This window comes from Pelobates fuscus, chromosome 2, assembly GCF_036172605.1.
Source record: "Pelobates fuscus isolate aPelFus1 chromosome 2, aPelFus1.pri, whole genome shotgun sequence".
NCBI lineage: Eukaryota > Metazoa > Chordata > Amphibia > Anura > Pelobatidae > Pelobates > Pelobates fuscus.
This window is the reverse complement of record NC_086318.1, coordinates 84365260-84632073: the sequence shown is the minus strand read 5'-3', so window position 1 is coordinate 84632073 and position 266814 is coordinate 84365260. Positions and strand designations below refer to the sequence as shown.

General features: G+C 41.3%; 2 protein-coding genes across 10 annotated transcripts; one reads left to right on the top strand and one right to left on the bottom strand.

The window, feature by feature from the left end:
- The first annotated feature begins 36199 nt into the window (after positions 1–36199).
- Positions 36200–74663, top strand: FAM168B (family with sequence similarity 168 member B). 6 transcript variants are annotated; one of them, XM_063442373.1, is made up of 8 exons: positions 36201–36296; positions 44345–44424; positions 49253–49333; positions 54048–54140; positions 55944–56086; positions 62316–62497; positions 63831–63952; positions 73353–74663. In XM_063442373.1, the coding sequence occupies exons 2-7, from the start codon at positions 44355–44357 to the stop codon at positions 63937–63939; spliced, it is 678 nt and encodes a 225-aa protein (XP_063298443.1). In that variant the 5' UTR covers positions 36201–36296; positions 44345–44354; the 3' UTR covers positions 63940–63952; positions 73353–74663. The 6 variants fall into 6 exon arrangements, with proteins under 6 accessions (XP_063298445.1, XP_063298444.1, XP_063298442.1 ...); XM_063442370.1 differs by having other exon boundaries at positions 49250–49333; XM_063442371.1 differs by having other exon boundaries at positions 36209–36300; positions 49250–49333.
- A 12614-nt stretch (positions 74664–87277) lies between these two features.
- ARHGEF4 (Rho guanine nucleotide exchange factor 4) lies at positions 87278–264017 on the bottom strand. 4 transcript variants are annotated; one of them, XM_063442358.1, is made up of 14 exons: positions 263828–264017; positions 167738–171109; positions 164273–164578; positions 155577–155706; positions 129217–129347; positions 104221–104400; positions 101543–101734; positions 99902–100081; positions 97757–97989; positions 96247–96376; positions 93988–94119; positions 90697–90940; positions 89470–89547; positions 87278–89032 (listed from the first exon to the last, which is right to left on the bottom strand). In XM_063442358.1, the coding sequence occupies exons 1-14, from the start codon at positions 263864–263866 to the stop codon at positions 88875–88877; spliced, it is 5505 nt and encodes a 1834-aa protein (XP_063298428.1). In that variant the 5' UTR covers positions 263867–264017; the 3' UTR covers positions 87278–88874. The 4 variants fall into 4 exon arrangements, with proteins under 4 accessions (XP_063298428.1, XP_063298429.1, XP_063298430.1 ...); XM_063442359.1 differs by lacking the exon at positions 263828–264017 and adding an exon at positions 236011–236081; XM_063442360.1 differs by lacking the exons at positions 155577–155706; positions 164273–164578; positions 167738–171109; positions 263828–264017 and adding an exon at positions 152471–152771.
- Positions 264018–266814: the final 2797 nt, after the last annotated feature.

Genomic DNA, 266814 nt, shown 5'->3' with positions numbered 1-266814 from the left:
AGATAAATTAGCAGTGATCGAGTTTATCCCGCTTATAATTGGGCGGCCCGGTGGATTGGGAAGATGTTTATGGGTCTTAGGGAGAAAGTAAAAGATGGGAATGGTGGGATTTTTTTAAAATAAGTATTCAAAAAAAATTTGAGAAATTATTTCAGCATTCTTAGCTTGCTCTAGAATGTTTTTCAATTCTAAATTGAATTGATATGTTGGGTCAGATTTCAGAAGTACATATGTATTTGTGTCATTCAAAATATTAGAAGATTCCTCCAAATAATATGTAATTGTCATCAAAACGATGCCGCCCCCCCCCCCCCTTTGTCAGCTTCCCTAATAACCAAATTGTCTCTTTTCGTAAGATTTTTTAGAATGTTAGATTCTTTTTTAGTAAGATTATAGGTACAACTTTTAAATTTGTTTCCCCTTGTCAGGGATTGGAATTCTTGATCTACCATCCGTTCAAATATTTCTAAATAAGGACCCCTGCTTTGTACGGTGAAAAAATTAGATTTAGGTTTAAATTTAAAGTTGGATTGTATATTCTCACTAGGGCCATTAGTATCAAGTGGTGAGTGTAGCGGAGTGCAATATTAAAATCCACAATCTCCGCTGGTATCATAGGCAAATCCACAGTCAGCGCTGAAAAGTACGGCAATATCCCAATCCTCCCAATAACCGGACGAAACACAGTTTGGGAGTCAACTAACTCGCTTTATTCACAGACTTCCATATTTATGCAGTTCCCCTTGCAAGGGGTTTCCGTACAGATGTTACAGGGGATTTCTCCCATCAGGCAGTGTAATTATCCCAACAGGCATTGCTGCACGAGAGGGATACTCCCACTAAAATGGACGATTAAGTGGATTATCCCATCGTGCAGCGAAACTGACAATTCATATGAAAATCTATATTTTACACATTATACATCGCTTTTACACAAACAGCCGTTCGGTAGATAGCTGGGGTCTGCGGGCACATTTAGTGAGAATACCGCTCAGGTCCCAGCTAAACTAACCGAACGCCGCACAAAATACATTTAACCATCGAGTTCGGTTTGAAACTACCGAACACCGATGGGGAACATAATGCGAGAAGAGCGGAACTCCCGAATGCTCTGGAAGTCCAGCGGTGTTCGTATCATCGAGTAGCCGTTTTCAGTTCCAGGCACTCGACGACCGAACACCGCTGCAGAGACAAAGGATCCAAGATGGCCGACCGCTGCATGGTCGGTAGTCGAACGAAGCCCACCTAGGAGAGCCTTTAATTACCGATTGCAACATTGTTGCAATCGGTTAACGAGTGCCACACGACTCTAAGTGTGTGGTCCACCTGGGAAGCCCGTATTCGTTTGACGAACAGCCCGGATAGCCGCGGTTCGTCGAACGAAGTGTTTGCATGCTGGTAGCTTACGGCTGCCAGCATGCGAACTACCATAATACAATACACACACAGCACAATATACACAGCAATCCATACAGCCTACGGACAACCCTTCTATAGTATAGTCCAGAAGTGGCTAGGTTTGCCACAATGCAGAACCAAGCCGGCATACACAGTCTGATCCCAATGGATCGGCTTGGGGATGTCCGGGAGAGTACTCACAGAACACTTTTCAAGTTCAGTCTGTCTAGATAACCCGTCGGCGTTACCGTTTTGCTTCCCTGGGCGATAATGGATCGTAAAGTCAAAGGGCTGTAGCGCCAAACTCCAGCGCAACAGCCTGGCATTGTCCTCAGCCACACGGTTCAGCCACACCAACGGGTTGTGATCTGTGAGTAGGGAAAAAGGTTGTCCATACAAATAAGGCTGCAACTTTTTGAGGGCCCACACAACGGCCAGGCATTCTTTTTCAATGGCGGCGTAGCTTACTTCCCGGGGTAGCAACTTTCGGCTCAGGTAAGCTACGGGATGTTCTCCGCCATCTGCTCCCACTTGGCTCAGCACTGCTCCCAATCCAAACATTGAAGCATCTGTGTGGACAAGAAATCTTTTAGTTGGATCAGGAGCGGCAAGTACAGGAGCATTAGTCAAAGCAGTTTTGAGTTGTTGGAATGCCTGCTCACACTCTGGGGCCCAGACAACCTGTCGAGGAAGGTTCTTGCGGGTCAAGTCAGTCAGGGGTTTGGCCAGGGCACTGTAATTGGGCACGAATTTTCTATAGTACCCTGCGGTACCTAGGAATGCCAAGACTTGGGTTTTGGTCCTGGGGGTGGGCCACTTGGCTACGGCTTCAATTTTAGCTGGCTCGGGTTTTTGCTGCCCACACCCCACCCGGTGGCCCAAATACTGCACCTCTGCCATCCCGATATGACACTTGCTGGGTTTAAGGGTTAGCCCTGCCTCTCCAATACGATCTAGGATGGCCCCTATATGTTGTAGGTGTTCCTCCCAGGTCTGGCTAAATATGGCAATGTCGTCTAAGTACGCACATGCATAACCTTGGAAACCGTCCAGTAGCCGATCCACCATCCGCTGAAAGGTTGCCGGAGCGTTTTTCATCCCGAATGGCATGACCCGAAATTGGTACAGGCCAAACGGGGTGACAAAGGCCGACTTGGGAATGGCATCATCAGCTAGTGGGATTTGCCAGTATCCCTTACACAAATCTATGGTAGTAAGATACTGGCCCCGGGCCATCCTATCTAGCAGCTCGTCTATCCGGGGCATCGGGTAGGCATCAGACACTGTTTTGTCATTTAGCCTCCGGTAGTCGACGCAGAAACGCGTCGTGCCGTCCTTCTTAGGTACCAGCACTACCGGCGATGCCCATGGGCTATCGGAAGGCTCGATAACCCCTAGCTGCAAATTTCGTCTAGCTCAGTCTTCATATGTGCCCTGACTGATTCGGGGACACGATATGGAGCCTGCCGCATAAGTAGCTGTCCCTGGGTTTCAACTCGGTGGGTGGCCAGCGGAGTGTACCCAGGTAAATTGGAGAAGGTAGCCCCTTTAGCTACAATCAGCGCTTGTACCTGGGCACGCTCTTGAGGGCTTAGCCGTTCCCCCAGTTGAACCCCCTTGGAGGGCTCTGTCTGTTCCTCCGGTTCTAAGAGGTCAGGTAGGGGCAGATTCTCCTGATCCTCAGAGGCGGAGGCGCATATCGCCGCCACGTCCTCTATTCTCTCATGGTAGGGCTTGAGCATGTTCACGTGGAGCATGCGTCTTTTCCCTACCCCTAAGCAGGGGCAAATCACATAGGTGGTGTCACACCTCTGTTCCACCACCTGGTATGGGCCCTGCCAGATGGCCTGCAGCTTGTCTGTGCGAACTGGTTTCAAAATCAAAACCTTTTGCCCTACTTGAAAGCTGCGGTCTCTGGCCCCTCTGTTGTACCAGCGGCGCTGGCGTTGTTGGGCCGCCTGGAGATTGGTGCGTACGGCCTGGGTTAGTGCCTCCAGTCGGTCCCTAAACTCCAGTACGTAGGATACAATAGGGGTCCCATCTGGACTCCTCTCCCCCTCCCAGTGCTCCCGGATTAAGTCTAGTGGGCCCCGTACCCTCCTCCCAAACAGCAATTCAAATGGGGAAAACCCTGTGGACTCTTGGGGTACTTCTCTGTAAGCGAACAGTAGATGGGGTAAAAACCTTTCCCAGTCTCTATGAGCCTCTCCAAATGTGCGGAGCATCTGTTTCAGCGTACCATTAAATCTTTCGCATAGGCCATTGGACTGGGGGTGGTACGCTGAATTTACTAACGGCTTAATGCCACATATCTTCCATAATTGTTGGGTGACCTCAGCGGTAAACTGGGTGCCCCTATCCGATATGATCTCTTGGGGAAACCCTACCCTGGAGAATACTTTCATTAGGGCCTCTGCCACTGTTTCAGCATGAATATTGGAGAGGGCTATAGCCTCGGGGTACCGGGTGGCATAGTCTACTACAGTTAAAATGTACTTTTTCCCGGAGGGACTGGGTTTTGGTAAGGGTCCCACTATATCTACGGCCACCCGACTAAAGGGTTCTTCGATGATGGGAAGGGGGCATAGTTTGGCTTTATGGCGGTCACCCCGCTTGCCTACCCGCTGGCAGATATCACAGGAAGTGCAGTACTGCCTCACGTCCTTAGAGATCCCTGGCCAGAAGAAAGCGTGGGTTAACCTATATCGAGTACAGGTCATCCCCAGATGTCCAGACAGGGGAATGTCATGTGCAATCCTAAGTAATTCCTGCCTATACTTCTGGGGTACCACTAACTGTTTGGTCGTTACTGTGACCGACCCTCCTACTTCCCGTTCAGCAATGCGGTATAGTAACCCTTTCTCCCACGTGTATCGCTCCCCCTCTGACCCTGCCTGGTCAGTGTGTACCCGGTCCCTGTATACCTGTAGTGAGGGATCTGATTTTACCTCTGCCTCAAACTTAGTCGGGGTATCCCAGGACATACGTGTCGGGTGGGGGTCTTGGTCTCTTACCTGAGCCTCAGAGTGTGTTAGTGGAGCCGTGGTGCGAGCCTGTTGCCGTGTGGTCACTGGGTGAGCTTCTTGGTAGGGAGCCTGTGGGACAAAAGCAGAGGTCATCTGGCCCAAATCATTCCCCAGCACAACATCTGCCGGTAAATTTTGCATCAGTCCCACTTCTACGGTCCCCTCTCCCGCACCCCAATTCAAATGTACTTTAGCAGTGGGTAGTCGGTATACTGCTCCCCCTGCGACTCGGACTGCCACAGATCTGCCAGTGTGCGCCACCTTGGAGACCAAATGGGGTGCTATCAGGGTTAAGGTAGCTCCCGAATCCCGCAGTCCCTGAACCTCTTTCCCCTCTAGGGTTACCAGCTGTCGGTGATGCTGCCGGTTATCTGTGGCTCGGACTGACATTACTTCATGTAATATGCCCAGGGGTTCCTCTGCATGAACGCTCCACAACTCCTGCGTGGTCGGTTCCCGTTGATAATGATGGGCAGCAGCCCGGGGAACTGGGTTTGGGCGCCATTGATTCCAGGCGGGCTTGCCACGGTTTTGGGTACATTCCCGGGCCATATGCCCCCATTGTTTGCAGGAGTGGCATTGGATGTTGGCCTGCCCGTTATACCTGGAAGGTGGAGGCAAATTCCCTGGGGAGGGACGAAACGGGGAGGCTGTGTGAGCTGGAGGTGGTATAGCGCTGGGTAGTCCTGTGGGTCGGATGTAACTTTTGGCTATAGGTCCCTGGTGTCTCCGTGCATCAAAGTGTTGGTCGGCCAATCTAGCTGCTTCAGTTAGGGTGAGGGGTTTCCTGTCCCGCACCCATTCTTGTGTCTCTGGGGATAATCCATTAAAAAATTGCTCCAACAACATCAGCTGACACAACCCTTCCATGGTGGTGGCTTGGCTGGCCTGTATCCACCCTTGGGAGGCCTGGTCTAACTTGTGAGCCCAGCGTGCGAATCTCTTTCTGGTTTGCGCAGGTTTCTGAACTTGCGCCGGTATGCCTCTGGAGTAATGGCATACCTCTCTAATATTGCTCGCTTCACCTTCTCATAGTCCTTGCTGTCCTCACTGGGCACAGCACGGTATGCTTCGGCTGCCCGACCTGCTAGCTTGCCTGCTAGCAGTGGCACCCATACCGCCCGCTCTAACTCATGCAAATCACATAGTCTCTCAAAGTCCTGCAAGTACCCATCAATCTCATCCTTTTCCTCGCAAAATGCTTTGAAGGCCTGATAAGGGATTTTGGGTTTTACCTGGTTGTAGAGGGACCCGGTTGCGGACTCCGCTCGAGACAATGTGTGCTGCGGGCTGTGTGCCATTACGTATTCCTGCACATTCGCCATCACCAGGTTCATCATGGCCTCTGATACAGGCTGAGACAAGAATGCTAGCCTGGTCCTCATTTCCCTTTGGTAGAGCGTTTCTTCCATAACTGCTGGGGGTGTAGCGCTGCGTGCTCGGTCTCCCTCCATCAGCTCGGCAATTATTGTAGCCTTGGGTTTGCTGCTGGCTATCTTACCCCTAGCTTCCAGCAGTAGTGTTGTTGCGAACCCGAAATTTTCGGTTCGCGAACGGCGAACACGAACTTCCGCAAATGTTCGCGAACCGGCCGAATTGACTTCAATGGGCAGGCGAATTTTAAAACAACAGGGACTCTTTCTGGCCACAATAGTGATGGAAAAGTTGTTTCAAGGGGACTAACACCTGGACTGTGGCATGCCAGAGGGGGATCCATGGCAAAACTCCCATGGAAAATTGCACAGTTGATGCAGAGTCTGCTTTTAATCCATAAAGGGCAGAAATCACCTAACATTGACACCTGTCCTCAAAGCCCAGCCCTGATACACACTGACACAGAGCAGAATAGAGACTGTTCCCCCTACATAGGGTCACTTGGCAGATATGGATTGACACCTGTCCTCAAAACCCCTGATACACACTGACACAGAGCAGAATAGGGACTGTTCCCCCTACATAGGGTCACTTGGCAGATATGGATTGACACCTATCCTAATGATCCCTGATACACACTGACAAAGAGCAGAATAGAAACTGTTCCCCCTACATAGGGTCACTTGGCAGATATGGATTGACACCTGTCCTCAAAACCCCTGATACACACTGACACAGAGCAGAATAGAGACTGTTCCCCTACATAGGGTCACTTGGCAGATATGGATTGACACCTGTCCTCAAAACCCCTAATACACACTGACACAGAGCAGAATAGGGACTGTTCCCCCTACATAGGGTCACTTGGCAGATATGGATTGACACCTGTCCTCAAAACCCCTGATACACACTGACACATAGCAGAATAGAGACTGTTCCCCCTACATAGGGTCACTTGGCAGATATGGATTGACACCTGTCCTCAAAACCCCTGATACACACTGACACAGAGCAGAATAGAGACTGTTCCCCCTACATAGGGTCACTTGGCAGATATGGATTGACACCTGTCCTCAGAGACCATGATACACACTGACACAGAGCAGAATAGAGACTGTTCACTGTCCACAGAGACCATGATACACACTGACACAGAGCAGAATAGAGACTGTTCCCTGTCCACAGAGTCCATGATACACACTGACACAGAGCAGAATAGGGACTGTTCCCCCTACATAGGGTCACTTGGCAGATATGGATTGACACCTATCCTAATGATCCCTGATACACACTGACACAGAGCAGAATAGAGACTGTTCCCCCTACATAGGGTCACTTGGCAGATATGGATTGACACCTGTCCTCAAAACCCCTGATACACACTGACACAGAGCAGAATAGAGACTGTTCCCCCTACATAGGGTCACTTGGCAGATATGGATTGACACCTGTCCTCAAAACCCCTGATACACACTGACACAGAGCAGAATAGAGACTGTTCACCGTCCACAGAGACCATGATACACACTGACACAGAGCAGAATAGAGACTGTTCACCGTCCACAGAGACCATGATACACACTGACACAGAGCAGAATAGAGACTGTTCCCTGTCCACAGACACCATGATACACACTGACACAGAGTGTCCGCGTGAAATAGGGCCGTGAGTAATGACGTCACGGGTAGCCTGCCCATAGTATCGCATAGGGTGGAAGAGCTGATAGGACATCTGAAACGTATTGGGATGGAGATGCTTAATTGTTCTCCAAAATGCTTGACACCACCCCATAGTGAATCTCTGCAAACTTTAATACCATCAGAGGAGGAAGAATGTGGCAGCCCACTGGGATTATTCGAAAAAATTTCAAATTGATGATTTTCCAGACCCTGGGGTTGACATTAGTCCAGATTTACATCTTGTGACCCATGAGGATGTTCCAGGCACTACTTGTGAAATAAAGACAGATAATAAAGTGAATGATCCTTCTCCTTGGGACTTGCACCCTGTCGTTGAAGGTGGAGTAGGCAATGGCAAGAGCATGCTGTGGGTAGTCAGTGCAAACACTCTCTTCCTGGTGAATAATGAGGAGACTAACTATGATGACGTTATTTGCGTTGAAAGTAATGATGCCAGAGATCTTTTGAAACCATATGGAAGGAACAAATTGGTTAAAAGAAAGGCAAGAGACCACCTGCATATAGACAAGAATACGCATAAGAGAAAGAAGAGAACAGGTGAAAAAGAGAAGCTGCAGACTGCCTATCTGCAAATAGTTGAGTTATGTCCTGAAGATGTCCGTGTTACCACAGTGCAGACTCTGTTTGATACACTACTGAGGAGAGTCAGAGAAACCCCAGATCTTCACGTATTGGATGAGTCGGTGCGTGGAGTTGCAGAGAACGTAGAACAAGAAATATTTAAACTTTTCCTGTGTACTGACAGCAGATATACATAGGTTCACTTGGCAGATATGGATTGACACCTGTCCTCAAAGCCCCTGATACACACTGACACAGAGCAGAATAGGGACTGTTCCCCCTACATAGGGTCACTTGGCAGATATGGATTGACACCTGTCCTCAAAACCCCTGATACACACTGACACAGAGCAGAATAGAGACTGTTCCCTGTCCACAGAGACCATGATACACACTGACACAGAGCAGAATAGAGACTGTTCACCGTCCACAGAGACCATGATACACACTGACACAGAGCAGAATAGGGACTGTTCCCCCTACATAGGGTCACTTGGCAGATATGGATTGACACCTGTCCTCAAAACCCCTGATACACACTGACACAGAGCAGAATAGAGACTGTTCCCTGTCCACAGAGACCATGATACACACTGACACAGAGCAGAATAGGGACTGTTACCCCTACATAGGGTCACTTGGCAGATATGGATTGACAAATCCCTGACAAACAGCTACCACATGCAAGGAAGGCAGCAGGGGCGCAAATGACCCACTCCCGACGCGGGAAGGTAGTGACGACAAATAACAATACAGGACTCTTTAGAGGCCCTGTAATTGTAATCAGTCCACTTGAAATCCTTTAACTTTGATCAATTGGAGGGAAGTCTGGTGCAGAGCCACTGACCCATGCGCAGGGCCAGCCTTAGGCCTTTGGGCGCCCTGTGCAAGAAATCTTCACCCTGTCACACCCATGTGCAAGAAATCTTCACCCTGTCACACACACACACACAGGCAGACAGCCATACACACGCACACACACAACTGCGACTGACTAGGTTTGTCACCTCCTCAAAAGGACGCATGAGCCTACAGGCATTGCGCATGAGCGTCCAGTAACGTGGCAAAAAAATTCCCAGCTCCCCAGAGGCTGTCCTAGCACCCCGGTCATACAAATATTCATTAACAGCTTTTTCTTGTTGGAGCAGGCGGTCGAACATTAGGAGTGTTGAATTCCAACGTGTAGGGCTGTCGCAAATCAAGCGCCTCACTGGCATGTTGTTTCGCCGCTGGATATCGGCAAAGTGAGCCATGGCCGTGTAGGAACGCCTGAAATGGCCACACACCTTCCTGGCCTGCTTCAGGACGTCCTGTAAGCCTGTGTACTTATGCACAAAGCGTTGTACGATCAGATTACACACATGTGCCATGCACGGCACATGTGTCAACTTGCCCAACTTCAATGCCGCTATCAAATTTTTTCCGTTGTCACACACCACTTTGTCGATATCCAGTTGCTGCGGAGTCAGCCACTTTTCCACCTGTGCGTTCAGGGCGGACAGGAGTGCTTGTCCGGTGTGACTCTCTGCTTTCAAGCAAGTCAAACCCAAGACGGCGTGACACTGCCGTATCCGGGATGTGGAATAGTACCTGGGGAGCTGGGGGGGTGCCGTTGATGTGGAGCAAGAAGCAGCGGCACAAGAGGACTCAGCCGAGGAGGTTATGGAAGAGGATGGAGTAGGAGGAGTAGAGGAGGTGGCAGCAGGACTGCCTGCAATTCGTGGCGGTGTCACCAACTCCTCTGCAATGCCACGCATTCCTTGCTTGTCAGCCGTCAGCAGGTTTACCCAATGCGCAGTGTAGGTGATATACCTGCCCTGACCATGCTTTGCAGACCAGGTATCAGTGGTCAGATGGACCCTTGCCCCAACACTGTGTGCCAGACATGCCATGACTTCCTTTTGCACAATCGAGTACAAGTTGGGGATTGCCTTTTGTGAAAAGAAATTCCGGCCGGGTACCTTCCACTGCGGTGTCCCAATAGCTACAAATGTTTTGAACGCCTCAGACTCAACCAGATTGTATGGTAAAAGCTGGCGGGCTAATAGTTCGGACAAGCCAGCTGTCAGACGCTGGGCAAGGGGGTGACTTGGTGACATTGGCTTCTTACGCTCAAACATGTCCTTGACAGACACATGACTGTGGGCAGATGAGCAGGAACTGCTCAAGGCGGGAGACGGAGTGGCGGATGGTTGAGAGGGGGCAAGAAGGACAGCAGTGGTTGACGTGGCTGAAGATGCTGGACCAGGAGGAGGATGGCGGCTTAGAGTAGGCGTGCTGCTTGTACTCATGTGTTGATCCCATAGGCGTTTGTGATGTGAGATCATGTGCCTACGCAAAGCAGTTGTACCTAGGTGGGTGTTGGACCTCCCGCGACTCAGTTTCCTTTGGCACAGGTTGCAAATGGCATCGCTGTTGTCAGAGGCAGACACACAAAAAAAATGCCACACTGCTGAGCTCTGCAATGACGGCATTCTGGTGGTGGACACAGCATGCGTTGATTGGCGTGCTGTCGGGCTGACCCCGGGTGCCGATGCATGCTGTCTGACTGTGCCACTAGCTCCTTGCGACGACCCCCCCCTGCTTCCAACTCGTCTCCTCCTCCTCTCTGTCTCCCCATCTGAACTTTCGCCCTGTTCTTCTTCTTGCCGAGCGGGCACCCACGTGACATCCATGGACGCATCGTCATCATCAACCGCTTCGCTTGTATCTGACAACTCAGAAAAGGAAGCAGCAGCGGGTACAACATCATCATCATCACACCGTACCTCCATGTGTTTAATGCTGCCTGCCTGAGACATATCCCTGTTATCTACATCCTCTAGCAATAATGGTTGCTCATTTCTTCAAACGGGTGTGTGAATAACTCCTCTGACATACCAAGTAAAGCGGCTGTGGTGCTAGTTTTGGTGGTGGCGGCAGGCGGGTGAGTGCTATCTTGAGAGGTGCCTGAAGCTAAGCTGGAGGAGGATGGTGCGTCAAGGTTCCGAGCGGAGGCTGTACAAGATTGGGTGTCCTGTGTTAGCCAGTCAACTAAGTCCTCAGAACTTTTCAAGTTCCGGGTACGTGGCTTCTGAAAACTGGGCATTATTCTAGGGCAAAAGGGAATCACAGCACCACGACCACGACGGCCCCTGCGGGGTGGCCTGCCTCTGCCTGTCATTTTTTTTTGGGATTAGTGGTACTATGCGTGCAAGCTACTGTGAGATCAGGTATGATTGGCAATGTGCACTGGAACAGTTCTGCAGAGCACACGCTGAAGGAAGGACTGACAGAGCCGCTTGAAGACAAGTAACTGCTATTCAATCTATAACAGTGAAAAACAAATTTTGGTTTTAAAAGCACGCTATAGAGACACCAGATATGATTGGCAATGTGCACTGGAACAGTTCTGCAGAGCACACACTGTAGGCCTGAGACACCCGCTTGAAGACAAGTAACTGCTATTCAATCTATAACAGTGAAAAACAAATTTTGGTTTTAAAAGCACGCTATAGAGACACCAGATATGATTGGCAATGTGCACTGGAACAGTTCTGCAGAGCACACACTGTAGGCCTGAGACACCCGCTTGAAGACAAGTAACTGCTATTCAATCTATAACAGTGAAAAACAAATTTTGGTTTTAAAAGCACGCTAAAGAGACACCAAATATGATTGGCAACTGTCAAAGCACGCTGGAACAGGTCTACAGAGCACACGCTGAAGTAGGCCTGACACCCAGACACTTGCAGACAACTAACTGATCTTCTACTACAGTGAAAAAAAATGATTTCTTTAAAATCTAAAGCTTAAGCTATTGTTAAAACAGATATGAGTGGTGGCACTGACTGTGCAAATGGGCAAGGCATCCAACCTGACACAGAAGCTGGCAGGCAGGCAACTGCTCTTCTATTACAGTGAAAACAAATTATTTATTTTAAATGTAAAGCTTAACCAATTGTTAAAACAGATATGAGTGGTGGCACTGGGCAAGTAGGCACAGTATCCAATGTGAACCTCACACAGAAGCTGGCAGGCAGGCAACTGCTCTTCTATTACAGTGGAAACAAAATTTTGGTTGTAAAAGCACGCTATAGAGACACAAGATATGAGTGGCAACTGTCAAAGTACGCTGGCAGGGTTGTGCAGGGCACACGCTGAAGGAAGGCCTGACAGAGCCGCTTGAAGGACACTGACTGTCTGCTATTAGCTTACACTGGAAACCTTTTTTCTTTGTAAAAGCACGCTAAAGAGACACCAGATATGATTGGCAACTGTCAACGCACGCTGGCACAGGTCTGCAGAGCACACGCTGAAGTAGGCCTGACACCCAGACGCTTGCAGACAACTAACTGCTCTTCTATTACAGTGAAAAAAATATATTTATTTTAAATGTAAAGCTTAACCAATTGTTAAAACAGATATGAGTGGTGGCACTGGGCAAGTAGGCACAGTATCCAATGTGAACCTCACACAGAAGCTGGCAGGCAGGCAACTGCTCTTCTATTACAGTGGAAACTAAATTTTGGTTGTAAAAGCACGCTATAGAGACACAAGATATGAGTGGCAACTGTCAAAGCACGCTGGCACAGGTCTGCAGAGCACACGCTGAAGTAGGCCTGAAACACAGATGCTTGCAGACAACTAACTGATCTTCTATTACAGTGAAAAAAAATGATTTCTTTAAAATCTAAAGCTTTTGTTGCTATTGTTGTAAACAGATATGAGTGGTGGCACTGACTGTGCAAATGGGCAAGGCATCCAACCTGACACAGAAGCTGGCAGGCAGGCAACTGCTCTTCTATTACAGTAAAAAAAAAAATATTTATTTTAAATCTAAAGCTTAACCAATTGTTAAAACAGATATGAGTGGTGGCACTGGGCAAGTGGGCACAGTATCCAATGTGAACCTCACACAGAAGCTGGCAGGCAGGCAACTGCTCTTCTATTACAGTGAAAAAAATTATTTATTTAAAATCTAAAGCTTAACCAATTGTTAAAACAGATATGAGTGGTGGAACTGTCTGTGCAAATGGGCAAGGCATCCAACCTGACACAGAAGCTGGCAGGCAGGCAACTGCTCTTCTATTACAGTAAAAAAAAAATTATTTATTTTAAATCTAAAGCTTAACCAATTGTTAAAACAGATATGAGTGGTGGCACTGGGCAAGTGGGCACAGTATCCAATGTGAACCTCACACAGAAGCTGGCAGGCAGGCAACTGCTCTTCTATTACAGTGAAAAAAATTATTTATTTAAAATCTAAAGCCTAACCAATTGTTAAAACAGATATGAGTGGTGGAACTGTCTGTGCAAATGGGCAAGGCATCCAACCTGACACAGAAGCTGGCAGGCAGGCAACTGCTCTTCTATTACAGTGAAAAAAAAAAAATTATTTTAAATATAGAGCTTAACCAATTGTTAAAACAGATATGAGTGGTGGCACTGGGCAAGTGGGCACAGTATCCAATGTGAACCTCACACAGAAGCTGGCAGGCAGGCAACTGCTCTTCTATTACAGTGAAAAAAAATATTTATTTTAAATGTAAAGCTTAACCTATTGTTAAAACAGAAATGAGTGGTGGCACTGGGCAAGTAGGCACAGTATCCAATGTGAACCTCACACAGAAGCTGGCAGGCAGGCACCTGCAATTACATTACACAGGAAAAAAAAAAAAAAGCAGCCTGATGTTCTAGCCCTAAAAAGGGCTTTTTGGGGTGCTGTCCTTACAGCAGAGATCAGATGAGTCCTTCAGGATTGTAGTGGACACTGAATACCCTAGCCTAGCTATCAATTTCCCTATCTAATCAGCAGCAGCTAAACTTTCCCTCCTCTCACTAAGCATGCATCTTCCGAATGAATCGAAAATGGATGCTGGGAGGGAGGTTGGAGGGTGTGGAAGGGAGGGAGTGCTGCTGATTGGCTGGAATGTGTCTGCTGACCGAGAGGCACAGGGTCAAAGTTTGCCCAATGATGACGAATAGGGGGCGGATCGAACTGCGCATGTGTCCGCCCGCCGTGGCGAACGCGAACACGCTAATTTCGCCGGGAACTGTTCGCCGGCGGACAGTTCGGTACATCACTATCCAGCAGTTCTTTTAACGTTTGCCTCTTCAGCTTAGAATAATCTGTCTCCATTCACTTCGGTAGTCAGTTCTTTCGCCGTATTCTGCTTGCCATTTCCTCTTCTTATTCGGCAGTTATAATTGCACGAATTGCGCTTTTCGGCTGTAAGGTTGGATCCCGTCGCTTGCCACCAATTGTAGCGGAGTGCAATATTAAAATCCACGATCTCCGCTGGTATCATAGGTAAATCCACAGTCAGCGCTGAAAAGTACGGCAATATCCCAATCCTCCCAATAACCGGACGAAACACAGTTTGGGAGTCAACTAACTCGCTTTATTCACAGACTTCCATATTTATACAGTTCCCCATGCAAGGGGTTTCCGTACAGATGTTACAGGGCATTTCTCCCATCAGGCAGTGTAATTATCCCAACAGGCATTGCTGCACGAGAGGGATACTCCCACTAAAATGGACGATTAAGTGGATTATCCCCTCGTGCAGCGAAACTGACAATTCATATGAAAATCTATATTTTACACATTATACATCGCTTTTACACGAACAGCCGTTCGGTAGATAGCTGGGGTCTGCGGGCACATTTAGTGAGAATACCGCTCAGGTCCCAGCTAAACTAACCGAACGCCGCACGAAATACATTTAACCATCGAGTTCGGTTTGAAACTACCGAACACCGATGGGGAACATAATGCGAGAAGAGCGGAACTCCCGAACGCTCTGGAAGTCCAGCGGTGTTCGTATCATCGAGTAGCCGTTTTCAGTTCCAGGCACTCGACGACCGAACACCGCTGCAGAGACAAAGGATCCAAGATGGCCGACCGCCGCATGGTCGGTAGTCGAACGACGGCCACCTAGGAGAGCCTTTAATTACCGATTGCAACATTGTTGCAATCGGTTAACGAGCGCCACACGACTCTAAGTGTGTGGTCCACCTGGGAAGCCCGTATTCGTTTGACGAACAGCCCGGATAGCCGCGGTTCGTCGAACGAAGTGTTTGCATGCTGGTAGCTTACGGCTGCCAGCATGCGAACTACCATAATACAATACACACACAGCACAATATACACAGCAATCCATACAGCCTACGGACAACCCTTCTATAGTATAGTCCAGAAGTGGCTAGGTTTGCCACAGTGAGGGATGCAAGAGAAAATGCCTTTGGATAGTCATAGACCGAATGTATTCTTTAAGGTCTATATATAATTTAAAGTCATTTGCCGTTTTATTGGGGGCAAATTTCATCCCCTTGGAAAGTAAATTAATTTCGTCATTTGATAATGGTGTTTCGGTTAAATTGAATACACCCTTCACTACTTCTTTTTCCCTCAAGGGATATACCATAGGGGGAGAATCTTGTTGTAACAGGGAGAATCGATTGGGATGTTCCCATGTTTCTGCCCTGGGGCGGAAGTAGTTGGTGATGTTTTTTTCTCGTGGGCCTTTCAAACGCCCCTGAAAATTTGATTATTTATCATTAAACTGAGTGTTGGCCCTTTCTCTGTCATTAAACTGAGTATGAACTCTTCCTTGATCCGATTTATTTCTAACAACCTGAGCATAGGAATGAGTGTCTCTATTAGGATCAGGAGATGATCTCCTCTGTGGTAAACGAGATTTCTCTTGATGGAGAGTAGTATTGGAGTGATACAAATTGTGATGTTGAAAAGTGTGTGGGCGATATGTATCCCCTTGGCCATCTTTAGACACTGAGGTAGTCCTCTTAGGAAAGGGTACTCTAGAGGAAGTGTTCCTATACGTATGGGGTCGCATTTTTTTCCGATGTAATTTATTTTGTGTTGAAAAAGTATTGGACATTTTGTCTTCTTTGTCCCTCTTATATTTTTTATTTTTGGTCTCTGCTATTTTCTCACCAAGATTCTTGATATTAGTCTGTAAAGTTATCTCTCTTTCTTTAAATTCTTTACTTTCTAAGTCTAAGGTAGAATTTGCCTCTAGGGTGTTTAATTCTCCTTCTACTTTATTTTGTATATGTTTTGAATATTTAATAATAAGTTGTATAAATACCTTCTCTAGTTCCATTACTGGGAAGGTGTACCACATTAAATCAGATATAGGTTGCCACACGGACTTTGTGGTTTATTTACTGCAATGTCCGTGTGGCAAACAGTACGTGGGTCGCACTACAAGAATTTTAAAAGTTCGTATACTTGAGCATCTGAACAATATCAGAAAGGGGTTAACCACCCATTCAGTCTCCGCTCATTGCAGTACATGCCACTCCTTTTCATGGAAAGAGTTCAGATGCATTAGTATTGAAAGAGGTGTCCCCCATTGGCGTGGTGGTGATAGGATTAAAAATCTATCCCAAAGAGAAACCTTTTGGATTCACCAACTAAAAACATTAGAACCAATGGGATTAAATGTAGACATTGATTTGGTCTGTTTTTCACAAATCATATTGGGTTTCTGGTCTGTCTATATACTTCTACGTTGTATTATATTAATATTTGGTCTTTTCTTCCTCTTTTTCGAATTTCCCTCTCCACGTTTTGGGAATTACATAGAGATACAGAGTTGTATTGATTAAGTTTTCATACTATAATCCCTTATATACTTTTCCAATAAAAAGCAGATTAATAACTATTTTATTATTCAACCAAGGGTATCTGATTTGGATAAATAAATGCTTATATACTAAGAGATTATCCACGGTAGATGTGTGTGCCGTTTTATACATATTATTATTTCATTTTAGTTATAAAAGGAAGGGGGAGAAAGGAAGGGAAAAAGAAGAGAAAAGGAGAAGGGAAGGAAGGGGAGAAGGAAAAAAATTTTTTTTCCCTTTTATTAGTATTAGTATTTTAATATTTCACATTATTCACAATTAATTTAAGATTATAATTATTATTTTTTTAATTAGATCTATACCAAATACTTATTGGGGATTCTAATATGATAAATTCATGCTTTATAATCATATTCCTCCATGTTGCTGCCGATACTATTATGTTTTGTCTTGATAGATATATGACTGTTTCCAATATCTACTATTTGGGACTATTCCCCTGGCGACCACCAGAGGGCCATACTAACAAACATCTTAACATCTTGACCTCCCCTGTTGGAACGCATGATTGAATGGAATGCGGAAGTGAGTGTTCACTTCCGGTTCCGGTTTTCGGCTGACATAGACCGCGGGAATTTTTGACTGCAATCAAAATAAGAAAAAGTCAGCTGGATGTGATCAACCACTTCACCAATGAAGGATGAAACAGAGGAGGACGCCCAGATTACCACCAATCAACTCAGGGGTTAGCCCTATAAAACAGAACTAGTGGGAGAGTGGGATTAGGCTGTATTTTATGCTTTGTTATTGTTGTATATGCTGGGTGATGTCTCATCCTTAATAAAGCCGTTTTACTTTTTTCCACCATCCTGGAAGTCCTGTTTTTCATCTATTCTTCTGGAGCAACTGGAGGAAGATAATAGCCCCCATTACTACCGGGGGAGGCACCCTAGAGCGCTATCTTTCGTCTAATCTTGTGAGTGCATTTCATGAACACTTACCTACTATTTGATACAGATTTACACTATGTATATTTATGTCTTTTAATTTTAGATTTTTCAGCCGTATTCCAAATATTTCTGATTGTTCTATACAGAGATTTATGTCAGCCATCGGACAGCAAGGGGATAGACACTAGCATTGCTGTGCCCTTATATTTTGCAAGATGTAAACCCATGTATGAGGTACTGTCTATTGAGGTACTGTCTGCCTCAGACTTTGCAACTCACTTCACTGACAAGATCTCTACAATCAGAGAAGAGATCTCTCATCTTTCTTCTTCCCCTTACAATACTTCCCCTAACTTCACTCCCTCTGCTGTTCTATGTTCATTCGTACCCGTTACATTGGAAGAGGTTTCTGCTCTGCTCCAGTCCTCCCGCCCCACCACCTGCTCCCTAGATCCAATTCCCTCGCATCTCATCCATACTCTGTCTTCTTCTCTTTCTCCACCTCTCACTAAAATTCTCAATCTCTCTCTCTCTCCTCTGGTATATTTCCATCGCCCTTCAAACATGCAACTGTAACCCCAATTCCAAAGAAGCCCAATCTTGACCCTAACTTCCCATCCAACTATTGTCCTATCTCGCTATTGCCTTTTGCATCCAAGATCCTTGAAAGAATTGTGTATGCGAGATTGACAGACTTCCTCGAGTCCAACTCTCTGCTAAACCCGCTTCAGTCTTGTTTCCGCGCTAAGCACTCTGTGGAAACGGCACTAACCAAAGTATCCAATGATCTTCTCATCCTCCGCAATATTGGTCTACAAGACCGATCCTCCCAGCACTCTTTCAGTGTTCCTTTCTCTGGCTCTGCTTCTTCTCCCCAACTCCTCTCTGTTGGTGTCCCCCAAGGTGCAGTCCTTGGTCCCCTACTGTTCTTCATCTATACTGCCTCCCTTGGTAAACTCATTAGCTCCTTTGGCTTCCAATATCATTTCTATGCAGATGACACGCAAATCTACCTGTCCTCTCCAGATCTCTCCCCGTCCCTCTTGACTAGTGTCTCTGACTGCCTCTCTGCTGTTTCTAACTGGATGGCTGCCCACTTCCTTAAACTAAACTTGACCAAAACTGAAATTCTGGTCTTTCCTCCCTCAAGTGTTGTTACTCCTGTGTCTGTTTCCCTCCAAGTCAACGGTGCTACCATCAACTCCACCACGCAGGCTCGCTGCCTAGGTGTTCTCTTTGACTCCAACCTCTCCTTCAAGCCTCATGTTCAATCTATCGCCAAATCCTGTCATTTCCATCTCAAAAACATTGCGCGCATCCGCCCCTACTTAACGCCAGATGCGACTAAGGTGTTGGTCCATTCCACTGTCCTTTCTCGCCTTGACTACTGTAATCCGCTTCTCAGTGGTCTTATGTGCTCCCAACTTGCACCGTTACAGTCCATAATAAATGCTGCGGTATGGCTCATCTTCCTGTCCGCCCGCACCTCCCATGCCTCACCCTTCTGTCAGTCCCTACATTGGCTTCCTATAAAATATAGAGCTCAATTTAAAATTCTGGTTCTTGCTTTCAAATCTCTACATAATGCTGCTCCCACCTATCTATCCTCCCTTATACACAAGTATGTCCCGTCTAGGCCCTTACGATCTGCTGAAAACTTACTTCTGTCCGTACTCCCACCTCTGATGCTCGCCTTCAAGATTTCTCGAGGGCTGCATCGTTCCTGTGGAACTCGCTTCCCTCCTCCGTTAGATGCTCACCCAGTCTCCACTCCTTCAAAAAATCGTTAAAAACCCACTTCTTCTCAAAAGCGTATCAATTAAACTGTTAATAGCTCCCAACTGATTCCTCTTCTGCAACTGTCACTAGTCTAATACTATCCTTACCTTTTTGTGTCATTTTACCCCACTCCCTCTAGCATGTAAGCTCATTGAGCAGGGCCCTCAACCCCTCTGTTCCTGTGTGTCCAACTTGTCTGGTTACAACTACATGTCTGTTCGTCCACCCATTGTAAAGCTCTGCGGAATTTGACGGTGCTCTATAAATAACATAATAATAATAATATTGGGGATTAAGACGGGGGCCTGGATTCTGAGTGGTCAAGACGATATGTGACCCCTAACCAATAGGAGCCAGGGGTGGGGAATGAAAGTTTAGCAGCCAATTTGTGCTTGTAGTACATAATAGTAACGAGAGGACCCAGGTTACGGTACGTATGTGCCCGACAAGGGAACAGTGCGTCAGATATTTGCGTAAAATAAAGAAAAGGCAAAACCATAAATGCAAAACAGTTAAAAACAATAAAACTTGGTAAATGCCATATTGTTGGAGAGCAATTCAGGTGGCTGCCCCCATCCTCTCGCCGCTATGTGGCGTGAACGGGACAGTCCTTGCAGGATCCCACATATGTGAGGTGGAGGGTTCCGCTGTAGTTGAGAGCCGTGGGGAGAGTCCCAGTGATTGCAGAAATGGAGCAGCTTTCGACAGGGAGATAAGTGTCATCGGGATGATGTTTTTGACCACAGTCAGAGTCTTTGATATACCCCATCAATAGTTCACTCCAGCAGTGTGCAGCTGACTAGATACTGGGCTAAATGACCTTCTCCATTGCAATGTGTTCCTTGTTAAGTCCTGAAACGTGAGTAGGGAGGACTCAAAGTCTAACGGTTTTGTTCCTTACCGCTACCATTCATCGGTTCTTGTTGGAGATCGAATATCAGCGAATGATCACATCTCGGGAAGCAGTAGAGGGTGCCAGTGTAGGCTTACTGACCATGAAGCAGTTATAAACATGAGTTTTTTAGCTTGTGTATGTGGCAGGATCGTGGTTAGCAGACGTCGGAGGTAGTGGGTTAGTTCAGCCGGACCAAAATCATTAGGATGCCTCTTATCTTAATATTAACTTACCGGTTACGATCTTCTGCAAGATCCACCTAGTGAGCACCATGGAGTGGGAGGTTTGAAGTTGGTGTATAGAGTCTTTAAGTCCCTGTACCTCCTGCCTCATGTCCATGATATCCTTCTTGGAAGCTTGTATCTGGGCTGTCGCCATTTGAACTTTCGTCCGCACTTAGTCCACATCTGTTGCTAACATCTGCCTTATCTCCAACATTATATTGCGGATATCCTCTTTGGTAGCAAGATTCCATGCATCCCAATGCAACAATGCTGCTGAGATTGACGGGGAGATGTGGGTTCTGCTTGTGTCTCCGGTGCTAAGTCGAAGTATGTGGAGCAGGCCTCCGGACCTGGAGTAGTTGATACTCTCTGGGCAGTGGTGTGTTGTAACAAGTCATATTTTACTTCAGCACCACTCCTAGTACACCCTCATCCTAACCTTCTGTTTTAATTATAGGTAGACACTTCTGAAACAGGTATGGAAACAACACTGTCCCAGAGAAAAAGTCCAGAAAAATCCTTACATCCATGTCAGACACAGAAATTAGATATGAGATAGGAAATTGAAGCAAAAATATCTCCATATCTTGGAAGGGTCCTCTAATACTGGTCTTAAAAACTTGAAAGCATATGCTTTATCCTGCCAATACAATCCCAAGTAAGTCAGGAAACCAAATTTTATGCTATTCTTCCTAAGCAACATATTGTAGCCAATACAAATATAAAGACCCAGTCTACACTTACGACTGCTATAATAGCAAAACAAGATCAAGCCCCAGAACAACCTCCTGAACGGAGAAAGTATGTGCCTCCTGAATATCAAAAGGAAATACTTACCTGTTATGATGACAGTAAGATTGCTGGCACACACTGGCATACATAAGACCTTCTCATTTATAGCTACAGGATTATGGTGGCCTTCATTATGATATAATGTCAGCGAGTATGCTATGGTTTGTGCAGTATGTGCAAAAACTAAATTACTTATGTTCTTCCTTTTGGTTTTCTGTAACCTTTAGAAATTGCAAAAAATCTTTGGGTTAGCATAGCCATTGATTTTACAGATGATCTACCCATGTCAGATGGAAAATCTGTCAAATTTAAGGACATCTGTCAGACAGCTAAAGTTTGGATGAATTTGGGTCATGCAACAGGACAATGATCCCAAACACACCAGGAAATCTACAACAGAATGGCTGAAAAAGAAAATAATGCAGGTGTTACAACGGTCCAGTAAAAGTCCAGAATTCAACCCAATTGAAATGCTGTGACGGGACCTTAAGAGAGCTGTGCATAAACAAATGCCAGCAAACCTCAATGAACTGAAGCAACATTCTAAAGACGAGTGGGCCAAAATTCGTCCACAACGATGTGAGAGACCGATAGTCATGCAAAAAAAGATTGCTGCTCAAGGTTTTTCTACAAGCTATTGCATCATAAGATGTACTTCGTTTTTTAACACATGACTTCTCCATTTTGTCCTTATTTTGATAAATGTCATAGAACTATGACATGCATGAACTGAACAAGATATGTAACACACTAATTTAAACATATGTAGTATAGTACATAGGGCATGGTTTGCCAAACTGTGGGTCGCCAGCTGATTTTTGGGGACTCAGGAGACGTCAGGCCCTCGGTCCATGACTGAGGGCCCGACACCAAGAAGGGTCCCACTGGCTTGCAAAGAGTGCCAATGTGTGTGGGCCCCTCTGTAACAGGGATAAAGCCCTGCGCACCTTCCGGCCTGCAGCTGCGCCTCCGCCGGGGGGGGGGGGGGTAAAACTACACACTATGCAGTAACTGTCAGTGAGTTTGGCAACGCGGTAATGGTCTGAGACTTCATGTGCCAGAGCTCGCAAGACTATATTTGCATGGTCTGCAGCTAGCGAAAGTGGAACTGCAGACAAGACAGCAAGCACCACCGGACCACCACTGAGGAAGGAATGAGAAGAGACCACTGGATCACCAGGGACCTCTCAAAAAAGTATTTTAATGGCTTTCACCCTCACCTCCCACATACTGTCACCCCCACCCCCACACACTGTCACCCTAACCTCCCTCCCACACTGTCACCCTCACCTCCTTACCCACTGTCACCCTCACCACCTCCCTTCACTGTCACCCTCTCTTCCCCTCCACACTGCCTACCTCACCTCCCTCACACTGTCACCCTCACCTTCCCCACACTGTCACCCTCACCGACCCCACACACACTATCACCCTCAGCTCCTGTCTCTGTGTGTCTGTGCATCTGTGTGTCCTTTTGTGTCAGTGTGTGTGTGTCTGAGTATTTGTGTGTCCGTGTGTGTCTGTGTGTGTATAGTGTGTCAGTGTGTATCTGAGTGTCTGTGTATCGGTGTCAGTGTGTGTAACATGTCATTGTGTGTGTCTGCTTGTGTATTGGTGTGTCAGTCTGGGTATTTGTGTGTCTGTGTATTTGCATGTGTGTGTCTCTGTATGTGTGTGTGTATGTGTTTCAGTGTGTGTATACACTACACTACACTACACACAAATGCACTAAACCTACATGCACACCTACATACACTACACACAAATGCACACCTACATTCAAACACCGACATTTAAACACATACTTTATACAAAATCATGCTCACAAATACAACCCTGCAACGGTGGACAGATGGTAAATCCCCAGCTGGCATAGCATTGTTGGAGTTCTCCGACAGATGAGGATCTACCACTACGATACTCAACGTGAGAAAGAGAGGGACACAGCACTTCTGAGTCTGTAAGTAACTAGTTATATGCCTTTAAAACTGATTGCCAAGATGTGCCAAGTTTATGCCTCTAAACTGCCATGACATGCCAAAATTATTCCTCTAAAACTACCATGAGATCCCAGAATTATGCCTCTAAAACTGCCACGTTATGCCAAAATTATGCCTCTAAACCTGCCATGATATACCAAAATGATGCCTCTAAACCTGCCATGATATACCAAAATGATGCCTCTAAACCTGCCATGATATACCAAAATGATGCCTCTAAATCCTCTTGGGATTGTGGTATTCTCTTTTCAGCTTCAAGTATTGTTGTGACTGCTTTGCAACCTTTGTCGTGGGGGATGATTGTATAGAGTGATGTAACGTCGCAAGTCACTAAAATATAGTCATTATGCCATATGAAATCTTTAAAAAAGAGGAGAAGGGACATAGTATCTTTGAGGTAGGATTTCATATTTTTCACAGATGGTTGGAGTAAAATGTCAATGTATTCCGATAGGTTTGATAAAATTGAGTTAATGCCATAAACAATAGGGCGGCCTGGGGGGTTGGTTTCATTTTTGTGGATTTTTGGGAGGAAATAAATTACTGGGATTTTAGGGTGTGATTTATTGAGGTAGTTAAATTCTTTTTTATTTAAAATGTTAGAGTTACTCCCTTTCAGTAAGTAATTATATAAAGTGGCTTGGATTTGAGGGCTGGGGTCTGTTTTTAACTTCTCGTATACATTAGTGTCGTTTAGTTGTTTGTGGGCCTCTTCTATATACATTTCTTTTGAGAGGATTACAAGGCCGCCTCCCTTGTCTGCTGGTTTTATAACGATATTTTCGTCTGATTGCAATTCTTTAAGTGCTTTTAGTTCTTGGGGATTTAAATTAAGTTTATCTGACTTTTTTTTCTTAATTTTATCAAGGTCTTTTAAAACAAGTTTTTCAAAAACCTCTAAAGGTCCGGACTTGCAATTTGATGGATAGAATTTAGATTGTGGTTTAAGGTGAGTGTTGATAATGTTTGGGGTGGTGATAGGTTGGGTGGGGGTGTTAGGAGAGGACGTAGTTTCATTTCCCATAAAGAATCTTTTTAGGGTGGCTTTTCTTACGAATTTGTTTACGTCCAAGAATGCTTGGAAGGGTTTAAATGATGTAGTGGGTGCAAATTTTAAGCCTTTACTGAGAACAGCTATTTGGGTGGATGTGAGTGTTTGTTGGGACAAATTAAAAATACCCCTTTCTTTAATGGGTTTTTGATTTTCTATTCTATTAGCCTTTCTCTCTTGCTCCCTTCTGCCACCTCTCCTTCCTCTAATGAATAGCTTATTTTTCTTACTCGTGATGCTTGGAATGATAGTGGGTGAGACTGAAGCCCATGGAACAACGCAGTAAGAGGAGTGGGCCTTGACAGAGCCAGGAAGTGGGCAGGTGCTAGTGTTTGGGGGTTGGATTAGTTTAATGGAGCTTGGGGGCGGAGACAGGGAGTATAAAGAGCAGCCATTTTAGATTAGGGGCCATTTTAACCAGAGCCTTTCTTACCTGTAAATTGTGTCAGGTCGGCGAGGTTCTTTTTCTTTGTCGTTTCTGCAGGATTATGGCGTCGCTAGATGAGATCCTGGATGGTGTTCGGGCAGCGGTGAAGGACAGAGGACTGGATTGGCTTCATCAGCAGTTGGGGACTGCCGGGCCTGCTCCTGCGGTACCGGCCCGTCGACCGGCAAGGAGGACGAGACCGCCTCAGCGTTTGAGCCCGGGCGCTGGGCCTGCAGCGCGGCGGAGGAGGAGCCCTTCAGCGGGAAGTGGGGTGACCGACGGTCCGGGTGAGCCCCGGTCGACAGAGCCAGGCAGGCGCACGGCTCGCTCCGGTGGGCGCGGCAGCGGCCTGGCGAGGACGGCCGCACAGCGCATGGTGGCGGAGGGATCTAAGCCACGCGGTTCCGCGGCTGGCAGGAGGAACGGTCCGGGAGGATCTCGGAAGACGGCCGGGACGGAGGCCAGGCCGGCTGGGAGTCATGTGAGCGGCGGCACGAGGCGGACACGTCCCGGTGAGTCAGCCACTAGTGCGAATGCTGGAGGGCAGGGGTGTGATGGTGATGGCGGATGTATGACGGCCCCTCAAGCTGTGGGGGGAGGCCAGGACAGCAGTGTGAGGGCAGGGACGTCTCAGGCTGAGGCAGGTCAGGGAGACAGATGCAGGGACAAGGGGACCTCACAAGAAGCGAGTGGGTCTGGGCACACGGCAGGCTGCCGGGATAGCGAAGATGAATCTGACATGGGGCAGACGGCCGAGGAGAGGCCAGGCTCGGCACTGACAGTTGAGGGACAGGGTGCTCAGACTGTTAAGCTGGTTAAGGATGTCAGCGGTAGGCGGGAGGGCCCATCTGGCCGCTCCCAGGGTCAGCTTCATGACAGGGAGGCCTCAGGGAGTGAGTGGAGAGCAGAACGACGCTTCTCTGGCGTCAGGCGCAGCGTTTCGAAGAGCAGAGCAAGGAGTTCAGGGAGCAGGGAAAGATCACCTGCGCGGAGCGGGTGCAGCTTAGCAGGCTCATGTTGCAGGAGGCGTGATTCCAGGGATAGCAGGAGGAGGAGTCAGCGGAGAAGATCGGGTTCGCCGGGAGAGAGGCTCAGTGATCGGTGGAGGGGATCATCTCGTGAGGGCAGTCGCCCTGCGAGACGCTGCGTTGCTGAGGAGGATTGGGAGGAACGTAGGGAGGAAAGGCGGGTGAGGAAGGTTCAGGACAGACTACCCAGATTTCCTTCTCCCTACAGGTCTCGGAGCAATACCCCTACAGTCTCGAGGCGAGTCCAGGCGGATGGGAGTCGGCGACAACGGGATTCTCCGGTGCCTGAAAAGGTGGACGGAAGGACGGCGCCTCTGCAGCCAGCTACGGCCAGAGGTTCGAGTGGTGAGTTCTTACACACACGACACCCAGGACAGTTGTTAAATGATTTAAGAACATTTTTAGATTCGTGGTCTGGGAAAGAGGGGTCGCCTGCGCAGTTCGGGAAGGTGTGGGCACGAGAGAGTAGTCGGGACATAGCTACAGGGCTCGGGGTTACACAGCTGTCCGCGCACGGCGGAGGTGAGTCGGGAGCGGGGGCTGATTTGTCTGGGTTGGAAGGAGGGGGCGAAGAGCGGGAGGTAGGTGATGTCCCGGATGCGGCGCGGCAGAATGTGCACGTGTCCTTCGCGGGCCCCCTCGGATGTCATTTAAAAGTGGAAGTGAAGGAGAAGATTTGGAAAGGTGAGTTTGTGGAGATATTTTCCCTCCTTACCCTAGAGGAGTTCTTAGACTTGAAGGAGGAGGATAAGAAGGATGCTAAAAAGGAGGAAGAGGAGAAAAGGCGAAGGTATCGCAAGATACCTAAGACCTTTGGGAATTGGTTGAGGGCCTTCTGCATTCTAGCTAGTGTAATCGGGGAGAAAGCGCCGGGGCGTTGCTCAGAACTATTTTGTTATTTGGACGGGATAGGTGACGCGTACCGAACCTACGGAGGTTTGGCTTGGTGGAGGTACGACGAACAATTTCGTCAGCGGCTGGCAGCGAATGCGAACATGCGGTGGGACCAAATGGACCTGCCGTTATGGATGCGCCTTATGATGGCCCAGAAGGCGGCGCCCTTTCCTGGGGCAGCCGGCACGGCCTCAGGGGCCGGGTCGGCTGGGCAAAAGAAAGGTTTCTGTTGGATGTTCAACGAAGGACATTGCAAATGGGGAAATAATTGCAGGTTCCGGCACGAATGCTCAGGCTGCGGGGGGTCCCACGGTGTCAACCGTTGTTTCAAAAAGGGTAAGTCTGGCGGGGGAAGCGGGCCCGCAGGGGCGGCAGCCACCGCAGCTCCCGTTGGGAGCGTCTCCGGTGAAAATAGACGCGATGTTGCCTTGGCTAAGGCGATACGTTAACAGGGAAGATGCTATTTTCTTGTGGCGGGGTTTTCGGGAAGGGTTCTTTATTCCCTACGTAGTTAGGGGACCTGGTGCGTTATGTGGGAATCTTAAGTCAGTGCGGGAACACCCAGAGGTTGTGAGGGACAAGCTAAGTAAGGAAGTGCAACTGGGGAGGATGGCAGGGCCGTTCTCGGCACCGCCATTGCCCGATTTGCGAATATCCCCGTTGGGCGTGGTCCCCAAGAAGGAGGCAGGCAAATTCAGGTTGATTCACCATTTATCGTACCCGAAAGGGGCTTCGGTGAATGATGACATCGACACGGCTCTTAGCTCCGTCTCTTATACGTCATTTGACAAGGCAGTCGAGTTGGTTCGGAGGCTGGGGCAGGGTGCACTGATGGCAAAGGTAGATGTGGAAGCAGCATTTCGACTGCTCCCGATACACCCGGACTGCCATCATCTGCTCGGTTGCTGTTTTGAGGGGGAATATTTTGTTGATCTGTGCCTGCCTATGGGCTGTTCGATCTCGTGCGCCTATTTCGAGAAGTTTAGTACCTTTTTGGAGTGGGTTGTGCGGACGGAATCGGCAGAGGGTGCGGTGGTGCATTACCTAGATGATTTTCTTTGCGTGGGCCCGCGGGATTCGGACCGCTGTAAACAGATATTGGACGTGTTTCAGTGGGTGGCGCATAAGGTAGGGGTTCCCCTGGCGGAGGACAAGACGGTGGGGCCTACGACGTGCCTTAGTTTTTTGGGCTTAGAAATTGACTCCTGTAAATGGGAATGCAGGTTACCGGGGGACAAATTGTCACGGCTGCGGGAGCTGGTGGCCACGGTAGGGAGGGCCAAGAAAGTGACACTGCGAGGGCTCCAATCGCTGGTGGGGAGCCTTAATTTCGCGTGCCGGGTCATTCCCATGGGGGGGGTTTTCTGTAGGCGCCTCGCGCAAGCTACGAGTAAGGTGCGTCTGCCGTCGCATTACATTAGGGTTTCGGCGGATATGAAGGCAGATTTAATGGTGTGGGACCGGTTCTTGCAGGATTTTAATGGAACGGTGATTTTTCGAGAGCCGGCGGCATCAGGGGAGGTTGTTGGTCTATACACCGACGCTTCTGGTAGCGTAGGCTTTGGGGCTTACCTGGGGGGTCACTGGTGCGCTGAGCCATGGCCGGAGGCCTGGAGGCAAAGCTCGCTGATTAAAAATCTAGCGTTTCTGGAGCTATTCCCGGTGGTGGTAGCGGTGAGTTTGTGGGGGCGGGTGTTGTCCAACAAGCATATTATATTTCACTCAGATAACATGGCGGTAGTACAGGCGATCAATAGTTTGTCGGCGTCGTCCCCCCCTGTTTTGTGTTTGCTGCGGCGTTTTGTCCTTCTTTGTATGTCTTTTAATTTGGTGTTTAGGGCTAGGCACATCCCTGGTATGTTGAATGTGGTAGCTGATGCGCTTTCTCGTTTTCAGTGGGAACGATTTCGGGAAGCGGCGCCGGAAGCTTTGGCACAGGGGCAGGCTTGCCCTGGCGAGATGTGGCAGCTCGGGACCGCATGCTTGGGGAGTGTATAAAGAATTCTCTTGCGCCGAGCACTTGGTCAGGCTATGTCAAGGTTTGGAAAGAATGGGACGAGGCGGTACAGCAGGTAGGGGGTGACAGTTCGCAAGGGCAGAGGGTGGATGTGCTGTTGTGGGTACTGTGTCGCTTGTTTGCTAAACAAGCGTCACCGGCCGTGATAGATAGGTGCATGTCCGCCATGGCGTTTTTGTTCAAGTTCAACGGGTGGGAGGACATTACGAATAATTTTCTAATACGCCAGGCTTTGAAGGGCTTTAAGAAGGGTAGGAAGCTCGCGGACCCGAGGCGACCGGTGTCGTTTTCGGTTTTGCAAAACCTGTTAAGTGTGTTGATTGATTTGTGTAATTCCCCTTTCGAAGTGACTCTATTTTCCGGGGCGTTTGTCTGGGCGTTTTTTGGGGCTTTTCGCATTAGTGAGCTGGTGAGTGCCAACAAGTTGGGGAACGGCGGTTTGATGTTCAAGGACGTGGTCGTGGGTATGGATCAGGTGCAGATATGGCTGCGCCGGTCTAAAACGGACGTGTACGGCAAGGGACGTGCGGTGGTACTGTATGAGTTGCCAGGATCAGAGGCTTGCCCGGTGGCTTGTGGCAAAAGGTACTGTGAGGTGCGGCCAGAAGGTAAGAGTTGTTTCTTTTTACACGCCGATGGTTCAGCGTTGTCGAGATTTCAGTTTCTGCGGATTTTTCGAATGGGTCTGCAGAGAATGGGCTTAGAGCCGAGTCAATTTGGGACGCACTCCTTTCGCATTGGGGCAGCGACAGAAGCTGCGCGTTTAGGTCTGGGGGACGAGAAGATCAAGCAAATTGGGAGGTGGGAGTCCGTGCGATTCCGCTCGTATGTAAGGCCTGATAAGTTGGTGTAATGGCTAGGGTGCAAGTATCTGGGGATGGGGACGTTGCCCTTTTTCTGCCACTAACTTTGTCTCTTTTCAGGTTTGAAAGTTTGGTTGCTGGGCCACTCGTATGTGTACTGGGCTGAGAAGAGGGCCGCAGTTCGCAGAAGCGGATCACAGCTTGGCTTTCCTTTGGAACGAGTGACTCTATGTTGGTTTGGTTTCAGGGGAGCAAGTTGGCAGAGTTTGTGTAATTTCTTGTTTCAGAAAGTGGTTGGTGGGTCGGTCCCGGATGTGGTATTGGTTCATGGAGGAGGGAACGACTTAGGTGGGATTCCGCAAAGGGAATTGGTGAGAAGGATGAAAAGGGATGTAGATCGGCTGAGGGAGCTGGTTCCTGGCGTGGTGGTGGTGTGGTCTGAAATGGTTCCGCGATTTGCGTGGCGGCACGCCAGGGACCCGGCTGCAATAGCTCGATCGAGGGGTAAGGTTAATAAGATTATGTCAGTTTTTATTAGACGTTCTGGGGGCGTAGTGGTGCGTCACAGAGAGTTGGAGGGCATGTTACCTGGGTATTTCAGGAGGGACGGTGTACACCTGTCAGACGTGGGGAACGATTTGTTGAACCTTGGGTTCCATGAAGGTATTGAGCAGGCCCTGTTTAGGTGTGGTGGGGGTCGCACATGCGCTTAAGGAGGTCAAGCCATGTGCTGTGGCGGAACAGGGCATAGTAGAAATTGGAATTTGGCGTAGAGTTTGGACTGGACAGGCCGAGGTGTAGGCCTGATGGAATTAAGGACTGGTTGGTTCTAGCTCTTCGGTGGCGACGAACCTGTGGGTGTAGGGGTGTCTGAGGTACACCCCTACAGTTAACAATATGATGTGGGGCCTCTTTGGTAGGCCGTGTTTCAAGTGAATTGTTATTTGTTATATATTGTTCAATTGGTAGGGTCATTGTCAGGGGTACTGTGTGGGGGGTATAGTAATTTTATGTATAGTTGGACAATGACCCTAAATTATGTTAATTTATGATAATTTAATTAATAATTTAATTAATAAAAGCTGTGGACTTTATACTCCAACAGAACTAACTGTGTCCGTGTCTTATTCAGTTTAAGGTTATAGTGCATGACGAATATCGTCTGTACAAAGGTTTATATAAAAGTTTTAGCACATGCCGAATAACGTCTGTGCAAATGTCATGAAGCCCATGGAACAACGCAGTAAGAGGAGTGGGCCTTGACAGAGCCAGGAAGTGGGCAGGTGCTAGTGTTTGGGGGTTGGATTAGTTTAATGGAGCTTGGGGGCGGAGACAGGGAGTATAAAGAGCAGCCATTTTAGATTAGGGGCCATTTTAACCAGAGCCTTTCTTACCTGTAAATTGTCCCACCCACCCTCCCTTGGTTTAGCAGTTCCGTTTCAGTCACAGCGGCGGAACAGGGCATAGTAGAAATTGGAATTTGGCATAGAGTTTGGACTGGACAGGCCGAGGTGTAGGCCTGATGGAATTAAGGACTGGTTGGTTCTAGCTCTTCGGTGGCGACGAACCTGTGGGTGTAGGGGTGTCTGAGGTACACCCCTACAGTTAACAATATGATGTGGGGCCTCTTTGGTAGGCCGTGTTTCAAGTGAATTGTTATTTGTTATATATTGTTCAATTGGTAGGGTCATTGTCAGGGGTACTGTGTGGGGGGTATAGTAATTTTATGTATAGTTGGACAATGACCCTAAATTATGTTAATTTATGATAATTTAATTAATAATTTAATTAATAAAAGCTGTGGACTTTATACTCCAACAGAACTAACTGTGTCCGTGTCTTATTCAGTTTAAGGTTATAGTGCATGACGAATATCGTCTGTACAAAGGTTTATATAAAAGTTTTAGCACATGCCGAATAACGTCTGTGCAAATGTCATGTGTGTTGGATCTGATTTCTAAAAAAATATCCTCCGTGTCTATTTCAGAATCTACTGATATGAGTTGATATCTGTTGTGGTTAGTGATAGGCGATTTTAGTTGGTCTGTGTAGCCATAGTTTCTGTGTGTGAATCTAGATCTTTGTGGTTTGGGGGAGGCGTCTTTGTATGTATTAGAAGTGTCATTTCTATAGGAGCTATAGTGGTTGTGGTTGTAGTGTTTTTTGTGGTGGTGGTAACGAGGTGAGTGCGTGGGCTCCCTTTGGGAGGTGTAGTGATAGGTTCTGGGATGTTTTTTGAGTAAGGGCTGAGGTATTGGTGGTATATATGGTCTTACTGTGTTATCATAATGTACGTTTGGATGTTGGTGAGATCTATATGTGTGGTCTGATGTGTATTTGAATGCTTGGTGTTTAGGTGGGTGTTCGTAGTTTGAAAAACGTGAAGTATGGGCCTTTTTCTGGTGTATAGACGGACTACTTTTGTTAAAGTTTAAAGATCCTGAATTGTATTTTGTGTTTTGATGGTAAGTCCTGATTTGGTTGTTTGCATAGTCGTGTTTGTCTCTAACATATTTTTTCACTTTTATGTGTTTTGTATCCATTTCTATTTTTTCAATTTTATTTTGGATTAAAATGGAGTTTTGTTTGAACACTGGTGTGTCTATAAATGGGGATAGTTGTTCTTTTAAGTCATTCATTTCTTTGTCCAAAATGGACAGTTTTTTGCTTTTCTTTATCACTAATGTGTCCATAAGGCCAAAAGTACATGTTTCAAGTTTGTTAAACCATTCATTCATAAAATCTTCATCCTCTTGGTCTGAGGAGGGAAGTTTGAATAGTCTTAGTCCTCTAGGGGTAATACCTTCATCTATATATTTTTTAAGAGTGGCGATTTCCCATTTTAATTTAATTTCGCTTGTTAATGCTTTTTCTAGTTTAATAAACAGTTCTTGTTGGCTAAAACTAGGGGGTCTCGGGATGATGGGGATATGGTCACCATTGTTAAAAGCTTCATTTATATTGATGGTATAATTACTTCTATAGTCAAAGATAGACATGATAATTGTGATCTGAAGGGAAGCAGCTGGAACCCGGAGGGGAAAGGTAACTGTAGTGAGAAAAGGTGGGAAGGGAACAGCGCTATAGTACTGATCACAAGGGGGGAATAAAGCTGCACACCTGAGAGGAAGGGCAACCCTCAAACCCTTCAGAAAATGGAGAAAACAAAAGACAACAAATACAGGGTGCGCTGGATAAAATAAACGGAAATGAAAACACGGAAAGGGAAGTCTCTATAGGTACAGTGTAGACCTTGAGTAACTGTTCTTTTCTTCTCGCTTTGGAATCGCAGTAGTTGGATATGAAACACAAAAGCAGAGAAGGGGGGGACCAATAGTGCAAAACCGTATTGTAGAGAGGATCACCAACAACACAGACGTAGAAAAATGCCAACTTACAATTGTTAGAGCTAAGCCCTGCTCTAGGTAAAACAGCTTACAGTGGTATTTGATACTCAATTGGAGTCTCCACACGATTCTTCAAAACTTCTGAGACAGACTTCAGCATATAAAATATATAAAAGGAAAAAACCCAATGGTGCAATAACTTTGGTAGTACTGCAACGAACAGACAACACAGAGGTCCTAAGAGTGCCAACTTACAATCTAAAGAGCTATATCCAGCTCTTAGTAAAACAGCATACAGTGGTATTTGAACTCCCCACGTGTAGGATATTCCTCTAGTGATGCTTGTAGTGCCGGTCTTATGAAAAATAAAATCACAAGACAAGGCCCATAGTGTTTTCCATATATAAAAAAGACAAAGAAATAAAAAGAAACGTACTTACAGTGTTCAGAGCAGCCACACTGCTCTATGAACCAGGCGTAGGTGGAATAATCCCCACCAGGGATTTCTTTTGCAGTACTGGATCTCGTTAAAAAATGATGATAAAAAATCAGCCAGGATAAAACAGCAGCATATAAAGTAAATTAACTAACCCAAAGTAAAAGGTAGTAGCAAAATACTTTAATATAAAATAGAGTAAAAATACACAACGCGTTTCGCCAAACAGTAGGCTTTTTCAAGTGTAAAGATAATAATCCTGGCTTAATCACATTATATAGGCAGCTATATGGCATAAATTACAAAAATTTGTGCCAAAATGGCGTCATTACCATGTGACCGCTGGTCACATGACTTAAAATTATACATATGGTAGGTTAATGTGTTGGAACATTGAAAAATAATCGTTTTAAATAATAAACATATTGGGCTAATTCTTAACCCACTTGGGACCTATTAGGTAGTTGCAGAGAATCAATTTTGTGAAGTGGGGGGAGAGAAATAACGAAAGGAAAAGACAGGGGAAAGGTCACGGGGTCGTGGCCATTTTGGACCAATGAAACGGGCGGATCGCCGAAAACTGCAAAATTCCGTGTGATGGTGCACGGCATGCAGGGAAATGTAGTCCGGATCGTGTCTCTGCTAGTGGCATGATCGGACCCGAAATTAGAACGAAAAATGGGGTAGGGGGAGTCCCAATTAGTGAGGGGAAAGGGGATGTTAAGCAGCCATAGTGGTAAAGGGCAGGAGGAGAAAAGGGGCAGAGGGGTGACATATAAAAGAAGGACAATAAATAAGGGGGGAAGCACGCCCCCGTGACCTTTCCATTGTCTTTTCCTTTCATTATTTCTCTCCCCCCACTTCACAAAATTGATTCTCTGCAACTACCTAATAGGTCCCAAGTGGGTTAAGAATTAGCCCAATATGTTTATTATTTAAAACGATTATTTTTCAATGTTCCAACACATTAACCTACCATATGTATAATTTTAAGTCATGTGACCAGCGGTCACATGGTAATGACGCCATTTTGGCGCAAATTTTTGTAATTTATGCCATATAGCTGCCTATATAATGTGATTAAGCCAGGATTATTATCTTTACACTTGAAAAAGCCTACTGTTTGGCGAAACGCGTTGTGTATTTTTACTCTATTTTATATTAAAGTATTGTGTTACTACCTTTTACTTTGGGTTAGTTCATTTACTTTATATGCTGCTGTTTTATCCTGGCTGATTTTTTATCATCATTTTTTAACGAGATCCAGTACTGCAAAAGAAATCCCTGGTGGGGATTATTCCACCTACGCCTGGTTCATAGAGCAGTGTGGCTGCTCTGAACACTGTAAGTACGTTTCTTTTTATTTCTTTGTCTTTTTTATATATGGAAAACACTATGGGCCTTGTCTTGTGATTTTATTTTTCATAAGACCGGCACTACAAGCATCACTAGAGGAATATCCTACACGTGGGGAGTTCAAATACCACTGTATGCTGTTTTACTCAGAGCTGGATATAGCTCTTTAGATTGTAAGTTGGCACTCTTAGGACCTCTGTGTTGTCTGTTCGTTGCAGTACTACCAAAGTTATTGCACCATTGGGTTTTTTCCTTTTATATATTTTATATGCTGACGTCTGTCTCAGAAGTTTTAAAGAATCGTGTGGAGACTCCAATTGAGTATCAAATACCACTTTAAGCTGTTTTACCTAGAGCTGGGCTTAGCTCTAACAATTGTAAGTTGGCATTTTTCTACGTCTGTGTTGTTGGTGATCCTCTCTACAATACGGTTTTGCACTATTGGTCCCCCCCTTCTCTGCTTTTGTGTTTCATATCCAACTACTGCAATTCCAAAGCGAGAAGAAAAGAACAGTTACTCAAAGTCTACACTGTACCTATAGAGACTTCCCTTTCCGTGTTTTCATTTCCGTTTATTTTATCCAGCGCACCCTGTATTTGTTGTCTTTTGTTTTCTCCATTTTCTGAAGGGTTTGAGGGTTGCCCTTCCTCTCAGGTGTGCAGCTTTATTCCCCCCTTGTGATCAGTACTATAGCGCTGTTCCCTTCCCACCTTTTCTTATACTGGAATCAGTGTTATTCCAAAAAGTTGTACATTTTACCAAGTGACTGTTTTAAGGCAAATGGTCTTTTTTTTTTTTAAATGTGTGTGCGTGACCACTATGGTCACCCAGACCACTTCAGCTCAATGACGTGGTCTGGGTGAAAGGTCCCCCAGGTTTTAACACTGCAGCTGTAAACATAGCTGCCTCAGAGAAACTGCTATGTTTACATTGCAGGGTTAATCCAGCCTCTAGTGGCTGTCTTCCTGACAGCCGCTAGAGGCGCTTCCCTGACGCTCAATGCGAAAATCGCATTGAGCACGCAGAACGTCCATAGGAAAGCATTGAGTAATGCTTTCCTATGGGCGGTTTGAATGCGCGTGCGGCTCTGGCCGCGCATGCGCATTCGGCTCCACTCTGGAGCTGATGTCGGAGGGGGAGGAGAGGTCACCAGCGCTTATGGAGCCTGGCTCTGGATTAAAGTAAGTAGGGATGGGGGTCCTGAGGGTGGGGGGGACCTAAGGATTATATAGTGTCAGGAAAACTAGTTTGTTTTCCTGGCACTATAGTGGTCCTTTAAGTGTATTTTAGTGACTGTACACTTTGGTGTTTTTTTTTAGCAGCACCAACTCTATACCATTAGCACCATCTATTCCTTATTTTTTATTATACACACACTAAGCTAGCCCAGTAATAGTGTTATACACACACAGCTGGCCCCATGGAAGTATAACACTAATACACACACACATCACGACATCTCCTTAGGAGGCATCACGTGACTGCGCGCAGGCCCCGCCCCCGAATCCCCCCTATCCCAGAGCTGGCCGAGGGAATGAAAGCAGCGCGCGGTTGGCGGAAGTGACGATACAGGCCGTGAGGTTGTTGCTGCGCAGGTTCGCTGAAAGAAAGAAAGGAATAACCGGAGACCGACCGAGTGACGTGAGTATCCCGCTCCCCCCGCGCTGGGATCACCGCCACCCCGAGCGCCCCGCCCCCACACAGTGTCCCTCCGTGCCCGGTAACGGTTCGTCCTGCCCGCTGCCTCTCATCCACTGTGGCTGCAATGTAGACCGTAGCGCAGTGTGTCCTCCGCCTCCGCACGGTGCGTGTCCTCCGGGCTCCTGTCACAGACACACAGGATGCTCAGCCAGCACACCGCCTGAGATTCATGAGAATCCCCGTCCGTAACCGCTGCCAGCAGCCAGCCCACAGACAGACAGACACCGCACAGAATGTCCCTGAACTACATCTCCCATGATGCTTTGCCCCCTGTTCTACAACAACAGCTGGGATCTGCATTGTGGCCATTCTTGGTCTGTAGGTGATGGGAGGCTTCTGATATGTTGGTGCAGATTGCCATCTCATATCTTCATATCTCGAAATGTAGAACTGCATTTTGTTTATCCTTGTTTATGTAAAAAAAATTAAAAATCATTTTTATATATATATATATATATATGTGTGTGTATATATATATATATATATATATATATATATATATATATATATATAAATTTTTTTTTTTTTAATTTTTTTTTTTTTACAAATACTGACTTTGACCGTTGCAGGGTCTAATATATGTAATTTATACAGTTTGTTTTTTTCACATTTTTCTCCAATCAAATAAATAAAAGAACATCCTATTTAAAAAAAATAATTAACATTTTTTTTTTCTCTATGCTGGTTGCTCTCAATCTTTTGCTGATTTATGCCACAATCTGTCAGTTTTGCCTGCCCATTATATAGTGCCCCGTGTTACATTGATGCATTAGGTAAATAGGGGTTCTCTTGCTGCTAAAAACAATTAGCCTTTTTTTATCACACCTATTCATTGAGATTATTTTATGGTCCACACATTCCAAAACAGTTTGACTACTTACAGCGGGGATGTACCAATGCACTCCTGGGACCGTAACTGCTGCACAATGTAGTAGTTATGGTGTTTGGAGAGGTTTTTTTTTCATAGTTTTCTTCAGGAAGCATTGAAACTCTGCCAATCAAAGTATTCTTCCAAAGAAAAACTATAAAGTACACCTGGGCTCTGTCCATTTTAAGGGACACTTATTGAAGTGATCTGGATGCAGTTTTCTTGTTCCCTTGAATGTGTAATGTAAAACATTGTCATTTTAGAGAATCAGCAATGTGTACATTAGAGTTAAGACTGCCGCTAGTGGCTGTCTACCCGACATCGACTAGAGGCGCTTCCTGCAGTTTCATGGAGTTTGACTCCTTGAAACAACACTGAGCATCCTCACACTGTGCCTGAGACGATCCTGTGTCAAGCAGAACAGCACTGAGTGAATGCTTTCCTATGGGGAAGGCCTAATGTGCACTCAATGTACATGCATTAGGTTCCCGAATTGATGGAGGGGACCGACCTGGTACCGAGGGATATCTGCGCTGGAATCGGTTAAGTGAATTGTTATAAATTACCTTTCATGGATGGGGGGTGGGGAGGGAGGTTACCAGGTGAGCGGGGGGGCAGAGGGACACTAATGTTAGAAATACAGCTTTGTGTTCCTAACACTAAATGTTTGTTTAATGCATTACATTGGATGTGGTTATATATTTATATTTGCAACTTGCAGTAATCATGATCCGTTTTATTATTATTATTATTATTTTATTATTTATGTAGCGCTGTACAATGGGTGGACTAACAGACACATAATTGAGATCAGACCACTGGACGTACAGGAACAGAGGGGGTTGAGGGCCCTGCTCAATGAGCTTACATGCTAGAGGATTAATCCATTATATAATCAACACTGGTATGGAATTGGAATTTCTAGATATTTGTTAGATTGTAGCAATGGTTGACGTGTATGTAATCTAAATTTGATGCTCACACTTGTGGAAGCAGCCACAAACTCGGTAATAAGAATGTTTGTTTTTATAGAGCTATAAATAATTTTAAGACGTTAGTAGAATTACATTGTTTCAGCCCACATCTACACCCAGCAATTTATTTTTCTCTTATTTATGTTTGAATATTCTAGCTGTTAAGATTAAAAAGGCTGGTGGCAGAAATATTTGCACAGTATTGTTTTTAAAGTGCCTCTGTCATGAATTGATGACCTTGTTGAGTTTCACTTTTTTTTGTACCATGAAGGTGAGAAGTTTCCTTACTATGTAATTTGCAGAATGTGTAACTGCTAGGTAAAGGTACTGAAATTCATTTACCCTCCTGTCTTTGTGTGCATCCTGTTTTATGTATGTTTTCATTTTACAGATTGTAGTTTGTGTGTGTGTTTTTTTTTTTTTGTTAAAGTTAAGCTTTTGGTAACAGTTGCATAAGGAGTTATGCAGCAAATTGTTAGGCATATGTAGCGAAAACTAATGTGTGGAGAAGCATTACATTTGGAAGTAAAACATTTTTTTAAAAATCTCTAGATCTCCATATATCTTGATGTGCGGAATGCTTGTGTAATGCTGAATATTTTGCCTATTCTCAGAATTTCCTTTATATAACATTTCCTAAAATTCCGGGCTCTTCTATTTATTTTACATACTGTTAATTATTTCTTCTATTTAGAATCACTTGTTTACCCACAATGTTTTAAAGACCGAATCATTTTAGTTGTAGAAATATTTTTATTAAGTTCAATAACTGTTCACATGAGATCTCTTTAATTTTGTTTACGAATAAACATTCCCAATTTGACTTCTTTCCCTGGATCTGTAAGAAAAGTAAATTTTGCGGTTTTCTGCTACTACAGGGCTTGGCTTACAAACGAATAGTAATTTTAAAGTAATATTTGTTTACCCGAATCTGTGGAGGTAAAGTAGCTCAGGTGCTGTGTGTCAAGTACGGTATGTAAATCTGTCAGACCAGGGAAAAGATTTATCACAACACAGACAGGAGCACTTTTTCTCAGCAAAACATGCCTGTATAATGTATTATCACCATAAGGAAAATTATGGTAGTGATTACAATTTATATTGCGCCCACATATTCCGCCGTGCTATATAATGCAAAGCAAGACAAACATTTAATTGTAACAAAACATGTTTGGCATATGGAAACCGTAAGTGAAGATGGCCCTGCCCAAACAAGCTCACAATCTAAAACAGTGTTTATCAAATGCCAGGCGCCGTGTCGTAATGGGTGTTTGTCAGCCCATTCAACTGTTTGCACTGAAGTTTGACAGTGTAGTGGCGGAACTACAGGGATCGCAAGTGCGACCAGCCCTGTGTTTTGCTGGCTGACTTGGGGGTCCCCCCACCCTCTGGCGTCAAGGAAGCGGTAATCTTCCTGCTCTTCTTTTACTTCTCCCTTTCTCCCACTGTTAACTGTTGCTGGCATATGAGGTCAGACCTGCCCTGGAATCACTAAATGCATGCGAGGGAGCAGAGCAAGAAGAGCTTGAAAATTACAGGATCATAGCAGCTCCAGCTCTCCCAAAGATGGTGAGGTTGGGTGGACATAAATTCAAATAAATGATTAATAATTTATTTACCGTGTGTGTGTTTCTGTCAGTGAATGTGAGAGTATTGGTACTGTAATTCTAGAAATATAGGGCATGCTCATTGCCATCTGGTGTCACATCAGAATAAATTTCCAATGACGTTAGGTTCTAGTCTTATGTACATTTGAAGGAACACTAGAGTGTCAGGAATACAAATATGTATTCTTGACACTATAGTTTTAAACTATTTAGGTTACCGGCCCATCCTTCAATCAGAAGTTTATTTCAAAGTTTATCTTCTGCTCTGTAAATTGAACTTTAATTACATACAGAAGGCTCCTGCAGGGTCTAGCAAGCTATTAACAGAGCAGGAGGTAAGAAATTCTACATTAAACAAAATTTGTAATATAGGAAGTTTAAAGATTAGATGACTTTTGACAGGAAGTGTTTAAAGTGAGGGTCACAGCCAGGTGAGGTGTTGCGAAGACTGCATAAACAATGTGATTTAACTCCCAAGTGGCAGGGAATTGAGCGGTGAGAGTGCAGAAGCTTGATCGATACACCAAAATTGCATTAAGCTAAAGCTGTCTTGATGCCTACAGTGTTCATTTAATGCAGCAGCAACAACTCTCAATCTCAGCATTTACTATGTCAGTTTGTCCATGCAAACAATGGCTTATAAGCCATAACATGCAAAGAACATATGATTTTAAGCTGCTTTGTATATCACTTTAAGGATAGGCAGGAACTCTTTAACTCTTATGATGTTTTAGCTTTTTGTACTGCAAATGTTTACTTTCATCAGAAAATTCCTTTAACGCTGCTGTCTGCATGGAATGGCTTTCAGAGAATTCCTTAAAGGGACTCCAGTGCCAGGAAAACAAACCGGTTTCCTGGCACTGCAGGTCCCCTCTAGGTCCTCCCCTTTCAGTGACTTACCTGTATCCAGCGCCGATGTCCCTCGGCGCTGGGTCAGGGTCCACCCACGCTCCTCCCCCGCCGACATCATCCGGCGGGGGAGACCTAATGCGCACGCGCATTACACCTCCCCATAGGAAAGCATTCAATAATGCTTTCCTATGGGGATTTCAGCAAAGCTGGAGGTCCTTACATTGTGTGAGGACGCCCAGCGACGTTATAGCACACTTTCCGCGTTCTATAAACACGGAAGTGTCCTCTAGTGGCTGTCTAGCAGACAGCCACTAGAAGAGGACTTAACCCTGCGAGGTAAATATTGCAGTTTATGAAAACTGCAATAATTACACTTGCAGGGTTAAAGGACCACTATAGGCACCCAGACCACTTCAGCTTAACGAAGTGGTCTGGGTGCCAGGTCCAGCTAGGGTTAACCCATTTTTTTATAAACATAGCAGTTTCAGAATGTTTATAAATGGGTTAATCCAGCCCTCAAATCCTCTAGTGGCTGTCTCACTGACAGCCGCTAGAGGCGCTTGCGTGATTCTCACTGTGAAAATCACAGTGAGAGCACGCAAGCGTCCATAGGAAAGCATTGATAATGCTTTCCTATGAGACCGGCTGAATGCGCTTGCAGCTCTTGCCGCGCGTGCGCATTCAGCCGAATGGGAGGAGAGGAGGATCTGAGGAGGAGAGCTCCCCGCCCGGCGCTGGAGAAAGGTACGTTTTAACCCCTTTCCTCTCCCCAGAGCCCGGCGGGAGGGGGTCCCTGAGGGTGGGGGCACCCTCAGGGCACTATAGTGGTCCTTTAAGGGTAGTGGGAGTTGGCACCCAGACCACTCCAATGGGCAGAAGTGGTCTGGGTGCCTGGAGTGTCCCTTTAAGATGGTGAAAGGGTATTGTTTTTCTATTTATTTATTTTTTTCTTTCATATGAAAGCAGAAATATCAACAAAACTGCAGTTGCAAGTGAACTATTAAAAGTACTAATGACTTTAAGCAGGCTAGAGAAAGGAGATACTGTATAGTATAGTAGAACCTACCAATACCCCTTGGAAATTAAGAGGATTATATTTCTTATGAAACTTTGCATGTCCTTATTCTTAAGTCAGGGATGTAAAACACCAGTACTCAGAAGTCACCAACACAGCAGGTTTAGGTTATTCAATATATTTCTTGATTTTATGCTATATTGTTTGAGTACATGATTATTTGAAACCCTAAAACTTTGAACTGATTTCGCCCTCGTAAATGGATTGATATTCCTGTCATGAATATAATCCCATGAACAAAGGTCGCTGATGTAAAATCACTTGACAGATGTAGCAGGAGCTACATGTGAGTAGCACCAATCAGAGCAAAAAAAATAGCATACGAGTTAAAATGCGGAGTCTGTTTTGTATGCTTTTTAATTCTACTCATTGTCTGTCATTTTAATATACCGGTAGTTAATTCTATTTTTTCTGCTTTTAAAACTAGCAGAGTTATTTATAAAGTGATAATTGCTGGGAATTCAGAATAAATTCATAGTGAATTTCAAATTAAGGCCAAATTAAAGTAATTTGGAAAATTCTACAAGTTGGCTATGCTGCCAGTTCAGCTATTTTTGTCTAAAAATTAAAATTCCTGACAATTTTCACCTTTTGTATAAATAACCAGAGAATATTGCAACCCTTGCAAAAGGTATAAATCTGCTCAAGTCATTATTTGGCTATTTTAATCTTATCACACTGCAGTCAGCCAGACCATTTTATCATGAAGGGTAACATGCCTCTAGTGGCTTTCATAGAGTAAAACTTGGTCACATGATGCAACAGCTTATAAAAAAAGCATTGAATGGATTGGACCATGCCTCCTCATGGAGGTTGTAGGAGGCAGAGAGGTACGCAGTGTTAAGTAAATTCCTGCACTCGAAAATGACTAAAAAGCTTTTTTTATTTTTCTCTCTCATTTAATGGCACTCTAGGGGCAGTGGAGTACTCTACAAAGGGACGCTATATAGTTTTGTATTTCTTTAAAGGACACTCTAGGCCAGGCTTCCCCAAACTCCGGTCCTCCAAATGTTGCTGAACTAAAACTCCCATGATTCTATGAATGAAATAGGCTGAGAATCATGGGAGTTGTAGTTCAGCAACATCTGGAGGGCCGGAGTTTGGGGGGAAGCCTGCTCTAGGCAATATAGCTACATTAGAGATGGTGCCATCCCACTATTTAGTGCAAAACTGTTTAAATTTGGTTTTATTTATTTTTAATATTATTTAACACTGACTTTGCGACCGCAGAAAGGGGATGGGGAACATCAGGGGCCTGGATCCCTTTTCTAACTATTTAGTGGTTTGTTCAACAGTGATTTTGTATCTCTTGCAAAGTAAGCAAAACATTGAATAGGCAATGAATATCCTACTTGATTAACGATTTAATAAAGGGCTTTTCATTATTGTTTAATGTGAATGTGTTTTAAAAAGGAAATATTTTTTCAGAAGATGTTAAACCATTAAGTGAATTTGTTAGTGGTAGATTTTAATGTTGTATGAAACTTGTTGAAGGCTTTAGACACCCAAACTGTGTGCCATGGTTCCCTGGGGCGCGGCGATGGTCACTCAGGGATGCGCAAAATATTTCCCATGCCTTGTCCCAGGGCACCGTGTAACACGGGAGGGAGAGAGGACCCGGGGGCGCTCTAACCTGCAGCTTCGCTGGGTTCTCCTCCACCGAGCTTGGAGCGTTGCCGCGGTACCATGGCAATGCTCCTAATCTCGAGAGTGAACTTTAGCCTCAGGAACTGCTTGAGTTCACCCTCACCACATGGATCACCACGGCTTCCCCACCTGACCACCAGGAAATAGTACTGTCCCCCCTCCCAGGCAAAGATAAGCAGGGAGGGGGGATATGAAAATATTTTTTTTAGTAAAAAAAAATTATATTTATGAATTTGCCCTCCAACCCCCACAGACACACAATAACTCCCCCCCCCCCCCCCCATACACACTGTACCCCTCACACACAAACACTACATCCTTCACAAACACAATGTACCCCTGTGCACACTTCAACTCTCACACACACACTCCACCATTCACACACATATATTGCACTCCTCAAACACTACTGCCCCTATCCACTACTACAGTTAAACCATTTGACTACTTACCCTGGGAGGGCACTACAGCACTACTGGCACCATAAACCCTACAAAGTGCTGTAGTGGTTATTGTGCCTGGTTTGTTCCTTAAAAAAAAAAAAAAAAAATCTACCAGTGCCCCTCCCAAGATTAGGTTCTGGATCTGCGCCTGAACGGCAAGCATTTCAACTGGCACAATATATGCCGCAGCGCTGAACATATATACAACCTAGAAAATAGTTTTGACTTGGGGCGCCTTGGAAAAATATTTAAATATTAAGGGCGCCTAGAACCTAACAAGTTTGTGAACCACTGCTATAGACTATATATGCTTTATTTCGCAACAGTTAAAAAGCCTCTGAATTTTGTCCACCAACTGGCAGCACTAATTGCTATATCTGCTTATCCCCTGTTTTATATAAATATATTGCTCTCCTCCAAATATAAGCAATATACACACCTATGATTTTGGATATATATTTTTTTACATGTATAAAGGTTCTCAATGCAATTTGATGCAGATATGATTTGCTTTCTTTTCAGATCTATCATCATGAATCCAGTTTATAGCCCTGGTTCTTCTGGGGTACCATATGCAAATGCTAAAGGCATTGGATATCCTGGTAAGTATTTATTTTCCTTTTTTTTTTTTTTTCTTGTGTTTTTAATTCAAGCTAATTTGTTCGTAAGCGGCACACCTCGTTTTTCCCTCTAGGTTAGGAGGTAAGAAAAAGAACTGTCAGGGTGTGATGAAGGAACCACATCAGTTAATGGTACATTATAGACAGCACAACAAATTTAGCTTAATGAAGCTGGTTCTGTGAGGATATTTATGGGGTGATTTTAAACATATTTCATGAAAACTATCAAAAATTAATTTTATAATTTGTATTTTTTGTACTATCAAAAATTCATATATTGGCACTGTTCCCCTTGATTGATTTAAAGCGAAGTTACCCACTATTTTAGCTCTTATAGACCCTGGAGCATGTTTAGAGAATTTGTATTTCACACAATAATCACAAATTTATTATAAAAGTATAATTTATTGTGACAATATTATGTAATATAACTAAATATCAACTGATTGTCACGCACAAGATAAGTATACATATGGCAACAGTTTTGACACAATCACAGAAAGCTCAATAGCAACATTTCCGCATAGATGCAAAATGCAAAACGATTTACGACAGGACACTTCACTTTGAAATCAGCTAGGCATTTCTTAACACAGAACACAGAACACAGTTGCACACAGCACAGTTTATAACAAACTTTTGCTGCCAGTTTAAATCACACTAGTTAACTTTTATCCAGGTATATTTCTGCTTTTTATTTATTTAAATAAAACCAGCATATTTACCAGCTTTCTTGGTAGAAATTCTTTTAGGCTTGGAGAAATATTCCATAAATTGGTGTATGCAAGTATGAGTAGAGATTTGTGTAAATAGGAAAGTTATCAGATTTCTGATTATTAAGAATTTCAAAGTTTCAGTTGGAGGTTTTCAGAGTTCCAGAATTAGTTAGAAGAGATGCAGAAAGTTAGATGAGTCCAGCTTTTGCTTCAGATCTCCGACAAAGATCTCTTCGGCTATCCTCAATTTGTAAAGGTCCAGCTTCCCTAAAGGATCACTATAGGGTCAGGAACACAACCGTATTCCTGACCCTATAGTGTTAAAACCACCATCTAGCCCCCCGGGCCCCTCATGCCTCCATAAATATAGCAACATCTTACTGTATTCAAGCCAGAAGCAAGCAGTCTGCTGACCTCATCAGAAGTGGTAGCCTGTTCCAATCACAGTGCTTCCCCATAGGATTGCCTGATAATGACAGGGGCAGAGCCAGCATGATTCAAACACAGCCCTGGCCAATCAGCACCTCCTTACAGAGATACATTGAATCAATGAATCTGAGGAAAGTTCAGTGTCTGCATGCAGAGGGAGGAGATACTGAATGTTTGGATGCATTTTAGGCAGCCATGACCCAGGAAGGATCTCTAACAGCCAGGAGTGGCCAGTGAAGTTATCACTAGGCTGAAATGTAAACACTGCATTTTCTCTGAAAAGGCAGTGTTTACAGCAAAAAGCCTGAAGGTAATGATTCTACTCACCAGAACAAATTCAATAAGCTGTAGTTGTTCTGGTGACTATAGTGTCCCTTAAACTTTCTTTACGTAACTACCGTATATACTCGAGTATAAGCAGTTTTTCAGCACATTTTTTTTGTGCTGAAAACCCCAACTCGGCTTATACTAGAGTCAATGTCTGTATTATGGCAATTTACATTGCCATAATACAGACAGGGGGCTGTGGGGGCTGCAGAGTGGTTACTTACCTCTCCTGCAGCTCCCTTCTCCTCCGTGCCGGTCCGTTCAGCACCTCGGTCAGCTCCCAGTGTAAGTCTCGCGAGAGCCGCGGGGTCATAGTGCGGCTCTCGCGAGGCTTACAGTGTGAGCTGACAGATGCTGACAGGACCTGCAGGAGAGGTAAGTGCTCTCCGCCAGCCACCCTCCCCCCACTGAACTGCCAATGCCACTGGTCCACCAGGGAAGGAGAGCCCCCCCCTCCCTGCCATGTATCAAGCAGGGAGGGGGGACGAAAAAAATTAAATACAATAAAAATAATTAAATTAAAAAAAATAATAATAAAAAATTATTCAAATAATTAAAAAAAAAAAAAATTGCCCACCCCCCACCAAGGCTCAGCTACACACACTGCACTCATACACACACTGCACTCATACACACACTGCACTCATACACACACTGCACTCATACACACACTGCACTCATACACACACTGCACTCATACACACACTGCACTCATACACACACTGCACTCATACACACACTGCACTCATACACACACTGCACTCATACACACACTGCACTCATACATACACACACTGCACTCATACATACACACACTGCACTCATACATACACACACTGCACTCATACATACACACACTGCACTCATACATACACACACTGCACTCATACATACACACACTGCACTCATACATACACACACTGCACTCATACATACACACACTGCACTCATACATACACACACTGCACTCATACATACACACACTGCACTCATACATACACACACTGCACTCATACACACACACTGCACTCATACACACACACTGCACAGAAATATTCAATTAATATAAATTTTTTAGGATCTAATTTTATTTAGAAATTTACCAGTAGCTACTGCATTTCCCACCCTAGTCTTATACTCGAGTCAATAAGTTTTCCCAGTTTTTTGGGGTAAAATTAGGGGCCTCGGCTTATATTCGGGTCGGCTTATTCTAGAGTATATACGGTAGTTTAAAATGACCAATAGTCAGATGGGTGTATCTTTTCTACAGGCTATCATCTAGATTTTGGTCAATAGATGGTGTAGTAACACCACAAGAAATTCTCGTCAGGAAGTCCAACTTCCACTTTGTCTAACGGGTTAATTGACTTTCGTGATGCGTTGGACGTCCTCCTCCAGATATGTCATTCTTCAAAGGATTTTCTTAGACTGACCGTCTGGTTTTTTTGACCATAAAAATAGATTTTGGCTCATCTGCGCTTTCTTTTACCTTTTCTAATTCAACGGAACTTTGTAGCAATACATTTAATTTAAAAAGTAAAATTAATTACTTTTAGTATTATCTGTTTCTTGTAATCCTGTGTCTGGTGTATGTGTGTAGCACTTGGTAATGTGACCGCATGTGATATATACATACCTTTTACACACATTTAGCTAATATTAGTTTATTAATAATTACATTTTCTTCACTAGGATTCTATCCATGAATATTCAATATTAACATAGGTACAATTTATATATGATTAAACATAATTATAGTTGGTCTAAGATATATATCTATATCTGTGTCTAATGTATATGTGTTTATGGGCTGTTTAAGCCCCCCTTGCTGCAGACAGACATATAAGGTCTTGTAGGAGAGCCCTATCTCTAGTCAGTGTTTACCTTGACGCATTCCAGAATTTGAATGAATAGAATTAGAGAAATAAAATGTGTTTTTGCATTTTTGTTACAAAATGGAGTTACGTCTATTAAGTGGTGACTTACAGTACACATTTTTAATTTCTCTTACCACAAATGTGGAAATACCCTGACAGTGTACATCATACCCCTGCAGTCTTACTGCTCAATTCTCTATCTCAAAATTAAATCACTTTGTTTATGCAGCCCTAATCACCCCTTCCTGCATATGCCTGACATGACCTTCCTATGAAGATCTAACTTCCTTTTGTTGCACATTCTGTTTAATATAGAATTTCTCTCCTACTGTTAATGGTCTTCTAGTCAATGCTGTGTCTTCCTGTAAGTAATTACAGAGCAGGAGAAAAACCTCTACCGTTAGAAGGCTGTGAGAGTCAGCCAGGGGAGGTGTGGCTGACTCTCACAGCCTTCAAACAAGTGATTTACCTTGATCAGTGAAACTACAGGGGTGTGATCTATACACCAAAGTGACTTTATTAAGCTAAAATTGTTGTGCCTATAGCATCCCTTTTAATTGTGTGACGGAAAGCAAGGGTTTATTACTGAGTGACCATTGGGGGAGCTCTGGTGACATCTTTTACCATACACTAATTGTTCTGAAATCGTCTGAGTTATTGCAGGCTCTTGTGTTTGTGATGACAGCTGTGTCTAACTGACCTAAATGATTTCCTTCTAGCCTTTGATGTGCCAGTGTATAGTCTCAAAGAGACACTTGAGTGCAATGCCACTTTAAGGCATATGATAGGATTTGTCACCATTAACACATTGTTTAGAGTTTTTGCCCACACACACAAATGTTGCCGAATGCTGCAGCATACACCTGCCTCCTTTGCCATGCCCCCTCACTTCAGAATAAATACTTCCTTATCAAATGTATGTACACAGCTCAGCCGCTGATGGCATGGAGCGTTCTCCACTACAAAGCAACCTGCATTGGGAGAGGACACCCAGGGAGACATACAGTAATACAAATAAAATATATATAAAGCACACCAGAAAATGGAAGGGTATGGGAATATATAAAATTACAGGCATACAGCAAGGCTATAACTGCCTGTTAGTAGTTTCTATGACGGTCTGCAGCCAGATTATGAATTCAAAGTAGCTCACTTGGTGCTTCTGAAGTTGATCTGTGCGCATATTTTTGAAAAGGAAGTCTTGATCGCTGTAATAAAGCTAATTGAGAAAGGGTAAGGCAAGCGTGCTGATTGATGGCTAGAAAGATGTTTCTCTTGCCAATTATAAAAGTGCTGATTTCTATGACTGTCACGAAAGTGTCTATAAGCTGACATGTTCCTTTAACACTTTAAACATAGTCCATAATCAAATCCTGAAAACACTGTCTGACTCTTAAATTCTACATACATTGATCAGCCTGTTGGTAATCCTTGTGGTTGTATTTTGTTTTTATAAAGCAGGATTTCCAATCGGGTATGCTGCAGCTGCTCCTGCATATTCTCCCAATATGTATGCTGGACCAAATCCTGCCTTCCAACCAGGTAAATATGCCAAGTCATTCATTCTTCAAAATACCTTTTTGCATAAAAAAAAATCCAGTAAAAATACATTATGGTATAATTTGTCAGTTTTTTTTTATTTCTTTCCCATCTCTAAATGAATGTGAGTAAATTTAAGATCTTAGTTATTCTGACATATGAACCTGTTCATATTTGCCAAAATCATGAACACCTGGGATAATTAAAGCATCGGATGCAAATATAAAATACCTTTTTTTTTTTTTTTTTTTTTTTTTTTTTTAAATTTATATCTCCAGAACACTTCAGTGTTTGGAACAGTGTCATTGCTCTGGGCTGCTCATGTTTGCTTGGTCATCTGCTGAAAAGATATGAGTGAGTGCACACTCAAACAGTGCTGTGTGCATGACAGAGCCTTATCTTGATTTGTATGAGACGTTATGGATGAACCAGGACTGCCCTGAATGCATTGTAAATGGGGAACTAGATCTTTTAGGAATTAAATAATCACTAGCAATTCTTTATAACCCCTTAAAAACAAAGGTAGTTGTCCACATTCTGAACCAAAACAGTCTTGTTTTTGAGTTATAGATTTTAAGAGTTTAAAATGTAAGAGCTTCTCTTCATGTCTTCATACATATTATATATTTATTTATAAAATATTTTACCATGAAGGATACATTGAGATTCCTCATTTTCAAGTATGTCATGGGTCCTCAAAACATTGCATTGATACAATAGGGTCCAATAAAATACAAAAACAATATTAATACACAATAAATGCAAAATTTTGCATAGAACATGTAATAAATAAATAATCAACCATGACAGGTGCATTCTGTTTTGAGATGTGTAGAGGGAAAACCCTTAAAGGATTTTAGGCCTGGGGTGTGCAGGAGGTCATTCCATAATTGTGGTGCTAGTAGGAAAAGGAGGATCGAGCTGCTTTCTCTTTGTATTGAGGTAGAATAAATAAAGTGCTGGTACTGGATCAGAGGTTATAGGAGGTGGGAACAGCTGGCGAGAGCATTCTACTCAGGTAGGGTGGGAGCTTCCCAGAAAAGCTCTTAAACATAAGGCTGGAAAGATGAAGGGTGCGTCTGGATTCCAGCGACAGCCAGTTTAGTTCTTTTAGCATGTCACAATGGTGGGTCCTGTAATTACATTGTAGCACAAAGGGGTAGAACGAGTTATACAATGTATTAAGTTTATTATGGTGGGTATCCCCATAATCAATGATTGGCATCGGTATTTGCTGTACAATCTTTTCCCTTTACTGTAGGGCTTATGCAGGATTTGCTAAAGGACAGAAATACTTTAATTTGATGTGACATACATGTATAACGTCTTATTTAACATACAAAATGTTGGCAATAATGTGTGTGCAATTAGTGCCGCTTATCAAAAGCAATTAAAAATATTTTTTTGTCCTGATTTGCCATGTATATAATAAGTAGGATTTCAGTTTATTTTGAAAGTTACAGGTCACAGAATACAAGGAGTAAAATAAAATTTCAGTGTGGAGCGATTTTTAGAATTTGGTATTTTTGTGTAACTGTCACAGAAAATACAATTGCCACATAAAAGTGTTTTATATAATGTAGGCATTACTGGCTCTTTACCTTTACCTTTGCCATTTTTCAACCAGTATATGTCAAAGTTTTGGTTAAATAAAATATTGTGTAGTTTACACATACACATTTTAACCAGGCATTATTCAAATCTGATACGTGCCACTGTGATCAAACTACCCACCCCCCAAGTTATGCTCTGCAAACTTATGAGTAAAACAATAACCCTAGTATGCCTTTGGCTATCTTGCGGAATTAGTGCACTATAAGATACCTGACTGTTTCAGTTGTTTTTTTGTTTTTTTTCAGTTCAAATTTTTATAGATGGATTTCATGTGCCTATCCTGCATTTTTTGGGCAGTTTGACATTTAAAATTACATCATAAATGCATACCATTTGTGAAAGACATCATTGGGTATGTCGTATGGTAGATCTAGAGCCTTATAGTACAGCCATTTTAACACCATTTTCTTTCAAAGTTCATGGCATTTTCTTTTTGAGTTTAAATTTTGTAATAAAATTTTGTGGTATATTTAAATTATTTTAACTGGATATGTACCGTAATAAAAAATCACTAAATTCTATTCTATATATCCTGTGTACAGAATTACCCCCTTTGTATACCCTTCTCAAGTTTTTGTAATAATACAGAGCTGAATTTATAACCTGCCAAGTGCAGTTTTTTTTTTTTTTTAATGGCAAATTGAAAATACATTTATGGTGTGTTTTGGGGCATTTTAGTACCTAACATATATTTAAATTACTCCATAAATATATACCTTCTGCAAAAGTGGACACCATTGGAACAATTATGTGATATATTTACCTATTGATGTACCCTATGGAGTCTTGTGGGTTTATTGAAGGGTTTGCCTACGGTGAGTCTTGCGGAATTTCCATAGCCATCATTGTGCGTGCGACTACAGCAGACGTCTGCTCCTGGCAGATGTGGCTGTAGGCACTGAAGAGGATGCACTGGATCAAGCCGGCTGCGAGGGACTTGTTCAGGTAAGTAAAACCTACCATCCTCTGCACCCCTGGGCAAAGACCCCAGAAAATTACAGAACTACTTTAGAATTCCTTTGAGTGTCTGGATGACCTTAAATTATTACTTGGAAAAGCTTTCCTGAGTTGAAAAACCTTTACTGGATTTTCCATATGATTTCTTACTTCTGAGAATGAGGGCCCACATCAGAAGTACTCCCCTCCAAATGCGTGGGGGACAATGTTGAGAGGCATTCATTGAGGTGTTCATATTCAGTATTTGGTATTGTTCCAGTTGTATTTAAAAATAAAAACATTTAAATAGTGTTTTTTGTTTGGCGGGGTAAGGTTAATACCCTCCTTTCTTATTACAAGAGTTGCAATAAGGTGCTACTGAGTCAGAAAGGGTAGATTCCAGTTGCATGTGACTTCACTATTGCCTGATTTGCACACAAATTCTGCAGAAAGGAATTTCATTGATTTCACGGACTTAATTTTACTGTGGGTTTTTACATATCAAAATGCATACATTTGTGCATAGTTAGTAATGGTGAATATCTCACTCCATGTGATTAGGATCTGAATAAATAGCCAGTGACTAATGTGAAGTTCATTGGGCTCTTCCTATTATGTACTGCATGCAAAGGAAATACATTTGGACGGTCATGGATAAGTTCTGTTGTTTGACATAGTATATCTAATATTTAAAAAAAAAAAAAAAAAAAAAAGGTAAAGGAACACTATAGGGTCAGTAACACAAACCTGTATTCCTGACCCTAGTGTTAAAAATGCTATCTAGCCCCCATGTCCTCCTAAATATAGTAAAATCTTACCTTCATTCCAATATGCTGTTGCTGGCTCTGTCCCTGATCTGCCTGCTTGGCTGACATGAGAAGTGATAATCTCAGCCAGTCCTATGGGAAAGCATTGGATTGGCTGAGATTGTTCAATTCTCATGATCTCTGTCAATGAGGCAGGCCAAGCGCACATTTAAACACTGCCCTGTCCAGTCAGCATCTCCTAATTGAATCAATGAATCTCTATGGGGAAAGTTCAGTGTGTACATCCCGCAATGCAGTGTGGGACCATGAAGAAAGCACTAGGAGTGTGCACACAATCTACACTTCATGGGAACTAAAGGTGAATGGTGACTTCCCTGGAAATTATTCCATTTAATAGAAGATTGAAAATCACGTATAAATTGCTTTTGTTTTCTTTCTTTTTCATGTGATGCACGGTTATGATTTAAACATATATATTAGAAATGTAGCCCTTGCCATCACAATCTAGCTCAGTCCAGGTACAGCCAGGGTGCACACTGCTTTGAAACAGAAAACATTTGTGGGTGATTTATCAGTGCTATAACCAGTATCCTTTAATTTTTCATCTGAGATCTTCATATTTGTTAAAATTTTCAAAAAATCATCTGAAATGTCTGCTTTTCTTTACCTAAAATCTGCCATTTTTGAAAAGCAAAGAACTCCTCCAAATTGATACATTTTGTCAAAATAGTGATGTTCTAGGACACTTTGATAAATCGCCTTCAGTGTTTGTTTCTACTCCCCTCTATGCTAACACTATGCTAACATGTGCAAAGGGCAGAGCTTATAACCATTGACATAATTAGACACTCCTAATTAGTATAGGCTCTTAGTTCCTAGAATAGAGGTGATGCCTGTAGATACCTACATTTCCCTTGAACATACTTATTTGTTAAATATAGAAGACAAATCTATCTGGGGATGAGACAGGTCCCCTTTAAGGCCTATATGCCAATGGCATAAATATAGATATTGGCTGAACATTTTTATTTATTTTTTAGTGAGATTTCTTTTCATCTGTTAAATTTGGCTACAACATACAGGTAAAATCCTCTGCATTAGAAAGTTAAATTCTTGGTATTTTTGCATGACATGCAAACATTATAAAAATGTGAAACTGATCTGAAAACCTAATGAAGTTAGAAAAAAAAAGTTTTTATAAAAACAGTCTCTGTATGAAACAACTAATGTGGCTTTCATTTATTCGTAAACCTGGATTTACAGATGCACAATTTAAAATAGTCATTAAAATCCTATTTATATTATAGTAGAAAACGGTGGCAAAAATATTTTACTGTAAACAGGTGAAACCCTCTTGCCCACTTACTAAAAATGAACTAAAATTCAACTTTTGTTTTCAGAGGTAGAACATCCATCATATATGTCTTCGGGTGTGCAAATGTTCATGTTCGGGCACACGTTCTCTGCTGCGAGAAACGGTGCAGTAAATTCAGGTACCTGCTTTGCTTAAACTGTATGTAGCCTTATTTATTGCTTTTCCTTGAAAATCCAATTAAAAAGCAAAATAAGTACCTGAGTGCTGTTTTCAGTTTGTCATCCTACAGTAAATGTTAATTTTTAAAATCCTTCATTTTACAATTCGGTGTGCTCAAAGAGCAATTCCAAGCACCATAACCACTACAACGGTATGCAGTGCTTATGGTGCTAGGAAGCGGTTTCTGAAAATCTTTAAGGGTTTTTTTTTTTCATTTTCTATTGTTTACAGACTGAGTTTCCCTCCCTGACACACACACACACTTCTGATATCTTTTATGAGAAGTATTGCTCCACAATTCCACCTTCCTACATCTTGTATAGTTCAAGTGCATGCATTTTTATAACCATAACAAATGTGCACGCGCACACACAGTATTTATTTTCTGATCTTTGTAGAGTGCAGAGGTGACTCCCAAACAGTCTTGATTTTTATGTTGCATGAGAACACCATCATTTTGGTGCCTAACCTTGGGTAAAAGTAGCTGAACATACAATTTCTTTGATTTTTTTTTTTTTTGGGGGGGTGGGGGGGGCAGGGGGGTTTGTTTTTAGGGGTTTTTTGGTCTGTTTTTTTGTTTTAACTTGTTAATCTGTGTAACTGTTGTTTATCCACATTTTGGAATCTCTAACCTCAATGTGGAGTAATTCAATGAACAACCCAAGCACCAAAATAACCTACAATCTTTCCAGCAGTTCTGGTACAACGAGGTGCGTTGTTAGGCCATCTGCATGCAAATGCTTTGAACTTAAGATGCATGATTGTATCTAAACCTCCGTTCACATTACTGTGAATGGAGCTGTTCGGAGGATACATAATGTCTTATGCACCAGTTCCATTTATTCAATCTAATATTTGTCTTTATTGCTGCTTGGTGACAAATTAAGAAAACCATAAACCTCCAAGGCAGTTTGTAGTATATGCTCAACAGCTATAAAATACATTGGAAGCATTCATATTTACTGAGCCACTGGTTTAATGAGAATTCCCTGCAGATGATGCAAACCCTTGAGATTTGCAGCACATGGTGAAAGTTAAAGTAGCTTTTTAAACATTATATGTATGTATGTGTGTATGTATATGTGTCTATGTATGTGTGCACACACTCGTAAACTGACACTTTATCTTAATCATTTCCTTACTGCTTTTCAACACTGTATGTACGAAAACCTTGAAAAATTGGTGCACACTCAGGACTTAGCCCAACAAACTAACTTTTATTTTCAAGTGGTGAAAATATCAATGATGAACGTTTAGGTCCCTCCATGGTCCTGCCTCAAGATATATCCTTTATAATTTGGGTGTCCTTTTAAGATCGTCTACATTTCTTTCTATTTTAATTGTTAATTAATTGAATTGAAAAATGGTTTGCTCGATAACAGCATTCAGTCAATTGATTAAACTATCTATTATGCCATGAAAGGCTTAGGGACCATTTAAAAAAAAAAAAATAATAAAAAAATACACACACACAAACATGCGCGCTAATTTTCAGTATAATTGTGTTTTGATCAGCATTGACGATTTGCCCTCTACCATTTTTTGCTATATGGAACCTCCCTTATTGTTACATGTTACCTTTCTAGTATTCACATATTTGTACAACAATGTCATCTCTAATGGGACATAGGACTAATGTTTATATTTATTAAGAAATGGGTTGACAATCTGTATTCTTAATTAACACAGTATGGATTCTGTCTGTGTGAATTTCCAGTGCTGAAAGCTGCATTTATTTATTTTTCTTCTCCCTTCTATCTAGGATACACACCTGGAACGCCATACAAAGTCTCCTGTTCACCCACCAGTGGGGCTGTGCCACCTTATTCCTCATCCCCAAATCCTTACCAGACTGCAGTTTACCCAGTACGAAGTGCCTATCCACAACAAAACCCATATGCACAGGTACATTTATCCCTCTGAAAATCTTTACCAGCCAAATCATTTTTGCTTTTTAAAATTAAAATCAATGCAGGATGCATCTTTGAAAGCATGCTTTTAAAGCCTAAATAGATGCTCCAGACTGGATTTGATTGTGTGTGAATCGATCTATACAGGAGAGAGATGTCTATGGGATATATAATTTTTTTTTTTTATAATTTTTTTTTTTTAATTCTTTGAATTATATGGTTTCGCATATCAGGACATAACCTCAGATGAACACATGGCCTTTTACAGTGTCAAGTTTTATATAACCAAATTGAAGAAGCCATGTGTGGGGAAAAATGAAGTACACCTGTACTGCTGCCATAGGATTTAAGGCAGGTGCTGCTAATCATATGCACTTGATTAATTGATAATCCGCTAGATTGACCACCTCTATAAAAGCCAAAGTTTTAGCAGTTTGCTGGTCTGGAGCATTCAGGTGTGTGTTAACACAATGCTAAGGAGGAAAGACATCAGCAATGATCTTAGAGAAGCAAGTGTTGCTGCCTATCAAAGGAAGGGTTAAAAGCCCATTTCTAAATATTTAAAGTCCATCATTCTACACTGAGAAACATTATACAAAAGTGGAAAACATTAAAGACGGTTGCCAATCATCCTAGGAGTGGAGTGGCCCAGCAAATATATTCCAAGGTCAGATCAGGCAATGCTCAGAGTTACATCGAAGACTCTACAAGCCTCAGCATGTTAAAGTTCATGATAATACAATTAGAAAAACACTGAAAAAATATGGTTTGTTTGGAAGAGTTGACAGGAGACAGCCTCTTCTCTCTAAAGTTGGCTTAGGTTTGCAAAGTTGCATCTGAACAAACCACAAGACTTCTGGAACAATGTCCTTTGGACAGATGACACCAGACTAGGCATATGTGGCCACAATGCACAGCGCCACGTTTGCCAAAAACTAAACACCGCATATCAGCATAAATTCTTCATATCAACTGTCAAGCACTGTGGTGGTGGGTTAATGATCTGGGCTTGTTTTGCAGCGACAGGACATGGGAACCTTGCATTCATTGAATCCACCATGAACTCCTCTGTTTACCAAAGTATTCTAGAGTCAAATGTGAGGCCATCTGTCTGACAGCTAAAGCTTGGCTGAAATTGGGTCATGCAATAGCACAATGATCCCAAGCAAACCAGCAAATCTACAACCGAATACCTGAAAATGAAAGAATCCAGGTGTTACGATGGTCCAGTCAGTCCAGACCTCAACCCAATAGAAATGCTTTGGGACATTAATAGAGTTGTGCATAAACAAATGCCAGCAAACCTCAATGTACTGAAGCAATCTTGTAAAAAAGAGTGGGACAAACTTCCTCCACAATGATGTGAGAGACTGGTCATACAGAAAATGATTACTTCAAGTTACTGCTGCTAAGGGTGGTTCTACAAGCTATTGAATCATAAGGTGTACTTAGTTTTTCACACATGGCATCTCCATTTTGACTTTATATTTGTTAAATCCCGACACGTTTGTAATATGTCATGTGTTGATCAACCATAGCATTTAAAGAGGGTGTACTTTCTTTTTCCCATAATTGTACATGCACACTTGGAATATAGGTAGAGGGAAGCAGCTTTGGGGTAAAATAAAACCTGCATCCTTTATTCTAAACAATATGCTCATTTATGGAATATCCCAATATATTTCAGATATTGGTTTTCAAAGGGATTACTTTATAGACCTGAACCACCACTGATTTAACCATAAGCTGACACGTGGCAGCACCCATTTAATTTAGCCCTTTGTGTAAATGCAGGACTGCAACTATATAAATGATCTTTAGTGACAAGGAAAAGTTGGAGACTAGAGTCTGTAAAGGAACGGAGTGAAATTTGCATCATTCAGATTGTGAATTAAATTATAGATATTATGCTAAAACATTAACTGAAAATAATGAAACAAATATACATGAATTTCCTGCAATTTTGCAGGTTCTGCGATTACTTTATCAAACCAGTGGTTTTTCTCTACACTTTCTGTGGCACTCCTGAGCCTATTCCCATTAGCAGTGTTGTAAAGTAACACATGTATGTGGAGTTGTTCAGGTGTCCTTTCTTCTGAGGGGAAAATAGACCACATTGCGGGGAGGGAGGGTAAAGGGGGAGGAAAAGAGTGGGCTTATGGAACAAAATCCATAATTTGTATTAAAGTGTGTATGTATATTTTGTATATGTTTATATTATGTGTAATGGTGGAGAACAATTGTGATTGAAAACCCCTTCCACCTGAAGTCTTTGGATAGCTAATACAATGTTAAACAAAAATCTGCACACAAAAGGCCTATTTGAAAAAGTCAACTCATGAAAAATAGGGGCAAAAACAAGTGTTGCATCTATAATTTTATTCAGTATATGTTGGATACTTGTAAAATAAAAGCTTTAATAACTGCAAGTGTGTCTCCTCAATTCTGGATTTGCAGTGAGGGAAGTCTCAGATTATTTTATAAAATACCGTAATACCGTATTTATCGGCGTATAACACGCACCTCATTTTAAGAAGGAAATTAAAGGAAATTTCCCCCCTCCCATAGTGTCCCCCCCCCTTTCCATAGTATTCTCCACCCCCTCCCATTGTATTCCCCCCCCCCCCATCCCATAGTGTTCCCCCCCCCCCCTTTCCATAGTATTCTCCACCCCCTCCCATAGTGTGTCCCCCCCTCCTCCCATAGTGTCCCCTAGTGCACTTTCCCTCCCCTTGTCCCATAATTACTTGCCTGTCTTGAAGCGTGGGCCGGCTTCACAGCGCGCACCGTGGTACAGGAACTTCAATTTCAGTTTCCGGTTTCCGGCGGGACTGAAAGGAAGTGTGCACACTTCCTTTCAGTCCCGCCGGAAACCGGAACCTGAAATTGAAGTTCCTGTACCGCGGTGCGCGCTGAACACCGGCCCACGCTTCAAGACAGTTAAGTAAATATGGTATATCAGCGTATAACACGCACACCATTTTCCCCCTATTTTCAGGGAGAAAAAGTGCGTGTTATACGCCGATAAATACGGTAAGTTATGCCTTTTTATAGCACTTTCAAAGGACAAATCTGATTTAAAAAAACAAACCTATAAATTAAAAGTGGAGTTGAGTGGTACTTGGAGTGTATTTAAAGGGAAACTCCACTGCCAAAATAAAAAACTGTTTAGTATATATACCCCCAATAAAAACTTGCATGCATTTAATTTTGCTTTATTTTTTTTCATTGGAGTTCTATCTACAAACGGCATGCAAAAACTACTTATCTTGTCTGCTGCCTTTGCAAACCTCCCCCCTTCTAACCCAGTCCAGACTTTCTGTAGCTGTCCAATTACTACTTAGTGCAGTTCAATGATAAGTCTTTGCAAGGCTTGTGGTCTGAGCAGTTCTTGAGTTTTTCTCTACTGAGTTAAACAAACCAAAAAGTAACAGGACCGGTTGTCTGCTAGAGAAGCTAGGTGGTGTAACCAGTACAATTTATCAAAGTGTTAATTTCTATTGAAATCTGCACTCTTTCCAAAATGGGGGTGAAGGGGATGGGGGAGACACTCTTCACCCATAAAGCTTTTCAGCAAGCTAAAGTGCTTTAGGGGTTTGGAATGACCCTTTAAGGGAATACTGCAAGCACAATCTCCACTAAAAAGCACTGTAGTGGTTATGGTGCCAGGAGTGTGCTGGAATCCCATCACGATATGGTGTGAAACTATTTTACAATAGAATAAAATCTTACTTGGGATCAATCAGACACAGCTCCCCTCTTGCACTACTTTCCATGGAGAGGCGGAAGCTCTCTCCAGGTGCAGGGCTTAGTTCCCCGGCTAATGCTCTCAGGAGAGCTAATGAATGTTCCATAGAATCTTCCAGCTCTCCAGCGTTAATGGTGGCGAGGAGCAATGACTGGTAAACCCCTAGGTAAGAAGCAAAACAGTTTAAACTGTTTTGACTTCTTACAAAGGTGGTGCCAGTGCACTCCAGGCACCATATCCACTACAGCATGTGGAATGTTCCTTTAAATATTGAATCAACGGGGGCGGAGATTGGGAGCGAGACGAGACAGACGCCATTGCCAACGGCTGCCGACACTATTTTACAAACTAAGACCTCTCACAGGAGCCCTTCACCCTCCAAACCCCCCACATCAACCTCAGGAACCCTTGCCGCGTCGATCGATGCCTTTTATGTACGCACCGAAGCAGACCAAAGTGAAACGCAAGCCCAGGAGCCTGCGCGCCCTCGGCCTTCCCCTGCCTGGAGACTTTCCTCCTCGGGTCACGTCTGACCGACCTTCCGGCTGTCACTGGGAAGAACACAGCCCCCCGCTGCGATGGGGAGACTATCCCAAAAACCTCAGCCAGGTACTCCGGCCAATCAGGGGGATATATGGACACTACCACAGCGCCAAGCGTGCCCCAAGATGGCTGCTGCACAAGGCCCAGTCCCCTCTGTTCCCTCTCCACATCCAGGCCAAGCCACCGGAACAGCCTGCACCTCGGAGCTCCCAACTCCCAGTTACTGCCACATCAGATGGTTCTGCTACAAAACAAGACCTGCAGAATATGCTGCACGAATTTCAGAAAATCCTGGCAGCAGAGCTAGCACTTCTCCATACAGGTATACAGCAGGTCACAGACGGTGCATACAGCAGCGGGTGCCATGCAGAATGGAATGGCTACAATGAACAAAACAATCCTACAACTACAATCCACCCAGCAGGCATTTTCACTGCAGCTGTCAGCCCAAGAAGATGGATATAGACAGAACCACATTAAAATCTGGGGCATACACGCAACAGTAACTGTTGAAGAAATGCTGCACTACATCAGAAGGCTCTTGGCCTCCATACTGCCTTCGTCGGTAGCCAAAAAGATCACCCTGGCAGGGCTATACCGCCTCCCTACAAGGGCATCACCAACAACACCCCTGGATGGGGATGTAATCCTGTGCTGCTCCTTACCACAGGAGAAGGCCCAAATCATGGCTGCCCTGAGGGGTCGGACCCCACTCATGTTCAAGGACTCTAACTTATCCTTTTACCAGGACCTAACCAGAGCTACACTTCAGTGGTGCAAATCACTGAGTCAACTTACAGGGCACCTGCGCTCCGCAGGGGTGACAGATGTGCGGCACCAAGATCTCTAATCGTCACCCACGACGGGACAACACACAAACTCTCCTCCGAAACTGAGACTCCTGCACTCCTCTCCGCACTGGGCCTCATGGACTCAACACCCACTACCCCTTGCCCAGATGCCTACCCAGACCTGGGACCCAACCCAAGTGGTGCCATTTGCGCCTAGAAATGGAACCGGAAACACTGCGGCCCCCGACTGAGGAGGCAGGCCACGACCCCAAAAATCGGCAGCACAAGCCACAGCCCAAGCTCTTTGTTTAGGTTTATGATTTTTACATGTTCACTTTGTTCTTTTACACCTCTTCCTCATTTCTTGTTCTAGAGCACCAAATTACACTCCGCAACTACGGGGAGACGTCTACCAATGGCGACCCCCCTGAATATCATGACACAGACCACCACCAGTCTCTCAACCCATGCCAATCTAAGCTAACACAAACACCCCCCTTCCCCGACCGTCCCCCTGGTCAGGGACGACCACCCCTCACGAGTAAGCCCTCAATAGATCCTAACTACCAAACCTTCTAACAAAGGCGAGACCCTTGTAGGGCAAACTCCTAGTCAATATGTCGACACAGGCATCCAACCAATCTCCTACAGATACCATCTTGTACTGCACTACCTACAAGTCAGCAATCTTGCATATAATACATCTATGTCCTGCCTCCGACCACACATATGTGACTAAGCTCTCCCTAGGAAGACTCCTCACGATCTCCTTTACATTAAAGTAATCAATGTCTCTCATCATGGTCACCTAGGGTCATAACCTTTTTATGTATTTTAAAAAATGTGCAACCTAGCCATGACACCTATTGTTTATTGTTACGTGTTTCATTGACGCACATGTCACATCATGCTATTACTGTATCATATGCACAACGAAAATAAAGAATAATAAAAAAAGTATTGAATCAACCTGCTTTCATATTGATTTATTTTTACCTACCTAGTACATTACTTTTGTGTAATTTGTCTAAACTGTACAAAATGTACATTTATTTGCTCATGCACAAACACCACATATTGTGTTCGGTAATGCATAGTTACAAAAAGTGAGCTCTCTGCTGATTGCACATTTCTCATTACAGCAAGGAGCATACTATGCACAGCCTCTGTATGCAGCCCCTCCTCATGTAATTCATCACACTACTGTTGTACAACCCAATGGAATGCCAGCAACAATGTATCCTGCTCAGATCCCTCAGCCTAGAGGTAATGGAATGGCCATGGGAATGGTTGCTGGGACCACAATGGCGATGTCTGCAGGTACCTATGACTTTTTTTGTGCATATCTTAGATTACTAGCAAACTAGACGTTCAGTTTTTAAACCAATATATGCAGATATTTGACTGTTCCAGGAAAAGTTTTCTTCATAAAAGATCACAACACTATAAGAATTAAATTGCATACAGATAAGTTAAGAATTTAATGTTTTGTGGTGTATTGCAGAAAAATGCTCTGCTTAACAGAACCCATTAATCTCATAAGATATTGCCTATCAGAACATGGTAATCTGTGTTTAAAACTAAATCATTCTTTTTAACCTTTGCTTGTTTGATAAAAGCATAAGTTAAAATCTTGTTGAAACCTCAAATGTCCTGACCCTTTCACAATGTACACCTTATGGCTTTCTGAAATGAAAGATTGGGGCAACCTGGTCAAAGGGACATTCCACTGCCCAACTCTAAAAATAAATCACTGTTTAGTAAATATAATCCCAATAAAAGATATGTCATAAATGTGTTTATTTATGGGTTTATTCTAAAAATAGGGTTTCTTGTCTGCAGCCTTTGCAAGCCCTCCCAAATTATCTGTGGCTATCCAATCACAGACTTTCCAATGCCGCTCAATGAGAAGTCTTTGGCAGGCAGTTGTTTAGAGCAGTTGCCTGCCTCTTGATTTTAGGTCCCTTGAGCTAAGCGACCAGGAAGTAACAGGACAGATATTTAAATGTGCATAGGGATTTGAGATAGTGGCCAAGTAACTATTTTTATCTTTTTTTTTTTTTTTTTTTTTTTTTTTTTTCTATTCGGTTTTTATTGTAAGGACAGGTTGTCTGACAGCCAGGTGGGTTAACATAGTTCATTTATAAAAGTGCCACCTTCTATTAAAATCTTCACTTTTTGTAAAATTGTAAAAACACTTGAAGCACTTCAGCAAGCTGTAGTGTCTCTTTAATTCCATGTAAAAAATAGACTCGTTTCTTGTAGCTCGATAAGGATTGGAAGCATGTTTCACTCTGAAACTTTTGAAGGTATGTTTCCTGGAATACAATTGCACTGCCCTTTGATATATGCTTTTTTGTCTTTGGACTTTGTAAGTTTATCACCATTTTAAACATTCATAACTAAATACAGGTCTGCAGAGAACCTGTGATGTGAGCCAGTCTAAATTTTATTTAACTTTTTTTTTATTATATGCTGATGCATAAACCAGTTATGACTGCCATTTCCTAAGAAATAAGTATTTAAAGTGGTTACAGATTTACTTGTTTAAGTTGTTGCTGCTTTGTAGCTGTTTTTGTGTTTTAGGGGAAAACTGATTTGCTAAATTCAAAATATTTTGAGGGATGATTTTTGGATTTTTTTTTTTTCTTAGGTACTTTGTTGACAACCCATTCACCAACTCCGGTACCCCCTCATCAAGTCACTATGCCTGCTTATCGGCCACCGGGAACTCCTACTTATAGTTATGTCCCCCCACAATGGTGATTAGCCTACCAGTGTAAGTTACTGAGCAATATGTGCATCACCATGTCATTATCCATTTACATTTCCTTGCCTGGTTATATTTCCAGATTGACTTAACTGCTAACGAATTTAAATATCTACACAAGATCTGTGCAGTATTGGGAAATGTAAATGCCTGGCAGTTTTACGGCACGTGTTCCATTATTTTAAGGTTTTGTGGTGTTCCTCTCCTGTCCCAGTCGTCTCTCTCTCCGGTCCCACTCCCCCTCTCATTTCTGTCAACTGCTTCTCCCTACTGGTTTCCCCTGCTTTTTCCACACACGATCTGTGGTTGAATGTCCCCAATTTTAGTGAATAAACCTACAAGAACTTACTCGACAAAATCTGAGTTGTAGCAAAATTAAACCTAAATGGGAGGGAAAATGGGGTTAAAGGGACACTAGAGTCACCTGAACAACTACAGCTTAATGTATTTGTTCAGGTGAGATCTATAGCTCCCTGCAGGCAATCTAATGTAAACACTGTATTTTCAGAGAAAATACAGTGTTTACATTGATAGGAATACCTCCAGTGGCCGTCACTCAGACAGCCACCAGAGGGACTTCCTATCATGTAGGGCCCTAAAAAGGCCCTGTACACGTCAGATGTATTAAAATACGTCTGACGTGTGCAGGAGCGAGAAGGCACTGTGTGCGCGCCTTCTCTCTCCAGCCTGTCAGCAGAGGAGAGGGCGCGGGCAAAAACGCAATGTGCGGGAAAAGCCGCGCATGTGCACAAGGGAGCAATGACGCTTCCAAATGGAAGCGTCTGATTGCTTCCTGCTTGCGTCCGCCTATTTCGTCATTTTGACGAAATAGGGGGTGCGGCTTCAAGAGGCTCCCGGCGCTGGAACTAGGTGAGTAAAATCCTCTGCCTGGAGAGTCCCTTTTAATTATAGTAACTAATCTTTTAGCCTAAAATTTTCCATGTAGTCAGGAGAGCTCATTCACCTTAATAAAGTGATAACCAAACAGAAAACCAGGAAAAAATATAAAATATTCCATTAACAATAAGTCGCATAGATCCTGTTTCACATCACTGTATATATGTTTCAAGCATCTTACTGGTTGTGTTTGGGTGTTTTTGTTTCTTTCTACATTTGTTTTGTGTGTTGATTAGTATTTCCACTGTGTTGGAATTTTTTAATATATAAATGAAATTATTTGGAAAACAAGGTATAATTTTGGTGCTACTATCACCTAGTGTGAACCACTCCAACACACAAAAAAATCAATATAGTGAAAAATAGAATTGTGGTGCGAGCACTCAGTACATGCAAATACAATATTTTACCAGACTTGGTTCAGTTGGAATATCTAAAATAGTAAAACATAAAACACAGAAACATAGGGTAATATTGTTTGAAAAAAAAACGTGCAAGTATGTGTGACTGGTTAAACTCACATATTGCTGAGTCACTTTAACAAGCTGACTCAGACTTAGTGCTTGTATGGAGATGAAATTTCTCAACTTTGGACGTCCTGTATCAATTTTGGTGGGTCCGTGCTGGAAGTACTCTTTTAAATAACTCCAGAAGGCAGGATCCAATACAATGTAGCTTTATTATAAAATAACTTCATAAAAATAAGCTCTTATAAAATACAGGTAAAATGTCCTTAAAAGAAATGTACCACGACGCGTTTCGGCACTCACAGCCTTTCTCAAGTGGTCTGATCTTCTCATCTCCAACATTCTTCTTTATATATTCTGAATTTGGCGCCCTCTGTGTCTTCCGCTTACGTCATCTTTCGGCGTCTGCCGGTTACGTTGCGCCATGACGTCTGTCGCTTAAGTCATCATTCATCGTCCAGATGCTTTCCTGCGTCATGACGTCTTACGGACGCCAGAACCGGAAGTGTTACCGGCGCCATCTTACAAAGTCCGTTTTCATAAATTTTTGCCAGTCTTATATTTTTTCATTAAAAACAATTGTATATGTTAATAAAAAAAAAAATCACCGTTTAGCAAATACTCAACTTTAAAACAACGATTACACAAAGAGGTACTTCACACCTATTAGGAAGGAAGAAAATCGAAATGTTAAAAATATATATATAATAAAAAACGTATGTACCTCGTTTAAAAATCCTTTTCAAATATCATTAAGAAACATATAAGATTATATACATGAGTTAATCTCAAAATCAATGTTGAGGCCATAGGGGGACAATGATTCCATATCGAAAATCCATTTCATCTCACTTCTACTAAGGAGACTATATCTCCCCCTCTCCAATGAGTTTTCACAGCCTCTATTCCTATAAATTCAAATCCACTTGTATTTCCTCCATGTACTTTTAAAAAAAATGTTTAGAAACATTGTGCAGGGTAAATTTTCTATTTATATTATACATATGTTCCCTGATTCTTATCTTCAATGTTCTAGATGTCTTCCCAATATACTGTAGACCGCAGGGACAAATCATCATGTAAATCACATTTTTTTGAATTGCATGTTATAAATGATTTAATCTTATGTGTTTTTTGTTCTGGAAGGAGGTAAAATTGGTGACATTTTTATTCTTATTTTTTCTCAGAGTACAGCCTCTACATGTTCCACAATAGTAAAAACCTTTTTCTTTCTTAAACATAGATACAGTTTGAGTTTTTTTCTTTATCTAAAAAAACTTGAGGTTAAGGTTTGTTTAATATGTCTTGCTCCTCTAAAAATCACTTTGGGTTGTGTTCCCAGATATTGATGTATATTCTCATCTTGTTCTAAAATATGCCAATTTCTCTTCATAATTTTTTGCAGCGGATTACTATGAGAGCTATAATTAAAAATGACCGGTACAATCTTATTGTTTTCTTTTTGTTCTTTTTTCTTGTATTTTAAAATAGTTTCTCTTATCTCTTGTCCTACTTCATTTTTTATATTGATTAGAGAATCTTGATTGTATCCTTTTTCTACTAGTTGATTAATTAGCATCTTTGTTTGTTCTTCATCTTGTTCAGCTTCTGTGCAGTTACGTCTTATTCTTAAAAATTGTCCCTTTGGTATGTTTGTTAACCAGGGTTTAAAATGGCAACTTTTAAGATTAATAAAACTATTAACATCTACAGTCTTAAAGTTTTACTTTTTATCCTATTTTCTTCTATGTAGATGCTTAAATCTAAAAAATTGACAGTCTCTGAGCTAATTTCCCATGTTAAATTAATATTCCAATTATTTATATTCAAATTATTAAAAAATATTTAGGGATTCCTGTGTACCTCTCCATATTAAAAAGATGTCGTCTATGTATCTCTTGTAGAGGACCAGACTTGTCCCGAACTCTGGCCTTGAGAAAATTTCAGATTCCTCCCAATGGGCCATAAATAAGTTAGCATAGCTCGGGGCAAATCTGGTCCCCATAGCTGTTCCCTTGGTCTGCAGATAAAAATTGTTAAAAGTAAAACCTTTTTTTAAGACTTTAGATGTTAATAGTTTTATTATTTTTAAACCCTGGTTAACAAACATACCAAAGGGACAATTTTTAAGAAAAAGACGTAACTGCACAGAAGCTGAACAAGATGAAGAACAAACAAAGATGCTAATTAATCAACTAGTAGAAAAAGGATACAATCAAGAGTCTCTAATCAATATAAAAAATGAAGTAGGACAAGAGATAAGAGAAAATATTTTAAAATACAAAAAAGAACAAAAAGAAAACAAGATTGTACCGGTCATTTTTAATTATAGCTCTCGTAGTAATACGCTGCAAAAAATTATGAAGAGAAATTGGCATATTTTAGAACAAGATGAGAATATACATCAATAACTGGGAACACAACCCAAAGTGATTTTTAGAGGAGCAAGAAATATTAAACAAACCTTAACCTCAAGTTTTTTAGATAAAGAAAAAAACTCTCAAACTGTATCTATGTTTAAGAAAGAAAGGTTTTTACTATTGTGGAACATGTAGAGGCTGTACTCTGAGAAAAAATAAGAATAAAAATGTCACCAATTTTACCTCTTTCCAGAACAAAAAACACATAAGATTAAATCATTTAACATGTAATTCAAAAAATGTGATTTACATGATTTGTCCCTGCGGTCTACAGTATATTGGGAAGACATCTAGAACATTGAAGATAAGAATCAGGGAACAAATGTATAATATAAATATAAAATTTACCCTGCACAATGTTTCTAAACATTTTTTAGAAGTACATGGAGGAAATACAAGTGGATTTGAATTTATAGGAATAGAGGCTGTGAAAACTCATTGGAGAGGGGGAGATATAGTCTCCTTAGTAGAAGTGAGATGAAATGGACGTAGAAGGTAGGATGAAGCTGCTAAATAGAGTAGCTGGACAGTGAATGAAGGGGTTAACCCATAGAACTGAATGAAAAAACAAAGAACTGGACTGTCCAGTGACCTTAAATAAAATGTAACTTTTAATGAATTATCAATATAAAAAGATAGGTTTTTTAATGAATTCTCAATATATTAAGAGCTGGAGAGATATCGAGCTCTAGACGGACATAACATAAAAGAAAGAGAGAAAGAAAACGTTAATAAACGTATGTGTCCCTACTGGGATAATAAGTTTCTCAGACTGCATGTGCAGACTTATACTGTATGGTTATGCTGAGAAATAATAACTAGTCTCTATGTATCAGTGACACAGAGTCGTCTGAGCAGAGTGTCTGAGTTTGATATGAGAGACGTACAGAGTGCTGGCAGTGATTCGTGCAGGGAGACTCCCTGGAGAATATCAGAATACCGTGCAGCAGTCAGTACAAAGATACTAGTAGGGTCACAGAAAAATGAAAAATATATATACAAATAGAAAGTCAGACAGGTAACGCCAGAGATATAATAGGGTGAGTTTACTGTCTAAGTCCCGAAAGGGGGTAAGATATTCTGATAAATATCAGGTCTGGACCTCATAAATTGTCCAGAACAGACAGATCATGTTAATACTCTGGACTGGCCTGTACTGCCTTTTAATGGTGTAACTTGGTTGGCTAGAGGTCCCTGCCTCTGCCTAACAACATCTGGTGATGTGGACACGTAGTATAAGAGCATAGATGTCCCCAAAAAATACAAATAGGGAGAGCTGAACGAGACGTCTGTCTCTGGAAATCAGTTAGTATAATACCATAGTACTAACTCCTGCTAGATCGCAGGTCCGCAATAAATGAGGGTCTAAAGACTCACTGGTATATTCTGCAAAGATTATTGAGGTTTTAAACAGATTACTGAAGTTCAAGTTAGATAGTCCGGCTAGCACCCCGGCAGGTTACTAAGATTCTGATCAGCTGGTCTGACACAGTCAAAATACACAGCTTGTCATCATCTAACTGTAAGAGGCCGCTAGTGAAATGCTTAGCTCGGGCTAAATACCTTCTCTTTGATAGATTAGAGTCAAAAAACCCCGCTAGTCAATACTGCAGAGATAGCTCAAAGTAACTACAGATTCCTAGAGCTTTCTAAAGATCAGGTCAATTAGTCTGGCTCGGTGGAATAGGTGCAGCTTGTCAAATGCAGCTACACGGAACAGAGCTCCGCAGTAAATGAGGGTCTGGAGACTCACTGGTACATACTGTCAAGATTACTAAGGATTGCAACAGGTACTCAGATTTAAATAAACTTAGTCTGGCTAGTCCCCCAGCAGATAACTAAGAATCTTGATGAACTGGTCTAGTTCGGTATGTTTACACAGATTTGTCAGCGCTCACAGGCGAAACGCGCGTCGGGGCTTTCGTTTTGTGTAAACTACTTTGGACAAGCCGTAGTAAATCTATTGAGCCAGACTAATTGAGCTGTACTTTAGTAATCTTTAGAAGTCTAGAGTTACCTTTAGTAATCTCCGCAGTATATACTAGCGGGTCTTCAGACTCTGAACTATAGAAGAGAAGTTATTTAACTCGTGCAAAGCATTTTGACTAGCGCTGACAAATCTGTGTAAACATACCGAACTAGACCAGTTCATCAAGATTCTTAGTTATCTGCTGGGGGACTAGCCAGACTAAGTTTATTTAAATCTGAGTACCTGTTGCAATCCTTAGTAATCTTGACAGTATGTACCAGTGAGTCTCCAGACCCTCATTTACTGCGGAGCTCTGTTCCGTGTAGCTGCATTTGACAAGCTGCACCTATTCCACCGAGCCAGACTAATTGACCTGATCTTTAGAAAGCTCTAGGAATCTGTAGTTACTTTGAGCTATCTCTGCAGTATTGACTAGCGGGGTTTTTTGACTCTAATCTATCAAAGAGAAGGTATTTAGCCCGAGCTAAGCATTTCACTAGCGGCCTCTTACAGTTAGATGATGACAAGCTGTGTATTTTGACTGTGTCAGACCAGCTGATCAGAATCTTAGTAACCTGCCGGGGTGCTAGCCGGACTATCTAACTTGAACTTCAGTAATCTGTTTAAAACCTCAATAATCTTTGCAGAATATACCAGTGAGTCTTTAGACCCTCATTTATTGCGGACCTGCGATCTAGCAGGAGTTAGTACTATGGTATTATACTAACTGATTTCCAGAGACAGACGTCTCGTTCAGCTCTCCCTATTTGTATTTTTTGGGGACATCTATGCTCTTATACTACGTGTCCACATCACCAGATGTTGTTAGGCAGAGGCAGGGACCTCTAGCCAACCAAGTTACACCATTAAAAGGCAGTACAGGCCAGTCCAGAGTATTAACATGATCTGTCTGTTCTGGACAATTTATGAGGTCCAGACCTGATATTTATCAGAATATCTTACCCCCTTTCGGGACTTAGACAGTAAACTCACCCTATTATATCTCTGGCGTTACCTGTCTGACTTTCTATTTGTATATATATTTTTCATTTTTCTGTGACCCTACTAGTATCTTTGTACTGACTGCTGCACGGTATTCTGATATTCTCCAGGGAGTCTCCCTGCACGAATCACTGCCAGCACTCTGTACGTCTCTCATATCAAACTCAGACACTCTGCTCAGACGACTCTGTGTCACTGATACATAGAGACTAGTTATTATTTCTCAGCATAACCATACAGTATAAGTCTGCACATGCAGTCTGAGAAACTTATTATCCCAGTAGGGACACATACGTTTATTAACGTTTTCTTTCTCTCTTTCTTTTATGTTATGTCCGTCTAGAGCTCGATATCTCTCCAGCTCTTAATATATTGAGAATTCATTAAAAAACCTATCTTTTTATATTGATAATTCATTAAAAGTTACATTTTATTTAAGGTCACTGGACAGTCCAGTTCTTTGTTGAGATGAAATGGATTTTCGATATGGAATCATTGTCCCCCTATGGCCTCAACATTGATTTTGAGATTAACTCATGTATATAATCTTATATGTTTCTTAATGATATTTGAAAAGGATTTTTAAACGAGGTACATACGTTTTTTATTATATATATATTTTTAACATTTCGATTTTCTTCCTTCCTAATAGGTGTGAAGTACCTCTTTGTGTAATCGTTGTTTTATGTGTAAGTTGAGTATTTGCTAAACGGTGATTTTCCCTTTTTATTAACATATACAATTGTTTTTAATGAAAAAATATAAGACTGGCAAAAATGTATGAAAACGGACTTTGTAAGATGGCGCCGGTAACACTTCCGGTTCCAGCGTCCGTAAGACGTCATGACGCAGGAAAGCGTCTGGACGATGAATGATGACTTAAGCGACAGACGTCATGGCGCAACGTAACCGGCAGACGCCGAAAGATGACGTAAGCGGAAGACACAGAGGGTGCCAAATTCAGAATATATAAAGAAGAATGTTGGAGATGAGAAGATCAGACCACTTGAGAAAGGCTGTGAGTGCCAAAACGCGTCATGGTACATTTCTTTTAAGGACATTTTACCTGTATTTTATAAGAGCCTATTTTTATGAAGTTATTTTATAATAAAGCTACATTGTATTGGATCCTGACGTCCAAAATTGATACAGGACGTCCAAAGTTGAGAAATGTCATCTCCATACAAGCCCTAAGTCTGAGTCAGCTTGTTAAAGTGACTCAGCAATATGTGAGTTTAACCAGTCACACATACTTGCACGTTTTTTTTTCAAACAATATTACCCTATGTTTCTGTGTTTTATGTTTTACTATTTTAGATATTCCAACTGAACCAAGTCTGGTAAAATATTGTATTTGCATGTACTGAGTGCTCGCACCACAATTCTATTTTTCACTATATGGATTTTTTTAATGATTGCATATTATTGTGTGCTATACACATTTGAAAGAAAGTTTGGATACCTGTTTGAGCAGGACAATGAGCATTAAAATTACACAAATGCTGGGAGTAAAGTCCTTTTTGGAGAACATGTTGGGAAACTTTGTGATCTAAAAATATATGTAAAATTATCAAGACTCCTAGATAAACGTAAAGCACTTAAAGAAGAAGGCACCATTGAATTGCTTTTGGTTTGCCTATTTATGGGTGGGTTGCCACAAACCTGTGCTGTGTGTTGTAGCAGTAAGGAAAGCGTATAGGCATTCAGTTTTGTTGTGCAGGTCGCGTGGACTGCTCTCAGCAGTAGAATGGTGTAATCTGCTAGTGTGGTGTGACATGAACTAGTTTAAAGGGACACTAAATAACTATAACAACTACAGCTTATTGTATTTGTTCTGGTGATTATAATCATTCCATTCAGGCTTTTTGCAGTAAACTGTTTTTTCAGAGAAAATGCAGTGCTTACATTACAGCCTAGGGATAACTCCATTCAGTGTCTCCACACTCTGCATGCAGACACTGAACTTTTCTCATAGAGCTGCATTGATTCAATCCATCTCTGAGGAGATACTGCTTGGTCAGGGCTGTGTTTGGCTTGTGTTGGCTCTGCCCCTATGATGTCAGCCAAGGAGGCAGAGCAAAGCCATCAGCAGACTGAAAAAGGTAAGATTTTGCCTTATTTAGGGGAGAAAAGGGGGACCACTGGGAATAGATGGTGTTTTTAACACTAGAGTTTAGGGATACATGTGTTCCTTTAAGTCTTAACAAGCAAAAAAAAGAAACTGTTCTAAGAACCTTTGGTTTAAAACTATCTGGTTCTTGTAACTAAACAGGCCTATTCCAGCTGCTAAATTATGTGCTATTTATCAATTCAGACAATGCTTACAATATTCATCGGGGGGGGGGAGAAGAACATCTATTTAGTATTGAAATAAGTTCATTTCTGCCTTACAGGGAGCTGTAATCTATTTTCATTATGGCAATCATATTGTATTAAACACTGTTACGGAGGCTTGTGTGCATACACTTGAATCATTGATGGCACATTAGATTGAAGTCTGTCAGGAGACTTAAGGATCATTTGAGAGATTGTATGGGATAGTGTACGAATCTCTGATTTAATTTATTTTGTTTTTCCAATCAGAGACCCTGTTTTGTGTTTATTTGGTAATGACAAATGTGACACTTTATTAATTATAGCACGCTCTTCCACAGGTTTGAAGATGGAAGATATGCAACAAAGAGAGAGGCTTAATAGATGGTGATGAAGCTTCCATGCCTCCAGCAATGAGTTTCTTCCTTTTGAATGATCTCAACACTTTGCCTAACACTAATTCAGGATCCAAGAAGATTTCCATTACTGCATATCTTAACATCTTGTAACTCTAGTGGTTGTCTTATAACGAAAATCCTGTTTTGTGGACAGTCTTGCAATTTTTTTTAGCTAATTATAACGATAAAAAGGGAGTAAGTATAAAGTTGTTTCAATCTATAACTAGTTGAATGCATGTTTAAAACACAGAAATGAAGCTTGCACCGTTTATTGCAGTGACATATGCAAAAAAAACATCATATGCAAAATCCAAAGGAGCTGAGAAGAGGTTTAAGAAGACCTTGTTTCACTTGTGGATTGGTAGATACATGCAAGGTCATTTGTTAATACTAATCGCCCCATTGTGTACATTGAGTGTTGCTCAAACGTATTTGAAGATTGCTATTAGTATAATGGGGCCATGTTTTAAAAGAAAAAAATATATATGATCTCCAGAAAATCCAATTAGTGTACTTCAAACTTTTCATGGTTTCTTTAATTTCTTGGTATTTTTTTTGTTTTTTGTTATATGTTCTTGCATTATGTTTATATAGGAATAGCTGACTCCATAATTTTTTTTTTTTTTTTATGGTATGTGAATATAGAGCATTTTATTCAGTGTAGAATGTTTTCAGGACTGCAGCAACCAGTGCTATAATAAAAATGGCACGAAAGATTGATACATAGATCTAACCACCCACACAGGAACAGCATTCACTTATCAGTATTGGCTTTACAGTATTCATAGCTTAGAGAGAATTGTACTTCCAGCATTCCATAATAAGGTGTTTTGGTTATTTTTCTCTATCGGGGATCGGATTAAAAGTCTTGAGTCTATGCACACAAAATGTGAACAAAAAGTGAAAGCTCACATCTTTCAGTTGATACGATACAGTGACTTCATTGTAAAAGGTGTGGGTGTCGTGTTTTTTTTTTTGTTTTTTTTTTTTTTTTTAGCTTTAGATATTTTATTTATCTTTGCTTTTTATTTTTACATCTCGTTGCATATTTTTTTTCTCCAGACAGTAGTCTTACAATTTTTACTTTTGTGTTGAAGTCCCATAATAAATATGGTAACATTTCCAAATTCTTATCTTTTGTATTAGTTTTTGAGTCATGAAGGATTTTGATACACTACTGTATTCTTTATAAAGTGTCATGTTACAAAGTCCAGTACATTTAACCTGCAATAAATTATGCAGCATGTAATGGGAGATTTGGTTTCCTTTTTCTGTGTACTTATTGTTTTTAAGTGTATTCGTTATTTTTTTCTTGCCCTTCTCTCCTATAAACCACAACATATATGTTGGACACAATCACACACACATCTTGAAAATTGTCTTAATTCTCTAGTAACTGCAATTGGCATCTAAAGGCAAACTACTAAGTTACCAGCTATATCTCTTCTAGAACACCATGTATGCAACGTTACATCAGTACTTTATCACGTTCTTAAATTAAGTTACTAATTGGACCCAAATCCTCTCTGATATGAAAACTTATAAAACAAAGCCCTCCACTCACTGTTGACATCACACCTTCCCTCTGTGGTTTAATCAAATGCATCTATCTCCAGGCTCAGAGTACGTGTGGCAGGTGGTTGAGGTGGACAGGGGAGGGAGGGAGGGAGGGAGGCAGGTGGTTGAGGTGGACAGAGTAAGAGTAAGGATTAGGGAAAAGAATGAATGAATGAATGAAAATGACTTTTGGGTGAGCACTAGGAGAGCACACACAGGGAGAAGAGATGCAAGCTTTCTCTTGGAGTAAATTATTCTGTTTCCAGTGTGCAGTGTGCTCTGACAACAGATGTAATTTTTGCACCCTAGACAACTTGGAATGCAACTTCTCACTTTCTAAAAAAAAAAGTAAATGTCTGTGCGGTGTACAGATTCCTGCTGCCATCACCATTTCCAAAAGTAGATGTGGTCATGGACTTTAAAATAACCCTTTTAATAAAAAATATAAGTTCTTTGTTCAGCAGTTCTGAAATTAATTTCTGTAATTAAACCAGTAATAAAGCACCTGCAGGTATGTTCCCCAGCAGAATTGCTCACACACAACACGAGAGATTATCAGAGGTCACATTTTACATGGTGCGATGAAGAAATGGTGCGTTCTTGTCATTGTGATAATGATTCTTCTCTACATCAAATTTGTCACTACGCTTTTTTTTTTCTCTCCTTCAAACAAGGTTTTAGGCAAAATCCAGTGCATTTGCAAGTATTTTCTCAAGTTTTAAGTCCAGCATTAACTTGGTAACATTACTGACTTAAAAAAGCACAAATGGGGCAGGGCCTGAGCGCCGGTCGGATCAGACACGCTTTGTCTGAGCGCCGGCCTCTGAGCTGGAATACCGGAGCCAACTGCGGGCCACAAACAAGAAACCGACCTGAAACCGTGCTCGCTGCACCACCAAGACGGCTGTGACCCAGGGGTTATCCAACAGGACCGTCCACGGCACAAAGTAACCTGGTCGAGGCCTGAGGCCTACGAGCTTGAGCCGAGAGAGACGGACATTCCTTTTTTTTTTTTGGTTATATGTTCTTGCATTATGTTTATATAGGAATAGCTGACTCCATATTTTTTTTTTTGATATGTGAATATAGAGAATTTTATTTAGTGTTTGACGAATATCTGGCCTCCCATAGCGTTTTTAAGTCCCCTATCTGCTTTGAGTTGCTGTAGAACTCCATATAATGCCGCTCTAGCAAACTAATTGCGTTAGAAGAGGTAACTTTTCCTTTTGAGGAATGAAATACCACGTAGCACATGTAGTCTTCCTACCAGTTTTGTGAACAATGTTTTCTTGGAAAGATATATATGGAGTTCACAGCAGTTTCATCACATCAAATCCAATTTAGATCTATTTTAAGGCAAAGTTGAGCAAAATTTGACAAAATGCAGAAGCTTAATAAAGTTTCCCTTGTTGTGCCATACTATTTCCATCAACCATCACCTGTGAAGCCTAATGGGAAAAGTATAAAATTAAGAAATGCACAGCAGATGTTCGGAAGATCTAGTGGATTACAAGAGCAAAGTTGAAGTTTGATGTAGTTGCATATAAAACAAAACATGTCTGCAGGGACATGCTATAGACCCCAGAAACACGACATTAAGCTGTAGTGGTTCTAGTGCCTATAGTGTCCCTTTAAATAGTCAAATTGGAAGCATAGCTGACGGAGAATTTTTCCAGTTTGGCTTTTTTGGCCTCAAATTTTAATTTTTTTTGAATTCATGAGAATTTAATTTAGTTACTACCCCTGAATGAGATGCCGGCACCTGCTTTTAATCTAAGGGCAAAAGTAAGGAAGGAAGGAGACACTATAGTTGTTAATGTGAATGCTTGTTGCCGAGAGACTAATTTTCATGTATATACTTATACTGGTGGCGCGCCTGTAGAAAAAGACCTGGGTAGTCTTGATCACTCTGGCTCAGAATCACATAAAATGAATAAACAAGAAGAGTATAACAGTGAAGTACAGTTAAGAGATCAAATGGATAAAAATACAAGTACATTTATTACATAAATCATAAACAATAATTACCATCCAAGACTGCAATAAACACAAAGAATATGCAGTTGGAAAACAAAATATAGATAACAGTAAAAGCAATATAATGAGCCTCTTACAAGAAGAATGTAGTGAGTATATGCAGTATGAACCTGCTACTCACACACGGCTTTCGTTCCCAATGGAACACTTTATGTTGTATTCAGCCAGCTACAGTGCTCAATTCTCCACGGAAGGGTGTTAAATGAGCTTCTCTGTATCCCGATTATGCTCAGTGTTCTCTGCAGGCTTCTTTCTTGATTGTTGGTATAGAGGCAAAGACAAATTATGCGGGTCCTGAAGAAACTCCGCCCACTTGGAATTACGTCCCCATGTAGCTTGCGTTGCTGCGTCTACGCGTTTTGCTGATTGGCTTCCTCAGGACATCAAATTTGTCTTTGCCTCTATACCAATGATCAAGAAAGAAGCGTGCGGAGAACACGGCGCATAACAAAGGTACAGAAAATAAAGTGGTTTTGGGGGCATGGATGCTACCACTGCAATCTTGTAAACAAAACCATTTTGCAATCCCTACTCCTGCTTGTATCTGTAAGACGGACCGTCCTAGAGACTTCTGACACAAAGATTTCATTATTGAATCTATTTTGGCGACTAGCATAAACATGCAAAGTATGCTGATCCTGTGTCCTCTCACACAACAAAAGGAACACATCTAAAAAATTTAATTTTAAATTCTGGTTGCTTTATTGTGGAGTAATGTTTAACTGTAGAATAGTATGTCGTTTGGCTTTTATTTTTGAATTGTATATACAAAATTACATTTTTGAATATATTCGCAGAGAGATTGGGGAATAATATTTTTTTTGACATTTTATAGAGCTTATTAAAACCAGCCATCACTTGGTCAGTTTGTTTTGCATTTCTATTTTAAACTTAACCAGTTAACAAACACTTTTTACAAATGACCCATTTAGCTTTTTTTCTTTGGAAAATGGTATCTAACATGACTTCATACTTCATTTAATGTTGTCTTCGAAAAATCAAACCACATTTTGCATATGGTTACTGTGAAATATAGATAAATTGAGATCCCATTCTGAGACAGTGCAATAATGTATACATTTTGGATGATGTGATTTTAAGTGAGGTCTGATGAAAATTTTTTGGAAGCCCGTTTATTGTAATAAGAGTTGCTATGGATTAATATGGTTTTGAATAAAGGTGAAAAAGAAGAGAAAACTGTCCTGAAAAATGAGACTCAATACTAAATATTGGTCTAGCAAAAGACGTTCCAAACATAAGTGTTGCAGTTGTCAGAGTGTCGTTTGCTCTAGAAAATAAAACGTTAAAAAAATCTTTAATAAGTAACAATTAACGTTCCTAAAGTAAACTATCCCCAGTACCTGAATCCAGTGTATCCTGGCTAACTATTGTCCAGTGGCCAGAAAAGCGGACACAGGGACTAAGAGGCGTGTACTTCGGGGGTAAGGGTGGGAGAAAAAGAGGAGGGGGGGGGGGGGGGGGGCAAAAGACAAAAGGTGACCAAAATAGTATTGCCACAATTAGTTTACCAGAGAGTATTACCAAAATGGTATGCAAGAGTATTGCCACAATTAATATACCAAAAAATATTACCAAAATGGTATAGTAAACCACTAAGTTAAGCACTTCTAGTAAATGTGCGAGAGGTTATATTGCCATAATAGATTTATCCACCAAAATGTATTGCCAAGATGGTATAATCAACCACTAAGTGATCAATTATAGTGAATAAACGAGACAAGTCTAATCATTCATAGGACCCGTCAGTCCCAATGAAAGTAATCTGGACAAACTGGGGTGAGGATGTTCCTCTAGATATCCCCGAGGTCCAGGCAATATAACCGATGTATTTGCCAATGTACTAAGCTCAGCCGAAAGACACTAAGCGAGTATTTGACGTAGTCAAGTGTAGTGATTGGTCTAGCGGACACAATGTATCTGTAATACTTCCAAATCTCTGTTCTGAAATAGTGACTATTATTGTGTATCACTTGTGAGCTCTATGAAGGAGATGATCCATATGAATGGATCTAATGGTCTCCGTATCGCAAGGCTCCTAGGGTAGCAAAATAATTCCTTAGGGGTGGTCAGTGTTGAAGATATAGACTGACTTAAACCTGGATTTTCTGCTGAACCGAAAAAACGTCTCCCTGTGTGTACGAGGCTGGCTCGTAAATTATTGTATGGAGCATGTTAATGGGTAATGTAATAAATATCCCAATGTGTGATAGGAAACGGTATGGGATACAAACCCGTTAACTAAGTCCCAGAAATTATACTCGACCCATGTTAGAGTGCTCTGGGAGCTCCATAAGAGGATATCCATAAGCTAGAGCATCGAAAACCTGCTGGACCTAGTGATTGTAGATGCTATATGATCCCTGGCTAGATGATAGGTATGTTGAATTAACCCAGCACAAATATATAGCCTGGAAAGCACCTAAGGAATACTCATAATAGTACTAGATTCCAACAAAGCAGGAAAAATGCCTTCATGGGCATTGGTTATAGGAAAGAAAGAGTTTGAAAGAGTTACCGGTGTACAGAGTTGGTACTGGCAAAATTAGATGGTATAATTGATTATTCTGTAATGGCACCTCGGTCGGTATGACACTCAATGCAATTTGTTATTTCACTGCATCCACGGTGCTGCGGTCAGTCATGCGAGCAAATATAAATTGCTGTGATTCCGAAGGAGCAGTCATAAGGTAAGTATGTTTACCGAAAGATGCAGAGAGCTTGTCCGAGTGTATAGAAACCCGACGCGCGTTTCGCCCTGTTTAGGGGCTCGTCAGGGGGAAGAAATGATTCCCTCCAAAGGCAGGGTTATAAATACCGCCCTTAAAGCCGATTGGTCCATTTTCGGCCGTCCAACAGAGTGAGAAACTACGGAGGCTCAGTGGTGTCAGAAAGTATCCCGATGTCAAAATGACTATGATTCTACTTGAATTTTCCGTCATTTGTATCACTGAGTGCATTTATAGTGTTGGTAGTCCTCCCTGGGAGTTTGTTGAGGATCCTAGAGTATAGTATAATATACAGTGTACTGTTATTATACGTGGAGGTGGTGAGGTATAATATATTTAAACCAGAAAGGTTTAGAACAACCCTCCACACCGGGTGCATAGAGGTACATTGGTACCAATTTGCAAGGTTCAAGGGTAAAACCTAAAAATTGGAGTATATTGAAGGAAGGTCTTTTAATAAGAGAAAAGTGTACAGATAAGGGATGGCTGAATTACAGCCCTTGCTGAGATTAATTAAAGAAAAGTCATTTTGTAACAATTTGTTAATTTAGATCATGAAGTGTATGAGAGCACTTGAAAAAGATACTTTGGTCTATGTATAATTATTTGCATTTTTTGCATATTTGAAAAAAAAACAGTGGAGAGAGGAGGCAGGAGAGTAGTATACTATGGCCTCATTTCACTGGTGTATGAATGGTGTGTAATTAAATTCTTCGTTTAAGCCACGAGGGGCTAAAGTTTTAAAGATGAAGATCCAGCGAGATTCTTTTTGTACATTTTTGAATAAAGATTGAGTTGTTGCTTTCCTCATTGCTTATCTGTTTTTTTTTTCTTCCTTTCAGTCACCGTTATAAAAATAAATTATTTATATGTAAAATCCAAAGCCTTACACACCTTGTGCGTTGTTAAGCAAACCAACTGTATGCTTTTCAAGAAAATTGAACTCCTAGTATTTTCAGATTAGTAAAGCTTACCGGTAGCATTATTTAAAGCAGAGCTGTTAAACCTTAGGTAATCTAAGGACGAATACAAAAAATAAATAAACAAGATTGATCCGCATGCAAAGTTATAATTTCTTTACATGCTACCTTAGTATGTCATGCCTTTAGTAGTTGAGTCTGCGTATGTTGGTGTAGCAGCCATACAAGATCAAATCTATGTAAAGCGGAATTGTCACTTTGGAAATAATGGCCAAACGTTGTGCTGACATTCCATGTAAAAATTGGGATATTGTGTGTTAGGGGTGCAATGTTGTGACACTGCTGCACGCTATAGGGCTTATATGTATTGAGTGGGGTGGTTGGAAGCCAATATGCATAGTTTTTTCTCGCGTATAGTGGTAGTACTCACAAGTAGGATGTTCCTTCTAGGTTGGACAAGAAGCTTCTTTGAAAGATAATTGCATGCCCCGCCTGCTGCCCCTATATAACCTGTATGTTAGAGGAGAACTCCAGTTCTTCTTGTCCCAGCAATGGGACGGACAAGCTCCTCCAAGATCCAGGTGGAGACTGTTGCGGTCAGCACAGGCTGCTGATCGGGGAGGTGAGTGCCCGATAGCTCCCTGGGCGGGAGCTGAGCGGCAAGGCATATTTCCGGGTTTGCGTTATGGAACGTGACCGGAAATCAGTCTATTTGTGGCATCACTGGAAAGTCATGGGCGGACCTCCCACTAAGTATCTTATACGTGGAACGCACACCCGGCAGGTTTTGCGTTCCACTGAACACCAAATCGGGCTACTGCGCATGCACGAAACGGTGTCCGTAATTTTGGCGCCAAATTTAAAATTTGTTTGGCTATAAAGCTGTGCAGAGCCTGGCTGACCCCAAGGGTGGGTGAGGTGTTTGAGGTGAGATTTAACTCCCTTTGACACCTGTCACTATTGCATGCTTCTAAAAACAATTCTTTATTTTTTTCCCCCCCAGATATGTCCAGTCCTATTTCTCCGGATAAGGCTGATAAAGAAAAAATTTCAGCTTCTGTCCCTAAAAAGGCCACAAGTAAATCTAAGCACTTATGTTGTCTGGAATGTGCAGTCCCTCTACCTGACGGATGTCGTAAAAAGACATGCAATCAGTGCTCCACGGAATTGCTAGAGAAAGCCAAGCAAACTGATATGTCATCCTTCCTGTACTGGTTCCAGGAAAATTTTTCCCAGACCTTTGAATCTTTCAAAGATGCCGTAAAAAAAGAACCGGCTATTCACGAGAAGCAGACAAAGAAACGTAGGAGAGAGAGATCTCCTTCCTTGACTGATCTCTCATCGGGGGAATGTTCATCTTCCTCGCCTTCTGATATTTTCAGTCTGGCTTCAAGTGTGGAGGAAGGTTTTCCACCAGAAGAGCTTAAAAAGTTTATAAAAGAAGACGTGACACTATCAATTGATGCGCAAAGCGACTGTTCCTTCTAGGTGGTTAGGAAGTATACGATGTAAACCTGTTTGTTTTTTCGCTTTAAAAAAAAAAGTGCAATGTCTCTGATGCCATGTAAACATATGTGAATGCCAATCGATCTGCACCAGCTATTGTGGCAGTGCAAATTGCATGTTTTATCTCTGCACGAACAAAATAAAGAATAAAAAAAAGAAATAAGAAAACGTGACAGCTGTACAGGAACCTGAACCTACCAAGGGTAAGGTTAAAGGCTTCCCAAACTAATGGATCTCCTTCAAAGAGAATGGAAGAATCCTGAAAGCATTTTGAACTTATTCTCAAACTACAGTATGAAGAGAAATGGGAGGATCTTCCCAAGATTGACATTCAGATAGCCCAACTATCAAAGAAGACCACTATACCCATTTGGGAGGACCCCATGGACAAGCGAGCCGAAACTTCATGTAGAAGGATCTTCCAGGCCACAGGCTACCAATGCAGAGCCGAAATAGCAGGCTCAGCAGTTCTTAGAGCACAGAGCGTTTGGCTCCAAGCCCTAGAAGAGTCTCTTATGGGAAAGGCTGAGAAACGACCATGCCCAGCTTATGTTCCTCCTGAAACGATCTAACGAGTTTATTTCGGATGCCTCTGATGAGATTCTACGTTTATCCGTCCGAATCATGGGCTTGTCCTCAGTAGCCAGAAGAGCCCTATGGTTAAGAACATGGACAGCTGATTCAGAGAGGAACAAGCTTTTTGGTACTCCTTTGGAAGACATTATTAGGCAAATGTCTGAAACAAAGAAGGCTCTACCTCAGGATTCGAGACCTCAAAAATATAAAAGATATCACTTCAGGGGTCAGCGTTCCTTTCGTTACCAAGGACGATTTCGTAGATTTTAGAAACAAGGTGAAACCGGCAGTCAATGGTCCAGACATGATCTCAAGAAGCAGGATAAAAAGAGAAAAATTCGATGCCAAGAGGGTAGGAGGACGTCTTCGTTTCTTCGCTCACAAATGGAAAAAGATAACGTCAAACTGTTGGATTCTAAGAACCATTTCAGAAGGTCACAAAATCAAGTTTTCTGCAATACCACAACCATCTTTCCTGCTATCAAGTTATCTGTCGATAAAGAAATTGGAGGCACTCCTGGCAGAATTTCTTATCCCTTTGCGCAAGGATGTGGTAGAGAAGGTACCCAAACAATGGGAATTTCAGGGAGTTTACTCTCGCCTGTTCTTGGTGCAAAAACCAGACGGATCCTTCCGGCCTATCCTAGACCTGAAGAAGGTCAACACTTGCATACCATATCATCCTTCAAAAGGGGGAATTCACAGCAAAATTAGACCTGAAAGATGCCTACCTCCATGTACCGGTATCAGAGTCCTCCCGGCACTTCCTCAGATTTGAAGTCTTAACGGAAGACGAAGAATTCTCCACTTTCAGTTCAAGGCGCTACCCTTTGACCTGTCATCAGCTCCTCGCATATTTACAAAAATCCTGGCTCCCATATCAGCAGCTTTACGTCTGGGATTTGTCCTTGGTTCTTCAAGCCCTTTGTGAACCACCGTTTGAACCGTTATTAGAGGTTCCCCTAAAACTGCTTACTGTCAAGACGGCGTTCCTGGTGGCAATCACCTCGGCTAGAAGGATAGGTAAAATTCAGGTTCTATCTTCCGCTCCTGAATTTACTGTTTTTCATCAAGACAAAGTAGTCCTGCACCCGAGGCCTTCGTTTTTGCCCAAGGTGGTTTCTAGTACATCTATGAACCAACCTATTGTTCTGCCTTCCTTCTGCCAATCTCCTTCATCGGATCTTGAAAGAAAGTGGCATCTCCTTGATGTTAGAAGAGCATTGGAAATTTACCTTAAGAGAACACAAGGCTTTAGGACCTCGGATCATCTTTTTGTCTCCTTTCAGGGTGCTAACAAGGGTTGTACTGCCTCCAGGCCTCCTTTATCCAGATGGCTAACTGATACCATTAAGTTGGCTTATTAATCCAAAGGGGTTCTGTTTGGATTACCATTGCAGGCCCATTCCACTAGGGCTATGGCAACTTCCTGGGCAGAAAAAGCAGCGCCCTCACCTGAAGACATCTGTAAAGCGGCTACTTGGTCTTCATTGCATACGTTTATTAAACATTATAGGCTGGACATATTCTCATCCTCTGAAGCTGCTTTTGGGCATAAGGTGCTACAGGCTGTAGCCTTCTAAATTCCCACCCTCTACTCGTTTTGCAGGGATCTTGCTATATACTACTTATGAGTACTGCCACTATACGTGAGAAAAAACAGTAATTTTACTTACCATAAATTCCCTCCACTTTTATACGGATTAAATAACTTTTGCAGTATTCAGTCTCAGTTTGGTTATTTTGTATTACTGGAGTTCTCCTCTAAGATACAGGTTACAGTTGCAAGAAAAAGTATGTGAACCCTTTGGAATGATATGGATATGCACTGTGAATGTTTACATGGTGTGTTCAATAAAAACATGGCAACATGTCATTCTTTGTGTGTTATTAGTTTAAGCAGACTGTGATTGTCTATTGTTGTGACTTAGATGATGATCAGATCACATTTTATGACCAATTTGTGCAGAAATCCATATCATTCCAAAGGGTTCACATACTTTTTATTGCAACTGTATATAGGGGCAGCAGGGGGGGCACGCAATTATCTTTCAAAGAAGGGGGAGCTTCTTGTCCAACCTAGAAGGAACATCCTACTTGGGGTACTGCTACTATACTAAGAAAAAAGGAATTTGCGGTAAGTAAAATGTTTTTTTTTTAATATTACTTCAATATAAACCAACAAACCTTTAGGCCCTTCTTCTTACCTTTTCTCAGGGAGGGGGAACATTCAATCACACATTCAGCTGCATTCTAAACATACAGCTCCTAATCACAGATATAACTCCCATCACACACAGCACGTACCCACATACCTCCGTCATCATAAGCACTATATAGGTATAGTTGCATTACATAAATAACGAGTAAATATGGAGACCATGTTTAAAGAGTACATCTTCATTTAAAAGGTGCTTGACAAATCTAAGCACTTTAATTTGTGCTGAGAAGAGATGGTGACTGGCTGGGAATTTGCTAGTAGTGTTCCATTGACACATATCTTCAGCATTTATCTATGGGCACCAGGTGATGAGTACCTCGCATGTTAAATAGAGAGTTTTGTTCATCAAATACATTGTTTTAGTAATTGCTATTTACTCGTGGGTTTAGGTGTGCATTGCTTTGTAATATTGAGCACTGACTGCACAGAATAAATTACATCAGTTGTTCCCAAACCAATCCTCATGGCCCACAACAATCCAGGATTTATATATTTCTCTTTTTTAACCCCCTTAAGGATTGAGTTCTGAACAAAACCTAGAATTTCAGCTAAATGTCTGTTCAACCATAATCTACCTCTTTCATATTAACGTGCTAACGCCATTATGGCATTTTACACCGTCCACATTTTTAATGGGCTTTAAAGCCCTGGTGGCATAAAACGCAGTAACAGTTTTGAGTGCAGGAGCTGCCGACATACCTACCTGGCGATCCGCTACGTCCCCCTGGCGGCAAGTCCGGCCCTCCCAGGCAATGAGATCACTCAAGCCAAAATCACAAGACTGGTATAGCAGGCTATAGAACTACCAGCAGGGGACTGCCTGGGTTGTCAGGCAGTCTCCCAACTGCTAAATAGTGGGGGGTGAGGGGAGGAATAATAATAACCCTAAAATAAATATATTGATGTATGTATATTTATACGTAGCACCTACCTAGAGATTGTTACAGATTATGTACATCCTTCACGGCTATTGTGTTCCCTCATGACAGTGGCCTCTTTCAGCAGGATAATGCACCATGCCATACTGTAAAAAATGTTCAAGAATGATTAGAGGAACAAAGAGTTCAAAGTGTTGCCTGGGCATCCAAATTCCCCAGATTTAAATCAGATTGAGCATCTGTAGGATGTGCTTGAACAACAAATCTGATCTATGGAGGCCCCACCTCCAACTTGGTCCTTAACTCCTTAAGGACAGAGCTTCAGAAGCTTGTCTTTCACTTAATGACAACAGCATTTTTTGCATTTTTTGCTATTTGCGTTCAACTGCAATTTGCATTTTACTAATTTATTGCACCGACACATATTATATACCGTTTTTTAAAGGACAGAAAGGGCTTTAATTTGATGTAACACACATATATATAAATGCTTATTTATTATAAAAAAAAATACAGAAATATGCAAAAAAAATGCATTTTTGTGTTTTTTTTTACAGTTTTTGCAATAATAATGTGTACATAATTAGTGCAGGTTAAGGAAAGTAATTAAAAATAAATTCATTTAGTTGTTCTGAATTACAGAATATATAATGTGTCTGGGATTTTAAGTTTTTTTTGGTAGTTACAGGTCACAAAGCACAAGGAGTAAAATACAGAGCAGGAGATAAAAACTTTTAAAGTAAGTTACATCAGATTGAAAATGAAACCATTTTGTTTTCATTCATGCTGTGTCAGTCAAAGCCAGGGGAGAAACACAAATACAAATTATTTAACTCCTAAATGGCAAAGAATTGAGCAGTGAGACTACAGGGTGATGATCTATACACTAAACCTGCTTTGTTAAGCTAATATTGTTTGGTGACTATAGTGTCTCTTTAACGCCTTAAGGACACATGACATGTGTGACATGTCACGATTCCCTTTTATTCCAAAAATCAAATCAAAATAGCAGAATTAATCTGGAAAAATGCTCTCATTTTGCTACAGTCACAATTCAGCGATATTCGCTTCTAATTTGCCATTCAGATATGCTAAACTTGGTGTTTAGTAAATAACCCTTACAGTGTATCTAATGTCAAACTGCAATATTTAATACATGATTTACCATGTAATATATAGATACACACACCTTATTCTATTGACCTGCAGCATTTAATTAGGATTATTTCACGAAAAGCATGTATCATGTGTCTTCACATACAATATGAATAGGACTTTAGGATTGGTAGTGTTATAAAATAATAAACCAGGTACATTTGTTCCTTTGTTACTGAATTACGTTACAGTAACATTCATTGAATAATGCAATGCTCACATTTACAGATCTTTTAGATTTACTATTGAACTGAACAAAACAGCAGAGGTGTTATGGCTTGGAAACTGAACTACCGTAAGGCAATTTTATTTCAGAAGAACAAACAAATAGATCCAAAACAAACAAAAAAAACATCAGAGAACAGAACAGGCATTATATTAATAATATTAAGTGAGAGTGGTTACATACACTTACTTTCACTCAAGGATAGGCACCTCCTAGCACGACGACTGCTGTGGACTACAACTCCCAGCATGCAGCGTGTCAAAAGTTGCCTATTCATGCAGGTTTCTTACCATAAATAAAACATACAAACAAATAGAAGATTTCATGGGTAGAAAATATGGCAGAAAGATTTGAGAAAAAAAATAAAATATATATATATATATATATCAAACATCAAAGCCTTCACTACTTAAATTAAAAATAAAAATGTGTACAAAAAAGTTCAAATCGAGTTCTCACTGGGAGCTGTAGGGTGCAACGAGCACCTTTAGCAGCAGAAAAAGTTACTTTAGGCACATTGTTTTATATTTTGTGTTTTTTTCTTTTTAAATACACTTATGAAACAAAGCCTAATTTAAGAAAAGAGTGTGATGTTGATTGGCACCATTTCATGGTATTGGTTCGCAATAGGTTTTTCGAAAGGAAATAAAATGTAAGAAAATACTCCAGTCAGTGACACAACACGTTTTAAACAGAGTTTTGGTGAAAGTCGATCAGTCTTCAGATAGTACTGCATAAATCAGGTATGTGTTCTGGATAACCTGCTCTTATAGAACTACAAACTCTTCTTTTCTATTCGTGCTATAAAGGCAGTCTGTTTCTGGTCTATATAAGCTGTAATTCAATGAAAGCTGGTAATAGCAGACTATCCCTGGTGTGAATCATAGGTTTTCGTAAACTCATCACATAAACATATCGGGGCTCATTGTCGCAAGCTTTCTTTTTGGAATACCTGGTACTGATTGCCGACCTCTGTTTGTACCAGGGGACTCACAAAGCCTGTAAACGAGCTTAATATAAATCTGTGTACAATAAAAGCTGAGCTCACGTCAAGGGTTAGTACATTTACTAATCACATTGAGATGGCAAAAAACGTGCCTTGTTCCTCAGGGTCTGTTAAGTTGTTAGTATCATGTTAACTGATGTACCATTTCTTATCATGCTCAGTGTTGGCTACAGCAAGTCGTTTTCAACATGAATTGATAGAATACTCTACTGGTAAACAAACTGGAAAGAAAATACAGTACATTACAATTGGGCAGGGCTTGGCAACCTGGCAAGTCCAGCATTTTGTTGGACTAGATTTCCCATCATCCTCAGAGACAGGCCAAGTGTTGTTTAGCAATATAACAAGAGCCGGATGGGGAGCAGGTGTAGCAGCTTGGCCAAACCCTTCCTCAGGGAGAACAAAAATACGTATGACATTTTTGCAGATCGGTCGCTTGACTACAGCAAAGGCAGCAACAAGTATGTTAAAAACGTCCAACTCTTTCCTAAAAAATAAATATCAAGTAATGTACCAGCCAGCGCCTCGCCCTGCAAGAAAAAAAAAAAAGCAGGGGTTCCAGGCACTGCATTTCATCAACTGTGGGTAAAGTGCTTTCTTTGTACATGATGCAAGGGCAAAACACAAAGCAGTCCTTTATTTTCGGAACGGCGTCAGTCGGCTTATGTTCTGCCAGAAGTTGGATGGCTTGCGTTTGGGCTCAGCAAGCATGAAGACTTGCTGCTGTGGGAGGTTGGCAGGCAACGTGGGGTGTTTCTGTCTCATCCAGAAATCATAGTAGGTCCTATTAACCGCTACGAGAGAAAACAAGAGATTTTTTTTAGGAAAGATTATGCCATAAGCTAACATCCCCCCTTGCCCCTCCCCCTTCTTTCTGTTATCTTAGGAAGAAAGAGAATCCTAATGCAAACTCTGTGGTTGTCTGTTACGCATGCTAATGTCATGATGAACAACAGTAGACCGTATTAAAGATTCTGTTGCACCAAACTTGTGCGGGAGGGAATGTATTCCAAATGAGAATGAGGACAGATATTTGGAATGTATTCTTAAAGGGATGCAGCTAACTCCAATGGTTACATTATGTAATAAAAACAAAATATGCAAAAAACAAAACTGTTGCCGAAGATAGTAGCAGCCATACCAAATATGGCTGAACTAGTTAAATGATGTTGCTATTGGCAGCTGAGTGTAATAAATACCAGTATTTTGTTTTGTTTTCTTACACGCTTACCTTTTGGCTTTCCTGCTGGATGGGGCTTGTTGGCGTTGACCATTGCTTGTTTCTTTTGTATTTCACTAATGCTAAAACCTAATAAAAAGATTAATAATAATAATTATTTTTAAAATGTGGTCAACTAGAATATGCAATGAGTTGGAAAATATTACAAGAGAGACCGCCGGTGCAAGATTTGACACAGAAGACTGAGTTTTATAAAATAAATCTGTCCATGCAGGTTGGACGTGTTGTTTAAGGCACTCTATCATCTATAAAACAAGAATGGCCAGGGCCGATTCAGGTAGATATAGTTGGACTACCAGGAATTTGGCAATTTGTGATTCTGGAGATCCCGGCGTGTTATTTCTTCACAGGGACAAATAGAAGATCCAGGTCAGGTTACTGATGATGTTCTAAAATGTGTTTATGGTGTAAAATGGTATAGTTAATCTTCTACGCTAGTTCTTGAATATTATTGTCCTATGCTGCCTCTCAGTGGTCATAACAGGTACAATGTCAGTTCCGTAAACAGTAGTTAAACTATGGCAGGTTATTTCAGTGTGCAAGTGAATAAGGGCCCTTAATACTTTACAGTAACAGGTTTCATAACCTCCATACCTGATAATGATTTCTCTCCACAACCCAATGAAAACACTTCTATTGTATTTGTTATTGTTTTTTTTAAATGGTTTCATTTTTATATTTATATGGATTTTGGAGTTGATGGTCCACACATTAGAGGGTTTGGTACTGTCAAAGATTTCCCCTCTAACTAAGAGTCAAGACCCTGCGATGTTAACGCTACTCTCTAGTATAGCTCCACGTTACGTGTTTGACAATGTTGCAGTATAAGTCATTTTCCTCTGTGTTTCTGGGTCTGTGGTTCTTGAGGAAAATTCCAACAATTAAAAATTTAGATTATTTGTGGACACTTAGTATTATTTTCTTGCATATTTATAAAGTTATGATATGGCGGATTCCTTTTCTTACTGTTCACAAACACAAACAGAAGGGGATGGTTGCCACACTTGCAGTTGAAGCCGATTGTCAAGGGATCCTACTAGTATATGTGCTCATTTTCGACACTGTAAATGTTTACATCTACTTGTACTGAGTTTGAGGAGTTACAAGTAAAGTTTTTTAGAGAGTGTCCCCCTGGAATGGATATACCATTTGTTACAGTTGTGAGAATTGTTCCATATCCAACATAAATCAAAGTATTCTTGTTTTTAATGCATGTACCTGTTTCCTTATCTAGAAGCACCTGCTTCCTTTCTTCATCAAAGGCCTGCAGCCAGCGCTGTTTCTGCTCAGGTTTTTTTGCAAGGAAGAGATGCACTTCATCAGAGACTTTGCTTTGCAGTTTGAATGCGTTTTTCACACTGATGTTAAAGTCTTTATCTTTACCGTCCTCTATGTTAATAACATCCATGTCATCCATGTTAATCTGGCCTTTGTAATATAAAATATCTCTTCGAAGGAGATCCTACAATTAAAAATAAATCATAATGAAAACACATAAACAGTGACATTTTGTAAATGCAAATATCTTGTAAAATGAGCCATGTGATATTTGATATAGATGATGTGTATTACTCTTGGGCAGAGGTAGGCAACCTTTGGCACTCCAGATGTTGTAAACTACATCTCCCCTGATGCACTGCCAGCATTATGGGAGATGTAGTCAGGGCCGGACTGGGGATACAAAGCAGCCCTGGAAAAAAAAAATCTATGCCAGCCCCATAAGTCATTGCGCCATATATTGTCGCATGTAATATGTAAGGCTATGTCTTGCACCCCAGATTATTGAGTTTATATATATATATATATATTGCTTTTTCTAATATAAAATATTGGTCCTTTCAGAGTAAAACATTTAATTATACAGTAAGCATACTCACATGCAGACACAGACAATCTCACTGACACACACAAGCTCATTGATACACAGCTTCATAGACAAACAATTTCACTAATATACATAAGCTCATTGACATAAAAACACAAGCTCACTCACCAGCAGGCACACACACACATGCAAGCAAGCACACTCACTAGCAGGCGCACACACACACAGCTTAATGTAGTGGTTCTGGTGTCTATAGCCTGTCCCTGCAGGCTTTTGAATGTAAACACTGACTTTTCAGAGAAAAGGCAGTGTTTACATTGCTTCCTAGTGACACCTCTAGTGACAGACACTCAGACGGTCATTAGAGGCGCTTCCTGTGTCAGTGCGGATTGGCTGAGATCATCAAGCTTGATGATCTCAGTCATAGAGGCAGAGACCAGCACGACGTTGGAAAAAAAAAAAGGTGAGTAAAACACTATTTTTAAAAACACACACAGACACCACGACTGACACACACACACACACACACCATGACAGACACACACACACCATGACAGACACACCATGACACAGACCATGACACAGACCATGACACAGACAGACACACACACACCGTGACACAGCCAGACACACACACCATGATACAGACACACCGTGACACAGACACACACACACACCATGACACAGACACACACCCTGACACAGACACACACCCTGACACAGACACACACCCTGACACAGACAGACAGACACACACACACCATGACACAGACACACACACCATGACACAGACAGACACACACACAGCATGACAGACAGACACACCCACACCATGACACAGACAGACAGACACACACACAGCATAACACACACACAGCATGACACAGACACTTGTTGCTACCTGTGTGGGTGGGTGGGCAGACTGATAGGTGTCCTGCGGCCGCATGGAGAGCTGGGATGACGGCCACAGGGGAAGCTCTTCTGGCGGCCGCTGGGGGAGCAGGCTGTTCTGTCTCTGCTTCCCTTCTCTCGCGCGCTAGAAATATTCCGGCCCCGGTCTCATTAAGCTGCACGCGAGGGAGGGGGAGCAGAGACAGAACAGCCTACTCCCCCAGCGGCCGCCAGAAGAGCTTCCCCTGCGGCCGCTATCCAAGCTCTCCATGCGGCCGCAGGACACCCACATGTCTCCCTGGCCCCAGGTGCCGACGGCCCACCGGGAAATTTCCCGGTATCCGGGTGGGCCAGTCCGGCCCTGGATGTAGTCCAGGACATCTGAAAGATCTAACTATACTCTAGTGCAGGGGTAGGCAACCTTTGGCATGCCAGATGTTGTAGACTACATCTCCCATAATGCTCTTACAGCTATAATACTGCCAAAGCATCCTGGGGGATGAAGTCCATAACATCCGTGCCAACGGTTGCCTACCCCTGGAGGGTCTCAATAGTGACTTAAAGACCGATCTGCAGCAGTTACATGCAAAAGAACCCAATAAATATTTTATCTGAAATGCTAATTGGTAAAGGAGATATCTACTATTTATAAGTTGACAACCAACCTGTACATTTAGGCTAATACATATAAATGGGGAATATCCTATTAAAGGGACTATAGTCACCTGAACAACTTCAGCTTAATGAGGTTGTTCAGGTGAGAACTATAGCTCCCTGCAGCCTTTCTCAAGTAAACACTGTATTTTCTGAGAAAATACAGTGTTTACATTGAAAGCTAGGAACACCTCCAGTTGCAGTCACTCAGAGTGAACCAGAGGGCCTTCGGAGTTGATGAAGGCATAATATGCCTCCATCCACTCAGATCTGCTGTCAGCAGAGCACAGGGCAGCACTGTGCACAGCATCCTGTGATTCAGTATCTCCTCCCTCTGCATGCAGACACAGAAGTTTCCTCATAGAAATTCATTAATTCAATTCAGAGCTGTGTTTAAATCATGCTGGCTCTGCCCCTGATCTGCCTCTTTTTCAGTCTCAGCCAATCCTATGGGGAAGCACTGTGATTGGATCAGGCTACCACATGTCAGAAGACTGCTTGTTTTTCTGAGTCTAACAGCATGCAGATTTACAGCTTAAGGCTTGAATACATTAAGATTTTTACTATATTTATGGAGGCATGAGGGGCCCAGGGAGGCTAGATGGTGGTGTTAACACTATACGATTTGTAGATGCAGGTCTGTTGGAGGACACATTTGGAATTTACTAATAAATGCACCATTTTGTGTATATACACATCATTGAAGTAACCAATACTGATAACCTGCACATAAACCACACTAAAGTGATTAAAGTGACTATGTCACCTCTGGTCACTTCATGACTATTACATAAAGATAAAATCTTTCTGAAATATTCAGGTTGACTATGTTGAAATGTCCTTCAATTTACAGAAAAAGACATCATAACACCAAATAAAGACTACTTCATCTCACAGACAAAGAAACAAAAAAATGGACAAAAGCCAATGCTTTTGCTGCCAACTTTTATCTATTCCCGCAATTTTCTTTATTGATGGCTGTGAGAAAAGTTCATCGTTTCATCCATCACACGAGTTGGTCTACAGAGGTCCACATGATAGGTAACATTGTATTGTTGATATACGTCTTTGTTATATTCGTGAGCAGTAACAGAGCCACTTTAAAATTGCATGTTTGGGCATGAAGATAAATACCATACCTTTTTGCAGTAGATAATTTGATGATCAAAAAGGAAAAATATCCGTTGCTGACCCTTTGATTGAAGATGTGAAATCTTGGTCAATTCTCCAGAGTGTATGAGTTCTGAACTGCTTGTAAGAATATCTTCACCCTAACAGGAAATTATATACATATTTATTTTCAAAGAGGCTGTAAAACACATCTACAATACTACCGTACAATCAAGAAAGCGATAAAACAGGGTTGCCCATAGTCACCTATCTTACCTTTTACAATACCTTTTTATTTTAGCATTAGACCAACTTATTAGATATAGTTACTCTTCTGCAGGTAAAAAAGGAATTCAAATGGGCTCCCACGCAATTAAAGATACGGGTTTCACTATAGATTTTTTACACTTTCTATCGGACCCTATAACATCTCTTCCAAATACAACCACTCTTTTCTATCGATATGGCTTGATAACATGCTTCCAAATTAACTGGTCAACATCTTTGAGATTAGGCCCAGGTCCACCAATAAGTGTAAGAACACTGAGCACCCTATCATGGACAACCTTGAATTTCAAATATCTAAATATACTTATCCCCCCACAAATGTCCACTATACATTGAATAAACATGACCACCTGGCTAACGTTGGGGATCTCCTCTATGGATGGGAGCATCTCTCCCTCAGCCCCCTCCTAAAATCAGATATAGTACTCAAACTTTTTTTACCCTTTACAGGCCTTACCCATACTATTCTCAAGATCAGACAACAAAATTCTTAATAAGCTGTTATCCAAATTTCTGGCATCATAAACAACCAAGAATTGCAATGCATAAATTATATCAACCCAAATTTAATAAGAGTTTAAATATTCCAAATCTAAAACTTTACACTCTAGCAGCACACTATCGTCACGCTCTATATTTAATTAAACTATTGGGACAATTCACAGTAGTACATATAGAAGCACAGCTTTGCCCTGGTGTAGCACTCTCTCAGTTGCTAGATGCTCCATATGCCTTTCTTCCAGAGGAACCGAATGAAAATAGTTTATTGGCATCCACTATAAAAACGTGGAAACTGATTAGACAACTCCTAGGGCTCCAGTGGCAATACACCAGATTTATTCCCTTTATACGTAACCCACACTTTCAGGATGGGGAAGCCCAATATCGATACTGCTCTTGGGAAGCCGCAGGTCCTACCAACATATATGATTTCCTGGATGAACTCAATGAAATGACCCTCACATTTGATAAAATGAAACACAAATTTCATGACCTCGGTCTTCCCTTCTTCACTTACCTACAGACACGCAGCTCATCTGCATCTCAGCTGGGTAGACTGGAATTACTCTATAGATTACCCACTCATGAAAATTAGGCCTAGCTTGGATCACTCGATCACACAGTTAGGCTTGTTAAGGTGGGTAACATATTTCCCAACATTAACTCACGAGGTGCTCATAGTAACAACTGTCAAACTACCCCATCAGCTTCCAACCGAAAAATGCATTTGAAGATCGCACATCATGCTTATTACTCTACTGAAAAATAATTATCTTCAAGTTAAGGACTATTGGGTAGATACTTTTGTATTTCTCCATTACTTGCAACATTAGGGGTAGCAATGGAAGAGTCAAGTCATGTTACTAAACTACACCACATGATCTTGGCTGCAGCATGTAAAAGTATATTACACCACGGTATCAGTCCCTCCTGCCCTCCACTATCCCTGTTTCACATGTAAGAAACCTCTTTCTTACCTGTCATCCTTCTATTATCTCATTGGATAGCTCTATTCAATCCAAAATGAAATCTACTTTACTGTACTAAGAGGTTTTGCGGTGACCGTGGCAGGTGTGCTAACACCTCCGTTTTCTTATAATGTGGATAGGGATTTGGGATAGTGTGTAAGTAATTTTACAAGTAAATAGTTTGACTGATCTACTCGCTGATTTATGTAGTCCTAAAAAAATTAATATAATATAATTAGTATATATTTTACACTAGTGGGTTAATGCTTAAAGAGCAATTGTGGAGCAAAGCTCTAAAAAGCCATTTCCATGGAAACCAATCAGATGTTTTTGCATATTTGTCTACTTTTAGAATGTTGCCCCCTCTTGCTCTTCATGCATAATTACAAGGTGATGATCATGAGCCTGTCATTTTTTATCATCAAAAATCTACCGGCTGCGGGTATTAATATTTAATGGGTGCTATTTTTATTTTTTTTTACAAACACACGTGTAAATGAGCCAATGATGTTTTATTAAGGTTTTAACTACCTCCCAGCCTTCGATAGTGCTTTGCCAGTGAGCTATCTTGTCAATATTTTCAAGCCTCCTCTTCCGTTCATTGATCAGTTTGGCAACATTTTTCATAGCATCCAATGCTGCTTCGACATCTGCAAAGTCCCTAATTACAAAAAGGATAAAAGATAGTAAAAATTTAGCTACTGAGCACTTAAAATGTTATCATAACATTTCTTTGAAGCAAGGGATGCATAGCTAGCATATAAAACACATAATAAGAAAGCGATTTTGGGTATAGATTACTCAAATATTTAAATTATGTAAATTTACACAATTTGTATTTTTCTCTTATTTGGTCAGCTTTTATAAAACATTTTGGAGAACAAAAAGTTTTAGAGAGTATACGATGCTCTTTATCTTGCGATATTTCACACTGGGTCTGAAATGTAAATATTAAAACAAAATGCATTTTTTCTTACATAAAGTAGGTCTGACAAAAATACATAAATAAAAATGGTCAATACCTTGCGGATATGTATTTGTAAGGATCCTGGAGGCATTACTGGTAGAACAGCTAATGAAAAGAATGTTTGCATTTGAGCACAATACCCAGACACAGTAAATAAAGAGAAATCACACATTCTGTATATATATATATATATATATATATATATATATATACACAGATATATATAAAAAAATAGATATTTAAAACATCTATAGCAATTTGTATTAATCTCTGAAATGCTAATGTAAAAGCTAACTGCGAAATGGAAACTCCTCCCCTTCACTGCATGTAGGAATGATATGATCCATTGAAACTTCCTTCGCTATAAAAATTGCAAATTATTATTATATAATTATTATTCCTTTACTGTTTGGAAACAGGGGGTAAACTGACATTTTCAGCACACTTACAGGCAATAAAACAATCACCAGTGACTTCTAGCAGTGGAATGTGTTCCTCTACAGGCTGGTAATGATTCCTACAGTATAAATAAGGGTGAGTGAGGACTAAATCTCATTGTGCAAAATACATGAAAGTAAAACTGTTTGTATTCGATTCTGGGAGTGAAGTGTTAAATTCTTCTTGCAGCACTGCACAAAAGCTGCATGCTCATTAAAGCCTCACAAAAACAAATGACAACTGATCACTCAGTGCTCACATCTCCTGTTAATTTTTATGATATGAAGAGATGAATTTTTCAAATTTGAGACCTCGTTCACTCCTATTACAGTTTTCTATGTATGAATCTATGGAAAACATACATTCGGTCAGATACAGGAAAAAATCAGAAGAAAATATTAGTTGCTTAGCTGCAGTTAGGTACATGATGTGTATTTAATGGTAAATGGCCATGATTCTACCTTGTGCTGGGGAGTTTTGTTAAATTCTCTATGGGCCATACTAAATCACCCAGTCAGTCCTACTGAATACACCAGACTTTTTGTGTAGATCCCCAATCCGTCACCAGACCGCCATGTGCTAGAATCTACTTTTTGAGTTGATTAATCTGAGTATCAAACTTCAAGCCTGTAGTACCTGTGCTGGGGATTCGTATATTTCAGAAGTTCAGCTAGTTGGAGTGGATATTTGCAGATCTTCTGTACTGGTGTCAATAAAAATCCATCCAAGGAGATGTCAATCATTTTCTGGACGAGACGGCAGGTCTCAAAAAAATACCCGTACTTTTTGACCTTTGAGAGCTTGGAGAGTTCTGTGCAGGCGTTAGGATGGTTGTTGCAGTATTCGGAATACACCTGAAAGTCTGTTTTCTAAAGGAGGGAAGCACAAAGACACATCAAACCTGCTATCCTTTAAAAGATCAAAACATAAAATGATATATTCTTTGCTTTAAACCTGAATATTAGTGAGAGAATGCCGTGATAGCGATTGTCCCGGTAGCTGTGTAAACTGTGAAATCTTCAGAATAGGAGGCACCTTCCATTTGTTAAGCTATCTGGTTTTGTACAGAGGGAGTAGAAAGTTCAGATATGGATACAAGCTTGTGGAACCCAGAACCGTGATTCTGTTACAATAACTACAGCAATGTTCCTGCTGGTTGCTGCACTTGAAGAACTTTGCCCTAGAATAGCTGTTTATAAATATCCCCTCAGTTGTTATTAATGCAGTTTGTTCCTTCACAATACTTCAGTCTATTTTAGGAACCACAGCTTGATTAACACCGATCTCCAACGAGGATAATGAGACCCAAGACTAGGTTTTTGTAATTAGTCAGAACTGCTCATTAGAAGTTTGTGTTGGGAGCACTGTGAGGGCTAATCTGGATCTTTGTGCATTTCCCGAATTTATTTTTCCTTCTTCTAGGCGTATACAACCATGAGTTTCACACTCATTTTTATCTATCTGACCCATTCCTTTAATGAAACACCTTCTGTTTATTTTGTCAGTGTTACTCAAAACAATGTCATCATTGCCTCTCTTCATTGTCACTATATATACACAATGACAGCATTTCTCTTTCCCAATCTTCGTAATAAAAAGTTTGTCTGTTTATGTGAGAATGTAGCCTTTAAGGTTTCCTTGTATTCTATGTTAGACATCAGTCAGAGACAATAAGTATTGAAAAAGCTGCTACTCACTAATGTTAGCAAAGCCCATTGTAGCAATTTACAGCTTTTTGGTAAAACCTAATAAATTGAAAATGTACTCTATCAGGGTTAATCAATAAACACCGGATTTTGTCTGGCTGGACAAAATTGGGTGAAGATAGCAGCAATTGCCTGGATTCGGTCGGTGAGCGGATTCAAATCTCTGCTTTCGCATCTGACCTCTGTACAAAGTATAGGATTCTGAAGATTCACAAAGCACCGATTTTAACAAAATTCAGGAGCGAATGCATACAACAAGATGCACATGAACACATTATTGTTTCCTTTCTTTTTGCATGTGATGGATAATATTAAATATTATTTGTCAGCTGGCAGCACTATCAACCAATGGACAAATAGTTACAAAAAGCTCGGCACTGCGAGAGTTCACCATGTGGCAGCTGGCCAGCGTTTGCCATTTGGACTTAAGTGAATAACCCTGTATGTTTGCAGGCAGCATTTCATTCTAGTCTCTCTCTATTTTCTTGTAAGGTACTGGCTTCTATGGTTTAATCAAATCCTGGTGCAGACATTGTAACAGGACACTCTAAGTAACATTGGAGACACCAGCATTGATCAGTGCAGTGGTTATGCTGTCATTTTTGGGCTAATGGCGTTGGGAGCAGGTCATCGATAGAATTGATATTAAGTGTAAATTTGGCATTACCAAGTAAACTGGAGGGGGTGAGGACTCTGGGTGCCGGGGAGAGCACTTGCGTTTACCAGCCTGCTCCTCGACAGTTTCACTAATAATGGGGGGGGGAGCAGCACCCAGAGTTTTGGCAACATAAATACTACACTGAGATGGCTCTGTTGCATATAGTGACTTAGAGGATTTTTCACATTCAATTATTTTGACCTTGCATTTGAAATTCACTTTGCATTCTCACTTTAGTAAATAAGCCCTTTAGTTTTGCCCTAAAATGCAAACTCTAGGTTTCAAAAAAGATGAAATATTCAATTAACCAATCTGCAAAGCAATTGCATGACAATGTACTGTTCGGCGGGGCGTTGCAGAAACTCATTGTAAAGCGTTAACAGCCAGGAAGGAAAAACAATATATAGGCTTACTTACATATTCCAAAAAACAAGCACCGATCTCACTCAAATGTGGGGCATCTTTGTTGATTCGTTTCTCTAGAGTTTTCAGGAATTTTTTCTGAAATTTGTAGATATCCTCAATGTTCCCAAATATTGTCCACAGCTGATCCTCTGTGAACATGTCGGCCCGTTTGCGGCATTGCTTTATGTAACCCTTGGTGAAACATATCAAGATGTAAGAAACATGGCTGTGATCATAACCAGGAAAATATACAGATTGCGTTTTAGCACTTTGGTTGGCATGTTGACACATTTGCACCAAGATATTTTGTGATGGTTTTGAGTACATATCCTGTATTCTTACAGCCATAGTGCTGGCTGAGCATCATGGGAAATGGAGTCCACAGCATTTGGAATGACAACAAGTTCCCTAGAACCCTGTATGTTTTTCTTAGAACAATGTGTAACTGTCACAACAAGTAATGGCACTTGATGTAGACTTGTTAAAGCACCCAGTCAATGTTTAAAGGTCTGTCATCTATTTAACCCCTTAAGGACACATGACATGTGTGACATGTCATGATTCCCTTTTTCCAGAAGTTTGGTCCTTAAGGGGTTAAAGAAGTTCTATTCAATTTTGGATCAGTTTTTAAAAGTGCAGCAATCCCACCAAAAAGCAATGTAATGCGCCTACTGAATACTTTTAGCATATTGACCAAAACTGCTTGGTTTGCCCTTGGGATATATGCCCCAATTATTATAATTATATTTATATAGCGCCAACAAAATCGGTAGCACTTTACAAATGAGCTTTGACCTCCAGGGGCGTACCTGGAGCATTTGGCACCCGGGGCGGATCTTATATTTGGCACCGCCAATCCCTCTCCAACCATAATTTTAAAATGTAAAAAACACTCACACATGCAGATACATAGACACACAGATGCACACACTGGCAGATAGAGATACACAGAAACATAGGTATACACATGCAGATACATAGAAATATGTAGAGTAGAGTGTGTGAGTGTTTATTGTGTGCAGTGTGTGTTTGTGTGTGTGTGTATAGTGTATGCAGTGTGTGTATAGTGCATGCAGTGTGTGTGTGTAGTGTGTGTGTAGTGTATGCAGTGTGTGCGTATAGTGTGTGTATAGTGTGTATGCTGTGTGTATAGTGTGTATGCAGCGTGTGTGTGTGTATAGTGTGTGTGTATAGTGTGTATGCTGTGTGTGTGTGTATAATGAGTGTGTACTGTTTGTGTGTGTCTCCCCTCCCCCCTGACTCTTACCTGTGTCCAGGGAGGGGGGTCACACTACATTCCCTGGTGGTCTGGTGGCACAGTATGGTGGCCCAGTGAAGAGGGGCCCAGGAGTCTCCACATACAGCAGCATGTCCTCTGTTCTCGCGATCCGCAAGAGCATTGCCATGGGTTGCTATAGCAACACTCTCGCGGATCATGAGAACATGCTGCTGCTGGATGTGGAGACTCCAGCAAGCGGCATGAAAATGCACCCCGGGCTCCCCCCCTTAGTACGCCACTGTTGCCCTCCCTAAGCTATTATTAGGCTTCTCATAACATCATGTGTTACTTACTGTGCATTGTGAAACACATTATTATTTAGAGAAGTTACAGATGTCAAGCGATTTAATGAGGTTTAGGAGTAGTATTTTTACCTCACATATATCCTTCAAATGTTTGATATAATCCTTTTCTGTATTTAAGATCTCATTGATAACATTGGTCCTCATTTGGTCTTTGTTTGTTTGTCCACAGCCATGGCGTCTGGTAGCATTTCGGGTGTCCTTATCCTTCTCTCCAGCTTTTGGGATGTATTCTTCCATTGGTTCATCCTGGTTGACACGAAGCTGTCGAGAAATGAATGATGAGATTAAATAAATCTGAGTGGCCATTATAACAGAGAGAGAGAGACACGGTCATGTGGAAATAGTAGGAATACATGTGCCTGATAGCATTACTTTAATAATTGTCATTATCAACATGATTTTGCCAGGATGAAGACTTTGAGATTTTATCTCAGTCATGTGCCATGGGAATAGAGCTTTTTAATGCCTGACTAAATAGTGCCAGGCTACTCTTCACACCATAACCACTACAGAGGCTAAAATCAACTGTTAAAGCAACTGATTTTTCCTAACATGTCTCAATTTTGAACTGTTAGACAATCGAGATTAAAGGCAAGAAACTGACAAGAGTTCACGAAAAAAAACATCATACCTCTTATCATGGAATTCAAACCTCGAGCACACTTTAGATATCATGTATCTATTAATAGAACATAGATCTTATATAAGGTATGCACAAAATGGTCACTAGATGGCAGAATAACAATTTGATTTAATTACACTGATATTGTCAACAAAATGCCTGTTCTTTCCTGGCAATCAATGGGGGAAAGGGTTGGGATTGCACAGCTACCAGGACAGAAGGGAGTTGTATGTGGAGTGTATAGGGAATATAGAGACACCAGAGATAAAGAAACAAAATGCAATACAAAGGTAGAAAGACACAAATGGGGATATGTTGTAAGAGACACAAAGGGTTCAAAATGATGAGAGAGAAACAGGGGATAGGGGGAGAGTAATAAAAGTGTATGATCTGGATTTGGGAAGTGGGGACTGATCTGCGGTATCAATGGAAGAGAGATATCAACTGTGGGGGAAGTTAACTACGGGCGGAGAGAGAAGTTTTCATTACAGGTGAAGTTTTGGTGGGGTGCGGGACAGCATTTTGTTTTTAGGAATCCCTGCATTTAACCACGTAAACAACACAAACATTTGCAAACTGCTTGGCAATATGTGTGTGAGCTGTCATGCTATATACTTATATATTTGGACATTGTGTTATTACTCTATGACCCGATGTGCTGCGTTCTCCCTTTTTCTGCTTATCCTCCTTTTTTATTTTTGTATTTATTGTTAGTTTTTATTGTCCTAAGATGGAGGGAGGGGAAGATGACAGTAAATATAATAACCACAACAATATATCAAAACTAAGCATCAACAATGACTGTGTAGGAGGTTCTGCAACCACCACACCTAATGGGGTCATGACTAACTCCCATTATACCTTTCATTAAACGGTATTATTCTCTAGAGGTGGAAATTCCATGTGCGTTGTCACACAGGATAAGTGAGACAAGTGTTTACCAGCTGCCCTGTAAGACCTAACACTGTGGATAAAGATAGTTTTATTTGAACAAGTTTGAGAGGTTTATTTATGTTGTCTTGTTAAAGGGAAACACTAAGCAATGAAACAACTTTAGCTTAATGAAGCAGTTTTGGTGTACAGATCATGCCCTTGCAGTCTCACTACTCAATTCTCTGCCATTTAGAAGTCAAATCACTTTTTACCTGTTTATGCAGCCCTAGCCACACCTCCTCTGGCTGTGAATTACACAGCCTGCATGAAAAAAATGTTTCTTTTTAATCACATGTTTCTTTTTAAGCACAGTGTGTTTACTCTAAAAGTTTTTCTCTCCTGCTATGTAAATTGGACTTTAATTACACATGGGAGGCCGTCAAAGACTCTAGCAGACTATTAAAGCAGGAGATAATAAATTCTAAATTAAACACATTGTGCAAGGGATGCTAAACAATTTAGACTTTTTTACAGTATGTGTGCAGGGAGGTTGTATGAGTATGAATCAAGGGATGTGTAGCTTGAGCTCCATAAACTAAGTGATTTCTATACACTCAAACCACTTCAATAAGGTAAACTTGTTTTGATGCTTAGTGTCCCCAGCCACAGCAGAATATTCATGCCAGAACAATTTTCTAATCAAACTGTAGTACATTAGATGATCACAATCGTGTATGAATGGCACACACACCAACCAAGGGGTCAATGACAAAACTGATAGAAGTTCCTCTTTATTAGCTCGAAATAATTTACTTGTAATGTGTGACTTATTTCTCAGAACTTATTTCTACATTGAATAATAGAAGTGGATTTGAGTGTGGAACTCTATTACTTGGTGAATTTGCTGTATATTAGAAAGCCAAAGAAGCTGAAGATTCAAGTAGTAACGTTTCAAATTCATATAGTACAATTATTTTAAAAGTGAATTTGTTTTATTAAATTTAGCATGTAACACTTGAGAAATACTAACAAGGTTTGGTGTGATCATATGAAGAATATTGTGTTAAGAGTGAGACGTGTGTCTTGTTTTTCATTCTGCTTGTTTCATCTTGAATATGAACATCGATGGAACGGTTTCTTTGCTGGAGTTAGTGCTCTGATAATTTATAATTCTTGGATTTAGTTACAAATTGAATATAGTGCCTCGATCAATGTTTTCAGAATAATTTCATGCAATACATTTAGTACTTACTCTCACAAAACTGGCAGGAAACCATCCCTCACAGTCAAGGATCCTCCCCCACCACCATTCTTTATTGGTGGCGTCCATCACTTCGATGACACTTCCGACCTTGAAACCCAGTTCTTGGTCATCCATAGTGACATGATCCCATAGGGCTTCTGCATACACCACATTTCCATCACTTATCAGCTGTGAAGTCAAAGCAGACAGTTTAATCAAAAAACATATTGATCCAAATCGCCAGACCATCAACAATTTGCTTTACCTCATTTCACATTACGGTTATGCATATCACTTATTACTGAAAAGACAACACTAAATTAAAATGTCTCTATATTGCAATCCTACAAAGAGCATATGACCTTTGAATATGGAAATTGACTGCTATTATTTTTTTCTGATCAAATATGGCATTGACTTTTTTTTTATAATCATACAAAGTCAAATAAATGAGAAAGTAATAGTAAAACAAAAAATTTGCAAATATATCATATGGCAAAAGTGGAGATCACGTACAGCAGGAGGACCAATTTTGTCCATGCTGCTTTAGTGGCATTTAGATGACATTTCCCATAAGTATTTCTTGAATTATGTTGTCCAACAACCTCTGCAGGGCCTAAAAAAAAAAGCTACTGAATAGCAGAAGTACGATTTCAGGGTCTTCCAGAGATCTTACAAATGTTTTGTGTTCAAAATAAATTACAAACAAAAGCAAAATTAAAGAATGGATCATAGTACATGATATATATCACGTAAAAGTGTAGACAAAAATGGAAGTATAAAAAGTAACACAGTCACAAAATACAAGCATTAAACTTACTAGGACAGTTCCACATAAGAATTATTTAAAAAATTATTTTAAGAAAGAAAAAAACGTCAGTTAGGCATGTTCCTTTATTTCGTACCTGTTACTGGTAGTTCAATTTGGAACAAAATGGTATATTTCTGAGCAATGCTACTCACTCATCAGCCCTCATTGTCATCTTGATTAAAGGAACACTATAGGGTCAGGAACACAAATATGTATTCCTGACCCTATCGTGTTAAAACCACCATCGAGCCCCCCTGGCTCCCCCTTCCACCCTAAAGACACCAAAAGTGTTATTCTGAGGCAATCACAATGCTTTCACACAGGAAAGCATTGGATTGGCTCAGCTTGTTAAAGGACCACTCTAGGCACCCAGACCACTTCAGCTTAATGAAGTGGTCTGGGTGCCAGGTCCAGCTAGGGTTAACTAATTGTTTTATAAACATAGCAGTTTCAGAGAAACTGCTATGTTTATCAATTAGTTAAGCCTTCCCCCTAATCCTCTAGTGGCTGTCTCATTGACAGCCGCTAGAGGCGCTTGCGTGATTCTCACTGTGAAAATCACAGTGAGAGCACGCAAGCGTCCATAGGAAAGCATTATGAATGCTTTCCTATGTGACAGGCTGAATGCGCGCGCAGCTCTTGCCGCGCGTGCGCATTCAGCCGACAGGGAGGAACGGAGGCGGAGAGGAGGAGGAGAGCTCCCCGCCCAGCGCTGGAAAAAGGTAAGTTTTTACCCCTTTCCCCTTTCCAGAGCCGGGCGGGAGTGGGTCCCTGAGGGTGGGGGCACCCTCAGGGCACTCTAGTGCCAGGAAAACGAGTATGCTTTCCTGGCACTAGAGTGGTCCTTTAAGGAGGCAGACCAGGGGCAGAGCCAGAACAAGTCAAACAGAGCCCTGGCCAATCACCACTTCCTCGTAGTGGAAAGCTCAGTGTCTGCATGCAGAGGATGGAGACACTGAATGGCAGTACTGCACACTGTGCAGCACTGCCCCAAGAAGCACCTCTAGTAGCCATATACGGGGTGGCCAGTGGAGTTATCACTAGGTTGTAATGTAAACACTGCCTTTTGTCTGAAAATACAGTGTTTACTGCAAAAAGCCTGGAGGAAATGATTCTACTCACCAGAATAAATTCAATAAACTGTAGTTTTTCTGGTGACTATAGTGTACATTTAAGAAGCCCTGTGTGCTTATTACAGACTCAGACACTTAAATGAAATTATAAGACATATTATAATTATTGCATAATTATCATTATTAATGCAAAAATCATTCACTTATAGGGAGTAAGGACAGTATAGTTTTATTCAAATTATTATAATGCTAATAAAACAAGATAAATACGGCATGAAACAGGATATATCTGAGTGAATGCTGAAGAAGAATGCAGCAATTAAATATTTCCTTAATATAAGAAGTCGGATATTTTTGGATTATGATACAGACATGCACTGATTAAACAGCGGAACAGCAGGTGTATGGACCAAGGAATAGACACGTGTGGCTAACACACCCAGGCAAGTTACTGGCCTGAAATCATGGCTACCACAAGCCTCTTAGTTGAAAATAAAATGACTTACAGGGACTCAGTGCCATATTTGCCACTGGACCTATTTTGCAGTAAGTCCACTTGTTAAAGATCATGCAAGATGGCAATAAGGCCAGAGGATAAATTGGTGAGATGATGACCAGGCATGAGAATAAGATATAAGTGTATGTTAAAACAGTATTTATTTCAATGGCATAAGTATTTTGTTCTAAGCCCAAACACGACACCAGACAGCTAATACTAGCCTGTATTGAATACAGTCCCTGAATGAAAGTGCTGTAAGATTGTCTGCTTTGTGACTGTCCTTCACATTTTTCATTTTTCATTCCTGGCCCTCACGCTGCCTTGTTAGGACTTATATCGCATCTTATTCCCCATGGTAACAGAAGACCTTTCACTGCTTCTCGGAGATTATATGAATGTTCCAACAAAAAATTAAGAATTAATGTGAAAAAGGAGTTTTCGTATATATATGTATCATTTCGTATGATCTGTATCATTACAACCAGGCACTGTTGTGTTCCATGTCACAAAAGGGCCTAATTATAAACGACAGGTAGACTGCCTGGAGTAAATGGGTGTGGAAGGCAGGGAATATTGTCACTGCGGAGAGATGAATGAGGATATGTTTATACACATACAAATATATCATCATACACAGCGATCACTGCCCAACACACTCTTGTAATACTCTAGAGCATACCTTCCAAGTGTCTCTATTTTGGGGGATAGACCATATTGTGGGCATATTATTTTGTCCTAATGCCCCTCTTTTGTGGAAGCTCAGCATTCTTGGTTTATCTGAACTTATAACTGCAAAAACAGTAATACTATTCACAGTAATGGTGTTTTTAACCCCTTAAGGACAGACGACGGATATATTCCGTCATGATTCCCTTTTATTCCAGAAGTTGTGTCATTAAGGGGTTAAACTACAATAAATGTGTTTAGAAATCAGTCTGTGTAAATAAGTCACAATGTTCTTGATCTAAGTTACAGTTTAGTTGCATACATTGTTATTAGTAAGTATTAGCAGCCCTGACTCTGGCCACACCCCCACTCACACCCATAAAATGTAAGAGTTCCAGGCTCTAAATTTAAAATGTTGGGAGATATGGAAAAGAGCACTAGATTACTCTACTCAAAATTGTCAAAGGGTTTGGCCCAGAGCAGAGGTAACCATAAGGTGACCCTAAGAGGCTGCCTATGGCCCATGGATTAGACAAGTTCCCAGGAACCATAGGTTTGGTTGGCCCCATTCACCATCCCTATGTGAAGAATGAAGGGAAGGCCCTGTTGGATCTTTTATTGGAGCTATCACTTCCGGCAGTCTTTGCATATTTTGCAAACTGACAGATCCAATGTGAGTCCGGTGGCCACGGAGTCCAGGAAGGTAAGTTTTATTTACCTCAGGCTGTCCCTCTTGGCCGCTGCCATCTTTATCCTGCTGTCCTTTTCCGCTCATATCGCTTTAGTTGCCATGAGCCATGTCCAGTGCTGTATTTGAGCGCATGTACAACACTGAGGTCCATAGAGGATCCCACGAGACCGCAGGACCCTCCATGGACAGGGACTAAATCCCACAGCCTCCGTTGGAGACAGCTGCTGGGACTGGATAAAAGTTAACTGTGACATACTGGTGGGTTTAACACTATACGCCCATATGGTGTAGCTGAATCCCGATATTTGTTTGACAAAAGTTATAAACATTTTCCAGTTTTAATACATTATCTATACGTGTGTAAAAAGTATAAAGAAAGCTAAAGAAGATCACACATAACTAGATTGATACATAGCAGAGAAGGAAAGTCCATTAGCACACTAATCCAGTTCCTAATTTTTTTAGAAATCTAAAATCGCAGGCCTATGCTTACTTGACGAGTCCCAAACAAGTTTTATATAAAATAAAAAAATCTGCTCAAGTATTCCATTACAGAGGAAACCCCAAATTTATCTGTAAAAAGAACACTCAACTCTGCTAAAACATTTTCTAGACTATCTGGAATGGGTTCCAATTAATATAGCACAGTATTATCCTTAATGGGATCTTGGTAGATGGCTTGTATTTCTTTGATCTATATATTTGCTAGCTGTTTGACTATCACAGTAAATAGATGGAGAACAGCAATATTAAATGAGGCCCATTTGGCGCACATCAGTCGCTTATTATGTAATTGTAGAGTGTGATGTTTTTAAATAATACAAATTTTTTCAGTTCAATAGCTCTGTTGTTCCGTCCTCTGGATATCAGTATTCATTGGAACTGAACCACGTCCAGAAAATGGTTGCTGTTATGAAATGGCACTGTTCTTATCATACAATGTAGGTCATCTCTATTGCTTTACAGTGTCCAAACCCGGCCCAGAAATGATTGCTTATTACATGGCAGGTTATCATAAAAATAATAAATTGGGCAGATTTTTATGTTGTTGTTTATGATAAAGTCATAAAAGAGAAACTCCTGGTATATTCTGGCAATATGCATATTAACACCACCACCCACAGCTCTATGGAAACCTACCCGTCCTACACAGGGGAGACAAGTTATATAGTCCCAGATTCTGTCTTATATGTAAATACACCGATTTTTATAAGTTCAGCATGACATGATTATAACTTTTAGCTCTTCTCTAGTTAACCTTCATGTTCTACTCTAGCTGTCAGTAAGACACACAAACTATAATCATGCAAAAAGAACAAGATCAAATAAAACCATAAAAAAAGTACAAAATATAGTGAAATATATAAAGAACCGCCTCTGGGGACAGATTTAGGTAATCAGCACTTACAAAGTTATGCAGTACTAGAAAGATATATGTAATGACAGTGGGAGACCATCTGGCTGATCGGGGGGGGGGGGGGGGCAAAGGGGGAGCTGCCCCAGGCCCAGTTACTACTGGGGGGCCCAAAGCAGCTGCCCGTGGGCCTGCTGCCTTATCTATTTATCCCCCCCATGGGTCCGTCGGTGCAGCGTCAGCCTGTACACTAAGGAGGCCCACCGGGTGGCCCATGCACCTAGAGCCACATGGTGGGCTTTAACAGCGCGACCAGGCCCCATGCTTTTCAGCAGTCAGCTGGGAGGAAGTGACTGCCGTGAGTAACTTCCTCCCACAGAGAGATAAACTGCGCAGGAGAGAGGAGCAGACAGTGAGGAGGAAGGCACCACACTGACACCAAACTGAACCCCAAGGAAGCCACCCTTCAGCAAAAGGTAGGAAACTGGAGGGTGGGTTTAAAAATGAAAATTGTACATGTGTGTCAGTATGTCTCAGCATATCTGTGTGTGTCACTATACCTGTCAGTGTATGCATCTGTGTGTCAGTATGCCTGTCAGTGTATGTTTCAGTATGTCTGTGTGTGTGTGTCAGTTTATCTGTCCTTGTGTGTGAGTATGTCTGTCAGTGTATGTATCTGTGTGTCTCTGTATTCTTAACAGTGTATGTGTCAGTATGTCTGTCTGTGTGTGTCAGTATGTTTGTCAGTGTATGTATCTGTGTCAGTTTGTCTATCAGTTTATGTATCTATGTGTGTCACTATGCCTTTCAGTGTATGTGTCTGTGTGTGTCAGTATGTCTGTCAGTATATGTGCCTGTGTGTGTCAGTATGTCTGTCAGTGTATGTGTCTGTGTACATCAGTATGTCTGTCTGTGTGTCAGTATGCCTGGCAATGTATGTGTCTGTGTGTGTGTGTGTGTGTGTGTCAGTACGTCTATCATTATATGTGCCTGTGTGTGTCAGTATGTTTGTCTGTGTGTGTGTCAGTATGTCTATTAGTGTATGTATCTGTGTGTGTGTGTGTGTGTGTGTGTCAGTATGCATGTGTGTACACGGCTCAGTGCTACATACAATCATGCAAGCATGGGAAAATGGTAGAGCCCCAGCTGTCAAAGCATTATTGAAGTTGCACAACAGATAGGGATCTACCTTTTGGCCACCCTTGAGATTGGGGGGGCCCAAACAAATTCTTGCACCAGGGCTCTTTCTACTTTAGTTCCACCATTGCCTTGGGGGTGGAGGGTGTAATTGCATGCCAGGGAGTGGGGGAGCCGGCTTGCCTGCCTCCTGCCCACAGACTGTGGCTCTTGTAAAATGTGATATAAAAGTCTCCGTTCGTGTATTTAGATTATATGGTTCAGGAACCGAACAGCCGCACGAACCGGAGACCACCCTGGAGCTTGTTAAGCCTAATTGCTACTTTGTAACACCTCAGTGTTCTAAGTGTTCGTCTGGGTGGCCGCAATTCCTATGGAAGACCACAAGGTGGTGGCCATCTTGTTCGCATGAAAGCATGCAGCAATATTCTTGGCATGAATCTCATGGAACTGAAAACGGACACAGAAACTCCCGAACACCGCTGGACTTTCAGGATTGCCTGCGTTCGGTTTGGCAACACTTAGAAAGACACTGTTTGGTGGAAACATTCCCACAAACAAGGGGAACAAGCTCCAGGGTGAGACTATTGACTATGTTTGGTAGTTTGTTAGTTTTTAAACTACCAAACTAGACCTATTCTCTGGAACGGTTTTGGGCATAGGACCATGCGTGCGGTCGGTCAAATAAATGACTTCCAGGAAATTCCTGAACTGATCTGGGTTATTTTTTGGATATGTTGGTCACCCAGATCAGGGCTATCATGGGATGTAACTTTTGTGGTTTTTTTATGTATTTTTAGGGTACTTTTGGGGTGTTTGGGAAAAAAATATTTTTTCTGTGCTTGGAGATAATTGGATTAGATTAGTACAGTTTCTGATCCAATTATCTCCCAGGCACAGAGGAGGGATTATCTGATTTTGTATGGGAGTGTCCTGGGCCTGAGAGCCAATGTAATTGTGTATTTGTTTCTACTGAGGTTTACTCTCAGGTCCAGGGGGATGCCCCTTGCATGGGGACATGCATATAAGGCCAGTTGTGGCTGCCATTAAATTATTTCAGCTGGTACTCGTCTGATTTCTTGGAGGGAAAAGGGCTATTCTTTAATCACTGTTCCAGTGTGGAGGATTCAACGTAGAAAGTCCTTGTAAGGACTAGAGCTCCCAGGACTGAGTGTCGTCCAGTGCCTGGGGGTGTCTAGAGCGAATTCCCCATTCGGCTCAAGGAGGGAGCGCCTTCAGGGCCCCAGTCAAGCCACGGCGACTGTGGGCAGATGTGGTGCGGTTTGTTCCCTGTTCCAGCTAGGAAGTGGTCCTTTGGTGGAGGTACCTAGTCGGAGTACAGGGAGCTCCGTTACAGGGGGGACTTTCTTTGGGGTGTCCTGCTAGGAACATCATGCCTGATCAATGTTTTCCTTATAGTAGACTCATGAACAGAGAAGTTAGTTGGTTTCAATGATTTCTTCAAGTGAGATGTGCCATTTCAGTCATCTTGGCTGGACAGCCACTTCTAGGGATAGTAGCAATAGTACTAAAATGTCTCCATTTACAGACAGGTTGTATAACAGTGGACAGATTAATATTTAGGCTCTAAAATAACGTTGCAACCATTTCTAGCTTTATGCAGCTCATTACTTGATAACAGGTCTTCTGAGAGCCCTTTTTTGTGAGGCATGGTTCACATCAAAAGACACTTTTTGTAAATACCAAATTCAACACATTTGAATGCTTTTTATAAGTCAAAGTAGCTCTAACCCACACCACCAAACTTACTTCATTACTTGGACACCAGGTTTCCAGTTTCAAACTCTAATTAACTTTTGTTGAACTCAGCCTATGTTTTTTACATACTTTTTCTAACCTATATTGTGAATATTTGAATATTGTAAGAACTATACAATAATTTGCGTGTTATTAGTAAAAACAGATTGTGTTTGCTGATTACTGTAACTTACATAAACATTCAGCCGGACTTTATGATATATTCATACAGAAATGAAGTCATTTCTAAAGGGTTCACTTTTTCTTGCCACTATACACATTCACTGGTAGTGTGGATACTGCGGCTATCTGTGACAGTGGATGGGTCTTACCCACTAAATATTGTGTCTATTTTGTGAAAAGATCGAGGTGCACTTCCCCAAGCAATCCTTAGATTAAGGTAACTATATATATATATTTGTTTTAATTTTAACTGTGCTGGCTTATTTCCCCCATATGGCTGGTTTGGCTTTTTATTGAATTATTTACTCAGCGGGAGACCTTGTAAAATAGAATTGTTATAGGAAGTCGAGATTACAAATTCTCTGGCTTTATTTTGCTGTCTTTTCAGTCATGGATGGGTCCGCTCTGTGCTCAAGCCATTATCTCCTGTACCCCTCCTTAAGGAAAAAAGAGAGAAGAGAGGCAGAGGGCTTCCCTTAAACATAAATCAGAAGTTTGTCTCCAGTTCAGGTGCTGGAAATCAATGGAACATAGTACATGACATATATGTCCACAGCCAATGAGAGGGATAACACCATCAGCATGTAACACAAACTTTCAATCTCAGTCCACATTAAAATGTAATACTATTTCAGCTCTGCTCTAGGTAAGCAATCATCCACTGTGCCAGGGGTCCATGATATCAGTAAACCAGTGTGTAATTTGAAAGAACCTGGTAGAAGGCAAGCCTTGTAGAGGAGCATGAGTCCCCCATCTTCATGCAGCATATTTATCATGTGGTAAGAATGAGGCATTTGATTTTTTACATACCATATAGAACACAAAGAGCTAAAATGTTGTAATGAGTGGCCTCGCCGGCCACCTGGATCTCCCAGAATTTAGGTTAAAGGACCACTACAGGCACCAGACCACTTCAGCTCAATGAAGTGGTCTGGGTGCCAGTTTCCTCTAGGGTTAACCCTGCCTGCTGTAAGCATAGCAGTTAATTGAGAATGCTTTCCCATGGACTCACTGACTGCACGTGTGGCTCTTGTCGCGCATGCACATTCAGCCGATGACGTCCAAAGGAGGATTAGAGTCCCCAGCGCCCTAGGGAGCCCGGCGCTGGAGAAAGGTAAGTTTTTAACCCCTTCCTCCAACTTCAGCACGGCGGGAGGGGGGCCATGAGGGTGGGGACACCCTCAGGGCACTATAGTGCCAGGAAAACGAGTTTGTTTGTATATGTTGGATGCGGGAAAAAGTACCTGTCATAAATATGTATGATGGCAAGTGTCAACCACAGCCAAAACTGTCCCTCTGCACTGTCCTTCTCTCAGTTTCCTGCTCACTCAATGCTGGCACGGTAGGGTCATCAATGATAGCCTAGTATCCACACAGACATTGCATAATACAGTATGTGAGATGGTTACACCAGCTGCATTCTCATTGGAAGCTGATGGAAGAACCCATAGTCTTCCACTCCAGATTTCTAGAGTAGGACGATAATTGCAGCAGGGAAGCTGAGAAGGGTAATAAATATTCGACTTATGATACTTTGTGTCCAGGAAAGAGTTGGATAGCTACAGATAAGAGCTTGTGCTCAGGAGTTTATAAAAAATACAGCTACCTTCCTTGGCTGTGCCGAAACTCCCCAATATGTCATCTTTCATTTTTACTACTGTTTTTTTTGCCTATTCTAATCCATGCTCTATGTATTTGCAAGTTTGTCTGTAAAAAAAATCGTAAAAAAAAAACCCAAAACACACTGACAGCACACAAATAATGTATACCTTGTGTGTATCGACTGCAGCATACTGTGCTGAGTTACAAAAAAAAAAAAAAAAAAGAAAGATGGTAGGTAAAAATACATGTTTGGGGTTGTTCAGTCTCTCAAGCAGAGGTAGAGCAAGTTCTAAATGTCATAATATATGTTTGCTAGCTTTTAATATAGAGTCATCCAATCGAAGCAGGTTTGAACCATGTCCAACTGGCAGGCACTCTGCATGTCAGTATAATGTGAGTATATTGATCAACCAGCTTCCAGCTGAATAGTTTGTTCATTTCCAGGTTAGTTAATAACATTGAATTAATGGGGCATCTTCAACAATATTTACTGCAAAAATACGAACTTCCAGTATATGCAAAATAATTTTATTATATCCAAAGCCATACATGGAAAATTTGGGCTCTTGAACATTCATCAGCAGGAGGTAGGAAGTAAATGGACTTTGAGCTTTTCACATCCTTATGTCTAGGATTTTGCCCAAGAATGTTTTAGAATATGCTTCTTTGCATAAACGGCTCCCAGAATGACTCATCTCTTTCCTGCATACACGTATCCAGAAAGTGTAAAGCTAAATCGAGGAATGTGATATTTTACATACATGTATTCATTAGTAAGAGCTTTTTCAGATAAGAAATGATTAGTATTGTTTTGCTTTGGTGGTTCGGCTATTTCACACTGTAAAATCTAGGAACATTGAAAGACTAAAAGATTTACACAGCATTGGAACCCCCTGGTAGGTGGATTTGGGCACCCAGCTAATTTCAGTATCCAGGATTTTACACGTCAAGAGCTACTTTACAAATCTTGCATGAAATTGATTATTTCATGTCATTTAAAAAATTAAAAACGTTACAAATATATGAGGTGAAAAATCGTGACTGTTTATATGCATCACCATTTATATGTATTACCCATTACTATTTATAATTTCTGCCTTATATAATATTATATAACCATACAATACGGAGCAGAAGAACACAACACAAAACATTGCAATCCTCTGAATTAAAATGTGACAATATACCCTATAGTGCTGTATGCACTATATATAAGTACATGACTTTAAAGTTGACTGCCCAAGTAAGAGGGACGCTTAAAAACATTCACCAAGGTATGGGAGTCTTCCTCAACGTGTCAACTTAGACTAGACCTTGCTAAATAGGTCCGACTGTAACCGGGTGGGGGATGCCTGGGTGCTATCCCTTACCTCTTTTTCGCGGCGAACCCCTTTCTTTCTTATGATTTTCTCTTCTTCTTCATTATTTCTCATTCTATCATCTGTTCCTCTCTTTTTCTTCTGTCTCACTCTCCTAAAGTCCGGATGGGCATGTGCCCAGAATGCAACAAAAATTACTTGAGGAGTGGATAACCTAAATATGACACACTAAGACAACCACCATGTATTCAGCAGAAGGGTCTAGTGGCATAGCCTTGCAACAAAAGCATACAAGTTCAAATGCAATATCACGGACTAGAATGTATTTACTTCAATACATTTTGTGTTTTTTTTTTCCCTTTACTCTACAAACAGATTTTTATTTTTCCTGTATCCTGTGTAACTGCACTGTTATTACTTAACCCTCTGTAGCTAATATGGATCATAATGTCACCAAATGTTGATATGCACTTGCTCTATCCAAGGTTATTGTATACTGCTCAAGAATCAATAAAATAAAAATAAATAAAGAATCAAGAAAAAAAAGACAGGACTTCTCCACATAAAGAGTCAACTTGAAGAAGAAGAATAAATATTATTAAATAAAGGTCTAGTGGCCTGATTCTCCATTTGTAGCTAAAAGACATTGCACTGCTCGATTAAAAAAAAAATATATATATATATTTCTGTTTAGTAGATATTCCCCTACTGTTAACATGTATTAATTTAATTATGCATTGTTTCATTGGCGGTATCAGCGGAGGTTCGTCAATAGGGGCAGCTTCTCATCAGTATTTCTTGTAATAACAAAAAAAATAATTTTTTCAAAATAAAATAAAATAAATAAACTTCATAATTCTTTTTTTCTGTTGGATTCTTCATTGTTTTGTGTAAATGTACACCTTGAATAAGTGTCTGTGTGATAAAAAATTAGTTCTGTCCCTTTAAATATTAGTACTGCAGTACCCCTTGTTATTCCCCTCTGCGGTTGCTTGGTACAGCAAAAAAAAAAAAAAGAAGCCATATCAGATTGTTGGGCAACATCCCAAAAAATCTGATTACACTCTATGGGAAGTGTTCTACTTCACCGTCACAGCCACTATTATTTGCTAATGGAGCTCATTAAGGCACCAAATAGGCAGGACAAAAATAGCCCTTACAAGATAGGCCAGACTACTAGCCTGCATCCTGGGCTCTGATTGGTGGTTTGCACCAGGGGGTGGCTTTAGAACTCAACTTATCCTGATGCATTTATATGCCTAAAAGTTTATGTCTGCTCCAAGCTCCCCAGCATCTTCCCCCCAGGAACCCAGCACAGCTCCAGCTCATTCCCTCCAGCTCCTTCTACTCCCAGAACTCCAACACAGCTCCAGCTACTTCTCTCCCAGCTCCACAGCTCCTTTCACCCAAAGGGGGGGGTTTGTAATTCAGACAGACACGGACATGGTTCTCCAGCTCTTCCCTGCACACTAATGGCAAACACGGACATGGTTCTCCAGCTCTCCCCTGCACACTAATGGCAGACACGGACATGGTTCGCCAGCTCTCCCCTGCACACTAATGGCAGACACGGACATGGTTCTCCAGCTCTCCCCTGCACACTAATGGCAGACACGGACATGGTTCTCCAGCTCTCTCCTGCACACTAATGGCAGACACGGACATGGTTCTCCAGCTCTCCCCTGCACACTAATGGCAGACACGGACATGGTTCTCCAGCTCTCCCCTGCACACTAATGTAAGACAGACACCCAGTGTTTGAAGTGGTGCCTGCCTTACTTCAGAGTTATAGGCCTCCGTTATAGGCCTGAGCCCAGCACCCCAGCCACATAGTAACCGGCACCACTCACCAGGCTGCTCATTTATTTTATTTATTTAATGTGTATCCTGAAGAAATAATATTTTATACCTCAAAATCCTAAATCATTAATTTTTTCTTTTTGCTAGAGAAATTCCACCCAGACTTTCTGTCGCTATTCAATAACAGAATTCCCAATGCAGCTCAATGAGAAATCTGTGCAAAGTAGGTGCTCTGGGCAATGGCTGCCTCTTGGGTTTAGCTCCACCGAGCAAACCAAACCAGGAAACAAAAGGACCTGTTATCTGCTTGAAAGCCAGGGGGTGTACCCAGGTTAATTAATAGACGTGTTAATTTCTATTGAAATCTGCACTTCATGTAAAATTTTTAAAAAGAGGAAACACTCTTCATACATAAAGCACTTCAGCAAACTGAAGTGTTTCAGGAGTCTGGAGTGTCCATTTAAAGTAACTGTAGCAAGGGAGACTGCAATTTGTGTGGATCTACACAGAACTATCAGAAGTTCAATGAGAATTGTATTTGCTAGTCAAGCAAGGGCAAACTATTAGGAATTCAAAGTGAATTTCAGGACAAAATTGGTGAATCGTTTTTTAATTCACTTTGAATTGCAGACAGTTCCAATTTTAGAATACATTTCCTCATCTAATGATCACTCTAACAGCATTGCATCACCAATAATTATATCAGATTAGGACCTGTGCCCACGAGACAGGTTAGAAGTTCGTTATTGGATTCTTTTCTTTTTTTTTTATCCATCGTCAGAACAGTTTGTACACCTTAATAAAACATGATTTTAGTGTATACAAAAAGATTTATTTCTGGAAAGTGCATACTGAGAATTTAAGCAAACAAACCAAGGCGTAAATAAAACACAAACAAAACACAATGATTAACAAAGTGATAGATTTTGTTTTTGGCACAAATAAATCATGTTTAGAACATAAGCAGTGACTGGTCCATATAAAACAGATACACATGTGATCTCCACACTGACCGTTGTCTGGCATCCAACCAGGAAATGATCTCGCTATAAGGGAAGATTTTCACTGTATCATGAAATATTAATGCGGATCTATTAAGTGCCAAAGGTATTTGTTGTATTTCTCTGGATTAGTAGTGTGTTTTTAAGTGTTGGCGTAAAAGTATCATTGATACAGGAATCAGCTGATTTAAACACCAGGGGCTTAACTTGGCTTGGCATTAGGGTCTTTATTTTAGCACTCAATAGGGCTTTTTTTGTTTGTTTAAAAAAATAAATAAATTATATTCTGAGAACTCAAAGGGTTAAAACTCAGTTGTCTCTTTAAATATTGTGCAAATAAGAGTTTTTTTATTTAATTTTTTTATTAAAGCGCTAATAAATATAAATTCCCGGATATAAACAGGTCTCTGCTAAACATGTAACCAATACTTTTGAGCGTTATATATTTTTTTAAATCATTTTTTTGCTCTGGGTAATTTATCTGTGAAACTCTCCCCACTTGTGCACATTACATATGTGTCAAGGCAGTTCTGGTGCTCACCTTTTGAGTACCCAAAGGCTGTGTACAAAGCCTCGCAATGCAATGTACTGCTCTCCTCAATGGCACTTACGGGGTTAAATCTGTTGCTTTGGAAGAATTTGCATCACAAATGTTTAACTCTTCGAAAGGCAGCTGGAGGAGCACTGCATTGCTTTGGACTGCAATTCTTTGTTCACTCCACAAGGGACTCAAACGGTTAATAATATACACATTTCTCTTTGATCAGTTCATACTGCATAAGGTATCAAATAAGAAATATCAGGCTTTGTGTTTGCTGGGGTGCATCATTACCAAAAAAGGGCCATGCAGTCGTTCCTAAAATTCCAACTGCCAGAGAATAAAAAAATTAATTGATAATACATGCAACGTAATAGCTACAGGATAAAATGCCCATCCAAGCATTAACTGAGGGACAACTACGCTGATATATGCGTTATGAATCCCCATGGACTATATTAATTTATCATCCTTAAAGCAGACAGCTGGGCCTCATCTCATGTGTAATAAATAAGCCTGGCAACAATTGCATTTTTTTCCCCGCGGACATTAGGCTTTTTCTCTTTTGCTTGTAATTTACCATTGGGATTTTTTATTTTGTCTCTGAATACTAACGTTGTATGGGATAACTGCCCAGTGATCACGAGATCAGCGATAGCTTCAGGAAGCCTCGACAAGGTTCTACCAAGCTGCATTTTACTGCACCAAACAAAATCCATGCAGATGTGCATTTTGTACAACAGCTATGGGCCACAGCAACACATCTGGAAACAACAATAATGGATGGGATGTCAAATGCATTGGCTATGAGGCACGTAATAACCACAAAAACTGTGAATTTTAAGAATGTGAAAAATAAATAAATAAAAAAATGAAAAATGAAAATTTGGAAAAAGGTGCTTTCACAGTAACGATAGCATTTTATGTATGAGATTACGATACATAAACAAAGACACAGAGATTAAAATTAAAGCCATGGGGTGAGTAATTCAGCTCTTGGTGAGAGAATGGATCACTGTTCTTCATACACACAGAATACCTGAAGACTGAATGTGACTGAGATTCCACAACCCACAGCCACAATGTTCACAGCAATGGTTCTAAATTCCGAGGCAAAACAATTATAAGACAGTGTTTCCAAGGATCTTCAGTTGTGTTTTTCCAATTCCTCGTCACATTTTTTTTTTTTTAATAATAATAGTAATCTTAAAAAACACAACATAAATGTAAGAAAATAAGGTTGTGCAGGAGACGAGGAGATCCACAGTTGTTATGTAATAAAGTCTGTCCGTGTTTGGAATGGCAAGTCTGCAAGGCACAAGTGGAGGCTGCAATATTTTGGGGCCAGACACATTGTCACAAGGTGGCCAGAGGCAAAACCTCGAACTGAACGATGGCACAGCCTGTCCTGCTTTTTCGGAGCCCAGTTCCGGACACACATTCCAAGGCGCCTTAGGATCAGGAAAATGCCAGGAGGAACATCAGTACAACGTTGATAAAGATGAGAAACAGCAAAATGACAAAGACAACCACACGTTGGGTCTCGGGATTCATGTTGCATCGGAGGATAGTATGAAGCGTGCTCAATTTTTGCTTGGCTCGATCCGATCCCTTAGCCATGTCTTGGCCTGAGCAAGCAGCTCTCCGTGAGAAAACGCTGAATGATCTCTTTAGCTGCACAATCTGCACACAATAGAGTTGTCCTGCAGCTGTCAGAAAGAGAAAGCTATCTGCTTTGCATAGTCTTCACCGAGGCACTGCACATGTGCCCCGACCATTACCTTTTATTCCTAGGATCAGCAGATAACACCAGAGATTTATATCCCTTAAGAGCTATGCAGCAAGGAATCAGCAATCCATAGATGCTTTATAGCCTTAGCAGGATGATGGAGGCATTTAATTCCCCTTACGAGAAAAGCCTTGCATTCTGTAACAGCAGTAGTTGCTGAGATATTGGCTTTTTCATCAGCCAATCAGGTGTTTGCAGACTGTGGTATCTAGGATACACGCCGTCTTATAAGGACAAAAGGAAAAGGGGATTTTGTTTGACACATTTACAAAGGCTCACCAACGGTTTGATGTATATTTTTATGTGTCTACATCTATTTAAAGCGTCTAATCATTAAATTCTAAGAATGACAGCAAAAAAAAAAATGGATGGTAGAAAGAGCAGATAGCAGCCGTGGTATTCGGAGAAACACTGCCAATGCAGAAAGAATATATTGCGATATGTAAAGTCAATGTAAATGCAGGTAATCACAGATGCATATTGCAACATTGCAACACACATGCATAATGCAACATATGCATCATGCATTCAGTGAAAATGCAAACAAGCAAATCTGAATTAAAAAAAAAAAAAAAAACAAATCTGTTTATTACACTTCTAACAGAAAATGGATTCAACAAGTTATTCTGTCCAACTACCTTCTGGGAATTGGTAAACAGTAACAAAGAAAATGCAATAACATTTTATTTGCCGTTATTAAAATATATCTGTCGTTAATAAGGTTTTCAATCATTTACGCCCCTTAACCCATACGCACATAATTAAATAACATTGAGAAAGTGTCTTATTTCTTTTTTTTTATCGCTTTTCACTCTGTTACACAAGATTTCTTCTTGCACAGGATAACGAGTGAAAGCTGACAAAAGGAGGGCTGCCCCAAAGAAAGGGAAGTCAAAGTCGATATCTGCCATTTTGTACTTTAAATTTGCATATTCTGGTCCTGTCTTTCTTCCCTGTTTTGCTTATGTTCCTGTAATGTGATTGGATTCCTCTTGGGGGAGTATGTCCTTGCTAGGATTCCTCTGATTTATTAGTAAATACAAGATAATTCCAGGCACTTAATACTTTTCCATAATCTATACAAGTGGTTCTAACATACTGTTTCTGTAGGTTTCCCTTATTTAGATCCTGGACTTTTTTTTAAACATTCCCCATATCTTACACACACAATTTAACGCTTTATTCTAACTCCCACTACTCTTGAGCAAGTGCAATGGCTATAGTGTAAATCAGCCCAAATACATAGAACCAATGCAAAACAAGATACATACACTCTATCCCAAATCCCTATGCACAGTTAAATAACACAGGTTTTAGTACCATGTAATGGCCGTTTGAGTGTTATTAAAAACATCTGTTATTTACCTGTGCCTAGGAATGTGGGATAGAGCGCAGGTAATATTTTTCGGTTTTATCCCCCATATCTTAGCCATGTCTTTGTGTTCCCTTCCAAGTATAATTGGCATGTTCGAATTCTGAATACCTTCACTGGGATGCTGGATTTTTTAATCCTGTCATTCGAATGCTAAAATCCTAAATTCTGTGACTAGGGGTGTCAGATTCTTGACATTGGGGTAAAGATAACAGACAGGAGGTGATCAGCGCTTAAAGGACCACTATAGGCACCCAGACCACTTCAGCACAATTAAGTGGTCTGGGTGTCAGGTCCATCTAGGGTTAACCCAGCCTGCTGTAAACATAGCAGTTTCAGAGAACCTGCTATGTTTACATCAGGGTTAATCCAGCCTCTAGTGGCTGTCTCATTGACAGCCGATAGAGGCGCTTCCGCGCTTCTCACTATGATTTTCTATGGATTGACTGAATGCGCATGCGGCTCTTGCCGCGCATGCGCATTCGGCGGGAGATGGAAGAGAGTCCCCAGGCCGAGGGAGCCCGGCGCTGGAGAAAGGTAAGTGTAATGGCCTGGCGGGAGGGGGGCCATGACGGTGGGGGGGGGACCTGCTAACACTATAGTGCCAGGAAAACAAGTTTGTTTTCCTGGCACTATAGTGGTCCTTTCAGATTATATATACATACGATAAAGATGATATTCTTAGTATATGAATCTATAAGTACAAAGCAAGAAACAGATTATGGTGCAGTACAGTAGATGTTTGTGAAGGGAGTACAAATGGGCAAAAGTACAAACTCACACTTTTTAGAGCTGTCTCAGCTCTATTATAAATGCCTGGATGGAATAATCCCCGTCTATGGATACAAGGGGAGGGTCTTTGGAGCTTGTTTTCTGGATTGAGTAGGTATATGTGAAAAAAGACAAAATAGAAAATCCAATAGTATAGTTATAGTATATACAAACAATTGGTATTGATGGAGGAAAATATCCTACTTACATCACACAGAGCAATCCCCACTTATGGATATATGCTGGAACCGGAAGGATGATGAGGGCTGTATGAAGGATGTACTCCACAGGTGATGATGTATAAAATAGTAGTTTTATTAAATAAAAAAAAGCTGGAAACAGCAGCTATATAAGTAAACACAAATAAACAAACTGTGGATAAAATATGTCCTCACTTAACGCGTTTCGCCAAAGGCATTCGCAAAAATGGTCCACTTTTGAGAAAGCCTTTGGCGAAACGCATTAAGTGAGGACTTATTTTATCCATAGTTTGTTTATTTGTTTTTACTTATATATTACATATATTGGGTACTGTGAAATCTTGGTGGGCTTAACCCAATATGGTCATATGGTAGACCTGAATCCCCATATTTGCTTGCTGAGATAGGTGATTTTAAGTAGCTTTATAAAATGTAAACTGTATTATGTGTACATTTTGGTCACTACGGCAGCACAATTCCTGCGAAATGCATTTTCTGGATGTGCCCCCAATTCCTTTTTGTCTTTACTATGTAACTTTGGAATCCAGACCAGATCCCTTTTGGGTTCCTTATGTGACTAAGTAGCCTTATAGAATTTAAAAATGTATTTTTGTGTGTCCGCTGTTCCTTAATCTGAGTTCTGAATCCAGTCATCGGAGGACTGTAATCCTGAAACATGCGATTGGGGTGCCTGAATCCAGTCATCGGAGGACTGTAATCCTGAAACATGCTATTGGGGGTGCCTGAATCCAGTCATCGGAGGACTGTAATCCTGAAACATGCGATTGGGGGTGCCTGAATCCAGTCATCAGAGGACTGTAATCCTGAAATATGCTATTGGGGGTGTCTGAATCCAGTCATTGGAGGACTTTAATCCTGAAACATGCGATTGGGGGTGCCTGAATCCAGTCATCGGAGGACTGTAATCCTGAAACATGCTATTGGGGGTGCCTGAATCCAGTCATCGGAGGACTGTAATCCTGAAACATGCTATTGGGGGTGCCTGAATCCAGTCATCGGAGGACTGTAATCCTGAAACATGCTATTGGGCGTGCCTGAATCCAGTCATCGGAGGACTGTAATCCTGAAACATGCTATTGGGCGTGCCTGAATCCAGTCATCGGAGGACTGTAATCCTGAAACATGCTATTGGGCGTGCCTGAATCCAGTCATCGGAGGACTGTAATCCTGAAACATGCGATTGGGGGTGCCTGAATCCAGTCATCGGAGGACTGTAATCCTGAAACATGCTATTGGGGGTGCCTGAATCCAGTCATTGGAGGACTTTAATCCTGAAACATGCGATTGGGGTGCCTGAATCCAGTCATCGGAGGACTGTAATCCTGAAACATGCGATTGGGGTGCCTGAATCCAGTCATCGGAGGACTGTAATCCTGAAACATGCTATTTGGGGTGCCTGAATCCAGTCATCGAAGGACTGTAATCCTGAAACATGCTATTGGGGGTGTCTGAATCCAGTCATTGGAGGACTGTAATCCTGAAACATGCTATTGGGGGTGCCTGAATCCTGCCATTGTTTACTGGAGTTGTTTCAGAAAGTGCAAGAGGAAATAGAGAGGAATTGTATTTTTGTATAACTTTGATTTTTAATACATAAATATTAACGCCATGTTTATTTATTCTTGTTTTGGATTGCTGAAGCTAAACTATAGACCTACTGTATGGTGCCCAACTCGCACTGTGGCCCCTGATAGACGGAGCAAAAAGGTTGGTATTCCTTGGCCACTTGTACCATGATGTCATGCTGATCTAATAATCACGTTACCCAGTGTGACCCAAAACAGGTGAGAGGATATTTTTTAATTTAGGGTTAGTGAATGTATATTTCCATAATATGCACAGTATGTACATATATTGAATGGAACGTCTCTCTTCTCTCCTAAATTACTTGATATGAACAAGAAAAAAAGGTTCAGCACATGTATTTACAAAACCCAACTCTCAAAGGATCACAAAAAGGGTGTTTTACAGAAGAACTATCACCAGGGGTATTGCTAGGGTCAAAATATACCCAGGACTTGAGCCTGTTTCCCAAGGCCCTACCACTGATCCCTCCGAGGCAACACTCCTTAACACCTACAAGAAACCCATCTTCACGCACTCACCGATTTATACATAAAGACACACTCACACATACAGTTACACACAGACACACACATTCACAGATGCGTACATAAAACCATACATGTACAACACACACAGCACACATTATATGAGAAATCGGCACATTTAACATTAAATAATGATTGATTTCAGAAAGCTGTGCCGTGCGAGAGTGCATACGGAGGTAGAACTTTGAAGGATTTTCAATGATATACCTCTGCGATGAGAACTTGCAAAGGCTGCAGGAATTTCAGCTTTTGTAAAATCTTTTAAGATATAACCCTATCGTATACTTGCATGGGGTTTATCCACTAAACAATGATTATTTATTATAACAGTGGAGTGTTCCTTTAACTGTAGGTTAAAAGACCTTGCAAATGGGAAATACATGAGATGTTACATGCATTTGAAAATCTGCCCTAGAACTTTGATATTCTGGTACTAGGGCAGGCAACATTCAGCACTCCAGATAGTGTGCACTACTTCTCCAATTATGCTCTTACAGCCATAATGTTGGCAAAGCATCAAGGGAACTGTAGTCCACAACATCTGGAGTGCCCAAGGTTGTCTGCCCTTGCTCTGGTAATTCACCTCAATACCCAAACACAGCTAGCTACTCTCATACCTATACATACAGTCATGAGAAAAATACACTCTCTTTAAAATCTATGGTTTTACATATTAGGACATAATAACACACACACACACACACACACACACACACACACACTGACAGAGACACACACTGACAGACACACACACACACACACACACACTCTGACACAGAGAGAGACACACACTATCAGTGTGTGTGTGTGTGTGTGTCTCTGTCAGAAAGACAAACACACACTGACAGAGAGAGAGAGAGAGAGAGAGACACTCACACACACACTGACAGAGACACACACTGACAGAGAGAGAGACACACACAATGACAGAGAGAGATACACAAACACACACACTGACATACACACACACACACACACACACACATAAACTGACAATTTCCATTTTAATCCAGCCAGCCCCCCTACCTGGGAGAGCTGAGTGGACTTTCCCTGTGGTCCAGTAGGGCTGTTCGCTCATTCTATGTGCGAGGAAGCAGTAATCTACCTGCTCTCTGCTCCCTGTAGTGATGTCGGGGCCGGAATTATGTCATATTCCGGCTCCCGGCATCACTATACAGCGCAAGCGAGCAGAGAGGAGCTACAGGAAGATTACTGCTCCCTCCCACGCTGCCCCAGCCTGCCGCCTGCTCGATCCCCATGGTGGCCACCTCCATGCAGCCCAGGGTGGCCGCCTCCAAGATCCCCAGTGCGGCCGCCTTCACGCTCCTCAGGGCGTTTGCCTGCACGCTCACTGAGCCGAATGGCCGGCCCCATTGTTCCCCCATCCTGCCTTCAGCTAAAGGGCTTCAAATCTTGCGCCAGGGCAAAATTTCAAGTCGCCATGGCAACCTGTCTCCTGGGATTTGTCGAGCACTGTGCTAAGCAAATGCCCTTGGTTAAGTGACCATCAGCAATTGTGACCACCTCTATAAAAGCTAAAGTTTTATCATTTTGCTGGTCTGAAGCAATCAGATGTGTGTTAACACAATGCCAAGGAGGAAATACATCAGCAATGGTTTTAGAGAAGCAATTGTTGCTGCCCATCTAACTAGGAAGGGTAATAAGGCCACTTCCAAACAATTTAAAGTCCATCATTCTACAGTGAGAAAGCCTCTTCTCTCTAAAAAGCAAACATAGCATATCATCACAAACACCTCATACCAACTGTCAAGCACGGTGGTGGAGGGGTGATTATTTGGTCTTGTTTTGCAGCCACAGGACCTGTTAAACTTGCAGACATTGAGTCAACCATGAACTCCTCTGTGTACCAAAGTATTCTAGAGTCAAATGTGAGGCAATCTGACAGCTAAAGCTTGTCCAAAATTGGGTCATGCAACAGCACAATGATCCCAAGCACACCAGCAAATCTACACAACGGCTAAAAAAGAAGATAATCAAGGTGTTGCAATGGCCCGGTCAAAGTCCAGGCATCAACCTGATCGAAATGCTGTGGTGGGACCTTAAGAGAACTGTGCATAAACAAATGCCAGCAAACCTCAATGAACTGAAGCAACGTTGTAAAGAAGAATGGGACAAACTTCCTCCACAATGATGTGAGATACTTATAAAGTCAGACAGAAAAAGATTACTTCAAGTTATTGCTGCTAAAGTTGATTCTACAAGCTCTTGAATCATATGGTGCACTTAGTTTTGCTCACATGGCTTCTCCATTTTGTCTTTATTTTTTGTTAAATAAATCATGGCATTGTGTAACATGTCATATGTTAATGTTCATCTGAGGTTGCATTTACTTAATTTTATGACCAGACGATTGTTATTATGCCCTGATATGTAAAACCATAGAATTCAAACAGGGTGTACTTTATTTTTCCTTTGATAGTAGCTAACCACTCACACATACAGAGCTAGCCAGTCTTACACAACACGCATACACACAGCTATGCATAATCCAAACACACACACACACACACACAAAATTCACTCACAGTCACACAAAGACACAGCTACGCATGCTTCCACACACCTTCACACAAAGACACAGCTACGCGTACATCCATATAAAGCTATAGAAATACATCCATACATATATAATATAATATATATATATATATATATATATATATATAATGTGCCCACTTGTAATTAAACTATTGTCATTCTCTCGTATTTGCACCTCAACTGCTAGAATCACAAAATAAGGCGATCCTGAGAACACTGTCACCTTCCCTTGTTCCTAGTGGTGAAAGGGCTGTGACTGCATACTGCTGTACCAGAAATAGGTTCACTTGACTTTCACTGTATGCCAGGAATTTCAGGATTCTGTGATGAGGTGCATGGGAGTCTCGGAACTGTCTCTACTCCCAGAACAAGGAGAAACCAGACTGCTCTCGAATTGAAAGGAGGCCCCTCAGGGAAACGTATTCTCCATGTCACATGGGTTTGTCACCAGCCATACATATTTTGTGGCAATTATTATTATTATATATAAAGTGCCAATAAATTCTGTAGCGCTGTACAATGGGTGGACTGAGACATATTTGTAACCAGACGAGTTGGACGTAGAGGAACAGACAGGGTTGAGAGTCCTGCTCAAATAAGCTTACATTATAAAAGGAGTAGGTTAATAATAATATTATATCCCAGGAACTGTGGTGAAAGTTTTCTGGATGGAATTTACAAGTTTAAAATTTTTGGGCTGACGAAATATACAGTATTGCTTGTGTGTTCAATATTTTGTTTACAATCCCATTGATCATATTCTATTTTGTTCTTATTCATGCAATGCATTATTAAAGGTGCGCATCATCATTGCCATCCATGTTGGACAGCATTTCTTGGCTGAATTCACCTTGAGAAGGACAATTTGAAGTTAAAACCAGATGGTGTTTTTAAAGTAAAAATAAGATGATCTTTATATATTAAAAGTTGCTGTAGTAGTCTTGTTTGTTTTTGGTATTCAAACCCCAGTCCCCACTATCAGAACTGCAGAATTAAAGGGACACTATAGTCACCCAAAGCAATGCAGCTTAATGTAGTGGTTCTGGTGTCTATAGCATATGTAGCATACTGTAAACACTTCCTGCTGCCTAGTAACAACTCTAGTGATTGCAAAGTTTGTGTCTATTGGTCAGTCTGTCTAATATACCAGAAGATCCTAATTCAGTTCTCACATAAAGGGACACTATAGGCACCAGAACCATTACAGCGCATTGTAGCTTCTGGTATATATTTCATGTATCATGAAAAGGCAGTGTTTACATTGGTCTCTAGTAACACCTACAGGTGCTGTCACTCAGATGGCCACTAGAGTCACTACCATATTTCAGTCCTGCATTCTTTGCTGGACCTATGCATGCATGGAGACACTGAGCGCTCCCCACAGGGATGCACTGAATCTATGAGGAGATGCTGATTATTGCAGTGTTGCATTTTGCTGTGCATGCACAGTAGCCTTCCGATGCCTCCCTATGATCTCAGCCATGGAGGAGGGCGACAGGATAAGAGAAGGAGAAAGGGTAAGTAAATCTTTCTTTTTACAGCTTACAAGCTGGGGGGCAGTAGCCTAAACTGTGACGAGGGCACTATAGCGTTAGGAATAGCTGTTTGTGTTCCTAACTATATAGTGTTCCATTCATCTAGGCATAAAACGGACCAGTAATTATTTTAAACACATGTAAAATAGGTCAGTACATTAGGTTTCAGTATTTTCAAGTAGCACAATAATGCTATTAAGAGCTCCGGTGTGTACCTCATTTATTGCCAGCTGTTCTCCGCCTCCGCCATACCGGTGACTAGATACATGCAAGTCCTCATAGAAATCTTCATCACTTCCCAGGTCATCAATAAGGGTGGGTCTGTCAAGTGTCCCATCAGCGATCACTGCAAATTGGAAAGAATTGATATTGTCAGGAAAACCAGAGAACTGAACGCATTCTCATTCTTTCAGAGATTTTTAATAACCGTCAGAATTTCTGGACATTTCACATGAAAAGATTTCTATTTCTTAGACATAGGTCTTGATTTAATATTTGTAGATAAGCTTTTCAAATGATTTAATATTATTGGGTAAATTTTTTTAAATAATTTAAAGGGGCGCTATAGGCGCCAGCCGGACCACTTAATCTCATTGAAATGGTGAGGGTGTCCCCCATAGTTCTGCAATGTAAAATATTGCAGTTTCAAAGAACCTCTAGGCCAGGGGTGACCAAAAGGTATCCCAAGACGTTGTAAAACTACAACTCCCATGATGCTTTGCATGCTTTTAGAATGACAAAGCATCATGGAACTTGTAGTTTTAAAACATGAGGGGATCTCCATTTTCAGCACCCATGCTCCAGGCTCTCCCCCCTTTGGATATAGGGAAAGGGACACTATAGCATTAGGAATACAGTTTTATTTTCCTAACACTATAGTGCTCCTTTAATATTTTGAAAAGTACTTTAATACTTTGATTTTTTTAATACATTGATATATTTTTATATATGATATACTTTAATATTTTAATAATATGAAAACAATTTTTTAAATGTTTATCAAAAAATATGAAATAATTTGAAACGCCTATCCAAAAATATTAAATCAAGGTAATTGTTAGCTAACTCATTGGTATATAAAATGACATTCAGAGATTCCTACCCATCCTGCATCTTTTAGAACGCTTCTTTAAATTATTAAAAACCAAACATTCAAAGTAAACATTTCAAACATAAAAATGAACCCACATTCTATAACAGATAAGGAATTCCAGGGAAGAAGAGCCAACAGGCTGTATTAACCATCTCATAGATTGGGGGACTGGGCACTAAAATGGCAGATTAAATTTAACGTAGAGAAATGCAAAGTTATGCACTTTGGGGTCAAGAATGCACAAGCAACTTACACCCTAAATGCTAGTGAATTAGGGATAACCACACATGAGAAGGATTTGGGAATTGTTATAGACAACAAATTAGGCAGCAATATGCAATGTAAATCTGCAGTTGCTAAGGCCGGTAAGGTTTTGTCATGTATAAATAGGAGCATAAATTCTCTAGATTAAAATATAATTTTGCCTCTTTATAAATTGTTGGTAAGAACACAAAATTGATAAAAGGAATTGAGCATTTTAGTTACGAAGAAATTTTTAAAAATGTAAGCCTCTTTAGTTTGGTAAAACAGCACCGGCAGGGGATATGATAACATTATACAAATATATTCGGGGCCAGTACAAACCATTATCTGGAAATCTATTTATAAACAGGGCTATACATATGACACAAGGTCACACATTTAGGCTGGAAGAAAGGAGATTTCATCTAAGGCAAAGAAAAGGGTTTTTTTTACAGAGCTATAAGGATATGGAATTCTCTGCCTGAAGAGGTGGTTTTATCAGAGTCCATGCAGATGTTTAAACTGCAATTGGATAAATACTTGCAAAAACATAACATACAGGGATATCATTTCTAATTAGTGGGGTAATAGCTGCTTGATCCAAGGAGATATCTGACTGCTATTTTGGGGTCAAGAAGGAATTTTTTCCTAGTTTGTTGCAAAATTGGAAGCGCTCCAGACAAAGTTTTTTGCCTTCTTTTGGATCAACAGCAAAAACATATGTGAGGAAGGTGGAACTTGGTGGACGCAAGTCTCTTTTCAGATATGTAACTATGTATTTTCAACTTCACAATGACTCCACACATTTTGATAAAAACTGTAAATACACAGAAATTAAGTATTTTAACCTAAAAAAAATGCAAAACTCACACCCAGTGTATACATACACAAAAATACTTAGTGTTATGAATAATTCCAATAATATGCTTCAACAGTATCAAAAAACAAAAGCAAATGTATCTAAAATAAGATAAATAGAAAGAGAACTCACACAGTGTTATCTGTATAAAAAAATACATATGATGTGATGGAGGAATTGAAATGAGTTTTAAAAGCTGTACTTTGATTATTAGAGCATTACACACTTCACATCCTCTTTTCTCTGCATGGAAAAGGTAAGCATTTGAAAATTGGCATAAAGGGACAAACCACTGCCCAAATACAAAAACAGTAAAAATAAGTGTTTAGTAGATATTCCTCAAATGAAAACATGCCTCCATTTAATTATGCATTTTTTTCATTAGGGGTATATATCTAAAACTACTTGCAAAACCTGTAGATCCCTTGTCTAAAGCCATTGTAAGCCATCGCCTCCACTGAGCTAAACAACCCGGAAGTAACAGGACCGCTTGTCTGATTGACAGCCCGAGGGGATGTAACATGGTTAATTTATAAAAGTGACAATTTCTATTTAAAAAAAATCTGCATTTTTTTTTGTAAAATAAAAAAAATGAGGACAAACTGCTTACATTAAAATGCCAAAATTTCTATATTGCTTGCTGCAAACAAGTTTTCTTACCCTCGCTTTAAACAAGTTTTCATACCCTCACTATAAACAAGTTTTCATACCCTCGCCATTAAAGGTAATTCAACATTGTCTACCCTTGATGATACCAGTTTCAAAGGATTCCTCCCTTTGCTAGTTCAATGTCCAATTCTCTGTTCTCTGCATATTCACAACACACGTGTTTCCTAAGCCTGTATTAATAAATGTTTGGTCTGCTCTCTCTCTAATCCTAACAGTTATTCACTAAAGTGAGTATCCAAAGTCAACTCAAAATGAATTTGAGGCCAAATAGCCAAAATTGAGAAATTCAGCTATGCTTTCAGTTCAGCTAGTCTGGCCTTAAATTTGAAATTCACTTTCAATTCTCAGTTTAGTGAATAACCCTGTAAAGTCTCAGCTTATAATAAGTGCCCTAAAGCTAAACACTCCATAACCCTAAGCACTTCTAACTCTACCCCAAACCTAAACAGCCCGACTCCAACAGGTTAGAGGGAACCTATAGTTCTGAAAATAACAATTGATGTATTGGGACGGTACGCTCCCATCTTGCAATGCGCACACTGTCCACAGCCTTTTGCCCTGTAAAAATTAATCTAAATAAATATTACTCACCTCGCTTCCACCACCGGGCTCCTCTGTTGCAGCCGCTAGCTCTTCTGCCAGTGACATCAACAAGCATGCTGACATCACCTACGAACTCGTCTAATCCAGTGCTTCTCATTAAGACACATTGGATTGAAAAAAAAACGCAGCACTCCTCCAATCAAATGCTGCCGCAACATTAGATTGCAGGACCGAGTTTTACTCGCTAATGCAGGTGGAAGCACCTCTAGTGACTGTAAGGAAGTTTACCACAAAAGGTTTGCCTAACCGTGCAATGTAAAGATTGCGTTTTTACAAAGTGCCAATGTTTTACATTAAATGATTAAAGATACAGGACCAATGTACTCAGACTACTTCATCTTAATGAAGCGGCCCTGGAGATGTTTGTGGTTTCTTAAAGGGACACCCCCCCCTCCCATTTTAAACCTGCAAGTGAAAATATTGCCGTTCATGTGTTTTGCCGATGATCACATGCAAGGCCGCAACCGACAGCACAGAGACCAGCGCTGCAAGTCAGATAAGGTACTCAAACTACCTTGTGGGACGGGGAACAAAAAGGCCAGCAGCACACTATATCGTTAATGATGCACGTAAGTATTCCCGACACTATAGTGTTCCTTTAACACAGACCTGAACTTACCTTTTTGGCAACTTTACACTAGTGTTGTTTTAAGTGCGTTTCATCACCCTGCTCTCTTAGCAATGTCTTTACAATGTCATCCTCTTTGAAAATGTAAAATGCTCCTCTTACATGATGATGTATATATGACTCATCATTTTTCTTTTTTATTTGATTGCTTTTTCCATAATTGATATTAAAAAAAAAAAAAATCACCCTTCCTTTCAGATTTTTGAGAATTGGAAAATATTGTGCATAAGCTTTAGTCCTCTGTAAATAGAATGATTTGTATAGCGTTTATTACATATCAAGAAAATTGCATAAAGGCGAGGATTTATAATCAGATTAAATCAGAGTGAATCATGAGCGGCAATAACGCTGATCATTAGTGTTCCCAAGGGTATGACATCATATTTCAGAGCAGTACATGCAATATCTCAAAAGCTTACCAATAAAGCATGTCTTCAGAACCAGTTATATGGTGTCGGTACACTACACATGGTTCATATTTAATGTGCCTGGAGGCAAATGGATTTCAGACTTGGATCACAAAATGACAAAATTTTCCAAAAGTTATTTTAAAATAACCCTTGGGATTCCTCGACAGTACTGTATACCTTTATAACTGTCTGCCTACTTTATGCATATTCTCCCAGAGACGGCTAGAACCGTAGGGAGAAGTATCATTTTCTCTCTGCTCCTGGAGAGATCCGGGAAGATCTGTGCAGAGAGAAATCTATACAGACTACGTGTACACGGCGAAGAGTAAAGATCTGCTCTTACATAAGAATCTCTAGATAGCTGCATGGCTCCTTAATGGGTTACTCCAAGCACCATAACCACTTCATGGCTTGCAGCGACAAGGAAGTTGGCAGGTATAGGGGTAGAGACTTGCATGACCTGTGAAAAATGCTTTAATGTCATAGGAGAGAGTCCTCTTTTGATGTCAATGTAACAAGAGAGATTTACAAAGCTGCTTCAATTTCTACAAACTGCTGCAGTTTTCAATAAACCATATAATGGCTAGATGGGAAAAAATACTCTGTCGGAAATGTTTTTTGCTGCTTTATGTACAGAAATAATTTGTGGTAAAATTGTATATTCAGTTTATACTATGGACATTAAAGACAAACAAAGGTTCCGAACCTGAAACGAGAACAATTACTCGACTATTTCAGACCATTTTTTTCAGCATCTATACTCCTATTTTTTTGTAATAGTGTTCCGGCCCATTATATATAAATGTATGTATATATTACATCTCAGTATAAGGAATCTCTCAATAGGTTGTTGTTAAAGCTTTCCTATGTTATCGAGCAGATATTTGTAAAATGTGACTTTTTAAACTCATGTCACATGCACTATTATTATTCATAGAGACAACAAATATGTACAGTAGCAGATTAAGCAAATATGTTATTTTTTTACAGATTCTGTCAGACAGGACTCAAGCCTAAACACAATAACAAATTATACACGCTTCAACATCTGTACTGAGTTGTATCTTGGGAGACTGTTCCCATAACAACCGTCAATTGGTTTAATCCTCCAGCAATCTATGTGAAAGTGCAGATGACAATTGTTTTGATAACTGTGACTTAGAATGCTCATAAATATATTTTTGTGAAGACTTTTCTTTTCGTTGTCATTAAGAGTAAAGCAGCTTCTGCGTTTCCTCTCTCTTATATAACAAATCCAATCGTGTAATGGAAGGGGTAACCAACAGATAGCAGTAGAACTACGTCACTCTAAATGTCTAAGGCCCGAAAAGCATCATGGGAGATGTATTTCGACAAAAGGTGGAGCATTACTCCTTTTGCAAGAATCACAATCAATGGTTGTCAATGGTAACAGGTGTCTGACTGCCGTGTGTTGATGGAAACCTAAGACATAAGTCAGAGTTTAAAATGTCCCTATTGGCGTATTTCTAATGTCACACATTTGGAAAGTGTTAATCAGAGATTAAGTTTAAAGGCCAAAAGCAGAAAGGGTAGAGATGTTGTCTTGCAATAATTGTTGCTACCGTGGTGACTTCACAAATGTAGGAACTATGTGTTGTTTTTCATTGTAAAATAATAGATCTGTGAAAGGAAAGACCTCAAATAGCAACCGGTTTCAAATGTGAAACCTTGGCTACATCTTCGTCACATACTGCTCAAACAGTGCTGAATATCATTTAGTGTGTCCACATGTGGCGTGACCACACAAGAACAACAATTCACTCTGGCAGCCATTATACTGTGTGATTGGCCTTCAGAGGGAACAAATTATATATATATATATATATATATATATATATATATATATATATTTCATAAAAATAAAAAAATGGTGCCTTAATATAATGTCACAGTAATCAAAATGCCTAAAACTAATTTTAGGTTGTACTTAAAAAAAAAAAAAAGCTTGATTATCCATAATTTCCAGAGTACTATATGGTGTTTCATTGATGTTGGTCCTCAAGCCCAGTAATGGCTATATTTGGCACTCGAAACAGGCCTCCTTACCATCCTGATTTTGTCAGGATAGTCCCAATTTTCAGGTCCCGTCCCACTGTCCTGACATAGTTCCTTTGTGTCTTGCTTTTTTGGACACTAGGTAACTGTCCCAAACAAGCATAGCATGAGGGCATCATTAGGCATGCTGGTGCTCTGTTTAGTGCACTAGGACCTCCAGGCAACACTCAGTGTGCCCTGTTGTGCCAGTACGTAATGCTCAGATTCCCACTGTTGCTGCATTTATTCACAGAATATGTAGCTGCATAGGTGATATGCCCAATCCTGGAAAGAAAATGGTAATTGGATGTCAGCACTGGAAGCCCATCCATAGGAGCAGCTGTGCCGGCACCCCACGGTCAGTAAGGCCTGCTTTCATGGGAGGATTCAAGAAGCGTATAGTGATTGTTTGTTTTGCAGAGCACTGCTGCCTTTCAGTGCTAATCACTTCCAGGAAGCAGAATCAATTAGTCAGGACCACCCTGTTTAAACATATCTCTCTGGCTCATCTAAGCCCTTTTGTGGTTCCAGAGTGCTTAGTGATATTTTGTCCTGATCTTTGATTCCCTGTTATTTTGATCCAGCTTGCCTTCACTATGTTTCTCCTTTACTGTTCTGTAACCTTCTCTTAGTCTAGTCCTATAATTTCCCAGTTGTGCCTATACATTAGCCCATCCACTATATGAATCTTCCTACCCTTCTGTCTTTGCCTTTGTTAGATTGCTTCCTCTCAGCTTGCTGAGGATCCTCTAGCTAACCCTGATACTCACAAGTTTTGTTGCAATTTTTTTTTTTCTGTTGGGGTTTTTAACTTTTTTTGTGTAAACTTTGAGATGTGTCTGTTTGATCAAACATGTTATTTATGTCCATTTAATTATCAGTAATGCAGTATCACTCCCCCTTGTTATGCTCTCTATTGCTGAAAGAGATATAAAAAAGCATAGCCAGATGTATTGTCTGATTAAATGAGAAGTTGTGTGAATTATCCTTATTGGTTGTCTGATAGTTCACTATGTTGGCAATACTCCACTGATGCAGCCTCTCTTTTGACTCCATGTTTGCTGTATAGTTTAAGCCTGGTGGTTCTGCTACAATTTCTCAGCCTCAGCCGCCGCACCCTCAGCCGCCCGCCTGCAAACTGTAAAAAAATAAAAATAAATGAGGAAACATTGGAGCTCTCCCCCAGCTCCATGATTTGAATACACCCCTGCACTTTCTACCCTGCGGTCTCTGGTAAGCCTACCCTGGCTCCATGGTTTGAATCTATCTCTCTCCCTCACGCTCTCCCCTGCTTGTAACTGCAGTCTCATCCAGGCAGGAACTAAGAGGCAGGTTCCCCAGCCTGGTAGGACTTTGTCTTTTACTCTGCATATAGAAACGGAACTAAACTGTTTAGCAGTGACCTTAACCCCTTAGGGACACATGACATGTGTGACATGTCACGATTCCCTTTTAAATCAATACGTTTGGTCCTTAAGGGGTTAAAGGGACACTCCAGGCACCCAGACCATTCTGCTCATTGGAGTGGTCTGGGTGCCAACTCCCACTACCCTTAACCCTGCAAGTGTAATTATTGCAGTTTTTTTATAAACTGCAATAATTACCTTGCAGAGTTAACTCCACCTCTAGTGGCTGTCTACTAGACAGCCACTAGAGGTCACTTCCTGATTTGTAGCAAGGATCTTCTTTGCAAGAGCGTCGCTGGACGTCCTCACGCTGTGTGAGGACCTCCAGCGTCGCTCATTTCCCCATAGGAAAGCATTGAAAATCTTTTTCAATGCTTTCCTATGGGGTGCACTAATGCGCATTCGCGGCATTGCCGCGCATGCACATTAGGTCTCCTCGGCCGGTGGGCGGGATCAGTCTCGCCCACCGGCCGACTAAATCACAGGGAGGAGCGGCGCGGAGTAGGAGACAGCGACGAGGGACATCGACGCTGCATCAGGTAAGTGACTGAAGGGGTTTTCACCCCTTCAGTAACTGGGGATTGGTGGGTGGGAGGGAGAGGGACCCTCCAGTGCCAGGAAAACGGATTGTTTTCCTGGCACTGGAGTTTCCCTTTAAATAGTAATGTCTTACCTTTAGCACTGCAGTTCTTGCTGACTACATTTCCCATGAGACTCAGCCAGCCATTCAGCAGGATTGGTGTATTGAGAAATATAAATATTTGAACTTTTAGTGTAACTGGTAAGGCATAAGGGTCATATATCATAAAAATATATATTAAAAAACTAATTAGCTACTATTATTATTAATGATTGCAAACAAAGGAGGAACCCCACTCTCATCACTTGTAGACCTCGGTGCACTGTACCTAGGGCTGGCAAACCCGCATTCCATATAGTGAAGACAATGTAGTCCAGGCACTCAGGTTCTTTTTCAAACAGCAGTTTTATTGGAGAAACACGGCAAACACAGCAACGTTTCGATTCAAGCTTGACAAAGATCCGAGTGTGGATCGAAATAATGCTATGTTTGCCGTGTTTCTCCAATAAAACTGCTGTTTGAAAAAGAACCTGAGTGCTTGGACTACATTGTCTTCACTATTATTATTAATGTAATTTATATATATATATATATATATATATATATATATATATATATATATATATATATATATATATGCAGAACATATTCTGCAACGCTTTACAATATCACGAAGGGGGAAATTTAAAAACAGAAATGTAATGATACAAAATAGAATAATAGCGTGATGAGAACCTTACTCAATAGAGCTTATGATATAGAACTAGGTGACATTGTAAGTAATAGGTTTAATATATTATTGAAAGAACACGGGTATTAGCACATTAAGTAGGCAAAATCGAAAAAATTAGGGACAACATTTATGGAGAGTGGTTGGATCAAATTACAGGGGTAGAGCCTAGCGCCCCACCATCAAAAATCTTCACCAGCTGCCACTTCTATATTATCCCTTTAATCTGGCCATGATAGTATCAGGTTCATCTAAAGTCCAGTGGGTGAAACTTAGTTAGCTATAAAAAGTTTCCTCTGTATGCCCTATATAGTCATTTTAACATTGGCTGAGCTAATTGTTTAAATTGCAAAAGGATTTTAGTTTGAATCCCCTGTATGTTGGTCTCTCTTGCAGGGCCAATGTTACGTTGCAACACAGATTTAATTAAAATAGAGATATGGAAATAACTTTGACTGGAGCTACGGCAAGATTTGCTGAAGTTGCTGTGTAAGAGTTTTTACATTTTCCCTGATTAGGGGCTTTCCAATTCTTTCAGTTTATTCTGACATCTCTTTTCACTGACCCAATAATGTCAAAAAAGTGAATCTGTGTTATATGATATATGCATACCATACATATATTTGTCTGGTTGATTAAGATGAAGACAGGATCAGCTAATATTTCCATCTATTAACTCTCTACAAGTTCTCAGAAAACACTTGGGCATGCATGGGGAATATATACAGTGAGGGAAAAAAATATTTGATCCCCTGCTGATTTTGAACATTTGCCCACGGACAGAGAAATGATCAGTCTATAATTTTAATGGTAGGTGTATTTTAACAGTGAGAGGCAGAATAACAACAACAACAAAAAAATCCAGAAAAACACATTTTAAAAAAGGTTATAAATTGATTTGCATGTCAATGAGTGAAATACGTATTTGATCCCCTACCAATCAGCAAGATTTCTGTCTCCCAGGTGTCTTTTATATAGGTAACTAGCTGAGATTAGGAGCACTCTCTTAAAGGGAATGCTCCTAATCTGAGCTCGTTACCTATATGAAAGACACCTGTCTACAGAAGCAATCAATCAATCAGATTCCAAACTCTCCATCATGGCTAAGACCAAAGAGCTGTCCAAGGATGTCAGGGACAAGATTGTAGACCTACACAAGGCTGGAATGGGCTACAAGACCATCGCCAAGCAGTGGGGGCAATTTCTGCAACCTCACTTTATAAAAAAATTTAAATTGGATGGTTGGCAAGAGGGACAGGGCTGCATTCATGCAAGAGTTGGCAAGGGAGATATGAGTTGCAGAGGCACACAACATTTATCTCTAGAGTAAAAGAGCAGGAGGTGCACTGACTTGTCTGCTGGCACAGTACTGGACGACTGAGACAGTAGGCACAAATTGGGCATCACCTCTATCAGCCCTGCACTGTGTGGATTTTTGCGTGAGCTGGTGATCTGCAGTTACAGTGTTCTCTAGACCTGGACTGTCCCCTGGAACATTACCCAGTTCACTAGGATTGACAAGGCTACCATATTATGAGTTATAAACAAATTAATCCATTCTGAAAAAAGACATTAGCTGTCTGCCATCAGTGATGGGAAACAGAATCTGTGAATTCAAAGTTAAGTTAAAATTTAAGGCCAGATAACTGAGCTGAAAAGATAGCTATCTGAAACAATTTTTTCATTTAGGATTAGTGATGTCCCGAACGGTTCGCTGGCAAATAGTTCCTGGCAAACATATCGTGTTCGCGTTCGCCACGGATGGCGAACATATGCGATGTTCGGTCCGCCCCTATTCGTCATCATTGAGTAAACTTTGACCCTTTACCTCACAGTCAGCAGACACATTCCAGCCAATCAGCAGCAGACCCTCCCTCCCAGACCCTTCCACCTCATAGACAGCATACAATTTAGATTAATTCTGAAGCTGCGTTAATTTTTTTTTTGTATTTTTTGTATTTTTTTGTGTTTATTATACATTATCCTCCATAGCCAGTAACCTGTGTTTATTATACATTATCCCCCATAGCCAGTAACCTGTGTTTATTATATATTATACCCCCATAGCCAGTAACCTGTGTTTATTATACATTTCCGGACTTTTCTGGACTTTTGTTGCTGCCGCTTGGTAGATAACTCCCTAATTCCCACGGTATTAGGGAGTTATCTACCAAAAGGCTGAAAGACCTAAATTGGTCTTTCAGCCAAATTTACTAATACTAAGTAAAAATTATTTAGTATTAGTAAATTGTGCCCCTACTCGCAATACCGCGAGTAGGGGCATGTCTATTAAACAGTGTGTAATTTGACTCATAACTCTCTGATTGGTTATTTAATCCACCAGAGTGTTATGAGTCAAATTACACAGCGTGGGAAAATTCCACAGAACTTTCCCACGCTGTGTAAAATGACACAGAGCACTCTGATTGGTGGATTTCAAACCAACCAATCAGAGTGCTGTGACAGGTAAATGTAGAGACTTACCTGTCAGTCTCTTCATTTACCTGTCAGAGCATTCTGATTGGATGGCTTAAAGCCACCAATCAGAGTGTTCTGAGCCTAATGGCAGGGCGTGGCAAGGCTTTATAAGCCTTCCCCCGCCCTGCAGAGCTCAGTCTGCGCGGAGCCCTCGCCGGGTGAAGATGGATTATTTTTTTTTGCTCTCGTTTTTTTATTTATTTTTTATTGCGTCGGTTATTATGGATTTTTGTTTGGCCTTTTTTGGGGCTGAAAAAAGAAGATTTTAGAAGAAAGAAAACATCGAATGGTAAGTGTATTTTTATTTTTAAAGGTACTTAGTTAAATGGTCCCCTCTCATTATTTTTAGGGTGAGGGGGGTAGGTAGGAGTTTATTTTTTGGGGGAGGGGGTGACTAGGGGTTTGGGGACCCCTAGTCACCTGGGGGAGGGGGGTTAAATATGTATTTAGGGCCCCCACCCGCCGCTCAGGGGTGGGGGCAGGGGGGAGGACATTAGGTCCCCCCTTATTTTTGTTTAGGGCCCCCACCCACCGCTCAGGGGTGGGGGCCAGGGGGGAGGACATTAGGTCCCCCCAATATGTGTTTAGGGCCCCCACCCGCCACTCAGGGGTGGGGGTCAGGGGGGAGGACATTAGGTCCTCCGCCCCTTACTTTTGTTTAGGGCCCCCACCCACTGCTCAGGGGTGGGGGCCAGGGGGGAGGACATTAGGTCCCCCCCAATTTGTGTTTAGGGCCCCAACCCACCGCTCAGGGGTGGGGGCCAGGGGGGAGGACATTAGGTCCTCCCCCCCTTACTTTTGTTTAGGGCCCCCACCCACCGCTCAGGGGTGGGGGCCAGGGGGGAGGACATTAGGTTCCCCCCCCAATTTGTGTTTAGGGCCCTCACCCACCGCTCAGGGGTGGGGGCCAGGGGGGAGGACATTAGGTCCCCCCAATTTGTATTTAGGGCCCCCACCTCTGAGTGGGCTTGAGACACACCATCATGTCACGAGTGCTTAAAGGGACACCAGAGCCCTACAGCTCAATGCCACTGCAGGCTTTTCAATGTAAACATTACCTTTTCAGAGAAAAGGCAGTGTTTACATGAGCGCCTAGTAACTCCTTTAGTGGCAGTCACTCAGACGGCCACTAGAGGCGCTTCGTAGTCCAGTGCTGCACATTGTGCATTGATTTTATGCATTGATTCAATGCACCTCTATGAGGAAATGTTGATTGGTGCAACCTGGTGTTTAGTCGCACATGCACAGTAGCCTCCCAGTGCTTTCCTATGGTAAAGCATTAGATTGGCTGAGATCATCAAGACTGATGATCTCAGCCATGGAGGCAGGGCCAGCCTCAGCGAAACCAACGCAGCGTGGGAGAAACGGTGAGTAAAATCACCTTTTTACTGAGATAGGACCAGATACCTAAACAGCCACTTCAGGACTATAGTGACAAGAATACATTTGCATTCGTATCACAGCCTTTCCTTGAGAAGGTTTGAAGACATGCAGACTTATTCACTAAAGTGAGAATTCAAAGTAAATTGAAAGTGAATTTCAAATTTAAGGCCAAATCATCTGAACTAGAAGCCTAGCTGACTTACAGAATGTTGCCCATTTTGGCATTGAATTTGAAATGCATTTTGAATTTACATTAGATTATCGGCAGTGATCTCTTGTCAACAATCTTATTTTTTAAAACCACCCTTCTCAGCTAAACTAGAACTAATCTCTTTATATATACTCTTTTTATGACTGTGTCAGTTTCGACATGGCTCTATAAAAACAAATAAATGTAAATTTTTTGCATGCCAGTGGCAGGGTAAGTGGTGGTGTGTGTATATGAAAATATTTTGCTGACTATTCTCAGCAATTTCTGGGGGTATTACTATGTCAACAAGTGGGGGAGGTAAACTGTTATACTATCTGTTCTGCTTGCCATAGTATAAACACATGCTTTCAATGTGATGTGGGCGTCCCATTTAAATATTTTATTTCATTCCATAGTAAAACTGCCTGAGATAAAAATTCAAAAAATCCCAAGCAAGCACAACAATGTATAGTACATTCCCAATATGTTATGTATCCTTTTTGCGCTATTCCTAAACAATGCAAGCCTTGTGAAATGATACATTAAAACCACGAGATACATAGTACTGTAGTGCTTTGTGACAGTGTTATTGCTACTTGTGACTGCATTGAATAATTGTGAGAAGAAATAAAGGCTGTTTAGATATAATAGCCAATGCACTCTTAAAGGGACACTCCACTGCCCCCTAAATAAAAATAAATAATAATAAAAAAAATACACACATCACTGTTTAGTAGATATACCCCCAAATTAAAATATTCATTAATTTAATATTGCAGTTTTTATTGGGGAAAAATCTAAATAGTTTGTAAAAGCTGCAGATCTCTTGTCCGTAGCCTTTACAAGCCTTCCCCTTCTAACCCCGCCTAGACTTTCTATGGCCGTCCAATCAGACAGGGTTTTTCGCAAAAGTTTGTGTGGCCTAATACTGAATGAGGCAAAACCATCTGGCTGAGTACGGAGGGCATTTGGCTTTTGAAATGTGGACATTGTTCACACTGTTTAACACTGTCCAGAATTTTGCAACCTAGGCAATGGCAATGTTTATATTTGTAAGAGAACACACCTCTAATGTCTGGCAGAGATTATTACATTATTCATATATATATATATGAAAGAATAGTACAAACTAAATGGAAAGCAATGAACTAATCATGTGGCCTGTAGTGCTATCACCCTCACAAAAACTACTGCTTGGCATCATTAAAAGCATGGATAGAGTTTAGAAAGTCAGGATACAAAAACGTTCTGCATGAGCGTACTGTGCGTGACAAAAAGGTAACATGAGAAGTGATGCACTATCCCATGTCACCCATTGCTGGATTACTACCTACACACCAATGATGACTAGCGGATGCATAAAAGAACATTTACAAACCCATGTCACCCATCGCTGGATCACTACCTCCACACCAATAATGACTAGCGGATGCATGAAAGAACATTTACAAACCCATGTCACCCATCGCTGGATCACTACCTACACACCAACGATGACTAGCGGATGCATAAAGAACATTTACAAACTTTGCTTCAACATGTAACCAAGTTACAATGATACAGTAATAGTACATGCTATTAAAACGATTTAAACACCATTTTAATCTGCAGACAAATGCCTATTATTTCCTCTATCAGATACACTATAACAAAATAAACTTTGTCTCAATGAAAGGGTTCGGAAGAAGCATTTATTCTCTCTCACAAATTCTTACTGTACATTCCCCAGGGTACGGCACAGGATTCCGAAAAAACAAACAGTAACAAAAAAACAAAAACCACCAGACCATGGGAGCCTCAGTAGCGGAATTCGTTCCAGTTGTCAAAATATTTTACCCTGAGAACAAACCATTTTCTTTTTTTTTTTTTATTCAGCAAAATAAAACAGACGCGAGCGATTATGAATGTACATGCAACAAGGCACTCCCTTATATTATTTTAGCATGATCATTCTTTCTCCAACTCAGTCATCCCAAGGCAGTCCAGATCATTTGCACAAGTTAATAAAAGTGGATTAAATTCTGGTGAATGAACAATTCTATTCTCACGTCATTTTAGTAACGCCTGGATAGAGAATAGTGCGAGACGTAATTCTCCTGTATCCTAATGTTATTTAATATGCTTATTCAAGACAGTGTAACTACTAATCTGTGCAAAATAAGACAGGCAATATACATGTATATATATAATATGACCACGTTATTTGAAGATCCTGTCTTAGAATATGGTACTGCAATCTTGGTAACATCTTTTGAGTTATTATACCCGGTAACAAACAAGAATTAATGTACGGTTCACCTCGTAGCTATCATCATTTTAATTCAGCTAATTCCCATGATGAATTAGGGACAGTAGATGATGTAGCTACAGTACAGGATTCTAACTGCCACTAATCTGATGCAGCAGTGGGACAAGTTATGTTTTTAAATGTTGCTCCAACATTAAATATTTCCAATAAAGCACTATACCAGGCATAGGCAACCTTCGGCACCGCATATGTTTTGGACTACACCTCCCATGATGCTTTGCCAGCATTATGGGTGTAAGAGCATTATGGGGGATGTAGTCCACAACATATGGAGTGCCGAAGGTTGCCTACCCCTGCACTATACCATTGCATACTGCAATACTCTGGTATTTATTGTCTACTGGACTAATACTGCTAATCCAATCTACATTATTATACTATACAAACACTAACCCTAACTTCCACCCAAACACTAACCGCAAGCTAAACATTTCATGTAAAAGATACATTAGGTATGTTTTGGGGAAAATAATGCCATGTATGTAAAACAAATGTGCCTGATATGTAGGCTCTTGCTCCTTGAGTATATGCTGGTATTTAGAATGACTAGATATTCCATTGTAAAACGGAGCTAAACAAGATATTTTAGTAAGCCAAAGACTTACTTTCCAAGTTTAAAAAAATGACATGGAAAAGAAAAGAACAGCATTAGATTGTTTTACAGAATGTTTATAGCCATATGTGTCCCATTTGAAACCACAAAGAGACAATTTATCTCGTTCTGTATTACTGCTTTCAATATGCAGTAAACATTCTATGCACAAATCCCACTGTCCTACTTGCATGTCGCAAATAATCTTCTTAGTGTATCGGCTAGTTCTCGTGTCTTTGGTGACAACCCTGTCACATCTGTTCACTAGATAGGATATCATGCAATAACTTCAAGGGGACCGAAGCAGGTTAACAAAAAAAATAAAATGCACACATTTGTGATAATTTGGTTTGTTCCGAACAAAGTACCAATGGATGAGTTTACATTACAAAATGTGTCCATTTTACAACGACACAGAATTGGCTGGCGCTAAATAAATAATAAAATAGTATTAATAATTAATAAATATAAAAGGTGGTAAAAGAGAAATGATATAATAATACAGTTCGGTCCACATCTAGTGAGCTACGTAATGGCAAGACTTACCAAACCTAACTTAAATTCCAGGTTACTTGAGAATTAATGTGTCAGAAAATACCATAGCCGCTCTGATAATGGTCAGTAAATATTATTAGAAAAAATACCGAACTTTTCTGAATGACAGTTTCAAGCAATAGAATTTGCAGTGACAATATAATATTTGGAAACTATGCCAATTTTAACTCTCAAAGTTAGACCCAGATTCTTAGAAGCTGGAGTGTATGCCGTCATATTTTTCTTAAATATCATCAGTAAAAATTCAGTCACTGCTTTCATTTCATTTCCCTCTTTGTTAAGAGTCAGGGCTTAGCTTTGGCTTTACTGGCACTCTGATTATAGTAGTGAACACGTAGGGCAGCAAGCGACTGACCCCAGGTAAGAATTCAAAGGAAGAGTCAGTTAAGGTGCTTGGAGTGTTCCTTTAATGGTTCACTATGAGCCTTTAACAAAACCTAACTAGTCACAATTCCAGTTTGTGACACCATGGATGTAACCACATTTACTATTATCTACCCACATTAATCACTAATGAGCCATGGTCGCAGCCAAAAAGGAGTTACTGGCACTTTTAACACACCTTTATAACAATTAACCAGTGCCCCAATTACTAAGTGACCCAACACGCAGAGTGTAAATAATAATAGAAGTAAACGTATACCAGTCCTAAGAGTGGCTGGGCTTTACATTTGATAGACAGAGAATAGTCACGGACAAGAATAGCTGAGATTAAATAACTAGAAATACACAGAGAATACAACACGCTATTGGGAACCACAACAGGGTAATGACCCAAGCTCTAGAAGCCTTTTTATATTATGCCCCCAAATGGTCGAATTAGATTGTTTTGGTATTCCGTAACATAATCAATGTCTTGACGTCGACGTGCATGCACTACGTCATAAAAAGGGCTGGAGCTACAGCAGGCAACGTCTGAACTGCTAAGGAGAGAGGGAAGACCATGAGGACGTTCCCCCTCCACATGGAGAACGTCTCCAGGCTGTGTCCCAGCCTGGGCAACAATTACAGGTACCCTGACAACCAGTTCTCCAAAATAATTGTGTGTAAAAGAAAAAGACCTGCAGCGATGTAGAATTTGTTGCCGCTTTATAAATACCGTACTAATAGTCAGTCATTTTTTAGGGCCCTTAAACATTTAAGTTGCATGCTCATTTCATCTTTTCATATCTCTCCCTTTATGTTTGTTCTCACACATTTTTGTTTTGTTTTGCCCTTTGTATCCCTCCCTTCTTCTCCCCCTCCCCCTTTGTTGTATTTGTGCTGTTTTTGTAGTTGCTATTACAGATTGTTTATCCTCCATTTTTGTGCCTCTCTTCTTCTTTTGTGTTTTTCTTACCGCTGTGATTTGTAGCCATGTCAATGGCAACTGCAACCCGTTGAATGCAGCAGTGCTGTAAGCACAGCAACAGTCTATAGAGTTTATTAAAAAAAACATACAAAGCAATTATCATGTAAATAAAGATGTTAATGATGATTGCTCATAATGTTGCACTATGCTATAGAACTGGCGCACCTTGTGCTAAATGCAGAGGAATTAACAGTAACATTCTATTGGTTACCATGGGAACTCTGGAAATACTTAGCATTCTGTCGTAGAATTGCCCTTCAAGCATATGGTCCAATGAGCCAGAGATGATTTTAATCACAATGTGCTTAAATCTAACTAACTTTGTAGATAGTGTTGGAGCAACATTTCGGTTAATATGGAATTCACATGGAGTGCTGATACAAGAAGGTACTCTCTAATTGTATGGTCTATGTCAGGTGTCTCAAAGTCAGTTTACCTGGGGGCCACTTGCCTATATGTAGTATGGCCAGGTTCTCTTTGGTGCTGTGATGTGTGCACCAGCCAGCTTCACCACAAAAGGTCTGGTGCACAACTGCCGAATACTGAAGCTTTCTAATGAGATAGGCAGGAGCACAACAATTGCTCCTCAGCCTGGCTGCCACAATCACAAAACTAAAAACAGTCACAGCCCTGGTGCGCACTAAATTATCAGCAATCCTGGCCATGGAGAAATTTGCCTGAGACTCAGAAATACCTCTCTATTCTGGGATAGGTAGCTGTGGGCAACATTAACATATCTAGGGGGCAGGAAATTGCTCCAGGGGCGTAACTTTGCGACCACTGGTCAAGGCCAGGGAAAATTAACAGAGCAACCTCAATATTCCATTGTAATCAAGCACTTCCTTACAAATCAGGTTTTACTGTCACAGCCCACTCAATTCTGAGTTTAGGCATACAGGACCTGAAAGTGAAAGTTCTGAAACCCAACTGCCGAACACACTCTCCATCCACACAGTATCAGGCATAAAGCCTCCCTCCTAGTCCAGACGGCAGGAAATAATTGGGTCACAAGAAAATTGTATTAAAAACAAATAACAAAGTAGTAAAAAGCAAGTCACATATTGAGAGGATGTATTTATATGGATAATAGTAGGGAATAAGGAAAATAATTATTGGAACACTTGGAGGAATAGAGTGAGGTACATGAAAGGAGAAACCTGATGTTATAGGTAATGGAGGAAAAAAAAAGTAGGTAACACCACAGAAGGTTTCCAGAGGATAACAGTGGGTCAGGAGGAGATCAGGGCCAAGGGGGTAAATATGGCAAGAGCAATAAGGACAGAGGTGTGTAAAGAGAATTAAAGGAACACTATAGGGTCAGGAACACAAACATGTATTCCTGACCCTATAGTGTTAAAGCCCCCACCTAGCCCCCCTGGACCAAACTTGCCCCTCTAAATATAGGACAATCTTACATTTTTTGCAGTCTATTGCTGGCTCTGTCCCTGATCTGCCTGCTTGGCTGACATCATCAGAAGTGGTAGTCTGAGCCAATCACAATGCTTTCCAATAGGATTGGCTGAACTTGTCAAGGAGGCAGTTCAGGGGCAGAGCAAGCACATGTCAGACACAGTTCTTGTCAATCAGCATCCCCTCATAGAGATGCATTGAATGAGGAAAGTTCAGTGTCTCAATGCAGAGGGTGGATACAGTGAATGCAGCACTTCCCCAGTAAGCACCTCTAGTAGTCATCTGAAGAGTGGCCATTGGAGGTATCCCTAGGCTGTAATATAAACACTGCATTTTCTCTGAAAAGACAGTGTTTACAGCTAAAAGCCTGAAGGAAATGATTATTCTAACCAGAACAAATACAATACGCGGCAGTTGCTCTAATGACTATAGGGTCCCTTTAAAGCGGAAGAAGAAAGTAGCAGTGTGGTTAGAGATGGTAGAGTAATCAGACTGTAAGAAACACAGAAAGAATATGAAGACACAGGTTGGGGAATATGTTGACAGCAGGGGACATATTTGAGAGGAATGAGAGGGGGCAACACGAGTGGGGAAGGACAGTGATGGGAAAGGAAATCAAAGACACAGATTGATGAGAAACAGAAAGATAGATATGTGGGAATAGAGGATAAGGGGGGAACAGACTAGATGACGATATACAGGGGATTGACATTGGTTAAAACAAGGAAAAACACTGAAGAACACAGCAAGGAAAAATGTAAAGGAGAGGGGTCCAGGAAAAAAAATAAAAATAATACTGAAGGTCAAGAGAAGGGAGGCAGAGAAAAACATTTGAGAGGAAAAGAGATATAGAGAAGCATGAAAAGGCAACAAAAACTAGTAAAGACTAGCAAAGATCAATTAGCTAAGGAAATGGGGAGAAGACCAGTGGGATTGGTAAGACCAGTGGGATTGGTAAGACCAGTGGGATTGGTAAAACACTTGGCAAACTAGAGTTAGCCTAGGGTCTCAGAGGTAAGATATTAGCAACAGGACACAATGAATTAAAAATGTCTAGACATGTGATTTTTAATGATCCATAAACATCTCGATATATTTCTGTGATTTTGAAATGCTCCTTCTCACTCTTAAAATAAAAATCATTCTAGAGACTTCCTTAGCAATGCATCACCCAATACTGAAATCATTATTTAGATACACGTACATTCTGAAAAAGCATCTGTCCATTTTTATGTCATCACACAATTCCGGCTACTGTCTGCCCACATCTCAAGGAGGTTGCTGGAAGTCATTAGAAGCAGTGTTTGATAAATAAGATGTGACACTGTGATTCTAGTACAAAAATAGCAAACCTTCCACAACGTCATACTTATTCAACCAAAATATATCCGATTTGTGTATTTTGGAGCAATAAAAATTGGATTAGTCTTTATGCATAACCACCTCCGCCTAGTCACAGTGCATTGCAAGGACACTGGGACGATAACTGCTTCTAAGGATGTATTAATAAAGATCTTTCTTTCTGTGCGGCTTTAATCAGTCATCATGTATACCTGTTCAATGAAGGATTCACAAATCCCACGTGAGCACAGGTGGATCTTTAATTAGCACAGGTGATTCATTTAGAAACTGAGAGGCTGATTAATCCACCTGTGCTCAGGTGAGAGGTTTGTTTGATGGAGAATGTCAGTCAATATTATTTACTAAATAAGTGACAGATGCTGTGAGCAAAATTCCCAATGATCCTTGGCCAGCCACCAGGCTTGCTGAGCATCCCCAGAAATCCTCACTATAGCTCATGACAAGTGGCTAAGCGTATCCTAAACTACTGAGAAACTTTATAAAAAATGCCAATTTCTCTTGAACCCATTGAGGGTTAAAAAAAAACCTTTATTTCCTTACCTGATTCCAGGTCGGGGCTCCACCTCCTCAAACATCATCCGATGGGGTGACCTAAAGCATATGTGCATCAAGTGCCTTAGGCCCTCCCCATTATAAAGCATTGACTCAATGCTTTCCTATAGGGATTTCACAAACGCTGGACATCCTCACACAAATCGTGAGGACGTCCAGCGTTTATTAGGAGACCTAGAGTCCGGTATACTCCTGGAAGTGTCTCTAGTGGTTGTCTGGTAGAAAGCCACTAGAGGCTGTCTTAGTACTGCAATTGCCGTTTCTCAAAAACAGCAATGCTTTATATTGCAGGATTAAGAGGGACAGGGACATTGCACCCAGACCATTTAACAATAAACTGAAGTGGTCTACCTGCCTATTGTGTCCCTTTAAATAATAAATAATTGCAAATTGCACAAAACAAAGGTATTTAATACAAACTGCAGGGTTTGGGCGTTAGGAAAATTAGCTAGACGTTCAGATAGAAATAAACAAAATATTCTCTCAAAATTAGGATCCATTTCTAATTCTAAAACCAGTGGCAGCTTGATACTAGGAAAGGGCACCAATATCATGCACTGCTTCTGGTAATCCCACAGGGTAGGCTAGGCTCATTAAATCATCTTTTATTCTTTTTGCCAGAGTAGATTTGTTAAATAGGCAATAAACATGATGACAAGCAGCAATGTGTATTCTAGGGACAGGCAGACATCTCCACTAAATCCTGACAATTCACATTCAGACCAGAAGGGTTCATCTGAAAACACAGCTAACTTGGATATTTTTTCCTTTTCAGCCTAAAAATTTTAACTTCACTTTAAAAACAATTTGAATTCTGGACCATTAACACTTTAGTGTACAGCCCTGAACCTACCAAGTCTGATCACACCATCAAGACAGACACAGTTCGTAACAAAAACCTTAAACAGCAAAAATCAGGAGAGAAAATACAACACAGTTAACACACTCTGATCTAAAAGCAGGAAAATATTACTTGTGTTACGGAAACAAACCACAAGTGTGTATTGGATTTTTCAAGTGGTCTGTTAAATAGAATCTTAAACAAAATTCACAACACTTAAAAAAAGCTAGTCTAATACACATAAACAATATACTTACAATACTGCTTGAGATGGACCGATTGTAAAGCAAAAAGACAGTCTATGAACACGAATGGAATGCCATTCATATTAAAATATTCCGCCCAATAATCTTAACTTTCAAGTTACAATTTACAAAAAAAAAAAATACCCACAAAATATTGAGCCAGAGAAATGAAACTATATGGGGGTGTATTTGCTTAATAATGAATTGTAGTAATAAACCAGTCTATAAAATGCCTATTAGCCCGCGAAGCAGCTACAATTACAGTAGTGACAACTTGCAGACAATTATTATAAGATAAGAAATGTGTCTCATTTCAGTTTAAAATAACAAGTAAAATAAATACAGGGGTGCTTAAATGTAGCATCCCTACTAGAGTGCACACCACTTGATTTACTGCAAGCATGTCCCCAGTACCCCTGCCTAAATATATATATCTATTTTAAGTTTTAACCCTTTGTGGACAAGGCAGATTGATATAACAATAACAATGAAAATGTAGCTCACACTCTGGGTTTTAAAACGCTCACAAAATAAAAGCTCTTTTAAAGCTAAGCAACAAGGAACTGTTAAAACCGATAAATTAAATACTACCTTTTAAATGTTCACACATGCTTACTGCTTATTATATGCAGCAGGATTATATATTCAATAAAAGCAATACAAGTACTAAACACACTAACATTTCTAGATTCTAATCTAGAGGAACTCCCGGGAAGAATTGTACAGCGCTACGGAATGTGGTGGCGCTATATAAATAATAAAATAATAAGGAAAAAAAATCTCAGCAGTTTCTGTGCACATGAAGCCGTTTTTCAGCTCTGTGCAATGCAGTATCTGGGGTGAAATGTGCCTTCTTCAGATATACATTAAATCCCCATCAAGCTGCACGTTCTTATTATATGATGATTAAATCAGCCCTCTCTTACCAGAGGCAGATTGCAGACTTTCCAAGCTCCAGTATCTAGACAGCATCCCTCTCATTCCAGCACCACCCCAGCCAACGTAGCTACTGCTGTCAGAATCCGATCCAGATGAAAGCCCCGAGCTCCCACAGCTGCTGTGGGCATTCATGGCATCACTGGGGCTCTGCTGAGTCCTCATCCGGGCACACAGACTGGAGAGCTGCCTCTTGTTGCTTCTCTCAGGCAGTTGTACCTGGCACTGGAATCTCAGGGCTGAACAGCTAGATCTCTGGGAAGTGCAACCTGACATCATAGGGGGCCTCTAAGGGGACTCCTTCAGACAAAAGGCTATTTATTTCCAGCAGCCTCTCTTCAACATTCCATTCACATGGAACACTGAGTTAGATCAAGGTGCTGCTCACACACTTCTCTGATTTCTTTTAATGGTGTTTGTGGATTTTTAAAGAGATTGACATCATATTATTCTGTGACATGTACTGTGTGTTTATCAATCTCACCATAACTGCTGCCCCAGCATTGGGGTGTCTACATGTCAAATGATTAGTGTTAGGATTCGATTAATGTTTTTATCCAATCCTATGTGGACTTATTCTAACCTTGACTTTAGATAGAAAAAAATAAATATATATATATATATATATATATATATATATATGTCTGTGTGCGTGGGCGCTTGCAGCGTAGAGGCGACAGATTAAAACATGGATTTTGATACTAACAAGAATTCTGCTGTAACCTAGGTGATAGATGACCTAGTGGCAGATGATTTGGCAGTGAACGATGTTAGTGGTACCACTCTTAGTTTTTTATTTATTATAAAAATATGTTTTTTTCATATTTTTAAAAAGAAATATTGCATTAAAATCAGCGGTATACTCCAGTCACGCATGTCCCTTTAAAATTAATCTGTCGTGATAGGTGGGCCCAACAAAAGGCAATGAATATATCAATTATCAAAGTAACAACTTGTATATTTAATAAAATATTTTAGATATCAACCTTACTAAGCATGTATGCACCCACGCCACCATGCCCACTGCAATGTGGGTTGTAACACCCACAACTGGTTTACTGGACATCTCATCCACAGTCTATAGTGTCCTTAAGCAGGGATATCCTCCCCCATGACACCGATATGTTGACTGAAAAGACATATTAGTCACTCCGGCCATTACTATACTCCGATAGCTGGAATATGCTTTAACATAGAGATAAATTGTGTTCGAAATAAATTAAACAGCTGAATCAATAGTATGCGATATTATCTGATATGATGTAAAGCTAAAATAATGCAATACATGTACAAACACATTGTGATAAAAATAACGAGGGATTTTCAGCTTTTTGATAGAATACGCCGTAAATCTTTTAGCTGTACATACTGGCGAATGAATCCCACTTTACAAATGATGTAATGTAAGTCTGGAGACTAAGGGCCATAAAAAAACTTCTTGTCAAGCACATTTGGTACCCGAGCCTATCGCTAGACAGACCTATTAAATAGGATGGTGTTAAGAGATGGATATTTAATGGATGAGATATTGCAGACAGTTTAGCAGAGGAATCCCCACTTTGTTTATCTCTTATTTTCCTCAGATCTATTTAACCCAATAAAGACCAAAATTATATTTTATGGTATTATTATTATACAATTTTATAAAGCGTCAACAAATTCCATAGCGCTGTACAATGGGTGGACTAACAGACATGTATTTGTAACCAGACAAGTTGAACACACAGGAACAGAGGGAGTTCTAGGCACTCAACCTGGCCATTAAGTCCCTGTGCTAGTACAGCATGCCCTGCTTACTTAATATTGGCAGCTTTTTAACGTCCTGGCAATGTAGGAGTGCAGATACAGATTTTTGCAATGTTGAGACATGTCGTGCAGTGGTGGCTAACTTTTAGCACTGCAAGTACTGAGGACTACATTTCCCAAATGCTCTCAATTATTGTCCACTTACTGCTATCTGGAGAGGATTTGCAGCAAATGATATGAATGCAGGAATGAGTAATTGCTTTCTCGTTTAATCCTTTTAAACGCATTGGGCTTGATGCTCTCAGTAGAGTAAGGGTTTACTCTGCTTACTGAATAGCACTTTTCCAAAAGACTTGCATTACAATAAAAGGGCGATCAAGTACAGCCTAGAACAGAGATAGGCAACCTTCGGCACTCCAGATGTTGTGGACTACATCCCCCATAATGCTCTTACACCCATAATGCTGGCAAAGCATCATGGGAGGTGTAGTCCAAAACATCTGGAGTGCTGAAGGTTGCCTATGCCTGGCTTAGAATATCCCTTAATTATATATAACAACAACAACAACAATATAACAACGAGGAAACAAATGAATGACCAATCACTTTTTATGAATTTCAAGATAATTTTAAAAATCAGAGAACCATAGCGTACCTTTAATGAAAGTACAATGTTAAAGGATAGAATATACAATAGATACCTGGATTGTGATACCATAGAAATCATGAAAAAAACAGTAAATAAAAATAATAAACAATGGGGTAAATAAAAAGCAAGATTGTGGGGAAAAAAAAGGTTACTCTAGTACTGTAAAAATAAAAAAAATATAAATAAAAAAATGGGGCAAATAAAAGATAAAATTGTAAAAAAGAGTGATTGCAGTACCATCAAAATTACATTCATTCTAATCACTTCCTCTTTAATGCACAACCCACCGCTGCTGCCTCCTCCTGGAGAAACATTTATAGAATAGAATAAAGACCGTGCATTGATTAAAAAAATAAACTGTCCTGAAATCATTGAACATTCCATGCTTTTCACAGTAAAGATTGGACAGCTCTCATATAACTCTCGCTTTATTTGTATAAATAGAGTTTGTTTGGTTTTTAGTTTTCTTTTTTCTATTGATTACATATAAAATGGAGAATGAGTAAGATGGGGCCGGATGGATAAACTAAGTCACGTTTAATATCAAAGGGGCTTATTCACTAAATACTGGACTAAATTGTGTAAAAAGTGAACTTAAAACCAAACTGCAGAATTTAGGCTCAAATAGCTGATTTGGAGAAATGCTTCATTATAATCACCACTTTTTTTGCAATTAGAACTGTATTAGTTTTATGCAGTACCTGGGTATGTAACACGTCTCACGCAGCCAACAAGATCAAGCCGTGTTGGGGTGCTCTGGGAGAAAGAGTGTATCTTCATGGGAAGCATGCGAAATATCTCAGGAGGCGCAGCAGACATTCTTATTCTAGCCTAAGGAGAAAGAGACCTGTCAAGAACTGTTACAAACACTGCTGATTCTCCCTGACACAAAACTAGAAAAAGTCTCCAGGGAGCCAAGGTGATTGGCAGACAGTGCCATATCAGTAAGGTATAGCAGTTATTTCGCACCTCGGCTGGGGCTGGACTTCCAGGCCTATCACCCTCAAACAATGACGCTGGAATGCAAATATTAATACTGATTTGAAACTGAAACTAATTTAATAAATTCCATAAAATGTGAATAGTGAAAGTGGACCATAACAACACAAGTGGACCGGTTACCCAAAAGAACTTTACATTTAGCATAAATAGCATAAAAACTCTATGATGTGTTAAAGGAACACTATAGGGTCAGAAACACAAATATATATTCCTGACCCTATAGTGTTAAAACCACCATTTAGGTGGCTTCCCCACCCCCCTTTTCCCCTCTTAAACGGTAATAAAATGTACCTTATTACCAGCGCTGCACGGTGTTCTGGTGCTGGCCACACCCCGCCTCCTTGCTGACATCAGAATTTATGATTTTTTGGCTGAAATCGGCAAGGAGGCGGGTGGGACCACCAGCTTGGCTAATCAGCACCTCCTCATAGAGATGTATTGAATTGATGCATCTCTATGAGAAAAAATCAGTGTCTCCATGCAGAGCGTGGAGACGCTGAACAGAAGTGCTGCATACTGTGCAGCATTTCCCCAGGAAGCACCTCTAGTGGCCATCTGACGAGTGGCCACAGGTGGTGTCTCTAGGGGGCAATATAAACACTGAAAAGGCAATGTTTGTATAAAAATGCTGGCTCAGGACATTACACTACATACCTTATCTCATCTTATCTCATCACTATATACCCTATCTGCCAATACTGTCCCTATCCACTACAACAGCCACTATCCTCATACTATGGTCTCTAACCCCCTACTACAGTGCCTATGCTCCCTACTATAGCACATATCCCCCCATAATAGCCACTATCCCTCCTACTATAGCTTCTAACCTCACACTATAATGCATATCCCACCCACTGCAGCCTCTATTTCCCACATTACAGCACATTTCACCCCTTAACACACACACAACAGCCCCTAGCTCCCCCCAAACACACTATACAGCCCCTATTCCTTGCACATATACATTACAACCCTTATACCCCCCTTACACATACAATGCAACATACACTCTGCAGACCCAAGCTTTTTCCCAGACACTACAGCCTATGTCCCCCAAATGCACAATATTGCCCTTATTCCCCCAAACACAACCTTACCCCCTATGCTCAACAACAACTATCTACATACAGACCATATTTACATGCACATACATACTACACAGTAAACAGATCTATCAACACACACAACAGCCTCCCACACTTGCAACACTACAAGCATAATTCCCTTCACACTCGTAACCAAACACATACAGCTTCCTTTGACATACACAACCCCACAAGCAGCATCCCCACACACGTACACCACGCCACAAGCAGCATCCCCACACACGTACACCACGCCACAAGTAGCATCCCCACACATGTACACCACGCCACAAGTAGCATCCCCACACATGTACACCATGCCACAAGTAGCATCCCCACAAATTTACATCACCCCACAAGCAGCATCCCCACACACGTACACCACGCCACAAGCAGCATCCCCACACATGTACACCACCACACAAGCAGCATCCCCACATATATATATAGCGGTGGGGGGAGGGGATGCATCGAGGAAACTGGCAAATCCAGCCCTGGCCATGATAGTGTTATCTTACAATATAAATATAATATCACGTCAGACATTGCAGTTTCAATTCAATACGATTAGTGCATGTCACCCATATAAGTATTATATTACTTAATAGTTCCACCTGGGGGGTAATATACATTTGTATGAAAATAAAACAAGAAAAAAAAAAAGAAGAAAAAAAAGATTTTTAAACCATTGAAAATGATCAATTTATTATTATTATCAAAGTCAGAGTTTTAGTACTTCTAGAAAGATGTAAAGGGAAACTAGCATGGTTATCCTTTGGAAACGTACTTTTAACCTGCTGGTATTTAAGTTCTGAGCTGTGCTGGTGGATGGAATCGTCTTTCTTGCAAACTGGGCAGGTTCCCCTTTAGTGGCACAAGGAAACTCAAATCTGACCCAAGCAGGCACTAACCAAAAGCAAAGTTATTAAATGCTTGCTTTTTTGGCTATATCTCAAATTCATTTTAAAAGTGATTTTAATATTGAACTAACTACACCTAATTGTTCTAGCTCTAAATAACGTGCCGTGAATCTATGACAATCAAACAGATCTGAGCAAAAATGACAACTGCGTATAACCTGCTTTATAGCCACATTAGCTCAGCTCAGTAAAATGCTCTAATAACACAATACACAATTCTATTTGAATATGTATGATAGTTTCCCTTTAAACATTAGATAAACAATAAAATTAGTGTAAAGAAAAAAATGGGTGTTTTTAGTTTGTTATTAATAGGGTTAAAATGGCATAATCCCTAGCAGCGTAGTGCCAGAGTTTATTTATCTGTGTTTGTATTGGTTACAGTGTAAAGGTGACAATTACAGGTTGTCTTCCTTCAAGGGAATTACAATTTACAGAGCTTCAGGTATTGTTACAAATATTTTCAACATGATTTAAATTGTATTTTAATTGGTATTTATGGGGCTATATTGTTTATCACTGCTTGCAGAATAAGTATCTTCTAGATCACAGGTGAGCTCCAGTTATGAAAACACGCCAACAAGCATGTTTTCACTATTTTATATAAAAAAGGAGCAAATAAATCAGTTTTATTATTATGCCAACTTTGGTAGGGTATGTAATAAAATGTTGGGAAATAAAGTTTACCACCATTGCGTTAGATTAAAAATGTGTGTGTTCTTTATCATTGCTACAAACACAGGGTTATTAACTAAAGTTGGAACACAAGGGGAATTCAAAGAGAATTTCAGATTTACGGTAAACATAGCTGAATTGGAAAAAGTATTTTAGTCGTTTATGCTTTCAGTTCGACTACTCTGGCCTTAAAATTGAAATTCACTTTTAATTCGCCCTGAATTCTCACTGTAGTGAATAACCTTGATAGTTAAAGGGCATCCACTATATAGTGTTGATTCTACAGTACTTATACGTTCACACGTGTCATGAATTCCAAAATAAAATCATAAGGATACATAATGAGGAACCATGTATAATGGGAAAATTATCATAAACTACAAAACCAAAGATTTGCCTTTAGTGATTAGAGATATTTTTTTTTCTAAATTTGATATATGGTCTAAGTTTGCAAGTTCTTCCTAAACTCATCAGTCATCAGTCGCTGATAAGGAAGACACTCCTAAGTGCAACTAATTGGTCCTTGTCATTGTGACAATAAGTGAATGTCCAGTTATCCAAAAATAACATAGAGAGGCTGTTTGACCCCATGGAAAAAATAGCTTTTCATAACCATTGATATCTGCTTGTTATATTTTAGATAAGCAACTGTCAACTATAAGCTACTGCATACATATATCATAACCCTTCACCTTGTCTGTCTCTGGGAGCAACATTGGGATTCTATACAGGAAATCATTTTCGGACATGCTCCTGTTACCCTAAAATGTTACTCCAACCCTAAATATTCCCAAACCATAATCATATAGATATATTTTTTTCAATGCTGTGGGTTGTTCGTGTATTGGTCAAGTGATGCTTAGGTTCACTCTTGCCCAGCAAGTATTTATGGAACATGAAGTTCAACTCCTGGCAACAATTCTGTTGATTGGAAAAGGAAAACCTGCTGCCAAAACTGTGAAGAATAAATCTTCAAATACCAACAGTTTACCTTTTTTTATTTGGGTGATAATGTTACCGAGTCAGTGGGGAACTAGGCATGTAGGTGCTGATAACAGTAATTGCTTTGAAAAAGGAAATGCAAACTCAGCATCAGTAAAATTACAGCTGAATGGAGAATAATAATAATCTCTTGATATAATATTTGTTTATTCGACAATCTCTCCATCTCTCCATCTCTCCTTCCTTGGTATTTTATGATGTAAAAAAATTCCAGAGTTTTGAGGAAAAAGTAAGGGAATTTAAATGATATATATAAAAACAGGTTTATAAGGCCTCCATTATGGGCCCAAGAATCCTCTTTCTTAAAAGTGAAGGGGATACCGTATATGGCCGGGGGTCTCAAATGGGATCCATGGGTAACATTGTACAATGAAGACATGATCAGGTTATTAAATTAATACAAATATTGAAATCTGCTATGTTCAATATCAATGATATATTAAACATTAGAACGGTTTCAAATACTATACTGAATGTTCTATAAAATTAATCTCCATCACTATACAGCTCAATTACAGACCATATATTATAATGAGCTTTTTCGACCTAGTAGAATCCTTGGCTGTATTAAAGGACCACTCTAGGCACCCAGACCACTTCAGCTTAATGAAGTGGTCTGGGTGCCTGGTCCAGCTAGGATTAACTCTTTTTTTTATAAACATAGCAGTTTCAGAGAAACTGCTATGTTTATATAAGGGTTAAGCCAGCCTCTAATCCTCTAGTGGCTGTCTCACTGACAGCCGCTAGAGGCGCTTGCGTGATTCTCACTGTGAAAATCACAGTGAGAGCACGCAAGCGTCCATAGGAAAGCATTGTAAATGCTTTCCTTTGAGACCGGCTGAATGCGCGCGTAGCTCTTGCCGCGCATGCACATTCAGACGAAAGGGAGGATCGGAGGCGGAAAGGAGGAGGAGAGCTCCCCGCCCGGCGCTGGAATAAAGGTACGTTTTAACCCTTTCCTCTCCCCAAAACTGGACGGAAGGGGGTCCCTGAGGGTGGGGGCACCCGCAGGGCACTATAGTGCCAGGAAAACGAGTATGTTTTCCTGGCACTATAGTGGTTTTTTAACTTGTGATAAATATTCTGTCTGTGTGAACTTCCATTTGTCTGTCTGTCCAGTTATTGAAGACATATTCTCTAGTCTAAATCTTGCTTCTGTCAAGTAAATAAAAGCCGATAGGTTTCTAGCGCTTGTTGTGTGATGAGGAAGGCAACTCTTTTCCGACCTTGAGTAAAATGTATGCAAGAAAAGTCAAGTAGCTCCTTGCAAAAACCTTTTCTTGCATAGTGCAATCATGTAACTGCCCACCAAGGAGAAGGCTGTAAATTTCAGAATGAGTGACATCTCCCTTGGGATTTTGGGATACGACAGCTACACTGAAATTTACTAAATTTACAGAATGTGAACGTTCACATCTTCACAGCTTCAAAGCAAAAACCCATCACCGCATTAGCAGACTATTGTAATAGTTCATCTCTGTAATAAGATGGAACTTTTAGAAGTTATAAAGGCAGAAAATATGTTCCAGTGCTAAAATGGAACAGTGAAATTTCGCAAACAGTTCATTTTGTTGCTTATTTTCATTTTATGTTATTGGGTACACATTGGGTTATTGGAGCACAGTGCAGACTCAAATACCATAATATATAGCTATTGTATACATGGACATAAATAGTTACAAACAATGCAATAATACCTAAAATAAACACACCGCGGGTCTGCACCATTTAATTGTACGGAAGATCTGGAAGAGAATAAATATATATATATACAGTGCTCTCCATTAATTTTGTCAGCCTTGGTAAATATGAGCAAAGAAGGCTTTTTTTAAATCTTGTAATCTCTTCTTGAAAAGAGATTCAAAAATACTCTGCACTCATGGATATCAAATAATTACAAACACAACACAACACAGGTTTCTGCAAAAAAAAAATCTTTGTTAAATATATGTGTGGCACAATTATTGGCATCCAATTAGTCAACACTTTGTGTTACCTCTCTTTGTCAAGATAACATCTTAGTCTTCTTCTCAAATAATAACCGACGAGGTTGGAGATAACATGGCAAGTAATCTGAGACCATTCCTCCATACAAAATCTCTCCAGATCCTTAAAATTTTGAGGTGAACGCTGGTGAACTCTCCTCTCCAGTTTACCACGCAGGTTTTCTATGGGGTTTAAGTCAAAGGACTGGAATGACCATGGCAAGACCTTGATTTTGTGGTCCGTAAACCATTTTTTAGTTGATTTTGATGTATGCGTTGGATCATTGTCCTGCGGAAAGATTCAACTACAGTCCATTGTAAGCTTTCTGGCAGAGGCAGTCAGGTATTCATTTAATATCTGTTGATATTTGAGGAAGTCCATGATACCATGTATCCTAGCAAAATGTTCAGGTACTCCAGCAGAAAAATAGCCCCAAAACATTAAAGAGCCACGACCATTTTTAACCGTGGGCATGAGGTACTTTTCCATATGACTACCTCTCTGTGCGCCAAACCCACCTCTGTTGTTTATTGCCAAAAAGCCCTATTTTGGTTTCGTCTGACCTTAGAGCACGATATTTGAAGTTCCAGTAGTGTACGGCAAACTGAAGACACTTGAGTTTGAATTTCGATGATGGTAGAGGCTTTTTTCTTTAAACCCTTCTAAAGAACTTGTTGTGAAGTAGCTGATGATGGATTGTAGTTTCTGACCCCAAGATACAACTTACTTCTGCAATTCTCCAGCTTTGATCCTTGAAGATTTGTGGCCGCTCGAACCATCCTCTTCACAGTCTGTTAAGAAAATATCTCCTCTTCCAGGTTGGTTCATAACATTTTCAATTGACTGGAACTTCTTCATTATTACCCTGATGGTGGAAATGGGCATTTTCAATGCCTTTGCTATTTTCTTATAGCCAGTGAGCAGCCTTTTGCCACACATCACATCCTTGGTCTTTCTAATTGTGATAAATGACTATGCGAATTTGGCCTATGTGCTACCTTATATTAATAGCTTATGGTTGAACAATTTCCTTTTCCTAGTCGCCCATGTGTACAAATTTTTTTTAAATCTCAATGAAAATATACTTCAAATATATTTTTCTCATATGAATTCATGGGGATGCAAATAATTGTCTCACACATATATTTACCAAATATTTTTATTTTGTTTGGATAAAGCGGTGTTGTGTTTGGAATTTTTTGCTATCCATGACAGCAGAGTATTTTTGTGTATTTTTTTAACAAACGTTTAAAATTTTAAAAAACAAAGACAATTTTTACAGAGTTGGCCAATACTAGTGGAGGGCACTGCATTTAATATATATAGATAGTTACCAGATCCATTATGTTTTCAGGGACACATATAATTGTGTCATATTTTTAAAAACTACGAAAAGCCTTATCCCGCAGTATGTATATTTTGCAGCATTTTTCATTGCCTAATTACTTAATCTTGTACACCTTCTTCTGAATTCTACATACTACAGGGCAACCCTTTTCATGTGCAGCCCATCAATATGTATATGTGATATGAGTCCCTGAAAACATGGTGAATCTGGTAACCCTATATATGCATGTAAATGTAAATGTATGTATGTATGCATACATATGGGTTTATAGACCTTACAAAATCAATCTCTGGGTTGCACGGCTGATCAATGTTTTAAAATATATTACACAATGTTCAAAATGTTTTAAAGACATATAACAGCTTAGATAGTATGTGGCATTGTGGATTATAAGTGTCAATGCTGTTTTTACATACTAGGAAATTCTAGACTTCAACAGTAGATGTACCTTTCAATGCTTTAAATGTTTTGGAATACGTAAATATGAATGGACAAAACTGAATAAACTAAGGGTAGTCCCTACAAAAACAGGAGAGAATTTCAAGCAGCCAGTATGACTTATGGACAATGTAAATTTTTATGTAAATGTTGGTATGGAACTCTTTAGAAATCCTTATTTATGTACGTGTACTTTTAAAAAAGGAAAATAAGGCGTATTCCTATAGAAAATATATTCAAAGAATTATCTGGACATAATGATAATTTAAACGTTTCGTGTCGCTGAGGCAGTTTTCATGACATCATGAAATTTTTTTTACATGTTTTTTAACCTTTGTGATTAAAAGACACTGTTAAAACTTGCATATTCACCAAGCAGTGATAAAACTTAAACTGGATCCGTCAACATAAAAAAAAAACCTTGTGCATTACTCACAAAGTCATAAAAAACTGTCTACATATGTTAACTGCCTTATTGTATTTCCCAGAATGCACCAAACCTTCTCTTCCTAATCTGTTGCTTACTTTGCATATTGTTAAATTTCTAAGGTGTGCAAAACTAACAAAAGATATGCAGAATCCATTCTTGGTTTTTTTTTGTATTTTTTTAACTGGAATAATGTCATTTAAATCTTTTTCACTACAGACCGATTATGTGGATATATTAAAAATTTCTTTAAAAACATCCGAACAGTTTAAAAAAAAATATGTAGACAGTTTTTAAAATTTTGTGGATGAATGAAAAGATTTCCTTTAAGTGACATCTGCTTTAATGCTACGAGAACCGATGGCATGCCAAACATTCCGTGTTAAAAAGGATAACCTGATAGCACATGCAAAGTTTAGTTTAAGGAAAAGCAAGAGTGAAGAAAATGGCAAATGTGAAATTTGCCGGAAAAGGAAAGAGACAGACAGACGAGCAAGGCTGACTTGCTTACTGTTAACTGGTTTGCCATGAGGATCTGTGCTTGTGTTGTCTTGTCTGCTTTCTCTAGTGTCCATTTTCGACTCCTTTCATTTACCCATAGGGCATCACAGCTGAAGCTCCTGAACAACGTTTTCACTGTTTTTTGCTCTGAGTCCTTCGGGTTTCCAATTGAAGTCATAAGTGGTAATGTCAAGTTTTTATTGTCACCGCAATTGTTAGCAGAAGCCAATAAGTCAGAGGATTTCCTCTTGAGAAGCAGGGCAATTTTCTCCCTTGGAATCTTTGTTGGTGTTGTTTGATTTTGTTGTCTATTTTCCTGTTTTATCAGCATTAGGGGAAATGTGATACGAGATAGCTGAAATTCACCTACTGAGATTACACAGCAACATTGCTAATAAAAAATGTTACCAATGGAATTTAGAAAGTGTTGGTGGTTTAGAAAATACGTAGAAGCAACATGAACTACTGCTAATAATTCTTTGTATTGCAACAATGGGCGTTTATTATTTTTGTAGTGTTGAAGAGAATGGAACTACAGGCAGTTTATTGTAACAATAAAATGCCGAATGTGCACTGTAGAAGTTCCACATAAATTGTTATTTCATCAAAATTTGAATGCAAATATTATATATATATATATATATATTAATGAATGTATGTAATTATATAATTTTTTTTATAGGTTATTTCAAATATTCATTAAGTGTTACGTAAATATTTGATTCCAATTTTTGGCAGAGGTACTTAATATGGCATTTTGTGGTAATGTGTCCATGTTACACTCTGTGCCTTTGGGCCATCGGGGATTGGAGGAACAAAGCATGTAGATACATTTATTATTTATTATAAAACAATAAAAAGCATATAATGTAAGTGCACGTATGCCATATAAAGAAACCCAAACTAAAACGATTAGATTTCTGCTGCAACCACTCAGAGTAAATAATTAAAAAATACCAATATTCAGCAATATCCACTCTTCCACTAGCAATAGCCACAGATGATGGGACACATAAAAGAGAAACAGGACAAGTAATATACATGGGGTTATGTCTAAAAAGAGTTTTTTGTCTGGTTTTATGCCACGTTTTTGGAACATTTCCCAGTTATACCTATTTATTCACAGTTTTGAACCATCATTGCCTCTTTGTTCCTTTTTCCATCAATTATTTATAGTTTTTTATATATATATACCTATGTACAAGCGGTCTTCGTTTTACGACCTACCTGTTTTACAATGGCTCGCACTTATGACCAGGAGAAAGTGCGAGTCGTCATGGGGATTCCGTGCTCTGGTGGAAAACTTCCCCGAACATAGATTTGAGGGATTCCCTGCTCCAGTGCACATGTCTATGTTCGGGGAATAGCACTTAAAGGGGTTCTATAGGGTTGGGAATACAAATCTGTATTCCCAACTAGGTGACTATAGTGTCCCTTTGGAGTGTCTTTCACTTTGCAGATTTTTCTTTTGAATTAATACTTTTCTGTCCTATTTTTCTCCTTTATTTAAAAAGAAATTCACCTTAGTTTTTCAGTTATACGTAAGAATAAGCAGGGACTATGTTTTCTTATGGAAATCAAAATCTTTGGAAATTTTGACAATGGGCGGAGTCTGAGGATCATTCTATTTCAGGTGCTAATTTACCCACAGTCTAAAGAATCCTACAGAATGACAAACTGATGAGAACAAAATGGAGATGCCCCGGTATTAGGATCCAACACATGGAAAAAAAAGATTATAATTATGAATTAAGATAAATGGCAAAGAGGGACTAAAGTCATTAAGTTACAAGGGGCATAATTAAAGGAAAACTTTAAAAAAAATGGTACCGCTGCTTTAACATGCTCTCACGGTGTGAGTGAGATTCAGGTCTACACATATGAACGTGGTGCTTGTATACAGGTTACACTATGTATTGTTTGTTCTGTTTGTTTTTGCAACAAAGTGAATACTGCTGAATATAGGTATTTTTTATTACTTAAATATCACTTTTTTAGTTTATCATCTTATAAGGGGTTAATTTTTGGTTAATGACAATTGATGAAATGAATACACACAGATACATTTTGCAATATCACTTGTTTTTATATTATTTTTTTGTTAATAAAAGCACATTATGTCAACTCATATATATTAACATATATTTTTATATTATAAACACTATCCATAAAAATTTATTTATTTAGCCCTGAAGATTTAAGTGGTAAAATCTGACAGGCTTTTCCCTGAGATTCTAGTTGAACCATTGCAGCTATATTCTGCCATCTAGTGGAATAATTAAAATAATATCATTAAAAATTTGTCTCTACTGAGAAACAACCGTAATATTGAACATTTCTGTTTCTAATCATTGAAACATATTCCCATTGACAGTTAAATGTTTAGCATATACATGCCATAGCAAAATAGCATGAAACCAGCCAATAAACTATACATACAATTGTATTTAAAGTAACACTCCATGCACTATAACCGCTGCAGCATACTGTAGTGGTTATGATGATCCCCCCACCCCCTTTGTAAGTAGTCAAACTGTTTAACCCCTTAAGGACCAAACTTCTGGAATAAAAGGGAATCATGACATGTCAGACATGTCATGTGTCCTTAACCCCTTAAGGACCACACTTCTGGAATAAAAGGGAATCATGACATGTCACACATGTCATGTGTCCTTAAGGGGTTAAGGGGTTAAGAAAGGTTTTACTTCTTACCTGGAGTACGCAGCATATCGCTCTCCGCCTGCTCTGCAGCTCAATGAGAGCTAGAAGCTCCTGCAGGGGATTTCTGTTAGCTCTACAATGCAGCGCTTAGTGTTTTCTGATCACTCGCAGCCAATGCACTACGATCTGCACTGCTAGGCTTAGCTCATTGAGCTGTAGTGGAAGTGAGACGCTGCACCAGCTGGACCCCGGGTAAGAAGCCAAAACATTCCAAAATTATTTAACACCTTAAAATGAGGTGGAGAGGGGGGGGGGGGGGCAGAGCACTCCTTAACCATTAAAGTGCACTGTAGTAATTATGATGCATAGAGTATTCATTTAATAGAAAATATTTGGGCTTTTAATCCTTTGGTGCTCAGAGCACTGATGCCCAGCCTTTGTATCCCAGATATTTCTGAATTGCATATGTCATGATGTTCAGTCAAATGTAATGTGTTATAATTCGGAATATCCAGCAATTCCTAGTTTATGCATCACTTGCACAATTTTAGAAATTACATTATAAGGGGGAATTACAGCGGGAGTGCAAGCATATCAATAAAGAGATTAGGAAGCAATCTTTGGGTAAGTATAACATTTAATATCTAAAGTGTCTGCTCTCTTTCTCTAATTTTTTTTATGTTTATGAGAGCTTAGGCTTAACTTTACAGTACATGCAATTGCATGTAATCTCGATTAATGTGGATTAAAAGCTGAAAAAGTATGAAACTTTATGATATAAGATTTAATTGGAAAAATCATAATGCATACTTACATCATCTCTTAGTATGTCACTAGTTGAGGAAGCAGTGTGTAAGCTGGCTTGTGATTGGCTGCTGATGCCACTATCATCCTTCTGAGACTCATTATCCAAACAATGTACCAACCAAGGTTTCAATATCATTGAAATGTCTGGTGAATCTAGACAACCTTCTATTGTAGAACAGTTTCCCAAAGAAGTCATCGAGGTGGCACTCATCCTGGAATTGCGTAAACTTCTTCGTTGAAAGCTGGGCCATTGGCTCTGGGGTTTCGGACTCATTGGGCGACAAGGCATGGAATGTATATCATAATTTGAAAATGATTGAGAATGGGGTAACATGGGCTGCTGTTTATACGATGACTGTGTTTCATTTGATGTAATTATAGTTGAAATATCTGATTCCTCACAAAAGGAGTCTAAACTAGCACCGATCTTAGATGAACAATGAATATCTAATTCTTTACGTGTGTGATTTTCTGAATTTAACTCTGAAGAGTTGTCCTCACTCGATTCTGAGTTGGTATTCGTTCCTGGAGATACACTGGTTGGTGTATCTAGAATTGGTGACACATTTCCATTGGAATGTTCCAACTTATCCTTGGATGGTCTCTTTAATTTGCTTGGGTTTATAATGTTTGTTGATAAACTCAACATACTTCGCCTTTTAATTAAATCTTTGTCTTTGGATTTCCGAAGAGCTCTCCATGATGCTTGTTGTGGTCTAGCTTTTTTCTTTTCTTCTTTAGAAAGATTGTCACAACTCTGATTTTCATTTTCTTTCTCCAAATTTTTAAAATCGAAGAAACTTGAAAAGGATTTGTGAGCCCACGACAACCGTTCTTTCAATCTTTTGCTTTCTGCATTCTTAGTCATTTTTTGGTCCTGAGTGTCGATTTGTGGCTTGTTTGAATTGACATCCTGTGACATTTCTGTTGGGTTAGGCATACTTACATTTGAAACACTGTTTCTGAATCTGGCAAAATTATCCAAATCTATTCTGCCTGGTCCCGATGCTTTTCTCATACTCCTGTTATATAAAAAGCTGTTACCAAACAAATCATCATCAGAAATATCTGAAGCCTGTTCATCTTTGCACACAATTGCTAAACGTCCACCACTTTTTATAGCAATTTTACAAGGTTGTAAACTCTTGCACTGTGCATTATTTTTAACATCTGCCTCATTAACCATATCATTTTCTTCCTCTTTATTATCTCCTTCCACTGATGTAACGTTTACTACTGGTATTTCAGAGAAGGAAGGAACAGCTGAAGGTTCATCACTTGTTTCAGGTATTTTGTTTTGAGCAGCCGTGTCAAATTCACAGTTATTCAAATTTACATCTTTGTCCTCAATTTCTTGATTGCTTGTACTATCTAACCTAGAACATTCACTTTCACTGGTCATTCCTGGCTCTACAATGTCCACGTATTTAGAGTTGGAAGAATCACACACAGTTTTCATTTCTTCCTGATAGTATGCCATGAATATACCATCATTATGACCTTTCAGCTGTGACTCTCCGATACTAGTTTCCGTACTGTCATAAATATTGATATCTTGAGGCTCGGAATTGTTTATATTTTGTTCTTCAAAGGTATCACTATCTAAATCTAGTTCAGTAGTTGGGAATTCCGTAAAACGGAAGTCGTATTCATCTGAACCACTATCTGAGTCTGTGGTTACTTTTTCACAAACAATATTTGTATATAATATATTATATTTTATGTCATCTCCATAACTATCTGATGAACAAGTTCTGTCTAATGAGCCTTGGATGTTTGTTCTTTGCATTTCTGGGCTTGCCTGAAGAGTCATGTTATCTTGACTATTGTCAAATGAAGTGGAAAGAATCGTTCTCATAGCTATATGTACATCAGTAGAAATATCTTCTTCTGTATTGTTGTACTGAGCGGTTGTCTCCTGCTTGCAATCTGTAATATTGTTGGCTAATTCTCCATTGGAGACCTCACTGGAACATTCCTGGGTGAAGTTACTGGTGTTATTACTTTGTCCCCCGGCAGTAGCTATTTGTTCTCCTGTTGGGTCAAAACATTCAATCTTATTCAGTGTAGCCTGAGCATCAGTACGTTCAATGGATATTATAATAAGAGGCTTGACGGTTAAATCGCCTGATGCACTATGATTTTGTGTGGGTAACACTTCCAATCCTGCAGGTGTCTCTATATTGTTAATGTCACACTGTACGTCTGTTTGTATCGGCTTATCATGCTCGGCTTTGGTGGAATTTGTTTGTCTGTGTTCCGAGCAATTTCTGCTGTATGTTGTTTTCACAGAATCAGCTACAATTAACAGTGCCTTTTCCCTGGGGGTATCTCTATATGATTTTGATGTAATGCTACAACATGATTTTAGTTCTTCCCCTTCAGCATCTAAAGAAATGCTCGCTTTATAGATTGAGTTTATGTTGGCTGCTAATAAAGTGTTTTCCTCACAACTGGACTGTGAAATATGGTCAATTACTCCATTTGCTGAGCTATACGTATCTCCTTGTTTTATTGCACCAGCGTTTGGAGTCGCTAAACATCCATATTTATGCCCTTCAGGTGTGTTCACCAAGAGATTCTCGTTAGAAAGAGAGTTTGTTATACTTATCTCCCCTTTATTTGTAGGATCTATATTACTGCAGGACGTGCTCTCTGAAACTGCACTTTCATGGTCACTTATTGTGACCAGAATATCAGGTAGAGATTCAGTTCCACGTCTTACAGTTTGGATCTCAGGCTGTGTACAAATTTGGCAGTCATCAGATTTTGATACAGCACCTGTTTCTTTTAACCTAGCAGTCTTCAATTTTCCTGGTAAATTTGAACCAAGCCTGCAAATTATTCTCTCTTCACAAACTTTCACTTTACTTTGCAATCCATTGACTGTTACTTCATCATCAGCAGTTTTGTTCCTTGCTTCGGAGTTGGGTAATGGTTTTAGTACAGTGAATTCCTGTTCGGCCTCCGAAGAGTCTAGTGCTACTATTTCAGATGTTGAATTTGATTGAGGTGTTATCAAGAAGTGCGTAAGGTGTAAACAAGAAGAGTTATCTCCCTGATCCTGATAAGGACAGTCTCCTTCTCTTGTGTCAGAGGAATGTATATTGGTCTTATTTTCAGTGTGTGTACTTGTCAAGTCCTCTTTTTCCAAACAAGTGCAATCTGTTGTGTCACTAGAAATGGACTCAAAGTCTGAAACACTTTCAAAAACTTCACTCTTTAATTCAGATGGACTTTCACTGAAGTACGACCGAGCCTCAAAATAATCTTCGTCTTGTTCCTGACTAAATGAACTTAGTTCCGATGGGCACTGTACTCCAAAGATGTCATCCTGAAATTCTGGTTTATTGCTAGAATCCTCATTTGGCTGTGGGGTCTAGAAAAACAAAAAACAAAACATTCATGTATTAATGTAGATAGGAAATAAACCCAGCAATGAAATCGTCATGACCGTGTCAATAAAAAATACCAGAAAATTGATTGCATATTCAAAGAACAAGTTCCATAAAAATGTACATATTAATCATCCCTTGCATGCCTATCTGGCAATCAGATAGCCAATAGAGTTTCCTGCCTGACCCATTTTATCTATAGGTCAGATTGGGATTCATGGACTGCACTGATCTTGGCACTTGCCCGGCATACATTTCTAATTGAGGAGAAATGATTGGCTAGTCAAGTGCATGCACAATTTGTCTGCAAGGCTTCTCAATAAGAAGTCTCTGATTGGACAATTTCCAGCACAAACAAGAAAGATGGATGCTTACAGTAGCTGCAGAAAAATGTTCCAATGCAAATGTAGACTAGCCTTTTAATACTTCCAAAAAATATGCAAAAAATATTAAATGCATGTTTGATTTCTTGAGGGAAGTATATATCTACTAAAAATATATTTTTTTCCTATGAAGAGCTCATTTAATGACTCATGAATTAAAAGACTCCATGAGTCTACATGTACAATCTAGGTTTGTACCACTATATCAATAATACATTACTTTTAAAGAGAAATTGATTTCTAAACTATAAGGGAAACAATGATTTTAGAAATACTATTTTTTTCACACGATCACTCATATTTATATTTTGTATTCATTTACTGTTTTGTATACACGGTATTCAGCTTTATACAGAATGACATCATCAAAAATGTATTAAAAGAGTGATCTTTTATTGTCAGTGTGTTTTTGACGTAGAACAGACATTTATGAAATGCTAACTATAATGTGTAGTTATATGAGATTAGTTTAGTTTTATGAGATGTTTTTCTAACCTAGTTCTGCTCACAATTCAATTAAATAATAAAATTATGTATATTAAATACAATTGATATGACACGAAGAATTTGCAATAAACACGCCTAATTACACCATCACTACACACATAACCATGCAAGATATGTGGGTTTAGTAATAGAATTAGTATACTTAAAGCCAAAAACTAAAAATGTAACACACCAGGATGCAACTAGCAAGAAAGTATTTTTTTTTGTTTTTTTTAAAGGATCCTTATAGGGTCAGGAACACAAACATGTATTTCTGACCCTATAGTGCTAAACCCACCATTTAGGTTGCTTTCCCCCCCTTAACTCCCCTATAAAAGTTTAAAACTCACCTTATTACCAGTGCTGCGCGGGTCTGCCGGCATTAGCTCCGCCCCCTTTGTGACATCATCACAATGCCCGATTTTTAGCGAATCCAATGCATTGGCTAGAATCGGCACCGGGGAAAATTCTGAGTCTCCATGCAGAGCGTGGGGACGCTGAATGGTAGGGCTTCTTACTGTGCAGCCCTGAGCCAGGATGCCCCTCCAGTGGCCATCTAAGAAGTGACCACTTGGAGGTGTCCCTAGGGGCAATGTAAACACTGCCTTTTCTCTGAAAAGGCAGTGTTTACATGAAAATGCCTGAAGGGAGCTATTATACTCACCAGAACAATTACATTAAGTTGTATTTGTTCTGGTGACTATAGTGTCCCTTTAATTACGCTGCTTATTTTCTGCTATATAATGTTGACTTGTTTTGTGGTTGTTGGAAGGAATGATGATCAGACAGGGATTTGGAAAGGGCATATGCAGATATTAGTCAGTAGCATATGCAGATATTAAAATATACACTTAGCTGGAGTATTTCTGGTATTCATGTTCTCAAGGGGCAATTTCTGTGTTCCCCATTTGGATCACTACCTGTACTAATGAATGAGCACTAACTTTGATTGAACTTTAAATTATCTTGTACAGTGTACTTCCTCCACCCTGCATCACTAGTGGCAAACACAGACATTGCCTGTCGAGCATTAACGTTACTTTATGGGATTTATGTCCACAATGAGATAACGTTGAAATATGTTGTATAGATCTATTTTTTTTTTTAAATGTTTATAGATCTGAAATAAACCACCAAAACTTTAATTATGCTTGAGATGATAAAATCAACAGGCTAAAAAACAAATGATTAAATATAAAACAGAACGTATAAATAACAAATGACACTAAAGAAGAGGGAGCAGATATCTGATAACATTTCATGGCTGTTATTATTGTAGCAATGCTAACTTTAAGTCAGCCATTAAAACCAGTCAGCCAATAGGCCTGCCAGTATAGCAGTGGAAGGTATGCATGCATTATCACTCGTGATAAACTATAGAAATTATAATTAATCCTCAATTAAAGGTGATCTGTCACCCTTTGACAACAACCATCCAATAAACACTATCTCTTGTTCAGACATGCAAGAGTTATCAAATGAGACAATTTTGAGCGCAGAATGTGTTTTTGTAGGCTTTTTTATTCTTTAACTCTTTGTTTTTTTTACAATTCTTTAGGCATTAAAAATTAACATTCATCAATTCAATTATACAATGATGCCAGAATATGTTTAAATAGCCACACATGATTCCGATAGGCAGTGTCTGCTGGCTTAGCACTTCAGAACCCACATCAACCTACTGCACCCTTGCAGGAGATAGGGGATGGAATACGATTGAATGATAACATTGGAGAAGAAATATGGCCTGCTCTTTGCCAGACCTATGCTAACTTTAGCATACTGAAAGGTCATTAACCCCTTAAGGACACATGACATGTGTGACATGTCATGATTCCCTTTTATTACAGAAGTTTGGTCCTTAAGGGGTTAAAGGGACAATATAGGCACCCAGACCACTTCAGCTCATTGAAGTGGTCTGGGTGCAGTGTCTCACCACACGTAACCCTGAGCATGTAATTATAATTACCTGCTAGGGTTAACTCCACCACTAGTGGCTGTCTACCAGACAGTCACTAGAAGGGCTTCCGGGTCTTTAGATGACTTTTGGTTGCCTATATGACGCTGGACGTGCTAACGCTATGCATGAGGACTTCCAGCCAGGGCCGGACTGGGAAAAAAATTCGGCCCGGGCATTTTTTTACCACAGCGGCCCACTAAGAAGGGGGCGGGGCAGAGAGGGTGTGTTTTGTCATCACTAATGACAAGCACGCCCCCTCTCAAAGTGAGCATGTTGGTTCAATGCTCTTCCAGGGCAGACCATGCGCAGAACTCTGCTGAAGAGCTCTAGCATGAGAAAAAAAGCCCTGTATTTGTTCTGCACAGCGCAAGCAAATTTAATAACATGCTTGCACTGTGTTTCCTTGCAACTTGTCTCTGGTGTCTCTATAAATGGATACCAGGAGACAAAAATGCCAGGAAAGAGTATTGTGCATGTGTTTGGAGCCTGCTTGTGGTATTGTGTGTGTGCAGAGTGAGCTGATTGTGGTGTGGTATTGTGTTATAAGGTTGGTTTTAGGCGTGTTGTGTTTGTGGTGTAATGTAATGCATATGTGGCTAGGGGCTGTAGAGAATGTGTGTATAGGGGATGTAGAAAGAGTGTGCATGCAGGCTATAGTGTGTGTGTATAGGTGATGTATTGTTTGTAGAGAGTGTGTGTTTAGGAGTGTAGTATGTGTTTGCTTACAAGGAATCTAGTGTGTGTGTATATATATATATATATATATATATATATATATGTTTGGAAGTATTGTGTATGTGTGTGGTGCAGTGTGTCGGGGGGATTCTGTGTGTATGTGAGGGGTGCAGTATGTGTGTGTGTGAGGTGTGATGTGTGTGAGGGTGATGTGTGTGTGTGTGGGTGCTGTGGGTGATTTGTGTGTGTGGGTGCTGTGGATGATGTGTGTGTGAGAGTGCTGTGTGTGTGAGAGGGTGCTGTGTGTTGTGTGTGTGAGAGTGCTGTGTGATGTGTGTGTGTGAGAGTGCTGTGTGTGTGTGAGAGTGCTGTGTGTGCTGTGTGAGAGGGTGCTGTGTGTTGTGTGTGTGAGAGTGCTGTGTGTGATGTGTGTGTGAGAGTGCTGTGTGTGAGAGTGCTGAGTGTGAGAGTGCTGAGTGTGATGTGTGTGTGTGAGAGGGTGCTGTGTGTGATGTGTGTGTGTGAGTGCTGTGTGTGAGAGTGCTGAGTGTGATGTGTGTGAGAGTGCTGAGTGTGATGTGTTTTAGAGTGCTGTGTATGAGTGCGCTGAGTGTGATGTGTGTGAGAGTGCTGTGGATGATGTGTGTGAGAGTGCTGTGGATGATGTGTGTGTGAGTGATGTGTGTGTGAGTGATGTGTGTGTGAGTGCTGTGTGTGAGAGTGCCGAGTGTGATGTGTGTATGATGTGTGTGTGTGAGAGAGTGCTGAGTGTGATGTGTGTGAGAGTGCTGAGTGTGATGTGTGTGAGAGTGCTGAGTGTGATGTGTGTGAGAGTGCTGAGTGTGATGTGTATGAGTGCGCTGAGTGTGATGTGTGTGAGAGGGCTGTGGATGATGTGTGTGAGAGTGCTGTGGATGATGTGTGTGAGAGTGCTGAGTGTGATAGTGCTGGGGATGATGTGTGTGAGAGTGCTGAGTGTGATAGTGCTGGGGATGATGTGTGTGAGAGTGCTGAGTGTGATAGTGCTGTGGATGATGTGTGAGAGTGCTGAGTGTGATAGTGCTGTGGATGATGTGTGAGAGTGCTGAGTGTGATGTGTGTGAGAGTGCTGTGGATGATGTGTGTGAGAGTGCTGAGTGTGAGAGTGCTGTGGATGATGTGTGTGAGAGTGCTGAGTGTGATAGTGCTGTGGATGATGTGTGTGAGAGTGCTGAGTGTGATAGTGCTGTGGATGATGTGTGTGAGAGTGCTGAGTGTGATAGTGCTGGGGATGATGTGTGTGAGAGTGCTGAGTGTGATAGTGCTGGGGATGATGTGTGTGAGAGTGCTGAGTGTGATAGTGCTGGGGATGATGTGTGTGAGAGTGCTCTGTATACATGTTAGAAGGGATTGTGTGTGTTTGGGGGGGGTAAATAAAAACAAAAAAAATAAGTAATGTATGTCCCCCCCTCCCTTCTTACCTTTTAGCCTGGGAGGGGGGGACCGGCACGCTGGTGAGTGGGAGGGGGGTTCAGTCACTCTGCCATCCAGCCTGCGGGCTAGACTTCACTCTCGCGAGATCCGGTCGTTGCCATGGCAACGCGCCAGATCTCGCGAGAGGAACCTGGCGGAGCTGCAAGTTAGAGCTCTGCCGGGTTCCTCTGCTGGCAGGCTGGCTCCCTCCCTCTCTCCCTGCCGGTGGCCGCCTTTAACAGCATGTCGGCCGGTGAGGGAGATCTTTGATCTCCCCACCGGCCCTCCATGGAATACAGCAGGGCCGGCGCTAGGATAGTGCCGGCCCTGCAGGGTCCGGCAGGGGAGATCCTGTGATCTCCCTGCCGGCCTCGGCCCACGGCCACCGCGGCCCACCGGGCATTTGCCCGGTGTGACCGATGGCCAGTCCGGGCCTGCTTCCAGCATCACTGGAATCCCCATAGGAAAGCACTGAATAATGCTCTCCGATGGGGCAATCCTAATGTGAAGGTGGACCCAAGCCAGCGCTGAGGGACATGGGTGCTGGACCCAGGTAAGTGACAGAAGGGGTTTTTAACCCCTTAAGGACACATGACATGTGTGACATGTGTGACATGTCATGATTCCCTTTTATTCCAGAAGTTTGGTCCTTAAGGGGTTAAACTAGTTTGTTTTCCTCGCACTTTTCCCTTCAATGATTTTACAGCTATGGTCAATGAATATATTTATTTTTTTTATATGAACAAAATCCAATGTGTTTATTGTTTAAAATAAAATGACTTAATGCTTTATTTTGAATTGTTACTGAAATGAATTTATGCATGTTTCTTCAATGTTCATATTTTGCTATAATGTAGCCATTTACCTGGGAGCTATCTTGTTTTACTCAGTTGGTATAACTTGGTGGAATTTAAACTTGAACCCCTAGATACATTATGATAGGTGGGAGATAGTGGCATCAAAAAAAGAAACCAAAGACAGATGTCAGAGAAATCACCCCCTAAAAATCAGCGCTACACCGGAAGAAGAAAACACACAAAAGATTGTCAGGCGAGAGAATGAGCAAGTCTAAGTTTAAATATCTGGATGCTGCCATTGAGGCTGTGCAGCATTTTGGTGTCTCCCCACTTTACAGCCCTTATATATGCGCCTCATTGCTCATCACTTTTTAATCGTGTAGCAGTCCGTATTTCTGTACTCCTCCATTTCGTCTTGTCCCTTTTTTACTCTTTTGTCTGTTTGTCAGACTGTATTCTACATTAAAGCCTGGCCGCTCTAAGGACAGGTAGTACGTCTTTCACCGTGTGCCCTAGTTTTGTGTTTATGGTATATGAAATGTGGATATGTGGTATTAAAAAGGCACATTACATGCATGACTATTCCGCGGAAGAGCTAGTTGGGGAAGGAAGGGGTTGTTCTGCCCCACATTCCATGCTAGATTACATGAAGGTGACTAGTTCTAAATGCATGCCTCAGGTCATGGCATGCAAGTGACAGAATGCTCCACATGCAATGACTCGTCAAGGCACTAGAGTAATGCCTTAATTCTTCAGCTAAGGATTGTGATTAGATATGCCCAGTATTCACCCGCTAGTTCTCTTTGTGCTGAGTATAAGTCACTTTTAGCCATGACTTACAGCTACCCAAACTCCACCTGCATTACCTGGATTTACAGCAAGGAATTTAAGCAATAATCTACAATTTCTGACTGTGCCTCGCAGCATTACAGCTTGGGTATGTTCAGACTGTGGCACGTCAGTACAGGGCTCTAAGGGAACTCTTGCATGCACATAGCTCCCGCTTAGCTCGCATGAATCTACAGGATCAATCTGCGATGTGCTCGTACATGATTGCTGTACATTTCCCTTTTTTTAGTTTAATTTCTCCAAGACACCGTAGAAATATCCAGGAAGAATGGAAAATGTATCCAAAATCAAGTGTGTAACATTAGATACAAAGCAGTGTAGAGGCATAGTATTAATGGAAAACTGCTACATATCATAAGCAACTGCATCTATGGTCAAAAGAGGTTACACATTGACCACATTTTATCGAACAATGCTGGGTCATTTAGTGATGTTGTACAACAGTATGCAGCATTCATATGCTTGCCAATTGAAAATAGTTTCTTAATCATGTAGGCAATTTCCCACTGTGATTAATTCATTCATCATGCTACCAATCTATCTATAAATCAATGAATTCTACATACACAATAGGTCTGGCAACCCTAAGAACAGGTTTAACCTACGAGGTCACATAGGTATTAGATCCATTTGGCCCCCCCCCCCTATTCACGCTTTTTAACACACTCTGGCAGCAGGCGATATGAAACAAACTACGAGAAGAGAATTGTTTTGCTTCTGAAAAATGTAGAACTCTTGATTTTAGTGCTATGGGTCAATGGCAGCAGACAGAAAGGGAACATTTCACTAAAACATAATTTGCATAAGCTGCCTTTCAGTTATCATAGCACAGAGTCCTAGTCACTTAGTCACGTGCCTAAATCTGCCATAATGACTCTTCTATTTCATTATTTCTCAGTCAGCCTTTATAATTGGGTGTGATTAATCTAGGCCATTGCTTCTTCCTTAGCAATAGGTGTGTGATTGATTGCTTTTGTTTATTGTCAAACCAATTTCCACAATAATCAAAACATCTGAACAAAGACTTAATTCCCTTACCTACTTTTGTTACCTGTTTGTCACTCTTCTGAATACTAAGAAATGAGGGCTTGTGTGTACAAGAATATATTTATATTTCTATATGTAACAAAATGTATTCGACTTTTAGAAATTTACACAATAAAATCAATTGCTGTAGGATGGCTCTGGTCAAAATTTAAAGGAACACTCAAAACACCCTAAGCTCTGCAGCTTACTGAAGTGATTATGGTGCAATGAGAGTTCTCCTGGAACCCAAAGCCTACCCAGTCCAAATCCGAATAGATAATAAGTAAGTAAAATTTCGCTATGTTGAGCTTTGGGTGCCTCGAGAGTGCTGTTTTTTTTTTTTTTGTGTAACCTCTCTTGAAAACAAAATCTGGAGGCACTCACCATAACCAATACAATAAGCTGTAGTGCCGTTTTTCATGTTAGTACATACCAGTTTAAAAGGAAATATCACTATGCCATAACCTCACTATATGCACCGAACACCCCGGATAAATAATTCTGGGACACGTTCCAAGCACACTTAGCTCTAACCCCAGGCCACCTCAAAATCGTAGGCGGCGACTACAATGCCACAATGTCACCGATGGTAGACAGACTACGAACACAAAAAAATTCCGTCAAAAAGGGGGGGGGGGTTGGAGGGATATATAAGTGGATTTCTCCTACTTGGGGGTTAACCCCTAGTGAAATAAATTCACCAAAATACAAAATAATAGAGTGAATAGAGAGGGAAACTGAAGTGGGAAAAAGTAGGTAGTTAATTCCCAACAATAAAACTTAGCTTTTAATTATAACTAAAAATAAAAGTAGCGGTTGGTATAGTGACCCACCAAAACACAAATATAAATATATATATAAAAAATGTGGCAACACCAGGAGACAGTGGAACAAAACAGTGAGCCACTGTGACTTACAAAGTCGAAAGGGTTATACTGTTAATGATACAAAGCCACCAAAGTGTATACAGCGGTGTAAGCTGCTAACTAAATACCTGCTACTGAGTGTATATAGCAGAGCGTCTGTTCAAGCGGTATGATCATTAAATAGATGAGCTTGCCGTTTTCAAAACACTATTTAGAGACATTATAGCGGTAAAGTAGCTGTGCAAGCGGTCTGTAATGAAATAAGCTTGCCGTTTATAATGCACATATATACAGACGTTTAGGTAGTAAGTAGCCGAGTCGGTATATTAGCCAAATTGACCAAACAACTTTTGGCAGATTCTCAGACTGCTAAACCAAGGTTCTGGGAGAGACCGGTAAATTTGCAGTATTTAAATCGCTAATACTGGTAAAGCGTGAAAGGATGACTAAGCTCCTGAAAAGCTCAAATACAAAACTGATAATCAAAAGGGGAGGGGAGAGAGAAAACTGCAGATAATATGGTGTATAGTAAAGGAGACTATCTGCCTGTCACTAGTGACCCTAGCAACTTGTGCCTTCGAGGGCACCCCTTAGCAAAAAGCCTGATTTCTCCTGATCGCTAGTGCAGTGATATAAAGTCCCAACCTCCCAGCAGAAAGCCAAAACAGGCTAGAGAAAAATTTAGCTGAACTTGCTTCTAGATAGAGCAGATGAGTCAGTGTTGCCGTGTGTCTAACCCTGTTAGAAAATCTTGACAGGGATAGAATGTGACACTGATGATGCAGTGTGCTGGATAACGCCAGGTGAGAGCCCCTGACGTACGTTTCGCCACTCTGGCTCTTCAGAGGGGAACTGAGCTCCTGTTCAAGTTCAGTTTAAATAGGAGGAAGGGTTGGATCTCATTGGTCCAGGAAAGTGGGTCAATGAGAAGTCCCAAATGTCCCATATTCTAATGTATCTAAGCAATTTTGGTATTTAAATTCACTTGGCAATTTACCAATTTCCACTTCTCCTCCATGTAGTCATTTAGCAATCTCTAAGTCTCTCTATTTCTAATTTTTAAAAGACATTGGTTGAATTTTACCAAAAATATCACTCGAAGGGTTAAATCCAAAAACAGCACTCAAAGAGTTAAATCCTTTACCCCTCCCACCTTAATCATTTGGGACTTCTCATTGACCCCCTACTGCTAAAAGCGACGGCCGACCTCAAAACTTGGGAATCCCACTCTGTCTCTTGGCTAGGAAGGGTAGTATGCATAAAGATGAATCTCCTACCGAGATTTTTATACTTATACCAGACGCTACCAGTTCAAGTAGTCGCCAAGGACTTTAAACTATTACAAACACAAATAGATCGCTTCGTCTGGGCCAATAAGCATGCCAGGATACGAAGAGACATCCTCTACCTCCCGACGCGATCCGGGGGCCTTGGCTTACCCCACTTCCTCCATTATTTCCATGCAGCACAACTAGCACAGATTAAGGCACTACACGCCCCCATAGGGTTGAAAAGATGGGTAGACCTTGAACATGACTTATTTGGCCAAGATTTCCCTTCCCTCTATATTTGGGTCCCAAAACAAGCAAGACCACAACCCCCACTCACCACACCAGCACTTGACACCTCCATTACACTCTGGAACAAACTCTCCATAAAACATGCACTCACAACGAACCCCTCGCCCTTCACACCAATCCTGAGAAACGAACACTTCACACCGGGCATGACCCCAAAAGACTTCGCTCACTACGAAGACAATGACCTCGTCAGGACATATCAATTCTTCCGGAACCAAAAAATCATTGCGTTCACGGACTTACCTCAAACCAGACCACTCACCACACACGACTTCTTCCGCTACCTGCAAATCAAAAACCTTCTGGATACCCCCACATATAAACAAGCCGGCCTTACACCCCTCACCGCCTTTGAGCAGGCATGTATCCATGCCCCCATACAAAAAAGCCAGATCTCCACAACCTACACAACTGCTCAAAACGACAGGGACCCGACCACCAGGGTATGTCATAGCATGGGAAAGGGATCTGGGTCCCCCCGCAGACCCCACAGACTGGACCGCAATATGGGAAGCCACAGCGATGGTAACAATATGCGTAACACATAAAGAGCAGGCATACAAAACCCTGATGCACTGGTACCACACTCCGCTAAAACACAAACAAATGGGACTTTCCACATCGGATAGATGCTGGAAGGGGTGCGGCCAAAAAGGAAAGTACTACCACATGTGGTGGGAATGCCCATATATCACACAAATCTGGACAGACATAGTAGCCCTGGCCTCAAGAGTCCTACACGACACCATCCCAAGGGACCCGTGGCTGTGGCTACTATCCAAACCGCTAGAGGGTACACCACGAGCTCATAACAAACTAGCCTTGGCCACTAGGAGAGCTATAGCCTCCCACTGAGGTGCACCCACAATCCCGTCACTCACTGACATAAAAAAGAAAATGAATGAAGCCAGATCAATGGACAGTTTATCAGCGCTCATTCATGACACCACAACACATTGTAACAAAATATGGGACCTGTGGCTCATGGAACCCACCACCGCCACTTAAAGAAAAAAAAAAAAAAAAAAAGAACCAGAACGATTCGAGCCCAAGTATCACACACCACACTCCAAACCAAATCTACCCCTCTCCCCCCTAAAAGAAATTGAAAGGAAGAGATAGTAAAAGATAATTATTAGCTCTATCAGAACATGAGGGATCACAACTGCCTGCTCAGCTTATACGCCCCTTGTTCACTAAGTGATTTATGGGATTGGTTTTGGTATGTGTGAGAACTGTATCACGGTCGACTTCTGTGGATTAAATTAGAGATACGCGAAGTGATACACTCATCACGGGCGAAGGTCAATCCAGATCTGAGATATGTATCATGCAGTAAGATTATTCAACCTATACTTAATTCCTTGTCTTTGTAAAATCACATGACTTGGCTAGTCTTAAATGTAGAATCACAATTTGAGTCAACACCGACAAACTACACAACCCACAGGTCAGGGACGCCTACTCACTCCCCCACCACCACCCCTACAACCACACTCTATCCTCGAACTGTGTTTAATCCCCTCTCACCCCTTAAATTTTAGTTACTGTTCCTTGTGCCGCAACGAGGAATCGTGACCGTACGTTCAAACTTGTTTATATTTGTTTTGGTTTGTTTAAAATGTTTAGAAAATTGTCAGAACAGAATCGCATACGAAAAAATAACGTTGCATTACCAGATAACTACTCTACCTGTATATGCCTCTCCGTATCACAATGCTTTTTTTGATCTGTTTGCACTTTGGATTTTGCATAAGCCCACGCAATACCTTTTGTGCAACATTCGTGTACCTGTCAATTATGTCAACCGTAAAATAAAGAATTTTAAAAAACAAAAATCGATAGGGCACCCGTATCCCTTTTCTATTTTGTACCCCTCCCCAATCCTTAGATCTAGAGCAGCAACAAATGTTATATACAGAGTAATATTGTACAAACAAACAACAGATACTGTAACCAAAGAAAAATCGTTATAAACCTGTTTCATATTGTCATTAACAGCGAAACTAAGCTCTGCGAACTTTGTAACAACAATCTTACTCCCTTGTTCTATTCTGTACCCTTACCCCAACGACAATGAAAACATTTCAAAAATAAAGAATTTAAAAAAAAAGGGAAATATCACTGCCATCTAATTTTTAGTCTTCCCATATTCGACATGGACAACACACGTTGCTGAGAGAAGCCATCTTTATTAAAAGGAATTCTTATCTTATGTAGTACAAATGGTGTCTTAATATTCTCTTTCTTTCAAGAAAACTCTTTGATAAGTGTTTTAAAAATGTGTTTAGATAATATAGACATTCCATCACTTATAAGTTAGTCTCATCACAAACATGTATTCAAAGCATAAAAGCTAAATTAAAAGTGCCTTGAAAACAACATGGCCGCTCTTTTTATCTTCCTAATGTACACATAGAGATTGTAGATTGATAACAACAAACAATTAGGTTTTTAATATGACTTATGCTTTGTCCTGCCACAACTGTATGAACAGTGCCTTAACCCACTAAGGACCAAACTTCTGGAATAAAAGGGAATCATGACATGTCACACGTCATGTGTCCTTAAGGGGTTAAACCAAATTAAGTTATATGCCTAACTTAACATAATATTTAGACTAATGGTAGGTAACCTTCGGCACTTCAGATGATGTGATTTAATTTCCCATAATACTCTTACAGCCATGATGCTGGCAAAGCATCAAGGGAGATGTAGTCCACAACATATGGAGTGACAAAGGTTGCCTACCCTTGATTTAGACTATGGTGCTGTGATTGAATTCTGACAAGGTTCTCCAATAAACCATGAACTGTCTGGAAGTCACCTGGGATATGCAAATTTTACATCAAAATAGATTAGTTAGAGAAATCCTCTAAGTCAATTATGTTTCCAAATGAACTATTCTATACTATGGTGTTGTGAGTAATTGTTATGGCCCCCATGACTTTGTTTAGCCCCGAATGACAGTTATGAAGTTCATTTTGTCATCTGACCATGAGAACAATTTTCCAGAACACAGGTAAAAAGGGTTAATTTATCAGGCAAGGCTTTGTGGTGTTTCAAGAACAGAATTGCACAATGTAGCCTACAATCTCTGAATTAGAAAGCTCTCAAACTTAGCTGAGTCAAAGAGGTTCTGCTGTTTCTGCTTTTTGCTTCAGCTATTTTGAACACATATTGCATATAGGTTTTTATGTCACCACAACTTTTCATTCAACGAATACATCCAACGTGTCACTCTTTGACTACCCCAGAGCTACTAACTGAAGTTGGATTGTACTGCAAGAGATAAGCCTGTCATTGCCAAGTGAACGACAGTCTCCTCATAGTCTGCCATGGGAAAACTCCTATTCATTTATCAGGGATAAAAGTGTGTCTTATCATAGAGTTCAGTCCTAAGTAAAAGTGTAATACAAACATGGATATCCCACTCTCCAAACTGCTTTCTGCCCCGTAAAAAATACATTATGCTCAGAATAAGTCACAAATAAGAGGATGATTTCATTAATGTCTACAAACTATATCAACGTAAAAATATTCAATAAAGAAACGACATGCATACATATAGCTGTCTTCACAATCAAATTAATCTATAAGTCAGCAGTACCTGAAAACACTGGATCAATAATCAGAATACTGGTGATTAGTAGTTTTAACCATTTGAGTGCCATTTGAGAAAATTCCAATGATTGCTTCTACAACAAACGTTCTTACAGGCATGACGATTGTATAAAAAACTTGAAACTAACCATTTTTAAAAAGAATTATAGATGGGGTCCATTGAAGGGTATGTGCCCCATTATGCTCCTTTAAATCACTTTTGTTTAGGGAATTTGAAGCTAAATATGCCATAGGCAGCTTAGTTGGTGCCTGTGGTCAGGCCTGGGTACTAGGCACAGCAATCTGGCATGCAAAGAGGTAAAATAATTGCCCCCATTAACCCCATGCTGTTATAAATGTATTATAATTCTGCAGCAAATATTTAACTGATGGATAATATTTTACCTTTTCTATAGTCTTCTATCTTCTCTCTTAGTCAGCATGAGAGGAGCCCTGACTGTGCTGCTCATTACTTGAATGTATAAAAGAATATGACAAATCTATTGTCAGTGGTATTTTACACCGTCATTAACAGACGTACAGTACCGGTCGAACAAGTTTTTGGCAGAGATATTACTGGCTGCAAAGAAAAACAAATGCCTGGTGTGCCGTAACGCCCACATTTTGTGAATACACGAAATGTATGTATAAATAGCAATAAGCAGGCTGTTGGATTTTACTAAATGTGTCTTAGAAAAGCAACGAATCAGCTATTTGACACACTTAACCCTCCGTGTGACATTCACTTGATGGCTTGTGCAGCCCTTGGCTAAGTAAGTTAATTAAGTTACAGTAGCGACAAAACAAACAAAAAGAAATACATCAATACATTCCTTCACATCTCACTTTTCATTCTTACCCTGTTTCGGAACAACACAATTTAGAGATACTAAATCTTTTTTAACTGTTTATGTTACAGAAACAAAGGTTAATGGAAAAAGCACTTTGTCTCGGAATGAAATGACATGTAAGTTCTACTTTATCTAGTGATGGGAACCTCAATGTTCCAATCTGTAACAAACTGGCTGACCGGGTCACTGATACTGACTCACAGTTAAAAAAAAACCTTAAATGTCATTCAGGGGGTCATTTCAGCAAATTCTGTCACTTTCAATTTGGCTAATAAATTTCCTCACTTTATTCACCAACAACTAAACTGAATTTGAATCGGATCAAATGGGTCCCTGCTATTTTAATGTAGATCTTATGAAAGTGGTGAGCTTTATTTTAAAGTAGCTTTGGCCGACTGGCAACAATTGTAATTGTTAAAGGATCCCTAAAGGCACCCACACTGCTTCATCTTAATCTTGGAGCAGTGGACCCGTCGTTTTATCCACGCAATGTAAAACATTGCTGTTCAGTAAATACAGTAATGTTTTGATTGAAGAGTTAAACATGCCTCATTGAGGAACTGCAACACAGAGGATGTTGAATGTCATCAAGTGTAGCACAGAATGAAGCATTGAATTCAATGCTTCCCTATGGGAAGTATCTGATTGGCTGCGCTCACCACCCATGCACATCTCGTACCCAGTGCTTCTCTATGAGAAACATTGGATTGGACAATCATCATGGAAGTGATGCCTCCAGGATGACGTCAAGTTAGGAGTAGCAGGCGGCTGTACCAAGTGAGTCTTGACACTGGAAAAAATTTAATCTTCTCACCATTTTTTTACAGGTCAAAACGGGGGACCCTGAATGTAAATATGAACTAGGGCACTAGCATTAGGAATATATGTTTTCATACCTAACATGTTCCTTTAATGGACAGGAGATGAATGTCCCTAGCTTATATATATATATTTTTTAAAACAGCCTAAAAATGTAAGAGTCATTTAGCATTGGGGTAGTTTACAGTTGGGGGTTGGGAAAGAAATACATGTCCAGTAGTCTGTTTTATGGGAACTAAATTAATAAAATGAATACATTTAATTGCAATTCAGTAAGCTTGTGCCAAATGTATGTGCAAATATGAGTTAAATCTTTACATTTGCAAATAGCTGAACAGGTTTCACATGGCAAACTTTGGTCAGGAACAGTCATATTTGGACATCTGAATGCCATTGTTCCCTTTGGGGCTTAGTGAGTAGGTCTGCTATGAAGGGTGTAACACGGCTATTGCTCAAAAACAAAATCTAATAGCAATCTAAATGTCTTAAGTATCAAAATAATAGGGCTTGCTAGATTGCAGGATTAGTTACATGCTGCTGCTGTTTCCTGATGGTCCTGTCTTGGTTTGTGATTGACTTTTTCATTATTGCATTATGTATGATAGGTCTGGCCCTGTTTGGATTACACATTGTAGACTTTTCTAATAAACTTATTATGTTATTTTGACATTTGTATTTATGATCTTTAGCGCCACCCTGTGGAGTGACTAAGTTATTATTCTGTCTACAGCAAGTGAGTTAAGCAAGGTAGTTGTGTTGTGAGTTGCCAAAATAAAAATCAGATTATTAAACATAAACCCCAAATCATTTCATACTAAAATATTGATATAATTTATATTGATGGGATCTTGTCTCTGGTAGATAAAAAAAAAACCACTAGTTGCATGTTGTGTAATACAGTTAAAGTAACTTTTTTAATGTTGATATCTACAAATATGCTATCGTCGTTAATCCACACCACTGTTTAAAAAAAAATAATAATAATATAAAATAAATAATAATATTATAAAAATTAATAATAAAAATCTATCCCAAACAAGTTTTGGATAGCTAGCACATGACATTAGTACAATCCCTTTGTGAGCTTGTTTGGGCAGGGTGTCATTCACCTACTTTTTCATATGTCATACGTGTTTTGTTAGAATTAATTGTTTGTCTTGTTTCCTATTGTAGAGCGCTGCAGAATTTGTGCTATATAAATGAATCTAATTGTAAGATTGCTAATTGTAAAATGTTGTTTCCCTTTGCAATCGCTCCTAACGTTGCAGAAAAAAATATTGAACAGGGACAAAATCAATTGTATGTAACATTATAATTTATGTAACATTGTAATTTACATTAAACCCTTATCAATGACAAACACTGCATTCACACATATTTGTAAGGAAAGTGTTGGCATTCTTAATAATGCCGATTGTAGAAAGGGCAGCATATAATATAGTGCTGTGTACACGTATTCCCACCATTCCAGATTTGTTTATTTTTGCATGTTTGTAATGGTAAACTGTTAAACATTTTCATACGAAATGTAATATAATACAAAGAGAACACGTGTCAACATAACATTCCGTTTGCACATTTTATTTATTTAAGAAAAATAATAAACCCAAAACCAATTGGCAGTTTAAGTAACCAAAGTGCCAATTACTTTTCAACACAGGCCCCGTGGATGTTGTCAGCTTTATTCCTAAAATACATGAAATTATCGTTTAAACAGTGAATGTTGTCAGGGCCGGATTAAGAGCCCAGTGGGCCTGGTGCTGACAATTATGATGGGGCCTAATTACAGAATCTTATCGACGAAAAACACTAAAACAGTCATACCTCCCAAGCGTCATGTATCTGATGGAGTTGGTGTTGGAGGGAAACTCAAAGGATGCAGCTATAAGAAAACACATACTGTGTGCTAATCTCTTTATCTAATTTATGCTTTCATCTTTCAAGTAAATCCATACCAACAGCAGTGTCCAGTGAAGCAGGAAGCCAATGGGCGGGGTAAAAGAGTAGGCCACTGATGCGAATCACATGACCAGAACTGCCAGAAGGGGCGAACATGCCCAAAAAGGGGGTATGTCTGTCCAAAGAATTGGAAGGCCAGCCTGGCATCAGGCTGTCCCTATGCATCACAGTGTCAGTGTCCCCATGTCACCCAGTCCCCTAGTCTCCCAGTGTCTGTGTCCCCATTTCTGCCAGTGTCCCCATGTCTCAGTGTGTCCCGTGTCACTAGGATACATGGGGACACAGAGACACGGGGACACTTGGAGACATGGATGCACTGAGACACTTGGGGACACTGGGAGACATGAGGGCACTTGTGGATACAGACATGGGGACACTGAGAGACATGGAGACATGGGGACACAGACATTTGGGGACACTGGGAGAAATGGGGTCACAGACACATGGGGACGCAGACACTGGGAGACATGGGAACACAGAGATATGGGGACACAGACACTGGGAGACATGGGGACACTGAGACCCTAGAGACACTGGCTGGGAGACATAGGGACACTGGGAAGCATGGGGACACAGACACTGGCTGGGAGACATGTGGACACAGACATATGGGGACACTGGGAGCCATGAGGACACTGGCTGGTGTGGTGACATTCTGTCATCAAACTAAAATGGTGACCAGGGGTCATGTGACCAAGTTCATGTAGATCTTTCTTACATGGGGATAAGCTTTATCCTTTGATATGGTAATTGGGTAATTCAATACCTTTACAAGTCAGGAAAGAGATAACCTCTCCCCCCCTATCCTCATCTCTATCTGTTCCTTCTTGGCTGTGCTGCAGAGCAGACGTGGGCAGACGCCATGTGCTAGCATGGGGAACCATGTTACACTCTGTTGCTTCCTTTTCTTCCTTGGTGGATGTGATGTTGGACTTGCAGCAGTGAGCCATTACTAGATGTGAAGGCCTAACCGTGGGTGAGATCAAACGTGTGGGGAAGGGGATAACTATATAGATAGATAGATAGATAGATAGATTTAAAAAGGGTTGTTGCTCCGTGGGTCTGGGCTGTGTGTTTGTGATACATTTATATTAGTGTTGTTGCCTTCTAAATAAATACCTTTTAATGTAGACGAACCTTGTGTAATATATATATTAATTTGGTGATACACCACAGCTGGGAGGCATGGGGATACTGGGAGCCATGGGGACACTGAGACATTAGGGACACTGGGAGACATGTGTCCCAATGTGTCTACCTATGTCTCACAGCGTCCCCATGTGTGTGGCCCCATGTCTCACAGTGTCCCCTAGTGTCTCAGTGTCCCCATGTGTCTCAGTGTCCCCACGTCTCCCCGTGTCCCCTAGTGTCTCAGTGTCCCCATGTCTCCCTGATGCCTTTCCCCTCATCCCTCACTTCCCTGAGCTGTAGTCTGTCTGTGCAGGCTGGGAGCTGCTGTCTGAACTTTCTGACTGTGCTGTGTAGCTGCTCCCCTGTGTATCAGTGAGTAGAGAGGCAGGGAGGGATATGCTGTAACTTCCTATCCCTGCCTCTCTCTATACACAGTGACACCTACTGGCCGGTGCTGGTATTGCAGAGTAATCTCCGTTTATACTGAGAAACATATTTGCATTAGTATTGCTGGTACTGCAATACGAGCACGGCCAGGCAGCCTCAAATACAGGCTGTGCCCTAAAATACCAAGAGTAGTGTGTAAAAAAAATCTAGCAAAAAAAGTAGCAATTGGTTGAAACCACTCACGAGGGTTGGAGAGATAAAAAATAATAATAAAACCAATATTAAGACTTCTCAAAAGCATATAAGCTAAATGATAGAAAGTCCAAGTATAAAAGTCCAAACTCCAGCTAAACGCGTTTCACTCTTGTATGAGCTTCCTCAGTAGCTGTCAGACAGCTACTGAGGAAGCTCATACAAGAGTGAAACGCGTTTAGCTGGAGTTTGGACTTTTATACTTGGACTTTCTATCATTTAGCTTATATGCTTTTGAGAAGTCTTAATATTGTTTTTATTATTATTTTTTATCTCTACAATAAATCGTTATTTTTTTTATATTAGTCCATATAGTCCTTTCTAGCCTCCAGGAACACTATGTGGGGAATGCTATCCCAATAAATTAGCATATTGCCAACAAATCTCAGAGCCAGGAATTCAAGGCTCTGTCTAAGGTGAGCATAACCATTACTATCTCACTATTTTGTATACACTATCTGTACAATACCACCTATGAGGTTCTCTCTCTCTGCTTGTTCCATATCTTCGGGAGAACATCGTTTGGGATAAAGGGGTGTGTTGCTGCCTCAAGAGCAAAAAGGAGTCACTTACGGAGCCAATAACTTATAGGCTCCAACCCACGTGAGTGGTTTCAACCAATTGCTACTATTATTCATTTTTTATTTTTGTAAACCATCTGCACTATATTCTCTCTTTTTGTTGTTTTACTTTGTATGTACATTTGGACACATTGTATCACTATGTTGGAGGGGTGAGTATAACCCCTCATTATTTATATTAATATTCATTATAGCGCTCCACTCGCTGGTTTATTGTTTATACATTTTATTCTTGTATAAATACATAGTGTTTGCATTAGAAGTTCATGTTAGGCATTTTCAAATATTCACCTAATGGGCTAATAACTGCCAACAAACAACAGATACCATGGCGGTGAACTGAAATCAATGACAATCCAAGGGGGGGGATCAATCAAATGCCACCACAGCAGCACGTCAAAACATGCAATTTTCGGCCAGTTTGGTTCTGCCAGTTACTCTTGCACAGTTACACTGTTCCTCAATACCTACTAATCACATTATTAGCAGATTGATAACTATGATAACTGATGGTCCAATTTTATCTTGATTTTTAATGAACTATGTTTTAATGTCTAATTGCACAGTTTTAATGGGTTAAAATCAAGACATTAAATATAATTGAAAAGGACAGTTTAGGCTGCTTAAAGCACCACAGTAACTTCATCTAAATTAATTAACTACGGTGCCAGGAGGCTCCCGTGTGCACTCCACCTTCAGGGGTTAAAGGGTTCTCCGACAGTTTAACCTCAAAGTTGCCTTCAGTGCCAATCTCCACTCCCTCCCAGACAGCTTCCGGCTTCTGAAATATCAGTGCCGCCGGGCAGGGTTGCCGCTGATTGTCTGAGAGCAGTCAGCTAACGCTCTCAGCCAATCAGTGACTCTCCATTCACAAAACTGGCTTGGAAAATGTATGTTTATTTCAAATCCAGTTTTGTGAATGGAGAGTCACTGATTGGTTGAGAGTGTCAGCTGACCACTCGCAGCCAATCAGCAGCGTCCCTGCCTGGCGGCACTCCGTGCTTCCTGAAACTGAAATTTCCGAAGCTCGATTCCGCCTGGTGGGGAGTGAGATCAGCGCTGGAGGCAACTTTGGGATTAAACCATTCGAGAACGGTTTAACCCCTGAAGATGAAAGGGTGTCTGGGGGCCTCCTGACACCATAACAACATTATTTAGATTAAGTTGTTTTGATGCCTGGAGTGTTCCTTTAATAAAGAAAAAAAAAAGGTATGGGATTGGTGAATGTTACTTCTTTCTTCTCTCAAATACCAGTATGGGTTTGAAAAGAGCATGCATCTATTATATAGCTACTCTAATGGACCCTTCTTTTTTTTTTTTTTTTTTTTTTTTAAATAAAAATAAAGAAGGTTTAGTCACTAAACAGTGGGTCATGGTGACTGGTGAGTGTGCAACCTGAAACAGCAGGTCAAAATACAGATATTGTAATGACATCAAAACACAGGTTGTTACATATTACCTAGTTTGACCAAAAGTCTCAAGTTGGAGACGAATATTGAATTCATTGTCAGTTGTGATGAGCTGAAACTGACTTGCAATGTCAGATTTTGAGTGCTGTTTTTCAAGACATCAGACTCACTGTTTAATTAATAATCCCCTTTATACGATTCTACTTTAGACCACCAGGAATAGCATACGAGTCTACAGACAGTGACCCATTTCCTTTCGTGAGGAGAGTAAAAATGAAAAATAAATAAGTTGCTGCGCTTTTGTTAATTTGTAAAAAAAAAAATATGCAAACTATTTAGGTTTCATTCAGAACAGAATAAACACAGAAGTATATAATGTATCGAAGGTTTAAAAACCTCCAGTCTGGGAATCCAAAGGTATGCAATTTTAATCCCTTTTTCAGACTTCTATCCAAATGATATTCTTTAGCACATAGCTTACGTGAAGCAAAAAATAAATATGCAACGTGAGTGGGAAAAGAATGTTAAAACATCCAAACGTACTGTCTTTCAATAACCAGGCTCTGCAAGAGCGAGAGAGGCAGGGTAAGAAGTTCTTTAGAATCACTGCAAAATTCTAGCAGTAAAGAAGGACAGTCATAAAAACAAAAGGTCCCAGGACTTGTTCAACAGCTTGAACGGTCACGCAACAGGGTCGCAGAATGACTAACTAAGGAGCACATTATGTGTAGCCCCTAATCAATGCACTGCCTGGGTGCTTTGACAAACTGCTGCCATACCCCATGACAGCCCTTAAAATAATGGAACATGGACAGGTTTTTAAAACATATTAGACCTGGATAAACAAGAGTTTATGTGACAGAAGCTTGACCTTCTATATACTATACTACCTCTGATTATATCGTTTTTTTCTTATTCAGAATAAACTTGTGTTTTAGAATCCTTTTTATTCTGAATACGTCTGTAGAGTCTGACAGCATACAATAGCCTAAGTTCTTCCTGCTTGCCAAGACTGTGTGTGAGTGTGGTCTTATAACATAATGAGCACAGTGGCGGTTATGTAGAAAAAAGTAATTCTGGGGCAAAGTTCTAAAAGTGGAATAGTCACCATGGAAACCAATGGAATGTTACTGCTGACTGATCCACTTTTAGAACTTGAGACCAGAATTACTCTTTATACATGATTCCCAATGTTTCAGCTACATGCACCTCACAAAGAGGCCCACTCTGCTTCTACATAGTGTGCCTGGTCCCTTGGCTGAACCATAATATGTTTCTATGGTGGGTGGTGACTCTGATGCCCTATTGGTACAATAAATGTTGGCATACAGTACTAGGATTTGCCATCCCCTAGTGTGCTGCCTCCATTTAAATTACTGTTTAGTTTTAATGGATCCCTTTATGGGCCACCAGTGCATATGTACATATGGATTTTATTGGGAAAACTTACAGTGCCCTCGAACAATACAAAAAGACCCTTATGGTACATTCTCACCAAATTCCTGTTGTTTTTTTGAACTAATATCCATGCAACTTTCAGAAATAGAGAAGAAGAAGAAGAGCAAAAAGATAGGAAGATTTCACTGGACAAACAACAGGCGTATTCTTGTAAAGAGATTACAAGCCTTGATAACCAAGAGGACACCGTCCACCCACGATAAACATCTTCTATAAAGACCTATTTACTGCTTTTGAAAGCACACATTACAAAACCTCCCTGTACCAACATGGATGAGCTGGATTTGTCCGTACCATCAGAGGTGAGTTGAACCTGTACCATAAGTGATTATCTAGATTTTATTTTTAGGAATACAAATTAGATGGACTTCCCTGTACCAGCAGAGATTAAAGTGGCACTTTCACCATCTGGGGACATTGCATAATTTGCAAAGACTTCGACATCGCTGTTGAGGGTCCGGTGGCCTGGGTAGTAGGCAAAGGTGATATTTCCTTACCTGAACCTGTCCCTGTTGGGTACCGCCATCTTCTTCCAGATGGTCCTCTTCTGCTCCTGGCACTTCAGTTGCCAGGAGCCAACATCAGTTCAGTTGCCAGGAGCCGAGCATGCGCAAGAGTATATCATAGATGTTTATGGAGGACCTTTATAGATAGAGCTAATTTACCTGCAGCCGTCACTGGTGACTACCGGGGTATTGACACCTCTTAACGGCAGTAGCTCCGCCTTGTCAAGAAGTGTCAAATAATAAAAATACTGACACAAAGTAGTCTCTACGTTGTCTCTGTATGTCCTTTGACCGGGTTAGAATTGTAGTGAAATTCCAACACAGTCAATGTGAGTATTTCATAGATCAAAGATTCTCTCTTTATGAAATACTCATTTTGCAGGGAGATGACAGTGAGGCTTTAACTGGATTTTCCTCTACCATTGGTTAGATGTTTGTCTCTATGCCATCAGTTGGTTTGATGTTCCATCACAAAATAGGATAATATTTTTCTAATACTGGGTCTGTATCATGCCAAGCTATATTCCATGTATCAACATACATGAACATTCCTGGGTCGTAAAAAATCCGCTGAATTTATTTGCACCATCAGCAGAGACTAGATAAGCATCTCTCTACCAGCACACAGGACAAGACTAGACTTTTCCAAAAGCATGCACCTGCTATCAAAAACCTCTTCTAGTAACACGTACAACACAACCAGATGCCCTCAAAACATATGGTGGAACCTACTACTTAAGATAACTGCACACAGTAAGATATACACTTGTAAAGTGAAGTTTATCGTCAGTAGATAAAAAACATTATTGTAAATGTATAATTTTTAAAGTATGTCATAATATTACAATATGCCAGCATGTTTCATGGTGAATTTTAGTTTCTAACCCCTCAGTGTAAATCAACATAATAACGAGAAATGTTTGCAGAACTCTAAGTATATAAAACCAATTTGGATTACTGATTTCTGCATATAAAATAAATCAGATTAGGTAATGCATATCTCTAACTCAGGTATTAGATTAATCAAAAAATAAAACATATTAAGTTATTAACTATTTTTTTTTTGGAACAGTTTAGCAGTCTAACCCAAAGTGACAGCTCTTGCTTCTGCATTGATAATGTGCTGATTTTTTTTCTTGTATTCGTGTTGTTTTTGGGACATAAAAATAGAGCATGCTTTTATTTGTAGAAACAGGAAAATCCTGTAACGTGTTGTTGCCTAACACTGAGTAATAACTCATAGTCTCCTCTGCAGCCTTAAGTCACTTAATGCTAACTCACCATGCGCTAAACAGATGTAAAATATACCTGTCAGATGAGTCCCCGCCTCTTCAATAGGCTGCTTGCCAAATGAGATGGCCATTGTTTTCTCAAACAAACTATTACTTTCTTTCCCTGTGGTAGAATAAGAGTATACTGGGTGGAAGGTGTAGAAGCTTGATGAGTGTCCCCTAACCCTTCCTTCACACCATGGTCTGTAGGCTGATGTGTAATGGAATGTTTGGAGCTAGGAGATGGCCAGTCTCTTGTCCCTCCAACCCGGCCTTGAAAGGTCCGGAGATATACAGTATCCTAGACTCCTTATAGGAACCACTGCATCTATGTCACCAGTCCGTGAAGGGGGGAATCTGATATTCATACTGGATATATCTTTGACAGATGTATAGTTTATTTTTAAGGGAACACTCCAAGCACCGCAACCACTACAGCATGTGGTTTGACTTCTTACCTGGGGTCTGGTGGTAGCAACTCCCTGCACCCTCTATGGTTTAGTGAGAGCAAGAAGGTACTGCTCAGGAGCTTCCATCAATCAAGATAATATCAGCCAATCCAATGATTTCCCATAGGAAAGCACTGAAAGGCTACTGTAAATGAGCAGCAAAATGTCACACTTTGCCAATCAGCAGTAGTTATGGTAGGGTGTGGAACTGCACTCTATCCCTTTAAGCAGTATGTAGCTGGGTGCAACTCAGACAGTCTCAGTACCAGAGACCAAAATGCTGAATAACAAAATAGAAGGAAAGTCGAGGCACTCCAAGGTACAAATCAGGCAATTTTATTGAACCCACTCCATCGCAACGTTTCGACCTACACGGTCTTTGTCAAGCAGCATCTTCTAGGCACACATTGAATCAATGCATCTCTATGAGGAGTGTTCAGCATCTCCATGCAGTGCGTGGAGATGCTGAATCTAGGTCATGCACACATTGCAGCATTGAAAAAAGAAGCACCTGGAGGTGTTACTAGGCATGTAAACATGCCTGTAAACAATGCATGTAAACAATGCATTTTCTCTAAAGAATCCCTATAAACTAGCAAAGCATCATGGCAATCCTAGTAGATGGAATCACGAAGGCTTTTGGTGCCTGTGTATTAAACCAAACACAGGAGAATTATGTCTGATAAAATGAAAGCATCCAGTATACAATGATGAGAAGAATGTTAAAGAGCAGCCCACCATCTCTAGTAAAATTATCTAATTTTCTAGATGCTTGTATTGTGCTTTTGCAAAACTAGAGATCACGTTTTCTGCAATATATGTGAAAATTACAAAATTGTATTTTCTTCTTAAATGATACTCAGGGGTTTTATCACTAAACTGCAAATTGCAGTGATATGAAAGGCATATTGCAAAATGTAAGCAGAACATGGCTGATTTGTACTACGTCCACAATATTTAAACCTAAAATATACAATTTGGCTTCAATATACTATAATTCAGTGTTATGAGTCTCATAAAAAACAAAACCAAACATAGTTTCTAAGTATCAATTAAATTGTAACCATAAATTACCGGTATATTAATCTGTGGTACATCTGTCATGCAAAGAGTAGTTCTGTACGGGGTAGTTTAAGTCAACACTCTACCTTGGTGATTCATACATGTATTGGTTGTTTGGCACAGTGTGACAGACGGTGTTAATGAAAAGAAATAATTTATAATAATAGTGTTAAACACTGAGTCACAAATAAGAAGGAAGAAAGATTAGCTACGTGGTCATGGATTCCCAATGTGTATTGAATAAATCCAAAGGAAGGAACCCTAACTGTGTTGCAGATGATGTAATGTTGCCGAGACATCAGATGACGCCAGTATTCTTTAAATTCACTTGCCATTATTTTAGAAAAGAAGTCTCCATGACAGTTTGGTATAGTAAGCGTTGCTATGTTAATTGGTTCTCAAAGCTTGCCAAAAATATTTCCAATAATTTTATTTATTATCTTCGAAAGAGCTTCAAGGTGACAACCATAAATAATCCAGAGGAATATTTCAAAGGTTCACAATGACTGAATCCTTTGTGTCAACTCGCACAAAAAAAGATGAAGAAAAAAAAAAAAACACGCAACAAAAAATCTTCTGTCTCGTTCAATGAGTTTGGAAGCAAGTCAAAATCTGGTTCCTATGCTCACAAAACATTGGTTACATCACAGAACATAAGAAGGATTTACAAGAGGCAAAGCCAAGGTTTAGAGGGAAAAGCATAAGGGAAAAAAAATACATAGAAATGATAAGAAAAAAACTGATAAGTCGTGGAAAGAAAGAAAATAAAATTCTGATAATACTACACAATGTTACAATAAGATTTTTATATATTTGGGGATATGATTAAGGAACTGTCTATCAATTCTAGATAAAACCCATTTAATTCACTGTATGTAGCCCTGGGTGACTTCATGTGACTCAGGAGCCTTGCATTCTATACAAAGCAAAACGTAAAACAAATTCTCCTAATTTTTATTATTTATAAAGCGACAAAAAATTCTGCAATAGGTGGACTAACAGAGACAAGACGAGCTGGATGCACAAAGTGTGTTGAAGGCCCTGATTAAACAAGCTTACATTCTAGAGGGAGTAGGGTAAAGTGGCACACGAGGTAAGGGTAGGATGTATTTCATGTATGGGATGGTAGGTTACTAGAATAGTTTACAGTGAAGGCTTAGGTTTTTTTGAATGACACAGTGGCAGCAGAGGACCAGGGTGGGGAAAAGTACCTTATTAATAATCTTTTGAATTAACTAAGACTGGGCAAGAGTCGTAGGGAGCAGAGAAGGGGGTTCCATAGGGACAGCACAGCCCTAGAGAAGTCAGAGGTGCACGTTCGAACAGGTAAAAGACACAGATTGAGATGAAATTCCGTAAAAAAATTCCCCTATCATCCCTCAGATTCCCTGCCTTTGTTGTTTATCTTTACTTTGGCAGGACACCTAGGTTCCTGTTGGCCCAGGGATGTAAGGCATGGCAGGTATATATTTTAGGAGCCCATACTTTTCTGTCATTGCTGCTAGGATACATAGAACGCAGCTGTCACCATTCTGAGAATTATTTCAGCACTCTGTGGATCTCATGGAAGCAGTGGTGAGAGAGACATGTGTACAAAGCAGACATGTACACAACTGTTATTTGATCCCCTGGGCCACCAGGAAAATGACAGTAATCCTAACTGTAGCACCACTGACCAGAAGATATAAAATAAAATTAAAATTAAAATGAACGAGCCCCAGGCGTCCTGCTTGTTATTGTCTATTATTATCTCAAGGTGTCTCACTAAGTACATTGCAGTATTTGGTGACTGATAAATTGTATTCTAAAAATACACCTAGTATTGCTAAAGATCCAAATAGTGTAATATTAAATAACCAAAATTTAAACATTTACTAATCATAGGCTTACTCTGACAGAGCTTCATGGGAAACAGAGTCCGTGCAGTGCGGTGTCAAATGATGTCTCTTTTACCAGGAAAATATATATATATATATTTTTTTTTTAATTCTTTATTTTTGTTAGTGCATGGAATAACATTTTAGCTCTCCGAACCACAACAGTTGCAGAAAACCATTGGATAATAGTGAATAACATGGCATAGAGATAGCTGTGCACATATTTAGAAAAAGGTTGAACTATATATGAATGTAAACAGAGTCAACATGTATTTTAAAAGACGAGTAGGTACAAAGCATGGAGTTAGAGGAGTGTTGGCTTGTTATATATAAATCTTATGAAGCTCTAGCTTCATTGGAAACCAGAGCCTGACTTAACTATTCACACCTTTAAAAACAGTTCCTGCTAGTATGACTGATTATCCGTTTAACTATGTTGTCACAAAGTAAGTTATATAATGTATTCTCTCAAGAACATCAAGTATGCAAGAAAAAGGAAAATAAAAGAAACAATGGCATTGAGGACTATCGTGTTAGCCTAGATCATGGCCCGTAAGTGGGCATAATAGGGTGTCTATGGTTGTCTAGTAGGGGCTATAAGCCTGTTTCTCCCCTGGGGGACACATGCATCTCTTGTGGCCTTTGGTACGTTGTCTCCTTAAATTATATAATATAATATTGCAAATTAAGCCTATGTACAGCAAAATAAACATAATGTGGTGTCTAGGAGGGTCTGTCCTGGGTGGAGGTTCCCGTATGTAGTAATCTGGCCGCCGTGAGGTTATATGGACTTCACTGCTTGCCAGTAATTACGGGTACAGAGAAAGAATGTGTGATCTAATGAGCGATCCCCTATAGGGCAAGTGATCCCACTAGTTTGGGGCCATCCCTCGCTATGTGGAAGGTGTAGGTAGGGAAAATGTTAATGTGTCGATCTGAATTTGGGGCCTAGTCTGTTGTGCTGTCTTGGTGGGGCGCACTCGGTAAACTGAGCTACTGCTCTGATAAAATATAAGCTATAGCAGAGGTTAAAGGGTTGCGCTGCAAGTGTTTGTGAGTCAAGGTTTTAATTGTCCCTTGCAACTACAGCAATCGTTCCGCTTCAACTGGATACCGCCTGATGGGTAGCCGGGTTGGCCACTACAGTCTGCTGACTTGTTAAGGAGGGTTCTGGTCCCTGTTTCGGGCTGGTCCGTTCTGGCTGGTTGCCGGAGTGGTCGTTCCCTCCGTTGTTCCCTTTGACGGCTGCATTGTAACGGGCAGCCCCAGCGTGGTGAGGAGCTTGGTTGGGTCTTCCCCTGCTGAGAGGGCCAGGACAGAGTCGCCGTGGGGCACTACTAGCGTGCCGGATGCTCCCCATCTGTACCGGACTCCGTGCTCTCTGAGGGCCCTGGTGATGGGCTGGAATCTGCGCCGCTCTGCTAGTATCGAGAAAGGTAGGTCATCAAAGATTCTTATGCGGCTGTTTTCCACCGCCACGGCGTCCTGGTTTCTGGAGCGGGACAGTATGGCTGACTTGACTGAGATATCTCGTGTAATCACGATGGTGTCCCTGGGGGCGTCTGCAGGGGCTGTGGGGGCCTTCCGGACTCGGAACGCCGATATCAAGGGCTGTATTCCGTTCCCCACCTGCACCCCCAATGCTACGGCTACCTTAGTAGCAAACTCCATCAGGGCCTCCTGGTTCACGGTTTCCGGTATGCCTCTGAGCCTAATGTTTTTCTTGCGGTGTCTTGCCTCCAGAGTCGTGACTGAGTTGGTAAGTCTCTGGATCTGCAGGGACATGGCTTGTATTTGCGTTTGAGAGTCTGCTATTAGGCCGTCTCGTTCCCCCTCTCTGGATTCCGCTTCATTTACTCGGTGGGTCAGGGTGGTTATTTCAGACTGTACCCCCGCGAGGTCTGCTTTCCATACCGCCCGTAGGTCCAGTAGGAGTTGTTTAATGTCCCCTTTAGTGGACGGGGATGTGTCTGTGTCTGATTCTGCCCTTTGGTGTATTCCACTCACTGTCTGTGGGGCCTCGGTATCTTTCTCCTCCATGGAATCCTCCGAGTTACTAGAGCCTCGTGCTGTGTCAGGGGCCATCTTGGTCCGGGCCTGAGGCCGCGGCCCGTCGAAGGATCGGCGAATATCGGTCTGGCAGTATCCCTCCGTGTGGGTTAACTTGCGGTGTTTGCGCCCCATCGTGATATAGGAGGTATAGGCAATAATTTGTTTCTAAATATGCCCGATTTCGTGGTTTTTGCCCGTTTTTGCTGTCTATGTAGCAGGAGCTCTGCACAGGCACGTCTTGTCGGTTGCTCAGCTGGCCACGCCCCCCAGGAAAATATATATTTTAACTACAGTCAAGGCCAAGTCATAATTGTAATTAAAATCATTGATACAATCAGAGAGTTACATTTGACACCTTAATAGATAGCACCGGTGCTTAATATGTAGGCATACCTGCATTTAGGGTAGTCTCAAAACTCTGAATGTTGAAACTCTAGTCTAGATCAATTGATTGAGATGTAAAGAGAAAACCCTGAATCTTACCAGCAGGTGGTGACATTCTACTCTACAAAGGGATTTTGATTTTGAGTTGCAATAAAGTGGAACCAAATAGCATGTTATTACCCAAGTACATTGCAGTATTTGGTGACTGATAAATTGTATTCTAAAAATACACCTAGTATTGCAAAATATCCAAATAGTGTAATATTAAGTAACCAAAATTTAAACATTTACTAATCATTTTCATAGGTCCACTATGACAAAGCACTCAGAAAGGTAGGACATAATACAACTTGCAGAAATAATAATAATATGGAAGGTACTCACGGTCAGAGTACTCACCTGCGTGCTTTAAGCAGCATTCGACAATATACTAAAAGAAGAATTTGAATTTCCCTGGAATTTACACACTGATTATAACGTTGAAAATCACTTATAACTTGTATTATCTTTCTTTCGTGAGTTGTTAAATTTTCTTTTAAATTGTTATTAAAGGGACACTATAGGCATCCAGACCACTACATCTCATTGAAGTGGTCTGGGTGCACTGTTCCAGCAATCTTAACCCTGGAAAGGTAATTAATGCAGTTTTCTATGAACTGCAATAATTATCTTTATGGGTTAACTCCTCCTCTAGGGGCTGTCTACCAGACAGCCACTGCAGGGACTTCCGGATTGTTAGGCGACTTTTGGATGTCCTAACTCTATGCATGAGGACTTCTAGCATCACCGGATTCCCCATCAAAAAGCATTGAATGAGTGAGCAGCCATTGACTCGTGTGTGCATTAGGTTTCCCCCGGGGGTGGGGGGGAGGTGGGCACGATAGGAAGCTATAGTGCCAAGAAAAAACTGCTTTGTTTTCCTGGCACTATAATTTCCCTTTAACCCCTTAAGGACACATGACATGTGTGACATGTCATTATTCCCTTTTATTCCAGAAGTTTGGTCCTTAAGGGGTTAAAGATTTAGGAAATTACCTCATATTTCCATTCAAACAAGGCAAAGCCAGGGCAAATATTGCAAATGAAGCACTGAAATAGAAACTGTGTGTAGCATGGGAGGGGGGAGAGGGAGGGGGGAACCACCCCCCACCACCTATAGCACTCTTCAGACCGATTTGCCCAACAGCAGGTACAAAACAAGCACGCTCAGACACGGGTACTCTAGCAAACCCCCACACGGATACTGTCCAGGGGCGAAAGATAATAGCCGTACATCTATGGACTCTTTGTTTGTACCAAACCCTCCATACACTACATGCCTAGCCACCGATTGGGTAAGATATTACCTTTGTTCTGTACGCTTCTCTATTCCCAACTATGTAACCTGTGCTTTCGCTATAATTTTTGTAAAAAACTGTACTAAATTCTTTCAATAAAAACAAGATTGTCAAAAAAATTAAAATAAAAATCAAAGAAACTGTGTGTAATTTCTCTTCTTCTCTATATGCTTTCTCTATCCTGACTATTGGATAAAGATGGAGGCCCCTAGATGCAGAATAAAGTGATGTGGATTTCTAAATTTTATTTTATATTTCACACCTCACAGATACATCATAGTTAAATATAGGGATAAACATTTTAATACTTGGGAAGTGACAAGTCCCCTTTAACCTACATCCTTCTTCCTAGACCATCAAAAAGCTTTCTAAGGGATGGAGACTAGAGGTTCCTACACCTTCTCCACAGTGGCCTTGCCTACATGTGGGTGTGGGTGGACCTACACTGCAGTGAATTGTTTTTGCTGGACCTAATAAGGAAATTATATTTGTCCGTTTCATTCTCATTGTTCAGGAGACCTCATGGAATGTCACGTAACAGTAAGAATAAACCCTAATCAAACCAACTCCAATTAGCAACAACGGTGGTCAGCAGGTATTACCGGTCCTTAGAGTGGCTGGACATAATGTATAGAATAGTCTGAGTGGAAGCCAATGTCAAGGATAAACTGTAAACAAGCCAAAAAGTCATGAACACAGAAATCAGCATAAATGGAGAACAAGCCAAAGTTACACCTAGAATTCAGAGACCGATATAGACGAATAGAGAATGCTCTATTGTATAAGCTTGAGCCACAAAAAGGCACCTAAGTCTAGGCAGCAGGGGTTTACATAGCACAATGTGAAATGTGATTGGATTGCATCATCCAAGTGCGCCAGAATGTACGTGAACGCTGATTTCACATCAATAGCATCAATATTTCTCACAATGGTTTGCCTTGCCAAGTTTGCTAGATTCATAGACACTCTCAATCATTTACAAATGTAGGCCGATTACAGACAGTTTGATAACAAAGTTAAACCTCAATCTGCATTGACCAAATACATAAGCCAAAATGACACGCATAACATTCTATCAAAGAATCGATGACACTGGGTATTTAAAAAGAAAAATGTAACCATGTCATTGTCTACAAAACCTAACTATCCCCATAATTTAAAATAAAATGGACGGGGGGCGTGGCCTGGCAGCGGAAGGGAATGGCCGCATAAATCTCGAGCTCCTCCGACCAAGCCCGAAAACAGCCTACTATCCGCCTCCTCACCCCGTTATGGGAAAACACTCTAAACCAGGGAGTACCCCCAGACCCTCGGGGACCCGCCAAGCTCAGATGCATGCCTCCATGCGGCAGTTCCTGACCGCGACACCGGACCCGACCTCCCGGGCGGACTCGGAGGCCTACTCACAGTCTGAAGCCTCTACTCCCACCTCGCAATCCCCAGAGAGAGGAGACCGCATGGCAGCCCCACCACCGGACTGGCTAAGCCTCCTGAAAGAATTACCCACCCGGGCAGACCTGGCGACCGCCAACACGGCCCTTCAGGCATCCATCAGGGCAGACCTTCAACTAATGAGGGAAGACATACAAGGTATGGCGGACCGCATGGCCCAAATAGAGGCAGACCATGATAAACTGACAGAAGCACAAACCTCCCAGACAAAGACCCAAGCTATACAATTGACCCAAATGCAGGCCATGGCACGACATATAGAGGACCTAGACAATAGGGGCCGCAGAAATAATATACGGATAAGGGGCCTACAAGAAGGGGAAGAGACCCCCGCGCAGCTAACGGGCCTGCTCACGACTATATTTAATGGCCTCCTGGACCGCCCTGAAGGGACCCCCATAACATTTGTTAGGGCACATAGGGCGCTTAGACCCAGAGGCCCACCAGAGGCCCCGCCAAGAGATGTGATCTGCTGCCTGGAAGTCTATGCCCTGAAAGAAGAGATCCTGCACGAGGCCCGCAACCGAAAGGAAGTCACACACAACGGACAACAGCTTCAATTGTTTCCAGACCTCTGCCCTGCCACCTTGGGATATCGCAGAGCTCTGAAACCGCTGACCAGAGCTCTGGCCAACCAGAACGTCAGGTACAGATGGACATTCCCGACAGGCCTTATTGCCAGTACTACCGGCGGCCCTCGACAGATCCGTACTGCACAAGATCTGAAAGATCTCACAGACGAACTCCATCTGCCCCCGCTACAGATGAACTGGCCGGACCCACTCGACTACTATAACGGCCCTCCGCCACCACCACGGGGGCAGCCACAATCACAGTGCCGACAGAGGACCCGGACGGAAACTGCGAGACCAGCCGGAGCAATCCACTAGCCGCGTCAAGAGACCACGAAGACGAAGAGGGGCCGGCGGAACACGTAACTATAACCGCATCCAACTAGGCCCTTGGCCACACAAACACACAGACAATACATAGGGACACTGTTCTTTGTGTTTTTTGCTGCATTACTGGGGTGGGGGGGGGGTGGGGGAACGGGCGGGGGACTTGATATGCACCAGGGACTCTTCTTGAAGTGGGACTACCGGGGCCTGGACTGACCAATGGGACACCTTGGCTGTTTGGGGAGGGGGATTTGGAGGGTGGACATGGAAGGGAGTGATGGTTTCCCCCCCCCCCCCCCCGAATTCGTAAACCAGAGAGGCCACCTCCATTACCTGAGCTACTGGGCCCCATTTCCCTATTCCTGCTTTTGCCCTCTCCCCCGCCCCCCCCCCCAGGGCCCCCACTACCCGGACCCATACCACGGTATACCTAGGGGATCCCCACCCGAACCCCTAGACCAAAACCGCACAGTTTCCAGACCCCTGGGCCAGAGTGGGGACGTGCGATGAGGGACATTCGAAATACACAGACTATCCGAGACCGCCATGGCCACGCAGACTAGGCCGGTCACCCTAGTAGTAACGGGATATCCGAGGGAGGGGTCTCCCACATGATAATGACCGCTGAGGCTGGCAAGACAATCTCCTAGAGGGGCGAGGAAGGAGGACATAGGACGGACAGAGGTTTCCCACACATAGTCCTCTGGAAGGACACACTCAAATACCACCTAGACTTCCGACCCCCAGACAGAGACCGACCAGTGGGGAAAGGGAAGAGATAGGCCACGATCCCATGGGACAGGGGTGTACAGTTCACGGCAGGGGGACCCGACTGGACCGACTGGTTCGGCCGAGTCGGCTCCCACCTAGCCCACACCTTTACCTTAGTAGGTTGTATAGTTAGTTAAACAGTTAATTGTTCACGGTTTTATTTTGTTGCCTTTGTGAGTGCGCAGCTCTCGTCCCGGGGACCCGAGAGGGAGAGGGGCAGCTACAGGCTAACGCTGGTAGCGTACCCTTCCCGTCACCCACGCCCCCTCATTCCCAACCACACCGACCCACCCCTTCCCACGTACAGACAATCCGGAGACGACATGACCTCGCACTCATATACCACCCACAAGAGAGCGGAGATTAACCTCCTATCCATAAACGCAAAAGGCCTGAATGTGCCAGAAAAGCGCTCCACAGCGCTCCGACACTTTCACAGCCAAAGGGCACAGGTTGTCCTAATCCAGGAGACACATTTTAAGGAGGGTCAAGCCCCTAAACTCACAGACCATAGATACACACAATGTTTCCTCAGTAACAACCCGGAAGGGAAAACTAAAGGCACGGCGATTCTGATACACAAATCCCTACATTTCGACCCCACCGACGTCCTCAGTGACACACAGGGGCGCTACGTCTGTGTCAAGGGAATGGTGGCAGACCGACCCTACACGTTCGCATGCCTCTACGCCCCCAACAGATGCCAACACCGTTTCCTAGGCTCCGTGACCAGAACTATAACAAACTTCGCCACAGGTTGTCTGGTTATAGGGGGAGACTTAAACGTAGCCCTGAACCCACACCTCGACACATCAACAGGCACCTCCTCAATACCCCGACACATACTGAAGGACATTGACAAAACCCTACACGTCCACCGACTAGTAGACTGCTGGAGAGCGACTCATCCAGGCGACCGTGACTACAGTTTCTACTCGACCCCTAATGGTACGTACTCAAGAATAGATTACTTTTTAATACCACACTACTATCTGACAGAAATCCGACGATCCGCAATAGGCACGGCTACCTGGTCGGACCATGCCCCAATCCAACTGACACTGACATCCCCGCTATTCAGACCCACATGCAATAACTGGAGACTAAACGACTACCTCCTAAACGACCCAGTAGCCCAGACAGAAGCTAAAACACGACTGACACAATACTTCACAGAGAACGACACCCCTGACACCACTCCCTTCTGCCTGTGGGAAGCCCACAAATGCGTGATGAGGGGACATTTTATAGCTAAAGGTGCTGCCCTCAAACGAGCAAAAACCGCCAGACTCACCACCCTACTGAATGACATTCGCAAGTTAGAGGACACCCACAAGCAATCCCACCTTCCATCAGACGGGGCGCAACTGACAGCCCTACGCAGGGAACTTTCCTCCCTCCTCAACACCAATTACCATAGAGCATACATTCACTCCAAGGCGTTCTTCCATACTAACGCCAACAAATGCGGAGCCCTCCTTGCCCGCATGATTGCCAAGAAGAGATCGACAGCATACATCCCCAAAATCAGGGACAAACAGGGTCACCTCCAGAACATGCCACGAGACATGGCCGACACCATACGGACCTATTACGCAGACTTATACTCACTAGAATCACACCTGACAGAGAGGGAACTAACAGAGAAGAAAGCCCGCATAACACACTACCTACAATCACGTATAGGCACCAGTCTGACACAAGAGGCGAGCACGGAACTAGACGAACCTATCACACTTCAAGAACTAACAGGGGCCCTTAAACAAACCAAACAGGGCAAGAGCCCAGGTCCGGACGGACTCCCGATTAGGTACTATAAATCTTTCCCTGAACTCCTTCTCCCACGCCTTCTGGTAGCCCTCAACGCGATTCGCGACGGGACCCACATTCCGCCGCAGTCCCTGGCGGCGAACATTAGTTTAATCCCTAAGGAGGGGAAAGACCCTGAATCATGTGCCAGCTACCGGCCTATATCTCTGCTTAACTGCGATATTAAACTCTTCACCAAGGTACTATCGCAGAGACTACAGGCCTACCTCCCGGACCTGATCCACGATGATCAAGTGGGTTTCACCCCACATCGGGAAGCGAGGGACAATACGACCAGGACACTTGCCCTGATCCACGCCGCTACAATCAGTGACACGGGCCTTCTTCTGCTCTCAACAGATGCAGAGAAGGCCTTTGACAGAATATCATGGGACTTTATGTTCCAAGTGCTAGAGCGGCTGGGGATGGGCCCATCCATGATGTCCTGGATTAGAGCCATCTACTCCACACCAACGGCGCGAGTATGCGTCAACGGAGCCTTCACCGACCCCTTCTCGATAATGAACGGGACTAGACAGGGCTGCCCCCTCTCACCCCTCCTGTTTATACTAGCCCTGGAACCATTCTTGACCTCAATCCGCAACAACCCTCTAATACCAGGTCTAGTAATAGGGAGGAAGCGACACTCAGTAGCAGCATACGCTGATGACTTACTATTCTTTGTCACCGAACCAGAAACCACAATGCCAGCAATACTACAGGAATTCGACACGTACGGGGTACTGTCGAATTTCAAGATAAATTACTCTAAATCTACAATACTCAATATTTCAATACCATCACGCACAGCCACAACCCTGAAGCGGGAACTCCCGTTCCAGTGGTCAGGCACCTCCCTGCGATACTTAGGGACGAACATCACAAGAGACCTCACCCAGCTCTACACAGCTAATTTTCAACCGCTACTCGACATCTTCCGAAAGGACTTTCGGGACTGGGAGCAGGTGCGGCTCTCGTGGTTCGGGAGAATAGGGGTACTCAAGATGAACATCCTGCCACGGGTGCTGTACCTGTTCCAGGCGGTCCCATGCGCCATCCCGGAGGCCTTTTTTAATTCCCTCAGGTCCATGGCCCTTAGATTCGCCTGGCACAAACTAAAGGCAAGGATAAAACATGACACACTTACGCTACCGAAAGAGAAGGGGGGGCTAGCCTTCCCTGACTTTAAAAGATACTTTTATGCCTCGCATATTCAACGAGTAGTGGAATGGACCAAAACAGGTGTGCCCAAACCCTGGAAAGACATAGAATCGGCACAGATAGGCAAACCCATCTCGATCCTCCCCTGGCTAGACCACCCACAGGGCAGACGACTGGCGGCTCCACACCCCCTAATCAAAGCCACAATGCAAGTTTGGCACAGAATAGCCATACCACTAACACTCACCACCACACCATCCCCACTACTTCCACTGACCCACAATGAGAACTTCCCTCCGGGGATGGAACCGAAGACGCTAACTAGACTCTTGACACAGGAGACACCGAGACTCCACCACGCGACCACCAGTGGACAACTTAAAACCCTCGAAGCAATGACAGGGAACGCACACAACTCATTTATGCTACAGTTTAGGTACCGCCAACTACACATGTTCACGCACACACTATTCCATACACATAACGCCGCCAGATCATTGACGGAATTCGAAGGTATCTGCATGGACCCCGATCCCCTAGCGAAGGGCATCTCCATTCTCTATGGTATGCTTATGCAACTGAGGAGAAGGCCACCCCCAAGTTTCATGGGAAAATGGGAAGCAGCACTTAACACCACCTTCACAACAGCCCAATGGGACAAGATGTGCACACTCACACTCCACTGCGCTCCGTCGAGTGGGACACAGGAGACAGCCTACAAAACATTGAGCCTATGGTACCGCACCCCGCTCCAAACACACACATACGACCCCACAACAGACGATACATGCTGGAGGTGCACAAGTCACACAGGGACCTACATCCACATCTGGTGGGAATGCCCAATTATCCAACCCTATTGGGAACACATACACAAAATCATTCAGAGATTTACAGACACCCCACCACCGAAGGACCCTGCAGCACTCCTCCTACACCACACCAAAACCAAAGCATCCGTATACAAGAAATCCCTTACGGTTAGAATCCTCAATGTGGCTAAAAGCCTGATTCCAGTATTCTGGAAAAAACAACACGCTCCCCCGATGGCAACCTGGTTCCAACGTATGGAGGAACTCAGAACGCTTGAGGAGCTCACCCTACAGGCAGAGGGGAAATCACAGACATACCAGACGATCTGGACCCATTGGATCCTAACGACCGGTAAACCAGACTTCCAAGACTTGATACGCTAACAGTCACAGACACGGACGACACTTCTGACACACACCCGGAGACACGACCCCCCCCTCCCTCCTCCAACATACCTGACCCCCTGCTCCCCTCCTCCCCCCCCCCCCCTCCCCCTCCCGGGAACCGGGGGACGAAGACGCGTGCACTAACTAAGTAAAAGAAATATGCTAGATTGCAGGGTCAGACAGGGGCGAGCATAAGAAACCAGGCTCTCCAGGCAGAGGTTGACTACCAAGTGGGGAAAAGTGTTACGTACCAAATCGGTTTAGGGGGAGGCGGATACACTGAGGAGATACACTGAGCCCACATAGCAGAGAGATAATGGGGAAGGGGGACTGACTGAAGATGTGAGACAGGGACGACATCCCGAGATACCTTTAGTCATCAGCCGATCCCGACAAACAGAACCCCCCTCGACCCCCTCTCCCCCATATCACGAAGAGAGGGGCTCCCACCCATGAACCGGGAGGCCCCGGCTGCACATCCCTGAAATCCCCGAGTCGGCCAATACCATAATCACGGCACACGCAAGGGGAAGCCGGAGACATGCTCAGCCCTGTACCCATGCAAGCTAAAGGGACCTGCGAGTCCATTAATGTAGAGATAAGTACAGTTGACAGGGGTAATGTGTACCCCCAGTATATATACGTTGCATATTTTTTACTGACTGGACCTGCGAGTCCAACAATGTTGAATCTTGACATCTCGGAAGGGGCCCATTATACCCCGGAATATATATACATGCAAATGATACCCTGATACCGGGACCTGCGTGTCCACACTGTTATTTATGTTTCATGAAACTACATGCAATTCCAATATACAAATAAAAAGATATTTACAAAAAAAAATAAAATGGAATTTAAAAAATAGAGATATTTTAGGTTTGACCAAACTGCCTTAATTTATGATGTCATGTGATTATTTTAACAAATTAATTCACAAAGTAAAATGAACCTACGGAGATAAAATAATGGATCTGATAAGCAAGCCCTTTCACACATAAATAAAATTGTAAAGAAATCTTTGTAGCTGATTTTGAAGTGTTGTTTTTGTGTATAACTCAGTGGCAATGTATTTTTCTTTTATGCACTTCAAAGCAATACCTGCGTGTCTGTGTAAACAAAGATTAAGCATTCTGCTGTCTTAAGTCCACTAATACCCTTTAATTAAACCAGATCAGGTCATTTTCACTAAGTAGCTTTCTCTGCCCCTATTTAAACATTTAAGACTACATTCTATGTGAGGAGATAAGCAGATCCATCTCTTTTCACCTGTTAACTCATATTGCTGTCAATGGGAGCTAAATGCCAGTTCTCATTAGCCGCTTACATTCTACAAGGACCTTGATTGGTACGTCTGTTTGTCTTCGAGTGATTTGAGGACCCTTTGAAAATCGTTCAATACAACGCGTCCTTTATACAGCTTTCATGATGTAAAAGTGACCAATAGACCAACTTAAGCCATGAAAAATGCGATACACATACTGTGCTAATGTTTTTTTGTTTTGTTTGAGTCCGTATGAAAGAAAATAATTATCCCGTCGAATGGAGGATGTTTTCATGGAAAACAAGAGTAGCCTAGCAACGAAGAAAAGCTGTTTCCTAAGAAGTCTGTAATGAGAGCAGGTTTACAGCAGGACAGACATGGGCGGTCTCTCCTATACTAGCTGGTGTGGGTCCTGGATTCCCACTTTCCTCGTACCTAAGAACTTAGAGTTGAAACTAAGTGAGGCTACCTAATAAAATCTATTAAAAAAAATACCGCACTCAATGATGCACCCAGAGTTTTAATTCTTGATTATTTGGTGAAAATGGATACACAAAGCAGACAAAAAAAAAAAAAAAAAGATATATATTGTAGCATGTGAAGAAATACAGCTCCAAACACAATAATAATTAATAACCCTATCAGGGGAGGGTGGTCCATAGGGGGCAGGTGTGGCAGTGCCCCAACAGTTTTTTGGGCAATTAAAGAATCAATCTGTGATAAGGGCAAATAATAGGTATGTATGTTAGAAATAAATATGCTGTTACCACAATTAGTTTTGCAGTTTCCTCCCCCATTATTGATGACTGGAGATGCTGCTTAGAGAATGAACAATGAATCATGCCAAGATATCGGGGTCTAGGTATAGTTCCCTTAGACATACTTAGGCCTCAATTTAATATTTTTGGGTAAACTTTAAAAAATATATTTTTTAAATAATATCAAATAATATAGGCATATAAAGTATAATATATATATATATTTTTTTTTTTTATAGGTGAATTGTTTTAACGGTTTATCCAGACATATTAAATAATTAGAAAAGTTTATCTGAAAATGTTAAATCTAGGCCTTAATTTGCTAAGCAGAATTTCTAAAATCACCCATTCCCAGTCCTCACTGAAATCCCAATATGCCAGGGCAAAAATAAATTATAATTTCGTGTCAAACATGAATATAGAGTAGTATTATCACAAAGTGACATACTATTAGAGTATAGTAACAATACTCTAAAAATATAATATACATTTTTAAACAAGATAATAATATTATATTAATAAATATAAATACAAATTCAAAACACTGGCACACAAATTGCAAGTAAGATTGTCAGATCCTCTGTAATTTACTAAGGTGTGAACTGCTAGAAATTCAAAAGAAAATTCTAAGTAAATTTCAAATTTTTGGACAAAAAAGTTGAATTGTAGAAATGTAAAACATAAACGACTAGTTGACTATTTTTCTAATATTTGAAATTCATTTTGACTTCTTGACTTGTTTACATATTACTTCTTCAAGCCGGACATACCAGATGATGCACCTGTTGTCTGCTGCATTCACAAGCTGTAAGTCGAAATTGTATTATTTGATTTAGAAAGTATTTTTTACCAAGAAGAGAACAATGAGATTTCTTGAGGTGTGTCATGGCAGGTGCAAATAAATCTTGAAAAAAGTTACATATTTAACACACAGAAAACATGCACATCAGCAGTAGTTTTAGGTTTGTTTGAATGGAGGCAGAGAGGAAGAGAGAGAGACAGCACTTCTCAAAAATTTAAAATGTGGTATTTTCTGGTTGATTTTTCCATAACTGCAGAACTCTGTATAAGAATCCGCATGGCGTGTTTCTTTAATGTAACTGGGAATTCTGGGTAAAGTGCTGGAACTGGACATTAGCATAAGTATAGGGACACTCTATACCTTGGAAGCACTTCAGCTTGTGAACTGCTATAGAGGTTAACAGAGTGTTTCTTTTGTCTTTCTTTGTAACTAAGTGTTTATCTCAAGAGAATGCTGTACTCTTCTAAAGTGCCTAGGTTCCACCCCCTCAGCTGTCACTCAGATAGCAGGACGGGAATCTTCCTCACATACTTGTTATAGCTTCTCTATCAGGGTTTTTCGCTAAATAAGAATTCATAGTGAATTTTAAATGTAAGTCCAGGGTAACTGTACTGAAAGCAAAGTTGAATTAAAGGGATACTCCAGACCCCTAAAGCAATGTTAGCTTGTGAAAAGCTTTATGTGTCAAGAGTGGGTCCTCCCTTTTTCATTTTGCAAAAAGTTCAGATTTTTAAGAGAAGTTTACACTTTTATAAATTAACCTGGCTATAAACCCTTGGCTGACAATCAGACAACTGGTCTTGTTACTTCCTGGTTTGGTTATCTCAGTGGAGCTAAACATAAGAGGCAGCAATTGCTCAGAGCACCTGCCTTGCAAAGACTTCTCATTGAGCTGCATTAGAAAATATGTGATTTTACAGACACAGAAAGACTGAGCGAGGTTAGAAGTTACAAGCGAACTGACGGTTTTGCAAGCTTTTTTTTTATATACCCCCAGTGAAAAAGTTATAATTAAATGCATGCAAATTTAAATTTGGGGTATATCTAATAAACAGTGATTTTTATTTATTTTGTATTTGGGCAGTGGAGTGTCCTGAAAAAGAATATTTCCAGTTTGGCTGTTTTTTTACTTAAAATTCTCTTTTAACCCCTTAATGACGGAGGAATTGTACAAGTTCTGACCAAAACAAAATGTAAACAAAACCTAGAGTTTGAGCTAGACAAGTGCAATTCGTTTCAGCCCGATGTAAATTCGGACGAATTTCGGGAAATTTGGACATTCAGATGGTTCCTAATGTCCGAAGTGCTGAATTGCGAATTTCCGAAGTTCAGTAGTTCGGAAGTGCTGAACCAAACCGAATTGCTGAAGTCCCGAATTGCTGAAGTTCCGAAGTACTACTGATTTCTGAAAAGTGGTAAAACAAGAGAGAGGGAGGGAAAATTACGTGAATGATGACAGGAATCTTGACCAATAAGCTAATTCCTGGCACTGGGAGCCCTATAAATGTGTAAGTGGTTGTTGTGGCAATGCTGGCACTAGGGGCCCTAGAGATGTGTAATTGGTTGTGGTGGCACTGGGAGCCCTATAGATTTGTAAGTGGTTGTGGTGGTTAGGGTTAGGGGTAGGGTTAGGGGTAGTATTAGCAGTAGGGGTAGGGTTAGGGGTAGGGTTAGGAGTAGGGTTAGGGTTAGGGGAAGGGGTAGGGTTAGGGTTAGGGGAAGGGGTAGGGTTAGGAGTAGGGTTAGGAAGCCCTACAGATGTCCCAAATTACCGAAGTCCCGAATTGCCGAAGTCCCGAATCGCTAAAGTTCCGAATTTCTTGCCGACGTGCCTAATTTCTTTTCTTACCCGAATTTCCAAACCAAATGTAATTTTTTTTTGCCCATGCACATATTGTTAAGGAGAAACAGGGCTTTTATTTCACATCAAATATTTATATATGAACCATAATTTACTATGAATAAAGCCTAAGAAACCAAAGAAATTAAGAGATTTTGCTATTATATATATATATATATATATATATATATATATATATATATATATATATATATATATATATATATAACAAAAATGCAGTCCGTCTGGCACTCTACCTAAAAAAGTTATAAATTCAGAAAATACCAAGGTGCTGCTCAGCATAGAAATTATATTCCAAATGAAAGAATGAATGCACTCCCTGGATTCCAAGATATCCAACTGTGTTTATAAGTTGCAAAAAAAAATCAAAGTTTTGACCTCTCGGTCTTTATTAAGATAGCATACAGTGCATTACAATTGCTTTTATATCTAACATACATACTGTAAATAATACATAATGATTAACTTACCCGGTGCAGGTAAAAACTGCTAACCCCAGTCCCAGTGTCGGGACTGGGGTTAGCAGTTTTGGTATGTATATATACATTTATTTTTGTTCCAATTTTAGTACTTTGGGGGACTGGCTGACAACCCAAGCAGTTTACAAAGTTTCCATTTGATTGCAACATCAACGCGGTCACATGGCCTGGCAGTGCCACCCTGGATGCAGAGGGACTGTCTGAGTTTTAGTCAGTCCCTCCTGACAGGGATCACCACGGGTCATGGCCGAAGGTGAGTACAATCAGCTGGGAGTACTCATGATCGTTAGGGCGTATCATGACGCTCCTAACGGCATTTAAGCCCACTTTGTGCAGGGCGGCAGTCACCAGCATTGGAAAAATGGTACACGTAGTGTATATAGCTTGTTAATTGTTTTAGTCAGTTAGCGAAGTTTCACACCTGTCAGCAGGGGAGGGCTGGCAGCCTTAGGCCTGGGGGGCAAATCCAGTCAAGTGGCCCATTGCACCAAGAGGAGAGTAAAAACACCTTTCCCATGTGATTGAAAGTGTGTGTGTGTGGGGGGGAGGGGGGAAGCAGTCACCTAAACAGACAATCAATGACAGGCACACACACTTGCTGATTTGGCACACACTAAAAAACACACACTCACTGACAGGCACACAGACACACACAGAAAGACACATTGTTGCATGCATACTGACTCAGACAGACAGACATACTTGCACACAGACATACTGACACACACATAGAGATACATACTGGTACTCACACAGACACACACAGAAAGACACACTGTTACAGGCATACTGACTCAGACAGACAGACATACTGACACAAACACACACACACACAGGCATACTGGCTGACACACACACAGGCAGACATACTGGCACACAGACAGACATACTGGCACACACATAGACAGACATACTGGCGCACACATAGACAGACATACTGGCGCACACACAGACAGACATACTGGCGCACACACAGACAGACATACTGATGCGCACACACACACAGCCATACTGATGCGCACACACACACAGCCATACTGATGCGCACACACACACAGCCATACTGATGCGCACACACACACAGCCATACTGATGCGCACACACACACAGCCATACTGATGCGTACACACACACAGCCATACTGATGCGCACACACACAGCCATACTGACACACACAGCCATACTGACACACACAGCCATACTGACACACACAGCCATACTCACACACACAGCCATACTCACACACACAGCCATACTCACACACACACAGCCATACTCACACACACAGCCATACTCACACACACAGCCATACTCACACACACAGCCATACTCACACACACAGCCATACTCACACACACAGCCATACTCATACACACAGACATACTCATACACACACACCCAAACTTTACACTTTTAAAACCAGTGGACAGGGGCTGAGTAAGGGGACAGGGCTGTAGTGGGGGACAGGGCTGTAGTGGGGGACAGGGCTGTAGTGGGGGACAGGGCTGTAGTGGGGGACAGGGGGTGGTAGTGGAGGGTATAAGCTGTAATTGGGGGTTTAGGAAATGTACGGGGGGATAGGGGCTGAAGCAAGTTGATGGCTACAATTTGGGGAAAGGGGCTGTGGTGTGGGTAATATAGGTTGCAATTGGGGGAGAGGAGCTGTAGTGGGGATGTTATGGGGCTGTGGTGGGGGGCATGGGGCTGAGGAAGGGGGCAGGAGCTGAGAGGGGGGAAAGGAGCAGGGAAAGGGTGGGGCAGGGGCTGACCAAGGGGACAGGGGCTGACCAAGGGGACAGGGGCTGAGGTAGGAGCTGACTAAGGGGACAGGTGTGGACAGGGGCTGAGGTGTGGACAGGGGCTGAGGTGTGGACAGGGGCTGAGGTGTGGACAGGGGCTGAGGTGTGGACAGGGGCTGAGGAGAGGGGACAGGGGCTGAGGAGAGGGGACAGGGGCTGAGGAGAGGGTACAGGGGCTGAGGAAAGGGTACAGGGGCTGAGGAAAGGGTACAGGGGCTGAGGAAAGGGTACAGGGGCTGAGGAGAGGACAGGGGCTGACTAAGGGGACATGGGCTGAGGAGGGGACAGGGGCTGAGGAGGGGACAGGGGCTGAGGAGGGGACAGGGGCTGAGGAGGGGACAGGGGCTGAGGAGGGGACAGGGGCTGAGGATGGGACAGGGGCTGAGGATGGGACAGGGGCTGAGGATGGGACAGGGGCTGAGGAGGAGGCAGGGGCTGAGGAGGGGACAGGGGCTGAGGAGGGGGCAGGGGCTGACTAAGGGGACAGGTGCTGAGGAGGGGAATAAAAAAAACACTAAAGTGTATTTCCCCCTCCCTGAGTCTTACCTTAGGCCAGGGAGGGGTGGACAGCAGCCAACAGTAGCAGCAACCAGTGAAGTCGTCCTCTCCTGATGAAGTCAGGAGGAGGGGCCGTGACTTCCTCTGCTCTTCTCCCAGACTCCCCAGCGGTCCTGTGAGAAGAGCAGTGGAAGTCACGCCCCCTCCTCCTGACATCATCAGGAGCGGCCGGCCGACTCCGCTGACTGCAGACTGAAGGAAGAGTGAGGGAAGTTGAAAAATCTGACTCCTCAGCCAGAAGCAGGGGATTCAGATTTTTCATTTTTTTGCTGGATGTGTGCAGCCCTGGGTTTAGGGCAGCCTGGGGGGCAATTGCCTCCCTGCCCCCCTTCCCAGCACACATTGTAGGCCATCACTAGAATCAGCCACTTTGGTATGAAATACTGAAAAGGCACTACCAGGAAAATATAGCTTGATTTTTGTTGCAATATTTACAGATATTTTCCGATTAACATAATAACCAAAACCATTTAGCTGAAAATGTTAGAGTCTTTCCAAATTACCTCAATTAAAACAAACAAACAAACAAACAGTGAGCAAAATTGGCCCAACATACAGCCGGTAAAACCAGTTGTCACTATACGTACATATACAGTATATAGACTGTGACTGTACATATGCAGACAAATATATATAGCAGAGGCTTATAGAATATTTTAGCAGTCCCATTTCTAAGAAAATTTTGAAGGAATTCCCTGCCCAAGCTGAGGACACCCGAAGCTTCCGTATATAGAACTAAATATACATTTGTCCATGTGTTCAAGCACACCACCTGTCCTCGGTTTGGACCCAACTTCCTAATGTTGCTTGCATGATTTATCTATGGCTGCTGTAATCTGTTCATAAGATTTTCAACTAATATCTGTTCCTTCAAGAACTGTCTAAAAATACTTGTTATATCATAGTATCATTGCATGCTCCCTATGGGGCTCTACTTCACCCATCTTAAAACAAACAAAATGCCCCCACAGTCTATTCTACATTATTTCACCCTGTTATGTTACAACTGATCATACGTCTAGCGATATTCCTTCCTTTTATCACAATGAATAGATGGATGGATGTATTAATTAAACCCACTGTACTGTGCTTTGGAATTTAGGGAGTGGACAAAATAATGGAAACCCTGCATAAAATATAGTTTAACTCTAAAGTATCTAAAGCATTTTACTTTGTGAATCTAAAGTCATCCAATGAGTTATATTAGATTGATTGCCAAATGTTAGCCATTTAAGGTATACTATAGTGCCAGCAATACAAAGCCTCCACCATACTTCAGCCCCCCCCCCCCCCCCCCGGTAAATAAAGGGTTAAAACTCTTTATTTACTTACCTTATCCCAGCACCAATGTCCCCCTGCAATGTATCGACACTCTGCTCTCTCTCCAACAACGAGTAGGTCCTAACGTGCATTTGCGGCAAATGCAACGCATGCATTAGACCACACCATAGGATAGCAATGGATCAATGCTTTCTATGGGGAAAAATCTGACGATGGTTGTCCTCATGCAGAGCGTGAGGATGTCTAGTGTCAGATATCGGACCAAAGGTCTGTTTTGATCCAGGAAGCGCCCCCTGGGAGACAGCCACTGGATACAGACTTAGTGCTGCAATGTAAATATTGTAGTTTCTCTGGAATTACAATTTTTTAGATTGCAGCACTAAGGACAATAGGGACACTGCAGCCAGAACACTTCAATGAGCTGAAGTGGTCTGGATGCCTACAGTGCCCCTTTAAGGAAGTGTGCCAATTAGCACTTTCATATGTGAGTTTTGAAAGCAGTGTGAGGCAACTGACAGAGTTTTAAAGAGCCAAACATGGTGTCCACTGTCTGATATCAATTATAAACTGAAAAAATATATATTTAAAGGGCTAAGCTAGGCTGTTGATACAACTCCTTTTTATTAATGTATCACAGAGATAATACATCCAATTCTAGGATAACAATAACCTAATACACATTGCTTCATGAACACAGGATAAACAGGGATTTATTTATTTATTTTTCATATCTATGACTAAATTAAAGTAAAACAAAATACTTTATTATTTTCCCATCTATACCCACATTGTTTCTTACCCAACATAGAACATCATTTCTTCATCAAAGCTAATAATTGCAATTGAGTCTCATAGTTACATAATCACCTAGTTACATAGCTGAAAAGAGACTTGCGTCCATCAAGTTCAGCCTTCCTCACATATGTTTTTGCTGTTGATCCAAAAGAAGGCAAAAAACCCAGTCTGAAGCGCTTCCAATATTGCAACAAACTAGGAAAAAATTCCTTCTTGACCTCAGAATGGCGGTCAGAGTAATCCTTGGATCAAGCAGTTATTACCCTACATTGAAAAATTATATCCTTGAATATTCTGTTTTTGCAAGTATGCATCTAGTTGCTATTAGAGTGCTAGTAATTGGCATTCTCCTCCCACAGTCCACAGATGCACATACAGCTTAATTTGTATTATTCTGCTAAAGTCAATCTAGGCCAAGTTCTCTGAAATATAGATTCTTGATATTATGCTGCCATTACCATGGATTTCAACCATTAATATTAATATTCTCTTGTTGCACCTACTCTACATAATAAATTGCCATTTGTCCATTCACAATTTCCATACTTGACACCACATAATATTTAGTGTTTCATTGTATTTATTTGCAATTTGTAACACTTTATCATTTGTTATTTTGTAGTTATATTTTCACAAATTTTCTTTATATACAGTTGCAAGAAAAAGTATATGAACCCTTTGGAATGATATGGATTTCTGCACAAATTGGTCATAAAATGTGATCTGAACATCATCTAAGTCACAACAATAGACAATCACAGTCTGCTTAAACTAATAACACACAAAGAATGACATGTTGCCATGTTTTTTTTAACACACCATGTAAACATTCACAGTGCAGGTGGAAAAAGTATGTGAACCCTTGGATTTAATAACTGGTTAAACCTCCTTTGGCAGCAATAACTTCAACCAAACGTTTCCTGTAGTTGCAGATCAGACGTGCACAACGGTCAGGAGTAATTCTTGACCATTCCTCTTTACAGAACTGTTTCAGTTCAGCAATTTTCTTGGGATGTCTGGTGTGAATCGCTTTCTTGAGGTCATGCCACAGCATCTCAATCGGGTTGAGGTCAGGACTCTGACTGGGCCACTTCAGAAGGCGTATTTTCTTCTGTTTAAGCCATTCTGTTGTTGATTTACTTCTATGCTTTGGGTCATTGTCCTGTTGCAACACCCATCTTCTGTTGAGTAGACAGATGGCCTTAAGTTCTCCTGCAAAATGTCTTGATAACTTGGGAATTCATTTTTCCTTCGATGATAGCAATCCACCAAGGCCCTGACGCAGCAAAGCAGCCCCAAACCATGATGTCCCCACCACCATACTTCACAGTTGGGATGAGATTTTGATGTTGGTGTGCTGTGCCTCTTTTTCACCACACATAGTGTTGTGTGTTTCTTCCAAACAACTCAACTTTGATTTCATCTGTCCACAGAATATTTTGCCAGTACTGCTGTGGAACATCCAGGTGCTCTTGTGCAAACTGTAAACGTGCAGCAATGTTTTGTTTGGACAGCAGTGGCTTCCTCTGTGGTATCCTCCCATAAAAAAAAAAACATTCTTGTTTAGTGTTTTACGTATTGTAGATTCGCTAACAGGGATGTTAGCATTTGCCAGTGACTTTTGTAAGTCTTTAGCTGACACTCTAGGATTCTTCTTCACCTCATTGAGCAGTCTGCGCTGTGCTCTTGCAGTCATCTTTACAGGACAGCCACTCCTAGGGAGAGTAGCAGCAGTGCTGAACTTTCTCCATTTATAGACAATTTGTCTTACCGTGGACTCATGAACAGCAAGGCTTTTGGAGATACTTTTATAACCCTTTCCAGCTTTATGCAAGTCAACAATTCTTAATCGTAGGTCTTCTGAGAGCTCTTTTGTGCGAGGCATCATTCACATTAGGCAATGCTTCTTGTGAAAAGCAAACCCAGAACTGGTGTGTGTTTTTTATAGGGCAGGGCAGCTGTAACCAACACCTCCAATCTCATCTCATTGATTGGACTCCAGTTGGCTGACATCTCACTCCAATTAGCTCTTGGAGATGTCATTAGTCTAGGGGCTCACATACTTTTTCCACCTGCACTGTGAATGTTTACATGGTGTGTTCAATAAAAACATGGCAACATTTCATTCTTTGTGTGTTATTAGTTTACGCAGACTGTGATTGTCTATTGTTGTGACTTAGATGATGATCAGATCACATTTTATGACCAATTTGTGCAGAAATCCATATCATTCCAAAGGGTTTACATACTTTTTCTTGCAACTGTATTTGAATCCTTATTACACCTCCTGTTCCTTTCGTTTTGATCTGGTTTTTATTTTCTAGTGGTTTGAAAACCTAAAGGGCTAATGACAGTATATGTTGTCATAATAGTCTGGAGATTAAAGGGACACTGTAGGCGCTGTAACTTCTTCATCTCATTGAACTGGTTACGGTTATAGTGTCTGAAGTCCCCTGGTACCATCCTTCTATTAAGCATTAAACTGGTTTAAGTTTTCATGCTAAACAAGAGTATCAAGCGCGCATCCCGTCTGCGCTGCTCAGGCTACTAAGGAAGCAAAAGTCTGAGCAGCAATGGATGGCTGTGGTCGTCTGAGAGTGTCAGCTGTCTGCATTCAGTCTATAGCAGTACCCATTGCTGCCATGAACTGATATGGCTAGAAGGCAGCATGGCCAGGGACTCTCATTGTCGGTGGCCAGGAACTTTCCTGCACTGTTAAACTGCTTGAAAATGGTTTAACACTGAATGGAGCGATTGCACCAGGCACTATAATCAATGCAATTGTTATAATGCATACAGTGTTCTTTTAGAATGATAGAATGTCTTGCACATATAATGGCAGAAGGCCTACCGAGAGTTGACGAGAGTCATTTAGCAGACTGTTGAATGTTGGCATAGGGTTTTTAAGGACCAGTTTGTAATGACAACAAAATATGTAACTGGTCATTAAGCAGTAGAAATACACATAGCGTATATCGTGACACCAATCACACTACTCGTTTCTACATAAAGATCAATGCAATCTTCTACAAGACAAAAAAATTAACTTGCGGGGTTATTCACTAAAGTGAGAATTCAAAGTTACTTCAAAGTTCACCAATTTTAGGTAAAAGTAGCCGAACTGGAAACATAACTGACGTAAGATAATTTTTCCAATTTGGCTATTTTGACTTTAAAATTGAAATTCACTTTGAATTCTCACTTTAGTCAATAATTCTTTTCAGGGTGGACTCACAACTCAGAGGACCCTCGGGCAATAGGATATCAAGGCCTTCCCTCCTGGTGCAAGGTTTTTTGGCTACTACTACTCTCCTCCCCCTTCTTTGTGCACCTCTCACACAGATAATATGGGCAGTCATGACTTCCATCCGCAGGGCTCCCAAAACACTGTTTTTGGACGGAGTAACCCTTATTCATTAAAATAAAGAAATAATGCAAAATGCACATTCCACTGTGTTTACTGATGACATCACAAGCAGCGTACCCCACATGTGCAACCATACAAGTAGCCTCTAAGCACATACTTGTGGGGTTGCATGTGTGGGATGCTGATTGCGACGTTGTGTTTCTGTATGTGTTTTGTTAGAATTAATCGTTTGTCTTGTTTTACCTACTGTAATTGCTTGTGTGTGCGAGGAGGCTGTATGCAGTATTGCTATGGTGGAGATGCTGATTGTGATGTTTGTGTAGGGAGGTTGCATGTGTTATTGAATGTGTGGAGATGCTGCTTGTGGGATTGTGTGCATGCAGTGAGGCTCCTTGGCAGTTGTGTGTGTGTAGATATAACTGTTTGCAGTGATGTGAGTGGAGAGGTCTGGTTGTGTTGCAGTGTGCGCGTATAGGGGCTGTTGTATGTGTGTGAGATAGATGCTGTAGTAGGCATCTGGGGGATACTGGGGCTGTAGTGTGTGTTTGTACGGAGAATAGTGCCTCTACTGTGTTGGGAATATAGAGGCTGTAGTAGCCCCTCAACCTATTGCTGGAATATGTGTGGAATGATAGCATGGCTGTTCATCCAGGCAGGGCCAGCGCTTCCTATAAGGCGAACTAGGCAGCCGCCTAGGGCGCCATATAGGAGGGGGCGCCCTGTGCCCCCATCGCCAGCCCTTTAAATGTTGCAGCCGCCTGAGCGCTCTATAGAGAGCGCTCAGGCGGCTGCCACACTGCCTCACCTCCCCTGTAGCGTGGCCGAGCTCCTCTCCGATCCGCGGTCCTGGCCGGACTGACAGGAAGTGCACACTGAGTGTGCACTTCCTATCAGTCCGGCCGGGTACAGGAAACTGAAACTCCTGTACCGCGGACCAGAGAGGAGCTCGGCCACGCTACAGGGGAGGTGAGGTTAGGAGAACTGGGGGAAGGTGGGGGAAGGAGAACTGGGGGAGGGGGGGAGTGAAGGAGAACTGGGGGAGGGGGGAAGGAGAACTAGGGGGGGTAAGAAAACTGAGGGGGGGTAAGAAGAACGAGGGGAGGGGGTAAGAAGAACGAGGGGAGGGGGTAAGAAGAACGAGGGGAGAAGAGGAGGGTAAGAAGAACAAGGGGAGGGGGGTAAGAAGAAGAGGGAAGGTGGGGGAGTAAGAAGAAAACTAGGGGGGAGTAAGAAGAAAACAAGGGAGGGGGGAGTAAGAAGAAGACAAGTGGAGGGGGGGAGTAAGAAAAGAGGGGTGGGGGGAGTAAGAAGGAGGGGGGAGTAAGAAGAAAGGGGGGAGTAAGAAGAAAGGGGGGAGTAAGAAGAGAGGGGGGAGTAAGAAGAGAGGGGGAGGGGGAGTAAGAAGAAGACAAGTGGAGGGGGGAGTAAGAAGAAGAGGGGAGGGGGGAGTAAGAAGAAAAGGGGAGGGGGGAATAAGATGAAGAGGGGAGGGGGGAGTAAGAAGAACACAGGGAGGGGGGAGTAAGAAGAACACAGGGAGGGGGGGTGAGGAAAGGGGGAGGTGAGAAGAACACAGGGAGGGGGGAGTGAGAAGAACACAGGGAAGGGGGAGGTTAGAAGAACACAGGAGAGGGGGTGAGGAGATGAGTAGAAGGGGAGGTGAGGAAAACACAGGGAGTAATAAGAGACCCCCAGGGGAGGGTGGGGGGGAGAGGAGAGACCTCTAAGGGACAGAAGGGAGAGCTCTTTCACACTACACGCACACACACACAATGCATCCCTATACATACACAGAAACACACAATGCATCCCTTACACACACATGCAAACACACACACACACACACTGCTTCTCTTACATACACACAGAAACAATGCATTTCTTACACACACTCAATGCACACACTTACAGACACACACCTTGCATCCCTTATGCATACAAACACAGATTCACACAATGGATCCCTTACACACAACCACAAACACACATTGCTTCCACTACACACAAACACACTGCATCACCTACACAAACTGGTATGCCTATACACTACATTCCATAAGCACACCCATTAGATCCTCTACAATAACACATAACACATCCCCTACACACTACACTCCCTGTGAGCGAATTTAATGGGTGGAACATATAGGTGAACTTATGGGTGGGCCTTATGGGCATATTCACCGTCAGGCCCTGGGGCCCAGACCTTGAGCTGTGTAAGGGGCCTCAAAAAATGGAGCTGCTTCCTGTTCTCCCAGAACATTGAATTTTGTGACCGCAGTTACAAACAGCCTCCAGAGATCCGGTTCTACACCAGATCAGTGGAGCCAAACTGCAGCCAGTGCCCATCACCATCTTCATCTGGTTGTAAGTAGGCAATCTAGTATATTATTAGTGACACTAATCTCTAATTAACCTCACATTAAAGGGACACTATAGTCCCCAGAACCACTGCAGCTTAATGAAGTGGTTCCGGTGTCCATAGCCTGTCCCTGCAGGCTTTTTAATGTAAACACAGTGTGCAGCACTGGCGTTAGTTCATATGGCAGATCATATGGGTGGGGCATTGTGATGTCACATGGGGGGGGGGGGGTGGCAAATTTTTCTTTTGCCTTGGGCGGCAAAAATCCTTGCACCGGCCCTGCATCCAGGCCCCAGACTGCCTTGAGCCCTCAGTCCATGACCTAGATGCCCAGGTGGTCAGTCTGCCCCTGACTCTGTTAATCTTCTTAAAGTAACTATATTCTTGTTCTGACTGTCCTGCTTTGTTTCCTAAAGATAGCCATTTTGTAATAGTAAGACAATATATATTTTAGGGTTAATGACTTTTTAAAAGTAAATTATACTGTCTGTAGCTATGCTATGCCAATTAGCTTACAGCGCCCAATAGATGATGACTCAAAATTATAGGTTTGGAAAACACTACAGCGCAGTCTTTACCTAGTCATAAGGGTGTGTAATGATTTCTGTTCGTATTTGTGACCAGCCTTTAAGTATTACAGCAAATAAACATTTCAAAATGAGAAGCCACAGACTTTGTGCATTGCAAATAATACCAAGTTTGCTACACCTCTAAAAGTTAGTAAAACATCAATAAATTGGCCGATCCAGATTCAGCCTAGCAATTCAGCAATATTAAATATGTGATAGTAGAATGTTCGAGGACAGAGCATCTGAAGGTGGTGGAAAGGGTTAAAGCAAAAATATATTTATTTATTGCCTGGTGTAAATTTGACTACCGAAAATGTTCAACAGAAATTGTATACTTAGATAGAATGAGGGCAATTTGGGTCAACACAGTGTCTGAAAATCAGAGAGGACTGGAAAGTCATTGAACCTTTAGATAAACTGATGATTCAATCATGAATTTATCTCTTTTAATTACATAATATGTAAATATGTATTTATTATATAAAATACCGGTATATCTAGAATGGGAAGTTTCCAGCAGTCAAGCCTTTTAGCACTGTACATGGCAAGTGAAAAAAAACAAAACACCTAAATGTTAAAATGTTTTTATTTTTTTTAAATGGTGGAAGATTCTGAAGTGTTGTAAAAGGAAACGTGAATTAATACAATGAGAGGCAGGGATTAACCTACTAAGGTCTATCTTGGGACTGACTGGGTGGGGGATGTTATCCATAACTACACCTTATAGAAAACACAAAAACTTTGTGAAATGATGCATCCATCTCTTCATATTATGGCCATCTAAACAGGCTTTATACATGCATTACAAATACATATTTATTTCATGACAGGCGCACAGTCGGATTTGCCGGCATATGCGCTAACCTTACCCAAACCCCCATTAAAACACAGACACAGGTTATACTGTTGGAAATAATTAGTCCACAGCTTTATTAAATTATTAATAAAATAATTAAGGAATAACAAATGGGGTCATTGCCAACAAATCTTTTAAAAGTTTTTAACTTAATTTTAAAATTAAAGTTAACATCCCCTCATATACATAGCATACCCCTAGCAATGACCCAACAATAATAACAATAGATAACAATCTAACAAACATGTTAATACAGAAACTGGCCGACCAATATGACCACATTTCCACCAATTTAAATTGTAGGGGTGTACCAAGACACCGCTACCCACCATATCCATCGTAGGGGTGTACCAAGACACCGCTACCCATCAGTTTCAGTGTAGGGTGTACCAAGACACCACCACACCCCCAGGTTCGGAGCCACCGACGGGCTCGAACCTACCAACCACGTGCAACACTGCCCAATCCACACTAAACCTCAGGATGCCCAATTTCTCCTCCATCTACCCTCCGATTTAACCAGGCCATTCCCCGCTGCTGTAAAAAAACAGGAAATCAACTAACCTAACCAAATACAGGGAGGGTGGGAGGGACAACTGACAGGTAAGCTTAGGTTCAGTTAAAATGGCCACTTCATATAATGGCTTGTGTAAATATTCCCCTTATGGCTCCGCCCTACCCAGCATGCTAGCTGTCACTCACTTCCTGTGGTTGCTATGCCTACCTCCTGGCTCTGTCAAGGCCTATTCCTCTTAGCTGCGCTGATCCATGGGCTACAGATGGGAGTGTCTGTTTATGTTAAACTTCTAGGCAACAAAATATGTGTTAAAGGAAAACGATAGTCCTCAGAAACATTACGGCTTAATGTAGTGGTTCTGGTGTCTATAGCATTTCAGACAAAAGGCATTGTTGACATTTTTCCATACTAACATGTATAAGGCCATTCCTTATTTCCATCCTGCAATATTTGCAGGACCTATTGTCAGTGTATCCACATTATGCATCAAGATACTGAATGTTCCCCACAGAGATATATTGCATCAATGCATGTCTTTAAGCAGCACTTGATTGGCGGATCTAAAGGAAGAGATGAACACGAGTAGGCTGTAAATTAAAGTTTTAATCATTTTACTATAGTTTCCCTTTAAGATGCTCCCTATCCTCACTTGATCAGTGGCACATCTAGTACAAGATACCTGTTAAACTAGTATCAATACTACTAATATAGAATTCACACATTATTTCAAATGAAACTTCTTGCACTTCTGTGTCATTTCTTTCCTTTTGGAGAAAACCTTAATAAAGCTTAAATGTTAATGGGTATTAGAAAACAATATTAATTAACAGAGTGTTTGTCGGGTTTTAATAAGTGCCATTAGTTAACTGATACTTCCAACCTAGTACAAATGTCAACTTGCACTCAACAAGTCCACCTAGTATACATTGCCGGGAAAATACCATTATCACCTAAATTAATCTGAATGATTTTTGGACTTTATAGAATAACCCAGTTAGACAAAGGTCACTTGAGAAATGTGTGATGGACAATGGTTCACCTGAGAAACCTGTTGATCAAAACGATTACATATCAGCCTTCCCAAATAAATAAGGGTACTTCTCAATGGTATATCATGCATCTCAAATTATACAATAATACTATAAGTGTTCCAGTTTTACATGAAATCCCTTAATTACTGCATTCCTCCACTGGTGGCCATATCTACACGCCATAGACACAACAAAGATATGAAAGCCCTAAAATAGTACATTTAACCAATATGGCATTCCTTTAGTATGCACTCTATATATGATTTATTTAGAGCTACAATTTTAGTTTAAGGAACATTCTAACGTTAGGAAAACACATAAAAAGTAAAATAAACTATATTTAATTAATTTTAGTTCTATGATGTGCCAAACTAGCCATGGTCATCACCCTTCCCCTGGCAGAGATTTTCATTAGAGATCTCAGCCAATCCAGTTCTTCCCAAAAGGGAAGCATTGTGGGCTAGTGCACATGCGCAACATTCACCACAACATCAACATCTCATAGAGAAGCAATGGCTTCACACTCTGCATGAGTTGGTCCTGCGAAGATACCCCTAGGCGCTATCTGAATGACAGCCACTAAAGGGGGCTTTATACAGCAAAAATCTAAACAAAACAAGAAACAGAACAAGGGACATAACATCTGAAAAGATCTGTAATCTAAAATCTGAATAAAAAAGGTAGCATGATAACTAAAGTAGGGAAACAGTAGACACTGTTTTGATCAGCAGAACGGACACACAGAAGAGGTGAATGGTAAAAATGGACATTTCAGAACTCACCAGATCCAGCTGAGCGGCATACATTAGAATTGGATGAGTTAAGTGTGACCATGGTGGTGTGACCATGTAACGGTGCTCTATAGAATCTGTGTGTTTGTATAACAGCAATAATGCTAAACATGCCACAAATCTCTGTGTGCAGTGAACTGTAGCTGCTGTAAGCTGCTTTTGTAAAGAATTATCCTGTAGTGGGGCACACAGTCGAATTCCTGCAAAATACCCCATTACAGTTTCTTTTGAATGTGCTTTCTATTTGTATTCCTTCATGAACCAGTCAGTGTGACTATGTGGCTAGTGATGCTTACTAAGGTAGCCTTTTCTATAATCTCTATAGATATGCAAGGTGGTATTTGGATTCCAAGTACCTGTCAGGAATACTGAGAGACCCAACAAGTAGTATGTAGTAATAAGCCAACAATAAACGCACACTGGACCTCACAGTGGCTGGGCTTAACGTACAACAGACAGAGAATGGTCAGGAACAAACCAGAGTCAGGGAAAGCAAGAATCAGGAATAGCGAAGGTACAATAGCTGAGTCAAAGAGTACAAATAGCAGAAAAGTCAGTAGTAGCCAAGATCAAAACCAGAAATGCAGAGGAATGAGAGGAATATAACACGCAACTGGGAACCAAAATAGAACCACAACAGGGCAAGGACTTAAGCTCCAGCAACCTATTTATAGTCTGGCACTTTAACTCTATTGCCACTCCAGCAAAACATTCAAATTTGCAGACTATGACAGGCCGTGACGTCATCGGTGTCATGTCGTTGGCATGTGGTGCTGCGACATAAAAGGGCCAGAGCTACACCAGTCGATATTTGTACTGCTGAAGGAATAAGAGGAGCCAAGGAGGAGGTTCCCAATCCATTGCTGAGGTACCCCAGGCTGGAGCCGGAAAACAACTGGCCGCCTGCCCCAGGGGAGCCCAAAGGTGGCCAGCCGGCCAGCTCTTGGGTTCCCATTAAATGAGGCAAATAAGGTATTTGCCTGGGCATTTGGGGGCAGCACCCCCTGGAAATTGTCGCCCAAGGCAAATGCCTTGTTTGCCTCGCGATAGATACATCCCTGTCTGTATGTATAAATATGTGTCAACAGTCATGATTTAATCTGGGACAGTCCCACATTTTTGCATCATTTAAATTATCTTAAGCTTTGTTTTGTTTGGTGCAGTTTTGCCAAAAGTCACCGATATTGGGACCGACAGGTGGGGATAATGCTGGCGGTGTTTAAAGTTAAATCGAATATAAAGCTGTGGACGTGGCCCTTATTTAATACTCATGCATCATGTCATTATTGGGAGTAATGGGAATGTAATCTGGTCAGCAGTCAAGCAAAATCACAAAGTCCGGAGCACTGATTAATGCCCCCAGATCTCCTCGTCCTGAAACACGCAGGGAAATGTGAAAGACATGTACTACAGAGGATATAGTGTATATTTAGCATATTTAAAGTGACAGTACCCTTTTACATTCATGCCTGCCTTGTTGCTAGCAAATCCAGACCTTTATTTATTTTTGCATGCATTTGAAATAAATAAAAAAATAAGTATGCACTAATCAAGGAAATGACTTAATGGAAAATGTTCTTCAATTAAGCGGAGTTGGATATATTTGGCAAGTGTTGTTCACTCACTGTTTTGCGAATAAACAACTTTATTATTATGAGTGCGAGAACGGTGAGTAACAATTTGCAATGCAGTGTTCACCCCTTTAGCATTCAATTGGTTTATAATATGCCTTTTAATGTTGGTAAAAAAAAAAATATATATAACATTTGTTACAATAATAAAAGTGATTACATTTAGTATAACAGTAACCACAGTAATAACATATGGAATTTCCAGGCCTTGCCAAAACCAGCTCTGGCACCATTCTCTGATGTAGTTATCGCCTGTTACGTCACTGTCTACATTTACAATGTAATTGTGTTTTCCATTTAAAATGCAGTAAAATAAAATATAAAATAAACCAGTCTAACAAACTAGATATGTGTTTGTAAAATGCTGACAATTAATACATTAAGACATGTGATCACAGTAATGATGGATGGACAAGTACGGAATGCATGTACTGTTTGTTTGATTTATGATGTCAGTATTGTCTGTACTGTTTCTTCAGCCTGTGCTCTTGGTATTGTCTGTAACAATGTTTTTTTAACCCAGCTATTTGAGTGGACTGTATTGTTTGTATTGTCTGCACTGTTTGTTTCACATGGGCTGTTGGTGTTGCATGAACTGTTTGCATTGTCAGTGCTGTTAGTGTAGTTTACACTGTTTGTCTGGCCTCTACTGTTTTTATGGGCTACGTGACTGGACGACGTTCAGTCTGTTTTAAGGCCTGTGTTGTTGGTATTGCCTGGTTGGTGTTGTTGGTATGGCCTGTTGTGCTGTTGATTTGGATTGCATTGTAGGTATTGGCTCTGCTGTGTGTTTGGCCTGCAGATTTAGTTTGCCCTGTGCTGTTTGTGTGGCACATGCTGTTTTTATGTGTTGCATTGTTAGTATTGGTAAATGCTGTATTGCCTGTATGGCTCTGCTTATTTCGACTGTGCTTCTAGATTGAACCGTGCTGTTAGTTTGGTTGCACTGTTGATGGGATATGTGTGGTTGGTATTGCCTTTGTTGTTGATTTGACCTGTGCTGGTGATTAAACCTACACTGTTGGTTTGACCAGTGTTGTTGGTTGGGCATTCATTGGTGGTAGTGTATGTTCTGTTGGTATAGGCAATACTGGTGATAAAAGTCTTTCTGCTTTTATGGTCTGTGCTGTTGGTATGGCAATTGCTATTGGTATGTCCAATGCAGCTGCACAGCCCACTCTGTTTTATGGCATATGCTGTTAGTATGGCCTGTGTGCAGTTGGTATGTGGTGTTGGTATAGCCTTTGTATAATGGCAATACTGCTACATGAATATTCTGCCCCAGGTTACTCCATGTTGTTTTCTTAGATGTGCTATGCTACCCTCACTTTTGACGTTTGGTAAGAGTGTTTTAGGACTCTGTGACTCCTCCACTATATTCCGTTTTAAAAGCATCCCTTTTAGTGCATTTTCTGTTTACCTATGTTAGTTAAATGTGTGGCAATGATAACCCCCAACGATCACAGCAGTATTGCAGAACCTGCTAAAAAACGAAAAGAGGCGTCCTTCTTGCTGCCAGTGACCAGTATGCACCTATCCTGTACCAAGGGGGCGCCTAAATACGATCTATCAAATTACACCCAGAATATGAGGGCGTTCCTTCAGAAAATTGAGTGCAATAAGAAAACCCTCAATCGGCCATTGAAAACAGTGATGGAGATTCACAGCCTGAGACAGTTATCAAATGGAGTAAACTGGACTATGAAACAGTGCGGTATTGAATAAATGGGGATGGACAGAGGAAATTGCATCATTGGCTAACTCGTTTGTTGTACAACCAAAAACCCTGTGCTTTCCGCAATAAACCAGTTCTGTTCTCAACTTTATCAGTGTCTGCCTGATATTTGTGGAGGAATTGGAGGAATTCTACCGCCTTTGCGAAACTCTCTCTTTGGAATATTCTTGGCATTCCTAGCTGGGTAGTGCTGGAAGGAAAGGCTCTCTGCTATGCCCCCTTAGAACAGGGGTCAGCAACCTATGGCACGTGTGCCATGCATTGCACTCAAGGTGCCTTTTCATGGCACTCAATGCTACCGGCGATAAACAGGATTCCCAGTGGAACTTCAGATATTTGCAAGCCGAGCCATGATTGCAGGTGATAAGGGACAATCCTAAATTTCCGCATTGCAGCACTTAGTCTTAGAGGAAGTGATCTTAAATTATTTCCTCCCAGTACTTGTAAAAGGGAATACCCATGTACTACAGAGGAGTAGAGCAGCCCGCAGCAGCTATCGCAGCTCCAGCCAATTACCTGTACCTGGCCAGCCCGGTCCCCACTGGACTCCAGGGAAGCCACACACACTGCTAGATAAACACAGACCTGCAGAAAAAAAGCTTCTTCCTCATACAAAAAAACAGCCCACAAACTAACACACACAATACCCACACAAACACAGCACATCTGACAATCCAAATACATGCACACAACCCCACAAGCAGGTCCTCACAAGCAGCCCCACACATACACACAGCACCAAACACACCGTGTGATAAATCATCCACACATAATTACACAAGAAGCCCCCATACACAGCCCACATTCATATTGTAATACACAATACCACAAACTACTCATAAACATATATAACAGCCGACATACACACAATACTGCAGCACCCATAAATAACACAAGCAGATTATGGCAACATACACACCTCAATTAAACATTAATTAGGACAGGCACGCCAAGGGACTTCAAGATCTTGTTTTGGCACAGTACTACTAAAAGATTGCCTACCCCTGCCTTCGGAGAAGAGATGAGCGCTGGGTGCAATAGATCTGATCCAAAGCCTGGAACCATTCCTTCTGTGTCTGCTAAATTGCATTTTTATTTACACTGTGCTGTTGGTTTAGCATGTGCTTATCATATATAATATGCTGTTAGTTTGGCCTGTTGTTTTATGTCTTGTGCTTTCAGTATGGTATATATACCAAAAACACGGAATGCTGATATGACCTTATCTGATGGTATGTTGATGGTATGTTGATATACCCTGGTTTGTTGGTATGGCTGATGTTTTAGGTAGTGACTACTTTATTTTAAAGGAAAACAAACTTGTTTTGTCAGTGAGACAGCCACTAGAGGTTGGATTAACTCTAGTGTAAACGTAGCAGTTTCTCTGAAACTTCTATGTTTACAGCAGGCAGGGTTAAAACCTGGGGGACCTGGCACCCAGACCACTTCATTGAGCTCAAGTGGTTTGGGTGCCTATAGTGGTCCTTTAATGGCCTATGTTGTTGGTTTCTTCAGCAATTTGTTGATTTGTTCAGTTTATTTGGCATACACATCAAATACACACATTTGATTTGGTCTTTTCTGTTTGTATTGCCAATGTTGTTCTTTGGTAAGGGCCTCTCTGTTTTGATGACCTTTGCTATTGGCATGATCTCTGCTATTGGTATGCTATGTGTTGCTGGTAAATGGGGGAGCTTGGGATGTTGGCATACAAGGAACAGTATAACGGAATTTAAATTATTAAGACTTGGTGGGTTGAAACACATCACTGTGCTATTAATTTCAATGGATATACATTATTTAGAAAGGGTAGAAAAAACTGAAAATGGGGTGGGGTATGTAAGCCTTATGGGTAGAAATATGCATAGGAGGCAAGCGGGATATCCATTAATAGTAAGAAGAGCAACTGCTATCGCAAATTAATAACGCTGCACAACTGGTAATGTGTTAATTATGGGATAATTTAATTACCCAGACATTGATTGGGCCAGAGGGACTAGTGGTACAGTTAAGGGAAACAGACTTTTGAACCTGATAAATTATAATTCCATGTTTCAATTAGTAGAAGTGCCTACTAGACGAGATGCTTGCTTTGATCTTGTCATAACTAATATTGTTGATTTATTTCCAAACACTCAAGTTAGGGAGCGCTTGGGAAATAGTAACCATAATATGGTATCATATCGATTCTTTTCTTTCAGGAATTGTTCCAGATGTTTGGAGAAAAGCAGAAGGGTTCAAAAGCTTGGCCTGGAAACTACAGACCTGTGAGCTTAACATCTGTGGTTGGGACATTATTTGATGAGCTGTTAATGGATAATTATCATTAGTAGGAATCAACATGGTTTTATGAAAGACATAAACAAACGTAATTGCAATATATGAAGACGTTAGTAGGAATATAGGTCAAGGTGTTCCAGTTGATGTGATCTACTTGAATTTTGCTAAGACAATTGATTCAGTTTCATGCAGAAGATTCCTAGCAAAACTGAAATCAGTTGGTTTAGATTAAAAAAAATAATGTTTTGGGCTAGAACACTGGTTTAAAGATAGAGTGCAGAGAGGATTTGTAAATGGAAAAGTTTCAAATTGGACAAAAGTGGTAAGTGGAGTGCCTCGTGGTTCTGTCCTGGGTCCACCTTTCTTTAATCTGTTTAGAAATGATCTTGAAGTAGACATGGAAAGTGATTTGTCTGTGTTTGTGGATGACTAGACTAAGAAAATACATTCTGAACATAATATGGTTTCTCTACAGAGTGATTTGGATAAATTGGGGGACTGGGTAGCCAAGTGACAGATGAGATTCAATACAGATAAATACAAAGTCATGCATTTTGGAATAAGGAACCCACAAGCCCTAATACAAAATTGGATAGTGTTAGAGGAAACAACTGTTTTCTTTAGAAGAAAAAAAAAAGGTGCCCCAGAGGGGATATGATAGCACTATATAGATATATACAGGGTCAGCTATGTGCTGTACTAACCTGTTCATTAGCAGGAATATACAACAGACAAGAGGTCACTCATTGAGACTGGAAGAAAGGCGTTTTCACTTACAGCAGAGGAAAGGGTTCTTTATGGTAAGAACAATAAAGATGTTGAATTCTATGCTAAAGAGGTTGTGTTATGAGATTCTATAGATACATTTAAAAAAAGAATTGGATGCTTTTTTGCATTAACAGAATGTTCAAGGATATAATTGATATGTATGTAAACAGGTTGTTGACCCAGGGAGAAATTTGAAGGCTCTTAAGGAGTCAAGAAGGATTTTTTTTCCCATTTTTGTGGCATTATTGGAAATTGCTACAATTGTTTTTTTTTGCCATCTTTTGGATCAACGGCATAAAAGAATGGGCTTCATGGATGAACTTGATGGACTTTAATCTTTTTTTCAACATAGACAAATATGTAACTATGACATGGCTTGCAAATCCCACCAGAAGGTTATCATGAAAATTCCTTCTACTGAATGTAACAAAAAGCAGATATACTTGTGTTTCTGCCTTACTGCAAAACTAAAGTGAAATACTGATAAGCTTTCTCCATAAGACAAAATATTCATTTTTGTATACACAATACGAGTCTGTTAATAAAAACATGCGGATAAGTTATACCCCTTTATAATGAGTATTGAGCTGATCAAAGATTATTTTACAGGCAATAAAATTGTTATTACCATGTTCCGAAGATGAAAGGAAAGTCCAATTATATCCACTTTAGCTGGTAAAAAAAATTCACGTAATAGTCCTGTCCTTTCTGAGTCTCCTGCATTGCTGATGACTAAATGCCTGTAATACTACTTCTTAAAGTGTTTTATTTCTCACTCCTTACCAACTGGTTTCCACCCCTTGTATAAGGCTGTAATTCAGGTTATAATCTAAATGCAATAGGGTGGATAGTTAGTTTTCGGTAACACCCCAGATTGCTTGGGAGAGTTAGTATGCCATGCCCTGTGAAATGTGTTAGTGCTGTGACTCCTTTATTGGAGTTTCAAATCAGAGGACATAGCTCTAAATGATTTAAAGCACTACGACAGGAAGGAGGCTAAAAAAAGGTGGTGAGGGTGGTGCCAGGGAGAAGTAGGTGTGTTGGCAGGAAATTATAACTCAAAGTTGGCAGGTGAGTTTTATGTTCATCTTTGTACTCATATTATCTTTACAGTTAAAAATAATAGTGTGGGTACATCTTGCATTATTACGTCCGCTCTGAACATAAAGAATAGATACCAAAACTTTATTAGAAAAAGAAAGTTATAACTATTCGTTTGTGCCATCATTGTGTTTACTTCTTTCCTAAAATACAGGATTGTAACTGGTAAATACTGACTTAGACTTCCAAAATACAGGTAGTACAACGGCAGCTATATTACAGATCATTTGCCTTTGAATTTAATTTGCCAGTTCATCATTTGTCATGATGCCCCTGGCATGGTGTGTTGCTCCTCATTCAAAATGGAAACTCGTGACCTTTAAACATATCTCAATGGGCATCTCTTCTAATCAATGTCATAATGCACCCATGTGACTAATGAAAAAATGGTGAATGTACACATGTAAATGTGTGTGTTTAAACGTTATCATGAGGACAGCTGATCATGACATCATGATGTCACTTTGTCACATTGTCATGGTCTGAATGTGACTTCAATATAGACTTTATAATCGATCGACCCAGTGGGGAACTCCCAATCTGGTTGGTTTGAAGTGAAGTTGCCCGTGTCTTGGTGATGTTATCAAACTTGTCTCACCAAAAGCAAAAAAGGTAACCCGGGTACTATCCCAAATCCCGATGCACATTTTAGTAAATGAAGCTTTTTAAATTCTTTATTTTTCCGTGCATCATCAGTGGTACAGACAGTTCTGTTTATGCAACGATTATATACTGCTAAGTTGGCATAACAAACAAGTCCATACAGTAGTTCGGTTATAACAGTAAATGCACATTTTTGTATAGTGGTCTGATGGGTTATAACGAGGTACCTACGAGAGTACTGGGCGTTGCTGGGCGAGAAATTGTGAGATGGTGAGTCATCACCGTTATGAACGTTGTGGGGGTGCGGTGAATGTATTGGCCTTGAGGCTTTCAGGGTAGTTGTCCCGCTACCCGGTATTCTATGTGTTGGATCACCTCGTATGCTGGTGGGTGTATAGTACCCTCTTTAAGTCTGGTGTCCCTGAACTCTGAGTCTCAGAGAGCCTATTGAAGTGGGGTCTAACGTACCCTTATCTTTTGTGCCAGTTGAGTCCACCATGACCCCCGTGTGTATAGTTGAGTCAAAATGTATTTCTGCCTAGCGAACAGGCCTTCGTCTATATGGGAGTGGGTTGTGTTTCGGAGCGTGGTTGTCTATTTTGTTCTCGGGGTTCGTCTGTTATGGATATGTGCGTTGCTTATGTGTCCCCTGTATGTCTGGTTCCCGGTGTGGGGTGTATCGCTCCATGGTTGGTTGTGTCCCTTGACCCTGGGGCACTGGGGGGGGGGGGGAGGGAGTTGTGTAGTTGAGTCACAGAGCTGTTTCTACGTGGTGTGAGCCCGACATAAAGTGTGTGGTTGTAGTGGTGTGTAAGTGAACCTTAAAACATAGGTGAACATAGGTAAAACATTAGCATAAACAACATGAGTAGTCTGTGGGTTCAGGTCGTGTGGCCTCTTTCTTCTTCTCCGCCCGTGCGGTTAGGGGAGTTTTCTGTGCTGCGTGGGCGAGTACTGGATGTCTTTGGAGCGGGTAGTCCTTGTGGAGTGAGTCCTAGTGCTGTCAGTAAGGCAGTGCTGTCTGATGGGTCTGACGCCTTATATGTATTCCCATCTTTTGTGACCAGGAGCGTTCTAGGCGTTGACCATCGGTATGTGAGTCCTGCTATCTGGAGGGGTTTCGTGATGGGCTGCATTCCCTTTCTCCATAACAATGTAGATCTGCTCAAGTCCTGAAAGACTGATATGGTGCTGGTTTCAAATTGGTACGGGGTGTTCCCTTTAAGGGCGGCTAGTAGGCCCATTTTGTCTGTTAGCGAGTGACAACGGAGAATGATGTCCCGTGGTGCTGCGGTGGGTGCTTGTGGGGATTTAGTTATCCGGTATACCCCATCAAAGGTAAAGTGTTTAGCCTGTCGTGTTGGGATGAGGGAAGACACCAGCCTTCTAATGAAGTGTGGTAGTTCCTCTAAGGGTACTGTTTCTGAGACTCCTCTGAGTTTGATATTTTTCCTCCTGCCCCTGTCGTCTATTATGCTGACTTGGTTAGTGAGGTTGACTTGTTGGGCTTGTATTTGATGCATCTGGTAGTTTATTGCTTTGAGGCCCTGTTTGAGGGTAAGTATATCTGTCTCATTCGTGTCTGTGCGAGCAGTTAGTGTGTGTACCTCTGTTTTCAGCACTGCCAGGTCAGCTTCCCACATTTGCCGGAGGTTCCTTTGAAGGTTTGTTAGCATGTCCTGTATGTCCCCCTTGGTTGCAGGGGCTGTGTCTTCTGCCCTGGGTGGGGTAGGTTTCCCGGTTCTTGCTGGGGTGTGTTCGCGGGAAGACTCCCCTCCATCCACCGGTTGATTCTGGGCTGTGTTTGGCCCTGGCGTTCGAAGCATCATGCCGATGTCACGGTGGGACTGGGGGGTGTTTGTGGGTTGTTTCTGTGTCTTCCGACCCATCTCCGCTGGTGCGTGTGTGCTCGGGTCTGGTAGGCCAAGGTCGCTCCACATGCGGGGAGCCCAGTCCGCCTCGAGCTGGAGGTTTCCCGCGCGGTAGGCCTTGGTGCCGCGGCTGCGAGTTTTCCTTGCCGCGGGTTGGAAGAACGGCATCGACCTGTTCAGCGGGTCGTACCCTGTTGTTTTCCGGTACTTGTGTGGTCAGATGGGGTTCGGTGTCTTTGTTTTTTGCGGGTTTTTGCTCTAGTTTGTTGGAGCTCGGGAGAATGGCGACCGCTCTCGTGTGCTGTCAGGCTCCGCCAAATGAAGCTTTTTAGTACCACTCCAATGGCCATTGAAGTACAAGTTCACCTTTCCCATCAAGGCAAACTTCTTAGGTGAGTATTACACTAACAATTCACCTTGCTGCTTTCAACTAAAAGGTAAATCTCTGAGACAGAGAGGTATAGTCTTATTACCCCCAACATATGTTAACCCTTAATAAAACACGCTGGGGGTAGTGTGGCAATGTAACATGGATGTGTAATATAGAAGAATACAAACATACAAAATTAAGCCCTGTGCTTAAACTCCTAATACCAAAAGCAAAAAATGCCAAAGCAAAACAACAACTGTGCACTCAAATCTCAAATCTCAAATCCCCATGCACATTTATATTGCAGGAGTGTTTTAGTTTGGCCTGTGTAAAACTAAATGAATATTGGAATTCATAAATATTTTAACACAAAAAAAGAAAGACCCAACTGCCAAAAACACACCTTCCGTTCTGTGACATCACACACAACATGATGCTGAAAGGTATTAATGCTTCTCATAGGGAAACATCTGACTGCCAATTGCCACCCATGCCTAGTAGATCCCAATGCAACAGATTATCTCAGAAGAGGAGTAGCAGCTGCCCGTCAGAGACAGATAAATACAAATCATGTTTTTTTTTTTTTTTTTTAAGTTTAAAAAGAGTATGATACCGGAGAAACTGACGGAAGCCAAGCACAGAGAGATGGACACAGGTTTCTTCAGGAAGGAAGAGATTCTTTATTGGATCACCGATCGGGACTCAGAGGGACTAGTGTCACCAAAATACAGCAAGTTCTGAGCCCCGGACAATAGTGCAGGCTCCTTATATAGGCACATAACTCCTCCCATATTAAGCTCCACCCGCACATTCTCTTGACCAATCAATACACATAAGAATTAACTTCCTGCTTGACCGCATGGCCTGTCCAGCACAATGGAGGAGGAGAATACTATATCCTGTATTCTTGCACATGCTCCGTACACTACTGATCGTATCTTGCCTTGTGCAACCAACTGATCGATACGTCAGCAATGCACGTACACATGCCACGTGGTAATCTCGGCCTACTAAATTTATTTTTACCGAGATTCCACCACATTCCCCCCTTTGATGCCTCTTGATATTTCAAAATTACTTGAGGCATCACTTAACCTTAGTTTGCATACACCGCAAGTTACCTTGAACCAGACCAGACTTATCTTATGATGTGAATCTTCAACACTCATCTTCCTGCATTGGTTCTCCCTGATCTAGAGCCTTATATTTATAAATTGCCATTATCTGTGCAGCAGCCTTCCTCTCTGCTATATTTTCTATCAGGCTTTGCACAGACCTAACTACTAAGGGTATAAGACACGGCAGGAGTAGACACAACATTAAAATCAGTAGGACTCCACCTACCACTGCCTTAAGCCCTCCAAACCAACTGCTTGGATTATACCCTTTCCATACCTGAGTAGGCACATGCGCCAGTTTAACCATATGGCTAGTAAGCTCAGCTATTGCTTGCCCTTCGTCATCTATTTGAAGACAGCAATTGCTCAGGTTAAACTTCCCTCATACACCTCCCTCTACTGCCAAAAGGTAATCCAAGGCTAATCTATTTTGGTAGACTGCTGTCCTCATCCTGGTATTATGCTTCGCTAGAAGATTGAGCGCTTGTGATGTCTCGTTAGTAATGATCTCAACCACCGCCTGTAATCTTATAATACGGTTGAGCATATAAATTGGGGTTCTATAACCAAAGGTACCGTCCTCTGCCCACGTGGCTGGCCCATAATAATCTATAATACGCTGGGGAGGCCATTCATTATCTTCCCAGGCGCCTATCTCTATGGGTCCCCTTTTCTTCCTATGATTCACATCATACACTTTAACACCTAAAGTCTCACCTGTTTCGATAGGTAACAAGAAGAAGGATGGTTTGAGCATACCTAACACACATGCCCCTTCCCAGTCCTGTGGCAACTCCGAATAGGCTTTCTTACCACAGATCCAGTACAAATTTGCTGGGGCTCTCCAATTAGATGTGATGGATAGATCAAACCACACATCCTTTAAATTGGTGTATCTAGCAAACGGGTTAGATGGTTCTGAGACATTTGAAGCCGACCACCAAGTTGTATTCTTTGTATCATCATCATAAGCTTTTTGCCCTAGACAAGTTAATTCTCCTACAGAAGTATTATACATCATCCCTTTCCTCGCTATGCAAACATAACCTATGATGGAGGTCTTTAATCTCCACTCAGATTTACCTCTAACACTCATATGATAATCGGCTTGTGTAGATATTAATTGGTCAACTGCCTCAGAACCGGACATTACCTCCTTTGCTTCCCAAGGCCATTGGTCTCCCATGTTAGTACCTCCACACACATAGCAGTTGGTAACATTAAGACTACCGGCAATACTTTCGGCTAAATCAATAAACAGGTTTTTAGCATTATGGGGAATCTTATTATCTATGCTCATCTCTTCATAAAAGGAATGGTATACTTGATTAGTCTGGGAGGATACCGTATCAGTCTCTATCCCTATAAACAATACTGTCCCAGGATCTAAACCCGTCCCATATATTTGAAACCCAAATAAATTACCATATTTATCTAAGAACTTGTCGGGGTTATTTATAAGTATATGGACTGGATTGCATTCCATAGACTTACAATATGGACTGGTAGGCAACTTAGTCACAATCATGTCCTTGTCTACTGTCTGTCCCCAAGTTGCCCACCCCACACAAGACCAATATGGGCAAAAGTTATAATCTCTATTTGGGCATCTAGGACTCACGTACTTATTTTTACTACTGGGACAAATATATTTATCGTTAGACCCATACGTCCTCTCCCATCTAAGATCCCCACATACATTCCACGGCTTTCTATCACTTGATATCGCCTTACACGCATCAAATAGCAGAACACCCGAAGAATGTACGGATTCTAATACCCTCTTATTAATTAGGGTCCCCTGAGGATCTCCATTCCTGAGAGTCAACCAAATTGTACGAGGTTGATACTCTGGACTGAAGCACTTAGGTTCTCCTACTCCTAAATGGCACACACTATATTCTATATTTAAGTATCTACATCTTGATACATCTCCTTTACACTCGTATTGTGAATGCCAAATTAGGGTCTGGGAAATATGGTTACCTGTTCTTGTAGTCTTAATGCATACCTCACAGCTAGGAGTGTCGGTACCTCTACCTTCCTGAATATAAAAATACACATATAAAAACATTATTAAGAATACATCTTTCGTCGTCATCCTCAGTCTTCGTCCGTGCGAAGGCACCTCAGATTCCAGGATGTAAGGGCTGCAGGGAATGGAGTTCTGCTCGTCTTCACAGGGGTCCCTTCGAGACTTTTCCTGGCTTATATACTATACGTCGGTGAGCGGACAGGCTTTATTATGGCCGTCTAAACACTCACTTTACCAAATCTCTGAAACAATAAAATTTGTAATCCACAAGGTTCCTCGTCACTCCGACTGAGTCGTGCGCTTTAACCGGATCTTGCAGGGATTCTCTGGATCTGCTGTAACTTGCCAAGAATCGACTGCTGCTGGTTTAACCCTGGAGTGATGTATCCACGGAGTCACTTCGGCTACTTTTATCGCTGTAGGGGTAGACAAAAGAACAACATAAGGACCTCTCCACTTGGGCCCTAACGGTACATTATTCCACTCTTTAATCCACACTTGGTCTCCTGGGTGGTAACTATGAACTGGGGGATAAATATTCACAGGTAATCTATCTTGTACCCATTTCTGTACCTCCTCCATAGTCTTACCCAACTCTACAACCTGCTGCCGGGTAATTCCTTCTCCCAACTGACTCAAATCCCCCCTTAAGTTACCAAGTACGGGAGGTGGTCGCCCATACATGACTTCAAAAGGAGAGAGGCCCATCCTTCTGGTAGGTGTACTGCGGATTCGCAATAGTGCTATGGGTAAGAGAACGTTCCACTTAAGTTGGGTTTCCTGACACATTTTAGCCAACTGATTCTTAATAGTTCTATTCATTCTCTCTACCTTACCAGAACTCTGGGGTCTATATGCCGTATGAAGCCTCCACTTTATACCAAGCATATGAGTCAATTGTTGTAGGCACTGATGGACAAAAGCTGGACCATTGTCCGATCCTATAGAGCAGGGTAGTCCATATCGGGGTATTATTTCTCGTAGCAGGAATCTCACAACTTCTCCTGCTTTCTCTGTACGAGTAGGACATGCTTCTACCCAGCCTGAATAGGTGCACACAACTACCAGTAGGTAACGATGTCCACCCGATTTAGGCATTACTGTATAGTCAATTTGTAAATCGGACATGGGGAGTCCCCCCATAAACTGGACTCCTGGTGGCTTTACTGGTCCTTGCCTTGCATTATTTTTAGCACACGTTACACATCTTCGTACAATGGCCTGAGTCAAGTTGGACAATCTTGGTATGTAGAAATGTTTTCTGAGAGATTCTTCCGTGCTGTCTCTCCCAGAATGTGTCCCGTTGTGATAGTTCTGGACAATTTCTACCGCTAGTGATGCTGGAATGACTATTCTTCCATCTTCTAACTGATACCATTTGTTCTCCAAGTACTTTCCAGGTTCAGTCTTTAACCACTCCTCTTCTTGAGCTGTATAAACTGGAGTCCATTGAGACAGTGGAGTTGGTATAAGAGCAGCTATATGCCCCACATACTCCTGTCTTCCCGATTCAGCGGCACGCTTAGCTGCACTATCTGCCATCCGATTTCCTTTGGTTACATCTCCATCTCCTCTCAGATGCGCTCGACAATGTATAATACCGACTTCTCTCGGCTCCCACACTGCTTCCAATAGTTGTAGGATTTCAGCTGCGTACTTGATTTCTTTGCCTTCTGAATTCAATAGTCCTCTTTCTTTATACAAAGCTCCGTGGGCATGAGTGGTTAAAAACGCATACTTGGAGTCCGTGTAGATGTTCACTCTTAAACCTTCAGCCAATTGTAACGCTCGTGTCAGTGCTATCAATTCTGCCTTTTGTGCTGATGTTCCTTTTGCCAGTGACCGAGCTTCTATCACCTTGTCTATCGTTGTTACTGCATATCCTGCATAGCGGATCCCTTCTTTCACATAACTACTGCCGTCGGTGTAATATTGAACATCGGGGTTCTGGATGGGAAAATCACGAAGATCTGGTCTACTTGAAAATACTTCATCCATCACTTCCAAACAATCATGTTGACTTTCAGTAGGTTGTGGCAAAAGGGTAGCTGGATTCAAGGTATTTACAGTCTCTAAATGCACTCTTGGGTTTTCACACAACATTGCTTGATACTTGGTCATACGGCTGTTACTAAACCAATGATTTCCTTTGTAATCCAACAACGTCTGTACTGCATGTGGGACTCGTACATAAAGTTCTTGGCCCAGAGTGAGTTTATCGGCTTCAGCTACTAGCAGGGCGGCTGCAGCTACGGCTCTTAGACAAGGTGGAAGTCCGCTGGCCACTGCATCCAGTTGCTTAGACATGTAGGCAACAGGTCTTTGCCATGATCCCAAGTACTGTGTCAATACTCCCACAGCCATTCTTCTTTGCTCATGTACATACAGGTAGAATGGTCGTGTGTGTGATCAGGTAGACCTAATTCTGGGGCACTCATCAAAGCCTTCTTCACATCTTCAAATGCTGTTTGCTGTTCTTGAGTCCATAAGAAGGGGTCGTGCTCTGTACCTTTGATAGCTGCATACAGAGGTTTTGCCAGTATCGCGTAGCTGGGAATCCATATCCTACAGAAGCCTGCTTCCCCCAAGAATTCTCGCACTTGTCTTCTATTCTTGGGTATCGGTATTTGGCACACAGCTTCTTTTCTCTCTGGCCCCATAATTCTTTGACCTTCAGAGATATGGAATCCCAGATATTTGACAGTTGGCAAACACAACTGAGCCTTCTTTCTAGACACCTTGTATCCTGCCTTCCAGAGAATGTGTAGCAGATCGTGTGTTGCTTGCTGACATATTTCCTTTGTAACTGCTGCTATCAACAAGTCATCTACATATTGTAACAATACACACTCTCCTGGGATGGACTCGAAATCCAGTAGATCTTGGCTTAGAGCTGAACCAAATAGGGTAGGTGAATTTTTAAACCCTTGGGGCAGTCTTGTCCAGGTCATTTGGCGTTTTGAGCCCGTCACAGCGTTTTCCCATTGGAAAGCGAAGATACATTGGCTTTCTGCGGCAATTCGGAGGCAAAAGAAGGCATCTTTAAGGTCTAAGACTGTAAAGTAAGTAGCCCCGCCCGGAATTAAAGCAAGCAGGTTATATGGATTGGGTACAACTGGATGTATGCTAACAACCGCATCATTGACTGCTCTCAAGTCCTGCACAGGTCGATACTCATCTGTACCGGGCTTTTGAACAGGCAGCAATGGGGTGTTCCAGGGGGAAGTACAGAATTTTAGGATACCATACCGTATGAACTTATCCAGATAGGATTGGATGTTCTTCTTAGCCTTCTGCGGGATGTGATATTGTCTTAGGCTCACTGGATAAACCCCAAGTTTTAGTTCGATTTTAATAGGTGGAATATTGCGGGCCAGTCCTGGTGGGTTGTTCTCTGCCCAAACTCCTGGTATGTTGAATAAGGATTCATCACTCCTAGGGTTTTGGCTAGTCAACGCTGTATAAAGTCGCCACTCTTCTTCCTTTGGTATGGATAATGTCATAATACCTGAAGGTCCATTAAACTTTAAGGATGTTGTTCCATTTGGTAGGAACGTAATCTGCGCTTGTAACTTAGATAGCATATCACGTCCCAGCAATTGGACTGGACATTCAGGCATATAAAGGAATTGATGTTTTACTACGTGGCCTCCCAATGTACAGAGTCGACTTTTAAGAACCGGTTTTGCAGCACTTCTCCCAGTTGCTCCTATTACAGTAATAGTTCTTCCAGATGGAGGAGCAACTAGATTAGTCACCACCGAATGTTCAGCACCAGTGTCGATCATGAACACACTCCTTTTTCCCCCTATTGATACATCGACCATAGGCTCCGCTCGACCAAGGGGGATGGAGCCTGGTCGGTATCAATAGTCCTCCATGACCGTGTCAGCCAATCCTACAAAGTCCCTACCTTCTCTATTGCGGGACCTTTGCGCTGCTGGATAGTACCTATCTTCCCTTATACTTCCTCTGTTCCCATTACTCCCTCTATTACCATTGCTCCCTCCGGGGCCTCCTCTACCTCTCGCTCTGCCTCTAAAGTTTCCGTAACCTGCCCTGGGTTGGTCTCTCTCGTACTGCTCTCTTTGCGGACACTCGTTCCTCCAATGCCCTTCTTCCTTGCAATACGCGCACTGATTCCTACTCAAAGGCTCCCTATTCCATCTACTATCGCCTCTATCTGGGCCCCGTCTATCTACGCCTGCGATCGCTACCGCTAGCATATCTGCCTTTTTACGCATCTTGCGCTCTTCCTCTTTCTTACTTTCTGTTTCCCTATTCATATACACTTTGTTCGCTACCTCCATTAGTTGGGTGATAGACATACCTGCAAACCCTACTAATTTCTGTAGCTTGCGCTTAATATCTCCGTAAGCTTGGCTGACAAAGGCGGAGTTTACCATTCGGGAATTATCAGCGTCTTCCGGATTAAAGGGGGTATACAAGCGGTATGCCTCCAATAATCGGTCATAAAAGACACTGGGCGCTTCATCACTTTTCTGAATCACCTCAACTGTCTTCGACATGTTAATAGCTTTCTTCCCTCCGGCTTTCATGCCAGCAATTATAGCGTCTCTATAGGCTCTGAGTTGAACCATATCTGCGCCATTTACATTCCAATCGGGATCGGTATTAGGGTAATGTGTTGCGGCCCATGCTGCTGGATTGGCTTGATTCAAAGCACGGGCTCTATCCTCTAGCGCTTTAATGGCCGCTTGATTAATCCTTGTCCTTTCCTCATTATTAAACAATGTCATTAATAACTGCTGGCAATCAGCCCATGTCGGGTTATGTGTCTGAACTATCGAGGTGAACAGATCGGTCATAGCTTGTGGTTTCTCAGTGTACGAGGAGTTGTGGGTCTTCCAATTCAAGAGATCGGTAGTCGTGAACGGGACATATACGAAGACTGGGTCAGCATGTGCCATTTGACCTGCGGCATCGATATAGGCTGACCCAGGATTCAGACGAAGAGGCATCTGATAATGTCTAAGTTGTTGGGTACCGGTCAGTTGTCGGGTTAGTATAGGGCTACGTGGAGGGGCGTCAGTTATGGGTTCCAGTCGGGGGGAAATAGGGCATGAGGATGTGGGAGCTTGATTTTGGGAAAAGCTGGTAAATAGAATACTCCCAGCCGAGCTAGAAGAAGCTTGACCGGAAGTTTGAAGTGGCGCCAAATCAGGATATTTAGATCTAACGGGGGTTGGTTCTGGTTCCGGAAGGGGAGGTTTAATACGAGGGGGGGTGGATTCTGTACTAGAGGAGGAAGCGGAAGTGGATGAGGGCAATGAGGGGAGGGGTATAGAACTTCCTGCATTCGCGTTACCTCTTCCTGTAGGGAAGTAAGGGGGCGGCAAAGGGATCTCGGACTCAGGGGGCGTGTCCAAAATGGGCCTAACCACCGTCCTAGTGGACAAACAAGTCCTGGCCACCATGAGGCAACATTGCTCCTCGTGGCATATCTGAATCCATTTTGGCGAGTCGTTTACGGCCTGTCTCCAACAATCAATATATGGAAACTGTCCGTAAAGTTCAGGCCTACCTGACACAGCCACGTGTACACGCTGTATCAGGGTTGGATCCAAACTACCACGTGGCGGCCATGCCGCAACCAAAGTAGGCCACTCCCTAGTGCACAAGGTGACCAAACGTACAGGAGACATTTTAACCCCAAAATCACATGTTTTGAATCCCTTTTTAAAATGCTTTACCATACAACCTAAGGGATCCGGAATCGTTGACTCCGACGCGGCCATACTTATCAATGGAACGTCGTTGACAACGAATACTATGCACGCGTTCTATTCAACAGTCACACCCGTTTCCTCTGGCAACAGCACCACGTGGTACGGTTACCAAGTGAAACGTACACAATAACACAATAAACACTCAGGGAATTCCCGTACACACACAGCTGTTACACCAGTCACTAAATAATCAATATTATGCCCTTTGGCGAAACTATACAGTCACCCACGCTATAATTCTCTATATATGAATTACCCGTCTATAACACACCCCAGTAACATCGTCTTTTACAAATAGCGGTTACAGTACGGTTAGCATAGGTCAAAGCACAATTTAAGGTCACAATACAATTATTAGTGGTTATGGTGTTAAACATGCAATAGACGACAATGATTAGTACTTATATACAGTGTCAGTAAATATACAGGGTTATGGTACCGTGCACTATGATACAGCAACACACTATTAACACTCTCGCTAGACGGCTGAGCTCGCGCTATCTAACAAGATATACACTTTACTAACAATCTTTAACACATTTACAATCCCAACTAAACTATTGGCCAGTACCTTGAATGGACTACCTAAAACTATATACACCCGTTTTGGTTAGCCACACTGCCCAAGCACCACATATAGCGAGCTAGAGGACCGAATTTACACAGACGCCTCTTAGTCGATTACTATCAAAAATCTAGTGGGTTCCAAATTTACACGCCTTCCCACTTAGCCAAGATAGGTTGAGAGCTAGCGAACCGAATTTACACAGGCGCCGCTTAGTCTCCCGGTCCCTCCGACCTAGCGAACGTAATATACACCCTAGAACGCTAGTCTAGACAAGACACCGGTGTCCGGCTAGGGCTATTTACACCAGAACCCCGCCTGACTAACCAAATCAAACGGTCTTACTAAAGAGCGTTCGATTGAGCGGTGCGCCTTCGCTCCTTCCCTCCGACAGAGGGGGCAGATTCCATACACAATTCAAACCCCTTATGGGCCTACCGCACAATCGGTATACCCCTAGTGGGTCTGCCGTCTAAAACAGCAGTTGTCTTACCTCCTCGTTCCTGAACCTGAGTTCACACTCATCGACGGGGACACCCCAGCACTTCTTACGTAGAGGCCGATGATCTCCTGGACAACAGACCAGTGGCGCCGAGACGAAGGGAGGTCCACGCAGAAGTTCAGGGGTGCAGCCGTAGAGAACGTGGGCAAAGATAGACCGTCTCACGCCTCTGCCTCTAAGCTACCGTTGAACGATGAGCTTCCCGGCCAATGCACCAAATGATACCGGAGAAACTGACGGAAGCCAAGCACAGAGAGATGGACACAGGTTTCTTCAGGAAGGAAGAGATTCTTTATTGGATCACCGATCGGGACTCAGAGGGACTAGTGTCACCAAAATACAGCAAGTTCTGAGCCTCGGACAATAGTGCAGGCTCCTTATATAGGCACATACCTCCTCCCATATTAAGCTCCACCCGCACATTCTCTTGACCAATCAATACACATAAGAATTAACTTCCTGCTTGACCGCATGGCCTGTCCAGCACAATGGAGGAGGGGAATACTATATCCTGTATTCTTGCACATGCTCCGTACACTACTGATCGTATCTTGCCTCGTGCAACCAACTGATCGATACGTCAGCATATCCACGTACACATGCCACGTGGTAATCTCGGCCTACTAAATTTATTTTTACCGAGATTCCACCACAAGTATACATAATCAAAAAGTCTCAGAGAAAACGTTATACAATTTTATTTCATTTTAGAGTCATCCTTTAAACATATGGGGGTCTTATTCACTTAGTAAATTGGAACAGTTAGGTATAAACTGCACTATGTTTACAAATAGTTGTTTGTAAACTTTGCAGTTCGGTTTTCAGTGTTCCTGCGTTTAACGTTTAACTGGCCTTACAGCAACAGGGCACTCCAGGCTTCTTATCCTTCCTAGAGTTTAAAATATCACTAAAACAATGTATTATTAATTTCAAGTAGGGACAGCCCTCCCATAATGGACACTTTAGAATCTGATCAATAAAGGTTCTCTGCAGGTGGTCCGTTGAGTGCTAGGAAGTGAGAAAGAATAGTTGGAGGAGGGGTGGGACAGAGGAGAAAGGATGTGTTCTGTCTATGGAACATAAAGAGGATATTGTGTGATATTGTGTGAAGGGGAGCGCTTTCTATAAACAGGTCCAGGGTTTAGTTCAAGGCCAAGATGCCCAGTATGCGGTATGTGTGTTATTGTGTAATTGGAGTATATTCATTTTCACATACGCATTGAATGAGAGGAAAAACGGTTTCCTTTCAGAGTATTAAGTGAAAATATTTGCAAGATGGAATGCATATTTTCTTGTGATATAAATGTATAAGATGAGATTTTTAAAAATGTAAAATTGCAACATAGTCGAACAAAGTGCTGTAGAGCTTTATTCTGTGTGCCTGTGTGCAGTATGGAATTATTTATTATACTCTTAAAGGAGCACTATAGTTCCAGGAAAACAAACTTGTTTTCCTAGCACTAAAGGGTTATTAGGTCCCCCCCTCCCTCAGGTCCCCCCTCCCGCTGGGCTGAAGGGGTTAAAACCCTATTAGCCACTTACCTTAATCCAGTGCTGGGCTCACTCGGCGCTGGTGACCTCTCTTCCCCCTCCGACGTCAGCTCCGAATGCACATGTGCGGCAAGAGCCACGTGCGCATTCAAACTACCAATAGGAAAGCATTACTTAATGCTTTCCTATGGACGTCAGCGTCATCTCAGTGTGATTTTCACACTGAGAATCGTGGAAGCGGCTTCTAGTGGCTGGATTAACCCTCAATGTAAACATAGCAGTTTCTCTGAAACTGCTATGTTTTCAGCTGCAGGGTTAAAACCAGGTCGGACCTGGCACTCAGACCACTTCATTGAACTGAAGTGGTCTGGGTGCCTATAGTGGTCCTTTAAATCTAATGAACTATTCTGCACTGGCAGATATTGTGACTATTAGCATGGCCGGCCTTAGGCCTTTAAGTGCCCTGTGCGAAAATCTTCACAGCAACCCTCTCTGGCAACACTATCTCATCCAATACCTCCACCTCTTAAAATTTACCATTCTTATTTTAAATTAAGATATTAGACAGCTTGACGAAAAAAAAATTTCTTTTACTCACAGGTACTAAACGGGTAAGTGCAATATAAGTATAATTATTAAATAAAACAGCAGTAAACTAACTAAAGTGGTAAACAATATTTGGCACATATGCTAACACATTTCCGTCCAAATATACAGTCCTGAAAAATAAAGTGCCTGGATGTTAGTGCACCTAGATGTGTGTAGCGTGTGTGAGCACTTCTCCATGTCTAAGGGCTGTAAAATGTGTGTGCCTAGAGACTGTAGAGTGTGCATGCGTGTCATTATGCGTGAGGCGTGTAGAATGTGTGTTTCCATCTTGGGGCTGCAGGGTGTGTGTATATGGGTTGCATTGCGTGTTTGTAATCAGAGCTGTTGTGTGTATGTTCATAGGTTCTGAAGTATGCGTGTGTGTATAGGGGCTGTAATGTTTACGTATAGGGGGTACAGTGTGCATGTGTGTCTATAAGGGGTGTAGTGTGTTCATGGGTGTATTGTGTATATAGGAATATAGTGTATGTATAGACAGTGTAGTGTAAGTGTACAGGGGTGCACTGTGTGTACATATGGGGAATAGCGTTTGGATAAGGGTTTACTGAGTGTGTATATGGGATATAGAGAAATAGTCCAAGCACCACGACATTCTTGTGTGGTGGTTATGGTGCCAGGACTTTCCCAGAGTAAGAAGTTTTATAGCAGTTAGATAACTTACCTTTGTCCACCGATTACAGCTCTTGGAGAGTCAATATATTGGTAATCTCAAAAGAAACCCTGTGAAAATATTTAAACTATTCCCAGATATGTCTTGGATATATATATATATACAATAATTGTTATGTGAGTATTAATATTAAATCTTTCATTACAGATAAAATGCCATAAAGAAGACAGTTGACTGATTAGGTAACCAGTTGTCATGAAGGTGTGTACATATATATATATATATATATATATATATATATACAAGCAAAGAAAAATCAGCACTCCCAGGATTTATCCAAAATGAAATGTTATTTCTTTATTCCAGTAGTCAACGTTTCAGTTCCTCTGGGGAACTTTCATCAGGACAGAATACAAAATACAAGTAAAATCAATCGAATTAAATAAGGGAAGTAATCAACTTTACTCACAGTTCAGGTTTGCAAGGAATCAATCAACCTATCATCCGAGCTTCTGGGCGGGTGCAGGGCGGTTCAATAGATCTAAGCGCGCGTTCAGACTACTTTCTGATTGCCCGCGTCCTCCATCACCATGGAGACGTCGGGCGCATGCGCGATTGCTTAATGGAATCTATCTCTGCTTGCTGATCGCTCGCGTCCTCCATCACCATGGAGACGTCGGGCGCTTGCGTCCTCCATCACCATGGGGACGTCGGGCGCATGCGTACTTGCAGATAGAAACTACCTCTGCACCTTATCATACGCTCGGAAGCTGGAGAGCGCTCAAAAATCATAAATAAACTCCCTCTTACCGGGGGAACATAAATCTATCCTCCTAAATAGAAAATCTCCATAAGTCAAGGGTATAAGTAACCTTACAGTGACTGAGAACCGAGTGACCATAATTAAAGTGACATATTGGTACATTTAGACAATTATCAATATTATCTCAAACTTCATCTGGAAATATATATAATAAGGAAATTTAAATCCACATATAGTGAAAAAGGTCTATATAGACTATTTGTAACTACTAAACTAAAAACACTGAAGAAGTGATCAGTCTAGTATGTGACATTACTCTATTACAGTGTCCACTAAAGTAAGTGTGCCAAACTTATTAATCAAAAATTTGAAGTGTAAAGAAATTGCTATAGATATCATGATTTCAAAGTGATACTACCTCATCTATACAAAGATATTATGTCACTTTAATTATGGTCACTCGGTTCTCAGCAAGCAGAGATAGATTCCATTAAGCAATCGCGCATGCGCCCGACGTCTCCATGGTGATGGAGGACGCGGGCAATCAGAAAGTAGTCTGAACGCGCGCTTAGATCTATTGAACCGCCCTGCACCCGCCCAGAAGCTCGGATGATAGGTTGATTGATTCCTTGCAAACCTGAACTGTGAGTAAAGTTGATTACTTCCCTTATTTAATTCGATTGATTTTACTTGTATTTTGTATTCTGTCCTGATGAAAGTTCCCCAGAGGAACTGAAACGTTGACTACTGGAATAAAGAAATAACATTTCATTTTGGATAAATCCTGGGAGTGCTGATTTTTCTTTGCTTGTATCTATTTTGTGCAATCAAGCACCGGGTCCATATTGATGTGAGTTGGAGTGCAAGGTATTTTTTCTTTTTTTTATATATATATATATATATATATATATATATAATTTTATGTATTTCTACATGCACATCTTAGTTATTTAGTTTTTTTTTTTACCCATAGTTAATAAGTGTACTGGTAGTTGAGAGCTTTGTTGTAGTCATAAGTGTGCACTGTGTGACACTGAAAGAGTTAAATACATAAGCTATGGCCTCCAACCATTGTAGGCCTCATGCCTTTAGATCAATGTGAGGTTTAGTGCGTGTCATCTTTACTAATTGAGCAATTTTTACCTCATGAAAGAAGTGTTTATAGCATAGTTGAAGCAACGGTCATAATTGGTGAAAATCGAACGGGCATGAGCTGTGAGATGCCTGTACATGTTTCAATGTGCCTGTCTGCATTTTTTCTTTCATAATATGTTCCAATGCACTGTGATTATTCGTATATTGAAGTAACTATAGTTATGGAACATATTTGCCCTGTGTCCTTTATTTATCTCATTCAATTATTATTATTATTATTATTATAGCTGAATTAACTTTATTAAAGGTTAAGCCAAAATATCACTTGTTTAGGAGAAGATCAGAAAATATTGCTGGATTTATCATACCATATTTTTTAAAGATATGGTGCAAAGTATTAAAAGTGGTGAATTCACCATGGAAACATGTGGTACCAGCAGGCACATTCCACTGATGACTACTCCCATTTGACCACTTTTCACATCACGTTGATAAATCTTCCCAAATAATACTTATTGGTGCAAAACATGTTTAGTAAATGGAATGTACAAATATTCCTAAATGAAATGCACTTCACAAAAAAAAATAACACAGATGACCCTCCACACAACTTCATAGTAAGGGAATAAAGGACGCTAACAGAGGGGAAGACGCCCACCTCCAAGATACACTAAATTAGGGGATGGCAGATGAGAACGGACACCCTTGCAAACATAAGGAATGGGACATGAAACTCAGAAATCTGAGAAATAGACACAACTTCGCACATACCCACACCCAACCAATACACACAAGACAGCTTCCCATACTGTGACTGCCTCCTCCCCCCTCAAAAGTGACACACACGCACAATGATAAGACTACAACCCACGCCACGTAGACGGTACGAGACACTAGGAGGACGAACAGATTATACACTTCGTGCACACACGGAACGACAGCATGTTCATGTCGAGTCACACTATCATTCAATATGGCTCAGTGGAATAAATGACAAATATGTAAGGATGTAGGATAGCGGACCTACGTGTCCACCTCATGCAGCATCAAAGCGATGACAGCAATGGACCACATAGAAGACTAACACGTCTCACTGTATGGACGCTCAATCAATCTATAAAAGGGCCGTTTTACGGAAAACACAATACACTCGGATGACACCCACAATCACATAACATAATAGGAGCACTACACCCCGCACAAAAACATCAATCACCTACAGACGGATAATGTAACCCTAACGAGAGGTTATAAACCCGATCTGAACATGGCGTAATATGATCTGAAGGACCTGCGAGTCCCACATAAACAACCTTACTGTACCAATAACCACAGTCTGCTAAGAGACCTGCAAGTCTCATTGTCTGATGGCTTAACTGTTACATATCTATACACATATTGGAATAATAACATGTACCAAACACCAATAAAAATCATATTTACCTAAAATAACACAGATGGAAAAAAAAATATGGAAAATTATAAAAGTAGTAAATACATACAGTTGGTCCTCACTTTACGAGCTACCTGTTTTACGACGGCTCGCACTTATGACCAGTTCTTTAGCGTGGGGATTCAAGGGATTCCCCTTGTTAGAGAGCTGGTCTATGTTTGTGTTTTTTTCCATGACCATAGACAAGCGCACCAGAGCAGGAAGTCCATCTAATCAATGTTCAGGAAACTTCCCCGAACATAGACCTCACTTACTGACCAATTCGTTTTACAACCGGGTCGTAAGAACGGAACCCGTTCGGTAAGTGAGGAGTAGCTATAATACAAATGGGAAATTATTTTGGAAAAATCATAAAAGTAATAAATAAAGGCATCAGGATTGATAATCCACGCACAAAATCCCCAAACTAGGCATAGATTGTTCACTGATACTTTGATACATTTTCCCTATTGAGTATAGAGTTATACACTGATCAGCTACAACATTTAAAGGAACACTATAGTCACCAGAAAACTAATGCTTATTGTATTTGAGTATAATCATTCCCTTCAGGCTTTTTGCAGTAAGCACCGTCTTTTCAAAGAAAATGCAATGTTTACATCACAGCCTAGTGATAACTCCACTGGCCACTCCTCAGATGGCTGCTAGAGGTTCTTCCTGGGGAAGTGCTGCACAGTGTGACTGACGTTCAGAGTCTCATCCCTCTGCATGGAGACACTGACCTTTCCACATAGAGATGCATTGATTCAGTGCATCTCTCTGAGGAGATGCTGATTGGCCAGGGCTGTGTTTGGCTTGTTCTGGCTCTGCCCCTGATCTGCCTCCTTGACAGCCTCAGCCAATCCAATGCTTGATAAAGACCTAGGTACAGGTCGAAATGTGGCAGATCCAATAAAAACTGCCTTGAACAGATTTTTTAATTTATCTAGATTGACCAATGCTCAGTGCACCCTGTGTTAATTTTTGTGATTGAGTGCAACCCTCCCTTTTTTTTCTTAATCCAATGCTTTTCATCAGACCACCACTTCTGATGATGTCAGCCAAGCAGGCAGATCAGGGGCAGAGCCAGTAACAGCAGACTAGAATAAAAGTAAAATTTCACTACAACTAGTGGGCTAGATGGTGGTTTTAACACTATAGGATCAGGAATACATGTTTGTGTTCCTGTCCTTATAGTGTTCCTTTAAACCACTGACAGGTGAAGTGAATAACATTGATTATATCATTACACTTGTCAAATGAATGGGATATTAGGCAGCAAGTAAACAGTCAGTTCTTGAATTTCTGCAGGAAATTCTTGTTGGGAGCAGTAAAAATGGGCAAGTGAAAAGATCTGAGTGACTTTGACGAGGGCCAAATAGTGATGGCAAGATGACTGGGTCAGAGCATCTCTAAAACGACAAGTCTTCTAGGATGTTCCTGGTAAGCAGTGGTTAGTACCTACTAAACGTCATGCAAGGAAGGACAACCGTTGAACAGGCATCAGGGTAATGGGCGCCCACGGCTCATTAATGCATGTCGGGAGCAAAGGCAGGCCTCTCTGATCCAATTACACAGAAGGGCTACTGTAGCTCAAATTGCCGTAAAATGCTGTAATGCTGGCCATGATAGACAGATGTCCGAACATAAAATGCAGTATGCGTATGGGGCTTCATAGTTGCAAACCAGTCAAAGTGCCCATGATTTTCCCTGTCCACCGCCGGAAGCACATTCAATGTGGATGAAAGCGTTAGAACTGGACCATGGAGCGATAGAAGAAGTTTGCGTGTTCTGATTAATCACATTTTCTTTTAAGATCAGGTGGATGGCCGGGAGCATCGATTACCTCGGGAAGAGATGGCCGCAGGATGCAGTGTGGGAATAAGGCAGGCTGGCGGAGGCAGTGTAATGCTCTGGGCAATGTTCTCCTGGGGAGGGGGACATTGGGTACTGGCATTCATGTGGTGTTCCCTGCTGGCAGTGGCCATTTTTAACAAGATAATGTGCCCTGTCACACTACAAAAAAAGTTCAGGAATAGTTTAAGGAACATGACAAAGAGTTGAAGGTGTTGCTTTGAACTCCAAATTCCCTAGATCTCAATCCGATTGAGCATCTGTGGGATTTGCTGAGACAACAAATCTGATCCATGGAGGCTACACCTTGCAACTTGCTAATGTCTTGGTGCCAAATACCACAGGACACATTCAGAGGTCTTGTGGAGTTCATGCCTTGACACATCAGAGCTCTTTTGGCTCCGAGCACCATAATCACTTTAAACTTTTAAAACCTACCTGGGAGTGTTTTGCACTCTAATGCTTTGTTTACAAGAGTTGTTGTAATTTCTTACCTCGTGTGAAATTATGAAATTCAAAACAACTTTAATTAGAAAAATAGGGCCCTTTAACTACAAATAAAATACATTTTAGACAGGTGTTTATATAGGTATGTCCTATACATGTATGTAGTGACTGAAATGCATGTGTCTTCTATTTTATTGACATTTTTTTTTCTTTCTTTGCATACACGTCAGCAGTAGAAATAACAAACAATTTGTTTCCTTTCCTGAAAAATACAAAAACACATTTATTGAATATGTAGTGTTTGCTGTTGTCATAATATAAATGGAGAATGCAAAATGTATATATAAATGAATATGTATATATAAAAGAGTATTGTTCCAAATGTACATGTACAATACAGAAAGCAGTGAACGTGTTTTGCTATTTTTGCTATGCACCTGGCCACATAACACGCTGCTGAGCTCTCTCACTGTCTTGTTTGAAACAAATAACACTAATATTTGGTAAACTCTCGGTGCGTGTTGAGCCTTTCCAGCACTCCGTCCCCGATTCACTCCCACATTCCGATGGGAATCATTCCTGCAAAATTCCAGTCCTCAGATAAGGGCTGTTTCCTATTTAAAACATTTACAGGGTTTTTCACTTAAAGGAACACTATAGGGTCAGTTCAATTCAGTGTCCCCATGCAGAGCGTGGTGATGCTGAACGGCAGAGCTGCCTACTGTGCAGCACTGAGCCAGGAAGCACTTCCAGTGCCCATCTGAGGAGTGGCCACTTAGAGGTGTCTTTAGGGGCAACGTAAACACTGCCTTTACTCTGAAAAGACAGTGTTTGCATGAAAATGCCTGAAGGCAATGATTATACTCACCAGAACAACTACATTAAGCTGTAGTTGTTCTGGTGACTATAGTGTTCCCTCTATAGTGTAAGGAATTCAATGTGAATTTAAAATGTAACGCCAAAATAGTTAGTAATGCTTCCAGTTTGTCTATTTTGGCCTTAAATATGTAATTCCTGCCAATTCTCACAATGGTAGTGAGTTACCCTGCTAGTCACACCTGTTCACAATGCTAATCTTCCAAAATCCAAAGAAATTAGAGGAACTGTAACTATGGCTGCCACGTCAAATAAACAGTTGTAACAACTCTATTTCTTTGGATTTTGCATCGCAGCAACAAGCAGAGATTATGTGGTCAGGGGCAGCATGTGTGTATCAGGGTGAAGTATTGAGGTTCTCTGCACAGGATAAGCTGATATACTGGGCCAAGTCTGATAACTAATCTGGCACCACTTCATCAACTTGGTTACTCCCATCACTGCTAGCAATCAGTCAATGGCTTCCTATTTCTCATCCATTACTACCTCACCTCTTGGCCTCACTGAGCAGCGTATCCGACCAGTGAAACACTCATTAGGAGCAAACTCCTCTCAATCTGTCTGATAAAAAAAAACCAAGAAAGTACCAAAAGTAATTGTTTTTTTGTTGGTTTGTTTTGTATTCTACAGTATCCCTCTACCACCTTATCCTCTTTTAACAAAATGTCTTCCTGATTGGAAGGTATGCAGTGTAGCTCAGTCAATGAGCGGTCTGTGTAAGACTAGCTGCTGACTTGACTCCTCACGCTGATCTCTCATTGGCTCAACTACAATGTGTACATTCAAATCAGGAAGGTGTTTTGTGAAAAGCAGAGGTATGGCTAACGGGGGCAGGGTTATGTAGCAAAAAGAAGCAAAACATTTCATTATTTTATTTCGGAGTCTATGTTTTTTCAATGCCTTCAAATGCAAGTTGCAACACCTAAGAATAGTCAGTCAGGCACCCCTATCAATGTACATGTCTTCCTCTACACGAGCTTACACAGACACCAAGCATACATACATACACTGCTATTCAAATGAAACATGTTTGAGATACAGCTTGCAAGGCTACTGCTTTGTGACATTCTGTCAGACTACTGTTTATTCATGTTTAAATAGCCATTTTGAGATTATAATCTATAAATAGAAAACTATTTACTTAAATATGTTTCCAACAGACTCTGGAAATCTTTTAAATTAACATACATGCCCTCCTCCTGAATATAAACTATTTAATTTAGCTTCCTATCTCACGTTCTACACAATTCTAACCCTCCCCAACTATTTTTATATTTTCTTTCTTTATTAATTTAAACCTTGTCTCACAATTAAAGGGACACTAGAGGGACCAAGACCATCCCATTGAAGTGGTCTAGGCGCAATGCCCCTGCCTGTTCTAAAAAAAGTTCAAGGATTACAATGCAGGGTTACCTCCATCAAAAGAGCTTTGTATGAGGACATCTAACATCTTCCTACAGGGAAGATTGAATACTTCTGCGGCTCTTGCTGCGCATGTGCATTATGCCCTACTATCGCCTAGGAGGAGACCTAGCCAGCCCTGCGGGAGCCGCGGTGCTGTAAAGAGGTAAGTTAAAAAAGTCCTAGCGCTATAGTGTGCCTTTAATTCTAAGACCACAGTTAAAGGACCCATATAGTGCCAGGAAAACAAACTCGTTTTCCTGGCACTATAGTGCCCTGAGGGTGCCCCCACCCTCATGGTCTGCCTCCCGCCGGGCTGAAGTTGGAGGAAGGGGTTAAACACTTACCTTTTTCCAGCGCTGGGAACTCTCCTCCCTCTTCGGCTGAATGCGCATGCGCGGCAAGAGCCGTGCGGGCATTCAGTCAGTCCATAGGAAAGCATTTCTCAATGCTTTCCTATGGATGCTGGCGTCTTCTCACTGAAAATCACAGTGAGAAGCGCGGAAGTGCCTCTAGCGCCTGTTAATGAGACAGCCACTAGAGGCTGGATTAACCCATAGGTAAACATAGCAGTTTCTCTGAAACTGTTCTCTGAAACTGCTATGTTTACAGCAGGCAGGGTTAAACCTAGATGGACCTGGCACCCAGACCACTTCATTAAGCTGAAGTGGTCTGGGTGCCTATAGTGGTCCTTTAATAAAAATTCTAGTTTGTGTTTTCATTTTTTTTCAATAATATCTCAAAGCACCCCAGTAATGGGATATCACAAAATGTAGAACTTGAGTCCTCACTTAATCAATATATAAAATACTGCTGAATTTATATATTTTTTAAAATTTTTTTTTACATTTTTGCCACTTTTGTGTACTGAAGTGATGTAGGGCTGGTTTAAAACATTTCCCACGGTTGGTTTTGTGTTTCAGTTCAGTCTTGTTACTGTGAATGCCTATAATAATATCTGATTGCAATGTATCTTCCTAGCTGTTATGTGTCTTTGTAAATATTAGTGTTCGCATTGACGGATGCGCTTGTACGAGTACAGTTCTACGTGTACATGAAAAAGTACATGAATGTGTTTTGTCTATAAACATTGTTAAGATAATAACATAAAACAGGAGCACCAGGGAGGCGTGATTTAAAGAGAAAGTGTGCAAGAAGTGTGGGTGCATCATTAGATGTGCTTGTGCGATGCAAAAAAAAAACCAACATAGGGAATTCCGTTCAAGTGAGACGTCAACAACGTTTTGTGTAAGGGTCATCCTGTCCAGCACTTCTGCCCGTCAGCCTATTGCATCACTGGCATTCCCCCCACCCCCTTTTGGCCAGCCCTACATACTAAATTCGTACTTATAAATCTTGGGAGATATATTATTATCATTTTATTATTTATATAGAGCCATCAGATTCCATAGCGCTGTATAGATTGTTGTCTACATTTCACCTTATACCACAGAATGTTTTACTTAATTTCTGACTTGGACAGTAATAGTAAAGATTAGGATACAAATAAAAAAAATTTAAAATTTATAAAAACTTTTTTTTTTTTTTTTACTGTGAAGGTTGAGCGTATGGAACTGTGCAATATGTTGTTGGGCAGGTGAATAGATAATTACATTGCTGGTGGTATATAAAGAGAATATTTGTAGCAGATGACTAAAAGATGCTACACCACAAAGACAACATGGGACTATCACATTAAACTAATTAGCCTAGCGTAGGTTGAGTCATATATAAAAATAATTTTGATACTTTTTTAGTGATTCATTTTTTTCGCCTTGTTACTTTGGATGTGCCACCTTTAACCCCTTAAGGACCAAACTTCTGGAATAAAAGGGAATCATGACATGTCACACATCTCATGTGTCCTTAAGGGGTTAAAAAAGCATGGGTATTCTCAAGTCACACATCGTATCTGCCCTAACGTAGCTCTGCAATTGTTGTTGCACAATATGACTCATCCTTACGATCTGCGGTAATCCTTTCTGAATCATAACCCAATACTTTATTTTATTTAAGACTGACATGCCTTGCCTTTCACTTCCACCACTGATACACATATTAGGAGGACAATTTTAGCATTGGTCCAGGGTCACACTACACTAGATAACATTGCATTAATCTGTACCCAGGATAATACTGTATGATTGTACTGTATCTGACAGTACACTGGATAATGTTATAGCTGCACTATACATAGAATAATTATATTTATAACTGCACTATAGCTGGGCCATTGACGTCTGTCAATCAGTACGCTACCAAACATTGCTGTATGATTGTACTCCACTCAACAAAATGTCTTGTTATTATACTAAACTAAGCAGGATACTCTATGTCTGTGCAATCCCCAGGACAATGTGCAGTTATTTTGTTCCTCGCACAATGTTCTATGATTGTCTTTACAAGGTACAATGCTGCGTGATCATGCTGTGTATTATAACTGGTACAATGTTTTAAGATAGTACACTACCTCTGACAATGTTGTGTGATCGTTCTATACCTGACACCAAAATATGGCTAGTGGTGCGCCCACTGGAGTACACTCAATTATTTCACAGTGTCATATGCAGTGGGAAGGGTTGTGTATAGATTAATTTACATCCTCAGATGTAAAGCATGTTAAGGCATAAAAGAGGTCCAGGCCACCTATGATTTCCAGTGTGATATTGCATACCATGGCATAGCATAAATGGGGATATTGCTGTGTGATTATACTGAACCCCAGAAAATGCTGCGAGATTGCTATACAGCCGTCACAATATTGCACTATACATGGGAAAATGCTATAATGTCATATTGAACATTCGGCAATGTTGTGATCATACATTAGTTGCAATATACTGCACCACACCTGAGACACGTTTGAATGATTGTAGTATAAATGGGACATTAGTGACATTATGTGCTATACCAGAGCATAGACTGACATGTGGTGCTATACACAGGAAAATTCCAAATGTCTTTTATAAAGGCACTTGCATTGTTTTAATTTTTTTCTGGTCTTGCATAGGAAATAGGAATATAAAATAGTAAATATTTGAAGTGTGTTAATTTCTACGTATAAGTTATATTGCATATGTTTGAAGAATACATGAGGTTCGATAAATAACTAGCAGTCTATAATGTAGCAGGCAGTTCTAAATAACAGACAGGGTACATTTATTACAACAAAATGTATTCATTAAAATGTAAGATCATCAGATAACGTAATCCAAGATGGTGTTGATTACTAGCTGCACTGGCATAGAAAAGGGTTAAAAAAAAAGCAATAATATTTTGAAATTATTATAATGAAAATACAGAATTACCTTCGTACACTGTGCTTTACAATTAATTTCAATAAAAACTTTGCAAACGTGTGATGATCGATGTCATTCACATTAACAACAAAAGTAAATAAAATGAAACAGTTAACTATTTCGCTTCCGTAGTGATTAACATCAAATCTCCTATACTGAGAGTGGTTAAAGTCTCAATATATATCATATTAGCATTGTTCAAACATCATGTACATTCAACGCAAGAAAGTGACATACGCATAAATTAATGTATGTGTGCTGCCAACATCGCACTACACCTTTAGGCATATTTACAGGTATGAGAATAGTAAATCCATCATATATTCAGACGATTGTCACAATTGACAAATACATAAAACAATATTCTGTAAAACACAAGTTACTGATACTACAGGAAGAAGATCAAAAGCTTTTTTCAGTGTTGCTTAACTGATTAAATGAATGGAGACCCAAAGAATAAAATGTAGATTTTCAGACACACAAATCAATTGTTCTATAATCAAAAAAGCCTACATGCAAAATGTCAGCAGATTAAACCAATTACCAAGCATTAGACACAAGAAAATCTTTTCTGCATTCCTTTACAGAGCCTTGACATTTACTTTTGGTAAGAAACATTCTTGACATAGCTGCGAGAAGTTAAAATGCCTTACCTTGAAGAAACTCCGAAGAAAGTACATTACACTGAGCATTTCTCCAACTTTATAAAATTATCCCACACTCAGAACCCGGTAAACGAAGAAGCAATTATTCTGGTAACCCCGCTGTGCCTTAGGTTGCATGTATTCCTGTTGCTATTTTAGACAGTCTAAGCACAAGACAAGGCTATGAAGTATGCCAGAAGCTTATGCTAAGGAGCTGAATAACAATTAGGGCTTATCTGTGCTGTTCTTGACTGTACAACAGTACAAACAGGTTTGTTCACAGTTTACAGGCTGTGAGAATATCTACTAGGCATGCTCGCATACATACTATTGTGTATAGTGAATGCAAGGCAAGCACCAAGCTCGTTCATGGGCATTTATTGAGGCTGGAATAAAATTTACATTTTTCTTGTTGTGCTATAATCATCTTTTGTGCTACTTGGAAACTACACACAAAGGGGAAATGGCAAGATCATTAGCATATTGAATGATATAAGATGCTCAAATTCCCATGATTTAACAGACCTGTACGTTATTTATTGACATCTTTTGAAAGACAGCACTGTGTCTGATTAATTTAAAACAAACAAAAAAGTGCACCAACTTTAGAAAAACTGATTTCGGGTAACTAGTGCCCGTACAATCCCTCACAGCAAATAAAATGAGTTATGCTCTGAACTTACAAAGCTCTGTGCTTTTTACTTGCTTGGCACGCAGGCTGAATTCTTAGCGCAAATCACCAATTCCAGAGTATCTCTTTTTTTCTGACATACTTAATGAGTTTTAGGGCCAGATTAACAGAGGGGCTACTGGAGCCCCAAATGCAGTCACAATATTATATTCAGTATATTTTCATTTGTTATTTTATATTATTAAAGCAACAATAGACATGTGCAATTCGTTTCGGTCCGAATATGAATTCGGACGAATTTCGGGCAATTCGGACATTCGGGTACTTCCGAATGTCCGAATAGCCGAAGTGCCGAATTGCCGAGGTCCCGAAGTTCCGAAATTACCAAATTTCCAAAGTGTTGAAGTGCCGAAGTTGCCGAAGTTCCGAAGTGCCGAATTGCCGATGTCCCGAATTTCGGAATGCCGAACCAAAATTTTTCCCATGCACATGCCTAAGCAACAATGTGATCGTTCTATACCAAAACTGTGTTTTTTTAAAATTTTACTGATTCTTAGTTTCTCTGTAGTACACACAATTTTTTTTAGAAGATGCATAACAGTGAATCGTGTATTATGCTACATAATTGAGGAGTTCTGGAAACATTATAATAAGTCACTGGACAAAGATAAGTAGTAAATAAGTTGTGGTGGGGCGAAACATGATGCATCTGCATATCTCAAGTAGGACCTTGGGAAAATTTTACTTTGGGCACAGTAATTTTGAGAAATCAGGTTTTCCCAAATCTCCTAGAATGCTTAGCTTAATATACAGTGTGCGCTGAAAAGGGGTAATGTTTCAAGGTACATTTTGCACATCTGCAGGTACCCGTAGCAATAGAGCACATTTGTTCTATAAATACTCCTGAATATCTAAAGAAGGCAGCGTAGCACTGTTTTATGTTAAAGGGACACTATAGTCACCAAAACAACTTTAGTTTAAAGGGATTCAATAGTGTAAGGAATACAAAGTTGTATTTCTTACACTACAATTCAATCTGCTCTCCCCCCATGATGTATTTTTAATGTCCCTGCAGTCTCACTGCTCAGTTTTATGGCAAGACAGGATGCCTCATATTTGCTTTAACCTTCTTTACTGCAGCAAAAAAAATAGTTAAAAGCATTTAAAAAAATAGCCAATCAGAATACATATAGAGAACCATAATGCAGTTATATTCGCCCCACTCCTCTTCTTGGCTGCTAGCCTCCCAGGTGAGTCTATTCCAGTTTATGTGCATTTTACCATGGAGGCTACAAGTCTACTTCCTTTATTCTTTTACTAATTGTTTTGTGCTTAGTTCCAGATTTGTTGATTTCTTGCCTTATCCTGTCAGTTTTGTTCACACATCACATTTTAAAACAGTTGTTATACTGTGGTGGAATCTCGGTAAAAATAAATTTAGTAGGCCGAGATTACCACGTGGCATGTGTACGTGCATATGCTGACGTATCGATCAGTTGGTTGCACGAGGCAAGATACGATCAGTAGTGTACGGAGCATGTGCAAGAATACAGGATGTAGTATTCCCCTCCTCCATTGTGCTGGACAGGCCATGCGGTCAAGCAGGAAGTTAATTCTTATTTGTATTGATTGGTCAAGAGAATGTGCGGGTGGAGCTTAATATGGGAGGAGTTATGTGCCTATATAAGGAGCCTGCACTATTGTCCGGGGCTCAGAACTTGTATTTTGGTGACATTAGTCCCTCTGAGTCCCGATCGGTGAACCGAATAAAGAATCTCTTCCTTCCTGAAGAAACCTGTGTCCATCTCTCTGTGCTTGGCTTCCGTCAGTTTCTCCGGTATCAATACTTTGCTTTCAAAAAACAACTCCCTTCCCCCCTGGATATTTCACACGATTCCTTACTCGAAGCCTCTGCTTCCCATATGCTTTTAGGCTGCAAGTTGAGCAGATTTCTCCTCCAAGGCTTGTATGTGGCAGTGCTTCTGAGATTCGCGCCTTTGTGTTGAGAGTCTTGGTGGCCATTTTATTGTTTCAGTGGCTATTTCTCCTACTCTAAACCAATGTCCTAGTTTTCAGCCTGGCCTCTCACCTACCTCTACTCACAGAAGACTGTCTTACCCCAAGGAAGACATGATATCTTCTATCCTGGGTGAGTGTAGATCTCTCATAACCCACTTTTAGTATAATTGTATATTGGCTCTGTAATCCCCTCTAGTGCACAGTCAGGGCCGGTGAAAGGATTTTTGCCACCCTAGGCAAAACAAAATTTGACCCCCCCCCCCCATATGTCCTGCCCACCATGTGACATCACAATGCCCCGCCCATATGCTCTGCCATATGGGCCAACGCCAGTCTTCACAAAGTG

Bases quoted from the DNA above. Each gene is read 5' to 3' on its own strand.
- FAM168B (XM_063442370.1), top strand. From the start codon at position 44,355: ATGAATCCAGTTTATAGCCCTGGTTCTTCTGGGGTACCATATGCAAAT. The intron at 44,425-49,249 runs GTAAGTATTTAT...GTTTTTATAAAG, and splicing joins TAAAGGCATTGGATATCCTG to CAGGATTTCCAATCGGGTAT. The intron at 56,087-62,315 runs GTACATTTATCC...TTCTCATTACAG, and splicing joins AACAAAACCCATATGCACAG to CAAGGAGCATACTATGCACA.
- ARHGEF4 (XM_063442358.1), bottom strand. From the start codon at position 263,866: ATGCTCAGTGTAATGTACTTTCTTCGGAGTTTCTTCAAG. The intron at 90,941-93,987 runs GTATGGTATTTA...TTTTAATTGTAG, and splicing joins AAATTATCTACTGCAAAAAG to GATCTCCTTCGAAGAGATAT. The intron at 89,548-90,696 runs GTACATGCATTA...TCTTTTTATTAG, and splicing joins GCTTCTAGATAAGGAAACAG to GTTTTAGCATTAGTGAAATA.